Source organism: Lepidochelys olivacea (assembly GCF_965140295.1).
Source record: "Lepidochelys olivacea isolate rLepOli2 genome assembly, chromosome: 14".
Taxonomy (NCBI): Eukaryota; Metazoa; Chordata; order Testudines; family Cheloniidae; genus Lepidochelys; species Lepidochelys olivacea.
Genome location: NC_140424.1, coordinates 1,060,024 through 1,338,949, shown reverse-complemented (window position 1 = coordinate 1,338,949; position 278,926 = coordinate 1,060,024). Strand labels below are relative to the sequence as shown.

At 52.8% G+C, this 278,926-nt stretch overlaps 5 protein-coding genes and 1 pseudogene across 18 annotated transcripts; 4 read left to right on the top strand and 2 right to left on the bottom strand.

Moving 5' to 3' along the window:
• Window positions 1-1,677: 1,677 nt before the first annotated feature.
• On the top strand, window positions 1,678-20,207 carry USP36 (ubiquitin specific peptidase 36). Of its 4 annotated transcripts, none has more exons than XM_084647559.1 (20): window positions 1,678-1,793; window positions 3,571-3,727; window positions 4,687-4,992; window positions 5,370-5,591; window positions 7,162-7,272; window positions 7,675-7,777; window positions 8,736-8,803; window positions 9,302-9,372; window positions 9,875-9,957; window positions 10,349-10,460; window positions 10,800-10,940; window positions 11,299-11,399; window positions 11,753-11,891; window positions 13,257-13,919; window positions 14,652-14,782; window positions 15,548-16,030; window positions 16,443-16,654; window positions 17,233-17,388; window positions 17,750-17,865; window positions 18,102-20,207. In XM_084647559.1, the coding sequence occupies exons 3-20, from the start codon at window positions 4,740-4,742 to the stop codon at window positions 18,231-18,233; spliced, it is 3,297 nt and encodes a 1,098-aa protein (XP_084503685.1). In that variant the 5' UTR covers window positions 1,678-1,793; window positions 3,571-3,727; window positions 4,687-4,739; the 3' UTR covers window positions 18,234-20,207. The 4 variants fall into 4 exon arrangements, with proteins under 4 accessions (XP_084503685.1, XP_084503682.1, XP_084503684.1 ...); XM_084647556.1 differs by having other exon boundaries at window positions 16,440-16,654; XM_084647558.1 differs by having other exon boundaries at window positions 1,747-1,774; window positions 16,440-16,654.
• Window positions 20,208-25,325: 5,118 nt separating this feature from the next.
• Window positions 25,326-68,093, top strand: CYTH1 (cytohesin 1). 4 transcript variants are annotated; one of them, XM_084646607.1, is made up of 13 exons: window positions 25,326-25,450; window positions 54,163-54,245; window positions 56,571-56,635; window positions 57,721-57,787; window positions 58,367-58,485; window positions 59,165-59,245; window positions 59,529-59,641; window positions 59,998-60,146; window positions 60,307-60,418; window positions 64,876-64,952; window positions 65,200-65,271; window positions 65,891-66,045; window positions 66,374-68,093. In XM_084646607.1, exons 1-13 carry the CDS (start codon window positions 25,429-25,431, stop codon window positions 66,450-66,452), a joined length of 1,194 nt encoding a protein of 397 aa, XP_084502733.1. In that variant the 5' UTR covers window positions 25,326-25,428; the 3' UTR covers window positions 66,453-68,093. The 4 variants fall into 4 exon arrangements, with proteins under 4 accessions (XP_084502733.1, XP_084502731.1, XP_084502730.1 ...); XM_084646605.1 differs by lacking the exon at window positions 25,326-25,450 and adding an exon at window positions 32,558-32,672; XM_084646604.1 differs by lacking the exon at window positions 25,326-25,450 and adding an exon at window positions 36,897-37,159.
• Window positions 68,094-75,985: 7,892 nt separating this feature from the next.
• DNAH17 (dynein axonemal heavy chain 17) lies at window positions 75,986-180,365 on the top strand (the record flags this gene model as incomplete). The annotated part of the gene is made up of 80 exons (XM_084648178.1): window positions 75,986-76,330; window positions 77,750-77,943; window positions 78,372-78,564; window positions 78,666-78,765; window positions 78,868-78,953; window positions 79,246-79,371; window positions 80,304-80,459; window positions 80,609-80,695; window positions 87,573-87,740; window positions 87,986-88,102; window positions 89,170-89,435; window positions 89,635-89,830; window positions 90,146-90,292; window positions 90,785-90,893; window positions 91,905-92,008; window positions 92,139-92,279; window positions 92,903-93,046; window positions 94,480-94,662; window positions 96,984-97,238; window positions 98,608-98,777; window positions 101,658-101,880; window positions 104,750-104,866; window positions 105,880-105,966; window positions 106,514-106,666; window positions 108,318-108,566; window positions 111,457-111,579; window positions 111,869-112,216; window positions 112,310-112,401; window positions 112,964-113,090; window positions 113,727-113,879; window positions 114,893-115,018; window positions 120,940-121,047; window positions 121,194-121,325; window positions 121,752-121,912; window positions 122,095-122,251; window positions 123,665-123,769; window positions 127,568-127,725; window positions 128,060-128,198; window positions 128,760-128,987; window positions 131,579-131,716; window positions 132,643-132,775; window positions 133,121-133,248; window positions 133,383-133,531; window positions 133,687-133,969; window positions 137,186-137,359; window positions 139,159-139,366; window positions 139,465-139,630; window positions 140,591-140,693; window positions 140,990-141,137; window positions 142,994-143,085; window positions 143,266-143,427; window positions 144,647-144,811; window positions 145,008-145,199; window positions 147,107-147,373; window positions 148,815-148,976; window positions 149,676-149,909; window positions 150,456-150,620; window positions 151,905-152,000; window positions 152,389-152,606; window positions 152,962-153,169; window positions 153,484-153,599; window positions 154,363-154,555; window positions 155,043-155,278; window positions 156,202-156,324; window positions 157,438-157,642; window positions 158,717-158,881; window positions 159,050-159,190; window positions 159,332-159,502; window positions 161,181-161,303; window positions 162,750-162,943; window positions 164,195-164,343; window positions 164,502-164,629; window positions 165,962-166,189; window positions 168,028-168,219; window positions 169,217-169,396; window positions 169,855-170,037; window positions 173,067-173,249; window positions 174,030-174,173; window positions 175,269-175,494; window positions 176,939-180,365. 80 exons carry the CDS (start codon window positions 75,986-75,988, stop codon window positions 177,184-177,186), a joined length of 13,392 nt encoding a protein of 4,463 aa, XP_084504304.1. The 3' UTR covers window positions 177,187-180,365.
• Window positions 116,173-207,594, bottom strand: PGS1 (phosphatidylglycerophosphate synthase 1; the record flags this gene model as incomplete). Of its 7 annotated transcripts, none has more annotated exons than XM_084648183.1 (10): window positions 116,173-116,549; window positions 180,339-180,481; window positions 183,953-184,101; window positions 190,265-190,798; window positions 194,188-194,366; window positions 194,943-195,132; window positions 195,877-195,976; window positions 197,108-197,185; window positions 198,156-198,345; window positions 207,425-207,594. In XM_084648183.1, the coding sequence occupies 9 exons, from the start codon at window positions 207,592-207,594 to the stop codon at window positions 180,362-180,364; spliced, it is 1,710 nt and encodes a 569-aa protein (XP_084504309.1). In that variant the 3' UTR covers window positions 116,173-116,549; window positions 180,339-180,361. The 7 variants fall into 7 exon arrangements, 6 of the variants coding, with proteins under 6 accessions (XP_084504309.1, XP_084504305.1, XP_084504307.1 ...); XM_084648179.1 differs by lacking the exon at window positions 116,173-116,549 and adding an exon at window positions 161,288-161,988; XM_084648181.1 differs by lacking the exon at window positions 116,173-116,549 and adding an exon at window positions 161,288-161,946.
• LOC311531297 (large ribosomal subunit protein eL34 pseudogene) lies at window positions 206,205-206,599 on the bottom strand (annotated as a pseudogene). The gene has a single exon. The product of its transcript is annotated as a large ribosomal subunit protein eL34 pseudogene (transcript).
• An 11,195-nt stretch (window positions 207,595-218,789) lies between the features above and the next one.
• SOCS3 (suppressor of cytokine signaling 3) lies at window positions 218,790-221,388 on the top strand. The gene is made up of 2 exons (XM_084646603.1): window positions 218,790-218,948; window positions 219,291-221,388. The coding sequence occupies exon 2, from the start codon at window positions 219,359-219,361 to the stop codon at window positions 219,986-219,988; it is 630 nt and encodes a 209-aa protein (XP_084502729.1). The 5' UTR covers window positions 218,790-218,948; window positions 219,291-219,358; the 3' UTR covers window positions 219,989-221,388.
• Window positions 221,389-278,926: the final 57,538 nt, after the last annotated feature.

Below are 278,926 nucleotides of genomic sequence, written 5' to 3'. Positions count from 1 at the left end.
AAGAGGATGGAGTGAGGCTGTTCTCAGTGGTGGCAGATGACAGAACAAGGAGTAATGGTCTCAAGTTGCAGTGGGGGAGGTTTAGGTTGGATATTAGGAAACACTGTTTCACTAGGAGGGTGGTTTCAGAGTAACAGCCGTGTTAGTCTATATTTGCAAAAAGAAAAGGAGGACTTGTGGCACCTTAGAGACTAACCAATTTATTTGAGCATAAGCTTTTGTGAGCTTTTCGTGAGGGTGGTGACGCACTGGAATGGGTTACCTAGGGAGGAGGTGGAATCTCCTTCCTTAGAGGTTTTTAAGGCCCGGCTTGATGGAGCCCTGGCTGGGATGATTTAGTTGGGGGTTGGACTAGATGACCTCCTGAGGTCTCTTTCAACCCTAATCTTCTATGATTCTATGACTAATCTAGGCCAGACCTCCCAGGCTAGCTTCCTCTTCCTGGCCAAGTCTAAGCAGCAGGAAAAAGAAGAGCTGGGGGAGGGTGCGGTGCCAACCCATAGCCTAAGGCAGTGGTTTTAAACCTTTTTTCTTTTGAGGACCTCTACAAAATTTTGAATGGAGGTATGGACCCCTTTGGAAATCTTAGACATAGTCTGCAGACCTCCAGGGCTATTAGAATTCTTTGAGGGTGTCGACAAGCATGTGGACCAGGGTGATCCAGTAGATAGAGCGCACTTGGACTTTCAGGAAGCCTTTGACAAGGTCCCTCACCAAAGGCTCTGAAGCAAAGTAAGATTTTGTTGGGGATCAGTTGGGGATCAGAGGGAAAGTCTTCTCATGGATCAGGAACTGGTTAAAGAACAGGAAACAAAGGGTAGGAATAAATGGTTATTTTTCAGGCTGGAGAGAGGTAAACAGTGGTGTCTCCCAAGGATCTCTACTTGGACCAGTGCTATTCAACATATTCATAAAGCAGACTGCAAAGAGTTGCTAAGGGATCTCTTTAACTGGGTTCCTGGGCGACAAAAGGCGGATGAAATTCAATGTTGATAAATGCGAAGTAATGCACATTGCAATACATCATCCCCTACACAGCCCTACACAGCGGTGGGGTCTGAATGAGCTGTCTCCGCTCAAGAACCGAGATCTTGGCGTCCCCGCGGATAGTTCTCGGGAAACGCCCACTCAGTGGCCAGCGGCCGTCAAAGAAGCGAAGAGCATGCTGGGGATCGTTAAGAAAGGGATGGAGAATAAGACAGAACATATCCCACGGGCCCTCTATAAACCCAGGGTGCGCCCACCCGTCAGCCGCAGCCTGCGGGGGCCCGTCTCAGAAAGGAGACAGGACACGGGGCAGACTGCAGAGCCGGGAGCCCCCCGGAGGCGGGGTGCGGACAGGGTCAGCTCCAGGGGGTTTCCCACCCCGAGCCCCGCCTGCCCAAGCAAAAAAAGAAAAAAAAAGGGGGGGGGCCGGAACGCGGCCCCGGGAATTGTGCGCCCGAGCAGGGGCTTGCGGGCTGGTGCCGGGAGCCGGGCTGGGGGCGGAGCAGCGGGAGAAGAGCCGACCCGGGGGCGAGGGTGGAGGCGCCGCGCCGGGCGGCCGGCGGAACTCCCTGCCGCGGGACTCCCGCTCGGGGCGGGGCTGCCGGCGGCGCGCGCGGCGGGCGGGGCGGGAGGAGGTGACGGGCCCGCGCGTCACGGGGCGGGGCCTGCGCGGTCCCCGCCCCTTAAGGGGGAGGCGGGGCGCGAGCGGGGCCTGGTGTCGGCCGTTCGCAGGCGCCTCCCCTTTAAGGCGCGGACACGTGTGCGGCGGGCCGGAGGCGCCCGGATGGTGCGGGAGGCCGGAGCAGGTAGCGGGGCCGCGCGGGGGGGCGCGGGGCGGGGGGGCCGGCGGGGGAAACGCTCCGGCGACGCGCGTCCCTGCCCCGCCGGGTGCGCCCGATTCGGCCCCGCCGTGTGGACGCAGCCCCGGCGGCGGCGGCGGCGGCGGCGGGGGGGCGGGCCGGGGCCGGGGCCGGGGCCGGGACCGGGACCGGGGCTGCGTGTGGGGGGGGAGGGGAAGAAAGAAGAGGGGGGCAGGCCGGGGCTGCCTCCGGGGGGGGGGGAGGGGAAGAAAGAAGAGGGGGGCGGGCCGGGGCTGCCTGTGGGGGGGGAGGGGAAGAAAGAAGAGGGGGGCAGGCCGGGGCTGCCTCCGGGGGGGGGGGAGGGGAAGAAAGAAGAGGGGGGCAGGCCGGGGCTGCCTCCGGGGGGGGGGAGGGGAAGAAAGAAGAGGGGGGCAGGCCGGGGCTGCCTGTGGGGGGGGAGGGGAAGAAAGAAGAGGGGGGCGGGCCGGGGCTGCCTGTGGGGGGGGAGGGGAAGAAAGAAGAGGGGGGCAGGCCGGGGCTGCCTCCGGGGGGGGGGAGGGGAAGAAAGAAGAGGGGGGCAGGCCGGGGCTGCCTCCGGGGGGGGGGGAGGGGAAGAAAGAAGAGGGGGGCAGGCCGGGGCTGCCTGTGGGGGGGGAGGGGAAGAAAGAAGAGGGGGGCGGGCCGGGGCTGCCTGTGGGGGGGGGGAGGGGAAGAAAGAAGAGGGGGGCGGGCCGGAGCTGCGGGCTGTGGGGGGAGGAGAGGAGGGCAGGCCAGGGATGCGTGGGGGGGAAAGAAGAGGGGGGCAGGCCGGGGCTGCCTGTGGGGGGCGGGAGAGGAAGAAAGAAGAGGGGGGCGGGCCGGGGTTGCCTGTGGGGGGGGGGAGGGGAAGAAAGAAGAGGGGGGCGGGCCGGGGCTGCGTGTGGGGGGGGGAAGAAGAGGGGGGCGGGCCGGAGCTGCGGGCTGTGGGGGGAGGAGAGGAGGGCAGGCCAGGGATGCGTGGGGGGGAAGAAGAGGGGGGCAGGCCGGGGCTGCCTGTGGGGGGCGGGAGAGGAAGAAAGAAGAGGGGGGCAGGCCGGGGCTGCCTGTGGGGGGGGGAAGAAGGGGGGGAGGCCGGGGCTGCCTGTGGGGGGGGGGAAGAAGGGGGGGAGGCCGGGGCTGCCTGTGGGGGGCGGGAGAGGAAGAAAGAAGAGGGGGGCAGGCCGGGGCTGCCTGTGGGGGGGGGGAAGAAGGGGGGGAGGCCGGGGCTGCCTGTGGGGGGGGGGAAGAAGGGGGGGAGGCCGGGGCTGCCTGTGGGGGGGGGGAAGAAGGGGGGGAGGCCGGGGCTGCCTGTGGGGGGGGGGAAGAAGGGGGGGGAGGCCGGGGCTGCCTGTGGGAGGGGAAGGGGGGGGAGGCCGGGGCTGCCTGTGGGGGGGGGAGGGCAGGCCGGGGCTGTGTGTGTAGGGGGGGAGAAGAATGGGGCACGCCGGGGCTGCAGTCCGAGCCTGGCCTGGATGCAGACCCATCAGTCGCACTGTCTGGGGTCACCCCTGGCATCCTCGATGCGGAGCCCAAGGACTGGCTGGGCATGGAGCCAGGGTGTCTCTGGGTGGGTGGTGGAGTTGTCTGCTGATGTGTGGGCACCCCGAGCTGTCAGTCACACCCCTCACTCCTCTTCCCTGTCCCGCCTCAGGCGTCCGGCTGGGATTGCCCCAGCGATTGCTCTTTGCATGGCTTGCTGCTGGAAGGGGGCTGGGGGAGTACTGGGGGGAGACAGCTGATCGTCCCTCGTGTTCTCTGCACCCAGCACAGCGTCCTCGCTGGCTTATCGGCTGGAGAAGGGCTTCTGAATTCAAGGGCACGAGACACCACCTGGCTTCCTCTCTGCTGCCCATTCCTAGCCTGAGCGCTCGACCGCCAGGGCCGATGTTCCCGCGAGGGCTGGCTGAGTCCAAACTCTCCAGGTAAGGGCTGCGGATTCCTGTGTGTGACACCTCGCTGCAGCGATTGACCCTGGAGCTGCTCTTCGTGCTCTATGGGGATTGTCCAACTGAGCCACCTCGGCAGCACCCCTCTGCCCCAGCCAGGCAGGGCTGTGAGCGTGGGGCTGCTCAGAGGGACAGGGATTCTAATTAAATGCCAGCTGGGACTAGAATGGCCAATGCTTTCAAAGCAGACACCTGGCTGGGGGGTGGCCCCGGGGGTGGGGTGGGGACTTTGGGCCCTGAGGCTGGGGGGGCAGGGGGAAGGAGGGAACCTTGGGCCCTGCAGTTGGGGGGGTGGACAGGTGGTGGTGGTGGGGGACCTTGGGCCCCATGACCTGGGGGGTAGGCAAGCGGGGCGGGGTCACCTTGGACCCCACGGCAGGGGCTCTGCACTGCCATGCAGGAGCACAAGTTTGGTTTCCTCTTGTGAAGCCTGTACCAGTGGGGTGCTTAGTCCCGGGTGAGGAGGAGGGAGTACCTGCATCACTGGCCTGAGTAAAGGGGTGCTACTGGCTGCTCTTACGAGCCTTGTGGCACAAAGGGAGGGGACCCTCACATCTGGTCTGGGAGCAGGGTGTGGAGTGCCCTAGTGCTTATGGGACAAATGACGCATCTGTTTGCTCTTCCTGATTATTTAAACCCTGCCATCCTAGAGCCAATGTGCCATTCCTGGGCAGGCTGAGGAGATCCTTCCCATAGCCAGCCCAGTGGATGCACCTGATCAGGAGATGAAACTAATTCCCACTGCCACACTGCCCTCTGACAGTCTCTGAAGGCGGCTCTAACTGCCGTGCTGAGAGCTCTCGGGTTGCTTTGGGTGGTGGGCAGGCCAGGGTTACAGCACTGCCGAAACCACATGCCTGGAAAGGTCTCTGATCTGTGGCAGTTCCTGACTGGCCAACCTGCCCATCAGTCTCCCTTCCAACTCTCCTCTGTAGAGAGACGCTTCCCCGGCTAGTGAGCTGAGTCCACTTCCCCACAGTGATGCACCATGCCGATAGTGGACAAGCTGAAGGAGGCTCTCAAGCCAGGCCGGAAGGACTCCACTGACGATGGTGATCTGGGCAAGCTCCTGGCGTCTTCTGCCAAGAAGATCCTGCTGCAGAAGATAGAGTTTGAACCGGCAAGCAAGAGCTTCTCCTACCAGCTGGAGACCCTGAAGGGCAAGTACGTTCTGCTGAACCCCAAGACGGAGAATGCCAGTCGCCAGAAGAGCTCTGATGAGGCCCAGATCAGGAAGCAGGGTACGTAGAGGGCTCTGGGGTTGGGAGCTGCTCCTCGTTCCAGTGTTTGTGTGTTTGACTCTGTTGAGATCTCTTTCCTTTAATGTCTGGGCTTGCCTACGCTACAGAGGCTGCAGTGACATAGCCGTGGCCCTGCAGCTCTGCCATTGTAGCACCTTGTGTAGCTGCTTCCTGCAGCACTGGAAGTGGTTTTTCCATTGCTGAAATTAATCCGCCCTTCCGAGAGCTGGGAGCCAGGTCGATGGAAGAATTCTTCTGTCGCTTTAACTACCGTCTGTGCCAGGGGCACTCAGGGTGTCACGTTTTCACATGCCTGAGAGCCGTACCTAGGTCAGTCTGACTTTTCTGTGTCTAAGTGACTCCTCTCTCTCTTGCAGGGAGTGACCATGCTTTGGGAGGCTCTGGGGACGGCGTCCCAGCTCCCCAGAAAGTTCTCTTCCCCATGGAGCGCCTGTCCATGAAATGGGAGCGGGTGTACAGGGTCGGAGCAGGACTCCACAACCTGGGCAACACCTGCTTCCTCAACTCCACTGTGCAATGTCTGACTTACACGCCGCCACTGGCAAACTACCTGCTGTCCAAGGAGCATAGCCGCAGCTGTGAGTGGGGAAAGGGCCAGCTGGCGCGGGGGCTCTGTACAGCTGAGCTGAGTGTCCCCACGGTGCTCAGTGGGTAGTGCGGCAAGCAGAAGCCTGGCTGAAACAGGGTTCTCAGGCATTTTCTCGGTGAATCTCCCTGCGCATTGGCCTCTGGCACCTACATCGGAAAGTGCTGATTGGGGAAGGAGGCTTATGTATGAATTTCCCAAGGCCAGAAGGGACCTGGTCTGAGCTCCTGCATGACACAGGCCAAACACCATTACTCAGCCCCGCCTGCATCCAGCCCAACCACTGAGCTGCTCTTCTTGTGTGTGGTGGGGGGTGAGGGGGTGTATAACTGACCTGTCTCTGCTTTACCCATCTACGTTCTTACATTGTGCCCACTGCCATGGTTTCTGGGAGCCTTCCTTTCGTTTCCCCTCTGTCTGTTCCCCCATTTTGCCTGGCATGTGCTGTTCTCTGAGAAGATCCTCTCTCGCTGCCAGGCTCTTCCTCGGTTCCAGCTGCATTGCCAGTCTGTCTCGTTTTTACGGTGGACAGACGGGTGGACTGATAGCCGCAGTGGGGAACAAGGAGAGATGGCGCCAGCTGACCTGCTGGTGTTCTGCAGAGCAGTGCTTAGCAGCAGTGCCTGTTCCCATCTCTGTGGGCTGTGGAGTCACTGCAGGCACCCCGGCAGAAGCAGGGAGGGTGCTGAGGCTGGAGCACAGTGCTCTGTATCGCTGGCTTTTGGGGGGTGCTGTGTGTGGCGTGTTTGGAAGGGACCATGCTGCCCAGGTGGAGGTGGCCATTGCCATGAGCCTCGACCCTGCAAGAAGCAGCTGATCTGAAGAGATGCCATGGTTGATGGTCACTTGTTAATGTGGATGGAGGGGTCTTGATGGCTTTGACGGCATGTCCTCACTGCAGAGTTAGCCTGGCTCTTCCTCAGGCCCCTGACCCAAGGACCTCACACCTGGGCTAGCTGGGGTGTCTGGGGCAATCAGCTAGAGCCGGAGAGCAGCATGATAACTGGCTCGCTTTGCCGGAAGGATGCAAGCCAAGTTAGTTGGGTGCTGATGGGCCCCCAGTGCCTTCCCCATGTTCCTGGCAGGATAGACAAGTTCTCCCACAACTCACTAGGGAAGACTCCTAGCGTGGTTCTGCATAGTGGAGCACAGAACTCATGCCTATGTCACCAGAAGTTCTAGGGACTCTCACAGGCAAGCACAGTGCCATAACTTGGGTGGGGCTTCGCAGTGTGGCAGCTCACACCCAGGCTAGGCTAGGCCAGTCACCTAAGTTAACTCTGCGGTGAAAGCCGAAGGGTGGCAGCCCCTGCTTTCGGTATAATGGCCTCCGCCGTGAGTGCTGGCCACCCAAACGCTGCCCAGTTGCCCGTGGGCGCTCTGTGGCCGTGCAGGTGAGGCTGGAAACCTGCAGCTAGGGCTTGGTGCCCCGGGCTCTGCCTGTTAGAGGAGCGGGTGCCATGCAGGTTCTGCCTTCGCTCACTTGAATTGCGGAGAGCCGCGTGGCTTCTGCAGTGATATCTGTGCCTGACCCCCTTTCTCTCCTCCCCACTCTGCTGCAGGTCACCAAGGAGGCTTTTGCATGATGTGTATTATGCAGAATCACATGATCCAAGCTTTTGCCAACAGCGGCAATGCAATCAAGCCGGTGTCCTTCATCAGAGATCTCAAAAGTAAGAACACGAGCCCTCCCTTCCACTCCGGGCAGCGAGGGGCCTCCCTTCACCTGGTGCTGCTGGGAGAGGTGACGAGTGCACTTGGGAGGCTTTCTCTGCTTGAGCCCAAGGCCTGCATCTCTCACTGTCTCCTTGCAGGGACTCACTAAAGCAACATGGCTCTGTATCGGGCATGTGGGTCACTAGCCCAGCCCCGTGGCTGTGCCCTTGGCTGCAGTGCCCCTTCATTTGCAGCCCTGGGGACAGTAAGAGCCAGGTGCTAGCTTAACTGGACTGATGGTCTGGCCTCCAAGTGGCAGCATTCCTGTTTGAAGGAGGGGATCGTTTCGCTGTCCCTGTCCTGTGTTCAGGGGCCGAGGGCTAGGCAGCTGGCTGACTTGTTTCTCTCCCCTCTTGCAGAGATCGCTCGGCACTTCCGCTTTGGCAGCCAGGAGGATGCGCATGAGTTTCTGCGCTACACCATCGATGCCATGCAGAAGGCCTGCCTGAACGGCTACACCAAGTAGGTGGTGTCTGTGCGGAGCCCCAGATTTACCCCTTTGCCCCTGGACTGAAGGAGGGGGTTGTCCCCTCAGCCAGGCAATGAAAGCCCAATCCCTGTGCTCTGAGAGAGCAGGAGCAGCTGGGGACCGTACGGGGCAAGCATAGTGCAACGCGGGGCATGCTTTGCTGCCCGTGGCGCAGCTGCACCTGGGTGCTGGGGAGAAGCGTTCTGGTGTGCCAGCCCCACCATGCCTTGGAGCCCCAGGATCCAGACTGCTCCTCCCCAGGCCCCTTGGAACTTGGCAGCTCCACAACCTTCAGGCCTCTGGGCCGGAGGGTGCCTGCCTGCCACTGCCTCTTTCCTTGTTCAGTGGGCCCGGCGGGCAGGTGTCCCTTAGCACACTGGGGCAGGTCATGGATGTGGAGTCCCTGTTGGTGTCGAGAGAATCTAGGCACAGTCACTGAGCTGGGTCCTGGTTTCAGATCCCTCCCCCACCGCGCATTCTTTCCAGTCCCTTCCTGGAGGTACGTCTCCACGGCCATTTTCACCAGCACCGCGCAGCTGGCCTCACCGCACACTGATTGTCCTGGAAAAGCGAAAGGTGCATTTGCAGGACCCAAGGCTGGCGTCAGTCTCTCGAGGTGCCTGTCCCCGTGCTATCTGCCTGGAGTGGGGCTGGTGGACCAAGCTGCATCATGCTTGGGGACAGCCCTGTGGGCAGGTGGCTCAGGGCTGAGATATAGGCCTCTCCTGTGCAGTTTTGAGGGGACTGGATATGGCTCCTGCATCCCCAGCACCTTGTTGCAGTAACACAGAGGTGTCTGAGCTGTCCCCGAATCCAGCAGACTCGGCAGCATGGGTAGCCAGGCCTCCCAGCCTGGATCCTGCTTGTGGGGGCTGCGGCCCGGGAAGCCTGGCTCAGAGGGAAAGGGGCGTAGTGGAGGGGGCTGTGCAAGACCAGCTGCTTGTCTCGTAGGTTGGATCGTCAGACTCAGGCTACAACTCTGGTTCATCAGATCTTTGGCGGTTACCTGCGGTCCCGTGGTGAGTGCAGGTTGTGGGGCACCTTGTCCTTGGGGCCCAGAGAGACCTGAGCCTCCCTGGCAGCTTCCTCTCAAGGGCCCGTTCAATTTCCTGGGGACCCCAGCCCAAGGTGCTGCAGTGGGGAAATATTACACACTGTCTCCCCCAGGCTGCCGGTTCCTGTGCGCGTGGGGCCTGAGCCGCACAGAAAGCTCCTGGCCAGGCTGGCTCTGAGGGCTCCCTGACGCCCAGCGAGGGTGCAGACGTGTCCGCAGCACTGCCTGGTTCAAGGCCACCCAGCTCCAGCCACTCTGCTTCCAGCACTTGCACGGACAGTGCTGCTGCTTCTGGTTGGGCAGAGGGAGTTAGCAGAGAGCCTGGCTCTGGTGTCCTGCTGCTTCCTCCCTGGGCCCGGATCCAGGGCGGGGAGAAGTCCCTCAGGGACATGTGGTGGTGTCAGCTGTTCCTGGCTTCCACTCTCTGGTACAGTTGGATCATTGCTCTCTGCTTCCCTTGCAGTGAAGTGTTCGGTGTGCAAGAGCGTCTCGGATACCTACGACCCCTACCTGGACGTGGCTTTGGAGATCCGGGTAGAGGCGCCCTCGCCGGCGGGGGGAACGGGGCACATGAAGGCTTGGGTAGAGGTGGAGCCGGGTTCAGGGAGGCTGCTCGTGGGGGACGAGTCGGCCCAGCATGGAGGAATAGTGCGGGGGTGCGGCTCCCCCCTGCAGCTGGGCAGTCTGCCTGCTATTCTGGGCCTGGGCCGAGAACGCCAGTCACGCTGAATTCTGGCCGTGAGCCGTTGGCTGGGTGCAGTCCCATGGCGACCCCCACCAACCTCCTCCCAGGGGGTGAGGGTATGTTGCCGCTGGACTCCCAGTTAGCGCCTGTGCAAGCGGTCCCCTTGTGTGCTGGGGGGCAGTCAGCCTGAGTGGCTGCGGGGTGACACGGTCACCAGGCTCACCCTCTCTGGCCTTGGACCCAGACTAGTGCCCCAGGGTATCTGCTAGCTGCAGTGCCCCGTGGTGCTGGCGGGCATTCGTTCCTCGGGGGGCAGGACCACCGCCCTCTAACTCCCCGTTGTCGTTGCAGCAAGCCGCAAACATAGTGCGAGCGTTGGACCTGTTTGTGAGACCAGACATGCTGAGCGGGGAGAACGCCTACATGTGTGCCAAGTGAGTCGCTGCCCATGCTGGGGCCTGCTGGCTGCGGGCGGGCGGGGAGCGAGCTCCCGGGGGCTGCGCTGCAGCCTGGCACGACGGCCTCTTTCCTCTCCACTCTGCCTGGGGGCCTTGGCTCCTGATGCCAGCCCAGACTGAGCTCGGACCAGGTGTGATGCCTGGCTGTGCAGCGCCATGTGCCGCAGCAGGGCTCCAGGGGCATCAGTTCACGCCCCCTGTTCCTTGACTCCTTGCCCGCCAGTGCGCGGGAGGGGTCCCAGCCCTCCTTGCTGCCCTGCCTCGGGGCAGTGCTGACGCAGGGCCCTGCCAGGGTGGCTGTCACAGGAGCCGAGACTGGGGGCAGGAGCGGCATGATGGTGCAAGCTCACCCCTCTCTTCTGTGCAGATGCAAGAGGAAGGTGCCTGCCACAAAGCGCTTCACCATCCACCGTGCCTCCAACGTCCTCACGCTGTCCCTCAAGCGCTTCGCTAACTTCAGTGGAGGTAAAATCACCAAGGTGGGTGCCTGCGCGGGGATGTCCTGGGGAGCAGGGCTGGAGAGGGCGTGGCTGGCATGGGGCGTAGTGCCGGGCCTCCTAGCCAGACCTCTGCCCCTGCACTTCAACCCTGGCCTGCGGCCCTCCTGACCACTTCGGGGCGCCCCCTGTTGCATTGTGGGGTGCTTGCGCCATGCAGGCGGCGGGTGACTCCTGTAATGGGTCTTGGGTAGCTGATGCTGGTGGCCCCCTCCCACCAAGGGGACTCCAAAGCAGCATGGGCACCCTAGGCCAGAGATCTGTCTCCTGAGCTGGACAAGTCCCGGGGGCGGGTTCCCTGATGCCGGTCTCTCCTTGCAGGATGTGGGGTACCCCGAGTTCCTGAACATTCGTCCCTACATGTCCCAGAGCAATGGCGACCCGGTCACGTATGGCTTGTATGCAGTGCTGGTCCATTCGGGGTACAGCTGCCATGCGGGGCACTACTACTGCTACGTGAAGGTGAGGCCCCCCCCAGGGGAGTCGCTCCAGAGCCGCCGGGGGGTGGCGCCCTGAGTGTGCACCTGGGCGCCCAACGATGGTGCTGGGTGGCCCTGCTGGATGGTGGGTGCTGTCTCACCCCAGCTCCCTGCTGCTGCCCTGGGCAGCCTGCCGCGCTCTGTCCCTAGCCGTGCCCTGGCCGCTGAGGTGCTGGGGCATTCCCTGCTCTGGGTTTCTGGGAGGCAGTGCTGGGGAGTGCTGCCCCAGACCTGCCAGAGCAGAGGCCGGGGGAGGGATTCCTGGCACCCCCAGACGCTCCAGCCTTTCCTGGCTCTGGGCGGGGTCTCTGCCACTATCTATTGCACTCCATCTCCCCCAGGCCAGTAACGGGCAGTGGTACCAGATGAACGACTCCCTCGTCCACTCCAGCAACATCAAGGTCGTCCTCAACCAGCAGGCCTATGTGCTGTTCTACTTAAGGTATGTGAGTCGCCGTCTGCTGCGGGCAGCTATTCCCCCTCTGGCCCCAGGGATCCCCGGCTTCTTGCTCCAAGAGTTGCTTCCCTGGGAGGGCTAGAGACGTGCACCTAGCAGGGATGGTTCAGCAGCTCCAGCTGGGCTGGCACATGGCTGCTGGCCTGTCCCCAGGGCTCCTTCCGGCCTTGGCTGGGATTGAGGGCTCTAGCTGTGGTTCTGTGATGGCTCCTGATGGACACATGGCCCTGCACCAAGCCCCCTCCCCCATGGCACTTGTTTCCTCAGCATTTCCCCTGGTCCCAAGCCACCAACCCCCTGCCTCCTCTGACTCCACGTATTTCTCTCTCCTTGGCCAGAATCCCAAGCTCTAGGAAGAGCCCTGAGGGGCCCATTGCCAAGACTGCCTCTGCCCTGCCTGGCCGAGCCGGCGTAGTCTCTGACCAGATCAAGAAAACCGTAGCCAATGGGCTGCTCTCCTCGCCACTGGCTGGCAAGGTAAGTGTCCAGGTCTTGTGCCAGAGACTCCCGAAGCATGGGGCTGCAGCTGTCCCTGCTGCTGAGTGGGAGAGGGGTCCTGGCTCGGGGGAGAGGGCTCTGACTCGCTGCCATAGGGCCTAGGATGCTGCAGGCATGCAGGGATGTTCATGGCCTCTGCCTGTGTGAAGCCACTTGAGTGAGTGGCACATGCTCCTCCGAGGTTCCTTGCTCGACCTAGGGGAATGTGTCTTGGCACGTGACAGAGGGCAGTGGGGGGGCCTGCACAGCCCAGAACATGCTGTGACGGGTTGGACCCCTCCATCCGGGATGCCACCTGACGTACTGGGGTTTCACTGAGCCTCTCCTGCTCCACCAGCCTGGATTCCCTCTCCCTGTTTTGCTGAATTAGGCTCTCTGGCCTCTTGCAGCGCACACACACAGGTAGGGCCACACCCAGCTGCAGACGCAGACTGAAGTCAGCTCTGTGTGAGAGGACTCCCCCAGCACCCACAGGCACACCCCTTTTGGGAGATAAACCCAAAATAATACTGTCTTGCACTGTATTGAAAGATCTGCACAGCGCAAGCTCATAAAAATTCACCTTCTTCCTCAATGTGGAGAGAGATGTGCACAGCTTCTTGCCCTCCTGCCCCTCCACCCCCAGTATGAATTGCAGAAACTGGGTTATGTTATAAAGAAGAAATAAATTTACCTACAAAAGGTAAATTTTAAGTGCCTATCAGAGATAGCAAACAGATCAAAGCAGATTACCTTAGTAAATAAAAACTGCAAACTGAGCTTAATACACTAGATAGGTAAGATATAAATTAGCAAATTCTCACCCTAAGTGATAAATAGGCTGGCAGATTCTTAAGGCACAAGTTGCCTTGGCTTTTCCAGGTTTTCATATGCAGGCTAAAGATCCTTCTAGCCTGAGACCATCACTTCCCACAATTCAGTCCTGGCCTCTCAGATGTTTTCAGGTGTGTTGTTGTAGGGAGAGTGAGGTCCCCTTATGATGTCATTGTCCCCCTTTTTATATCTTCTATGGGGGTGTTTTCAACGTCAGGACATGTTTCAGTAACACATACTTAGCCAAACTTCATAACTTCACATACGACGATCTTTCATTGGGTGGTGTGCGCTCTTACTGTCTAGCAGATGAAGACTTTTAGAATGATACCTCACAAGACATACGTTGTATAAGACATATCCTAATTAGATGACAGTGGTGAATATTGGGGTGTCAAGGTGTAACACGCCTCCTCGCCTGCGGTGGGGGCTAGGGCTGGCCATATCCTGCAGCCAACTATGCTCTGGAGCAGGACGTAGCTCATGGCTCCCTGAATCACCCCCTAACTTGATTCCTCTGGCTTTGCCTAGAGACCAGACGGGGCGCCTGGGAAGAAGCTCCAGGCAGCGGAAGAGGCCGGGATCCCTGTGGCCCGGGGTGTGTTTGAGGCCGGGCCCAAGCTGCAGAATGGGACCGCTCAGGCTAAGCCCCCTGCTGGGTTCCCCTCGCCCAGACTGGCTGCCAGAGCCATGCACATGGCAGCTGTGTTCTCGGATGAGCTAGCCAGGAGGCCCAAGAAGCCACTTGCTGTGTCCCAGGGCTTCTGTGACACCAGTGAAGTGAGCAGGGCCAAAGCAGAGGTCCCCAAGCAGAGCTCCTGGGAGAGCAAGGAGTCTCCATCACCCACCTCGCCCAGGCCCCAGGTGGAGCCAGCTGCACCCAGCCAAGAGCCCAGAGGCAGCGGGGAGGGCACTGAGCCGCGGAGGAAGGACTCCTGCAGCAGCAGCTCTTCCAGCCCAGCGCGCTTGGCCAAGGGACCCCCGCAGGCTAAGAACGGAGCCAACGGCTTCTGCGCCTCTCAGGAAACGGAGTACGGTCCAGCCACGTCCTCAGAGCAGGAAGCCAAGCACCCCGGCTCGGAGGACCCCCAGGTGGCGAAATTAAAATCCCTGCTGCTGGCTGGTGCCACCCTGGATGTGAGCAGCACCATGTCGCCCCCGCCTGCCAAGAAGCTGGCCCTTTCTGCTAAGAAGGTGGGTCTGGGGTTGTATTTGAGAGCCACGCTAGTCATGCCCGCTCCCTGTGGGCATGACGTCTGGGCCCAGGGGTTGCAGGAAAATCCCTCCCCACCAGCTCATATGGGGGATTGCTGCTGGGGTGTGGGCCTGTTTTGGCCTCCGGCTTATTGGGCAGCCTGGAGAGCACAATGTCACTTACCCACCTGCCCCCAGGGCTACTGGATCCACATGTGATGGGCTTTGCCCCTGGGCGAGGAGCGGAAGGGAGCAGTTCCTGGGTGGGCTGTCAGTCCCATGTGACTTGCCATGACCTCGCCCTGCGGTGGGGGCCTCCTCAGCCCTCCCCAGGGACCAACCAGGCCCGCTACCGATCCTGCCTTCTGGGCTGGTTGGAGCTGGCGGTGCCATGGGAGGATGCCGCAGCTGGGAGCATGCGCTGCCCGCCCTCCTGTGGCTCCTGGGAACCCTTCGCTCTGCAGGGCCAGGCTCCCGCTAGAGCTCTGTTCCAGTGCTGGGCTCAGCCCACAGCCTTGTGTTAGGATTTCGGTTTAAATTTCCTTCCTTCCTCGCTTCCTTTGTGTTTCTAACTGAGAACACTTTTCTGATTCTTCTTCTCCCACCCCCCGCTCCCCCCTGTCTGTGTCCGTCCCCCTCCCCTTCTCTGGGCTCCCCTTTTTGTTTTCCCCTCTTGGCTCATGGAAACGTCTCTTTAGACCACCAAGTTTTTATTTATGTCGATAACTGCAGGGCAGCACCCCGCGGAGGGCGAGCGGAAGTGACCGCCACACGCCACCCCGCCCAGCCTTTGCCGACCACACCTCCCCCACGAGCACCACCCACCCTGCCTCCACCTCTCCCTGGCCTCTCGGCAAGTCCAGGTAAGCCATGCAGACGCCCCAGCAGCGTCCCCAGAGCCTCCCTCCCCCTGTGGTGAGTGGGATCCTCGTCTGCTCCACTGGTGGACTCTGCAATGTGGCCGTCAAGGGAACGCGTCCGCCCAAGGCAGTGCAGCGCCTCTGAATTGCAGGGCTGGGTCTGCTCCCTAACTCCTCCTCTGACAGGCGTGGGCACGGGCACGTGGACCAGAGCGGGTCTGGCCAGTGCAGGGCTTTCCCTGGTTTAGGAGCCTGGGGAAGCTGGTGTCCAGAGGCTGGGCAGGAGTCAGTGTCTGGGGGCCATGCGCGGCTGAGCCTGTGGGCTGTTAGGTGTCTCTGGCAGGGCCACAGGGTTCCCACACGTGCTGGGCAGCGTGGCAGCTGCTCCCGCTCCCTGGAGGCATGGGCCCTCCTGCCACACCAGCCGTGCTGCACCTGCTTTGCTGGGGGCTCTAGGCCCTGTGAAATGTCCAATCCGCTGTCAGCGGGTGCCGGCCGCCCTGGCATTCTGCTTGTGCCCCACGGACCCACGTTCACGTGCTCTGACGTATCTGCCTTGAACGGCCTCTTCCCTCCTGGGGTCCCCGGCTGTGCTGTCTCGTACCAGCCACCTCTTCCACCTGTCTGCTGAGCTGCTGGCTTGCCAAGGCAGGGGTCTCTCTGCGACTGCTCACAGCTGAGACTCCTGGGCTGGGGGAGGGGTTGCCCTCTGGACAGGCCCCCGGGCCATGTTAGCATGTCTCTGTCTCTCTCTCCCTCTCCCCCTAGGGTGCTCTCATCTGCTCCCAAATCACCACTTCCTCGGAGGCCGGCCTGCAGCCCCAGCCCAAACTCTCAGCTCCTGGCCAGCAGCCAGCCCACCCAGCCTTCACACCCAGGCAGGGAGAAGGAGGCCAGCCAGGCCCTGCCCAGCTCCTCCAAAAAGAGACGAAAGCAGCATGTTGAGGTGGAGAGCGTCCCCCGTGGCCTGGGCCCAGCAGGTGCTAGCGGCGAGGGGGCCGGGCTCGCCAGCCCCCCCCGGAAGAGGCGGTACCTGGAGGAGGGTGAGCGTGAGGAGGCTGCGGCCAGGAAGTCAGGCAGCGGGAAGAGAGAGGGGCTGGGCCGTGGGGACCTGGAGTGGGAGCGCAGGCATCGAGCCGCAGGCTCCAGCTGCCACATGGGCACTGGGCCCATCACCCCCCGGAAGAGGAGGAGGAAGAGATTGCGGCAGCTGGAGGAAGATCGCAGTCCCGGCACATCTCCCTTGGGCAGGTGAGGGGGTGGGGGGCAGACCCTGGCCTTGCAGGAGCTGTGGAGTGTGGGCCTGGCAGCTCAGCCCTTTGGGGAGTAAGGGCCTGTGCTGGCTGTATGGAGTGCCCTGAGCCCTTCGTCTCTCTGCAGTGAACCCAGCCTGGGTCCTGGCCCACTGAAGCCAGTTGACCCCTTCCCTGCCCCTTGGCTCTGCCTGGCAGGAGAGCCCTGTGTGCAGCTGCTAGCCTGTGGCAGGAGCTCTGACGTTAGGGGCTCCTGGACCCTCAGGAGGGGTCAGGTGTGGCTCCCGTGCAGGGCAAGCCAGAGATCTTGGGCAGGCTCCTCTCTTGGGCCTGGGGTGAGGCTGTTGCATAATGGCGACTCCTGCCGCCTCCCTGGCGCCAGTCTGAGCCTGGGTCTAAATTCACAGCAGCTGCTCCGGGAAGGGTGAGGCTGCGACCCTGGCGTCTGGGGCAGGAGAGCTCCGCAGCGCGAAGCAGCAGCAGCAGCGAGGTTTGGAGGTGGACGATGGCGAGATCGAGCATCGGAAGTGCAAGCGGAGGGAGAGCCCCAGCAGCCCGGCCTCCAAGCCCAGCTCTGAGCAGGCAGCTGTGAATGGGCTCCACACAAGAGTCAGCACTCCAGGTACTGCTGCTGCACAGGTGTGTCCTGGGCTGGGCGTGTGCTCTCCTAGCCGGTGCCTGGCTCATAGCAGTGCCTGTGGCAGATGGAGGGGGGCGCTGGGCTGCTCTCCCTCTGCCCCCAGAAAAACCATTCAGCTTCTGCCCATCCCTCCTGCCCCACAGGCCCCAGTTCTAGGCCACTGATCACACCCAGAAACTCCTACTGCTGGCTCGGCTGCTAGGGCTCTTGTTGGCTGCATCCTGTGCCCGTCGCTGGGGAGATGACCATGCCCCTCACTTCTGGGCTGTCAGGTGGTGATTTTGGGGAGGGGAAAGCTGGTATGCCCTGTGCCTGGCTGGCTGTGTGTGTGGGTCGGGCGGGGGATCTCTAGGGGGCCTGACTCTGCCTGTAAGATGAAGATTTCCTCTCGGCCAGCTATGCGAGGCCAGGGCCCTGCAGAGCCCGGGCTGGCTGGGCCGGCTTAGCGCTCCGGCCATGGACTCACCCTTTCAGAACAAGAGGTGGCTCAAGACACGGGCCCCACAGTGTGGCTCAAGGTGAGCTGCGTCTGCATGCTCACCCCTCCCTGGTCTCCACAGTGGCAGTGTGCATCTGGGACAGCCAGGTCAGAGATGGGTCCACCCGCAGCCCGGAGAAGGGGCGGGGCACTGGGACAGCATGGCAGAGCCAGGAGGCGGCCAGCGTGGTGCAGGAGCTGCTCAGGAATTCCTCTGATAAAGCGTATGGGAAGCAAGGTAATGTCCCCGCACTAGGCTGCTGTCCTGGTGGCCGTGCGCACGGGGGAGCCCCGGTGCAGAGCGCACCGGGCCAAGACTGCAGGGTAACAGTATGGCCCCGCTGCGCTATGGGGCCTGAGCCTTCCCACTTGGCGCTGCAAAGAGGACTGCTGCAAAGAACCCTCTGGAGGCTGGTCCATGCAGCCAGAGGCGGGGCAGGGGATGTGTCTTGCACTGAGGCCAGCAAAGCCCTCCAGGTGGTCACTGGAACTCCCTGTCCACAGGCCCCAGCTCAGCCAAGAGGCGCTGGTGGGTCGAGCAGGCTGGCGCTGTGCACTGGCGTGGCCCGCGGTCGCTGATGGGCAACTCTGCTTTGCAGTGCTGACGTGGGAGGGCGAGATCTCTGCCATTAGCCAGGACGCCCTTCAGGACATGGCGTGGGCCCGGAGTGCGAGAGTCACAGACGACTGGGACGAGGACTTCGACAGTGGCAAGGTGAGGAGCTGGGCACTGGCAGGAGCGGAGCCGTGTGGCTCGTGGCCGGGGCCCTGATCCTGTTGGGGGAGGGAGTGATTGGACTTGGTCTCGGGAACTGATCCCTTCCTTGGGCTCCTGCCTCCTTCCTGGCATGCTCCCTCTAGGAGCCAGCCCGGAGGGGGGTGAGGGTGCGCAGCCAGGTCTGACCTGGAGCCCCTTCGCTTCACGCTGCTGTGGGCTCTGCTCTCGTCCAGGTGAAGAAGAGTAAAAAGGCCAAGCGGGACCGGAGGAGACGCGTCAATGCCTTCCAGAAACTGCAGAGCAGGCGCAACTTCTGGTCTGTGACTCACCCCGCCAAGGTGGCCAGCCTGAGCTACCGGCTCTGAGGCCGGGGCGCCCAGCTGGAGCTTGCCGTTCAGGCCTGGCGTTCGTGGGCCAGGGGGCAGAGTGGCCCGACCCTGCCGTGCTCGTCCCCTCCCAGCTGACTCGCCCTGCTGCATCCTCTCCAGAGCCAGGCTGAGGGCCCTGGTGTGTGACAGGCCTGGGCCGTGCTGGCGTTCAGCCTCTTTTGCAGGGTGGGAGTGGGGCTCCATGGAACAGGGGCTGGTTCTTGGATGTTGGGGAAGGTTGAGACTCGCCGAGCTGATGCTGCTGGAGTGTAGCTAAGTTGGCTGGTTCACGTGCTTTAAGTCCCCCTCGTTCCGCCATGGCCAGTGCCAAGGAGCATCATGGGGGCGCTGATGCCTTCGCCCCCAGCAGGTAGCTGAGGAAGGGCCCCTTAGGGCATGTCCCATAGCCAAGGCTGAGATGCAGAGCATACCCTGCTCCTGATTGCCACAGCCCCTGGGTGACTCCTCCACTCCCCTGCTTCTGGCACTGGGGCTGGCCAGCAGCCTGCCTTGTGCCCAGCCGAGCTCCTCCCTTTGCCTGGGGAGCCTTGTGACCACGCTGCTGTCACACGCTGTCTAATGGGGCAGCTATTCCCCTGCTGCACTGGCCCCAGGACTGCAGCACGGTGCTGGGATTGCGTCCAGCCCGGTGTTTCTGGGCAGGGAAGTGACTGTCGATGGCGCTTTATCACTGCTGCGCCCCGGTCTCGGCTGGGGCCTGTACAGCCAGGTGCACACGTGGCTGCTGGGCTGGGGCTGGCAGCTGGCACTGCTCTGCCTTGCAAACATCAGCCCTGCTCATGGGGCTCTGAGGCTGCTGCCTAGGGCAGTTTTCGGTTAATTCCTCCCCTGTACCCCCAATCTCCTCTCCACCCCGCCCTCCCTCGAGCTGCTTCTGCCTGGGTCCCTGGGCAGAGGGAGTAATGGGCTCATACAGGCCTACTTCAGCTCAACCAACTGCTCTCATGGGTGAGCGTCACCCCCATCCAGCTTGGCCTCCTGTCCTGGGTTCCCTCTGTCTAGCTGGGGACATGGCCCCAGCAGAACCAGGCTGCTGCCAGAGTGGGAGAAGGGGGCCATCCCCTGCCACAGCTTGGTCCAGCTGTGTGCATCCCTGCACAGAGATCAGCTGTTGGCTTGAGCTGCTAGCCCCCAGCACGCCTGCCTTGACTTCACTCTGTTTGGCTTCCCCCGGTAGTGCCCGGTTCGTCTTGCTGAGGGTGTGCTCCCTGTTCTCTGGGGAGGGGATGCTGCTGGGCCAGGAGCAGATGGGGGGTGGGGGGAGAGGGGTCTCTGCTGGGCTAATGGCTGTTGTGGGGGCTGTGGGAAGATCTCCTGGGGGCACTGCTGCTTCACTAGAGAGGCTGCTTTCACCCATCTGCTGCTGCATGTCCATGTCTGCCTGGTACCTCTAAACTGCATTCCCTGCACCACTGCCCCTCTGCCAAACCTCCCTGCTGTGCGAGTCCCAGGAAAAGAATGTTCTCCAGGTCTTCCATGGGCAGGGCCCTGCTCTCTCCCCTGCTCCCTAGGAGCCTGAGAGCTGTCATGCATTATCTTCTAAATACCTGTTAACCTTTTTGCATCCTGCTGTCAGCCAAACAGGCCAGGTGAAGGGGTTAATGGCTGCAAATCATTTCATTATCTCAGATGTGTACATATATCAAAGCCTGTTTAATGGCCGTTACAGCTAGGATTTGCGTTTATTTAAATTTTCAACTTAGTCAAGGGGAGAAAAGCCAGCGTGAGACTCTGTCCCCTTCCCCAGGGGAGATTTCCCTCTTACAGTGGGGATTATTCTGACATCTTGTACAGTTTGCTGATCGACGGTTCCATAATCTCAATGTATATGTGTGTAGATACCGGGAGCTGATCTGTACATGGTTGTATTTTGCACCTCCTGCTGGGGACAATGCAGTAACCTCAGTTATTGCCAAGATCATGGTGCAATAAAGTAACCAGTTTTGAGTCCTGGCTGTGTCCTGTTTGTGTCACTGCTGAAGAGCCATCCCTCACCTCGCCTGTAGCAGGTGATGCAGAGGCTGTAAGTAGCTTGATGCCTTGGACTGGGGGAGTTGAGCTGTCTTTAGCAGTGCATGTAAGGAGGCAGCCTGGCTCATGGTGGTGGAGAAGGGCCAGTCTCTGGCTGGGGAGGGAGAAGAGCCTAGGAAGTAGCAGACTCATGCATCTGCCTGGGGAGACCTGTCTCTGCTAAAGATTGTGTTCTAACCTCAGAAGGCTTCTGTGCATCTCTGATCCCAGAACAGCTGCCAGCGAATGTTTTGTGACTCAGGGAAATAGCTTCCTATTGTGGGGCAGGGGGCCATGCACATCCCTGCTGCGCAGAAGGGGAAGCGGCCACTGGCGGAGGGATTGGTGTTACACTGCACAAAGCCACGCTCTTTAAAGCCTTAGCTGATCACCTTTAATCTCTGTATCCAAAGGGGCTCTCACAACATTGGCTAGTAGTCTACCTTGCCCAGGAGCACTCTGCATGTAGGGGTAACTTGCAGTAAACCAGGTCCATGGCCATGTCTGTTCAGAGATGGGGAGAACCCCACTGGCTTCACAAAAGCAGCTTTCTTCAGTACTACCCTTAAACAGAAGGTCAGCAGGTGCCTCCCCAGCCCACTGTGTATGGGGGAGGAATTGTCCGTATTGGATTTGCTGCCATCCTCCTTGGAAACAGCTGCTGGCCTCATCAGCCGCGCCCCCCCCCCCCCCACTTCCTCTGCACGCCTCTGTCCCTAGCAATGCACAAACTGCCTTGATTTGCGGAGTGAGCTCTCCTTTGTCTTCATTTCTACTTGCTGGGGCAGGCAGGCAGGCTGTTCTTGCTACCCTAGTGTCATTGCTCCTCTATTAATCATGCTTATTGCAGGAGTGCCCCATTGTGCTAGGCCCTGTACAAATAGCACCAGCTATGCCCGCTGAACAGCCCACAAGGGGCACGGGGACCAAACAGGAAGAACTGGAAATCTTAGTCTGTAAGCTAAATTAAGACTTAACTGGCATCACAGAGATGTGGTGGGGTAACTCTCAGGAGTAAAGCGGAAAGGACAGGTGGGAAAAAGAAGCAGAGGTATATATTATTGATGTATAATACACGTGCTAGGAGGTCCAGAAGGCGGTGAGAGGCAGATCAGCTGCAAGTTTTGTAAAGATAAAAGGGGGAAAAAATAGGGGTGACCTAGTCGGGGTCTACTAGAGCAGCAGTTCTCAGCCAGGGATCTAAGGCCCCCTGGGGGCCTGTGAGCAGGTTTCAGGGGGTCCACCAAGCAGGGCTGGCATTAGATGCATTAGGACTCAGGGCAGAAAGTCAAAGCCATGCTGCCTTAAAATCTGCCCTGCTTGCTGCCCCCTAATGCAGGCCCTGGTTTTTATATGCAGAAAAACACTTGTGGCACAGGTAGGCCATTAAGTTTTTATAGCGTGTTTGGGGGGATGGGGGTGTCTCAGAAAGAAAAAGGTTAAGAGCCCCTGTACGAGAGCACACCAAATCAGGAAGAGGCAATGGATGAGTCCTTTCTAGAACAAAGGACAAATACCCCAAACCCAAGGCTGGGTACTAATGAGGGGAGGGATAGCGCAGTGGTTTGAGCAGCAGCCTGCGAAACCCAGGGTTGTGAGCTCAATCCTTGAGGGAGCCATGTCAGGATCTGGGGCAGAAACTGAGGATTGGCCCTGCTTTGAGCAGGGGGTTGGACTAAATGACCTCCTGAGGTCCCTTCCAGCTCTGTGATTCTATGAGGGACTTTAATTACCCAGGCACCTGCTAGAAAAGTAATCCAGAAATTTTGCATTTTGCTGTAAATTGTTAGAATGTGTAGGGAACAACTGGTTTCAGAAAGTGGAGGAAGTACCCAGCCAGACAGCTGGTTCAGACTTGGGTCTGACTAATGGAGGAATTGGTAGCAAAGTGGAAGACTGAAGGCGATTTGGGTGAAAGTGAACATGAAATGAGAGATTTCATGATTCTAAGGAATGAGTGAGAGCTGCAGAATATGGATAGTGGACTTCAAAAAAGCTGATTAACGAACTCTGAGAACTGGTGGGTAAGAGAGAAAATCCAAGGAAAAAAGGAGTTCAGGAGGTCTGGCAGTCTGAGACACAATATTAAAGGTGTAAAGGAAAGAGAGGAAGACTAGTATGAGGCCAGTATGGCTCCAGCAGGAACTCTTTAATGACCTGAGAATCCTACAGAAAGTGGAAATGTGAACCCATTGCTAAGGAGAGGTACAAGAGAATAGCACAAGCAGGTAAGGACAAAATCAGAACGGTAAGGCACAAACTGTATTACAGGTAGCAAGCAAACTAAAAGGCAATAGGAAGAGAGTCTATAAATACATTAGGAGCAAGAGAAAGTCAGAGTAACATGTAAGCCCTCTACTTTAGTGGGGAAGGAAAGCTAATAATGCATGAAATCAAGAAGGCTGAGGTGTCTAATGCCTATTTTGCTTCAATCTTCACTAAAAAGGTTAATTATGACCAGATACTCAATGCAATTCACATTAAGATGGGGGAAAGAACATGTTAAAGAATATTTAGGTAAATTAGATTATTCAAGTCATCCTGGAGTACTTAAAGACCTAGCTGAAGTAATCTTGGAGCTGTTAGTAATTATCTTTGAGAACTCCCAGAGATGCTAGAGGACTGGGGAAGGACAAACAGTACCTATCTTTTAAAAGGGGAACAAAGTGGACCCAGGGAATTATAGACTAGTCAGCCTAACTTTGATACCTGGAAAGATACTGGAACAAATTATTAAACAATCATCTTGTAAGCAGCTATAGTGTAATTAGTAATAGCTCAAATAGTTTTGTCAAGAACAAATCAGGTTGAACCAACCTAATTTCCTTCTTTGACAGGCTTAGTGGTCTAAGGGAGCGAGAGGAAGCTGTAGACATATCTTGATTTTTAGTAAGGCTTTTGATGGAGTCCCCTATGACATTCTCATAAGCAAATTAGGGAACTGTGGGCTACATGAAATTACTGTAAGGTGGGTGCACAACTTGCTGAAAACTTGCACTCAGATTTACTACAGTTTGACAGCAAACCATGGGTGTCAACTAGGAGGACATATCTAGCAGGATCCTGCAAGGGTCTGCCTTGGGTCTGGTACTATTCAATATTTTCATTAAATGATGTAGATAATGGCATGGAGAGTATGTTTATAAAATTTGCAGATAACACCAAGCTGGGAGAGGTTGCAAGCATGTTGGGGGACAGGGTTTGAATTCAAATGACCTTGACAAATTGGAGAATTGGTCTGAAATCAACAAAGACAAGTGCAAAGTACTACACTTAAGAAGGAAAAATCAACTACACAATGGGGAGAAACTGGATTGTACCACTGAAAAGGATCTGGGGGTTATAGTAGATCCCAAATTGAGTATGAGCCAATGTGCTGCAGTTGGGAAAAAGGCTAACATCGTTCTGGGGTGTATTAACAGGCATGTCGTCTCTAAGACATGGGATGTAATTGTTCTGATCTACTCTGCACTGGTGAGGCATCAGATGGAGTGCTGTTTCCAATGCAAGGAATTATATGGACAAATTGGAGAGTGTCCACAGAAGAGCAAAAAAAAATGACAAAAGGGTTTAGAAAACCTGACCTATGTGGAAAGGTTAAAAAACCGGGCCTGTTTAGCCTGGAGAAAAGACAACAGAAGAGAGACCTGACAACAGTCTCAAATCTGTTAAGGGCTTTCTGTCCTTCCTTTGTTGTTCAAATTGTACCATCTCAAGCTTTCATGCTGCCACAATGATTTGAGAATTGTGATGTCAGTTGTTTAGAGACTAGAAGACTCCCCTCTCTTATACACCACCTCAGCTCCTCTTGCTTTATTTTCCATCCATTTGCTCAGCTCTGCTGGCTGGTCTTTTAACTTCCATGTCTCATCCGCGTAGTCTTGTTGCAGAATCGTTCTTTTACTGAATTCTCTTCTTTAATTCTTTCCTCTCTTCAACAAGTCTCCATGTATTCTCCTCTCTGAGTTCGTCTCGCTCCCACTGCCGGCCTGGCTGCACCCTTACTTGCTTCTTTTAGACGCTGCCCCGGCTCTGCCATGTCGCCCGTCAGTATCTGTCATTCTTAAGATCTGGGGCTGGGTTGCAGCTTGAAATGAGCTGTGCCCGGGGCCAGCTCTATGCTGGCTGATGAGTCGTTACTTCTTCGTGGGGCAGCTCTTCGTCTGCCCTAGGGTGAGCCCCGGCCCAGCCCCTGTGCCATAACTGCCTGGCTGAGTCTGCCTAGCTCCGGCCACGCTGGAACACCCGATGTCTGGTAGCGGATAAACCCTTTAACCGGAAAGTGGCACTTTAAACGGGAGATTTCTAGAGCCTTTGGGGCATATGGGTGCAGGCCTTCCCGCCCCAGCACCCCAAAGCCTTCGGCCACAATGAATTCAGCTCACAAGACGGCAGGGAGGCAGGTTGGGGCTGAACATTATCCCCACCGTAGGGCTGGGGGAAGAGAGGCAGAGATGAAGTGACTTACCTGAGGTCATACAAAGAGTCAGGCAGAGCTGGGAATGGAAGCCAGGAGTCCTGCAGGGCTCCTCCCCATCCCCCTCCCCGAGCTGGGGAGAGAACCCAGGAGTCCTGGCTTCCCCCCACCCCAGACTCCTCCCTGAGCTGGGGAGAGAACCCAGGAGTCCTGGCTCCTCCCCAGCCGCCTCCCCGAGCTGGGGAGAGAACCCAGGAGTCCTGGCTTCCCCGAGCTGGGGAGAGAACCCCGGAGTCCTGGCTCCTCCCCAGCCCCCTCCCCGAGCTGGGGAGAGAACCCAGGAGTCCTGGCTTCCCCCCCACCCCAGCCCCCTCCCCGAGCTGGGGAGAGAACCCAGGAGTCCTGGCTCCTCCCCAGCCCCCTCCCCGAGCTGGGGAGAGAACCCAGGAGTCCTGGCTTCCCCCCCACCCCAGCCCCCTCCCCGAGCTGGGGAGAGAACCCAGGAGTCCTGGCTCCCAGGCCCCGCCCCTCCCTGAGCCAGAAGGACCCCCGGACCCTGCTCACGCTCGCTCCCCCGCCCCTTCCCCGGCATCACGTGGGCCCAGCCCCTGGCCGCTCCCGGCCCGGCTTCGGAGGCCCCGCCCCTCCCCGCCGGTGAGCTCCGCCCCCAGGCGGGCCGGGCCGGGGCGGGAGCGAGCGCGGGGAGCCGCCGCTAGAGGCAGCCGGGCGGCCGCGGCGGGCAGCATGGAGGAGGAGAGCGGCTACGGTGAGCGCGGGGGCCGGGGGGGGGAACCGGGCTGTGGCGGGGAGCGCTGCCCCCTGGGCACTGCTAGGGGCTGGGGGGGCAGTAGGGCAGTGCAATGGGGGGCAGTGCAGGGGGGCTGGGGGGGTATAGGGCAGTGCAATGGGGGGGCAGTGCAGGGGGGCTGGGGGGTATAGGGCAGTGCAATGGGGGGCAGTGCAGGGGAGCTGGGGGGTATAGGGCAGTGCAATGGGGGGGCAGTGCAGGGGGGCTGGGGGGTATAGGGCAGTGCAATGGGGGGCAGTGCAGGGGGGCTGGGGGGGTATAGGGCAGTGCAATGGGGGGGCAGTGCAGGGGGGCTGGGGGGTATAGGGCAGTGCAATGGGGGGGCAGTGCAGGGGGGCTGGGGGGTATAGGGCAGTGCAATGGGGGGCAGTGCAGGGGGGCTGGGGGGTATAGGGCAGTGCAATGGGGGGCAGTGCAGGGGGGCTGGGGGGGTATAGGGCAGTGCAATGGGGGGGCAGTGCAGGGGGGCTGGGGGGTATAGGGCAGTGCAATGGGGGGACTGTGGGGGGGCTGGGGGGTATAGGGCAGTGCAATGGGGGGCAGTGCAGGGGGGCTGGGGGGTATAGGGCAGTGCAATGGGGGTACTGCGGGGGGGCTGGGGGGTATAGGGCAGTGCAGGGGGGCTGGGGGGGTATAGGGCAGTGCAATGGGGGGCAGTGCAGGGGGGCTGGGGGGGTATAGGGCAGTGCAATGGGGGCAGTGCAGGGGGGCTGGGGGGGTATAGGGCAGTGCAATGGGGGGCAGTGCAGAGTCAGGGGTGGGAGGTTATAGGGCTGTGGAATGGGGGGCAGTGCAGGGGGGCTGGGGGTATAGGGCAGTGCAATGGGGGGCAGTGCAGGGGGGCTGGGGGTATGGGGCAGTGCAGGGGGGCTGGGGGGTATAGGGCAGTGCAATGGGGGGCAGTGCAGGGGGGCTGGGGGTATGGGGCAGTGCAGGGGGGCTGGGGGGTATAGGGCAGTGCAATGGGGGGCAGTGCAGGGGAGCTGGGGGGTATAGGGCAGTGCAATGGGGGGACTGTGGGGGGGCTGGGGGGTATAGGGCAGTGCAATGGGGGGCAGTGCAGGGGGGCTGGGGGGTATAGGGCAGTGCAATGGGGGGTACTGCGGGGGGGCTGGGGGAGTATAGGGCAGTGCAGGGGGGCTGGGGGTAAAGGGCAGTGCAATGGGGGGCAGTGCAGGGGGGCTGGGGGTATGGGGCAGTGCAGGGGGGCTGGGGGGTATAGGGCAGTGCAATGGGGGGCAGTGCAGGGTCGGGGGGTGGGTGGGTATAGGGCTGTGGAATGGGGGGCAGTGCAGGGTGGTGGGGGGGATAGCTGCCCCCTAGGCACTGCCAGGGGTTGGGGCTGCTGGGCTGTGGGGCAGTGAGGGAGGGGGCCCCCCCAGTGTGGGGAGCGAGGCAAGGATCACTTTCCTTGGCTTGGGAAGAGTGGTGGGGCGTGTGGGGAGGACTGGAGGACAGCTGCACGGGCAGATGCTGTAGGCTGTTCCCTGTGGGTCACCCCCCAGGCCGGGCTCTCTGTGTCTGAAGTCTGGCACTGCCCCAGCTGCCACTCAACAGCTGGGCACATGGGCTCTCACCAGTAACCGGGTGTGTTTTCTCTAGTGCCTTTCTGTGGCTGCATTTGACACTCCTTGCTGTTTCCTGTTGCTGCAAGTGATCGCCTGGGTACTTTCCTCTGGCAAAGCTCTAAGCATGGGGGCAGGAGCATAAGGGGGTCTGGGGAGCTCAGAGCTCTGCTTGAGTGGGCTGTGGGCACCCCTGCTCAGGCTGCTCTCTGGTCACCCCCGGGCAGGCCTGTCACCAAGCTCTGCTTGTGCGAAACCCCAAACTGCAGTTCTGGCAGCAGGGAGCAGATGATCTCAGGTCTATGGCCATGTGCTCAGGTCGCAGAAATAGTTGTGTCTGGCGGGCATGACACGACATGCTGCTTAAACCCTGGCTAAGCTGAAAGGTGGGTCACTAAATGGGGAGTGAGAGGACCGGTCCCAGGGGACTTGGCTGTTTAAATGAGGAATGTGTAGCTTGCAATGAGCTGCAGGCAGGGGGAGAACAGACCCCAAGATGGCCTGGGATGGGGGAGGTTGAGCATGAAAACACCTTGAATTGGTTGAGGAGAGGGAGGCTGGGGGTCTAATCAGTGTGCCCAGCCTGCTGTGGCTTTGGGTGTCACGTTCCTAGTAACCTGGACTACAAAGAGGAGTTTGGGCCTGAACTCTCCAAAGCTGTGAAATGCAGGGTTTGAGCGGACCCCTCTCCCTGTGCCCCCCAGCAGGCCTGTGTATTGTGGGAGCTGACCATGTACACGATCACCAGGTAGGTGGGCTATCATGCCTAGAGGTGCGTAGGTGAGGTGAGGACAGAGTAGCAGGGCTAACTGAACAGCTTGTCTTTGCTTCACTTGGCTGCTCACTTCACTTCCGGACAGAGTGCACTGTTGTGAGCTTGCAGTTTTAATTAAAGTTTTCGTGGAGTACAGCTGTAGGAGGCTGGGGGGAGAGTTCTCTCTCTTAAACCCCCCTGGCTCTTTTCTAGTTAAAGGACAGCTTGTTTTTTAAATCCAAATTCCCTCTTGGCTGGAATCTCTCTGCGACATCCTTGCAGCAAGTCAGTGAATTAGTATGTATGACCCAGTTGTCAGCATGAACCCAACCTTCATGCTAGCAGCTCCAACACAGACCTGTTTAAATTATCCTCTTACGCTGCTGCAACATCTCTCATCCTGCAGACTGCACCAGGATTTCTTAACCCCCCTTTGGAGGCAATTGCCCTTGAGTATCTTTGGCCTTTCAGATTTAGGGGACTGGAGTGAACTGGCTGGTGCTCTGTGGTGATGTTGGCGAGATTCCTCTCTTCACTTGGTTTCTGAATGTTATGAAATTCATATCTCAGGGAGCGTGGACTTCCCTAGTGAGTCACTGGGGCCTGGTGTTGATGTCACTGGGGCCTTGGGTGTGTTGGTGGGGTAGCGGTTCTCAGCTCCCTGTGTAGATTACTCTCTTGGTGGGAGTGGCTAGGTAACAAACAGCGCCTGTGTCTACACACCTGCTAGTGTTGCTTTTGTTCCTGACTCATTCAGGGAAATGGTTGCTGTGCGTGGAGGCTCAGGTGGTTTCTGCTGTAGTCCTGGATGCCTCGTCTGGTGAAAGCAGAATGGTGCTGGCCTAAGCCAAGTGCAGCTGCTTTCCCTCCAGAGTGCACTGGAAGTGCTGGATTAGGGCTGCGGTGGTAATCTCTTTCAGGCAAGTGGCAGGCTGCCCATCCCTGCTCTGAATGTTGTTAGGATCTGTGAATTCCAACCTGGGCAGCGTTGCTGCTTGCCATGTGCATGGAGAAGGACCCAGAGTTCTTGTTTGGCTGGTGCAGCTGCATGCAGAGGGAGGGACCTGGGCTACCGGTGACTATCAGCAGCTCTCAGGAGGCAGCTGATGGAAGAGCCCGGTGTTCGCAGGACAGTGCCACCCGTGCACCCCAAAACTCCTCCGGATGAGCTGCTGGCCCCTGGGATTCACGCACCCCAAGTGCCCCACTGGGACTGTGGAGGTGACCCCATCAGATGTGTTCCGGGTTCAGAAGCTCCGGATTCTTGCTCCGAGACTGTTCTTCCTCCCAGTCTATGGTGCCTGAGAGGTGGCTTAGAGGCTGAGGAATTCTGCCTTGATGCACCATCCCCGGTGGCATGTAATGACTTTTTGAGCATAGACTAGGCGGTGCCAGCAGGCTGTGGAGAGGAGCCTGCTCTGCCTGCCCTCTGTGGGCTGAGTAATGGACCAGTTCACTGCTCTGTAGCTTTTCTTTCTACCGATAGATCTGGGCAGAAGAAACTCAATCTGCCCTACAAAGCATCCTGCCCATTCCAGCAGCTATCGGGAACATGCTAAGCCAGGCAGGTCTGGGTGATCTGTATTGCAGCAAGGGGCAGAGAGTCCATGGCCTGGCTAGGGCATGCACACTATGTTCCAATCCTGGGACGTGGCAGGGCAGCAGGCGAGGTGTCCCCAGCACACTGCTGCTGTTATAGTGTGGCAGGCAAGGGGGTTCTTGGTCTTTCTCTCCATTATAATAAGTGAGGCTCAGTGGGTTTGTTCAGCAGCCAGTGGATTCAAAGTGAGCCTGCTGCCAACAGACAGGTGCCCTTGTGGGACTGCTGGGTGCTGTTCTGTGCCAGCTGCTGACACTGCTTAAGAAATGCTCCCTTTGTTTGCTTACAGGGAAGCTAACTATTCCAGGTTGTGCATGTGAGCTGTATCCTCTGCTAGGCCAGCTTGGGGGGTGAGCCAAGGCGTGTGGAAGGGTGCCACGTGCCCAGGGTTATAACCTCCAATCCACATGCAGTCTGCAGTGGAAGGAATTATCCAGGGAGGCTTGGAGTGTGCATCTCAGCAGGTTTGGTTACTTCCTGGTATTCCCACTCTGTGTGCTGTGCTGGGTTCTCGCAGGAGCCTCGGGGAGGGAAGGATGAGAAGACCGGAGAGATGGGGCTAAAATTAAGCTTTTCTCTGACTGTTTTTTTTTTTTTTTTGCTGTCACTTCAGACAGCATCCTCCAGGGAGCAGTCTCAGCAGCACGTGCCCTGCTCCCACCCAGACTATGTCTAGATTATCTGCATCATGTCCTGGGAACAGAGAGAGAGAAACTGCTGTTTGTGTTCATGAAACCAAGCCCACATCCTGTGCAGCTGCTGTTCACAATCCTTTGGTCTGTTACCCCACAAGTGGGCCCGGCTGGCTCGTGTTCGTGCCCCTCTCAGTTCCTTTTCTGTCATCTCAAAGTTGTGACACTGGCTGTCCCCTCTGCCCTAGCAGCTCTGGCTGGGACTGATGCTTCATGTTATGGTGGCTCTCAGAAGCTATCAGTGATGCTGAAACTGACTGGCTCTCTGGGCTTCTCCTTTCAAGCTGCTCTCAAAATAAACCAAGAAACCAGCCAAAATCTCTAGTTTTGACCATTGCCGACAGGGATCTATGATTTCAGACTGGAGGGATGTGACTAGACCTCCCTTCACGCTCACCTAGCTGTCCTTCTCCAGGGGCTCCCATGCTGACCTGCCTTTTGTGCTATGACTCCTCTGTCCCAATGCAGCCAACAGCATCTGAAGTTAGCTCTGAGCCTGGCTGTGTCTGACACAGCAGAACAGTAGGTTTTGGATTGTCTTGTCACCCAGATGATACAACCATAGCTTCCTGTCCCCTGGGCTGCAGGACTCCACTGCCTGCATCTTCCCTCGCTGCTCCGCCTGCCTTGCATTCAGCTGATGCTTCTGAACGCTGGCTGAATTTAAACTCCCAACCAATGCTCCTCAAACCCTTCCAGGGCAGGAGCTGGGCTGGAATTTCATAGTGTCTGTTGAGCTGAACTTCTTGCAGACAGCAGCTGCCAGACAGCACCCCTTTGCAGCTGATCTCCGCCACCTGCCATGCACAATGTGATCATGCTCTAGGCAAATACAGACCTGGGCCAGGTCGTGCAATTTTTTTTTTTTAAGTAAAAGGCGAAAGATTTATACAATCTGAAGAGAAACCAGGTAGTCCAATTTCCCAGCTCCTCCAGAACTATCGGAGCAAGAGGTGAGGTGGCTCTGAGACTCTGCCACGCAGCTTCTCTGGCTGCAGGCTCTGTCACTTCTAATCTATTGAACACTTTACATTGAATTCCCAGCTCTGCCAGGGCCTTCCTCGGTCTCTGCAGCTGGACCCCTTGTACTTTAATGTCTCTGGGGGGGGGGGGTCCAGGCCAGTACTTAATGGGCAATCTCCACGGTGCACCTCGGTGTTGAGGACAGGGGCTGGTGAGTCAGCAGGTGGCGATCTTCCTTGGGCGTTAGCACTCACCCCGTGGAGCTGGCGGCGCTGTGCGGCTCCAGGGGCTGGTCTGAAGAGATGTGAAACTGAGATCCTGACTCTGACCCTTGCGTGCTTACAGTGTGGTGAGAGGTTGCCAGGGGCCACAGACTTGGCAAAAACCCACCTGTAAAAATCCAGCCAGGTTGCTGACGGCCACGCTTTGCTGGTTGACCAAAGCGGCTGCTCCCAGATGATGATAGACCACTATCCTGGGATCTGTAGAAGTCCATTTTTCTTGAGAGCCAGGGTTGTCTTCCACAGCACCCGGGCCAAACTCCCGTGGGCTAATTCTGTTCTGCCTTCCTAAACTGCCCCTGCAGTTCCAGGCCAGTATGGTGCTGCTCTTCCTGTTTGAAATCCTTGTGCAGTGTAGCAGAGCTGCCACGTTGCACCCCAGAAGTGTCTGCATTTTGGTGATGCATGAGTAGATCCCCATGTGTTTACATTTTGGTTTAGTTTGGAAAGCACTTGGATCTCTTGGGACATTTTGTTCTCTCTAGGGCCCCTCAGCACAGGCACCGGCAAAGCAGTCAGTGTAGCTGGAGAGTACAGAGCCAGAGTTTTCTTGTGGCAGGTGACTGGGTTTTGTGTGGCCAGAGAGCTTGCAAATCCATCGCTAGCCTGGCCACCCACTATGGTAAGTGGCTCACCATTAGCTCTCTAGTCCACAGCTAGCCAGGGAGCCCAGCACCCTCGAGTTTTCTCTGCCGCCTGTGTCTGTCTCCAATGCGAGGCGGTTCCCAGCCTAACGCTGGGACATCATGGTCTGTCTCCTGTGCCAGCGGCCCTTTGTGCTGCTCAGGGAGCTAGTTAACACAGCAGGCTAGGTGCCAGGGCCCTTGCATTAACCCGGGCCCTCTGCTGTGGTGGAGACAGGCTGCACCTTTGCCTGGGGACACTTGTCACTAGGGCCCTCTTTTTCCTAAGGGACAGTGAAGGGCCCCTCTCTGGCCAGGCAGGGGTCTGTGTCCTGGCCCCTTGCGAATGGTGTGATTCTGCTGATGCTGTACTTCTGCCTCTCTGCACACGTGGTGTGTGACCTTTCCCCAGCTGCCTGCCTCAGCACAGAGCAAATCCCTGGGTCAGCAGCTGGTGGCATGGCTGCGTCTCTCTGGGACCATGTGGCTCTTTTCTCCTCCGCTGCACCGAGGGGGCTGCCCCATTGAAAGCGCTCCCCTTAGGGCACCAGCCCATGTTGGAGAGAGGTCAGAGAAGTGAATCACATTCACTCAAGGGCTCAGAGCTGAACCCCTGCAGTTTAGCTAGGCGATGGGGCTAACAGCGGGAGAAGGTCTGCAGGGGGTCCATGCCGGCTGTGAACACCACGGGCGGTGCCAGGTGTAAGTAACAAGGAACGTTGTTTTGCTGGCAGTTAATCGGGAAGTCTAGAGCTGTGGAGTGGCATCTTTCTGGCTTTAAATCTAACTAAATAATTGGGAGGAGAAGGAAATCAGGGCTGACCACTGTGCCCTGCTGGGCTGGGGCATCAGAGAGTAGCTGACAGTGGGCGGAGGGGACTCAGAAGGGCTGTTCTGCTGGATGCACTGACTTGTTGGCCAGGGCTGGCCCACGCCCCTCCCTCCGGCCTGTGGGTGCCAGGGCAGTGGACACTCCTGGCAGGGGATTGACCTGTAGTCCCGCTGCACTCTGGGGTTACTGGCAGTTCGGGCTGTGGGGATGAAGGGATTTCTGTAAGTGGGGCTGATGCAGCCCTCTGGGGATGGGAGCGCAGGCCTGGGAGCAGGGTGGTGCTGCAGGAGCTGATGGAGAATAATTCAAAGGCACTTTCTGTGCTGGGAAGCCCTGTGGCTGGAGGACAGCAGGGATAGCAGCCCCACGCAGCTCCAATGTTCCCATCCCTCCTGGGCTCTCCCCTGCAACCATGTGGCTGTAACTCCGTGCCAGGGCGTACGACAGCAGCATGAACGTCTGTTAGGGCCTCACCCCCAAGCCCCAGCCGTCACTTGCTGCTGGGAGCCCCCAGCAAGCCACTGAGCATCCTCTGTAGCCAGCGATCTCGGGTGTGTTTAGCAAATATCCTGCGGCAGAGCTTAGAGGCCTGCACCAGCTTGGGTCCCGTGTGCAGCCTGTCAGCCCTACCCCAAAGAGCTGACCACATAGGACTCCAGGGGAATGGGACATGCTGGAGGGACAGGAGTGATGGAGAGTCAGGGTTGTGAGCAAAGGCTGCGGCACATGGGGCGGGCCGTGCAGCCAAGGTGCCACGTAGTGGAGCCAGAGCGTGCCCATCGGTACAGCTTGGTTCTCCTTCAGCTGGCTTAGCTCCATCTCTTCTTAGCTCAGGCTGTGCTTGTTCTAGTGAAACAGGAAAACTCACTCTGGCTCCTTCCCCGCTGCTGAGGGGGGGTGAGCTGGGGCAGGGCGCATACTCAGGTTCCCTCCACAGGGCCTGCTGGTGTCTCCTTTCAGCAGTGCCGCTGTGGGGCCCTGCACAGGCCATTCCTAGCACTGAAGGGAGAGCAGGCGCCAGGAGCCCAATCATCCCACTTACGAAGTGGCCAGTGGCAGCTCTTGCTAATTAGCATGGAGTCATTTGAACTTTCTTCTCTGGGTAGGGAGCCATGAGCAGCTCCGGCTCTTTACCCCCATGGGAGGTCATGCTGGCTGGGCCACCTCGGCATCCTGCAGGTTAAAGCCGTGGTGCCGGTGGGTGGCCAGAGTACTGTGTGAGCCTCACCCGTGTTTGTGGGCTTGCTAGAGATCCTGCCCAGCTTTCCGGGCGTGTGGAGAACTGCCGGTCAGTGCCAGGCCTGCTGCAATGCTGGGCCAGCAACCCCCTCCCTGCCTGGCAGAGCACCCTTCACCCAAGGGGAGGGGCTCACGGGGGTTGCAGGCATTTCTAATCCCAGCTGTTGAGCCCCTGAATTGTCCAAGCCCCACTCAAGTCTCAGCAGGGGCCTAGGGCTGTTCCCAGCCCATGGGGAGTTTGCCATTTTCTCTCTCCCCTTCCAGCCCTGAGCTTCTGGAACCCCAAATCCAGGAAACCCTGGCGTCTCCTCCCCTTATAAACCTGATCACACAGCCATAGCCCCCCGGTGCCCCAGCAATGCCCTGCGGAGCCGAGTCCTTCCCCAGGCCCGTGGCTGTCGCTGGCTGTGAGCACATCATGGGCCAGGCGTGACACAACCAGACCCCTGGGATCTGGAGCAGCAGCACAGAGAGTTTTATTGGTTTAAATAAAACCTGCTGTGCACATGGGCGCCTACTGCTTCCTGTGAATTAAAGGGTTTTCTGCTTTCTTGCACTTCCAGTGTGTCATGGGGTCCTGTACTGGGGAAGCTGGAGGTCTTGGCTGCTGTCGTCTGTGGGGTTTTGTTTGGGTTTGTGGGAGAAGTCCATTAGCTGTATGTTTCTTCTAATAAAATCAACCAGTGAAATAGCTGAGAGATAAATCCAGCCTGTAGGGTTCAGAGTTAACCACCTGCTGACCCCAGTGCGGTCAGCGCAAGCTTCGGGGATCTATTTTTTCAGACTCAGGCAGGCATCACAGCACAGGTTGTGTTTGGGTCACATCAGCAGGGTTTGTCTGGCCCCATCCCAGGGCCAGGCGTGTATCTTGTACAGTGGGTGCTCCCCGCTTTCTGGAGTGGGGTTTCATAGCACGGTTACGGGGGAATGCAGGACATTGCTGGGCCAGGCCCGCTGGGCCTGAGGCTGGAGCTGGGGTGAAGTTCACACCAGTTTTCTTCCCAAATGCCCCAGGCCAGGACCCTCGCTCAGAGAAACGTGGCCAGGTGGGTTGTGGGAAACAAGCTGGTGCCCAGTGCACAGGACACATCTTTGCCTTGGCTGAAGGAAGGAAGCTCAGGGTGTCTATCTGTGAGGTACAAACCTGTCCTGATTTCATATCAGCTGGGAGCTTCCCTGGCACACAGGGATGTTCCTACTGCAGCGGGATTTCCTCTGGCAGCTGACACTGGGCCTCGGGCAAGATACTGAGAGGACTGCGTGCGCTCTGTCACTGGCCCGAGTGTCGCGAGCACAACATGGCTTCTCCTGTGCCTGGCTCCTTCCTCAGCTTGAGCGTTTGCCCTTGAGTTGCTGGTGATGCTCAGGGTCGAGGCTCAGGCCTGTGGCAATGGCAGCGCTGGCCTCTGGGGAAATCAGAAGGTCAGGCGTGTAAGCCAGGGGGGCAGCATGCGGACCTCGCTGCCGCACTGCTCTTCCTGGGAACAGTCATTAACCTCTGTGCGTTTTCCCCACGTCTGCACAATCAACTGCACCATTCGTCTCTTGCTGAGAGCTGCCCTGCAGGCCAAACTCCTGCCCCAAGTGCCCATGGGACCTCCTACCAGAGGTTCCCCCACAGCTGGTGCTCCTGCCCCACTTTCTGCAGGCATCTCCTACCTCCTTCCCTCTGATGTCTCCTCCAGGGAGCTCCTGGCTGCCCCTTCTGCTCCTGACTCTTCTAGCTGTGCTTCTGTGCAGTGGGCTCAGACCTCTCGGTTGCTTGGCAGATTCTGGGTGCAGTGGTAGCTCCAGGCCCTGGCCTTTGGTTCAGAGCTAGTTGCTTAGTGTCTTCTTGCTGCAGCAGCTGGTTAGTTCTGTGGGGTGGCGTCTCTCTGGGCTGCCTAGGCTGCCCTGTGATGCGCCCCAGCTCCCATGTCTGGAGGGGGAAACGCACCCGGCTTCATTGTTTCAGTCTCTTTGAGGCACGTGTGGAGCAGCAGCTGCAGGGGCCTGAGGGGCTCAGATGTGGGCGAGGGGGACAGGTGGCCAGGGCTGCAAGGTGCTGAGGGCTTAGGGCAAGAGGTGATGGGGAAGCAGGCAGCATCCATCCTTCCAGCTCTGCTGCTGCCCAGCCTTCCAGCGTGGGCTGAAGCTCCTAGGCCTGGCCTCTGTGGCTGGGTCCGAGCTGCCTCAGGACTCTCCCAACTATGCAGTGCATGGGCAGTTCAGCGCAGCTGTCCCAGGGCAAGGTGCTCATGAGCAGAGGATTTACATGGGGCATCACCCAGCCAGAGCCCCGGTCTCACTGGCGGGGAGGCGCGTGTGGGGCATCGGGGGTTCAGAGGGGCTGGGCAGACATTCTCCCTCCCTCTGCCCGTGCGAGATGCTCAGGCTGAGCCAGTGGGTCAGAGACATGGGGAGCATCCTCCTTCTGCTGCAGCTGGTGCACATCATGCTGGTGGCCGCCCTCGGCAGGGCTGGAGGGGAGCTAGCCACCCCCCACCTCCCATGCTCTCCCCACCTCCATCACTTCGGCTTGTGTGCCTTGTAGTTTTTTATGCACCTTCCCTTTATGCAGTGGTGGTTGCTATGCAACCACCGGGCTCACTGGATGCTTAAGGCTCTAATAATACAGAAGGCGAAAACTGACCTAGAAATCCCCCCGCTCCCCGGGGGCTGGAGCTGATAGGCTGGGGCAACTAAGGGGAAGTTCCCCAACTAACTGTCCTCTAAGTGGCTTTGAGCCCCCCCAGGAGCACCACCTGGGTTAGTTTTCGGGAGGGGAGCTGGGATTGGCTGGCCTCCTGCGTGGGCTTCATCAGCTGGGAGCTTCCCGTTGCTAGATCATCAGTTCCTCTTGCTAGAGCCAGACCGGGGAACCCTCTGTCTGTCTCCCTCCTACTCCCTGCTTGGAGAGTCCTCAGCGGGTGCAGAGCCAGGGCTCTGGTCCTCCCTCTTCTGGCCGGTGCTCTGCCTGGCGTGAAGTGGGCACCTGCTGGGCCAGCTGTTCCTGCCCAGTGGCATTGGAGTAACACGGCACTCAGTCCCCACGGCCCCTGCAGCATGGGGACGGTCAGCGAGCTTTGTGCCTCGAGTTTCCAAGCCTTCCTGTGCCCCTCTGCGATCGCCAAGGCAGGTATGCGCGTTACCTCCCCCCTCTCCCTGTGCAGGGTGCAGGCAGCTGGGAAGCAGGCAGGATCCCAGGCTCCCGGGAAGCCCGTATGGAGCTTGCTGCTCTGCGCCCTTGTGGCTCTCGCTGACCGTAGTGCAGAGAGCGCTCACTTGCCCTTCGTGTGCTGCCGGCTCCTGACCTTTCCCTGGGAGCTCCGGGCAGGGCTGCTGTGGGTGCCCCATTAGGGTGCTGAGCCATCCCTGCCAGGAGGGCATGGGGTTGCCAGGGGGCTGGCATAGCGCCACCCCGTCACACGGGTGCTGTGTGCAGTGCCCAGGACAGTGACTCACTCGTGAGGAGGGTGCCAGGAGTCTGAGACTGCTGCAGCCCCTCAGAGGGTCTGGACGGGCCCAGGGTTTCTCCCAAGCCGCACTCGGCATGTGTGTGCAGCGGTGGCATGGCCAGTCCTTGCTGCAGTACCCTGGGGCCTCCTCTCAGGAAGGATCAGGCTGCTTCTCAGCCCCTGTGCGGGGGGTGAGGCTGCTCTGCTGTCGGGCGTGGGAGTGATCACGAGTGTCGGGAGTTGCTGGGTGAAGTGTCCTTGGCTAAACCACAGAAACCAAATGCAGTGCAGCACTGAGACTGCCTGTTTCCATTGCTCCTTCGCACGAAGCCTCTGGGGTGGCACGTGAAGGGAGTGCAGGCAACCCTAGGTCCCAGTTGCTGATGTCTCTGGATTCCTGGTCTTGTCGTGGAGTGAGGGGGGTGGGGAAGGGTTGTCACCCTAGGGACCCATAGGGCATTTGACAGTGTCTGGCATCAGCCGTATGGATGAGGGGTGGGGGACCGGGCTGTAAGAGTTGACACTGTGTGCAGAGCTCCCATCTACTGGGTGCTTTTGATACCAAGCAGCTTTCAGGTCTCTAGGCTGGCATTGAAGTACCAGGCGTACAGGAAATAGGCATGACAGGGTCCTGCTCCCTGCAGAGCGCCTCAGCCTGGCTCTGACCCGCTTCCAGCTGGGCCTGTATGGAACATCTTGGGGTCAGCTCTGCGCTGTGTGTAGGGGACATGGTGCCTGCGATGGTCCGTGCATCCCAGGACACTGACCGTGTGTGCCAGGGCAGACCTGCCATGCAGCCTGGGCCCCATGCTGGTGTCTCGGTGCATAGGGCGTGCTCCTGAGGGGCCCATGGCCGTCATTCCCTTCTGCTGGTTCCCTAGGGCATAGCAGTAGCTGGTGAGAGTCCCTGGGCCCGTCGGGCACTGACCTGAGTGTGGCATGAGTTTGAGGAGCCATCCCTGGGCTGGCAGAGGATGGTGGCAGGGACCAGCTGCTGGGGAGGACTGTGAAGAGGGGACCGGCTCTCTGTCCCCCTCGGAATGGCTGTGTCCCCGTGGGCCTGCAGCGTCCAGGGCAGGAAGAAAGAGTCAAGGGCACACCGGGCATCAGTCTGTGATTCCACGAGGGGCTGAGGAGGGAGCCAACTGCCCTGCTGCCGAGGGGCAGAGACTGCTCCCTGGGCACCACTGGCTGCTCTCCTGGGAGCGTTACTGGCGCAGAGTTGTCTGCAGAGGCTGGTTTACCATTTGGCTGGCCTGAAAGGGGCGCTCTGGCTGCTTGTCACTAGCTGGGAGCAATGGGTCTGCCCCACACCCCCTCGGCCCCCTGCCTCCACCCCTCTCCTGTGCCAGAACCAGACAGGTGGAGGCTGCTTGCCCCGTCGCCAGTGTCTTGCAGTTTGCAGAGGACAGGGTGAGAGGTTGTCAGGCAGGAGCAGGGAGGCAGGTACGTGCTGAGCATCTGCTGGGGGGAGCATGGCTGATGGGTGGGACCCACAGCTCCCTGCTATCCTATCCTCTGCTATCCCACCCCTGGGCTTTCCGCAGCTCTGCCGGTACCCCTCAGTCATCACCAAAGCTCACCTGTGTTGCCAGGCAGATGTGTGCTGTGCCTGGCCATGACGGGCTAGATCCCCTTCCCTTCTGGCAGGTGGGTACGGGGTCTCCAGGGAGTCGGCTGGTGTTTTAAGCCCGGGCATTTGGGGGAAGCTCCTGTGACTGTTTCCCCCATTGGTCGCTGCCAGGCTCCAGGTGACGGCTGCTGCCTGGGGAGGCCTGCTTGTCAATGGGCCTGACTGTGGTTTAGTGCAGGCGTTGGCCAGACCGAGCCCTGGAGGTGGGGGCCAGAGGGGACCCAGGGCAGGCATCCCGCGGCTGCACTGCCATTCCTGCAGTTTGGGGAGATGCAGCTCATGTGACAGCCCCTCTGCTCTGCCCCAGCGGGCAGAAGGGGGTTCTTGCTTGGAAGGAGCTGGGGAGCCTGCAGCCAGAGCGCTGCGTGAGCCAGTGACCATGGTAACAAGTCCTCTGCTCAGCCGGGAGGCTGCGGGCAAAGAGCTGCTGCTTCTCCTTGGCCTGGGCAGGGCTCGGGCTGCTGTGCAGTGGCTGTGGGTGAAGAGGCGTGAGGGTGACTGAGGCCTGGCTGCCCATGGCCGAGGGTTACGCTGCGTGGCAGCTGAGCAGCCTGGGCCAGCCTGGCTGCAGGAGGGACCCTGGCAGCATCCCTGGTGCTGCCTGCATCCGCAGGGGGCCTCTGGCTGCAGCCTGTGGGAATAGCTCGCTCTGATGTAACCTTGGGACGTGCAAGGCGTAGTGAAAACAGGATGTGGTGGCCCTGAGCCTGCAGTGCTGAGGCAGCAGGCAGGGGTGGGAGGCGGGGCAGGAAGTTCCTCGGCAGTGGCTGGGAGGCCTGAGTGCCCCTGAGCTGGGGAACAGCCAGTGGGCAGTGGGACTGCTGTGTCTAGTGCCCGGCCTTGGCACATAGCAGCAGCTAAATCCTCCCTTTGCCATGTCTGGTCTTGGCCACCGAGCCCCCCGTTCCTCCGCACCCTCCTTGCCCCATGGCACTCCGAGGCTGATGCAGGCAGGACTCCCCAGGTGTCTGGGAACTGGGAAGGCCCTGGAAGATCATAGAATCATAGAATATCAGGGTTGGAAGAGACCTCAGGAGGTCATCTAGTCCAACCCCCTGCTCAAAGCAGGACTGATCCCCAATTAAATCATCCCAGCCAGGACTTTGTTAAGCCTGACCTTAAAAATGTCTAAGGAAGGAGATTCCACCACCTCCCTAGGTAACGCATTCCAGTGTTTCACCACCCTCTTAGTGAAAAAGTTTTTCCTAATATCCAATCTAAACCTCCCCCACTGCAACTTGAGACCATTACTCCTCGTTCTGTCATCTGCTACCATTGAGAACAGTCTAGAGCCATCCTCTTTGGAACCCCCTTCCAGGTAGTTGAAAGCAGCTATCAAATCCCCCCTCATTCTTCTCTTCTGCAGGCTAAACAATCCCAGTTCCCTCAGCCTCTCCTCATAAGTCATGTGTTCCAGTCCCCTAATCATTTTTGTTGCCCTCCACTGGACTCTTTCCAATTTCTCCACATCCTTCTTGTAGCGTGGGGCCCAAAACTGGACACAGTGCTCCAGATGAGGCCTCACCAATGTCAAATAGAGGGGAACGATCACGTCCCTCGATCTGCTCGCTATGCCCCTACTTCTACATCCCAAAATGCCATTGGCCTTCTTAGCAACAAGGATACACTGTTGACTCATATCCAGCTTCTCGTCCACTGTAACCCCAGGTCCTTTTCTGCAGCACTGCTGCCGAGCCATTCGGTCCCTAGTCTGTAGCGGTGCATGGGATTCTTCCGTCCTAAGTGCAGGACTCTGCACTTGTCCTTGTTGAACCTCATCAGATTTCTTTTGGACCAATCCTCCAATTTGTCTAGGTCCCTCTGTATCCTATCCCTACCCTCCAGCATATCTACCAGGGAAAGGAGGGGCCAAGCCCTGCTGCACTCCATCCTGTCAGCCACTCACAGGGTGTCATAGGTTGAGTTCTGCTTTCCCAACAAATGGCTCTCCCAAACCCTGTTGGCCCTGGTCAGTCCAGTCATGAGTTACCAAAAAGCAGGGCAGTGCTGTGCTTGGCTGGGGTCCTGCCCTGTGAGCTGGGTTCGCCTTCTACAGTATGTGTACGGAGTGCCACCATTCTGCCAAGCTGCCCTGAGCCCCCTAATGTCCATGGCCGGGGACAGATGGGATGGTGGTGAGCTCCCCCCAGGGCCCGTGCGGCTGGCCATGGGTAGAGACTCGCAGCATAGGTGGGTTTTGCTGGTGTGCTGGCGGGCCCAGCCCTATGATGGGTTTGCTCCCTGTAACCCAGCAACATGCTGCGGACCTGGCTGCCATGAGACATGCCAAACCCTGGTGCTCAGCAGGGTTTGGGAAAGCAAGGACACAGCTGGGTGATGACATCCCCAGTACAATCAATAACATTTAAAATAACCAGGCCTGTGGGCCAGGACAAACCCTCCTGCTTCAGGACGTGGGCCAGCCTCTGAGAGAGCGTGGGAAGAACTGTCCCTGGAGCAGGTCACCCCGTGCCTGCCTCCTGGAGGGCTTCTGCTTGCTGGGGGCTAGAGGGGCCCTGGGCTGACCCAGGCTGGCAGCGCCGATGTTCCTGTGTAACCAGCAGAGGGCAGCACAGGCCAAGGTGGGGCCCTGTGACTGGCGTGTCCCTCCCACTGGGGGGGCAGGATTTGTCCTCTTGCTCTGAGGTCTGGGCACAGGTGGCTCTCTGTGTCCCTGGGGGGGAGGGGGGCGGGGCATGGGCAGGAGCCAGCAATGCTACTTAGGGATGCAGCCAGTTAGTGTCTAGCAGGTCCTGCAGGTATCGGCCTGGGCCTTGTCGGTTAATGAGCTGGGGAAGGGGAGGAGAGCCAGCAATGCTAATGGGAGGGTCTGCCAGCACCCAGGGAGCAGCAGGACGACAGGGGGGCAGGAGGAGATGTAGGGAGAGGGGCTGGCAGGTGAGGTGTTGGAACAGTCACTGGACGGAGTGCAGTGCCTGGGGCCAGCGAGCAAGACCTGGCCCCGAAGGAGATCCGGCTGCGTGTGCAGAGGCCTGATGTCCCAGAGCAGGGAGACATCAGTCCCCTCTGCAGACCCAACTCACCAGGATGCTGCACTCCCCTGTGAGCCCCTCCTCACTCGGGAGATGCAGGGAGAGGGGCTCTGAAAGGGCCTGGCGAGTGCCCAGAGGAGCAGCAGTGACCTGCCAGGGCTATGGCTAAGAGCTGAACTGGGGGAGGGGGAACCCCAAGGCAGTGGGCAGGCTGGGGAAGCCCATGGGGGAGGGGATCTGTGCCAAGGTTGGCCTCAAGCCAGGTCTCTCGCAGGCCTGGGGCTTGGCTGCTGTTATCCACAGTGTTCTGCATCTGAGGGTCTGAGCTGCAGGTATCCTCAGGGCCCGTCTGAGGGGACACGGCTGTTGGACACTTCGAAATCTCTCATGTCCCAGCAGTGTCCTTGGCACCCCTAGGTCCAAAACTGTCCCCCTCCCTATCCCTCGGGTCTGCTGGGCCCCCCAGGCAGGTTTGGATTTCCCATCCTCCAGAGATGTAGGCTGAAGCCCTGGACCCAGCTGTCTGGGGCGAGTAAAGCTGCTGTTGCCTAGGGCCCATGTAGCAGGGCAGAGCCTTTGCCCCAGACCCTGGGGTAGGAAAGCCCAGGGTGGCCATGGCAGGGCAGGAATGGTGCGCTCAGGCCCAGCCCAGGGTCTGGGGCAGATGCTGTGGGGCGGGTTGCATGTCTTGGGGCAGTGCCTGGGCCGGGATTCTGGCTTGGAGCACGGCGTGCTGAGCTGGGGATGGCTGGGAGCAGAGGGGTTAATGGCTGCTGACGGCAGGAACAGGGTGTTGGTACTGTAGCTCCGGGCTGACGCCCGTCCGGCTGACAACTCACTGGCTCAGAGCGGCTGTGAGTCACTCCGGGAAGTGCAGTGAGCGGCAGGTGTCCCACCCTGCCTGGCCTGACGGAGCTAGCTAGTGCGGGAGCCGAGGACAGGCCAGGCCCTGCAGGAGCACTGGCCAGGATGGTCCTCAGGACAGAGGAGGGGAGTGGTGAGTGGGCAGGGTGGGGGTGGCTTGCTTTATGTTCTTGGGGGGGGGGTCTCTGTGGCCCCCCCATGTGGCTTTGTGACTCGAAGAGGGGCTTGGGGAACATCCGGGCCCCACTTCTCTGAGTGGTGTTAATGGGTGGGCTGTTGGGGAGGTGAGGGGGGCACTCCTGGGTCCCTCCTCTCCAGGGATTTCTGCTCCTGCCCTAAAACGCATGCTGGGCCTGAGTCCAGCCCTCCCCGTATGCCCGTTGTCAGTGCTGTACGGTGCCTGGCTGGCACTGCCCAAAGCACCCAGGAGGTCAGCTCCGCCCATGTCCTGGGTGCTAAGGAAGTATTGGTCCTACCTCTCTCCTATGTTGGAGATTGGAAGAGCACAGAGACCCTGACTGGGCCATCCAAGCCCTGCCGCAACCCCCTCACCACATCAGCTCCTGTGGACTGTGCTCTCCCCTGCCCCAGAGGGTAGCTCCATGGGGTGCTGCCTGCCCCCGTAGTAAACACTGTGACCCATGGGCTCACAGAGGCTCTACATGGGCATCCCAGTGGCTGTTCGTGGTTCGCTGGCCAAGGCAGCGCATGGGCAGCTTGTCAGGAGCTGAGTCTCTGCTCTCCTGCCCAGCGAAGGGTTATGGGTGCTGCGCCCTGGGAGAAGGCGTCTCTGGGTCCCTCCCAGCTGCAGGCTTCAGTGCGTCTCCAGGTCATGCTGCTGCTTGCCCCAAAGCTTCCAAGCTGCTGGGAGGGTGCTGGGCGAACTGCGAGTGGAGCAGACAAGTCCCACGGGCCCTCCTTCCCAAGCTGTTGGGGAGGGGCTGGGGCTTGGCCTCTGCTGTCTGCAAGTTCCCCTCCCAGGCCCCCTTCACCCTGAATCTTGGGGGGATGGGTCCCTTTGAAAGAGTGCCCATCAGGATCTGCCAGGGTGCAGAGCAGAGGGTGGGAGTGTGGGGTGGCCACAAATCCCAGAGCTTCTAGCAGAGTTTTTGGCTGCTGATGAGCTCAGTTCCCCCTCCCCCCCACCGATGTGTTATGCAGAGAGACTGGCAAACCCTGTTCAGTGATAGCAGGACCTTGTGCCGAACCAGCAATGCCCAGCTCTGCCAATGCCCCTTAACTCTGACCCCAGCCCTGACTAACCTGGCCCTGAGCCTCTCGGCTCTCCCCAGGCCCCTTAACTCTGACCCCAAGCCCTGGCTATCCCAACCCTGAGCCTCTCACTCTGCCCATGCCCCTTAACTCTGACCCCAGCCCCTGGCTATTCCAGTCTTAGCCTCCACTCTGCTCCCTTGAACACTTGAACCCTGGTCTCAAGGAATAAAGTGGGGGTTCTCCTGTTGAACATATGTGGGTGGGGGTGGGGAGCAGGGCTGTGTGCTGGCATTCTATAGGGTGGCACGTGAGCTGGGCAGGGCAGTGAGATCTTGTGCATGTTTCTGGAGGCTGAATCCCGTGGAATTGTGCCAGGACTGGGGCACTGTGGGCTCAGTCCCTCTGGGAGGGATTCTTACTGGCTGCTGCACTGCCCCTGTTCCTAACACAGCTGTGCCCTGAGCCTGCAGTATGGGGCCAGTGATACTGCCTGACACAGCTCTGCAGGAGAGGGGGTCTCCTTCAGCCTGGGTGTGTCAGGAGGAGGGGGCACTGCTCTGGCTTGGGGCCCAGCATGGGGAAATGCCCCCACTAGCCCTGTGGGGCTGGTTCAGATAGCTCCCTCTGCTCAAAGCTGGGCTCAGGTTTGTGCAGAATCGCTGCAGCACCTGTCCATGTCTCGGCCAATGTCAAAGGGAAGAGCCAGCCCCTGGCTCCTCCCCAGCACCAGCATCGTTTGCCTCCTTGGGTGGGCGGCTTTAGCAGTGATCCTCTCCAGGAAGAAAGCCCACCCCCGCAGATTGGCCCACTCCTAAGGGTGGGAGGAGAACAGGGCCGGGCCGTTGGTGGAGGCAGTGGGATTGCTCTAGGCCCAGGAGTGGGCTGACTCCGTCACTACAGGCGTGTTCCCTTGCTCTTGGCATTGCATGGGGACGGGGCCAACCCCGAATACCCCCCTCCCCAGCTACTCCACACTCACCCTGCCGCTGCCAGCCAAGTCCTGCTCCTTAGCCTGGCGCAGCCGCTGGAGTCTGTCCTGACCCGAGCCATGGCCTGGCAGGGAGCAGTGGCCATTGCTGCAGCAGGCCTGGCCTGACTCGGCGGCCTGTGGCTGGGTCCACTGGGAATGGCGAGCTGCTGCAGTACCCTGAGACTCAGGGCCAGCTACCCTTCCCTGGCATGGGGCCCTGGCCCAGGCCAAGCTGCCCCATTGGGTGGCACCTGGACTGAGTCACTGTCTCTGCTGAAACGTGGGCTCTGGCCTGGCCAAATGGCGGCTCCCATGGGAGGGGTGGGTGTTGAGGCAATGAAGCCCCTCCCCCGCAATTGTTATGGGGCTTCCCCACCTGTCCCCACAGACTGCTGGGAGCTGGAGTTCTAGACCCGAGCTTCTCGTTGTGGCTGGGCAAATTGAGGGGGGACCCAGCTAGGACTCTGGAGTCCTTGTGCAGTCAATACTGTCCAGGTTGGGATAAGGTCCCATGTAGCCTCGGCAGGTCGATGTCCTGTCTGGGAAGGGGTGGGTCTGCCCTGGGAAAGGGGGAGCGTTCAGCTGTATGGTGGTAAATGACCCCCTCCATCTCTCCGTGCCCAGGAGGGCTGGTGTGGCCACGTCTCCCCTTTTCCTCTGAACTCGCAGACGGGATGAGCCTGTAACTGACTCACTCTTGAGAGTCGCCTCCACTCAGGACACAGGACGATGGGTGCAGGCTCCACGGGGGAGCTGCCAGCCCTGTGCAAACAGGCCGCCCCGCTGTGCAGACACCTGGGACTCCAGGCCAGGGGAGGGTTCCACGAATGGGTTAGGCCCCTGTCATAAATATAAAGGGAAAGGTAAACACCTTTAAAATCCCTCCTGGACAGAGGATGTCAAGGTTCCTTCCCCACTCTGAACTCTAGGGTACAGATGTGGGGACCTGTATGTAAAACCTTCTAAGCTTACTTTTACCAGCTTAGGTTAAAACTTCCCCAAGGTACAAACTATTTTACCCTTTGCCCTTCCACTGCCACCACCAAACGTTTATCTGGGTTTATTTATTAGGAAAACGTTGTTTGGAAACGTCTTTCCCCCAAAAATCCTCCCAACCCTTGCACCCCACTTCCTGGGGAAGGTTTGGTAAAAATCCTCACCAATTTGCATAGGTGACCACAGACCCAAACCCTTGGATTTTAAGAACAATGAAAAAGCATTCAGTTTCTGAAAAGAAGGATTTTAATAGCAGTAAAAAAGAATCACCTCTGTAAAATCAGGATGGTAAATACCTTACAGGGTCATTAGATTCAAAACATAGAGAATCCCTCGAGGCAAAACCTTAAGTTACAAAAAGACACAAAAACAGGAATATACATTCCATTCAGCACAACTTATTTTATCAGCCATTTAGACAAAACAGAATCTAACGCATATCTAACTAGATTGCTTACTAACTCTTTACAGGAGTTCTGACCTGCATTCCTGCTCTGGTCCCGGCAAAGCATCACACAGACAGAGAAAACCTTTGTTTCTCTCCCCTACCCCCCGTCCCGCCCCAGTTTTGAAAGTATCTTGTCTCCTCATTGGCCATTTTGGTCAGGTGCCAGCGAGGTTATCTTAGCTTCTTAAACCTTTATAGGTGAAAGGGTTTTTCTCTGGCCAGGAGGGATTTAAAGGTGTTTACCCTTCCCTTTATATTTATGACAGCCCCCTCTTCTCTATCCTGCATCTGTCCGTGTTTGCCTCCACCTTCCCTGTTGCTGACACCGGCAGGTCTGTGTCACAAGCCTGTTTACCATCTGCAGCAGCACGGCTGTCTGCAGGCTCAGCTCCCACTGCCCAGCCTGACGGGGGCCCCAGAGCCCAGCCATTCTAGGGCAGGCGGGCACCTGCCCCAACCCCATAGGCTGGGACGAGCTGGCAGCAGAGGTCTCGTGGTGCCCAACACTCCTTCCCGCCTGTTGTACCTGGGCCCCTTTCGCCTGGCAGTGCCCCTGCCCAGGCCTGCTGTGTGTGCTATCGCCTTTTCAGGGTGGCAGGGACGGTCTCCCTGGCAGCGCCTGGGCAGCAGCATGCTGGCGGTGCTTGGGCTGTGCCGGGGATTCCTCTGTGCCTGCTCTCCCAGCCACCTTGCCCTCCAAGTACCGGATGTGTGAGTGGTGTGAATTTCCATCCCGCCCCAAAGGCTCCATGCCGCTGGCTGGGCCTGGGTGCTCGGTGGGCTAGCAACAAGCTGGAGTTGTCCTAGGCTGCGTTCTGTGCCCTCCCCGCCCCCGTGCACCACTCCAAGTGTGAGTGGAACTGCAAAGCGACACAAGGAGTCGTGAGCACTAGGAGACTGTCAGTGCTGGCTGGTGGGAGCCAAGGGGCGGGGGAGACCCACTTTCTGATAAGGTGCTAAGCATTGGGCAGGGCGGCTTTGAGAATTGAGGTGAGGCAGGACGGTTGTGTGGCTACAGCCAAGCTCCTGTGCCTGGCCCTTGACATAACGACATTGCTGAGCCCTGGGGGACTGGCCAAATCAGTGGAGCACGAGTGTACTGTGTTCTTGGGAATTCTTTGACACCCGTCACCATGGTATCTGAGTGCCTTGCGCGTAAAGTGGGTACGCAGTCAGTTGTGCTTTCTGCAGATTCTCTCTCGTCCCTCTTCGGGGGAGGAGCTTTGTTTTGGAGCGTTTGCTTTGAATGGTATTTCCTTTGTTTGGGATTTCGGGGTGCCAGGGGGTGTCCGTGTTACTGTTGAGTGGGAAGTTGTGGCTGTAACCTGCAGGAAGGGCCGATTGGGTCTGTAGCTGAGCTACTAAGTTACGGCATGCATCCGATGCAGTGAGCTGTAGCTCACGAAAGCTCACGCTCAAATAAATGGGTTAGTCTCTAAGGTGCCCCAAGTCCTCCTGTTCTTTTTGCGAATACAGACCAACACGGCTGCTGCTCTGAAACCTGTGACCACACTGTGATCACGTTCAGCATCCTGGGGGGGGGTCCAGTGATGCCAACTCAGGTGACGTTATTGCAAGTCTCATGGTGTCTGGTGGTCTCAAAGCTCCAGTTCCAGCTCTGTGATTAGGCGAGAGCCTCTGCTTTATTTTAGGTCAATGTTTCTAGCTGGTTGTGGAGAGAAGCTTGAAAGCATGACGTAAGTGCGCCCAGAAACCTCAGACCATGAGGCAGAGAACTGCCCCGTTTTTAAAAAATGCTGCATGCTTTTTAAGACAGACTCCTAACTTTGAGGGCCTGCTTGGGGAATTTTGCATACATGTCTGGGGCTGGTCATGCTCGGAATCGATCCAGTCAAATCTGGAGGTCATCTGGCACTGACCTTTAGAAGGGGGAGTTCCAGGAAAGGGGAAGCTAGTCAAAAAGGCCCCATCATCAGAAGTGAGAAAATTTCCATGCTGAGCCTGGAGAGGAGAAGTGACTGGAGCTGCCCGCGTGGTGCATCCGGAGCAAAGCACCAGGCTTAAGTGGCACGGGACAGGAGAGTACTGCAGTCAAAGGGGGCTGGTCCTTCAGAAAGCAGAAGTCCAGTCCTAGAGCATTAGAAAGCCCCCTAAGCCATGATGGAGAACATCCAATAGAAATTAGGACCGCGAAGAAGGATTTGAGAGTAAACTGTAAAAGGCAGAAGAACAAAAAATTCTTTAAATATGTCAGCAGCAGAAAGCCTGCAGGAAGCTTGATGAGTCTGCTGGATTGCCAGGGACTAAAGGGAGGAGGGGAAGGACATTGCAGAGACGCTTAGTGATTTCTTTGTATTGGTCTTCATCATAGAGGATGCTGGGGAGAGAGACCTGCTCTTCTCTGGTGATCTGGGCGGGGCTGTCTTTGTGTTGTTTGTACTGTGCCTAGCACTTCAGGTCCTGGTCTGTGACCGGTGCCTCTGGGCATACCACAGTATAAATAATAATAATTAATAAAGAGGCATTGTTAAAGACAGAGATGACAAAAGAGGAGGTGCTACTAACAGGTAGGCAATGTCATTAAAATTAGCAGCTATTCTACAGAAAGAATTGGATGACTTTGAGGCCTGAAGTAATCGAAATGGGATGAAATTTAATAGTTTTATTAAGATGTTGAAGTAAAAAGAAAACGGTACAGAGTTTAAGCAGAGAAGTTTCTGGTTATCAGGGAATAAGGTACAGATTATCAAGGGGTGCGAAATTCGGTTTAGGAACAGGTGGCGTAAAGAATACATAATCTGCAATCTCCCTGATTGGGGGTAAAAGTTTAATGGGTCAAAGTACAGACATTGAGATATGGGGGTATGTTGTCCATATAATGGCTATGTACTTAGCAGAAATTCTTATTGGTCTCTGTGCCAGGGGCTCATTAGTTGATAATGACAGGAGGCAAAAGACCTGGGTGTGCTGATTGATCACAGGAGACCCATGAGCTGCCGATGTCCTGCGGCTGTGAGAAAGGTAAATGCGATCCTAGGATGTATGAGGCACGGTATTTCCAGTACAGACAGGGGAATACTAATGCCATTGTACAAGGCACTAGCAAGTTCTCACCTGCAAAACCGTGTGCACTTCTGGTCCCCCCACTTCCAGAAAGCTGAATTCAGAGTGGAGCAGGTGCAGAGAAGGGCTGCTAGGATGATCGGGGCAGTGGAGAGCTGAGCTGACCAGAGGAGACTAACGGAGCTTGGCTTGTTCAGCCTAGCAAAGGGAAGGCTCGGAGGGGATCGGATTGCTCTCTATAAACACGTTGGGGGTAAACCCCAGGGAGGGCGAGGAGTTATTGACGCTAAAGGACAATGCTGGCACCAGAACAAATGGGGACAAATTGTCCAGGAATACATTTAGGCTGGAAAGTAGAAGACGGTTTCTAGCTGTTAGAGGAGGGAGGTTCTGGAACAGCCTCCTAATAGCAGTACTGGGGGCAAGCAGACTAGTTGGAAGATGGCCTGGGTTACATTTAAGAATGATTAGCTGGCACACAGTCTCAAAATGTAACTCTAAATGGGGAATCTCCATCGAGTGGGTGGGTTCCTAGTGGGGAACCACAGGGATTAGTACATGGCCCCATGTTGTTTAACATTTGTATCACTGACCTGAAAGAGAACCCAAACTCCTCATGGATAGTTTACAGATGACATAAACCTTGGGGGAGTGGTAAATAACGAAGAAGACAGGTCTCTGATTCAGAGCGATCTGGATCACTTGGTAAGCTGGGTGAGAGTAAACAATATGCATTTTAATATGGCTAAATGTAAATGTATGCCTCTGGAACAAAGGATGTAGGCCATGCTTCCAGGGATGGGAAGCAGTGACTCTGAAAAAGCCTCCGGGGTTGTGGTGGATAATCCACTGAACATGAGCTGTAGCCAAAGGACTAATGCGATCCTGGGATGCATAAATGGGAATCTCGGGTAGGAGCGGAGAGGTGATTTTAGCTCTGTATTTGGCACTGGAATAAGGTGTACGTTTTTACCATGGAGGGTAATTAACTATTGGAATGGTTTACAAGGGTTGTGGTGGATTCTCCCTCACTGGCTGGCAGTTCTTTACATCAGGATGGGATGTTTCTCTAACAGCTTTGCTCTTGGCATTGTTTGGGGCAGGTCTCTGGCCGTGTTAGGAGGTCAGACTAGATGGTCACAAGGGTCCCATCGGCACTTGGAAGGTAGGGAGCTAGCTCACTGCTGGGGCTGGGCTGGACTTGACCCAGAGGGTCCCACCTGCCCTGTGCTCTACAGAACTGGAGGGTTGTAAAAGTTTTGGGTATTTTTCAAGGTGCTGGGAGTCCTGAGAGACCCCCTTGGGCTGGTGATTGCCAGCAGACCGCCCGGCGGGGCATGCCCGGCTGTTGGACCAGCCTGGCGGGGCTTCAGAACATGGTGGCTCTGAATCTGCTGGAGGGTAGCGGGCCAGGCAGGGGCCCCAGGGCCAGGCAGGGGGGCCAGGCAGGGCACCGGATGAATCCCTGGCCCAGAGGAGTTAGTGGGGTTCCTGCTGCTTGCTCAGTGCAAGAACGGGCCGGGAGGCAACACCCCGAAAGCCGCTGAGCTCTGGCGGCGGCGGGGCTGGCTCGCCCTGGCCCCGGACGCTCCCGGCGCAGTCGGAGCGGCGGGGAGCGGGGTGATGGCGCCCCGTGGCCCGCACAGCCCGGGGAGGTGGGGCCGGGCTCGCCGCGGGTTAATGCGGGGCCGGGCCGGGCTCGCCGCGGGTTAATGCGGGGCCGGGCCGGGCTCGCCGCGCTGCTCGGGGCGCCGGGCCGCTGCCGCCGCGGGAGCCCGGGGCCGATGCGGTGATGCGGGGCGGGGGCTCCGGGACCCGTCCGCCCGGGGGGGGGGAGCGGGATCGGGGGCCCTGGCGGGACCCCGGCCCCGAGACCCCGGCGTGGCCGCTCCGCCGTTAGGGGCCCTGGCCGGGGACAGCCCGGGGGGCGGGACGCGCGCTGATGGGGGCTGGGCTGGTGCCGGGGGCGTTTACACGGAGTTCGGGTCCTGGGGGGGGGGGCTGCCCCCCCCTCTGATTCTCGGCCCTGGGTGGGTCTGCGTGGGGGCGGGGGTCCCAGCCCGCTCACTGCGCCTAGCGCCCTGATCCGGGGGGCCTGGCGCGTGCCGTGGGGCAAGGGCGCCGTGGGCTCCCCCAGGCCGGGGGGCCGCTCACTCAGCAGCGCCTGCCAAGGCTGGCAGCAGAGCCCCGCTGAGCTTCAGGGTTGGGGCGGCGGGCGAGGGCGGAGCTGGGGCCCTCGGGGGGCTCCTCTCCCACCAGGCTGGAGGGGCACAGCGCCAGAGCCGGGCTGGCCAGGAGCCGGCCCCTGGGGATCCTGCTGCTGCCAGCTCCCTGGACTAGGCAGGTGGTTTTCCCTGAGCGCTGTACCGGCTACCTGGCAGGGGGAGAGGAGCTGGGACGTGGGAGGGGGGTGGCTCCTGAGCCCAGCTGGAGGGTGTCTGGTGCAGAGATGGTGAGATAGGCACCAGGGAGAATGCCTGGGCAGGAAGGACACATGGGGGGTTCCCACAGCCCTCCCCTCTCTGCAGAGGGATCTGCTCTGAATGAGCCGGACACTGGCACGCTCATCCCACAAGTGGGGTCTTAATGCATGCGATTTGCTGGCTGAAATGGTAGCCTCCTGCAGGGCTTGCCTGGTGCTCTGTCTTCGGGAGGGACAATGCTAGGGAACCTTGCCTGCTGGCTAGGGCAGGAACGAGCACCAGGACGCCTGGGTTCTATTCTCAGTGCTGCTACTGCCTTGTGAGGCCTTGGACAGGGTCACGTCCCTGTCTGTGACTCAGTTTCCCAGGCTGTGTGAGGGATAGTGGGGACTGGGATGGCACTGTCATGCTCCTTCTGCTCCACAAGCTGGGGGGGGGAGGAACTCATCTGGGCGGGGGGTCCCATAGCCCTGCACTAACTGCAAGGGGCACTGAAATGCAACCAGCTCTGGAGCAGAGGGCGGGGAGATGGAGCAGGCAGCGCCCAGGGTGAGGCCCCTGCTCTACCGTGCGTGGTAGCACTCTCCTCGGGCTGTGCTGCCGCTGGGAGCCCGATGGCTGGCGTGCTGAGCCGCCCTCCGGCGTCATTCGAGGTGTGAGGAACCCTTCCCCCCCCCTGCTGCTGGGGGGCACAAGCGGCCTGGGCCCCAAGTCCCTGCAGCAAGAGGGCAGCACAAGGGAAGTCACTTGACTTCATGGCAGTCGTTGCTCTGCCCGTCCTCCCTGGGGTAGTGGTGGGCTGCCACGTGACCCCAGCCACCAGGACGGGGCACTATCCCTTGAAGAGTTGTCTCTCCTTTGTATGCAGCAGATGCAGCTTTGGGCTCCTGCCCGCATGTTAAAAACTGCAAAGCAACAAAAAGCAGCTTCCCTTGTTGTTTGGTTTGTCTATTCAGGCGGCACAATGGGCCCTTGTTGTGTCAGGAGCTCTATCTCCTCTCTGAGACAGACCCTGGGCTGGGCTCCCAGTTAATCTTTGCCAAAGGCAGGGTCCCTGTCCCCCCTCGGAGTGTGTTTGGAGAGGGGTGGCTGTGTGGAGGGGGAGGGGCCTTCTGCAGTGGCTGCTTTCTGGCTAAAAAGGTTTGAGCCTGGGCTTGGCCTCCCATGGCCCTGTTGATGGGGGGATGGGGTGGGTGTTTAGCCAGCTGGCCCTTTGCAGCCACTCTCCCTGCGTCTACTTGGCTGGTGGCAGGCCCTGGGCAGAGCTCGCTGCTCTGTCCCGGGCTGCTGAATCAGCAGGAATGTGGCAGTGTCAAGCCGGGAGGGAGCCCCCCCCGCCAGCGCTGGCTTGCTGGGGAGGAGCGCGGCACGTGAAGGACAGTCGCACTCCTCGGGTGGAGCGCCCGGCGCGCCCTGCCACCCCGCTGTCTGGGGCCTGGAAAGGGAAGGGTTCTCAGGGGGAGGGGCTGTGGCCCATGCACGCAGATAGGTGGGCCCTGCAGCCAGGAACGAGGGCTTAGATAAGCTGACATCCAGAGGGACCCCTGCTCTGCAGGCCCCTGTGAAAGGGGTGCTGTGGTTCCCTTGCTGGCTTGCCCGGGAACTGCCTTCTGGGTGCAGGGGGCTATGGCTGGGAGGAGGAGGTTGAGTTTCTGGGCGGGTTGTGGGGGGCTTCTGAGGTGGGAGTAGCCCCCAGATGTGCTCTTTGGCTGAAGGCAGGTTTGAGGCCAGACCTTGCATGCAGCTCTCACTCAGCTCTCCCCATGGTCTAGCGTGGCTGTTCTCTGCCTGCGGGTGCCGGAGCGGGGCCCTGGGAAGGCCAGCGGAAAAGCCAGATTCCACCCCAGAAAAGTGGGGCAGGCAGTGCAGACCCCAAGCTGTAGTCAGGAGTCAGGCTGCTGGCAGCAGAGTGGGTGGTGGTAGCCTATGGGGAGTGCTGCTTGCTAGGCAGGACTGCCCCCTGGTCCTGTCCTGCTCAGGGACCGTGGGGGGCACAGACAGAGTCCGGACACCCCAGCATAGCCCGGCAGCATAGCCAGGGGAGCTCCCAGCTTGGACAGCACAGGGCTCAGGAGGGTGCAGGTGCCAGGCCTAACCCTCTCTCTTCTCCCCCCGCAGTCCCCAGTGACCTGACCCCAGAGGAGTGCCAGGAGCTGGAGAACATCCGTCGCCGCAAGCAGGAGCTGCTGGCCGACATACAGGTGAGGGGGTGGGAGGTGCTGGAGAGGAGCCCGGCTCCGCTCAGACCTGGAATTATCCGCAGGTGCCCTTCGTTCTGAGACGCGCTCTGGGCCGAGCCTGGCCTGGCCTGGGCTGGCTGGAGCCTGGGACGCTTTCCCCATCGGCATGTTGAGCTCTGCGGCTGGCCTGCTGTTCCTCTCCCCTTCCCGCCCCAGATGCTCTGTTCTTGGCAGCCCGTCTGGCCTCGTCCCCGTCCCCGCGGGAGAGGGACGAGTGTCACGGCACATCAGTGTGTAGGGCGTTCCTCGGCACTGCTGCTGCCCAGGGAACAAGGAGGGGAGAGAAATTGCTGAATTAGCCAAATCACCTCGCTGTGGCCTTGCCCTGTTCTCGCCTGGGCTTGTCAAGTCATTGTGGCTTGTGGCAGTGATGGGGACCCCCCCCCACCCCTCCTAGACAGGGGAGGACGCAGGAATTGGGCCACTGGTCTCCTGGCTCCATTCCTCCCACCCCCGCAGTGCCCCATGCCCAGCTCTCACGCTGTGTGCTCAATGGGGCAGGGCTCTGTTAGCTCATTGGCACCGGCCTCCCGTTGCCCAACACAAACTGGTGAGGGCCAGAAGAAGTGAGTCGGTGTCCGCTCCACCCCATCTCCAGAACAGCAGCCCTGCTCTGGGGGCATTCTCCTCGGCACTGCAGCACAGTAACTGGTTCTCTCCCCTCTGGCCCTTGCTCCTCCCAACCTGTGGGAAGGGCCCTGTCACCTGCCCCTCCAGCCTCAGGGCAGGGCCCCAGCCAGTGCTGCCCAGGGAACAGATTGCTCTCTGGCTGGCTGGTGTCTCCCTCCCCTGCTTGCCCACCCAGAAGCCCTGTTCCCGGGCAGTCATGGCGACCCCTCAGGGCCAGGCCAGCTCCACCCTCCGGCTGCTGGCCAAGTTCAGCTCAGAACATGCCCCCTTAGCCCTCCGCCTGTGCTGGTGAGCCCTGGCCCGGTGCAGGGCCTGTGGCCTGAGAACAGCTCCTGTGCCATCCCCCTTCCTGCCCCACACCTTGGCTGCCCAGAGCAGCTCTTCCCCTGACATTTCTGGAGCCAAAGGAAAGTAAGTCCAGGAGGCTGAAGCCGGCCTGCCGGGTGCTTGGGGCAGAGTGGAGCAGGCCAGGAGCTTGCCGTGACTGTGCCCCCGCATCAGCAGTGCACTGCGCTGTCTCTCCCAGCGATGCCCCCTTCTCCCTACAGCTGGGGGCTGGGTGGCATCTCAGCAGCCAGGATGGGGGCCAGTCCTTGGGTTGGTTGCACTGATCTCATGGGATGGCCCTGGCATTGGAGGCTGCTGCTGCCCCCTCCCTGGCAGGACCCCTCTCCCAGTCTGTTCTCCGCTCTTAGGGGATGCTGGGCTCTCGGGTTTCTTGCTTTTTCCGTGTTTCACATTGGTGCCTTTTCTGATGACCTCTGACCCCTCTTCAGGGCCCAGGTGCTGGCTGCGTCCTGTGGTGCAGCCCAGGGGGCGATTGGGGGCTGCTGAGCCAGGCCAGGCCCTTGCTCCAGGGCGTTCCGATTGCTGGGTGGGGTGTTGGGGCCCATCTGGGACACTCGTCAATCATGTCAATGATTAAGGCAGTGGAGTCTAATTACCGCCATATGCTGGGCATGAACTAAAAGGATTAGAGCGTAATTACGTTAACCTCTGGGCCTCTTCCTTCCTGTGGGAGCAGAGCGCCTTGATGCTGTTCGGAGATTAGCGCCTACAGCACTGCGGCTCCCTGCTCGCTTGCTGAGCGCTGCCATGAGCTTGCTGGGTTGCAGTGCTGCATCTCAGGGAGTGGGAGTTAGACGAGGGGCTCGCTAGGGTCTCTGGGCAGCTCTGTCCTTGGCACTCGCCCCAGCTGGCCCTCTTTGGAGAGGGTCAAGGCTGCTCTCCTGCCCGTGGGTGTGGGGGAGGTTTCTGGCCTGGCTGGCAGTTAACCTTGGGCTGTATCTGGCACGGTCTGTGTCCCTTGCCTGTCTGTCTGGGCTTGTCCTGGCAGAGCCTGGTTCCAGGTGCACCGCCCCAGGGAGTGCTGGCCATAGGCTCAGAGCAGGGACCCTGGCTTCAGGGCTCCTGGGTCCTATTGCTGGCTGTGTGACCCTGGACAGGTCATTCCCCTCTCTGGAATTGGGCAATATCCCCACCCTGGGGTTTGGGAGGGTGAGTGAGTTAATGGGGTGTGAGCTCCTGGATTGACAGGGCTGGAGAGGCGCAGAGGGTTCAGGATGGGCTGGGGGAGGTGGTGAGCCCCCATGCCATGGTGAGAGAGGTCTCTGCTCCCCCCCCCCCCCTCACCGTGTGTCTCTCTGTCTCTCTTAGCGGCTGAGAGATGAGATAGCAGAGGTGACCAATGAAATTGAGAACCTGGGATCCACGGAAGAGAGGTGAGTCCTGCCTGCGACCCAGCTGGCTGAGCAAGAGGGGGAGCGGCCACGTTCGGCTGAGCAGAGTGACACCCAGCCCTCCGGCGCTGTGCAGCTTGCCCCTGAGCTGCAGGCTGTTCCTGGGGCCCAGTCCCTGCGGGGGGAAGCAAGGCCCCAGAGGAGCCTTAGCTGCGCCCGAGGAGTGCGGGGATGAGCCGGGACATTCTCAGCTTCTCGGCCCAGCATAACCCCAGCCTGGCTGCCGGCTGAGGGAGGGGTGTTGGCTAACGAGGCCACAGACCCACGAGTGCCGGCGATGGCTGGCATTCCCAGGCCGACTCTTATTCCTTAATGCGGTAACGGGATCTCCGGCCTGATCCGCTGCTCCAAATGGCCCTGTTTTTCCACGGCCCGGCCCCTCCGTCTGGCCTTGGAGACTGTCTGCCTTTGTTATTCTGAGCTGGTGCAGACGGTGCCATGGGATTAGGGAGCCCTGATGGCCAATGGAAACTGACTTGCAGCATCTCTTCCAATCACCCTCCCGTCAGGGTTCCCCTCCCCCTGGAGTCTCACCAGGCGAAGCTGCAGCCTGCTGGGCCAGAGCTCCCAGGCCCCCGAGTCCCCGTCCATCCCCGAGAGCAGAGTGCGGGGCCAGCCAGGAGCAGCCACCTGTGTACTTTGTCTGTACAAAGCCCCTTCTCGCCCCCGGGCTGTGCCTGCACCGGGCCCTCTGCCCCTCCATGCACCAGCCCCGGGGCAGGCATGCCAGCCCTTGGGGGCAGGGCCTGCCTTCTGGTTTTCCTGGCATGCTGTGGGATCCTTTAACAAAGAGGAGCTGAGGGCTCTGAGAACCTCCCCCCAAAACAGCTCTTGGAAATGGCCTGGGCTCTGGCTCGTGCCGCGTTCAGGGGCTGCAGCCTCCAGGCCCAGGCGCAGAGAGCAGGGGGTTGCTAGTCACCCCGGGTGGGGCTCACATGGGTCTCTCTGGGTCAAGAAGAGGCCGCAGGCTGGCACAGGGAGTCTAACCCTGCCTCTCCAAGGGTGGGAGCCCCAGGCCGGGAGCCTGGCCACTCCCGGAGTTCATTGCTGGCCTTTGTGAGTTATAGGAAAACCATGCAGAGGAACAAGCAGGTGGCAATGGGCAGGAAGAAGTTCAACATGGACCCCAAAAAGGTAAGGGCAATGCCCCAGGGGCTGGGCTGCCGGCAGAGACGCTGAGGTGTCTCATTGCAATCACAGCACCAGGGGAGGGTGGTGGTTTCTGCCCCATTCAGCTTGGGGTCCAGGCACTGCAAACGCAGCCTCCCCAAGTCGCTGGGACAGACGCTCCAGGCCATGCTCCCTGCTGGGATTTGGGGAGCACCATGTGCTGGACAGAATGGAAGGGTCTGGGGATTGGGGACCCCATCCACAGAGGGGGCTTCTCACTGTTGCACTGCTTCTGCCTTCAGGGTCCCCTTCCCATCGCTCTTACCTAGGGCCCCCACCTCATCGGACTGGAGCACTGCTGGATTCCCAGGCTCCCTTGGCAGGGTGGGTTCCTGGGGGATGGGACCCTTGGCAGGGGGCAGCCTCCTGCGCCCAGAGGGCTCCTGCTGGTTGCTCGCAGCAAGGGCTCCCTGTGCTGGGCTGGTGATGGGGATGCGGAGGAGCCTCCTGCTCCTCCTGGCATGGGTTCAGCTGTGCCCCTCAGGGCAATGGCCGTCAGTGCTGAGGGCTGGAGTCACAGGCCCTCTTCTCCCGCCTTCCCAGGGGATCCAGTTCCTGATTGAGAACGACCTGCTGAAGAACACCTGTGAGGACATCGCCCAGTTCCTCTACAAGGGGGAGGGGCTAAACAAGACGGCCATTGGCGACTACCTGGGCGAGAGGTACCAGCTGCTGGGCATGGTGGTGGAATCTGTGCCCAGGGCACCAGCTGATCGCTGCAAGGGGCAGGGAGGAATCTCCCCTCAGTGCCTTATGGGACGGGACCGCTGGCCTGGACTAAGGCGCCAGGGATTGGCTGCTGCCAGAGCCAGGACATGGGGCTGGCAGTTCCCATCTGCCCCCGGGTCCTGTGGCCACGGCAGCCATGGGAGGGGCGTGGGTTGGTGGCTGCTGGAGCAGAGGGCATGCAGCATGCAGGGGTGAAGGCAGAGACGCCGCTAGCTATTGGCCGCACAGGTAGCAGGGCCCCGCTCCAGACCCAGCCTGCACCAGGCATGGTCAGGGGGGCGGAGGAGACAGTGCAGCTGCCAGGTCCCTGAAATGAGTAGCTGGGGCCAGTGCCCAGAACCTGCCCCATGGCTTGGTGCTGGGCGCCCGGGCCGGCAGGGCCGGGCAGCCCTCAAGACTGGTGCTTATGGGAGGCCCGAATGTGTAAACTAGGCCTGGGGTTGGGCTGTACCTGTTCCCCTCCTTGCTCCCTCTGTGTCTAGGGCTGCCCCCGAGGGGTGAGGGTACTACTACAGCCCACGACCCTGGGGAGGGCTGGCTGGGGCAGTATATGACCTGGGGGTGTGGTGCAGCCGTGACTCGGGCCCCTGGGCTCTGCCTTTGTCCCGGCAGAGACGAGTTTAACATCCAGGTCCTGCACGCCTTCGTGGAGCTGCACGAATTCACTGACCTCAACCTGGTGCAAGCGCTGCGGTGAGTGTGTGGGGGGGACTGAGCCGTCACCTCGGGCACCTGTCTCCCCATCCCCGGGGGCAGGGGCGAGCCCTGGTGGGGTGAGCTGCCTGGGCCGGTGCCCGGGGTGCTCTGGCGGGGGCAGCCGCTTGACGCTGTTGAGGGTGGGCCTGAGCAGGTTAGGTGGTGAGGGACTGTCCCCTGCCCTTGTGGGGTGTCAGCCCGAGATGAGGGAGGAAGGTCTCCGAGGCCCGTCCCGGGGGACACGGCCCCCCACGCAGCTGATACCCACCCGGTCCCGCAGGCAGTTCCTGTGGAGCTTCCGCCTGCCGGGCGAGGCGCAGAAGATCGATCGGATGATGGAGGCGTTTGCCCAGCGGTACTGCCAGTGCAATCCAGGCGTCTTTCAGTCCACAGGTAACAGCCCTCCCCGCGGGGCAGGAGCACGCCGACGACCGGGCCTCGGCCTGCCCCGGAGCCCCTCCTTGCCAGGCCGACTCCAAACCCAGAGGCCCCTGGAGAGAGCAGGAGAGGCCTGCCTGATCCCTGGCTTTGAACCCCTCCTGCTGCTGGGGCATGGGGTCTGTGCTTCCCCGGCGGCCCACGGAAGGAGTGGAGGCTGGGTTTGGGCTACAGGCCCAGTGTGGCCGTGTTTGCCGGGAATGAGCCTGGGGACTGCTCTGTCCAGGGTGCTCCCAGCCTGGCCTCTCTGCCCTTCGCCATGTGCCTGGCCTGCCCGGAGCCCAGCTGACCCGCCTCTCTGTGCCCTGCAGACACCTGCTACGTCCTCTCCTTCGCCATCATCATGCTGAACACCAGCCTGCACAACCCCAACGTCAAGGACAAGCCCGCGGTGGAGCGCTTCATCGCCATGAACCGGGGCATCAACGACGGGGGCGACCTGCCGGAGGAGCTGCTCAGGGTGAGGGCGTGGGCAGGCAGGGGGTACTGCCTTCGTTGGCACCTAGGGTTGGGGCTCACTGTGCTGCCTGGCCTGGGGTTCGCTGGCCCTAGGCTCTGCTCCCTCGGCCCCGGGGAGCTGCACCCTGGATTTGACCCTCGTGTGCTTCTCTCTGTGCCAGAATCTCTACGAGAGCATAAAGAACGAGCCCTTCAAAATCCCCGAGGATGACGGCAACGACCTCACCCACACCTTCTTCAACCCCGACCGCGAAGGCTGGCTGCTGAAACTCGGTGAGCGCTTCGCCCCCAGGAGCCGAGCGTGGCCACAGCAATGTGCCTGCACCCTCTCCGCCCCCTGCTCGGGGTGCTAGCGACGGGCAGCGAGCTCCATGGCACATGGCTCAGCCTGCAGGGAAAGCTGCATGTCGTGGCCACAGCTGTGCAGCCTCCCCAAGGCACTTTCACCGGTACTGGAACCCCCGTCGGCCCCGCCTGGCCCTCAGTGGCACTCGGCGACCCTGCTGGCTGTCACCAAGGCTGGCCAGGTCTCCCTGGGAATCCAGCCTCGCTTTCTGGTGACTGTGTGGGAAGGGATGGGGCGGTCCTGGGGGATGCAGTGCTGGCAGGCAGGGGAGGTCCCGTGGTCTGTAGTGCTGGGAGGGAGGGGAAGGGAAAGTCCTGGGGGCTGCAGTGCTGTGGGGGGTGTCCCAGGGACCATGGTGCTGGCAGGGTGGGAGGGATGGGGGATGGTCCTGGTGGCTTCAGTGCTCCGGGAGGGTTGGGGAGGTCCTGGGAGCTGCAGTCCTGGGAGGGAGGGGAAATTCTGGGGACTTTAATGCCGGGGGGGAAGGTCCTGGGGGGGGAGGGCTGAGGAGGTCTGGGGGGTTGCAGTACTGGTGGGGAGGGGCTGGTTGGGGGATGGTGACTGGCGCCCAGCGTCTTGGCTACATCCTGCTGGAGTGCCTCTCGCCACACTCACTCAGAAGGCGATCTGCGAGCTGCCCCAAGCTGCGTGCATCTCCTCCGTGCCACAGCCTGGTTCCTGGCACACCCTCCCCAGAGCATCATCACCTTGCACATCCTGGCTCCACATGCAGGCAACATGCATGGCATCCCCGCGCCCCGGCTGCAGCTCCCCACAGCACCAACAGCCCCTCCCCAGCTGCGTGGCCCGCCCTCTGGCTCATGGGTTTCTTTGGTTCAGTAGCTATGTTGGAGTTTTCTTGTCTGTGCCCCGGTCAAGAGCTGGGGCTGCAGAGACCCGACAGGTCCTGGCAGGAGCTGACTCCATCTGGAGGCTTTTCCCTGGGGCTCTTGCTGTGGTTTGGACTCTACCCTCTAACCTCTCTCTGCCTTGTTGCCAGCCCGTCAGTAGCAGGAGAGGGCCTGCCACTCACATGCAGGACATGCCTAGAGCAGGGGGCCCCAGCCTGGGCTGGGGCATTGGCAGGGATCCCTTCCCATTCTCCAGGGTTCAGGGGACCCTTCGTTCCCCAGACACTCCTGGCCTTAGATGGTGGCCCAGCCTGTCGCGATGGGATGTGGGGCCTGGCTCGGGTGGGGGAAGGGCCATGTCCCCCCGTGGGCTCTCTGCTGCTGTCTATACAGCTGGTAGCATGTCTCTGACGCTGACCTCAGGCCGTCTACCCCCGTCTGTCTGAGCTCGAAACCCACTGGCCTCCGGCTGCTGGGTGGCTCTGCCTGCCGAGCGACTCCCTGGGCAAACCGGCCCCACGCGAGTCCCTGTCCAGACCCAGCAGTCCCAAAGGCTGGCTGTTTGCAGGTGGGGTGCTGCCCGCGCAGGGCTGTGAACCAGCAGAGCTCCCGGCTCTGTGTCCCGGGGAGCGAGTCCCGAGCCCGTGAATCAGGCACCCGCCGGCCGTGGCAGCTGTTGGCTGCGGCAGGCCCCCCCCCCATCCCCCGGCCGACGCGAGCGTGCAGTGCTGGCTGCCCCAGGGCGAGGGCGGGTTTAATTTCTTTGTTTTAATTTTCTTTTCTCCCTCATTTGTATGTTTCCATGATTTTGGCTCTTCCTTCCCTTGCCCCAAACTCCAGGAGGTACGTACCCCACTCCCTCCCGCAACCCCCTCCCTCGCTCTGCTCTGGCTGCTGGGGCTTCCTTCCTTTCGTTTTTCTTTTGGTTTGAATTGCTGGTGATGGCTCGCTGCTGCTGCTGACGGACCGCAGTCCCCGGGGAACTCGCTTCCGGCGGGACCTGCCCTCACGCTCTGCATCCTGGGCTGAGGCCAGGGACTCTTCCGCTTCGGGCCCTGTCTGACCTCTGGGAGCCCCTCTCCCTGCTTGGCCAGCCCTCAATAACTCAAACCCAGCCAGCTCCTCCCGAGTCTGCAGGCCTGAGCCCAGCCCCAGCTCTGGGCCATGGTCCTGGGGAGGGAGTTGTGCACAGGGTGACTCCTTACTCCACAGCACCCCTGGTGGAGCCCCAGCTTCTTGGCACTCACAGCCAGCTCCCAGTTGAGTGAAGTGTCGGGAGATATTCGGGGTGGCTCAGCGCATCTCGCAGCATGCGAGGGGGGAGCTGCTGCAGCCCTGCATCCATACCTCTTGCACTGGCAGTCCCGAGCCCTCAAGGGCCAGGTGGCCTGGCTTTGGGGCGGCCCTCTCGCTGTGTGCTCTTGCCCTCAGAGCCAGTGCAGTGCCCCCCACTGCAAGTGGCAAAGGGAGGCCGTTTCCAGGGCTCTAGTTGCAGCTGGGAAACTGAATCCCCCTTTTCCTGGACCCCCCAGGGTGCAGCTCGCAGGGAGCCATGGGAGCAACCCTCAGCCTGCTGCGTCCTGCTGCCAGCCTGGCTCAGGACCCCTGGTGCGTGTGGGAGGGGAGCCCATGAGTTCCCTGGGGGCTGTCCCAGGTGCTGACTGGAACTGTCTGCTTGTGTTGTCTCTGCTGTGAGTCCAGGGTCTCTGTGCGGGGCTGTGCCCAGGGCTGGGCAGCGTCTGCTCCTGTGGGTGGCTGGAAGGGTCACTCCACGGTCTGTGAGCAGAGTTTCCTCCTCCACTCCTCCCAGAATCAGTGCCTGCTTCCCTGGGCTGGTGGAGAGCCAGGCAGCTTTGCCATCGCTGCCCAGTGCCAACCAAGGGGGACCCAACACCCACGGTCAGCCCAGGAGTCCTGGCCATGCAGGCTGTCCGAGCACGGGGATCCCGACATGAGAGGCTGGGCCAGGCCTCCATCCCCAAGAGCCCCAGCAGCTTCAGGCTTGCAGGGGTGTTTGGGGCCCCAGGTGCTCTGCATCTCTGTGCAGACATGGCAGTTGTGGACCCATTCCTCACCCACTGGCTCCTAGACAGAGGCAGCCGTCCTACGCCTTGCCTCTACCCTCGTCTCCTCACCAAGCCAGTGATGTCGGAGGCCCTGGCTCAGCCCTGGCAGGTGAAATCTTCTCAGCTCCCCTTAAAGCCCTGGATTTCCCTGACCAGAAGCCCAGGCTGGCTGGGCCCAACAGTGACTTTGCTCTCCATCTAAACAGCCCTCAGCAGCAGCGTCGAGCCTCTCCACGAGACTGGCTGGCTTCAGGGGTGTGTGATCCAGGGCCTTTCCCCTCGGGGGTGCTGGCTCTAGCCTGTATTCAGGGCTGGGAATGAGATGCAGCCAGGGTCTTCCCCTCTGGGGTGCTGGGTCCAAGCCAGCCCCCTGTCACGGTCTAGCCTGCATCTGGGGGCTGGGAATGAGATGCAGCCAGGGCCTTCCCCTCTGGGGTGCTGGGTCCAAGCCAGCCCCCTGTCACGGTCTAGCCTGCATCTGGGGGCTGGGAATGAGATGCAGCCAGGGCCTTCCCCTCTGAGGTGCTGGGTCCAAGCCAGCCCCCTGTCAGTAGGGAGTGCAAGCTCTTGGTAGGCAGAGGGGATGGTGTGCAGTTCCTAGCAGGGCACCTGTCTGTCACAAACTACCCCCGGCTGGCCCCCCATGATCCCCTCATCTATCTCTGGCCTGGACTTGGGGGATGAGCTCCCATCTCATCCCACTCCAGGACACACTGGCAGAGACAGCTTGCCCTGTTGCTGCCAGGGCGTTTGCTCTCCAGGACTGTCGGCACCTTCCACCTGGCCCATAATGGGTCATTCCTGCCCTGACTGACCAGGGCTGGGTCCCTGGAGGGGATGAGATGGGGTGGACAACGTGACTCAGGAGTGGGGGTTCCCCTGGACCTGGCTCTCCTGGCCTGTCTGCTGACCCCGGGTTCAGGGATGGAGCTGTGTGGAGCCGCACTTTTCGTTTCAGGGTGAGTTTCGTATTTCGAAACTTCTGGAGTGAAATATGCACAAACCCAAAATCCAGAAACCCTAGGCTGCCGGATTCCGACTGGCTGAAAAACCCAGAAACGGGAAACGAGAGCGTTATGTCCAGGCCAGCCTGGGCTGCTCTCTGACAGCGCTGTACAGAACGAGGCGCGTCTCCGAGCCATCTGGCTGTCAGATCAGCCCTTGCTCCAGCTCCGGCTCCTCAATCTGCTTCTCACTGCCGCTCGCATCCCGGCCACCGTGGCTTCGCTCTGCCTGTTGCTGCTGCACCAGCCCCGAGCTGTCACTGACCGGGGCTGGCTCACGCCGCTTGTGCCCTGGCTCCGTGCTCTGCGAGACGCTTGTTTGTTCTGTCCTCGTCCGGGGGCTCTCGCCCTGCCATAGCCTGGACGTGCCCGGGAGCCGGACCCCCACCCCGGGGCAGACATGCTCTGGGGCCCAGGCTTGGGGGCGGGTGTTGTGTCAACCGCCCCTCTCTTTACTTGGCAGGTGGCAGGGTGAAGACATGGAAGAGACGCTGGTTCATTCTGACCGACAACTGCCTTTACTATTTCGAGTACACGACGGTGAGTGTGTCTCTCCGCCCCCCGGCCAGGTTCATGGAGCTCAGCTGGTGCACAGGGCGGGGGAATTTTCAGAAGGCTGGCTAAGGCTGTGGGGCGACCAACTTCCTCCCCTCACAGCCCTGCTCCTGGGGGGCAGCCAGTGGCTGGCCAGGGCTGGAGCCACGCCCTTGGAGGAGCAGATCTGGATGTCGGTGGGTCCCCGCAGTTCTGTGGCTAACATTTTCCCTCTTTGCTTGGCCTCCTGCAGGATAAGGAGCCTCGTGGCATCATCCCCTTGGAGAACCTGAGCATCCGCGAGGTGGAGGACTCCAAAAAGCCTGTGAGTCTCTGCATGGCCCCTGCTCGTGATAGGAGGGGGAATCTCCAGCTGGGAAGTTTCTCCTTACCTGGCTTTGTGCATTTTTCCAGCAGAGGCCCCTGGGGTCTGTGTGTTTGGGGGATGTAGTGTGAATGTTGCCCCGGCCCCGCAGGGCAAGGAGAGAGCCTGGGGCTGCAGCATTCTCCCCTCATGACCAGGCACATGGGGTGGGGGCTGTTGCTCCTTTAGTGGGGGCAGCTGGCTGCAGGGCAGCACTGGTGTCACTCATTCAGACCTGCTCGCTTCTTTGGCCCCAGATGTCCAATCCTTCCCTAGCAGAGGATGGGCTGCCCTCCTCCTCCCCCCGCCCATCTCCAGCCCTCGGCTCTGTAGCAGGCGACTGGACCGGGCAGCTGCAGCATCGTGATTGCTACAGAGGCATTTCTTGTTGCACACTTAGTATTTCACCCAAAGTGGGGACATTCCCAGGCTGTAACTGGACGGGAGGGCATGTGTGACTCCCAGGGTCTTCCCTCTACCCTACCCCTCCCCAGGCATGGCCCCAGGACCCCTGAGCTGCAGGGGCAGGTCCCATGTGCCGGACTGGAGGCCGCTGCTAAAATGTCTCCTTCCTTCTCAGAACTGCTTTGAGCTTTACATCCCAGACAACAAAGACCAAGTGATCAAGGCCTGTAAGACGGAGGCAGACGGCCGGGTGGTGGAGGGGAACCACACGGTGTATCGCATCTCGGCCCCCACCCCCGAGGAGAAGGAAGAGTGGATCAAGTGCATCAAGTGAGTGTTGTTGCCTAGCCCCCTGTGGCGGGGGGATACGGCCTGTGCACTGGGCCAGGTTCTCTGGGCTGCCCCTGCAGAGGGAGGGTGCTGCACTGGCCGGGCCGTGGGACCGGGGTGACCGGCGTACATTCTCCCAAGACCTGCCCAAGGTTACCCAGAGTCTGTGGGAGAGCCTAGATCTCCTGAGTTCTGGTCAGTTCCTTTGCTGCCAGGCCACCCTTCCCCACTGGGGTAGCAGCTCCTACGTCGAGCTGGGGACAGGATTGACCTGGGATTTCCCTGGTCTCTTGGGTCTCCCTTTCACACGTCCTTTCTCCCTGCCCAGGGCAGCGATCAGCAGGGACCCCTTCTATGAGATGCTGGCAGCAAGGAAGAAGAAAGTGTCCTCCATGAAGAGACATTAGCAGCCTGGGCCAGCCGAGTGAGGTCGGCGGTCTCGGGCAGCAAGAGGCTCCCCTCCCCTGGAGATGGAGAGAGCAGGCTGCCAGGCAAGGGCCTCTCCCGCAGCCCAGCCCAGCACAGCCTGAATTCCCAGGGACTAGCTTCAGCTTTTGCAATTTCTTTACCATTGGGGGGTGGGCAGGTGTTTGGGGGTGGGGCTGGGAGTCCTAGGGCCACAGTGATGAGTCTGCAGCTACGTGAGATGAGCAGGGGCTTGGCGCTGGGAGCTCCCTTCTGGGCTCCCTTCCCAGGGAGCCGTGTTCAGCCCATGTCCCGACGGCCTGGGGGAGAGGGCCAGAGCCGCCTACAAGTGAGACACTTCACCTGCAAGGAGCTCAAGGAGGATTTGTCAGCAATGCCGTTTCTACCCAGCTGGAGGTCCCTGAGGCCGGCCGCCAGGGCTGGCAGGAAACATGGCGCATGCTCTCTGGGGTGTGGATGTGTATGGGGGCCCAGGCAGCCTGCGTGGGGCGGGGCAGGGCGGATGGGATGGGAGCTCTGGCGAACGTGCCAGCGAGGGGCTGGGGGCCCTGCCCAAGCCTGGGGCTGCCTCCTGCTTGACTGCTGTCTGCCTACGCGTACCGTACACCTGCCTCTGCTAATTCCCCTGGGGGGAGAGCTACAGCCACTTGGCATGGCCCCCAGGGCTGGGCACTCGTTTTAAAGCACTTGGGGTGTGTTCTGTCTGTTACTGCTCAGTCGGGGCTGGGCCGCTCAGTCGCAGGCGTTTCGTTTGGGAGGGGGGTGGAATCGCTAAGTGGGGAGGGCGGGAGCCACGGGAGCTGGCCGGTGAGCCTGACGTGAGCCAAGGGGAGCCCATGTGCCTTGCCCACCCACCTACCCTCGTTCTAGAGGGCACTGGTCTGTCCTGGGCTCCTTTGACGAGCCCAGTGAGTTCTGGAACACACAGGGGCAGCTGGGCTCGTTAGAGATGGGAGCAGACGGGCCCAGAGGTTCTGGGAAGGGGAGGCCAAGGGTCCGAAAACCATCATTGCGCCCTCATGTAGCCATAGCTTCCACAGATGCGCAGTGCCACGCAGCAGTGCCGAGCCGACAGCAGGAAGCCTGCGGCCCTGGCCTTCCCCGGGGTCAGCCTGTTCTGGGGTCAGCCTGTCCCAGGCCCTGTTCCTGGGCCTCGTGGGCTGCGAGCAGGTTCAGCAGCATCCCAGGCACACTGAAGCAGCAGGGCTGGGAAGCATGGGAAGGGGGACGAGTGTCCTGGGAAGGGCTGGAACCTGCCTGAAAGGCAGCTGCTCTCAGGGGCTGAAGGAGAGGTCAGTCTGGGGAACAGGATTCCTCTGGAAGCTGCCCAGGCTCCAGCAGCCTGGTGCCCCAGCCTGCACGGCCCCCTGGCCCTGATGCACTGGGTCTGGAGAGAGGCACCCACAGCAGTATTAGTCTATTTATCAGAGGTGTAAATATTCTGTATAGTTTTCTCCTTTAAGGTTATTTTGTAATTGTTCAAGTTCTGTGCAGAGGCCTCTCCGGCAGGGCGGGCAGCGTTTCAGGGTTTTTTAGTCTGATTCTAACTCCTTGGTTTTTTGCCACGGCCTTGTAAACTAGCGCTGAGGACCTGCAGCAAATAAATGTCAAACCTCCGCTCAGCCTCCGGCTCCTCTCTCGCTTGTTCTCTCCATTCTCAGCTGCTGGGGAGGGGTGCTCACCACAGCCTCTGCTCCTGTGGGAGAGCATATCCCTGCGCTTGGAGCTCAGCAGGGGCAGCGGTATTCAACGAAACCCAAAGAGCTGCGGGTCAGGGGCCCATCTGCAGCCCTGTTGGGGGATCTCTCTCCCTCGCTGAGCTCACGCCCTCTGGCCCCACAGGACCCAGTGAGCGCTCTGGGCACACTGTCATGAGTCACCCTGCATGGGGAGCCTGACACCCCTCCATTCTGGCCTAGGGAATAAGTCAGAGCCAAATCAAACGGTCTGGCACTGCAGAACACTGGCTGGGTAGAGGCCCTGCAGTGTGCTGTGCGGGTCCCACTGTAATGGGGTGGCCTGCTCCTCTCCCAGACCTGGAGGACTGGCCCCTGCACGGCCGAGCTAGCTGTGTCCATTCCTCTCTTGCCCTGTACTCTCACCTGGTCTTGGGGTTCCTGCTCTTGGCCTGAGACACCCAGACTGTGCGCGCTGCACACGGCCACTGCAGTCTGGCCCCACAGGCATCTGAGTGTGGTATGTTCCCCAGGGCCGCCCCCCGCCTGTCTTTGCTCTGCAGCAGCCAGCCTGCTTCTACCCGCAGCTCAGGAAAGAGGCGGGCAACTTGGTAATTCAGTTTGGGGTCGTTTCTTCTATTGCCCTTCCGTGGGGGAAATGGCTTTGCCTTTGGAAGGACGGGGCCTGGGAAAGGGGTGGTTTTAGCCCTGCGGTGACACTGGCCTGCCCCCCGTGTGGGGCCCCACAGACAGGATGCAACGTTGCAAAGTTAAACAAGGGAGGCACCATGCTCAAAGTGAGGGCTGTGACCGCAGCAGGAGCCAGCCATTCCACCTCCAACTCAGTCAGTGAACCCGCAGGGCTGCCGCGACCGTGTCTTCAGCCACCCCCGAGGGTCCTGGGGCTCTGCCAAGGGCCCCTGCCCACTCCAGTTACCTGGGCCGTCAGCGGCTCCAGCCCTGCGGCTTTCGGGGGCTGTGATGGGCACGGGCCCTGGTGTTCCCTCAGTTAAACCTGCCCAGTAGAATCTAGGGACCGATCTGCTCTGGTGAAACCCTGACACGCTTGGCCATGTCAGTGGTTCACGGGGCCAAGGCTTTCCAGCCCTCGTGCTACTACGCCTGCTTCCCGTGGTTTACAGGCTCCCACTGAAGGGCAGCTTGTAACCCAGCCGAGGTGTCCTGGGGGCCTGGATTGCTGCTGTGATGCCCCCAGGTGAAAGAACGTGTGATGCAGGGGAGCAAAGTCACTGGTGCTCATCACTGGCCCCCCCTTCCCCTACTAGTGATGCCAACCTCAACTCCTCGCCCCTGCGCTCCTCCCACAAGCACCTCCCCTTGCCCTTCCAAGTCTGGCGTGAACTACCTAGAGAACTACCTGTCTCCAGGAACTGGGCAAGTCAGGAAACATGCTCCTGTCACCCCATCTTCCCCTGCCCTGGTGCAAGCTGCAATCGGTGTAAGTCCATAAAGGTGCTCCTTGGCAGTGCCCTCTAGCTTCAGGGGGCCCCAGTCTAGGAGCCCTACTGTGCATCCCTGTTCTCACAGTGCTGGAGATGCGGCTGGGGCCTGCCCGCCTGCCCAGAGAAATGAGAACTTGCTGCAGCGCCAGGTGCTGATACACGGCTGCAAACCGTCCACGTTTGTCAGGCCTGGTTAGATCAGTTACTTAGTGGGGTCCCAGGGCTTCCATGGGCTCAGATGGGGACTCTCCACATCTGGGGTGTTGCGGCACTGGGCTTGATGCCACAGTCCCCGCAGGGGAACTTACTTGCTGAGCAAAGCCCTATGTTCTTCTTCGAGTGCTTGCTCGTGTCTATTCCAGTTCGGTGTGTGTGCCATGTGCACAGTCGTTGGAAACTTTTTCCTCCGCAGCACCCATCGGGTCGGCTGCGGAGCCCCCGGGAGTGGTGCCTTCATGGCGCTCAATATATGATCCTGCCGACCCGGCACCTCCCCAGTTCCTTCTTGCCGCCCGTGCCGGCCGTGGGAATGGCAGGGGCTTGCTCTCGCAAGTGCTCCCCCAGTTCTCCGGCTAGTGCCAGAGACGATGCAGCCGCTCCAGGCAGCGATTCCATAACTCCGACCCCACCTCCGGGGTAGGGTCGGGAGACCCCTAACTGGAACCGACACGAGCAAGCACTCGAAGAAGGTTACTCACCTTCTCCTAACTGGTGTTCTTCGAGATGCGGTGCCCGCGTCCATTCCAAACCCGCCCGCCTTTCCCCTGTCGGAGGGACCGGCAGGAAGGAACAGAGGAGGTGCTTTTCATCGCCCCTACTGAGTGTGGTGAAAAGCACTTCACAGGTTTCCCAGTTTTCACCAAACTCAGCTGGGTTCTGGCCAGAGGGGGCTGGGGACAGCCAGGTATGCAGCCCTCTAGCTGGAAGGGGCTATGGAGGGACGTGGCTGCCATGTGAAATGGCTGCAGTAGGCCCGGCCCCAGGTTGGTGACCTAGCAGAGGATCTGTTCCCCCAGGTGGTCTCATTCCAGTCTAGCAGCACGAATGGCCCCTCTTGTCCCTACAGCCTAAGCCTGTGGCGTAGGAAAGCCCCACTCCCAAGTGCCTCCTGCTCCAGGAGCCATGGGCTGAGAGTCCTGATCTGTATGTTTTCCGCTTTCTCCGCAGGCCCTGGAGACAGCAGCTCCCAAGGTCGTTCAAAGCGCCACCCCTTGTTTCAGCCCCAGAGGGACGTTTCCCCATGGTCCCCTTTGTCAGCTCTGCAGGCCAAGCTTTGGCGGCACAGGCTGAGCTCAGCGGTGACCCCAAAACCCCTTAGCACCAGTAGCCAGGGAATTACAGTCCACACGTGTGGGTCTGGTACGTACATTCTGGGGCACCAAAGACTGCCACGGGAGGGCTTCAATGAGAGCTGCGGTCACAGGTCGGTACTATTGTGACGTCCGTCCAGCTGCGATGTCAGGAGCTCTGGAGAGACGCCCGAGAGATGGGCTTCGTGTCTGTAGCAGGGGCTTCGTCCCCAGCCGAGGTGGAGAAACAGGTTTTGTGTCTGAGGAGATGTTTTGTCGCTCGCTCGCTCGCGGGGGATGTACTTTAGGCACCGTAAGGTAAGGCAATGGATGCGGGGCTCGCTGGCCTGGGGCTGGGGGACATGGGCTCCTGGCAGCAGATGTACGTGGGAGTCAGACAGGGTCCTGGACCCCTGCTCCAAGCAGCCCTGCCATCATGCCCTGGCAGGCGGTGGGGCAGCCCAGTGACCCCTGCAGGAGGTTCAGCTTGGGCAGGGCGAGGCCCGCTGGGGCTCGGCTCCAGCTGCGTCAGGCCAGCGCTGCTGAGCCAAGTGCAGACCCACAGGCCCTGCGTGGGATTTCAAAGACTGCGGGGGCTTAGAGCACCAGGCCACCCCGCCGTCCCCTGCAGCTCTGCGTCCCGGAGGCGAACGGGCACTGTGCTCTCAGGCCACTAGGGGTCAGTGTGCCCTCAGGAGCCCAGCAGGCTGCGGCTTGTGGGTCAGGGTCAGGCAGCTCCCGCGAGGGGCAGCCAGGGCTACGTTTGTAATGAAAGAGGGGCCAGGGCTCAAGCAACCTTTTCACGTTCATCACTGAGGCAGGAAGCCCGGGGGGGCCAGGGCTCCAAGCTGCTGGGCCCTGCGGGGCCGGGGCTTAGCCCTAGCGCAAATTAAGCACTGGGGGCGGCTTAGCACTTTCCGCCGTGGGCAGCCCCTGTGGGGGTGGCCGGGCGCCCTGTCCCAGCTGCCCTCCTCCCTTGCATGGCAGAGATCAGTCTGCCCCCTCCAGCGCAGCATGCTAACGGGCTCGGAGTCTGGCTCCAGCCCGGAGAGCTCCCTCACAGCCTTGCCCCCTGGGTCTCAGCCCCGGCACGCAGCTGGGCTTTCGGTGCTGTGAGCTCACTGCGTGAGCAGGGCTGAACCATGAGCTCAGCCGGACGGGTCAAGCCCGCAGGGGGGTGCAGATGGGCCCAGCACAGCCTGGCTTTAATCCTGCTCTGATTGTGGCAGGGAGACCCCGCTGTGGCACTGTGATCTCACTGATGGTGTCCTCATCGTGCACGGGTGATGGTGATTCACTGGTGACCAGTCCACCCAGCCATGCTGGCTGCTGCTGTTCCTTGTGGTCAAGCCAGGGGTGGATTAGGGTTTTATGGGGCCCCTGGGCCAGAGCAAGTGCAGGACCCTCCCCACCTGCAGTCCCTTCTGCTCCCCTCCCAGCGCTCCTGCTGGGGAGCAGGGTCACGGCACAGGGGCCCCCATTTTTCCCAGCCCCCCAGTTGGCCAGGACCCCTGGGCATGGGCCCTCTTGGCCCAGTGGCTGGCTAATCCACCACTGGGTTCAGGTACTTCCAGATCCCAGAGAGTAAATAGTCACATGCAGGAGAACAGGGCGAAGGGGAGGTAGAGGCCAGTAACCAGGTGTCACGGAGGGTGGGGGAGTCCAGGCCCTGCACCCCTCTTCCTGGGATTCACTGAGACTCTCAGCCAGCCAGTAAAACAGAAGGTTTATTGGACAACAGGAACACAGTCCAAAACAGAGCTTGTGGGTCCACCCAGGACCCCTCAGTCCAGTCCTTCTGGGGGAGCAGGGAGCTTAGACCCCAGCCCTGGGGTTCCCTGTGTTCCTCCACCCAGCCCCAAACTGAAACTAAACCCCCGCAGCAGGGTCCCTTCTGCAGCCTGTCTTCACATTCCTGGGCAGAGGTGTTACCTCGCCCTCCTGGCTCAGGTGACAGGCTCTCAGGTCTCCCCTCCCCAGGGCACATTCCCAGGTCAACACTCCCCCCTCCCTGCTGCGTCACATCCTCACATCAGGCCAGCAGGCAGCGAGCTGTATGGGCAGCAGGCAATACGTGGGGGGCTAAGTGGGAGGTGTGGGAGATGCTGTGCAAAGGGGAGGGGTAGAGGTGTCAGAGCTTCACCTTCATTGTATAGGCAGGAAGTTCCCCACCTTCCAGAAGTGAGCAAAGAGCTGCCCTGGAAACGGGGATCTGCTGTCACCTTTCCAAAATGCAAATCCACCTCCCTGCACAACAGATAACAGGTGCCTAATTGGGGGCCCCCCAGCAGACACTCAGTGTTGGGCCCTGCCAGCGCTGATGGCCTGTCAGCATCACCTGGGCCCAGTGAGCAGCTCCCAGGAGGAATGGGAGAAATGTCCCTCAGTGGGGCTAAGGCTGAGCCATGCCATGCCGGCCCAGGGGCAGAGGGAGGTGTAGCTAATGCGAATGCTGCCTCTGGCTCCTGCTGGGGTGACTGCTGCAGGCGCAGGCCTGCTGGCAAGGCGTGGACACCCTCGCAGACTGTGCTGGAAACCTCGGGTGCAAAGAGGAAGGTCAGTAGGTTCATGCTGGCTGGGGCATCACGGGTGAGCCTGAGGGGCAGCCCAGGCCTAATGGAGGGGCCGGCTCAGAGGACATGGCAAAGGTATGCGGTGGGGGGGGGCAGTAATTCTAGGCTGCACTGGCTGCCTTTTTGGAAAGGGAACTCTTCGCGGAAGGAGGAGGAGCCACTGCAGAAACTGGCCAGGGACACGTTCCCCTGTCTCTCTAACACGTGGCAGGGTGACTCTGCAGTAGAGGCAGAGAAGGGACAGGACATGGCTGGATGAGGCAGATTCCCCCTCAAGGAAATGTGCCCACGGATCTTTGTCTTCCTGCCAACTCCAACTGCTACTTTAAGTAGCTGCCAGGAGAGCAATCCCTCTGTAAGGTCACTGGCTGCACCAGCTCCCGAGACGTCCCAGGCTCGCTCCCCAGCCAAAGGCAGAACTGCATGAGCAGCTCCATGCCTTTTTAGGAGGGAGCCACAGCCAGTAGCGAGAGAAAAGAACAGGTGCTGGGGCTGTTCCCCTGTGCTGCAGGGCAGGGCTGTGATCTCTATGCTACCGGGGGAACTGAGGCACCGGGAGACCGAGTGACTTGCCCAAGGCACAGGAGAGCAGGGAATTGGAACCAGGTGTCCCAGGGCCCAGGCGTCCCAGGGCCCAGGCTAGAGGCTGGATCACTGGACTGTCCTTCCCCTCCACAGGGAGCCGATGGCTGTTACAGTCTATGGAGCTTTTCTCTGGATTCTGCAGAGTGCATTTGCTGAGCCCCTGGCAGTGGCATTTCACAGGGCATGTGTCTGAGCCGAGCCCCTCCGGGGCAGTGAGGGGAGTCCAGGATGCAGCGAGCTCAGCAGGCGGGCAGGAGGGGCTCTCCAGATGAATTGGCACTAGGGAGGAGCGGGAGGGACACAGGCAGCCAGGCTCCCGGCCATGGCAGAGCACCGCGTGTGAGGCCTGGTTGGATGGGAGGCGCTGGGCAGATGCAGAGCATTAGCAGGGCCCTGCACCAAGCTAGGCGAGGGTGGGGACAGAGCGTGGGGACAGCTCGTGCTGCTGCCAGGCCCCCTGGCCCCGGCTGGCCACGCAGGGGTGGGCGGAAGGTTCTGGCAGCTGGGCGGTTGGTGGCGGCTGTCCCCGACCTGGGGGGTTCCGGGGCAGTTGGACCAGTCAGCCGGGGGCCTCCGCTCTGAGGGGAGCTTGGTGCCGAGCCGGCTCAGTGTGTCCGCTCGGTGATTTGGGAGGCACCAGGGACGGGGGCTCGACGAGGGAGCGGGGGGGATAGAGTCCGGGCAGTGGCTGTGGGGCTGGGGCTGGGCTGGGGGGAGTTGCCAGCTGCAGTTTGTGGGCGGGGGGGGGGGGGTGTTCCTGGTCCTGCATGCGATCAGGCCCACTTGCCAGCCCAGTCAGTCTGCAAAGAGCCAGGCTAGGGCACGCGGGGGTGAGGCGCCCTGACTCTGTCTCCGTTGCTCTGGGACACACCCCAGTGTCACGCTGCAGCCTTCCGGCAAGAGGGTTTGTGTCTTTAACTCTGGGCCTGTGCTGTGGGCTCACGGGATGGAAGAGGGGCTACGGAGCCGGGAGAGCTGTGGGGCTGGACAGAGCTTGGGGGAGAAATAGGGACCTGGATGTTGTGAAGCTGCCAGGCAGGATATAGGCCTGGGTCCAGGGGCCATACAGGCTGCCAGACTGTCCCGGGGCTGAAGGCGATTGGCGGCTGAGGGAGGGGGCAAGGTGGGGCTGTGAGAGTGGGTCATGGGGGGGAATATGGGGCTGCGAGAGGAGCTGGGGCTAGGGATGTGGGGTCTGAGGGAAAATGGGATGGTGGAGGCTATGTTAAGAATTGCCCCCTTCCTTGCCCTGAGAACATGAGGGACCTGTTGCAGCCTCTGTCTGGCAGGCAGCACCTCTCCCTGGGGTGGGGGTGAGGGCAGGTTTCCTGTCTCCTGTCCCCTCCCAGCAGCTGGAGCCGTGAGGGGGCAGAGGCTGTGCAGCCCTATAAATCTCACCCCAATCTTTGTGGGAGCAAGACCCAAAAGGAGGGACGTGAAAACAACAGAACAGGAGGCTCTGAAGACTGGGCACTGAGTGGGCACAGAGTGGCCTGCTCACTCTCGAAGGCAGCCTCTCCCTTTGGGGCTCTCGGTGGGGTGCCTGGCATTAGGCACTGGGGCCCTGCCCTCCAGAAGAGCTGAGCACCCACTGCTCCCTCTGCCTGCCTTTGGGGTTGTGGGTGCCAGCACTTCTGCACACCAGCCCGCGGGGCAGCCGAATGCAGGGGGGCCCCTGAGCATTTCAGACTAAAACTTCAGCCCCTTGGCTCAGCCTTCGCTAATGACTGGCAGCGAGGAGAGCGAGAGCATGGGCACCTGTGCAGGTGGGGCTAATTGGTCTCTAATTACCATGTCCTTTCACTCTCCCATTGCAGGAAGCACAGCTAGCCCTGAGTGCGGGAGAGACTGGGAAAAAACCTGCCTTGACCCCAATTTGCTCGGCGTTACTCCTTTAAGTAGGACCCTGCTGAGCACCGAGGGGCAGGATGACCACAGCATCGGACAAGAGGGTGGAGTTCCTGGAGAACTACTCCACACTCACCCTGCGGTTCAAGCCAGACAAATGGGCCAAGTTCGTGGGCAACGAGGAGATCAACGCCATGCTCACAGAGTTCTTTGAGAAGCAGGACTTGCTGGTGCTAGTGCTGAGCCTCAATCCCGCCGGGCAGCTAGTGCCCTGCCTCGAGTTCCCTCCCGTGCTCAAGAGCAAAGGGGTTTACTTTGTGAAGAGGAAGAGGGAAAACATCACCAAGGAAAACTTCCAGAGCAGGCTCCTGGTGGGCGACATCAGCCCCTCCCCGGTGGATCAGCTAATCGCAGTGGTGGAGGAGGTGGGTGTCCTGAAGGCAAACACCCCTGCCCCGCTCCGCACCTGGGGAGTGGGCAAAGGGCTGGTTCCAGAGTGCCCATCTCAGAGGCCATGGGGGGCAGAGCAAACCCACTTGGCCCAAGGCTGGCCCCTAGAGTGTGTCATTTCCACGCCAGCATCACATTCCATGCTGAGTGGATGAGCCCGAGTCCCAGGGACCTTCAGGAAGACCATGGCTCCAAAGCTGCTGAGGTGCTTGCCCCTGAATCCCTTGTCTGTTTGCCATCACCGCTCCCCTTGCCCCACCAGTCCGTGGCTGGTGGGAGGAGGCACCTTGAGCTGCCTCATCCAGTTCCTTTGTCACGGGGAGTTTCCATGCTAGGTTGCTTCCAAACCTCTCCCAGCAACACTGAACTCCTCCTGAGCAGCTTCCTTGCTGCCTTCTGCTGCTCCCTCTCCAGAGCCAAGCCCGCATATGGCACAGTGCCCTGAGCTGAATGCTGTCTCCTTCACAAGGTCCAGTCAGTGCCAAGCCTGGACGAGCCCGTCTTTTGGCTGGGTTTCCTCCCTTTTACATCTTGTAAGATACTGTGCTTTTTCCTGCTTTAATGTGAACTGCCTGGGCCCTGGCTGCACATGGCAGTGGCCGAGTGGTGCATCGGGGTGGGGCTGGGGGCCTGCCTGGGTCCCTGGCTGCACGTGGCAATGGCCAAGTGGTGCATCGGGGTGGGGGGCTGCCTGGGTCCCCGTCTGCACGTGGCAATAAAATCCCTGAACCTTATTGCACGTTCATGAAACACATTTTTAAGAGCTTATGGCTTTTAATTTTTTCCCTAATTCCCCCAATGTCAGTGGCCCTGTGAGGGGAGAGAGATATCTCAGCTTAGTAGTTCTGGTGTTATTTATGCTGAAAAATTTATTTCTTTAAAATATTGTGGAGTGTGTAATTTCCCCCTCACTAAGATAACTGGGAATTGTCTGACTGGATTTTTTTCAAACTTATAAATATTCACATTTACAGTATTGCCAACCCCAAGTGTTCAAAATCATGTCAGGCCCCCAAAATTCACAAGGCATTAAAAAATATGCCAGGAGCATTTTCTTTTCACTCTGAGCCATCAGGGTCTTACTCACAGCACCTTTTCAAGCTTTTCTCTGCAACCATGAGGACTAGAAATGTTGTTTTAAATGAAAACTGAGAGTCTCACAGAATCACCTGACTCCGGGAGCTAGGGCTTTAAGGAAAATGACACACATTGCAAGGCAGCACAAAGCAGGGCACAAACCATTCTTCTCAGCTGTGGCTTTGCTATATCACTTGTTCGTGCTGTCACCTCTGCAAACAAGCCGATGATTTCTCAGCACAGTTTTGTCTTCGGCCTCTGTCCCCCATAAAATACATAGAGAGAACTAACCAAACTAAAGAAGTGTTTTCTTCTAGGTTGTTTATTCCTTTTTCATGAAAGAGGAGAACATGAGCGGGTGGCCTAAAGTGGTGTCTGATGACGTCGTGAAACAAGCCCACAGACTGAAAAATGAAATGTTTGTGATGGGAGGAAAGATCAAAGGGAAGACGCTGCTCCCTCTCCCAGAGCACCTGGAGAACCTGGGCAGTTCCACTGATTCCCTAGACAGGTGAGGGCTCCAGGAAATTCACTCTTAGTTGTATTTTTCCTGCAAAGAAAAATTCAATTCCTCCATTGAATCCCTAGGGACAAGGGACCTGCTCTGTTGCAGGGGCTGTGCTCCACACCTGGGTACCAGCTGTCTCTCGCATGCATCTTTCTGTGAAGTACCATTGGGAAGGGAAATTGGGAGCCAAAGGAATGGGTCTAACAGGGCTCTGGTGATGTGACCACCCCTAACCCATAGGCTCTATGGGAGCGTGTGGGACCCGCTGGGTAAGGTTTTAATTGGGGAATGTGTTTAGGATTAAAGCTGAAAATAAGGCTGCCGTTGCTCCCGCACCTAGTGGAAGTAAATGAAGGCAAGATTAGGAAAGAGAGGGGCCCGCTCCTACGCAGCATGAACTCCTGGAGCTGGTTTTTGATGCTGCCTTTCAGACTCCCTGCGGCGATAGACAGCTCCTTATTACATGCCATTGAGACGATAATCATAGACTGGTCTCATCAGATAAGAGACGTACTGAGCAGAGATTCTGCCCAGCCCCTGCTGGACGGATTGAACCCATTGCCAAAGGTGGAATTTGAATTCTGGAGCTCCAGGCTGGTCAATCTGCAATGCATTCATGAGCAGGTACCGTGTCTCCTGGCCATTTCTGGGCTGATAACATTTCTCTTAAATACACTGGTGTGCACTCTTGGAATGCTGACGTGTTGATACATTTTGACATCTAGCTGCTTGCACCCAAAGTGAATAAAATAGCAGAGATTTTGAAGAAGGCAAAGAGTTGCTACTGGCCCGCTCTGAAGAATGTTTTCAAGGAAGTCAGTGCAGGTATAAGCCCCAGATGATTCACATAAAGGGATGGTTTCATTTTAGATGGTATTTAATTGTATCTTCTGACTTCACCTACCCTGCAGTTTTCATTTGATGCAGGAGTGAAGGAAGCCAATGATATTAATCTATACTTACAACCGCTTAAGGTTTTGTTGGAGGAAATGGAACAAACCGAATACCCTCAGGTATGTTGTTTGCAGAGAACTAGTACCCAATTCTAAACAACCCAAGCTGCAAATTCCATGCAATGATGTATGAAACAGTTCTCAGATGCTTCCATGCATGGGTTTTCTGTGTGTCAGTTTAGTCTTGTTGTCAGAATATTGCCATGTTTAACATTCTGAAATTCCGTTAAGTTTTATGATTTTCAGATTTTGTTCTTGAAAGGTCAGGAAGTTCCAGGTAAAAGTAACTTGCTTTACTGATGGGCACGTTATTGCTTCTAAATGGGTTCAAAGGAATGTCGTTTCTTCACAGCTGTCTCCCTACATTGACAGTGTCCTGTACACGGTCTGCTTAATATGGGCTAACTCGGAACACTACAACACGCCGTCCAGGGTCATTGTCATCTTACAGGAGATCTGCAACCTCTTAATTGAAATGGTACTGTTCCAGGGAGGGGGCAATAGCGTTGCAGCACGGGTCCTGGGTCAAGTCCATGTGCAAGTGGGTTGCTGCACCACCTTTTCCAGAGTGCCGGGGTGGGGGAGGGACGATCGCTCTGGGCTGCTGCTGTGCTGACGTAAACCCCCTCCCCTGTTCCGTGGCAGAACTCTTCCCACCTCCGTGCTGGGATAGAGTCCAAGCCAGAAGCGCCCTGTGCTTCAGATGGAGGCACGCGGGAATGCTGAGCAGTTGCCTCTGCTGTAAACCCCCTTGCAGGAAAGGGGAGGTGCGGGCCTGGGCCAGCTGGGAGGAGGGAGAAGGCAGCATCCTGTTGCTGGGTGACCATTTATAGAGGCAGTTTCTTTACTTTCGTTAAGGACCAGGGGCCAAACTCACTGTTGCCCAATAGGGCAAAGGGGCCTAGGGGGCTGTACAGCTCCCTGATGAATCGCATCCATACAGAGGCCTCTGTGACACCGTGGCGGAAGCCCCTGGTTCATTCTGGGGCGGGCCAGGTGAGGAACAGAGGCAGCAGAGAGGGGAGAGGAGGCACTGTGGCCAGGACAATCCCACAGCCTCCCTGGCAATTCCCTGATGCTGCCAGCTCAGGGGGTGAATTAGGGCTGTCAAAGTTTGTGCTAGAGGCTCCCCCGAGTCGGGGATTCACAGGTTGTGCCACCCGCGCCCTGGGCCAGCCCTCGCCCTGGCGCAGGGGTGAATTGGACTCCACAGTGGTATGTTGCAAATGCTGCTTGTAGCTGGTGCGATTCCTGGTGTGAAGAAGTGACCAGATCGGGGGGGGGGGGGCCTTGCCTGTGGAAGTGACCAGATCCGGGGGGGGGGCTCCTTGCCTGCAGAAGACACAAAGTACGTGACCTTCTGATTGGAACTGCTCTTGAAGTCCTGTTGCTGCATTTTACTTTGTTTAGACCCGAAATTTCCTGAGCCCCGAGGAAGTGATGAAAGGCTTGCAAGGAGAGATAGAAGAGATCTTGGGAGGGATCAAACTAGGCCCTTCAATTGTAGAAAGACTTTACCAAACCTACCACAGGTGCTGCTCAGAGGTGATGCCCACCTTCTTTAAGGTATGTTGCTGCTGACCGGCTTTGCGATCAGCTGGGAACAGGGGCATGGAGAAAGTGCTCAGACAAAAGCGCCACATCCCCACTAGCTAACCCTGCCCGATAGTGATGCTGGGCTCCTATTACGCTGACAAATCTTTCTCTGGTTTCAGGACAAGGAGGCCAAACTATGGGAGTTCCCTTCGTCTCTTGTGTTTACCAGAATGGATTCATTTTTGCACAGAGTGAAGACTATAGAGGTGCCTATGAAATACTTTGTGTCTGGTAGTTCAACTCGTGCTTATTCTGCTGGGGAAGCCTTTCTGTGTTTATAGTGTCCACAGAATGGCAGGAGCCTGCCAAACCACCCAGAAGCTACAAGCCCTGACCTGAGGTGCTCCCAATCTAAAGACAGATGAATTGGCCATCAGGCAGAGGGCAGGATAAAGGGTACAACCAGATACACCTACAGTGTGTAAACTAGTCCCAAATGCCAAATCCTTACACCTGTTGTCACCATAACAGCAGTGGGTCTCCAGGTGACAGTGAAAGAGGAGAGGTCTTCCAGCTGAACTTGAGAGGTGCTCCTTGCACAGTGGTCACCAGAGAAGCAGGCATTTGTGTGGGTGGAGGAGGCTGCAGCCGAAGAGGGGTGGGGGTGACAGTGACACAGAACACAAGAGCAGATAAGGCAGGGCTTTGTGGCTGTAGTCAGGGGCTTGAACCTGATGGGGGCAGAGCAGGAGAAGCCAGCAAAGAACTGAAGGGAGGTGGGGGGAGCTGCCAAGATCTGAATAGGTTGAGAAGATAATCTTGGCAGTGGTTTTTCATGTGGAGCAGAGGGGGCAGCATGGGTGTGAGTGAGGCCAGAGAGGAAGAGGCTGGTGGAGGGCTTGGGAAGAATAGCATTACAGGGTTGGCCAGGCCACAGTGTAGTTGCTAACCAGACACCCAGAAGGCGATGCCAGAGAGTGAGAGCGAGATCTGGGGGCTGGGTGGACATCTGATTTGCTGGGTGTGAAAAGAGAACCGAGGCTTGATCTCATTCCTTGCCATGTCGTTGCATGTGGAAGGTGACTTTCTCCCTGCTCTGCCCTTGGATTTTGTGCTGAACTTGAACTCTGAAGATGCACAGTGAGGAACTCCCCCAAAGAATAGCAAGGGAGCGGGAGTTGAGAGAACAGACTCTGCCACTGACTTGCAATATAACCATGAGCCAAACCACTTCTCCTTCCAGTGCTGGCCCCTGGGTATACTCCACTGTGGGCGTGTGTGTCCTCCATGTGCTGGAGACTGGAGGATTCTTGTCTCCTCCCTCGCTGAACTGAGGGTACAAGGGGTGGTGCAGTCCAAATGCATCTCCAGTTCCTTTCTATTTTCTCATGGTCCACGGAGCTGCTCCTTTGACTTGTAATCTGTAAATACAGTTAAATGTTAGTTAGAATTCAGGGATTCGCCCTGAATGGGTTCCCCTCCACATACTTCTCCATATGGGACTCATATCGTGCCCAGGATTCCAGGCTTCCAGAGCTGTATCTCCTGCCAGGGGCCTTCCTGGTCTGCACTGACCATCAGAGGTTGATGGGGATAGATATATTACTCCAGAGGGTGTCATCCTTCCAGAGCCACAATCTTACCTCTGATCAGAACCAGTCCTTACAAGGCAGAGGGACACTGCCGGTGTATGAATGCTATGAAAGGGGAAATCAAACCCCTGTTCCTTCTACCAGTGGGGGCATTTCAATGTCTATGGTATGGATGGCACCACTATTAGATCTGGATCCTACATGTTCCTCCTCAGGGGATCTGACATTGGGGATGGACTGATATCACTCCCACTGAGAGACATGACCCCAGATAGAGGATCCAGAATCTCTTCTCCCTCCCTCCCTCCCTCCCTCTGACCCTGTAAGAGGTTGTATCCCTCTTGGAACTATTGGTATCCTATGCCTTAGGGGCTGCCTCAACCAGTGTCGGATCGTGGGGACCTGTGCGTGCAATATCCTGAATCAGTACAGTCCCATTGGGAGTCACATTATCCTTCCCCGAGATCTCTCTGAGCTCCCCAAGACCCATGGAGGAGGAAGAGCTGGATCCGGTAGTACCATGGTGCCAACAGAGTATCCGCATCAGTCTCCTGATGAAGCCACTATTCCAGCCCCAACTTCTCTGCCAGATGGCCTCAAACAGTTTCAAGACCTTTTGAGGAGGGTTCCTGATATGCTCCAGATTCCTCTGGAGGAAGGAAGTCCAAGAGACACCTCACAAACTCCTTGATAGTATACACATTGCGTGGCCTAGTAGGGTGGTGCTTCCCCTTAATGAGGCCATCTGAGAGTCTGCCAGAGTCATGTGGCACCTACTCCTAAGAGAGCAGAAAAGAAGTACTTTGTCCCAGCCAACAGAACAGAGTTTTGTTCGCACCTCCTGTCCCCAACTCTTTGGTTATTCAAATTCCCACTGAAGGATGTAGGCAACAGCAAACATGTCCACTCCTTCAGATAAAGATGCTAAGCATTTGGACCTCCTCAGAAGGAAGGTATTTACTTCAACCAGCCTGCAATTCCAAATAGCCAATTACTAGCCAATTACCAGCCGATTCCTTTCAAAGTACAATTTTGTTAATTATTCAAAGTTTTCAGAATTCAGAGACAAGCTCCCTCAGGAGGACAGGGCACAATTTCAAGCCTTTATTGTGGAGGGTAGATTGGTTGCCAGATCCTCCCTCCAAGCCATACCAGATGCAGCTGACACAGACTCTCAATCAATGGTGACTGCTCTCATCATGCATAGGGAGTCCTGGCTTCATTCCTCAGGATTTGCCAGGGAAGTTCAATCCACAGTGGAGGATTTGCCCATTGACAGGAAGAACTTATTTGGTCAAAAGATGAATGAGTATTCCACTCATTAAAAAACTCTAGGGCAGCCCTCCATGCCTTGAGGATCTACACTCTAGCACCGAAAGGCAAGTATGATGGACAGCCTTACAACCTATACCAGCACCACAGCCCTTCTAACACCAGACGGGATTTGAACCACCACAAAAGCAGCAGAGGATGCAACAGAACAAACACACAGCTGCTACTCCTTCCAGCTGCAACCTCCCATCAAGAAATACTTATGATAGGGCTGCCAACAGCTGTGAACCAGTCCTGATGCCATGTCCTACCACTTCCAAGAGCCAGTTTGGTGATGGCCTTGTCCATTTTTCCATACCTGGTGGATAACAGACAGACAAGTTCTTGACATCATTCACTTTGGCTGCATCTTAGTTCCTCTCTCCTGTGCCTCTTCAGGGACCACTCTCACAAGAGGATACTCATTCAGGACATAGACTCCCTACTTCCGTGAGGAGCCATAGAGCTGTTACCACCTCAACATCAGGAAAAGGGATCTTATTCCAAATATTTCCTCATTCCTGAGAAAAAGGGAGGATGGAGACCCATTGCAGATGTCAAACAAATCAATGCCTGTAGCTAGAGATTGAGATTTAGGATGATCACCATGGCATCAGTAACTCTGTCCCTAAACAAAAATGGCTGGTTCACGGCTGTTTGCATGAAAGGTATCTATCTTCACCTGTGAGATGGATGTACGTCTATATGATCCCTGAGGTTTCTATAGGTCCTAACCATTATCAGGGTGTTCCCCTTCGGAGTAGTGACAGTGACCACAGTGTTTACAAAGGTGCTTTCAGCAATGGCATCACGGCTCGTCTGTCTTTTCTTTTCTAGACAATTGGCTGTTGATGGGGAGATCTCCTCAGCAGCTATTGAAAGCAACTAAATCGCTGCTCAGTCTTCTAGCAACACTGGGAATCTGTGTTGACACGTAAAAAGCTCATTTTAGTTCTAATGCAGATCATAGAATTTATCAGAGCAACTCTGGACTCTGTCAGTGCCAGAGCATACCTCCTGTGGACAGATTTCAATCAATGACGTGTTTGATCAGTCAGCTCAGAAAGCCCACTGGTGTCGGTTCATGCATGTCTCAGCCTCCTTGGATCACATGACATCCTGTGCCTACATGACACTGTTTGTGAGACTTCATCTTCACTGTCTACAAGCTTGGCTTCAAATGGTATACATGCAGTGCAGACACATGGCCAAGTTAGACTCCCGGAGTGTGGGGGACTCTACCTTTGGGAGAGCAGGGGTGTGTGGGAGCTCCCTTCACTCTTCCCCACCCTAGAAAATATTGATCCCAGAGGTGCCCCTCTGGATGAACATACAGCACAGGAACATGGACTTCTCAAGAGTCCAGGATGCACATAGGCCATCTGGAGCTGAGAGCTGTCTGAGAGGCCTTCACACCATTTTTACTGTTCATACTAGCCCAGCATATTCAGGTGATAGCAAACGACATGACAACTGTGTTCTACATCAACAAGCATGGGGGAGCTAGGTCTAAACCACCTCCCCCCCAAGTGAATAGAGGCAGTCAGCCTGTGGAGCTGGGGTATTTGACACCAGCTGACTATATCTCCAGGAATATATAATGTGTTAGGGGACGGCCTCAGCAGGCACTTCTCGATTGACCACGAATGGGAGCTGTGATAATGGGGCCTACACCTTTACTCTAATTGCGATCTTCTCTGTGAAAATTCATAAAACGTCACAATAACCTATAACAAATGTTGATGGGAAAAGGTATGAAAAGGATACAGAAAAACTGAATTAGTATAAACAAAAAATGGCCTACTGATACGGGTCTCAGGGACTGTTGAAATTATGCTAGTACAGATGATGTGGAGCTGGAAGTTTATAAACTACAGATTGGTGAGTCAGATATTAGGCCTAATTGGTGGATAAAATAATGAAGGTATGGGATATTTTCCCATCACTGCCTTTATAGACCCTTCAAGATAGAAGAACAGATGGAGAAGAACAGACGGACACTACTGGAGCGAACTTTCACCATCATGGCTGCCACTTCCACCATCTCCTGGGACCCTGGACCTTCTTAGCCGTAATCCTGAGGGAAGTCCTGACCAGCTCTGGTCAAAGAGAGGGATCCAGATGATGTTTCCATCCTTGGCAGGTCCAGCTGAATCCTCAATACCACTTGGGATGACATGGGATTGGACATTAGCAGCAGCAGCTTCAGCCCATTTCAACTAACTTCTTTCCTTGTCCCCAGAAGGACACTTATCGCCATCTGTGATACCATCTGAGAGACTGTCAAATAAAGGGATTATTCTTTCTAAAACCAGCTCCAGCTAATGACAAAGGGAACAAGAAATGTTGTTAAAATAAAAGCTTTACTTAACGTTTCAAATGCTTTAACTATTTTACCTTCTTTTCTGTATCTTTAGTAAAAGGTTAAAGTGATTGTTAATGTTGCATTTGCCATGGTACTAAGCAAGCTGAGATCTGTGTATGCCAGTCCCCGGACCTAGGTTAACACTGTGTAATGTTGGACAGGGAGGGAGTTCCTAAACACCTTTTAACTCAATATTCGTACAACAGACCTACATGATTCCTGAAGAGCATATTCAGGCACTGGGGATCTCCTTTCAACAATAGCAAGAAGGAATCCACCAGAAAGTGCTATTGAGCTAAGAGATTCTTCTCTCTGGATTCATCAGTGCCAGCTTTCCCCAGAGGAACCAGACATTCCCACTATTGTAAACAAGCTCTCTGAGTGTGCTTGGCAGTGATTAATGCCTGTAACCCTCCCGCTGACTATTGCTCCATTTGCTCCCTGCAGGGACTGTGCTTTCTAAGGGGTCTCGCCAGAACCATCCCTCCAGTAACTAAACTTGCTCCAACATGGGATCTTAACTTAGTCCTCTGGCTGCCAACTGAGTCCCCATCTGAAACTTCACCAACATGTTTGCAAACCCATTTATCTATGAAAGCCACCTTCCTAGTGGCCATCACTTTGGCTGGAAGGGTAGGAGAACTAGGGCCCTTATGGCTGATCCTCCATACGCAATATTCCAGAAGGCTAAGAGTGCATCCAAGATTGACCCCACCCAAATTAATCTTGGACTGTCACCTAACCCAGACAACATACTTACCTGTGGTTTTTCCCAAGGTACACACCAGTAATTGGGATAGGAGATTCCATTCCATTGGCATTCTACCTACCAAGAACAAAATCCTTTAGGAAATTGCTTAAACGGTTTGTTTCACTGGGGAAGTGCTGAAGGGAGAAGTGACTCTTTCTAGTGGATTTCAGGCTGTATCCTACTCTCTGACCGGTTAGCAGAGAGGCCTCCAGAAGGTGTGAAAGCCCACTCTACAGGAACCAAGACACCTGCTGTAGCCTTGCTGTGTGAGGTGCCACTCACTGCCATCTGTGAAGTGGCAATGTGGAGCTCTGTCATGCCTTCACAAGGCATTACAGGCTCATGAAAGCTTCTGCAGCTGATGCATCCTTTGGTTTGGTCCTTTTGTCATTAGCATCCTCATGCCTTCCTCCTCAATGAGTGCTGCTTGTCAGTCACCCACAGTGCCATACACATAGGGACCAATACTCGAAGAAGAAAGAGAGGTTTTGTACCTGTGCAGTAACCAGTGTTCTTCGAGATGTGTGGTCCCTATCTGTATTCCACCACCCATCCTCTTTCCCCGCTGCTTTGGATCCTTACAGTTCATGGGAGAGAAGGAACAGGAGATGTGGTTGGTCTGTGCCACCCCTTCTCCCCTTGGTTTGGAGCATGAGGAGAGGAAGGAGGCAGGCGCAGACCAAGAGGCATAGCTAGGAAGAATTGTCTGGTCTCAGGCACGTGGAGCATGTACATCTCCCACATGGAATACAGATAGGGACCCTCTCATTCATCACGCAGGCCCTGATTCACTACGGCACTTAAGCGTGTGCCTAAATGTAAGTACATAACTAGTCCCATTAAGCTAGATGTGTGCTTAAGTACCTGGCTGAATCGGGGTTTCTGTTTTCCCTTATGCAAAGGGAAGGAGATAATACTTTGAAGTCCTCTGATGAAAGACACTAAGCACAACATAGAATTTGGATTATTATTAGTTATTTAGCACCTGCATTTTTCTTCTTGATCCCCAAGTCCCATGGATTCTGTGTCCGGTGCCTGTTCTCTTTCAAGAGAACCCTGACATGTAGGTAACAGCATTTTGATATGAAGATTTATTGAGTGTGATGGTTGTTTCTGTTCATTAGGAGTTGTATGTAACAACAATCGAATTTCTGAAGCTGGAGAAAATTGAGTTGGGAGGTGTGAGAGGAAACATCCTTGGGAGCATGGTGTTTCAGATTTATGAGGAAATCTCTGAACTCATTAAGGTTTTTGCTGATTGCAAATATGATCCCTTAGATCCTGCAGAAGAGGTGAGTAAATGTTAGTATGAAAAATGTGTTCATTTGTTAGATGAATAAATTACTTGCTTTGAACAAGGCAGAGGACCTGCATATTAGAATAGTCACCATGGCAACAAATGTACTTTAGGAAAAAAACCTCTGGTCTTAGCACTCATCCATAAAATCAGTTCATTTAAATTGAATGGTTCTCTATATAAAATACCTAAGCATGACTTAATCCTATTATTTGAATCCTTTGTTCTTTTTACTGACAGGAATTTGATGAAGATTTTACAGAGTTCCAGACCAAAATTCAGGATTTGGATAGAAGATTGGCAACCATTTTTTCTCAGGGATTTAATGACTGTAATAGTATTGAATCTGCTGTCAAGGTATAAATGTGCGTGTATGGTTGGTGTGCCTCTTTTCTAGCAAGAGTGTTAGCACATACCCTAATGAGGGTGACTTTGCTTTGGGCCCTGATACCAAATCTATGAATACTCTTGTCAGTTAAGATGTTTCTGTATTTATATATACATTAAAATAATGATGAAAGGTTCAAGACTTTCAAAAGCTACTTTAGAGATTTTGGGGGCCCAACTTGAGATACTTCAAAGGGGCCTGATTTTCCTTAGAGGAGCCAGATTCTGTCGGGGTGAGTGCGGGTCAGACAGATGCTAATGGCGAGGGAGTGTCACAGAGGAAGATGTTAACTTAGAATGTAAATATTAGAGCTGGTCAAAAACATTTTCAGTGGAGCTGTTTTCCATCAGAAAATGCAGTTTTGTCAAAATAATTTTTTTTTTTTTGCAGGAACTTGTCAATTTCGATGACATTTTCAACAGGAAAAAGCCTATGTGAATTAATTGTTTCAGCTTTTTTATTTAATTTCAACAATGCTGAAGTGTTTTTTGACATTTTCATTTCAAGCAATTTCATTTAGACTGTTCTAGGATATTAACATGTTGACTATAAACTACAATATTAATGATATACATATTACATTTAACATGTTAATATCCTAGAACAGTCTAAATGAAATGAATTGACATCAAACAAATGTTTTGATGGTTGTGAATAAGAATGTTTTGAAGTTTTGATGTGGAAAATTTTTTTAATTTCAGCTTTTTGCTCCAATTTAGAACTTCTTTTTTTCAAAATTTGGGAATTTCCTATGGCATGGAAATTCCGATTTCCTGCTCTAGTATCTATCCAGTCTCCTGCACGTGGACCAGGTGGAGAGATGAGGCCATTTAACTGAAGTGGTTTGTGGAAGGGCCCTGTGAAAGAGGTGAATCTTTAGGTGATCCAGTATTTGTGAAGTAGATGAAAGGCATTATATACATCTAGAGCGATTTGAGCATTATTTAACTAATGCCTCTTGGAGCTGCATTCTCAATAGACTATGTCTGCAGATACGTTGATGTATAAACAGCTTACCAATTTCTTTGTTCTTTAGCAAATACACATGTTTGGATCACTATTGGACCGACCTCTGATAAAGGCAGAAGTGTCCCCTCACTACTCCACCCTTTTGGAAATGTTTAATGTTGAATTGGACAATGCAAAGATAATGTATGATGCCCAGATAGCGGCCACAAAATCAGGAGGTGTGCCGCCTATCAGCAAAAATATGCCTCCTGTTGCTGGGCAGCTGAAGTGGGCTCTGGAGCTCCAAGAAAGACTAGAGACTCCAATGACGGAGTTGCAAGCCATTGATCACCCGTAAGTAAGTTTTGTTGGCGTCTTGCACTTTAGGATATGCTGTTATCCAGTGTATGTACGACAGAGCATCAATGATAATTTACAGAGGGCAAAGCACATATCCACTGAGACCACCAAGCTTCTGTTTGGCATGGTGATTAAATCCCATGCTCTATCAGTGTATCTGTTTCGTCAATTGCAACTTTTACTTTGGTTACAGTGTTATGGTCAGTGCTGAAGCTAAACTGGTGTCCGAGAAGTATAAGGAGATGATGCGTTTGCTGCAGAATTACCGAGAGAAGACCTATGAAGAGTGGATAAGTCGAGTCGATACAGACTGCCAATTTAACCTCCAACAGCCGCTGATACTGAGAGATCCAGACGGTAATCTTATCAGCGTGAACTTCAGCAAGGAGGTGGGTGGCACCATGCTTGTACACAAAGCTGTCTTGTTGAAATCAGTCCAGGCAGAAATGAAATATTTGTAGCAGATACTGTATGAGCCCTGTTCTGTTAGTGTCTGTTTTATTTTGACTACTACTGCTGAGACAGACCCCTTACAGTAACCTTGCTGCGTTTGTGTGCTGGTTTGGACTGGCACCTCACTGAATAGCAGCGATAAACCATTTGGACTCATACCTGATTTTTCTTGAGAGATTTTCAATATGGGATGATGCTGAAGCTTCTCCTTTTATGAATAGGTAATTATTTCTAATTATTGTATTTCGTAGCTAGTTGCTGTCCTACGTGAAGTCAAGTATTTGAATTTTCAGAAGCAGAAAGATATTCCAGATAGTGCTGGCAATCTCTTTTCTCAAAATGAAACTTTCCGGAAGTTTGTGGGCAATCTGGATCTCATTGTCGGTTGGTACAATAAGGCAAGTTGGAAAGATAACAAAATGGTGAAACCGGATCAGTGTGTGTCTGTCTCGCTGCCTTGTTTAGAAGAGTTCAATCCCAGTTTGTACAAAACTGGGTAACCCTTTAAAGTAGTGCTCCAACTATGATAAAATGGGTTGTAAGAATTCCAGGTGGTTTGAAGAAACTGTCCTGTGTAACTAGCACTGCTTCATGGCTTAGCACTGCAGGAGAGAGCTGCCTATCTTAGGGTTTCAGATTGCTGCAGATCACTGTGATAGTTGAGAGCACGTCACTTGCTGGGGCCTCTTACATGTCACCAATGCTGTTCTACCCTTCCAGCCTGTCTGTGGGAATGTGAGGCCTCCATTTCTCCCTCTGAAACCAGCTAAGATGGTTCAAACATAGGTGTGCTCTGAAAAGGCTGCTTTTCAGCAGATAAGGCAGCCGCTCACCCTTCGCCCCACAGAACTGTTTTTGGATCCTAAGCCAGTGATGCTTTTGTTTTCCAGATCAAGACCACCATACTGTCAGTAGAGCTTCCACTGGTCAAGCAGGAGTTAGAGGAGAATGATGTCAAGCTGCAGAAAGCCGAAACCACCTTGTTTTGGAGCAATGAAGGTACAAAGTCAGGCACTTCATCATTACCTGTTTCCAGATGACAACATTTTTCTGTGTGTGTTTTGGGGAGAATCCCCTGCTTCATAACATTAGAGCCATTTGTTTGCCTTTATTTCCTTGGCCCAAAGGACTCGGGTTGGGCCGGCATGTTCTCGGGCCCTAGAAGGGCTTTGATGTTGCTGACATGGGGGCTCTTCGAGGCTATTGCTGGGTCTTCAAGAGCCAGTCACTGACAGAGATGCAGAGTGGTTCTGTCTGCCCCCCAGGCCGAGCACACAGTGCTCCCAGCCCAGGGAGTGAAGGCTTATACAGCTGCTTATTTGCTGGGCTAGCCGTGCTTCTCTGTGTTGATTTGCAGATGTCGTTTTTGAGGCATTTACCTTAATTCCTCCAAAGTGAGTCCTTTAAGAGATCCCCACTCCCAAGGTCTGTACCCTGTGTGGGTGACTACAGTCTTTGAGCACCTGCCACTAGCATGTAGAGTACACCTGCCATTGCTAAGTAGGCTAGCAACTCCTGCCTCCTTCCTCATTACTGACACTAAACTACTCTGAGTCCGAGCTTATTCCACAGAGGCAATTGGAGAATATAGAAGCCCTGCCAGATCTCATTCATTATGAAAAGCCTTTCTGTCCTGCATGGATCAAGAATATACTGAGATTAGCAGGAAGAATTTGCAATGTTTTCATTAATCTTCTACCTTTTGGGGTCTAAGAAAGGACTAAAGATGGGAGGCAGTAGGGGTGTTAGACCCACTGAGCAGAGGCTGTGGGGTGCTGACATTCTGTTGTGTAGCAGCCAAAGCCTTCAGTTAGGGAAGCCGCACCTGCCACGTGCATAAAGCAGAGCATGGATCCACTGTCAGATTTACCATCTGAGAATACAAATTACAGGTAAATTTCTTTTGTATCTCTCCTCAACAATCTGATGATCAGAGCCATCAGGCAGACAGTTACTTTGATGTCTGGAGACCTTATCTGCCTACTAGCTAGAAATGCATTTTTCTCTTAGGTGTTATGGAATACATTCAAGAGATGAGAAATGTCTTGCATGATTTAGAAGCAAGAATCCAGAAAACTAAGTTAAATGTGGAGAATATCAACCAGCTTATGCAGGTGGGTGACAGATTTTTCCAGGCACTTTTGAAAATAACATTCTTGGTATATATTAAATCTCTCTCCTCTCCAGGCATAGTATTTCCCAAGGGTAATAAAAGTGCATCTTTTAGGTCTTTTTTCCTTACAGGAATGGTCAGCCAGTCCTCTATTTGAAAGGAAAGACAATAAGGAAACGTCTCTCTTAGACTTGGATGGAAAAGGTCATACCATAAACAAACGGTATGCAGCAATTAAAGATGCTGGACAAAAGATTCAGACTATGCTTATGGTAAGAAACTAGGAAAGATAAACTCAATCTAGTTGGAACTGTTTTAACAATAGTTAATTATATCTAGCACTTATGCGCTGTAGCACTTTTAAACTTCAAACCACTTCCACATACTAATGTTTTCCATGTGTGGATGTGAATGGTGGACTCAAACTATCTGGGGCACAACCTTGAAGTCTTTACTCTGGCAAAACTCCCACAGAAGTCAATGGTCGTTATAGCTCAGTAAGGACTTCATGCATGAGCCTGTAGTGCTTTGTTAAAGACCTTTGGCGGGATTCATTTATTGTTTGTTTTTTCTCATGTTGCTCCTGTACAACTGAGATAAGAGAAGTCTATATGTCAGCTGTCTGGGGGGAATTTTTGACACATGTATGACTTTTTGGCATGACCTGGGGACAGTTTCTTTTCAGAGGGCATTACATTAAAGTTTTTTCTTTCCCTTACATTCAAATGGAATTGTAGAGAATGGCCAGGGAAGCAACTACATAGACGTTAGGTACCAGAAAAGTAGACTTTTAACTTAATCAAATGTTCAGTCCCGTTTTTCACTGAAAGAAGGTAGGGCATTTGCCTGACCATTTATCAAACAAAAAGTTAATATAGCTTGTTTCTTTTTGCAGGAGAATGCAGACTTATTTAAGACTGATAAGACATCCCAAACATGGCAAGACTATGTGGAATATGTGGATGACATGGTTTTAGATGGATTCTTCCAGTTTATTCGCAAATCTTTACAGTTTCTGCTCACTAACATGGCAGCTGATGTATGTTATCCAGTTTCCTCTTCCCTTTTATGACATGTCAGTGTTTGCACATATATAATGCACGTGCCACTATTATTTGTGAGTTATTTAAAGAAACCACCATTTTTCTGATTTCTTAAAACATCTCTTGAAGTTACATTGCATGCACTGAATTTATTGTCTCAGTACATACTATAAAGGTCTGTCCACAGGACAGCTGCAACCATGCTTTTGTACTTGTTAGTGGCCTGGCTATTGTAATCAGTTACAAACAACGTGGTTCAGTATGTGACGTGCCCCTACCCTCCCACCTCTTATTTGCCATTGCAGCCATCTGAGCATGTGCACACCAATCCCTCTGTGGATGTGCAAGTGAATTCTGGGACAATTTAGGCCACTATCCCATAGTGCTTCAGCAGCTGCTGAGCAGAGGATTGTGGGTCTTTGAAATTGCTAATTATAATAAAGAGGGGAACAAAAGGGGAGAGCTTGGGAGCAGAGGTGGGGAGTTCAGATTAGCCCGGGTGTGGAGTTGGGAGCAGGGGTCCAGGAGCAAATGGTGTTGCTCTGGCAGAGGGCAAAGAGACTGCAGAGAGAGGACAGGATGAGGGTGGTGAATGGTTACTTGTGACCACACACATGCGCCCACTGACAAAGAGCAGACGGTCAAGGACCAAGCCCTAGAAGAGACGCCTTCAGAAAGTGAGAGGGAGGAGAAGTGCCCCGCTGAGACAGTGGAGGAGTCCCTAGTTCCATCTGCAGCCCTGCGCTGTCTCCTCCATTCCGAGTTTCTCCTCTGCTCTGCAGTCATGAATCAGCCTCTTCTCCCCTGTGCTGCCCCTTCTGTCTCGTCCCAGATGCCTCATCATGTAACCTGCTTAATGTGGCCAAACTGAGCTCCTGTTTCCTTCTAAACACTTTGTACCCTTTCCTCTTTCACCATTGAGCCCTCACCATGTTCCCCTCCCTGTCTCTAGGCCATAACATCAGTGTGTCTCCTCTACCCCCACACATCCAGGGTGCCACTGAATTGCTCAGATACTGTGGTAATGAGCATAGTCCAAGAACCTGTATAGAATGGAATAGCAAAGAAATCTGGCCCTGATAATTAAAATGCTCTGTGCCCTTAATTTCTGCCTCAAGATCTACTGCAGTAGCCCCCCTTGTAGAGAGAATAATGATGATAAGGAGCAGTCATTAATGTAGGGCAGCACAGAGTCACGGACCTCTGGGGAAGAGAGAGGTGCTAAAGGGGGAGTAGAGAGGCCATGCTTGAGCGTGGAGAAGCCGCGACTAGCAGAGTCAGTGGAGTACTGGGGCAGCAGCCAGCTAAAGGAAGTCAGACAGAGGGTTAGCAATGAGGCAGTTAATGTAGTGGGCTAAATAGTACGATGGGGGTGATGGCAGGTGTTTGGAAGGCAGACAGTAATGCGCTTTGCACTGATGTATCTCAGGCCAATGCAGCTCCTTTGTTTGAAGTGCACATGGAACTATATAATGATGAATTAAGATACCGTCCATCGCTGGAAGTGGGAGAAGATAATGGTTTTCTGGAAGTGGTGGAAAATCTAATGAACGATATCTATAACACAGCTAAACTTATACCCAGGCTGGCTAAGGGGAAGCTCAGCTACAAGGTTAGTCCTTCTGTGACCTGGACTCTTTCCTTAGCAATGTTTGTCTGCCACGCACAGAGCTTCTTGCCTCACACCAGCATTTCCTGAGAGCTGAATGACTGACTGACTTCTTTTGGTGATTTTTTTCAACACACGTGTCGCTGCCTCTCAGGGCACATGCACATAAGATTTTAGATTACAAGAAAATGAATCTTTGTAATGTTGCATAGGGAGAAAGCTGGTTTCTAGGGTTTCAAAGCTCAAAACATGGGGAGCTTTCAGTATCAATATCCACATCTGCAATTGCAGCCCAAAGTAACTAGGGAGCTAATGCAGTATTTGGAGCAAGGGTGTAGCATGCTCCTTATGGCCAGCCCTGCTAAGTAAATAGGCCTCTGCATTTTGCACTGTTTGTAGCTTCAGGTTTCAGAGTAGCAGCCGTGTTATTCTGTATTCGCAAAAAGAAAAGGAGTACTTGTGGCACCTTAGAGACTAACAAATTTATTTGAGCATTAATGGCTTGGCTTGGCTTAGCTTAGCTTCAGAGTGGTTTTCCAGGCCAGCCCTATATAGAGCACAGTGTGACAGTAGCAAAGGCTTGCATAACTATGATGATGTGAATATCAGAGAGACCGTCACAAGTATCACACCCCACGCAGATGGAAAAAGATGCACTTCTGACTGTGAAGCCATGCGCAATTCCAGGTGCAATCTGGGTGTGACGTTGCACTCCATATGCTTTATGAAAATATGCTTGGAATGCGAATATAATGTAACTGGAATATGCTTTATGCAAAAGGTCTCTTGTAAGGTATCATTACAAAGCGTATAATCTACTGAGTGTGGTCATCCTATTTGTACGTATGTATCATTCTTGTATCTAAAACTAGAAATATGAAGTTAACTCTGAGGTCCTATTGTAATTATGCAAAGTGTGGGCCATTAATGGTGGTTTAGAATCTTGATGGCTCCCATTGACTAGGCCAATTGGTTGTAGATGGTTTATTTACCTGCAAGCCTTCTTGTGGACCAGCCTGTGGGTAATGAAGAATGAGGTCTTACAGTGACATGTGACCCTGTCACCTGATGCTGGAATCCATCTTAAACCTGGTGCTTTTCCATTTAGAATGAGGGGTGGGACCCAGAGAGACAAAAGATTCCCGACTTGTGCCAAAGCTATAAAAGGGGGTGGAGCAGAACAAAGGGGGCTGCAGTCATGAAAAAACCCCTAGTTACCCCCTGAGCTGGAAAGAACAAGGACTGTACCAGGGAAAGGATTGGGCCCAGACTAGGAAGGAGTCTAGTCTGTGAAAGAAGCTTATTGGAACATCTCTGAGGGTGAGATTTACCCTGTATTCAGTTTCTTAATGTATTAGGCTTAGACTTGCATGTTTTGTTTTATTTTGCTTGGTAACTTACTTTGTTCTGTCTGTTATTACTTGGAACCACTTAAATCCTACTTTTTGTATTTAATAAAATTACTTTTGTTTATTAGTGAACCCAGAGTAAATGGTTAATACCTGGGGTAGCAAACAGCTGTGCATATCTCTCTATCAGTGTTATAGAGGGTGGACAATTTGAGTTTACCTTGTATAAGCTTTATACAGAGTAAAATGGATTTATTTGGGGTTTAGGCTCCCAGAAAGACTGAATACTGGGTGCTGGGAAAGTCCCTGTTAACTGAGAAGCCCCTGGGCTAAATTAATCTTGGTTTCTGTGAACTGCAGTGGGGCGTGGCCCAACCTGTTGGTCTGTGCTGGAGCTGACTGGTGTGTCTAGCTCAGCAAGATGGGAGTGGAGGGAAGCCTTGTCTGGTAGAGGGGTGTTCTCAGGGGTATCCCAGCACATCTAGTGACAGTTTTGAGAGTTTTTGTGACTCAGCCCGTCACACTGGGATCCGGAACTGTCAGTTGGACAAAGGGAGTATCAGAGATGCTGAGGACAGTAACATGTAGATGTTGACTCCATGCTGACCTTGTTAGAGAGAAACAGTCAGTCTCTCTCTCTTTCTGAATAAACCAAAATGATGGAAATTAAATGCAAAAACCTAAAATGCTTATGGATTAAAACACTAATATGTCAAGAAATGCTTAAGTGAAGGTTCTCATAGTAACAGTAGATTTTTCCATACTGTAAGTGTGTATCATTTTTGGTGATATATGTACACTGTAACTGTATATTAACAGTATGTATGTGCAATGCAGGTGAGATAATGTTACTGAGAAACCTTAGCTTTTACATGTGTTGCTTTGAGCATTCCTGTGTAACCCTAATGTGATATTTAGTGTTGTGTGTTGCATTCGTTTACTTCCTGACCCTAAAGAGAAGTGGCTGTCTTTCAGAGTGACCTGGAAGATATGTCAGATCTAATTGAAATAAGAGAAGAGGTGATTTCTCTAGTTGTCAGTGCCATGAAACAAGCTGAGGAATATGAAGACTCCTTTGAGAAATATTCCTATTTGTGGATGGATGATCACCACGAGTTTATGCAGCGCTTCCTCACGTTTGGTCACGTGTTCACCCCAGAGGAGCTGGAGTCTCATGCAGAGGACTACTTACCACACATCCCACCCACCTTAGAGCAGTTCCAGCAACAGGTGAGAGAACTCCCAGAGCAAAGGGGCTGTGGCTAGTTGCATGGCAGGTCGATGATACAAGTCTGGTACTATGAGGAGAACAGCAGTGATGCTGGTGCAGGGCCAGCCAGCCCCCTTACAGACCATCCTTCCCATGGCACCCAAGCTCTTTCCATCCTTCTGCAGGGGAGCAGAGGGACCCCCCCACCCCCGCCTTTGAGGGAATCTCTCTGTACCAGTGGTCCCCAAACTTTTCAGGGCCACGCCCCCCCTCGAGCCAGGAATGGGGCTGGAGCTTCTGCGGGGCGAGGGGATGCAGACAGGAGTAATGAGGCTGGGGCTGCAGCTGTGGGTGGGTCTGGGACCAGGAGAAGGGCGTAGGACCAGGTGCGGAGCCATGGTCAGGGGAGGGGTCAGGCGTGGGGCCAGGAGCTAGGGGCACAGTTGTGGGCTGGGGTAGGTCCAGAGCAGAGCTGGGAGCAGAGCAGGGCTTGGGTGGCACTCCCTCCCCATCCCCATAGGGGGCTGGCCTGGACCTCACTGCACCCCCCTGAATAGTTTGGGGACCTCTGCTCTATACCCATATCACAGGAGCCCAGGGCACATGTTTCTTTTCCATCTTGCCATTGTATGGAGAACACCCATGCATCCACCAACCCTAATGCACTGAGATACCAAGGTGATAGACCTCTAGGGCCTGATTTACCCCCAAACCTGCCCCCGCCCCAGTCTCATTTATGCCTGTCCACAGTTGGTGTAACAAAGTCACCAAGTCAGAATAGAGAATTTGTATCCACTTTGCATAGGTGTAAATGGTGAGGCAAGGTGCAAGACTGGAGAATCAGGCCCCTGAAAGAGAGAGGGAGAGAGCGAGCAACTGGTGCAAATCCATGTAGTAACATAGGCAATCTTCACTGACGTCGGTGGAGTGACACCAACTTAGACCAGCTGGGGATCGGGCCCATTGACTCTAATGGAGCAGTGCTGATTTACACCAGTTGCAAGATCTGGCCCAGGATGGGATAAAATGTTGGTTTTTTAAAAATATTTAAACCTGTCCCTCAAGCACGTTTCAAAGCCCAGCGCTGAGGGACTCGCTAGCTCAGCATCCCTGTGCTGACCTGTATGCAGGGTCTGGCTTTGGTAGCAGCTGCCCTGACAGCATTTTGCTCCAGCCTCACTGAGAGCTGTTAATGCAGCATTACTGTGTGTCTAGGTGCTCCCGGACACAGGGAAATCTGGGTCTCGAATAGTATGGAAATAGTTGCTCTCAAGGTTTTACTGTTGAAAATCTTGAATTACAAAAAATGATTTTGTGAAGCCCCCAGACAATAGCCCCACTGGCAGTTCTGCGATTATTCCAAGCATGTCGTTTCTACATGCATTTCAGATTGACTCCTATGAGAAGCTCTACGAGGAAGTATCCAAGTTTGAGAACACCAAGGTGTTCAATGGCTGGCTGCAGAGCGACTGCCGTCCATTCAAACAAGCACTTTTAAATATTATCAAGCGCTGGAGCCTCATGTTTAAGCAGCATCTCATTGACCACATCACTACCAGGTAAAACAAGAGAGTGGTTCTCCAAAGCAAATCTTGCCTGACACACCCAGGATGGGAACTAGGGGTTAAGATTAATGTTGGAGGCAAGGATTTTGTAGCTGTGCTAATGACTGTCATACATGGAGACCAAGACTAAGGTCAGTTCTGGACCAGGAAAATGGTGTGTGTTTTAAACATAGTGGCCAAGAAATTCAAACTAACATGATATCAAATGGCGCTTTGCGCAAAGCGTAGACCAGAGTAGGTTATGTTTAACAAGGTGCTAGCGGGTCGTATTCAGACCTGAAGGTCAGTGGAGTGGCATCCGTTTACACACACTAAGGATCTGAGACTCCAGTTTTTGTTCTCCTTGGAGAATTGTCCCGGGTATCCCCACTCCTGGGGCACCTGGACTTGGAAAGGGTGTAGCCCCGCTTGGATGCTGCTCACCTGGCCAGAGCACAATGAGCCAGGGCTGTGGATCCAGGAAGTTTTTGGAAAGCGTAGGGGACAATTTCCTGGCGCAAGTGCTAGAGGAGCCAACTAGAGGGGGTGCTTTTCTTGACCTGCTGCTCACAAACCGAGTAGAATTAGTGGGGGAAGCAAAAGTGGATGGGAATCTGGGAGGCAGTGACCATGAGTTGGTTGAGTTCAGGATCCTGATGCAGGGAACAAAGGTAAGCAGCAGGATACGGACCCTGGACTTCAGGAAAGCAGACTTCGACTCCCTCAGGGAACGGATGGCCAGGATCCCCTGGGGGACTAACTTGAAGGGGAAAGGAGTCCAGGAGAGCTGGCTGTATTTCAAGGAATCCCTGTTGAGGTTACAGGGACAAACCATCCCGATGAGTCGAAAGAATAGTAAATATGGCAGGCGACCAACTTGGCTTAATGGTGAAATCCTAGCGGATCTTAAACATAAAAAAGAAGCTTACAAGAAGTGGAAGGTTGGACATATGACCAGGGAAGAGTATAAAAATATTGCTCGGGCATGTAGGAATGTTATCAGGAGGGCCAAATCGCACCTGGAGCTGCAGCTAGCCAGAGATGTCAAGAGTAACAAGAAGGGTTTCTTCAGGTATGTTGGCAACAAGAAGAAAGCCAAGGAATGTGTGGGCCCCTTACTGAATGAGGGAGGCAACCTAGTGACAGAGGATGTGGAAAAAGCTAATGTACTCAATGCTTTTTTTGCCTCTGTTTTCACTAACAAGGTCAGCTCCCAGACTGCTGCGCTGGGCATCACAAAATGCGGAAGAGATGGCCAGCCCTCTGTGGAGATAGAGGCGGTTAGGGACTATTTAGAAAAGCTGGACGTGCACAAGTCCATGGGGCCGGACGAGTTGCATCCGAGAGTGCTGAAGGAATTGGCGGCTGTGATTGCAGAGCCACTGGCCATTATCTTTGAAAACTCGTGGCGAACCGGGGAAGTCCCGGATGACTGGAAAAAGGCTAATGTAGTGCCAATCTTTAAAAAAGGGAAGAAGGAAGATCCTGGGAACTACAGGCCAGTCAGCCTCACCTCAGTCCCTGGAAAAATCATGGAGCAGGTCCTCAAAGAATCAATCCTGAAGCACTTGCATGAGAGGAAAGTGATCAGGAACAGCCAGCATGGATTCACCAAGGGAAGGTCATGCCTGACTAAACTAATCGCCTTTTATGATGAGATTACTGGTTCTGTGGATGAAGGGAAAGCAGTGGATGTATTGTTTCTTGACTTTAGCAAAGCTTTTGACACGGTCTCCCATAGTATTCTTGTCAGCAAGTTAAGGAAGTATGGGCTGGATGAATGCACTATAAGGTGGGTAGAAAGCTGGCTAAATTGTCGGGCTCAACGGGTAGTGATCAATGGCTCCATGTCTAGTTGGCAGCCGGTATCAAGTGGAGTGCCCCAAGGGTCGGTCCTGGGGCCGGTTTTATTCAATATCTTCATAAATGATCTGGAGGATGGTGTGGATTGCACTCTCAGCAAATTTGCGGATGATACTAAACTGGGAGGAGTGGTAGATACGCTGGAGGGGAGGGATAGGATACAGAAGGACCTAGACCAATTGGAAGATTGGGCCAAAAGGAATCTGTTGAGGTTCAATAAGGATAAGTGCAGGGTCCTGCACTTAGGACGGAAGAACCCAATGCACAGCTACAGACTAGGGACCGAATGGCTAGGCAGCAGTTCTGCAGAAAAGGACCTAGGGGTGACAGTGGACGAGAAGCTGGATATGAGTCAGCAGTGTGCCCTTGTTGCCAAGAAGGCCAATGGCATTTTGGGATGTATAAGTAGGGGCATAGCGAGCAGATCGAGGGACGTGATCGTTCCCCTCTATTCGACATTGGTGAGGCCTCATCTGGAGTACTGTGTCCAGTTTTGGGCCCCACACTTCAAGAAGGATGTGGATAACTTGGAGAGAGTCCAGCGAAGGGCAACAAAAATGATTAGGGGACTGGAACACATGAGTTATGAGGAGAGGCTGAGGGAGCTGGGATTGTTTAGCCTGCAGAAGAGAAGAATGAGGGGGGATTTGATAGCTGCTTTCAACTACCTGAAAGGGGGTTCCAAAGAGGATGGCTCTAGACTGTTCTCAATGGTAGCAGATGACAGAACGAGGAGTAATGGTCTAAAGTTGCAGTGGGGGAGGTTTAGATTGGATATTAGGAAAAACTTTTTCACTAAGAGGGTGGTGAAACACTGGAATGCGTTACCTAGGGAGGTGGTAGAATCTCCTTCCTTAGAGGTTTTTAAGGTCAGGCTTGACAAAGCCCTGGCTGGGATGATTTAACTGGGAATTGGTCCTGCTTTGAGCAGGGGGTTGGACTAGATGACCTTCTGGGGTCCCTTCCAACCCTGATATTCTATGATTCTATGATTTGGGCAGTCAAGATTCCCACTGGCTTCTTTTCTTTTAGTCTCCAGGAGCTAGCCGCTTTCATGAAAGAAACAAATGCAGGCTTGACTAAACCTTTGAAAGAAGGAGATTATAATGGGCTAGTGGAAGTGATGGGACACTTGATGAAAGTCAAAGATAGACAGGCAGCTACAGACCACATGTTTGAGCCCTTAAAGCAAACAATCGAACTGCTGAAGACTTACGGAGAAGAGATGCCGGAAGAAATTCATATGCAGCTGCATGTAGGTTATTTAATGCTGTTAGCTCAGGTTTGTAGGGTGTAGCTGTGAGGTATTTTTAATAATGAAATCTGATAAATTTGCTTCGTTGTAGTAGGCTGAGATCCAAACTCACCTTTAATCATTTTTATTGCACGCTCCAGTGCAGAGGTTCTAACTCCTTTATAGAAAATGACTAAAATCAATCCCTGCATTACTGTTACTGTGCTGCAAAAATAAGTATCTGTCATAAAAGCGAGCAGGAAACCTTTTCTCTAAGATGGTCACTCTTTACTTGTTACTAGAAGGACTACAGGAATGGCCTTGCTGGATCTTCCAAGAGTCTGTCTAGACCTCTCTGACAGTGGCTGGTACCACATGCTTCAGAGGAAGGGGCAAAGAACCCTTCCGAGGACAGTTATGGAATCATCTCCCCATGGGGCAGTTCCTTCCTGACCCCCTCAGTCAGTGGCTGCCTTTTGCCCTGAATCAGCAGGGTTTCTAGCCCTCACAAATACAATTGTTTTGATCCCTTCTAATGTAACTGGGGTGTTCTTGTTTTCCATACAAATACCTAACTCTGTTCTGAATCCTGCTGAGCTACTGGCCACGAGTTCCCAGGTTAATTGTGCTTTGTGTAGAAAAACATTTCTTGTGTCTGTTTTTAAAATTTGCTGCCTTCCATTTTCATTTTCTCTCTCCCCTGGTTCTTGAGAGACAGTAAAAATCACTCTTTTGTAAGCCTCCATCACATCCTCTCCAAACTAGGCAATCCCAGCCTTTCCATCTATTGTAAGACAGTCTTTTCAGGCCTTTCACCACGTTTATCACCCATCTCTGAATGGCATTCCCCTGCCCACATTTGCTGTGTATTTGTGAGGTAGGGTGAACAGAACAGTATCCAGAGGAGGTGTCCCACTGGATTATAAAGAGCATTGGAGTGTTCTCAGTACCTGGGGGAGGTGTCCCCATTGGTTTATACAAGGGCATTACAGTATTCAGGGAGGGGATCCCATTGGGTTAGACAAGGGCATTCAAGGAGTCTGTCTTCTCTTCCATTCTATTTGACTTTTGACACGTTGTTTTTTGTTTTCAACATTGCTGCTCACCGAGAACAATGAGAAGAGATGCTCATTGAGCTGCCCGCAGTTAAGCCCAAATTGGTTTCTTGAATGGTTTTAGTTAATTTAGAACCCACTGTCAAGCTGCCTGCAGTGACCCAGGAGTGTGAATACCAACCTCAGGGCAGATTGTTGAGAACCAGGGCACAAATCCGCAAATTGGTGGTGAGTTTGATACTTAGATTTCACCAACCAATTACCAAATGTAAAATCCTCAGGCACTAGGAGTTTGACAGGCCCCTGGGATACTCCAATCTGTCTCGCCACCAAGGTGAGCTTGCCTTTGTGATAGATAGTCCCTTACACCAAGAATCATTGCAGTAGTCTGGTTACTCCCAGAACCAAAGCACCAATCACTTTCTCAGGTCAACTACACCTTAGCTCTCATAGCACAGACAATGTTTATAGCCAATCCTGTAATAAACTATATACAGATTTTATTCAACAGGAAAAGGAAATAAAAAGAGTTATTTATAAAGTTAAAGGAGTAAACATAGATACAGAAATGAATTACAATCTTAAGTTTCAAAAATAATAGAAACTTCTATAATAAGCAGGCTCTAAGCACTGGGGATCCCTTGTATATGCCTAGAAACTTTGTCTTGCAGAGTCCAAGCAGCAGAGAGAGAGAGAGTTTCTTCTGGTTAAGGATTTTTATTCCCCTCCTCCCATGTGCTCTCTGCTGATAGGAGGAATCCACTTGCATGACTCCTCTTCATGGGAGGTGGGGGAGCAGAGAACAAAATCTTTTGTCCTCATTAATATTCCATAATAGTTTGGCTGCCGTTGAGCAGGACGTAACTCCTTTGGTTCCAGATCAGCACATCACACTAGTTACTGTCACTCTCCTGTGTGGTGATTTACATAGTTATTGAGTCTTACAATACCAATGCTCAAATATTCCCTTACAATATGGGATACTACGGCTGCTACTCTGAAACCTAATGTTATAAGTGAGGCTATGTCTATGTCTACACTACCACAGGAGCAACACTTTGGCAATCGATGCACAGGGAGTCAATTTAGCGGGTCTAGTGAAGACCCACTGAATCGACAGCAGAGGGTTCTCCGGTTGACCCCAGTACACCACTGGGAACAAGAGGAGTAAGGTAAGTTGACAGAGAGTATCTCCCATTGACCCAGCACGATGTAGACATCGCAGTAAGTCAACCTAAGCTATGTCCACTGCGGTTACGTTATTCACGTAGCTGGAGTTGCATAACTTAGGTCAACTTACTGCAGTAGTGTAGACATAGACTGAGATTAATGCATGCAGCAGTTCACAAGCATTCAATAAAAACTAAACACACACTCATAATTCTAATCCCTATTTTAACAATGCTAAAACACACATGAGCCAGACTAATTCCATCTCTGTATTTGTCAGTGTTCCATTGAGCCCTGGGAACCTTGGCATGAGCTGGCACCTGGTCTGCCAGTGTCACACCGCCATGGTGTATGCGGAGTTTGAATAATTCCTTTCCACATATTTGTCAACAGGGAGTTTACTTTGCCCTTGTGCTGCCCATTCACCTAGCTTTGCCCAGTCCCTTTGAAGTTCCTCCCAGGTTTGTGTTCGTTAGTCTCGACTAACCTAAATCACTTTGAGTTATCGGCAAATGTTGCCCTGCCTGTTCGCTGCCCACATATTCTCCTTCATAAGGAACTTTGGGATGTATGTGGGTTCATCTTTGCCAGACGAAGCATAAGCATCCGTCACCTCTCTTGGGTGAAACGGGTTTTGGTGTTGATTCTACTTTTGCTCGCTGTAGGATCTGCCGGAGCAATGGAACAACACCAAGAAGTTATCTTTCCAGGTGAAACAGAATGTGGCTCCTCTGCAGGCCACTGAGGTCGCAATCCTTCGCAGGAAGTGTCAGCAGTTTGAGGTACTGTTATTGTGGGATGCTGGATGTTTCTCTGTAATGTGCTGAGCTGGATTGGTCTCAGCTTCTTGTCTAGACTAGGATGTGTGTGAACCTACATTAACGTTTTGCATACATTTTGCATTCAGGTACCTGTCCCTGAGACTCTACGCACTTAACAAAGCTTAAAAGCTACAACCTCAACACCAGGCAGTAATGGAAACAACCAATAAGCAATCAGGCAATGAACTGCCCATATCTGAACCACCAGACTAGTCCTGGTCACCCCAAATCAACCAACAGAGTAACACCCCTCACCATGTGCCAGGAGTGAATCCAGGCTCTGTCAGAATGAGTGGGGAAGTGTTCCCTGGTCAAGGCCCCGCGTAGAAAGCCCCATGCTACTAGCCCTGACCCTGCTGAACGCAAGAGGGCTGCAGTGCAGCATCCCCACCCTGATCACAACTGCGTAGTGCATAGGGAAGGAGTGGGGCTTTGAAGGCAATAAGGTCCCCAGCCATGCAGGGCTTTATAGGCTAATACCTTCCAGTCCAGCAGGGAGCTAACGGGTGCCAGGGCAGAGCCCAGAGCAGCAGTGTTACTGGCTCTTTGTCTGCAACTCTGCCCAACAAGTGAGCAGCCGTGTCCTGCACTAACTGGTTTCCCAGAGGTTTTAAAGTATTGCCCCATGAAGAGCGTGTTGGACTCATCTGTCCTGGAGATGACAGCATGGCTCGGATGCCTGTAGCCAAAGGAAAAAGCACACACGTGGAAACCAGCGTATGTGGGAAACCAGTGCTCTTGGTCACACCAGCTGCCTGCTCGTTCCAGCATTGTGAGTCTGCTAGTAAACAGTGGATGCACTTCACTGTCCAGGACAGCAGCTGCAACCCAGCTCAAAACAAGCAGAACCGGCTGAGTCTGAAGTAGGCCTTGCCTTGGCCAGATAGCCCTCCTTCACACCTTGGCCTCCCACAGTGCTGAATGTGCCTGCCTCCTGCCTGCGCGTGACAGTCTCTGTCTCTGCTTCCTTGCAGATTAAACAACACGAGTTTAGGGAGAAATTCCGAGAAGATGCTCCCTTTTCTTTTACTGACCCAGATCCATATCGGTCCTTAAACACGGTAATTGGCAGAGACGGGAGGGCGTTAGGGGCAGATCTTCTCTCCACCTGCCTTGCATGGGCTGTGGCTGCTGCAGAACTGACATGGTTCTCTTGCACAGATGGCCGGCGGGGTTCCAGGAGTCGGCGCTGCTCCTCTGCTCTGACTAGGGTTTGTGGCCGAGGCCTGGGGAAGGGGGAGGGGCTTGGCTGTGCAGATCCACCCGCAGTGCAGGCCTGCAAAAGGGAGATGTTTCCTGAACAGTGGCTACTACAACAGAAGCTGGACTTGATGACTTCTCCAGGTCCCTTCCAGCCCTGCATTTCTGTGAGTCTGGACTACGTCCGTGCAGCTGCTGCTCAGCTGCCTGGAGGATGAGGATTCCTCTCGTTTAGACTCCCCACCCTACGGGCTTGGGCCATGCACAGAGAGAGCACTTGGCCCTTTGTGTATGTTGTGGCCAGCGAGTTATTCTAGAAAAGTGGAGATGTTCCATTTCTCTTAATGCGCGGCGAGGCCACACCAGCACCTAGCTGCCGGCTCAGACCTTTTCTTTTCATGGTTCTAGCAACAAAAGAGTATCACTGCCATGGAAAGGGACATGGAAGCCCTGTCCAAGTCAGCTGGGTTGTTTGAGGTGTCAGTCCCAGATTATAAACAACTCAAAACATGCCATAAAGAAGTACGTTTACTCAAAGAGCTCTGGGATATGATTGTCTTGGTAAGTATTTGCCTTTGGAATGTAGCACAAGGGGAAGAAGGGTATCTGAAGAATGGAGTGCTGAGACATTGCTACTTGCCAGGATTGTTTCACTGTTCCCCTTATCCTTCCCCACTGCAGGGCAGAGACTGTCTTTATATTTGTGTTTGCAGTGCCTAGCATGCTGGGGCTCTGACCCCAATCAGGGATGCGATGCAGTACCCTCAGAGAAACAATAAATATTAATGATAATGGCACTTGCCTGATGATCTCAGCTGCTCAGGGGAGATTGCTCACTGTTTAGGACAAGAGAATGTATTTGCAGGAAGCTCAGAATAAGGGAAAAACTCTCTGCTGGCTTTTTAAACTGAACACATGGACTTGTGACCTGCAAACCGAAAGCAAGAGATGTGTTAACAGGCTGGGGCTGGCACTCAGAATACTGAAGTTGCTATTTTTTAAACTACTGTGTATGAAAAGCAAATGCTGTGTCCGCTAGTGTGGTTAAAAAGCACAATGGCTATAGGTGGCAACATCCCCTTTCCAAGGCCCTGTGTGAGGCAAGACATTGGCTGAGGGAACTGGGATTGTTTAGTCTGCAGAAGAGAAGAATGAGGGGGGATTTGATAGCTGCTTTCAACTACCTGAGAGGTGGTTCCAGAGAGGATGGTTCTAGACTATTCTCAGTGGTGGAAGAGGACAGGACAAGGAGTAATGGTCTCAAGTTGCAGTGGGGGAGGTTTAGGTTGGATATTAGGAAAAACTTTTTCACTAGGAGTGTGGTGAAACACTGGAATGCATTACCTAGGTGGTGGTGGAATCTCCTTCCTTAGAAGTTTTTAAGGTCAGGCTTGACAAAGCCCTGGCTGGGATGATTTAATTGGGGATTGGTCCTGCTTTGAGCATGGGGTTGGACTAGATGACCTCCTGAGGTCCCTTCCAACCCTGATATTCTATGATTCTATGATTGGCAGTTTCGTGGCTGGGCAGAATGACCAAAAAGTGAAAGTTTGCTGGAGGATCTTGTTTGAGCACAAAATGCTCTCAGCCAGCAGAAGTTTTATTCTGGGAATACTGCTGTCGTCCGGAGTGGCACCAACCTTTCAGGATAGTACAAACAGCAAATTCAAAATTTATGTAACCCTGTTGGCAGCAGGGATTAAACCTGGGACCTCTTGAGCTTAATACATGATCTGAAAGACAGATGTCACTCAGCCAGCTCTGCAGCAGGCTCATCAATCTTTAGCTGGCCTAGCCATCTTGGGGTGTCAGGGAGACAGAGTTCCACACTGAGCAGGCATGGGTTACATACACAAAACCAAACTACAAAGCAAAGCAGGAAGCTCCCGTAGTTCCCCAGAGAACTGTGTTGTTGGAAGATGAAAATGAAGAAGCCCTGTTAACCAGGTTCTCAGCAGTCTACTGGAGAGGCAATAGGCCATGTCACCACAGACTGTACCAGCTCAGTCCCTGCAACAAGGAGAAACATAGGGGAACATGAATGTGTGCTCTGCAGTACTGTTAGAATAAAAGCAACATTAAAGTCTTTTGGAAACAGGAGTAAGAATTGTGAAAGTGGAACAATAATACACTTAGGATGAATAAGTGATAGAAAATATTGATCTGCATGTTTGTTAATAGTATGGCATGTGGAACTGCTCTCCCAATTCAGGTTAGTGCAAGCATCAGCGACTGGAAGACCACCAAATGGAAAGAGATTAATGTGGAGCAGATGGATATTGATTCTAAAAAGTTTGCTAAAGATGTGAGAAGTTTGGATAAAGAAATGAGACCCTGGGATGCATTCATAGGATTGGATAACACAGTGAAAAACATGATAACCTCCCTGCGAGCTGTGAATGACCTTCAGAATCCTGCTATTAGAGATCGTCATTGGCATGAGCTCATGCAAGCAACCAAGGTAATCTGAGCAGGTTTCAAAAATGTATTGATAAGTAAATGCCAGCATTCCCCAATCCCGGGAAGGGGTAACAGTTTCAAAAGAACCTAAATGACATAGGTGCCTAAGTCCCACTTTCGAAAGTAACTTTAGTCATGAAAGTGCCTCCTTCTCTTTTGAAAATGCAACTTAGGCTCCTAGGTAACATTTTCAAAAGCATCTAAATGACTTCAGACTTTTAATATCATTCCTATCAAACTGAAATGATCAGTCACATGCTTTACTATTGCTGGATGGCCACTACTTGCAAGTATCCAAACATATCAAACCTGGACATTCATCAAAATACAGAATAAACAAAAATGAAACTAAGCATGATGATTATATCTACTGAACTGTGAATCACTGTAGAGAATTTTGACTCTGTCAAAAGGCTTACTAAAAATCAAGATATATCCCATCTACATCTTCTCCCTATCCATTAAGGCCAGTAACCCTGTCAAAGAAAGAAATTAGGTTTGTTTGGCGTGATTTGTTCTTGACAAATCCATGTTGGCTATTACTTATAGCCCTATTATCCTCTACATGCTTATAAACTGATTGTTTAATAATGTGTTCCAGTATCTTTCTAGGTATTGAAGTTAGACTGACTGGACTATAGTTCCCCAGGTCCTCTTTGATCCCCTTTGTAAAAATAGGTGCTTTGTTTGCCCTTCTCCAGTCCTCTGGGACCTCACCCGTCCTCCAGCAGTTCTCAAGAATAATCACTAACAGTTCCAAAATTTAGTTCCTGATGTACCCTAAGGTGAATTTAATCAGGCCCTGCCAATTTGAATACATCTAACTTATCTAAATATTCTTTAAGCTGTTCTTTCCCTATTTTGGCTTGCATTCCTTCTCCCTTATTAATATTTAATTGAGATACATATCTCATCACCATTAACATTGTTCGCGAAAACTGAAGCAAAATAAGCATTAAGCACCTCAGTCTTCTGATGTCATTCATTATTAGCTCTCCTTCCTAACTAACAAAGTAGTGGACCTACACTTTCCTTCAACTTTTGCAAGCTCCTAACATATTTATAGAGCCTTTTCTTCTTGCCTTTTATGGCCCTTGCTAGGTGTAACTCATTTTGTGCCTTACCCTTTCAGATGTTGTCCCTACATGCTTGTGCTATTGCTTTGTACTCCCCTTAGCAATTTGAGGCCTCTGTTGGAGTACTGTGTCCTCTAGCTGGGTGGGCTTGAGCGCTTGAGCTGCAGCCCAAGCCACAAAGTCCACACGGCTATTTTTAGGGCAGTAGCTTGAGCCTGCTGTGACATGTTCGGTCACAGAGACCCATTGGGACTGTCACCTGATGTGCTGAAATTACCTCTGAGCCTGAAGCCTGTCTTGTTGAGCCAGACACGCTAGCAATGCAGACCCAGGTCTGAACCACACCCCAAAAGCTGCAGACTTTAACTGAAAACCACTCAGCAGGTCACCTATCTCTAGCACCCAGCTCCCAGTGGGATCCAAACCCCAAATAAATCCATTTTACTCTGTATAAAGCTTATACAGGGTAAACTCATAAATTGTCTACCCTCTGTAACACTGATGGAGAGAGATACACAGCTGTTTGCTCCCCCAGGTATTCATCACTTACTCTGGGTTTAATAATAAACAAAAGTGATTTTATTAAGAATAAAAAGTAAGATTTACGTGGTTTCAAGTAATAACAGGCAGAACAAAGCAAGTTACCAAGTAAAATAAAACAAAACACACAGGTCTAAGCCTAATACATTAAGAAACTGAATACAGGTAAATCTCACCCTCAGAGATGTTCCAATAAGCTTCTTTCACAGACTAGACTCCTTCCTAGTCTGGGCCCAATCCTTTCCCTAGTACAGTCTTTGTTAGTTCCAGGTCAGGTGGTAACTCGGTAACTGAATTTCTCATGACTGGCTGCCTCTTTGTCCTGTTCCATCCTCTTTTATAGTTTTGGCATGAAGTGGGAATCCTTTGTCTCTCTGGGTCCCCACCCCTCCTTCTAAATGGAAAAGCACCAGGTTTAAGATGGATTCCAGTATCAGGTGACATGGTCACATGTCACTGTAAGACTTACACAGGAAGGCTTGCAAGTAAATAAACCCATTCACAACCAAGTGTCCTAGTCAATGGGAGCCATCAAGATACTAAGCCACCATTAATGGCCCACACTTTGCATAGTTACAATAGGACCTCAGAGTAATACTTCATATTTCTAGTTTTAGATACAAGAATGATACATTCATACAAATAGGATGAAGACACTCAGTAGATTATAAGCTTTATAATGATACCTTACAAGAGACCTTTTGCATAAAGCATACACCAGTTACATTATAGTCGCACTCATTAGAATGTTTCCATAAAACATATGGAGTGCAGCATCACACCTGCTAGCATGAGTCTGTCTAGCCAGGCTGCGAGGCTGGATCCAGCTGCAGTGTAGGCATAATCTAAGTGTTCCCCAGCAGTAGGTAAGCCTTTTTAGAGTGAATTCTTTAAGCAAGAATGGGCTGCAAGCTGAAAAACTCCACTGTTTCCCTCTGAGTAGACATTGAAGGGAAACTTCTCAAGCTGCACATTGTTGGTAAATTGTCTTTTGAGTAATCATGTGTATGATCTGCTTTCTTGCATATAAAAATCATAGACTTCAAATTATCCAAATGGTGGGTGGGTGGGGTGTGAGAGAGAGAGAGAGGTTAATCTTAACAAGCTAATGAACTGCAGAAATAATATTTACCAGGTGACTGTCCACAAGTATTTGTTTGAAATCTTAGAGAAAAAAGACAGTCCTTAAGTATCATCTAAGGCAGCTAGTGTGGGAGAAAATATGAGATGTGTCACCCATGAAGAGTATTGTTGGCTCTGTCCATTCTACACCAGGTGAACTTTATAATGTCAGACGAGACAACCCTCGCCGACCTGCTGCAGCTGAATCTACACAAGTTTGAGGATGAAGTTCGCAGTATTGTAGACAAGGCCGTGAAAGAGTCAGGAATGGAGAAGGTACCGTCTGTGCCTTCAGTTCAATTTCTACTACATCATTCCTAACAATAGCCTTTCACTCTGATGTAGCACAGTAAGAAGCTATAACTTTTTCGGTTTGTCACTCTTATGAAAAGGCAGGTGGTTAATGGATAGATTCTCACCCTTCCATGAAGTGCTTCTATGCTGAGAGACTCATTTTAAGTTCTAGGACTTTTCTTTCCTGAAATGTTGTCTATTTTCTGTATGATTTTTTACATTTTGAAAGCTTTAGTGTTCAGAGTATTTTTGGATATCTTTTTATTCAAAGGTATTGAAAGCCCTGGATAGTACGTGGTCAACCATGCAGTTTGAACATGAACCCCATGCTAGAACTGGTACCATGCTGCTCAGATCTGATGAATTACTCGTAGAGACCTTGGAGGATAACCAAGTGCAACTTCAGAACCTGATGACTTCCAAGTATCTAGCTCACTTTCTTCAGGAGGTGTCAGGCTGGCAACAGAAATTATCTACTGCTGACTCTGTTATTAGCATTTGGTTTGAAGTTCAGAGAACTTGGAGTCATCTGGAGAGCATCTTCATTGGTTCTGAAGACATCCGGAATCAGTTGCCAGAAGATTCTAAACGTTTTGATTCTATCGATAGAAATTTTAAAGTGAGCAAGTCTGTGTCACCCCCGCCCCCACAAAAATTTTATCCTGAAGGACGAATTTAAATTTAATGTCTCACAGATAATCTTTTCTTGCAGGAATTAATGGCTGAAGCAGTAAAAACCCCTAATGTAATTGAAGCAACAAATAAACCAGGCCTTTATGAGACGTTAGAGGCCTTACAGAAAAGGTTAGGATGATGCCATATTTTGGGGAAAACATTTGGCCAATTTTAAAAACATCCAGATAAATTCTAGCTGCTGGGAGTGAATACTTTTCTGGATTGGTAATGGGGACTAATAGCCTCACTCCCCAGATCACTAGACCAAATTTAGCCCAGATCAGTAGTGACTCTAAGTTTTAATCTAATGGCCATTCAATAGTCTGTGAAATCAGAGACTAGACTCAGTCCAGTTCCTGTATTGGACATGTGTCCAATTCAAAAAGCAACCATCACAAATGGCCAAATTGTTGGGATCTCAGTAAAGAGGCTAATGATGAAATGGGCATTAAGGCTGAATTATACTAGCTATATTTTCAAAGTGCTGAGCCTATTGCTGCCCTCTGAGCCCTAGGCTCTGTAGAGAAGGTTTGAGGCATATTGGTGAAGTCAGATGGGGAAATTGCCCCTGCCTGTTCTAAGGCTAAATGAAGACTTTCATTTCCACTGCAGACAACGTAGCATGAGTACATCACAAGCTTTACGTTGCAAAGAATAAAAATACTGCGCCTTTCCCCTTTCTTTGTGTTAGCTTGGCACTTTGTGAAAAGGCTTTGGCTGAATATCTAGAGACAAAAAGGCTGGCTTTCCCCAGGTTCTACTTTGTTTCATCTGCAGACCTGCTGGATATTTTATCAAATGGAAATGACCCTGTTGAGGTAGGATTTAAATTTAATGGGTAGTCCTTTGCTTCTTACATGAAATCTTTAGAACAGAATTATAATGTCTTTAATCCAAAAGGATTAAAAACACTGAACCAAATTTACAACTAGGCTTGGAAGGATTAGATTTTTTTTATTGATAAATGTTGGTAAACGTCAATTTCAGTGCACACACACAACCAACTACAAATATTTCCATCAATAAAACTGAAATTTACAGAGAGGCAAAGTAAGAAAAATTCTGCTTGAGAACTTATTAGAGATTGATTTAAGGATATTGACTGTGTATATTTTGACACATGATATCGACAGCTTGTGTTTTAATGGTTGTAAAGCTTTAACTTTTTGAATCTGTGTCTACTGTCTTTAAATAATTATTGTCTGAAGCCCTCAATAGTTTCCTGCAGCTGTGAAAATTTAAATTGACAAAAATAGAAAAAAATGCTTTAAAATAAATATCAATATTATCCATCACAATTTAGTTAAAAAATCAAATTCTGCCAAGCCTGGTTATAACTATGTATCAGAGATGCAAGATTATAAAGAGAAGTATGAAGAGTTAATCAAAACTGTAAAATATTTCTGTGCACTGACAGCAATTCTTGATCTATGCTTGTGCTGCTTTACTCTAAGGTATGCCGCCACTTGTCTAAACTGTTTGATAGCATGGCTAAGCTGAAGTTCAAAATGGATCCAGACAACAAGCCTTTGAAGATTGGCTTGGGAATGTACAGTAAGGAGGATGAGTATGTGGATTTTGATAAGGAATGTGACTGTTCCGGGCAGGTTAGTGGAGTTATTTAAAATTACATTTTAAACATGCAGGTTGAATTGCACTAACACAAGAATAAAGTGGTTTTTGTGTCTAAGTCTGAATTCTCCTTGCTGCTATAAGCTGGCACCTTAACCAGTCAATCAACTGGGAGTCTATTTCCTCTGTCTTTTGTTCATCCTAGTGAGACCATGCTCCATCAGTTACACTTGAAAACATCCCATTTGAGGCAATCCACATAGCCTCTTTAATGAGGAATATCTCAAAGTCAAGGGAAAAGCCCCCTGAAAAGACTATCCAGCTTCTTGGTTTTCACACACACACACACACACACACCCCATTTGTGCAGGCAGGTCAAGTTTTCACATACATGTCCATTAAAAATGAGTTCTATTGTCTTTGAGATGGCAGCCTAGGGAGAGAATTCTAAAAACACCTGGGGAAAGGCAGCATCAGAGGAGGAGCTAATTGACATCTACATGCACCCCAGAAACCTGAAGCAAGAGACAGGGTAGAGAGCCTAAATTGTCTGCCACTGTTTTGTTTCCTCCAAAGCATCACAGACAGAGAGGCCTCTCTGCAGGGAAGAGCTTCAGAGGAATGCTGTATGTGGGCCGGGGGTGTGGGCCACATATTTGTCCCTTACCCAGCAGTGGCATGTGAGCACAGTGCCCCAGACAGCCTATTCCTATTTGTGCAGGGACAAGGTCTTGGATGGAACTTTGTCCATATATCCTGGCATTTGTTTGGGGGTCCATTATTCTAGGTGCCAACCATAATTTGACCCCCCAGGGTTTAAAAGCAGCCCTGATTTCCTATACAGAAAGTCGTGTGACTATGATAGATGCCAGGGTCTTTGAACGGTACGTCCCGTTAAGAGACCAACTGCAATCTAATATCATAGCCCCCAGTAAGATTCACAGACCTGCGTCAGCTGCTGTCAATTTAAAAACAGACGAACAAAATAGGCAACTAATGCTGAAATATACTAGCAAGGACACTTATTAAAATGGGGCTTTGTACCTAGGTTGAGGTTTGGTTAAATCGAGTGCTCGAGAGAATGTGCTCCACATTACGCAATGAAATTCCTGAGGCTGTCGTGACTTATGAAGAAAAGCCACGAGAGCAATGGTTATTTGATTACCCAGCACAGGTATGGAACTAGTTATGTGATTAGAACATTGGGTTTATTTGATGTATTCAACATGTGCAACACAAATAAAATAACATAGTCAAGATGTTATACCAAGAAAATAAAAACCAGCAGGATCTTATTAAAGGGAATATGCTGCATTTATTGTGAATACAGAAAAAATCATAGTAAGCAGTCAGTTATAGCTAAGTTAAATTCCATTCAATTTCACATTCATTCATATACACACAGGTTCTGCAAGGTTGTTATCATAGTTACCAGCCTTAGCCCTGGTCTACACTACGAGTTTAGGTCAAATTTAGCAGAGTTAGATCGATTTAACCCTGCACCCATCCACACAACGAAGCCATTTTTGTTGACTTAATGGGCTTTAAAAGTCGATTTCTTACTTCTTCCCGAGGAGGGGATTAGCACTGAAATCGACATTGCTGGGTCAAATTTGGGTTAGTGTGGACGCAATTCGACGGTATTGGCCTCTGGGAGCTATCCCACAGTGCTCCATTGTGACTGCTCTGGACAGCACTCTGAACTCGGATGCACTGCCCAGGTAGACAGGAAAAGCCCCGTGAACTTTTGAATTTCATTTCCTGTATGGCCAGTGTGGCAAGCTGATCAGCACAGGTGACCGTGCAGATCTCATCAGCAGAGGTGACCATGGAGTCCCAGAATTGCAAAATAGCTCCAGCATGGACCAAATGGGAGGTACTGGATCTGATCGCTGTATGGGGAGAAGAATCCGTGCTATCAGAACTCCATTCCAAAAGACGAAATGCCAAAATATTTGAAAAAATCTCCAAGGGCATGAAGGACAGAGGCTATCACAGGGACCTGCAGCAGTGCCGCATGAAAGTTAAGGAGCTTAGGCAAGCCTACCAAAAAACCCAAGAGGCAAACGCCCACTCAGGGTCAGAGCCCCAGACATGCCGCTTCTATGCATGCAATTCTAGGGGGTGCCCCTACCACTGCCCCTGTACATGGACTCCTGCAAGGGGGGAGTCTCATGCAACAGGGGTGAGGATTTTGGGGATGAGGAAGATAGCGCACACCAGGCAAGCAAAGAAACCGTTCTCCCCGACAGCCAGGAACTGTTTATCACCCTGGAAATAGTACCCTCCCAACGCGGGCTCCCGGACCATGACGGTGGAGAAGACAGCTCTGGTGAGTGTATCTTTGTAAATATAATACACGGTTTAAAAGCAAGCATGTTTAATGATTACTTTGCCCTTAAGACTTGGGATGCATTCACTGCCAATACAGCCACTGGAAAAGTCTGTTAATGTGTCTGGGGATGAGGCAGAAATCTCAATGAAGCTGTCCTGGAGATACTCCCAAAGCCTTTGCAAAAGGTTTCTGGGGAGGGCAGCCTTATTGCATAGGACACTTTACCACGGCACACCAGTAGCACGTAGTCTGGAATCATTGCATAAGAAAGCATGGCAGCGTGTGGTCCCGGTGTTTGCTGGCATTCAAGCAACATCTGTTCTTTATCTCTCTGTGTTATCCTCAGGAGTATGATATCATTCATGGTCACCTGGTTGAAATAGGGGAATTTTATTCAGGGGATATTCAGAGATGGCTGTTCCTGCTGGGCTGTTTGCCTGTGGCTGAAAAGAAATCATCCCTGCTGTTAGCCATGTAGTGGGGGGGGAGGGGCGGGGCGTGAAGCGATCATCCCAGAGAATTGGGTGTTTGGGGGGGTTAGTTGGGTTTGTGCTGCACGTTAACCCTAAAACATCAGCCCCTCCTTTTAAATGGCCAATGGGTCTTTTTCAATTTTAATCTCCCTTTTTCTCCTCCCACAGCTGCAAATGTTTCAACGCTGTGACTAGCATCTCCGTCCCAGAGGCTAGTGCAGATAAGAAGGCGAAAAAAACGCACTCACGATGAACTGTTCTCTGAGCTCATGCCTTCCACCCAAATCGACAGAGCCCAGCGGAATGCGTGGAGGCAGACAGTGGCAGAGTCCAGGAAAGCACAAAATGAACGCAAGGACAGGAGGCAGGAGCAAGAGGAGAGGTGGCGGGAGCAAGAGGAGAGGTGGCAGGAGCATGATGAAAGGAGGCAGGATCCAATGCTGGGGCTACTGGAGGATCAAAATGATATGCTCCGGCGTATGGTTTCGGTGCAGGAAAGGCACAGACCGCCACTGCAGCCCCTGTGTAATCAACTGCCCTCCTCCCCAAGTTCCATAGCCGCCTCACCCTGACACCCAAGAACACGGGGGGGGGCCCTCTGGGCACCCAACCACTCCACCCCAGAGGACTGCCGAAGTAACAGAAGGCTGGCATTCAATAAGTTTTGAAGTGCAGTGTGGCCTTGTCCTCCCCTCCTCCACCACTCCACCCGGTGCTTCCCTCCTCCCCCACCCCTCCTGGGCTACCTTGGCAGTTATCCCCCTATTTGTGTGACAAATTAATAAAGAATGCATGAATGTGAAGCAACAATGACTTTATTGCCTCTGCAAGTGGTGATCGAAGGGGGGAGCGGAGGGCGGTTGACTTACAGGGAAGTAGAGTGAACCAAGGGGGTGGGTTTTCATCAAGGAGAAACAAACAGAACTGTCGCACCGTAGCCTGGTCAGCCGTGAAACTGGTTTTCAAAGCTTCTCTGATGTGCACCGCGCCCTCCTGTGCTCTTCTAACCGCCCTGGTGTCTGGCTGTGCGTAATCAGGGGCCAGGCGATTTGCCTCAACTTCCCACCCCACCATAAACGTCTCCCCCTTACTCTCACAGATATTGTGGAGCACATAGCAAGCGGTAATAACAATGGGAATATTGGTTTTGCTGCAGTCTAACCGAGTCAGTAAACTGCGCCAGCGTGCTTTTAAACGTCCAAATGCACATTCTACCATCATTCTGCACTTGCTCAGCCAAGTGTTGAACAGCTCCTGACTACTGTCCAAGCTGCCCATGTACGGCTTCATGAGCCATGGTATTAAGGGGTAGGCTGGGTCCCCAAGGATAACTATAGGCATTTCGCAAAAAGAAAAGGAGTACTTGTGGCACCTTAGAGACTAACCAATTTATTTGAGCATAAGCTTTTGTGAGCTACAGCTCACTTCATCGGATGCTCACGAAAGCTTATGCTCAAATAAATTGGTTAGTCTCTAAGGTGCCACAAGTACTCCTTTTCTTTTTGCGAATACAGACTAACACGGCTGTTACTCTGAAACCTGTCATATAGGCATTTCAACATCCCCAACGGTTATTTTCTGGTCTGGAAAGTAAGTCCCTTGCTGCAGCTGTTCATACAGACTGGAGTTCCTAAAGATGCGAGCGTTCTGTACCTTTCCTGGCCATCCCATGTCGATGTTGGTGAAACGTCCCTTGTGATCCACCAGTGCTTGCAGCACCATTGAAAAGTACCCCTTTCAGTTTATGTACTGCCTGCCATGGTGGTCCGGTCCCAAGATAGGGATATGCATTCCATCTATAGCCCCACCACATTTAGGGAACCCCATGCAGCAAAGCCTTCCACTATAACCTGCACATTTCTCAGAGTCACTACCCTTGATAGCAGCTGCTCAGTGATTGCGTTGGCTACTTGGATCGCAGCAGCCCCCACAGTAGATTTGCCCATTCCAAATTGATTCCCGACTGACCGGTAGCTGTCTGGCATTGCAAGCTTCCGGAGGGCTATTGCCACTTGCTTGTGAACTGTGAGGGCTGCTCTCATCTTGGTATTCTTGCGCTTCAGGGCAGGGGAAAGCAAGTCACGAAGTTCTATTAAAGTGCCTTTACGCATGCGAAAGTTTCGCAGCCACTTTGGAATCATCCCAGACCCGCAATACTACGGGATCCCACCAGTCGTGGCTTGTTTCACGGGCCCAGAATCAGCGTTCCACGGCATGAGCCTGCCCCATTGCCACCAAGATGTCCAAATTGCCGGGGGCCGTGCTTTGAGAGAAGTCTGTGTCCATGTCCTCATCACTCTCGTCACTGCGCTGCCATCACCTCCTCGCCTGCTTTTGCAGATTCTGGTTCTGCATATATTGCATGGTAATGCGCGAGGTGTTTACAATGCTCATAACTGCCGTGGTGATCTGAGCGGGCTCCATGATTGCCGTGGTATGGCGTCTGCAGGAGAGCAGAGTGGCAGCAGAAGTGGTTGTTCACTGACGATGGTTTGCAGACCTACTGCACCGTCTGCTGCCAGGACACAACAGCTGAGCGGACTGCACGCTTGCCGTGTTATGGCGAGACAAGAGCAGCCAAGCAGAGGTTGCAGTGGAAGCGGCCCTGCGAGACCACCAGGAGAGCAGAGTGGCAGCGGAAGGGGTGGCTGACAACCTGTGAGGTGGATTCATGAGAGCAGGAGAGCAGAGTTGAAGCAGGAGCCCATGAGAGACAACATGGGGAAATTCGCTATCGAGACAAGAGCAGGAGAGCAGGGTGGCAGTGGAAGCGGTGGATCCCGATGGTCATATAGAGGACCTGCGAGGTGGATTCGTAGCATCAGGAGAGCAGGGTGGCAATGGAAGTGGTGGATCCCGATGGTCATATAGAGGACCTGCGAGGTGGATTCGTAGCATCAGGAGAGCAGGGTGGCAGCGGAAGCGATGGTTCGATGACGACGGTTAGCAGTCCTCCTGCACCGTCTGCTGAAAGCAGTATGGCGCCCGCATGGAAAAAAAGGTACAAAACGATTGTCTGCCTTTGCTTTCACGGAGGGAGGGGCGACTGACGACATGTACCCAAAACCACCCGAGACAATGTTTTTGCCCCATCAGGCTTTGGTAGCTTAACCCAGAATTCCAATGGGCAGCGGAGACTGCAGGAACTGTGGGATAGCTACCCACAGTGCAATGCTCTAAAAGTCAACACTAGTGTCGGTACTGTGGACGCACTTTGCCATCTTAATGCGCTTAGTGGGGACACACAATCGACTGTATAAAATCGCTTTCTAAAAATCGACTTCTATAAATTCGACCTAATTTCGTAGTGTAGACATACCCTTATTAGAGTTGCTCATGCTAAGCCACTGGCCAGGTGGCTTTTGGAGTATCGCTTTTCTTAGCTGGATATTGAGTGTAACGGTTGTGACAGGGGAGGTGGGCTGGTTTCTGTCCAGGGACCATGCTTGAGATCAATTCAAGTTACAGGGAAACTGGAATTGTTGAGTAATGTTGAACAATTAAAGTGTTGTGGTCCCTTTTGAAATCCTGTCTTAGACTGAGACTAGCAAATGATCTAGGGTGAAATCTTGGCTCTGTTGAAATTCCCACTGGCCTTGTTGGGGCCAGTATTTCAGCCCTAGTGTTTAACACAGAAGCAAGGACATGCAGACAATACCCCAGGAGCTGGGGAGAACAGTTCTGAACAGGTTTAAAGGCGCTTAAAACCATTTGGGCAGTGTCAGTAGTTTGTCTGTCTGGGGCTGTGTGTCCTACTAGGAAGGGAGATAGAGTGGCACCATTGTGAGCAATGGAAAGACGTTTGTGCAGACTTTTCCTGGTGTGCATGAGCTAAGGGAAGCTAAGAAAGCTGAGGATTTTCTGATTTCTTAAAGAGTTGGAGTGTGCCTGGGCTGGGCTTAGGTCTAGCTTTGGACCATTTTATCTTTGAATTTGATTTTTCTAGTAAACTTTGTTTTATTTAAGACAGTTGGGTCCTCTTCTGTCTGCAGGGGGGGAGCAGGCAGAGCTGTCCTGGAAAAGGTAAATGAATCTTGGCCTCTGAGAGAGGCAGTGGGGGTCTGGAGAAGACGCACTGCTAGGCTTCTTGGGCAGAGGTGTGGCACGGGGATGCTTTCCTGAAGTGCTTGTCTGAGCGCTGGTCATGCTGATGGCCAGAGCATGGGAATACACCAAAGGCCACAGGCAAGAGCTGGGGCTGAAGGGCACAGGTAACAGCATTGTCATTGAACATGAAATATTCTGCCACCAACTTGTCTCCCCCTGTTTTTATGTGGTTTATGGCAGATTGCGTTAACCTGCACTCAGATCTGGTGGACTACAGAGGTCGGCATTGCCTTCTCAAGACTGGAGGAAGGTTATGAAAATGCAATTAAAGATTACAACAAAAAGCAGGTGTGTAGCCAGATATTTACGAGTGCACCTGTGTTGCAGCAAACTCTGTGCAGTCTCCTCAGAATCGCTTTTACCTGGCAGAAAAACTAGGCAAAATATTACGTCACTTTCCTGTGTCCATCCATTCTTTTTTCTTTCTTTCTTAGATTAATCAGTTAAACACGCTAATTACACTACTCATTGGCAGCTTAACCTCAGGAGACAGAATGAAGATCATGACAATCTGTACTATCGATGTACATGCCAGAGATGTCGTGGCAAAAATGATCCTTGCTAAGGTATAAGTTACAGCCTGAGTTTTCATTGCTTTGTTCATTGGTGCTTTTGAACAAACGTTTTCCTGTAATAACTTTTATTATTTTCAAATATTTTAAAAACATTCCAAATGGAGTGGAGCAATAAAGCATGAACAGAACAGTCTTGCTTGCAAATTTAAGAGTCCATATGATCCAGTGAGGTAACAACCAAACAGGGATTCACAGGAGACTGGGTAATGTATACATGGGCTTTAAATCTCAATGTGTTAAGGACAGGGACCAGGGTGAGGGGTTTATACTGTTTGGTGCCTTGTTCACATTCTGAGCATCATAATAAATAAATAACTCTAATCTATATGAGGATGGCTGGGGGAATGAATCATTAGGGTACATTTTCACTGCAAGCATTCACAGAAAAAGTAAACACGCTTTCCATGGGCTCTGCAGGTGGAGAATTCCCAAGCATTCACCTGGCAGTCCCAGCTCAGACATCGGTGGGATGAAGAAAAAAGGCATTGCTATGCTAATATATGTGATGCTCAACTTCAGTATTCCTACGAATATCTGGGTAACACCCCTCGACTGGTCATTACTCCACTTACGGACCGGTATGCAAGGCTCAGCTCCTCATATTTCACATCTGTATTTAACATCTGTGCAGTTGAGATTTGCCTTAAAACTAGACAGCAGTTGTGGGAAACTGCAGTTTGGTGGGCTGGGCAGTGGCGGGTAGGGGACCGTTGCTGCCCAGATGGCCATTTAGACGTGATGCACTTCCCTTGCATTTCAGATGCTACATCACTCTGACCCAATCCCTTCACCTGATAATGGGGGGTGCACCTGCAGGCCCTGCGGGTACAGGGAAAACTGAGACCACTAAGGACCTGGGACGAGCTGTAGGGATCATGGTCTATGTCTTCAACTGCTCTGAGCAAATGGATTACAAGGTAAAACTCAAATGAGTGAAAGTAATGAATGAGGTCCGTGGACAGGATCCCAGAGCCCCCTCTCCAGGCCATGAGCAGTCCTAGAAGGGGGTGGAGGTGGGCATGTTCAAAGCGCTGCTGCATTCTGCCTCTTGCTGGCTGTGGAAAGGCTCCGGAGAGGCCATTGTAGCCCTGAGGCTAAATTACACTGGAGGGCAAACCAGGCCCCGAAAGCTCCAGGACTTAGGGAAAGCAAAAATGCTTTGAAGCCCCCGTGCAGAACCTCCACCCCCAACCTTCTCCCCTGCATTGTGTGGAGCTCAGGTACAGCTGAGGATCCTGCCCCAAAGGCTTGTGGCTGAAGCAGTCTTGCCCAGGACACACCCATCGGCAAAGTCATGGTGACAGGGTCAACGTGAACTCTGGTCTGCTGGGGAATGGGGGCTGGAAAACTTAGCCTAAATATCAGGAAAGGCTTCCTGCCAGTGAGTGTATAAACCTATGACAGTCAGCCCAGGGGGACAGTGAGAGCCCTCTCCCTAGAGTACCTTAAACTAGACTGCACAGACAGCTAGCCAATATATCGCGGGGACAGACTAGCAGGTCTACGAGCCCTGTTCCATTTGAGTTCATCATGAGGCTACTGATGGTGTTGGAACCATGGCAGGAGTGAGCCCCCTGGAGAACGTTTCTGGGAAGGGGTACAGCAAACGGTGTGCACAGCAAGCTGAATTCCAGTACTTTTCCTCCCCTCGTGACAAAGTCCGTGCAATTGCTCGGAGACTGCAGTCTCCTATTCGTTTCTAATTGGTCCCTCCCATGTGCCTCTGAAAGTCTCCTTCATGTGCGGCGCTCGCTGCCGCAATAGTTGGTGGCTTTGCAACCAAAGTCAGGCATGGGAACTCAGTGCCACAAGCAGCCCACCCCTTCCCCACTGGGAGCCCTGTCACTTCACACAGTCTGGCAGCTGGGCTGAGAACACTTCCTTTCCCCCTCCAGTTGCTAGGGAAAAGCCCAGGTGTCGGGGTGGTACCTCTCCCTGCTGTGGAGTGTCATTCACACACTTGTAGTGACTGTGGGTCCATGGGAGTTCTGGCTTTGACTTCAGTGGAGAACACTCCGTCTCAGGCTGTTTTGGCAGGAAGCTGGGACTAGGGCACGTGTGACGTCCCTGCATGTACAGCTATCTGGACAGCACCTGCTGAAACTAGAGGAAAATCCTGGGTAGCTGCAAAGGAGTTTTCACAAAGGAGTCAAAATTTCCCTACAGGAGGGGGATTTTTCCTCTGTATTTTTGGATGACCCTAATGTTGTGAGAGGCTGTCCTAGAGAAACAGTGTGTAGTATAAATGTCAGATTAATTCCTTAGAACTGTTCTTTTTGTAATGAATCCCCATGGTGCAGTCAGCCTTCTCCAATCACTTTGCTCTCTAGTCCTGTGGAAATATCTACAAAGGATTAGCTCAGACTGGAGCCTGGGGATGCTTTGATGAATTCAATCGCATTTCAGTAGAAGTTTTATCAGTGATTGCTGTGCAGGTAGGAAGTTTTCTCCAGTATGTAAATTACTGTGATGTTGTGGTAAATACTCATCTGTCCTGATCCTGACAATTTCCCTATCTACTTAAGCCATTCAACAAATGCAAGGTGTTATGGGATACTTAGCAGAAGTGAATGGAATTCTAATACAGCTATAGGCCAATTTAGGCTATGTAACGGGTCTAATATTTGTGCTTAATGCATATATATAAAAATAATAGGGCTGTCAAGCGATGAAAAAAATTAAGCACGCCATTGAACACCCTGTTAAACAATAACAGAATACCATTTATTTAAATATTTGTGGCTGTTTTCTACATTTTCAAATATATTGATTTAATTTACAGCACAGAATACAAAGAGTACAGTGCTCACTTTATATTTATTTTTGATTACAAATATTTGCACTGTAAAAAACAAAATAGTATTTTTCAATTCACCTCATACAAGTACTGTAGTGCAATCTCCCTATCTGAAAGTTGAACTTACAAATATAGAATTATGTCCAAAAAAATGACTGCATTCAAAAATAAAACAATGTCAAACTTTAGAGCCTACAAGTCTACTCAGTCCTACTTCAGCCAATCACTCGGACAAACAAGTCTGGTTACAATTTGCAGGAGATACTGCTGCCTGCTTCTTGTTTACAGTGTCACCTGAAAGTGAGAACAGGCGTTCGCATGGCACTGTTGTAGCTGGCATCGCAAGAGATTTATGTGCCAGATGCGCTAAAGATTCATATGTCCCTGCATGCTTCAGCCACCATTCCAGGGGACGTAACCTCCATGCTGATGTTGGGTTCTGCTCAATAATGACCCAAAGCAGAGCTGACTGATGCATGTTCATTTTCATCATCGAGTCGATACCACCAGCAGAAGGTTGATTTTCTTTTTTGGTGGTTCAGGTTGTGTAGTTTTCGCATCTAAGTGTTGATCTTTTAAGACTTCAGAAAGCATGCTCCACACCTCGTCCCTCTCAGATTTTGGGTCGAGTACTGTAGCTATTTTTAGAAATCTCACATTGGTACCTTTTTTGTGTTTTGTCAAATCTGCTGCATAAGTATTCTTAAAATGAACAACATGCGTTGGGTCATCATCTGAGACTGCTACAACGTGAACTATATGGCAGAATGCAGGTAAAACAGAAGAGAAGACATACAATTCTCCCCCAAGGAGTTCAGTCACTAATTTAATTAACACATTATTTTTTTAATGAGCATCACCAGCATGGAAGCATGTCCTTTGGAATGGTGGCCAAAGCATGAAGGGGTGTACGAATGTTTAGCATATCTGGCACGTAAATACCTTGCAATGGCAGCTACGAAAGTGCCATGCGAACGCCTGTTCTCACTTTCAGGTGACATTGTAAATAAGAAGCGGGCAACATTATCTCCCGTAAATGTAAACAAACTTGTTTGTCTTAGCAATTGGCTGAACAAGAAGAAGGACTGAGTGGACTTGCAGGCTCTAAAGGTTTACATTGTTTTGGTTTTGAGTGAAGTTATGTAACAAAAAAAAAATCTACATTTGTAAGTTACGCTTTCATGATAAAGAAATTGCACTTCAGTACTTGTATGAGGTGAACTGAAAAATACCATTTCTCTTTATCATTTTTACAATGCAAATATTTGTAATAAAAAATATAAAGTGAGCGCTGTACACTTTGTATTCTGTTGTAATAGAAATCAATATATTAGAAAACGTAGAAAAACATCCAAAAATATTTAATACATTTCAATTGGTATTCTACTGTTTAACAGTCTGATTAATCGCAATTAATTTTTTTAATCATGATTAATTTTTTTGAGTTAACCACATGAGTTAACTGCGATTAATCGACAGCCCTAATATATATATTGTGACAAAGTTCCTCCTCTGCCTTGAGAAAAGGAGTACTTGTGGCACCTTAGAGACTAACCAATTTATTTAAGCATAAGCTTTCGTGAGCTACAGCTCACTTCATCGGATGCATACTGTGGAAACTGCAGCAGACTTTATATATACACAGAGAATATGAAACAATACCTCCTCCCACCCCACTCTCCTGCTGGTAATAGCTTATCCAAAGTGATCACTCTCCTTACAATGTGTATGAAAATCAAGGTGGGCCATTTCCAGCACAAATCCAGGTTTTCTCACCCCCCCCCCCAAATGGCCCACCTTGATTTTCATACACATTGTAAGGAGAGTGGTCACTTTGGATAAGCTATTACCAGCAGGAGAGGGAGTTTGTGGGGGGGGGGCTGAGAAAACCTGGATTTGTGCTGGAAATGGCCCACCTTGATTATCATGCACATTGTAGGGAGAGTGGTCACTTTGGATGGGCTATTACCAGCAGGAGAGTGAGTTTTTGTGGGGGGGGCAGAGGGTGAGAAAACCTGGATTTGTGCTGGAAATGGCCCAACTTGATTATCATACACATTGTAAGGAGAGTGGTCACTTTTGGATGGGCTATCACCAGCAGGAGAGTGGGGTGGGAGGAGGTATTGTTTCATATTCTCTGTGTATATATAAAGTCTGCTGCAGTTTCCACGACATGCATCCGATGAAGTGAGCTGTAGCTCACGAAAGCTCATGCTCAAATAAATTGGTTAGTCTCTAAGGTGCCACAAGTCCTCCTTTTCTTTTTGCGAATACAGACCAACACGGCTGTTACTCTGAAACCTGTCCTCTGCCTTGGTGGGTCCTGCGCTTGTTGGCAGATTTGCTCGCCTCAGAGGTTCACGGCAGCCCTCAGCTTGGCCACTTTTGCTAGTGGCTCAAGCCTGCCATTCACTCAGCTAGCCCCATCACTGGCCAGCGTGGGGAAAGGAGGAGAAACCCATCCGCTTCCTGGATCCCAATAGGATCGCTCTTCTGCAGCCATCTGGCCCGACCCTGTCACACACACTTTTCTATGAGTCTGTGCCTGCTGCAGTCGTGGTGTGTGACTTAACCTCAAGACAGCACATCCGAGCTTTAATCTCGCTAGCTCGGCTGTAGGGCAGTGAAGCTGTGACAGCGAGAGCGTCAGCGCAGGCTGCACAATCCCGCCTGGGAGCCTGGGTACGTGCTACAGGGCTATCCACCCTGGCGCTGGCGCTGCTCCACTGCTCTGGGGCCGGAGAGAGGCTCTGGCGTGTCGGCTCGAGCTGCAGTCCCACCCGGCCAGTGAGTGCAGCACAGGTGTGCCCTGAGAACCGGAGAAACCACGTAACATCGCACCTGAGCAACTCCATTTCCTTCATCCGTATTCTCATAGTCTTTTATTTTCATGTCAGCTAAAGGGGGGAGCTGAATAAACCTCAGGCTGGTTCCAGCCTGCGATGGGGTGGAAGAAGGGAGGAGAATATTCAAGCTAGTCTGGTCCATGGCTATGGGAAGGTATGGACTCCAGTCTGGTTGGGGCCCAGTATATGAGATGCACCATCATTTGAATTGTTCCAGTGTACTCCCTGAGAGATCAGTTCCATCCCCCAACTCAGGCTGAGTAGCACCTTGCTACACAAAATCAATGGGATCGCACAGGGAGGGCCAGATTCTGAGTCCCACCCTCAGAATAAGGAGCAGTTACTCACCAAATAGACCTATTGAAGTCAGTGGGATTCCTTGGGAGTAATTCCTAGTGAATGTGAGTACAGGAAGTCACAGTCTAGCTCAGAGTAAGGGTGACTGCATTCAGCCTGCAAGCACCCAATAAGCCCTTCCGTTCGTACTTAAAGGGGTTCTAGAGTGCACTGGGCAGTGCTTCTTGGTTGTTTAAGATGCAAACTGTAATTCATTACATTGTTGGTACTGAATCTTCCTCTTACTTGTGTAGGTAAAATGTGTGCAAGATGCAATTCGTGCCAAAAAGAAAACATTTAATTTCCTTGGAGAGATAATAGGTCTTATACCAACAGTTGGAATATTCATTACAATGAACCCCGGCTATGCAGGCCGGACTGAATTGCCTGAAAATCTAAAGGCTTTATTCAGGTATTTGTGTGCGGATGACTATCGTCAGAACCTGGTTGTTAATTGACAGTATGCTGATTATATACTCTGATTTGCCACCTTGCTGTACCAAGGGCTCTTTTGCTTTTATTAGAGGGAGAGAGACTGTGTGGGGTGTGTGTGTGTGTGTGTGCACACACAATGTATACAATATAATGAAGGCTCTATACTGAAAATCCAGGCACGCAAAATTCCATCATCCTGTAGTTCAGCTCTGCATATGTATATCAGAGAAGGGGACGCAATGAATGCATGTGTGCAAAGGCTAATTTTCTCAAAGGTTGACATGGAACTTTGTTCGCCTTGTTTCCTTTAGACCCTGCGCTATGGTTGTCCCCGATTTTGAGCTTATCTGTGAAATTATGCTTGTTGCAGAAGGTTTTCTTGATGCCAGACTTCTTGCTAGAAAGTTTATTACTCTTTATACACTATGCAAAGAGCTACTTTCGAAGCAGGTAATTTAATATTAGTCCACGGTTCTTTGAGCAGGAAGAGTTTATCTATTTTAAAATCTGACATAGATATATTTTTAAAAATCACAAGTTATTAGTCGCAACTTGGCCTGTATTTTTCCAAACATTTTAAGCTACATTGTGGAAAATTCCACTCAGACACTGATGTGACTTCTGACAGACAGCCTGCCTGCGGCACGGATGGTCAGCAGGAAAATAAAGAGATGCAGCACAGTATGTACTAGTAGAATAAAGCCCATACAGACGATTGCATCCTCACATTGGTCATGTCAGTTGCCTTAAAAGCTAATGGAAATCTGCTTCCAGGGAGGCAAAACACACTACCCAGCTGAAGGTTGCTAGGGTTTCTTTCATTCCTTTGTTGAATGGAGTTTCCCCTGCAAATACACACACTTAATGGCATTTCTTCTGGGTGCTGTGGAGACTTTCTGGAGTTTGGGTTTTTTGGGAGGGTGTTGTGGTTTTTCTGTGGGTTTTTTTTTTAATTTAAAACCATTTTATTTCACCCAAATGCAATGTAAGGCTTTGCTCACTGTTTGCCAGGATCATTATGACTGGGGCTTGAGAGCTATTAAGTCTGTGCTGGTGGTAGCAGGCTCCTTGAAGAGAGGCGACCCTGGCCGTGCGGAGGATCAAGTCCTAATGAGAGCTTTACGAGACTTCAACATCCCCAAGATTGTGACGGATGACTTGCCGGTGTTCATGGGACTAATTGGAGACCTTTTCCCAGCACTGGATGTACCGAGAAAACGGGATCTGAACTTTGAAAAGGTGATTGCGCAGACACGGGCCTTGCTGACCTTGGCCATTAAGATTATTGGTGGGAGGCGGCTCTTGGGTCTCCTATTTTTTCCTGTCATAGGGCAACAGCCGCCTGGCATGCCCCCCTGCAGCAGGTTGCAGAACAACAAACCTGTCTGCCTCAGTTTCCCCTTCAGAGTCCCCAAAAATAGCCCTTAAAGACTTTCCAATTATATATAGTCCTTACAGGGTTAATTTATTACACATGTCCCATGTACATAAATCATAACAAAAGTCCCACACCCATAATCCAGAATTCCCCAGCACAGTCCAAACAGTATATGTAACCCACCACGTCCCGCGGTGTCTCCCCATGCCTCACTCCCAGCCTTCTGCCCTCTCTGGGCCTCCAGCTTCAGCTCTCGAGCCATCTCCCTCTGCTGCTCTCAGCCTTCGGCCCTCTCCAGTCCTCTCTGGCTCACTAAGGCCAGCGGGCTAGCCCTTCCACTGGCTTCCTAGCCCTCTGCCATTTTCAGCCTTATGGCACTTGCTCTCTAGAACAGGATAGTGAGCAAACTTGCCCCTGTGCTGGCCTCCTAGACAGCTCCTCCATCTTCCCAGGGAGGGCCTTCAGTCTCTCTCTCTCCTAGGCAGCTGTCACCGGCCCCTTTCCGCACTGACTCTCCCCTCCTGTGCCCAGGCTGTCCCCCATTTATATGGCTCAGGTACCTTCTTTTAAACCCAGCTGCAGTGAGCTGGTGAGTCACAGGCCTTGCTCTCTCTCAAAGGGCCAATGTCACTCTGTGATATCCCCCCTTTAACTTGCACCTCACCACCCTCAAAGGCTTTGTGTCATGGAGACCCTGGCCAAGAAGAGCTTGAAGTGACTCTTTCAAGTTCTTTACTGAGGGCCAGACAGAAGGGATAATCTCTGAACGATGTGTGGCGTGTCTGACTCCCGCACAGAGTATGCTGCTTGTGCGGTGCTCCCTCAGCCCACCGTTCTGGAGAGCAGGGACCGTCTCAAAACCGGAACGGAGACCCCTTGTGCAGTACAGATCCCTGGCTGGCCTTAGCGGAGTAGTGGGTAGTGCCTAAGAGCCAACCAAGAGTGGGGCCTCTTGTATTCATTTAGATGGAATCAGTGGGCCCAAATAGTCAAAAGTGTTCACCTGACCCTATCGCTGTCCAGCATTACAGAGGGTTTGGTACGCAGACCACAGCCAGCTCAGCACCATGGTAAACAGGCCACTGAACGTTCGTAGCCTTTTATTTTAGATACAGAAAAGAAGGGGGCGGGGGAAGGCTAAAGCATTTGAAATGTCAAGGATTAACTAAGGCTTTCATTTTAACAACACCCCTTTTTCCCTCTCCCTCTAGCTACAGAGAGTCTTTAGAAAGAACCCTCTCCCCTTGTTTGACAGCAATAACCGTCCTTTTTTGGGAAGAGGGGAAGAGTTAGCTGAGATGGGCTGGAGCTGCTGTTCTTGCTGAAGTCTGACCCCATTTCCTAGAAGACAAACACACACAAGATGGGGAAGTAATGAACAGCAAGGGAGAAAATGCAGCATCTGTCTCTGTTGTTGATTCCCACTTGCAGCCTCACTGCTGGAAAAACACATGGATGGCACATGCTCTTATCAGCCACTCTGACACACTGAGTGAACTTGAACTAACATTGGGCTAGTTAGGGCACTGCCTTTAGCTGCCTCTTTCTGGTCACAGGCTGACAAAAGTGTTGCAAAATATAGTCTTGGCCAGCTAAGCAGAAGGCAAAAGGAGAGGGATAGAGAAGGGAAGAAATAACTTGGGGAAGGGAAAAGTCACATGGGGAGTGGGGAGCAGTGGCTGGGGTGGGGGCAGGACAAAGTCTCATATCCCAGGTGGTGGTTGTGATTCAGCCAGAGCCGGGGGAGGAGGGGCGTATCTGGGTCCCTCTCTTGGCCCAGGCTAGTCAGGACATCTCTCAGAATTAGGACGACAGACAAAATGGTGTCCTGCTGGATCCCAGAAGATGGTGGGGCTGGCAGCCATGGTGGGGAAGGTCATTCCTTTCCTTCTTTCAGCCAACATTGTGGTGGCCAGCTTGTCCCCCAAAGACTCCCCCAAAAGGGAGCAATGAGTGGAATAGCCTGTCCTTCCATTGTTGACCATCAATTAGGCCCAATCTCTGACACACCAATTTTGGTTCACTGATTTCCAGTCACACCCTTCTCTTGTTCACCAGGCATGCTCTTAACACAATCCTCGAATAATAGTAGGAGGCCTTTTGGTTTGGATTAGTTCAGTCTGTCTGTCTGTCTCCCTTTTCCCAACAGTGTGTGTTGTCAGTTACTGTGGCACGGTTTGAACGGTCACTCATATTTTCCACAGCTGAGCTCACAAGTAGCAAAGTGGGAGAATTGAAGCACACTGCCAATCAGCAAAGGGCAGAGCAAGCCCTGTCGAAAGTTCTCTGGGTGTCCAGTGGTCCCTGCTTTGGCTGCTTCTGCAGCTGCTCCAACCAGCTGGAGTCTCTTGCTGGTTCTTCTCAAGGACATGGTAGCTGCAGCCTGTGTAGTGACTCTGTGTTCTGTGCAGTGGCTCCGGACAAGCTCTCACATCTCTTCTGAACTTCACAGATTATTAAGCAGTCCATCCTCGAGCTCAAGCTGCAGGCAGAAGAGAGCTTTGTGCTGAAGGTGGTGCAGCTGGAGGAGCTGCTCCAAGTGAGACACTCGGTGTTTGTCATTGGCAATGCAGGCAGTGGCAAGTCCCAGGTACGGGGCGGTGGGGGGGGCAGACTAAATGGACAGAGATTTCTTGCAGCAGCATTTTCCAAACTCTTGGAGCTAGTGAGCCCTTCTCCAATTAAAATACATTCCCTAGTTTCCACACTCCTCCCCCCTCAGATGTCTAATGCTGACCATGAGCAGGCAAAGCCTTGGAACTACGAGCAAGCCTAATTATGACATTTCAAAAAGCAAAGTGTAATGGTGAAGGAAGTGCCACTTCGACACAGCCTCCTCCTTCTCTGTGGGCGCCAGGTCTGTGCTGCTGGTAGAAGTAGTGGGAGCCATGGTCACAACCACATGGCCAGTGCATTACACCTGGGCAGGAAATTCATGTTCCTCCCGTGACACCTGGGGATCCAAACGAACTACGTCAATCGAAGTCTTTCCACTGATTTCACTGGGTTTGGAATGAGGCCTTTAAAGAGGAAAGTACGTGCCCGGCCTGTTAGCAGGGGAGGCTAAAAGTGAAGGGGTGTCGGCAAGGGGAGATTGCTGATCATTCAGGAAACTGCATTTCAGTTCTTCATTAAAAGAGTGGAGCTGGCATTTTCACTTCTGAGAGCCAGTTCGTTCCAGAGTGAAGAGAGTGCAATGTGCTCTAGGGTGGGAGATTGCTTGCTCTGAAGGAAACATCGATGATCTTGTTCAGCAGTAGGTCCAGCTGCTGCTGTTCACTGGCTTTCAGCCATTTGGAGGGGCATGAAGTGATTCCAGTGTCGTGGCTCAGACACCTTTAGTGTTTTCAGGGCCTCCATTTATGACATAGGGCCAAAGGCTAAAAGATAAGGGGAAAGACTACCACTCTCTTCTGCGGCTTTCATTGCTTCGTCCCGAAAGACCATGTCAGAGAATGTAGATGCCTTCTTTTGAGAACCTCCATCCTGTATGAGCACATCCATCTTACCCTGCAGGTACTGAAATCCCTGAATAAGACTTACCAAACCATGAAAAAAAGGCCTGTTGCTGTGGACCTTGACCCTAAAGCTGTAACCTGTGATGAGCTATTTGGAGTTATTCATCCAGCTACTAGAGAATGGAAAGATGGTAAGAAACCAACCGTCTTCCAATCAATGAGCCCTAATAGTGTGTAAGTAGCTGCATTTACTGTAAATTATACTGAATGAAAATGGTGGCATTTAAAAAACCTCAGCAAGCAGTTCATTCATAACAATACATAAACCTTCTGTTAAAAATGACTGTAGAAATGGGCAGATCTTTTCTTTGGCTTCTCCACAGAATTAGAGGGGAAATTTTTTAGCAAGGCTGGCAGGTTTATTGAGGAAATATTGTGGCTGCTTCTTGACCACCTCCTTCTGAGCAATTTAGTTTAAATGAAGAAACCAAGTACTAGAAAGAAAACCAAGCAAAGACACTGTTTGTGTTGGGCAGGTCTGTTTTCTACAACGATGCGAGACCTGGCTAATATCACTCACCTTGGTCCCAAATGGATCATTCTCGATGGAGATATAGATCCCATGTGGATTGAATCTCTGAATACTGTCATGGATGATAATAAGGTCAGTACTGAGATGCTGTTGGAATTAAAAATCAGAGAACTTCACTTGAGGGTTAATTTAAATTAACCAGCTCATGTGTATTTCTGCTCCTGCGGAACGAAGTGTTTTTTTCTGTCTGGTTGCCTTCCTCTTAGGTGCTCACCTTAGCGAGCAATGAGCGAATCCCACTAAATCCCACCATGAGACTCCTCTTTGAGATCAGTCACCTGAGGACAGCAACGCCAGCAACAGTATCCAGGGCTGGAATTCTCTATATCAACCCTGCAGATCTGGGCTGGAACCCGTGAGTTTTGTTTCACATTCCCCTCTTTGAAGTGTGAATGCCATGCATTTCAAAGTGTCGTACGTTTTTCCATAGCACAGCAGGAAAAGGCTTATTACTGTTATATTTACTTATTGCCATATGTTGAAATGTGAAATATGTCCATTATTTTGTAGTGTGGTAAGCAGCTGGATTGAGAAGCGAAATGTACAGTCTGAAAAAGCCAACTTAATGATTCTGTTTGATAAATACCTGCCTACATGTCTAGATAAACTGAGGTTCGGGTTCAAGAAGATTACCCCAGTCCCTGAAATTACTATCATACAAACCATACTGTATCTACTAGAATGTCTCCTGACTCCAACTAACACGCCTCCAGACTCCTCAAAAGAGCTATATGAACTGTACTTTGTCTTTGCGTGTTTCTGGGCATTTGGAGGAGCAATGTTTCAAGACCAGGTTAGTAACAGCTTGTAATATAAGGCCAGTTCAACTTGAATGGTAACAAAATTCTCTTTTTAGATCTCTTTGATTGAACAGGCTGAAGTGTTGACCCCAGAGTTAATGCCACTCAATCTCCTGTTTTATTTTTTCATTTTATTTGGTTCTGAAATATCTCATGCTTAGTCTAAGCCTAATGTACAATTTGTCTGGAAAATGTTGAGGAAATGAAATGAGATTTCTGGGGTTTGTGACTGGGGGGGAAAAAAGCAGTTTGTATTTTTAAATGATTTTTGATTTCTGAGTCAAAGAAAATAAAAAGAACAAAGGGAAATTAGTTCATAGTTACAATGAAATGGGGGTTCTTTCACCTTCTGCTGAAGCATCTGGTTCTAGCCACTATTAAAGACTGAGAGGACACTGACCTAGATGGACCATGGCTCTGATCCAGTTTGGCAGTTCCTATGTTCTGAACACAAGAGCAGCGTTGGTTGCCATAGTGTTTATGGGGAATCCATTCCGAGATCTGTGCCAGTCTTTTACAGCAGCTAGGTCACATGAGTCCATTCCAAGCTTTGGTTCTGACTGGCGGGAGTTCCCTTAGCTACAAAGAGTGGGGTGTGTTTGCGGCAGGATGGACCCAGTAGCCTGGGGACTCTCTCACTTTAAACGGTGTCTGAGATTTACCTGTATTCAGTTTCTTAATGTATTAGGCTTAGACTTGCGTGTTTTGTTTTATTTTGCTTGGTAACTTACTTTGTTCTGTCTGTTATTACTTGGAAATACTTAAATCCTACTTTTTATACTTAATAAAATCACTTTTGTTTATTAATTAACCCAGAGTAAGTGATTAATACCTGGGGGAGCAAACAGCTGTGCATATCTCTCTGTCAGTGTTACAGAGGGTGGACAATCTATGAGTTTACTCTGTATAAGCTTTATACAAAGTAAAACGGATTTATTTGGGGTTTGGATCCCATTCGGAGCTGGGTGTCTGGGTGCTGGAGACAGAAATACCTGCTGAGCTGTTTTCAGTTAAGTCTGCAGCTTTGGGTTCATGGACCAGACCTGGGTCTGTGTTGCAGCAGGGTGGCGTGTCTGGCTCAACAAGGCAGGGTTCTGGAGTCCCAAGCTGGCAGGGAAAATGGGCTCAGAGATAATTCCAGTACATCAGGTGACAGTCCTAAGGGGGTCTCTGTGACTGAACCCATCACATGCACAAACTTAATTTTAAGCCCATGCATGTTCTCGCTGAAGTCAGTAGTTAAAGCTAAGCACATGTCTATGTGTTTGTGGGTTCAGGGCCACAGATGCTTAAAAGGGTAACACAGCCAGTGGCTTAGCTGCTGCTAGATCAGAATCACAAACTTTATAGCAAGAGCCCAAGTAGCAACATTTTTGGTGTTTTCCCCTTGGTGTTTCACTGCTTTGTTAATGCAAACATTGAGAATTTGATCAGAAAACAATGTAATAGAAAGTGCTTAGGTCTCTCCTGGAAAGGATACTTCCTGGGAATTCCCTAGGGAGGGAGATCCTTTGAGCACACAGCTCACATTTGCTCTCTCAGGCTTCCCGTGTAACCATCTTCATCCAAAGACTGCATAGAGACTGCTGTGTGTAGCAGGGGTGGCAGCTTGGGCTGAAAGGGGCCGGAGGACCCCTCCATGCAACAGAAACACTAGTACCAGGCCGGCTCCGGGCCGGAGGGCTGAGCACAGAGCTGGGTGTCCGAAGACATGGATTCTGTCCCAGAATCTGCCCTTTGTTTGCTCCATGACCTTGGGCAAGTAACAATCGATGCCTATGCTTGATGACCCTGTGAATGCAATGGGGATAATCGTATTTACACTGGTCTGTAAAGCACTTTGAGATCTAGAGGTGAACATAGTAAGTGTCAGTAAATCTACATGTGCATGTTTCAATGTCTAAGCCCAAATCCAAGGGAGTCTTTGGGAACTGTGACAGGCTCTTTGGCAAATACACAAGGGGAACGATAGAAATGTCCAGCTGGAAGGGACCTCAGGAGGTCATCTAGTCCAGCCTCAAACCAAGTCAACCTAGACATCCCTGAGAGCACAGGCGCCAGCTTTCCTTGGAGCCGGTGAGTGCTCGTGCCCCCCAACTCCACCCCCTCCCCACCCCTATTGGACCCCTCCCCAAATCCCCCCCCGGCCCCGCCTCTTCCCCGAGCGCGCTGCGTTCCTCCTCCTCCACCCCTCCCTCCCAGCGCTTGCCGCACGAAACAGGAGTTTCACGGCGCGGGGAGGGAGGGGGGAGAAGCAGGATGCGGCAGCGCGATCAGGGGAGAAGGCAGAGCAGAGGCGGAGGTGCGCTGGGGTGGGGAGGCAGATCAGGGAGCTGCCGGTGGGTGCAGAGCACCCATCAATTTTTCCCCATGCGTGCTCCAGCCTCAGAGCACCCACAGAGTCGGCGCCTCTGCCTAACGGGTTTGTCCAACATGTTCTTAAAAACCTCCAGTGAGGGACATTCCACAGCCTCCCTTGGGAGCCTGTTCCAGACCTTAACTACCCTGAGAGTTAGAAAGTGTTTCCTGATAGCTAACCTGAATGGCCCTTGCTGCAACTATGTTGAGTCCTTGTTCTATTCTGGGTGGACATGGCAAACAGTTGATCCCAGTCCTCTGTATAACAATCTTTTAATGAACTTGTTCTGTACAGTATATAGTGCATGATCCTGTTATGAAAGGCCCCAAGATGCTATACTGCAGGAGGGGGAGAAGTTAAGTGTGGTCATACTCTGAAAATGAATCTTGTAAACCAGTTGCCTGGCCTGAGAGCAAGAATTGGCAGGGGAGCAGGATTCAGTCAGCTGGGGAGAATTATTTAATTCCCTTGACTCACTATGCAGCACGAGGACACACTCTGGAGAGCAGGGGGCTGAGGCAGGATCTTGAAGGCCAGGGCTGGAGCTGAGAGGGAGACAGTGTTTTTCATCTTCCCCTTTGGAATTGGCTGAGGGGAGATTACTTTACCCTGGGCTTTGGCTGAGTAAAGATGTTTGTGTCTAGCATGCCTGCCCCTGCAGGAGCCAGACTTTTGTGCTTTACTCTAAAGCACTCCACAAAGCTGTTTCAAAGCCAGCCACCGAAGCATGCAGAATCCGTCTCCGCTCCAAATAGCCTGTGTTGCAAAGCTGCGGGCCAGAGTGACTAACTGAACATGTCCCACAAAGGCATTAGAAACTGTATAATGAGTTTGTTTTTCTCCTCCTCAGCTTATGGACTATCGTGTAGAGTTCAGTAAATGGTGGGTGAATGAATTTAAAACCATCAAGTTTCCATCTCAAGGGACTATTTTTGACTATTACATAGATCCAGAAAGTAAGAAATTCATGCTTTGGAATGATAAAGTGCCAACATTTGAGCTGGACCCAGACGTTCCTTTACAGGTAATTCCCAAAAATGATCCTTGATTCTTTCTTGTTACTTTACTTACTAATTTATTGCCCCCTTCCATGCTGGAGTAAAGGACGTCTTGCCAAATTATGCAAGATCTTGCATACAATATTGCAATAAGGTACAAGAACAGCATGGCATACAAATGGGTTATTTTATTTCCATTACTAAACCTCTGTGGCTATGCAAGTTAAGCCAGGGATGTAGGTAGTTCACTCTGATATTTAGGATGCAAGATGATGATGTACAGTGCCTGGAAAACGTTATTTCCCTACGGATAGTGTTGGCTAGGTGCATTGTGGGCGCGGACTGGTTTCCTTAAAGTATCTGGTCTAGTCCACTGCCACAGAAAGGCAGGCTGCTGATCTAAACAGGCCCATACTCTGACTAGACCAGGCAAGTCCTATGGCTATTGTTTATTTCATACACCTCTGAGGTGTCCCTCACTGTGGTGTGTTTTGTGCTCTCAATCCTGTCTTTAAACACCTGTTTCCAGACATGGGGCAGAAAAGCTGGTAGGGAACATATGGGAATTATGAATGCCCAAACAGGAGGGAGCCTTGAGCATCTCCCGCGTGCATATTGGCTCCAGGCTATTAACCCTCAGGAAATGAAAAAAAGTTAGATGGCAGTTAGGGGCAAGGCATGCTGCACTTGGCGCACAGAAAGGGTTAATTAACTAATTGAAATAGCGGGAGTGGAGCGTCCCGATTCTGACCCTAGGCACCAGGTAAGTACCTGACCCTGTACACACAAACCAGCCTTTGCTATGTCTGAGTCGCACGCTGCAGCTTACAGTTAAGTCAGTGAGAAGTCTACGGAGCACAGCCCAAATAGATCACAAGCACAGCAACCCTGCCCATGGTTCTGTGAGCACTGGGACAAGAAGCTGAGCATAATGCATGTCCAGCTGGCATGCTGTGGGAGCATAGCGAGATCCAAAAGACTACACATTTTAACAGGCATACTGAGAAGGAAAAACAGCAGCGCCCCGGCTGTATTTGGCCTGGTTAAGACAGTCACTGGCACAAGCATTGCAACTGTTACGTGCTGACTTCTGGGTTTCCTGGAGAGTCAGTATTTATGGGTAAGGTGATGTTCTAGGAGCATGTGTTGCACGTATTCACGGTGCCCGCTGTTAGCAGTCTTGCCTTGGAAATCTGCTCCTTCTGCGGAGGAAGCAGCTCCTCTGCACTGGTTTGCTTTGAGGCTGGAGCAAAAATGGCCATTAACGTCCTATTTCTGGGAGCATTTGCTGCTTGTCCTGGGTTTACCTCGGCCTCAGAAATCTAGGGCCTGATCTGACAGCCCACACTCGTGTGAGCTGCTCTACTGATGTCCCCTGGGCTGCTTCCTGCAAGGTGAAGCCTTAAGTGCTCCAATGCCAATGGCTGTCTTAGATTCTGAGGAAAGAGTTGTTGTAATTGTTTATCGCCTGGATGCAATGTGCAGTGTTAGAAGATGCTCCTGGTTATTTTGTACGTTTTCACAAACTGTACTCTGGCTTTGTACATGTTGAAAAACCCAAATAAAGGGAGAGAGCCTGTCAGTGCATTCACTGACTGCAGAGCTGTGAGACAAGGGTTGGGTTTTTAGGAAAACTTATTTGAAGCCTGTCCAATTCTGTAACCACAAGCCCCAATTGTAACTGTAGAACCTTTAGAATAATCCAGCTCCTGAGATGTTCACGCTCAAGGATTTCAACATCTCACTTTAAGACAGAATCTATCAGCAAACCCAGTTTGGCTAAACTTGATTAAAATAGTTTATTTCATTGATGACTTTTCAACAGGCTTCTGTGGTCCATACGACAGAAACCATCCGAATTCGCTATTTTATGGATTTGCTAGTGGCAAAGAAATGGCCTGTGATGTTAGTGGGGAATGCAGGTACAGGGAAGTCGGTCATGATGGTGGACAAACTGCAGTCTCTGAACACTGATGACTACTTGTTGCAGGCTGTCCCCTTTAACTTCTACACGACCTCGGCCATGCTGCAGGGTAAGGTGCTTAGCCAGAAACAGCCTGAAAACAGGCTTGTCTTACTGGGAAGTGATGACTGCACAAGTCATTGGATTGGTGTTGCTGTCGTCCTGCAGCTATTCTTGAGAAGCCCTTGGAGAAGAAATCCGGGAGAAACTTTGGTCCTCCAGGCACAAAGAAGCTTATTTACTTCATAGATGATATGAATATGCCTGAAGTGGACAAATATGGCACAGTAGCTCCTCATACACTGATCAGGCAGCATATGGACCATGGGCACTGGTAATTGTATAGCTAAACTCTTCAGTTGTTTCATCCATGTGTTGAATTACTCTTGCTCAGATTATGCTGCTGTGGTGATGGGGTCTGTGTGTCTGTCTAAGGAGTGTATCTGGCCCCATCATCAGAGTATCTGAATGCCTGATCATGTTTGGCGTAGTTATCCTCACAAGGTGTGGCAGGGCAGTGCTATTATCCCCATTGTACAGATGGGAATGGAGGCACACAGGGACTGAAGGAGTTGGCCAAGATCACACAGGCAGTCTGTGGCAGAGCATTATAAATACACAAAGAGAATGACCCATAACATAGCAGTTCTGGATCATGAGATCTCTGGAGACCAGGACAGTCCAGAATTGCCAATAGCAAGCCTAGTGTGAGACCTGCTGCTAGAAATGCTGCCCAGTGGCATTGGAGCAGTGGGTCCATCTCACTGGCCTTTCCTGCTTTTATTCTTAGGCCAGGTCTATGCTATAAACTGATATCGGTACAACCACATTGCTCAGGGATGTGAAAAATCCAACCCCGAGTGATGCAGTTATAACGACCTAACCCCTGGTGTAGACAATACTACGTTGACGGGAGAGCTTCTCCCATTGACATCGCTTCCACCTCTCACAGAGGTGGATTAACTATGCTGACGGAAGAAGCTCTCCCACTGGCCTATAGTGTCTTCACTGAAGTGCTGCAGCAGTGTTTTAAGCGTAGACCTGCCCTGAGTTGTAACTATTTTCTGGACAGCAAAAAATGTCTTTTCCTATGCAATAGATGTTATGCTCTGCCAAGAGAGGACACTGTGGGCAGATGATCATCTCCCCTGGATCTTCTCTGTAAAGGCGTCTGGGAGAGATCAGTGTGTGTGAAAGTTGTTTGGAGCAAGGTTCATACTACGGGAGGGACAGCTCCTTTTGTCTTCACAGAATAAAGGCACGTACACGTCCTTCTCTTTCCCCTGTTGTTTAGGTATGACAGAAACAAGCTGACATTAAAGGACGTTCACAACTGTCAGTATGTAGCCTGCATGAATCCAACATCTGGATCCTTTACGATTGACTCCAGACTTCAGGTATGCAATGGAGAAACAATTGGGTTGGGCTTTTGTTAGCTTCGGTCTCAGTGGTAGCCATCCACTTCGCCAGCAGTTTGGCTCTCTTTAGATTTTACCTCCTCTCCCCTTTTATGGGTCCTTTGACACTAATGGAAGTGTCTAGTTTGTGGTGTCTGTGTCTGACATCCACCATCTCACTTGCTGTGGTGGATTCGTTTCCAGGCAATGTGTGGCCTGGCAGGTGGAAACATGGGGGTTCTGACGGAAGTCACACCCTCTCCTGACACGTTTGCTTTTAAATTGCTTTGTTTTAGCGACACTTTTGTGTGTTTGCTGTGAGTTTTCCTGGCCAAGAAGCACTTGTGACCATTTACAGCACCATCCTTGCACAGCACTTAACGATCCATAACATTCCGGTTACCATTCAGAAAATCCTGTCACCACTCATCGCGGGAGTGCTGGGTAAGCAGCAAGGACACGTTAATGTTTAGAAAGGCAGCATTATATAGGGCAGATATTTTTTTCACCAATATCTATTGTACCTGTTGTACCAGTGTTTGTAAAGTGCACACTGTGTCGGAAAGAGATGTCAAATAGCCACCCCGTGCAGCTCCTTGAAACTGTACAGGACATTGACTATGCCTCTGCACAGGTGGAAGGGTGAGAATTTCAAAGCACGAGGCATCGCTCCATCTCTGTTCCCACGAAAGCCAATGGAAGTTTTACCATTGACTTAAAGGAAGCAGAGTTGGACCAATGCTGAGCACTTTTGAAAATCCCACACTGAAATGTTTAGAGCGAGAACGCATGTTCGGCCCGCAGCAAGATTTTTCCACCCACCTGTACTGCAGCTCTCTTCTGCATGTGCTCATTGACACCAGTGCCTTGGGAGTGGGCAGCAGAGAGCTGCACTGTGGATTGGAGAGGGGACTTTGGCCCTGCTTCCTCAGAGTCAGACAGCTTGGGATGTAGCTGAGCCACTGGGCTTGCACCATGCTCGTGGGAGGCAGGTTATGGGGAGGTGTGCAGTGCTGAGCACTGCAGCGCCCTGTGCAGTGGGGAGTGCTGCTCTGTCCCATGGATGGGGTTTGCAGGAGGCAGTGTGGAGGTGGACTAGGAATCGACAACTCCATGTATCCCATGACCACTGATTGCACATGACAAGTGTCAGTCTCGTTGCTTAACATGCCTCTAGGAAGAGCTCAGATGCTATGGCGAGGAGGACGGGATAAGAACCTGGATAGACCAGAATGGACCAGGATTCCTCTCTGTGCACCGTACTTATGGGACAACCGCAGGCTGCTGCTTCATGGTCTGGGGAGCAGAAACCCAGCCCCAGCTCATTACAGCATCCAGGTTTTAACCTGGGGCTCTATTGCCCTGTTTCTCTTCCTGTGTGCATATATTTTTAACACTGGGTGTCTAATGTTGCACACACAGATCCCTGTCTATGCCACTGGCAGCACCTGCAGCTTCATGGGCGTCAGTAGGATCTTCGGTTGCTCAGCACCTTGGAAATGCGGCCTCTTATTAGGTGCTTAAATATGTGGATTTAGTGCTTATCTGTAGAGAACCAAATTTGGGAAAATCTTGTTCATGCTGCTGCTGTATACAATACACTATTTTTACTGGCATCAGAATGAGTAGCTGTAAAACAAAGTTTGTAAAGTAAATGGTCTGTGAAACTATAGACCCCACTCCCATTTTAAATAAACTTACTATACACTGCATGAAACCTGTGAGTGAATCACTAGTATTTCTTTGTATTGCACACATTTTTAAAGCTCCCCTGACAGTACCGTGAATGATACAATACTCTTATGAAAATGATCTGGTTTAATTATAATTCTGTCTAGGTTCTTTAGCACATATACTGGTTTCAAGAAACCTCTTATTGCATTGTTGTTCCATGTTTGTGATGGTTAGGTTCTGTGTGTTTTTGCAGTGGCTTTAATTCAGGTCAAGTTTCAGCTTCCTCTCCACCTTCCTATTTTGTGTCTCACAACCTGAAGAATAAATTCTTTTTGGGGTGAAATGGTCCAAGCGTGGTCTCAATGAAAAGATGATTCTGTTTTAAAGTTTCAGCAGAATTGATTCTGTTGTTAAGGGTTTTGAGTGAGTGTGGAAAAAAATCCAGTTCTCTCATCTTTGCATTGAAATTGCACAGTAAATTTACTGAAAAATAATGAAGCTAAAATTTCAATTTTGGTTTATTTGATAAACTTGAGCCATGTTTGAAGAAAAATAATTCCATACTTTAAAATTTGTACTCTTTTGGTATCCGGCTGCTCTCAGATAGTGTGTTTTCCCATAAACAGCCTTACATCAGAAAATTACATCATCGTTTCTGCCTACGGCCATCAAATTTCACTACCTCTTCAACCTCCGGGATCTCTCTAACATATTTCAGGTAGAGTGTATTTTATATTTCAGTTATTTCATTTTAATTTATGTCTGTTTTATCTCTCTCTACCACTTTCACATGTATCATGCCCCTGCTGTCTTTTGCTGTTAGCTGTCTCCAGAGCTGGCTCTTCCATTTTGGGCAGCAATCAAGAAACTAAGACTGACAGATTTGTATGTTTGGCAGGGACTGTTGTTCTCCACTGCTGAATGCCTTAAAACTCCTATTGACCTAGTCCGACTCTGGCTACACGAAGCCGAGAGAGTGTATGGAGATAAACTCGTTGATGAGAAAGATAAAGAAAGCTTTGGAAGAGTTCTAGCAGCCACCTGTAAAAAATACTTTGACGTAAGCCATGTTTTGAAACACTAACAGCTTTTATATTTAAGGGGTGCTGAATCTGTGATGGTGACAGAGCTGGGTTCAGCGATGATGTTTAAATCATTTAACTTTTACCTTTAAGCTGCTTGGAGTGTAAATTAGTAGCAGTTTAGACCCACGAACCGATATATAATTTATGCCTCATACATATTGCCTTTGGAGGTGACCCATAATCTGATCTTCAGGATGGGAATTAGAGTGCATCTCAAACATTTCATAAGGTGCAAGCTGTACAGTTCACGGTAAGCATAGCTACCAGTTAGTAACCGCTCTCTGTGGGTGGCTTCTCATGATAGTTAAAGCCGTACTCTTCCAGAGATTATTTCAATGTGTTTATTCCAAACCTATCTCTTGTCACATGAATTATGAAAATCGACCTTTGCAAATGGGCTTTCAGCACTTGCTGGCCTGTGCATGGATTGTATGTCATTTTCATTTCCAGAACGGCAGGTTTGGGAGGTGCTGCTTAAGACTACCTGGCTGTTGTTTTTCTTGACCACAGTTTATGTCCAGTTCAGGGCTGGAGGGCATGGGAGACAAAGATGAGATGATAGGACATAGCCTCAGGCAGATGGCGGGTTGTGGCCCGGCAAGGAGCTGAAGGTGACAGCCTGGATAGTGATCAAGATGGAGGAATCCTCAGCAGTGCTGGAGAAGAGAGGGAGGGAAGCACTTGGGGTCTCACCATATTCCTGTTGAAACTTGTGGCTGGTTATCCAGGACGATAAGTGGGACTGAGGGGCCAGGAGGAGAGGGAGAGTTGAGAGTTAGTGGCAGAAGTAATGATGGGCTGTGAGAACATATGTGGTCATTCAGCATTGGGGTGAAGGGCCTGATCCTGCAATTGAGTGTGTGCAAGGACACCCCTATGCTCACATAAGAGCCTCATTGACTTCAGTGGGGCTCTGTGCATAGGTGCACCCCAGTGCCTGTGTAGTCTGCTGCAAGATTGAGTCCCTACCCTAGAAACAGGGTATTTCTTAGATGTATATAAACATTATGCTGTGGAGTAAAACTATCCCCTGGCTGGGGGCTCAGGTCTTACATTTTCCCACACCCAGCCCTTGTGCTTGTGAAAGGACTGCAGAGTTTGGGTAGGAAATACAGTCAGTCTGGGGGCACACTAGTGGAAAGTGAGGGCGGCCAGTCCCTGTGGAATACCTTTGTCATCTGTGTTTCTCTCTAGGAACTTGGTGAGAATCTGCTATTTGCGAAGCCCAACATTTACTGTCACTTTGCCCAGGGAATTGGAGAGCCCAAGTACCTCCCTGTGTCAGACTCCAGGTATCTGAACAAGCTGCTGGTGGAAGCCCTGGAGACGTACAATGAGGTCAATGCCGTGATGAATTTGGTGAGAATCAGTGTGAACTGGCAGTAAGAGTGAAATGCTAGGGCAAGAGATTTCTCCTAGCATTTTGGGGTGAAATCTGACTTTTTTACACCTGTGCGCTCTGTTTCATATGCTTTTCATTTGGAAATAGTGGAGTTCACTGCAAGCTCTTATTGTGTTCAGACTAGCAAAAGCCTCTCCTGTCTGCTCTGCTCAGGTGCTGTTTGAAGATGCTGTGTCCCACATTTGCAGAATTAGCCGGATATTAGAGTCTCCCCGAGGGAATGCCTTGTTGGTGGGAGTAGGAGGGAGCGGAAAGCAAAGTCTTTCCCGACTAGCAGCCTATATTAGTGCTCTGGATGTATTTCAGATTACACTGAAGAAAGGATATGGAATTCCTGACCTCAAGGTTAGCACTGGCTTTTCTTCACCCTTTGCTAGGGAAATCCAATCTGCTCACGAAAAGAAGACATGATAAATGGTGCTAAAAGCCTGCTAGGCAAGCACCTCACCTTGATCTGATGGTCAAAGACAGGCTTATAAAGGCTTCATGTTCTATTATCGGGTATTTAGGCTGGCATCCACTCTGGGCAAGGAACTCCCCAGAGCCTCTGGAAGGAATCCCTGCCCTGAGGTGTTTACGTTGGAGGAGACCCACAGACAGAGACTGGGGAAAGGGAACAGCAATTGGGAATTTCTGTGCACGTCTGCTCAGGTCACTGTAAGCAGCACAGCAGAGGTGGCTCTTTAAGAGGGATTTAAACACAAACAGGGCAAGGGCCATGCAATGAGCTCACAGGGGCTGGACTGTGCACGGGGAGGGGGTCACATGGAAAAAGGGATGGCAGGGCTGCAGGAGAAGCTGATCACTGGGCAGATGAGACGAGGAATATTGTAGCATACTAGGGGCAAGAGGTGAGGTCACAATGCTGGTCTCATTCCACTCAGCTGATTTCTGGATTTCACTCAAAGATGCAGCAACATGTTTCAGATGAAAGGCTTGAACTGGTTGCTTTTGGTAGATGCCAGTTAACTAGAGGCATGTGCTGTAAGCTGGAGAACCAGAGAGCATCCATCTCAGTACAGCACAGTGGGGCTGCTCAGGTCTCGGCAGGCAGGCAGGCAGTATTCCTACTCTAGTGTCTGCAATAGCGGTTGCTAAGCTAGAGGCTTTGCTGGGAGGGCAAGTGGGCTTTCGGGGTCAGGAAAGGGAGAATTGGGCCCAAACAGAGTGTGGAGATTGTACCTTTACAGATAAAGGAAAGAACCAGGTAGAAAAAAAGATAAACAAGGAATGTGTTAGCAACCGTAGGGGAAATGTCACTGCACCCTTCTCCCGGCTGTTCTTGCTTCTCTGCCCACTGGATCTGCTTCTGCTAGTGTGTCATTGCTTTGACCTCCAGCACCAAACAAACAAGTGGCAATGTGGAAGAGCAGTGTTGCTGGAACAATGAGCCAGGCCAGCACTCCAGCTTGGGCTGCTCCAGCTTGCACTTGTCTGGGGACTGAAGGCACTTGGCTTGCAGCCTGTCTCACGCTGGGGCGTCCCACAGGTACATTATCTCCAACATACACCCTTTGGTGGCTCGTTCCTGTGTAGGCACACGCTGCAGTCTAGGGCCCCAGACCCTGTGCACGTGCACAGAGCACTTTGTAGGGCCAGACACATCTCACACTTCCAAGTTACTTTTGGCAATAGACGTACAAGAAACAGGAGTGTTTAACCCACATGCAACAGGGAGTTCTCTACTCTAAGAAGTTGTTTCAGATGTGTTTGTGCAGAGCAAGTATGGCATCTAGTGACCATGGGATTACTCGTGGCTCTGTGTTCTCTGTACACGTGTAACAGTGTAGGATATTAACATGCTTTACCGTGAGTTCTCAAAGCAGCTATGCAGAGGAGATGCTCATCCACCTTCCTCCTGTGTAAGAAAAGCCAGAATTACAGCCAAGTCAAGACTCTGCCTGCCCCCACACTGTCTTCGGACAGAGCAGTTCTGGACTTGTTGAGTTTGACTGTCCTGATCACAAGAAGAGTGTATGTGCCAGCTCTACGTTTGTAGCTGCTGAGTCTCACCATTGCCCCCAGCTGAAGCTGTGGCTTCTTAAGCGTGAGAATCTAGCTTTCCCCTGAACAAGAGACTCCTTATTCCCTCCTGGCTCAGTCAATCTTGTCATCTTCTTATGCTAGGAAGAGATGTTCCCACCCTATCCTAGACTAAGGTGCTTACTGTAGGACAACTAATCATTATAATGTGATTAATAAGACAAGTTTCTGGGTGACAGAGGCATAATGGTTTCTGTCTTTTGCACTAGCTGGATCTGGCCTCTCAGTATATCAAAGTGGCTGTGAAGAATACACCCACCGTATTCCTAATGACAGATTCACAGGTTGCTGAGGAGCAATTCCTGGTTTTGATCAATGATCTCTTAGCCTCTGGAGAGATCCCAGGACTTTTTCAGGATGATGAAGTGGAAAATATTATTGGTGCCATGAGGCCACAAGTGAAATCTCTTGGAATGCAAGATACATGGGAAAACTGCTGGAAATTCTTTATAGACAAAGTCAGACGGCAGTTAAAGGTAGGCGTCTGTCTGTTTAGCATGTACGTGGGCTCCCAGCATTTCTGACTTTGTCTTAACTGCAGATCTTTTTGGAACCAGTGCCCAGGCATTGCTATCTGCCTGTTTGGGTTATATTGTGATAACTCGTAGTGAAACCCATTTTCAAAGTAACCCCAGCCCAGCCTCGAAATGTATACTTCCAAGTTCGTGAGTGTGCAATTTTTGCCATCTAAATATTTACACATCTCAGAACTGTGTGTGTAAATAAACTCTGGGCTTGCTCCCACTGGGTAGCTGGCCATCTAGGGATGGACTTCCAAAGAGTTCAGTATCCAGCAGCTCCCCCTCAAGCGCCTACGTGGGAGCTGGTGTTTTAAAGATCTGGTCCCGCAGGTGAGTGCCATAGACCGCCAAGGTGTGGTTTGGGCATGGAGCTGGAGAGGCTGTTTGGGGATAAATTGTTGGTGGGGTGCTGTAGTTTACTACTCTTCACAATGGTAGAGCGCGAAGTCCGAGTTAATGCTTTCATTCACCCTACCAACCTGCCATTTACGTGTTCCTGCCCTGATGCTGTCATGTTCCATTCCCAGGAGCTGATTTTCATTGTCGTGTCCAAATCTGCATCTCTCTATTGCAAGTGGCTGTTATACATGTGGGACCAGGTCTCCCGCTGCACACAGTTCTCGCTCAGTGCAGCAGAGGGGCTGAGTCTCCCCGATTTTCTGCCTCGCTTGGGGAGCCGTGAGTCAGTGGAGGATAGATGGAGATCAGTATGCTCCATCCTCCCCTCCCCACCCAACATGCCCCTGTGCCGGGGGCTGCAGGAGTGGTAATGGGGCTGATCACACTGACTTTACCAGGGACTCCCACACACCGGATGAGAGAGAGCTCCGATACTATGGTGATGGGCAGCAGTGTCAAACCCTCATGTAGACAGAGCCAGACTCCATCCCCCTGGTGCCTACAGAGCAGTGTGGCAGCAAGCCTGGCCATGGATCCTTGCACACAGGGAAGTGAATCTGCGCTGAGTTACGCTTAGCCCATGTGCTGTGATAAACACACACAGAGAATGTGCACCAGGTTCTCTTCCGCGCCAGCAGCTCAAAAGGGCTGTACACTGGCCGGGCGTCTCCAGCTGAGGCGTGTGCTGGCTTTAAGGAGTCCCCAGTTGGTGTGGAGACAGCAGCCCTGGTAGAGAGTGTGAAGGGACCTTGGCTAGAGCACCACTGCACACTACATAGCTCCATGGAGGATACAGGCAGCTGGCATTGGTTAGAGCAGCCTTTCAGCTGCACTACATCAGGCCAGTGCAGAACCAGCTGTACGGTCCGGCAACCACCAGGGAGTCCCCCAAGCTGTGCTGAACAGGTGCTGGGTGCAGCAGGATATCTGGCCCCGTGTTCATCTTTCTGTTTTGATGCCGGCTTGTCACATGTGCTGTAATGTGCTATGGTCCCAGGTCATCCTGTGCTTCTCTCCTGTGGGTTCTACGCTGCGGGTACGTGCAAGGAAATTCCCTGCTGTGGTCAACTGCACGGCCATAGACTGGTTCCATGAGTGGCCTGAGGATGCTCTGGTGTCCGTCAGTGGCAGATTCTTGGAGGAAACGGAGGGAATTGAGGTGAGCAGTTGCCTGCTTGGCCTGAAGTGCTGTGGTCCCTAGCAGCTGGTGTCATGAACCAGTCTGATGGGCAACGAGTGAGTTGTCAGACAATCTCAGGGCCCTGGTTGCTTCGTCCTCCGCATGCTCAGGGGTATTTGGCCCAACAGCGAACGTGAGAACCCCTGAAAAGCTCCATTGCTGCTTTCCTTCTTCACTTTAGCTGAATTCAAGGCGCTCAGATGCTGTGAAAACCTCAGGCTGTGAGCTGCACGCAGAGTTCACAGCATGAAGGAAAGGAGCAGCTGCAGCCTTCTTGCCAAGCACATATGCTGGATAAACCTTCTTCTCTCTCTTTTCTCCTTTGTCCCTGTCAAACACACACCCACAATACCCAGGGAAATCAAATATTTGAAAAAGTTAGGCCCTCTGCTAATGCACCAAAGGTTATCCGCAGACATACAGAATTTGAGGAATGCAAAAGTTAAGGACCTGAGTAATATTAATTGTGATAACTTAACTCATACTTTCAATGATTAGTCTGCTATTTAGTGTACAGCAATGCCGTGGGCAAGTTGGTGTTATTTTGCCTACCCTGGGTGTTGGTATTTAAATAAGTAACTTTCACATTACATGAAGGCAGAGGTTTGCATTGAATGTTTATAATGAGCCTGTATTTAGAAACGGGGTAACTGATTGCATGTATGGGTCCTATTGCAGCCAGAAGTCAAGATCTCCATTGGTCAATTTATGTCCTATGTCCACAAAACGGTAAATGAGATGTCCAAAGTCTACCTGGCCACTGAGCGGCGCTATAACTATACAACACCGAAAACCTTTCTGGAACTGATAAAACTTTACCAGAACTTGCTCTCTAAAAAGAGAAGAGAGCTCATTGCAAAAATTGACAGGTTGGAGAATGGCTTAATGAAACTTCAGAGTACTTCTTCCCAGGTACGTGTGCCCAGGGACACTTTCACCCATCCATTCCGATCCTGTTCTAGTTCTCTTCATCTTGGCAGAGACCAGAGTCAGTTACAGTAAATGGGCAGGGAGCCCATGTCTCAGATCCATCCCCATTCCGTGTGCTACTGCGAGTCCCACGGCTTTGTCCTCTATACTGGAAACACTGGGTGAGCAGTGACATCATTACTTGTGGTGGCCCTGAGAGCCCCATTCTGCCAGGGGCTGCACACACGTCACGACGACTGTCCCTGCCCCAGAGGGTTCACAGCCTTAATGTGTGATGAGAGACAACAGGTAAAGACAACAGATGCAGCAGGACTGGGAGGATGTGGAATGGTGAATGATCTGTTTGGTATAACTGAGCAGTGGTCATGGTGCTCCCCTTGCCTATTTCTGTCTCCTTTACGACTTGAAACCATCTTTTCTCTAAATAGTTCAAAAGCAACCATAGATACCAGGTGTTGCCTTCCTATGCCTAGCTGGTTTCCTTTGTCTGGGAGCAGACTGTTCCTATTTCTACTGTACTCTGTATAGGTTGAGGACCTAAAAGCCAAACTTGCTGTCCAAGAGCTGGAGCTGAAGCAGAAGAATGAGGATGCAGATAAACTGATCCAGGTAGTAGGTGTTGAAACTGAGAAAGTGAGCAAGGAGAAGATGATTGCTGATGAGGAGGAGCTGAAGGTTCAGGTCATTAACACGGTATGTTCACATCTCCCAGGACAACAGTGCATTTAGCTAAAGCTTCTCTCCTGCCATGGCACCACCACAAGAGGCTCCACGACTGGGGACATCAGCTACTGACTAACAGGGAAAGGTGCTCGGATGGGGAAGCCCAGGTGTGTGTTGAAGGAGTTTCAGCGCATCCCTGCTGCCAGCTGCCGTACTGCAACAGGGGAAATAAATCTGGAGAGGCAGAACAACTTTCCTTCCAAATTGATACTTAGTGACCAGGACCCTGAAGCCTTGGCTTGGTCCCCAGCCCAGTGAGCTACATGCATGCACCCCAGAAACAACAGGGGCTGTGAAGGTTCTTTTACATACCTAGCACTTACACCTCTTGCAGCTCACATTCTTCCCTAGACATCTACCGAGAAGTGTTGGTTATTACTGTACTTTGGGAAGGCCCCTAGGGGCCCAACCAGGTGAGAGCGAGCCCCTTTTGTACAGACAGCCAGTACCAGACAGTCCCTGTCCCAAAGGTCTCCCTATCCAAGAGGAGGATGGCGGTAGGGCGGGGGCGGGAGTAGGGAGGGGTCAGGTTCACAGGACCAGGAGCTCCGTTATTCTGGATTCACCCTGTGCCCATGTTGTAGATAGAGAGTGTATGTGTTGGGGTTATTTTTATTGGAGATAAGCAACGGGGTAGCAGGCATCCCCGCCTGGCCCCTGCCTGGCCATCCCCAGCTGGCAGGGTTCTGTGGCAGCTCTTAGCCGTGAGCTGTGACTGGGAGGGAGAGAGCAGTGGCTTTACCGTTGGTGGGTGAGGTTGTTCCACCCGTAGGGGCAGCACAGGAGAAAGCACGGGGATACTTGGGGGAGAAAGGGATAAACTGGCATCCTTGAATAAGCTGCCATTCAGCTCAACATGCTCCCTCTGCCCGAAGTGTGAATCCCTCATTCTGTAGATAACTTGGGCCTCCCTCCCGCCAAGTGCCCTGCTTCTGACGAGCTCCGACAGAGCCATCTCCGTCCCTGTCCGGAGTTAGTGCTTGTGTGCGGGATGGCTTGACCGCCCTGCAGACTGAGGCAGGGCAGGGCAGCAGGGCCGTGGCAACTCAAGTTCTCCCACGCCACCCTGCTGGGCCTGTCCACACTGCTCGAGGGCTTTCCTCCCCGGGAACCATTCAAGCCCATCGAGCCTGAGCCCATCTTCTCAGAGGGCCAGCCAGGGGCAAACTCACCCCAGCTGTGATGTGAAATGGGAACAAGACAGAGCCCAGCCCCCCCGCAGCCCTGCATTCACTGTTTGTATTGTTCCATCAGAACGTAACCGAAAAACAAAGAGCCTGTGAGACGGACTTGGCTAAAGCGGAACCTGCTCTATTAGCAGCACAAGAAGCTCTTGACACTCTCAATAAGGTAAATACTTGCCTGAGTGGGGTGGAAATTATTTCCCTAGTTAGTTTTTACCTTCTGGCTGGTAGGCAGGGGCATGCACAAGGGGGGGGAAGCAGGGCACGAGCCCCCCCAGTAATCATGAGGGACACAGTATTCCCCCTGCTCTGGGGCTGCGGTGGGGCCGGGGGCAGCAAGCTCCTCCCAGGGCCAGGGGTGAGGAGGAGGGGAGAGCGAGTTTCTGTGCACCCCACCTTCAAAAGGGGTGAAATTTAAATTCCTGTGTATGCCCCTGTTGGTGGGAACCAGACTAACTGGATTCAAAGCTTTGTTGAAAGCTAGACGTGTTACTTTCACTTTTCAGTACTCTCCACCCTGTGCAAAACTCATCAGTCTTTTCTGTTCTCCTTAGAACAACCTGACAGAGCTGAAGTCTTTTGGTTCACCTCCCGAAGCAGTGGTTAATGTCACAGCAGCTGTGATGATACTGACAGCTCCAGGGGGCAGGATACCAAAGGACAAAAGCTGGAAGGCAGCTAAAATCATGATGGGGAAAGTAGATTCTTTCCTGGATTCCTTAAAGAAGTTTGATAAAGAGCACATTCCTGAAGCCTGTCTGAAAGCATTTAAGTGAGTGAAATGTGTGCGAGAGCCCACTGAGGCAGGCCTTGAATGAAAATGGGGCGTCACATTTATTTGTCCCTGAGTGTTTGTCAATGCAGTCTCTGTGCACGGCTACACCCACTTCTTTGCAGTTGTCTTCACAGAACCATGCGCCATCACTAGAATCTCTCAGTCATGAGGCAGTTCTGGGACCAGAGCCAAAGGCATTAATGAAAACCAGGCCCTTGGTGGGTTAAACTGGGCACCCTAAATAGTGACTACTTTTAACCTGTCCAAGGCCCCAGAGGAGAATACAAGTCTTAACCCAGATTAGCCAACATCATCTGCTTTAATGCTATCTTGATTTGTATTCTCTCTTCAGGCCCTATCAGTCAGATCCAACCTTTGACCCAGAGTTCATACTCTCAAAGTCAACAGCTGCAGCAGGTCTGTGCTCCTGGTGTCTAAATATTGTTCGCTTCTATGAAGTCTACTGTGACGTCGCACCCAAGAGGCAGGCGCTAGAGGAGGCTAATGCAGAATTGGCAGAGGCACAAGATAAACTTGGTCACATTAAAAACAAGATTGCAGTAAGTGCATTTTGTTACTCTCACTGGCAAAATAATCCAACCACAAACTTGCTACCTGAGTCAATATCTCTGTTTAAATTGGTTGCCATCCATTGTTGGTAATAAATGGTTAAACTGTGGATCAGAGAATGAAGCCAAAGGTAAGCGAGACAGATTCCTAGAAGTCTGTGAAGTCCAGGTAGGAGAGACTTGCTTTGTAACTGATAACCATGGAGTCACAAGTGCATGCAGAGCTTTCTCCCTCCTCCTGTGTATCGTGTGGCGCTCTCAGGTTCCATATTTAATAGATAATTGCAAACATCTTGTTTTTAAAGGACCTAAATGCCAACTTGGCAACTCTAACAGCAGAATTTGAAAAGGCAACAGCTGAAAAAATCAAATGCCAACAAGAGGCTGATGCTACTAACAGAGTCATCACCTTAGCAAACAGGTACAGTGCCACTGTCAACACCCAGCTCATAACGCACTTCCCTGGCACTTGCCAAGACTGTTCAACCACCAATCTTCAATGTCAGCTGTTTAATTACCAGACCTGAGATTCTCTAACATCACCTCCTGGGGGAAGAAACTCTTTTGAATGGTACAAAAGACAAAGATGAATGCACTGAAAAATCCCTGATATGGGCATAATTTCAGTTGCCTCATTTAGGAATGGTCACTTGACATGAATATGTATCTTTAGTAATTGGTTTAATAGAATTAAAGTTTTGTCAGTATAATAGTCAACGTTTTCAGTCAATGATGTTCTTCCCATCAAGAGCTTTCTTTGTAACGCTGCCCAGTTACTATCCATTCCACAGGCCTTGGAAGCATCTCCCCCTGCTTATGCCATAATTACTCAAGACTTGTGCAAACAGTGGCAGTGCAAAACTAGTACTGTAGTGAATATTTTTATTTATCTATCTAAGAATATCAGTCACTGGGAAGCTCCATAAGCCACTGAGCCCTCTGGAGCCAGCATCTTGGAGCTGCAGCCCCAAAAATCTTTTTGGAGAGCTCACAAGGAAGTTTTTTAAATGGACAAATATGCAGAGCTTGTTGATATTTCCAGCCTCTGCAGTTACTCCTAGGAGACACTGTAAATTCTCCAGGCCAGGGCAGGACCACGTATCTACCTAAGGTCTGTGCAGGGCCATGGGGTGCCACAATTCAGTCACAATAATACACTTGTCTCCTTTGAAACGTCACCGCAGGCTTGTCGGAGGGTTAGCTTCGGAAAATGTTCGCTGGGCTGAGTCTGTGGAAAACTTCCGAGAGCAGGAGAAGACTTTGTGTGGAGATGTCCTGCTGATTTCAGCCTTTGTTTCGTATGTTGGCTATTTCACTAAGAAATACAGGACGGAGCTGATGGACAAGTACTGGATACCATACTTAAATGAGTTGAAGGTAAATCAGTCTAGCACAGATATAAAGCCCATGGCGTTTGTTTCATGCCACTGGGAAAAGCAGTGTACGCTGAGCATAGGGCTAGTATACAGTTTCTCACCCCCTTACGTTGTATTTGTGAAGATCCCACAAGGAGCTGTGATTTAGCCTGTGCCCGTGGCACCCTCTGATGGACTTGGGTACCGTGGGAATGCATTACCATGCATTTTAAAATGGACTCCAGCTGACATGGGGCACAGCTGCCTTACCTCAGAATGGTCTTGGTGTTTTAAAGGTTTCAGAGTAGCAACCGTGTTAGTTTGTATCCGCAAAAAAAGCAGGAGGACTTGTGGCACCTTAGAGACTAACACATTTATTAGAGCATAAGCTTTCGTGGGCCTTTACCTTGTTAAATAATTTAGTGCTCGGTAGTTTGAGATGAGCTAGAGAGAGTCTCACCTGCAACCCTAGATCAGCAGGTGCTTCAGAGATACCATTTGTGTTGCAGGTGCCAATTCCTGTTACACCAGGGTTGGATCCTTTGAGTCTTCTGACTGATGATGCGGATATCGCTACTTGGAATAACCAAGGGCTGCCCAGTGACCGCATGTCTACAGAAAATGCCACGATTCTGTGCAACACAGAGCGCTGGCCTCTCATTGTGGATGCCCAGTTACAAGGGGTCAAATGGATTAAAAACAAATATGGAGAAGAGCTGAAAGCAATCAGACTGGGACAGAGAAGGTTTGTTTGGGCACGCTGGTTCTTTACACAGCTGTCTAATCATTTGCCCTCTCAATACTCTGCAGAGCTCCGCTGCCGGAAAGACATGCCTTAACGATAAGACCAAGCAGGCAGCGCCCGGTCCAGCAGAACCCTCTCCTGTGACCTTATTTGTGCAAGGAGACCCCTGACTGGGTTTATTCTGAGAATCTTCAGTGCTTGTTTTATATATCAATTACTATCCTTTGTGCCATGTCCTCTGCAGAGCCTCACAGAGAGCACGTGGAGGCATGGGTCTCTGCTGTTCCACCATTCCAGAACCAAGGGTACCCTTGCCCCCACCCCCTCACTTCCTGAGCAGATGTGGAACCCAGTCTCCTCTCTGCTCCGGGATCTGAGCCTCGCCACAGATCTTCTCCCATCCTGCAGGAGGGAGGGGGGGTTGGCCCGTTGGCCTGTGTCTCAAGACGCCAGGTCCTCAGAGCACTTGGAGCACTCTGGATAGCAAGAGAAAGAAGTGTAAGGAAAACCAGGCCTCCAGTGCACTGACTGCCGGCTATGCCCCTGGCTGGCTATGTCCTGGTGCAGACAGCAGCCCTGGGCCATATGGGCTAGAGATAAGGGGCTGTTCAGATCTGAGCTGCTCAGTCCTTTGTCAGACCCTGTGCATCTGACCGTGCTGGGCCTCCCTGGTCAACGTAGTCTGAATGATTCATTGGATCCTGAGTCTGCCCGTGATGGGTCCCTTTGGATCCTCTATTTGAACAGGGCCTCTGGTTTCTTCAGCATGCATTGCTCTGTAGAGTTCTGCAGAGAACCGGGATTACCTTGGCAAGCCACCTTGGTGTGTGAGGGTCTGAAGGGTGCTGGTGCTCCTCTCTCTTCGCTTAGAGCTTTCTGGGGCCATGTTTGCATGGCTTAGGCTCTTCTCAAATGTGCCGCAGCTATCTGGATATCATTGAGCAAGCTATTTCAGATGGACACCCCCTGCTCATTGAGAACATCGGCGAGACGGTGGAGCCTGTGCTGGACCCTTTGCTAGGCAGGAACACCATCAAAAAGGGAAAGTAAGTGTATTCTCACTCCTCTTGACAAAGGAATTGGCACTTCAATCATAGAATCAGAGGGTTAGTTAGGACCGCAAGCATCATCAAGTGTGACCCCCTGCCAAGATGCAGCATTTGCTGTGTCTAAACCATCCAAGACAGATGGTTAGCAAGCCTCTTTGAAAATCCTCTGCTCTGAGCAGGTCAATTTTCAACCCACTGAAATGTGTTGGCAGATTGGGACCAGACCTTTCTGGGCAGAGATGTGACTCTCTGACCAGTTTTCCCTCCCTTTTTAACAACCCTTTCCTTGGGAGGATTTTCACTGTCCCTCTTATTGTGTTTTACCACAAACGCTAATTTTCTGGGCCACTGAGTGATATTTGGTTAAAGATTTTAGAGCAGAAGCCTTCACAGGTGCTTGGGCTGCACAATAAAGTGAAATAAACAACAAGATTTTTTTTGTTTTACACTAAATGGCAGATGCAGGTACATCCCCAACAGCGGGGCTTTCCTTGAGAACTACCCCAGTGACCGGCCTCCTGGTCCCTTCTCCCACTCCTGCTTCTTTGCCCCTCTCAAGTCCCTTCTCCAGGCTTGTCCATCACTCCATTCAACGCTCTCTGAAAACTCCCTCCTGCTGTCTGATGGATGGGGGGGGCAGTTAATAATTATTGACTAAGGGGGCTGTCTTAGCACCTGGTCCAAAACCCACTGACACCCGCAGGAATTTTCCCATTGACCTCAGTCACAGCCTGACTGAGTCACTGTTTGATGGGATTACTGTACCCTGGCCCTATCAGTTTCCAGCCCGCTCTTTGCTAGACTTTGTCTGAATGGAGACTATCAGGCTGGCATTTGCAAAGGAGTCTCAGGGAGCTAAATGCTCAAACCTAGCTGCAGTCCAACAGGAGTTGAGCACCTAACTCCCTCCAGCTGCTGGGACAATCCTAGTCCATCCTCTGCTGCAGAGCTGTGTATTTGTATGTGCTCCAGTAAAGTGGGGCTCAAAGTAACAAATCTCTCATAACTAGCAGTTAGGGCATTAGTAGGAGGGGTAGTGTCTGTGTTGGTTTGTTTAATGCCAAATGGTTTAGCACTTACCAAAAGTCACTTGTTTAATTAACTAAACAGATACATTAAGATAGGCGATAAAGAAGTGGAATACCATCCAGACTTCCGTTTGATTCTGCACACCAAATACTTTAACCCCCATTACAAGCCAGAGATGCAGGCTCAGTGCACTTTAATTAACTTCCTGGTAACCAGAGATGGACTGGAGGATCAGCTGTTGGCGGCAGTAGTTGCAAAAGAGAGACCAGATCTAGAGCAACTGAAGGTATCGATGCTATTACTAGAGAGAAGGTAGCATGGTAGAGCCTGCTGTAGCTTTACTTACAAACAGCGAAACACATGCTATTCCAGCCAGATCTACACTGTTCACAGAAAACTGATTGAGCCCTAATTAGGACTCACTGTCATCTATGCTGGGTACTTTCTCCGGTGCCAATAAAAGTGATAATATTCTGATATATTTGCTCCTTAAATTATAAATATTGGTGTGGGTCAGTCACAGCTATAACATGTGTAACAGTGATCGATAGACAACACATGATCTCCTAAAAATTATATCTAATAACTCTACCCCTTTGGAAAAAAGGAAGCACCATCAGGTCCATTTAACCTCAGCAATCCACAGTAGATGGTGGGGTACAATCATTTTTATTTTGATGCATTAAACTGACATCACTCTGGAGTTGCAACCCCGCCATAACGGGACAGGAGTGTCATTTCCCTGTCTGGTTCTCTATTAGGGTGACCAGATGTCCCGATTTTATAGGGACAATCCCGATATTTGGGGCTTTTTCTTATATGGGCACCTATTACCCCCCACACTCTGTCCCAATTTTTCATATTTGCTGTCTGGTCACCCTATTCTCTATGAAGGTTAGGATGCGTTAGAGTGTTATGATTTAAATATGAAGGGCCTGCCTCTCCCTTGTATGGCACTGTTACGATAGCGTGTCAGTGGCATTCTCATGTCATGATGCAGTTAGCAGGTCCAGCTAATATATTCTAAACAAAAGTGTAGAGTACGCTCTGAGAGCAAGGGTAGATGAGGTAATATCTTTTACCTTTTCCTATCCTAGGACCAACATGACTACAGCAACATTGTAAACACAGAATACATTCAGGCATTTCTTCAGTGACTTATACAGCTCATAACTACATTATAAACTAAACTGATATGCAAAAGAACATAAAACCAGCAATAGCCCCTGCTAACTGGTGCATTATTTCATTGGGCCTGTCAAGGGTCCCTAGTTTAAATCACTCCAAACTGATGCTATGAAAGCTTTAGTTGTAAATCCCTTGCTAATTAATTTTCCTCTTTTGTACATTGATGCTGTAGGCAAATCTCACAAAGAGTCAAAATGAATTTAAGATTTTCTTGAAAGAGCTGGAAGATTCTTTGCTTGCCCGCCTCTCTGCTGCATCAGGAAACTTCCTGGGAGACACTGCATTGGTGGAGAACCTAGAGACAACAAAGCGAACAGCCACGGAAATTGAGGAAAAAGTAAGAAAGCTGCCCCAAGACTCCTGGGGGTTACACTGTGGAACCAGTAGAGTTTCTTTTAGAAAATGAATTTGGTGTCCAACTCTGTCAAAGCAGGGGATAGGACTGGGAGACCCATTGTTTTCGAGGACATGCAAAGCTGCTGTAGTAACATTGTTTGTTTTTAAGGTGAGAGAAGCTAAAATTACAGAAATTAAAATTAATGAAGCTAGAGAAAACTACAGGCCAGCTGCAGAAAGGGCATCCTTGTTGTACTTTATACTGAATGACCTCAACAAAATTGACCCCATCTACCAGTTCTCATTAAAGGTAACTAACAAATATGGGGCAGACAGTAATATGTCACTGAATAGATTTTCAAAGAATTCACAAGGGTCATTGTTGCTACAATTCTGAGTGTTTTATTGAAAACAACAATCGAGGTACCCATCTCTAACCATTTCTGGCTAGGCATTCAACGTAGTCTTTGAGAAGGCCATCCAGCGAACTCTTCCAGCTGACGACGTGAAGCAGCGCGTGATAAACCTAACAGATGAGATCACCTACTCGGTCTTTGTGTACACTGCACGGGGACTCTTTGAGAGAGACAAACTCATTTTCATGGCCCAAGTTGCCTTTCAGGTAATATGGATAAACACACTGGACTCCAGTTAAAATTACTAGCTAATACAACTTTTCAGATATGTAATACACGGTGGTCTCTTATTCCTGGGGCAAAGCATGTGTCCCCCGCATATTAGCCTTAATTATTATTCATATAATTTTGTCATGCAAACATTTATGTCAGAGCTGCAGGGAAAAAACTTATAGTCAGAGAAGTGTCATGGCCTGTGGGGAGGGGTTTTGGAGTGTGAGCCCACCTGCCCTGGCAGTTCCTGTCCCACAGGGCTGGGTCCAGCTCCTCACTCTGGGCGTTGTGACCCCTTGTGCTACGTCACCACACCAATCAAACTTGGCCCATCCGCCCCTCCATCTCCAGCTATGGAAGGGTGGAGATACTAAACTCCCGTGGCACTCTGACCACATGGCCTAGCTCTCCACTTCCAGAGCAGAGAGACAGGCCCGCAAGAGCCATCATTGCAAGGGTCACAGACTTTATTAAAATTCCAATTGCCATGAACACTGTGAGCTCCATGCCAAAATCGTAGCCTTAATAATAATCTTCTAGATGGTGTGTAAATGCACCCTGTTTTACAATCATGGCTCAGTCAGACATGCTCTCACCCAAAGAATTTACATCTTAAAGTTTGAGCCAAAATCCACTGAAGTCAGTGGAAGATTCCCCCAGGCTTCAGTGGACTTTGGTTCAGGCCCTGAGGCCTGTATCCTCTAGGATGCTTGAGAATGTGTTCAACTGCACTGAACCCAGGGCCCCAGTTCTACCAACACTTGGTGAGAGCAGAAGGGACTGTTATGATTGAGCCATAGTGATTCCTGCATCAAGCCCTTGTGTGGCACTCAGGTCCCACTGAAGAGAATGGCAAAATGCCTACTGACTTCAGTGGGGCCCGGGTTTCATCTCAAGGGAATGCTCAATAGTGGAGTAATCCCATTGCTCTCCAGAGAGCTAGCCAGGTAAGTGAGCGCTGAGTCCTGTAGTCAGCATGGGCAGGATTGGGCCCGCACATGTGGGGAGGGGCAGAGTTGAGATGCTGTGGGAGAACACAAGGTAGCAACTGTTCCTGGGAGAAGTGAGTTGGAGATGGGGAGAGTGCTTGGTGGGCTGCTCCAAGTGTGCGTGAGGGTGAAGCAAAGAGGAGGAGACTGGGGCAGGTGGGAGGGGGCTGTTCTGGTCAGAGCAACAGGAAAGGGGTGACCCTTATGGCTGCACTGGGTAGAGTAGCGGGGCAGAAGCAGGAAGGTGACAGACCCAGCCTGGCAGTAATGATCCCAATGGAATGCTAGTGCAGACAAAGCCACAGGGGTTCCTCCCTTCATTGTGGGCCCATCATTGATCCCGGTGGGCTTGTCTTGGTGGGCAAAAGCCTTCTCCAGTGCTGCTGCTGTTATGCATTTTGTAACATTTACAGTGGCATCGCACCGAGAGGCCAGCCAGGTCCCTGCCCCATTGTGCGAGACTCTGTACAAACATAGTAAACATGGCCCTGCCCCCAAAGAGCCCCAACGCCAGAGCCTGAGGGGTCCAGCCCATTCCTCCAGGAGCCCGTGTGTCTGCACGGCTTCTGCAATGTCTATTTTCCCAGCACGTGTGAGCATAGGGCTTGTGACACAGAGCAGTTCAGCTGTTCAGAAATGGGTTATGTAACCTTGTGCATTGTAATCTCTGCTTTCTCATCAGGTTTTGTTAATGAAGAAAGAAGTGAACCCGGTTGAACTGGACTTTCTTTTGCGCTTTCCGTTCAAGGCTGGACTGACGTCCCCTGTGGATTTCTTACAATCTCAAGGATGGGGAGGAATTAAGGTGTGTCTGAAGAATGTAACACTGTACAAATTCTTCTGTTGTAAACACTACATAGAATAGCCTAAGACGTTGCACCATGGAAGTCCGTAAACCAGGCCACACAATTGTGAGGCCAGTAATATGCAGGTTGAAACAGGAGACAGGATAAGTTTGATAATGCTGGAGATTATTGGTTAAACTAACACCCTTGGGAGTTGTAGCTCTTAAAAATGCTCAAAAACAGTCACGTTATTGGAATATTTATCTAAAAATAATGTTGATTAGCTGATTATTTCATTAGAGGTTTTCTAATCACCAAAGTAGCCACCATAGCAGAAGGTGGCATGAGAAGCAGTCAGTTATGCAGCACTGTGTAATCCAGCATCACTTGGAAAGGCATCTTCAGGTTGGTATCATTTTAAAGCTAAGAAGCCAGGCTTAGAGGTGTTACTGAGCAGCGGCTAACGTCCCTTTTGTTTGTGAAAGTATCAGCGTTAAAATCAACATCGTTCATGGTTATTTGCCTGGCACCTGAGTTATGGATGTTGCCCAGTAGCTACACACAGCCACGCAGCAGCTCTCCGCTGCACTGTATGCCTTTGCTCCAGACAGGGACCTCCCATTGGCTTCAGTGGGCACGTGCTGTAGAGAGCCAGTGTCACTCCTAGAGAGTAAGGCAAGTCAGAGTCAGCAAATGGAAGAAGATCTAGAGGGAGAATAGGACGGTGTTAAAAATACTGAGCCTGATGTTGAGAGTTTTAAAAAACACAAATATAATCCTTCCCTTTCTTGTGCCTACGCTGCCTCCCTGGCTGGGCCAGCACCACCAACTGTGCGCTTAGACACCTCTCTTCTATGCTTCAGACATGTCTATCTCTTAAACATTTCTCCTGCACATGCCACTATCAGCTGTCTCCAAAGATGGTCTCTGGCTAGAAGGAAGGTGACCATGGATCACCATTATCACAGTAGACCTGTCGTGTGCCTCTCATTTCTTGCATAATTGCATAGCCTAAACTGTTAGCATATTTTGGGTGCATCACGGAATCTCCACCTGCTCCATAAGAACCCCCAAGCCCCCACAACAGGAATCCAATGCTAGCCACATCTTACCCTCATTTTCTCAGGTGGCAGCAAATATCTGGATTATATCCGTGTTCCAGGGAGTATCTGAGTACTTTTATACTGAAAGCTCACAGCCTAGGTGTGATGCCACAGAAGGCTGTAGCCAGTGATTTTACACTTCATCACTTAAATTAACTTTAAATAAAAATAAAAGGCTACCAGGTGCTGGGCTAGAGCGTGTAACTGGCTACAGTTTGTAAGAAACACACAGCACTTGAGTCTGCTGTCAGCCACACCTGTGAAAAGCCACAATGCCTCCAGCAAGCCCATCCCACTGGGGCCACAGAGCAGGAGGGGCACTAGGACACAGAAGCAGCTGGCCCTTTTCTCATATATTTGAAGGTCCTCTCAGATATGGATGAGTTCAAGAATTTGGACAGCGATATTGAAGGTTCGGCAAAGCGATGGAAAAAATTTGTTGAGTCGGAGGCACCGGAGAAGGAAGTGTTCCCGAAGGAGTGGAAGAATAAATTAGCTCTGCAGAAGCTGTGTATGATGAGATGCATGAGGCCAGACAGAATGACCTATGCAGTCAGGTATTCTCTCCTGATCCTGCAGGGCCCTGTGCTGTCAAGAAGGGTCTTGGCATGCCTACACTGAATGATTCTGGAGAGGCATTTCATGCTGGTGCAGGAGAAATGGGACATGATGTAGCATGCAGCTGTGCAGTAACTGCACCTGCCTGCAGCATGGGGATGAGGCACAGAGCTGACGGCATGGGGCCTGTCGCCTGGTAATAGGATTCCAAAATGGCGTTTCAAAAAGGGGGTTCGTGGTTGTTAGTGCACTTGTGAAGAGCCAGCGTGTCCTGCGTATCGCCTCCTGTGGGACATGTGCCAAGAGACATCCAGCGTCAGGCACCCAGGCCACACCAGCGCCCTGTGGTGATCCTGAACATGTGGCACCAAGGCTACAAAAGAGCCATGTACCCCAACACCTCAGCTTCATCCTTTCTGCAGCCAGCTCTACTGGCAGAGACCTCCTCTATGCCCACTGCAATTGCTAGGGCTTCCTACCCCACCCCGTGTGTATCTAGAGCAGACCCTTGCTGCAGGTGTTGTTCAACTAGAACTCCTCAAACACTCTCCTGGAGTGAAGCTGCCTGTTTGTCCCAGGCTCCCTGTCATCTCCGCCCTGGCAGAAGGCAATGCTGATGGGGCACACCAAAGGGAGGTATAAAGCCGTTGGAGGTGCGGAGCTATGGTGGGGATGGGAACACTCTTGCCTGTGCAAGTGTAACACTGACAGACACTGGTCATCGGCGGGTGGCATCGAACCTGGGGCCTCTGGATCTTAGTGCACGAGCCTCTACAGCATGAGCTAAAAGCCAGCGGGCTGTTCGCGAAGGCTGCAGAGCAGACTCATTCATCTCTCTCTAAGTGGTCTTGGTGCCACTAGATGGGACAGACCACCATACCCAGGAGGTGTGTGGGTTACACAAGCTACAGGTTCAAGGTGACAATGGTGTAGATCTGGCCCAGATACTTTCCTTAGAAAGCTCCAGGCATGTTGTGTAATCCAGTTTTTCTGTTATCAGCTCTTCTCTGGGATTTCCTTGCTCAGATTAAATTTTTGTGCATTATTTTGGTTTGCAACTCCACTCCCTGCCCTTAACACCTCCTGAGCCTTTGTAGGAATATTTTCAGTTTTCATACAGAACTTAAAGCCTATGCCCTGATCTGCCTTCGAGGCTAACTGTAGAAACACGTGGCCTAGCCCTGCAAGTTATTTGTAATAAATCGGATAAAAAGTCTGGGACTAATTTTGCATCAACTTCTTTTTCACAGAAACTTTGTGGAAGAGAAGATGGGAAGTAAGTTTGTAGAAGGCAGAAGTATTGAATTTTCTAAATCGTATGAAGAGAGCAGCCCATCCACTGCAATATTCTTTATCCTCTCTCCAGGGGTTGACCCACTGAAAGACGTAGAGGCACTGGGTAAGTCAAGAGTCCTCTTCACTAACAGTAGGGTCTGTGGCATGGTAGTCATGGAAGATGTTATCAATAAAGAGCAGACATTGCATAGGCATGCAATTTTCAGATTTATTTTTTTTAATTTTAATGTATTCCTGTGGATTTCTCCCCCCCCTCCCCAGGAAGAAAGCTAGGCTTTACCATTGACAATGGAAAAATCCATAATGTGTCTCTAGGGCAAGGACAGGAAGTCGTGGCAGAAAATGCTCTGGATGTAGCTGCTATTGAAGGACACTGGGTCATTCTTCAGGTAGTAGAAGCACCATTGCATTGTTGGTTCTCTGGTGTACCTTTGTTGTTTCTATAGTAATCTAATAGTATTCAGAGCAGCCCATTATACATTCAGAAATTCTCAATGTCAGTGCAAAGAGTTCTACATAACGCACATGTTGTTCAAAATTCCTGCCTCTCCTCTCAAGGTGAACTCCACTTTCCTAAATACATTACCTCGCATTTGTCAGTATTGAATGCCTTTAGCTATCATGTTGTCCAACTTCCTGGTTGCTTAGATTCTGGAGTACATCACCTTTCTACCTCATCACCTGCCACCCAGCATGATTTGCTGCATCTGATCTTTAACTCCCATGGGCCAGCAGAAGCTAAGACTATCGTGGAGGTAGACAGTGCATTCAGGACCCAGGAGAATGGCTTAGTGCTGGGTGAAGCATGTACTGTATATCATTTAGTAAAGGACTTCTAATGTTTCAGTGAAGAACACTGTTGAATACACCATCACTTGGGAAGCTTTAAACCAAGGCTTGATTTCTTTCTAAAGAGGTGCTCTTCATCAGTGTTTCTCAACCAGGGGTATACATATCCCTGGGGATACTCAGAGGTCTTCCAGAGGTACATCTACTCATCTAGATATTTGTCTAGTTTTACAACAGGCTACACAAAAAGCCCTAGCAAAGTCAGTACAAACTAAAATTTCATATAGACAATGACTTGTGTATACTGTTCTGTGTACTGTATACTGAAATTAAGTACAATATTTATATTCCAGTTGATTTATTTTATAATTATATGGTAAAAAGGAGAAAATAAGCAATTTTTCAGTAATAGTGTGCTGTGACACTTGTATTTTTGTAAGGAAGTAGTTTTTAAGTAAGGTGAGACTTGGGCTACACTAGACAAATCAGATTCCTGAAATGGGAACAGTAGTCTGGAAAGGTTGAGAGCCACTGCTCTACATCAACCAGAAGTTGTGGCCTATGTTATGCGGGAGGACAGACTGGATGCTGCTAATGGTCTCTGCTGGCCTTCCAGTCTATTAATCCAAATGTTAAAAGATGCTGATGGGTACAAATCCTAGGACACTGACTACAGTGTTTGGTGGGCAGCTTCTACTGACCCGCATCAAATCTAAACAGGTGACTAAGTCACCAGAGGAAGCACGGGGCCTTGTCAGTGCATCACGTCCCAGTGAAACAACAGTGAACCACGTGGGCCGCTAGGCCTAAGAGGTGTAAAATAGCATCATTGGCTCCATCACAGCACTTCTCACCTAGCCCTGTGAGGGACTTCGGCTGTATGGGATTGAAATTTGGGAGCAAGAAGTGAAGTCAAATTGTGTCTGTTGCAGAATATCCACCTGGTTGCAAAGTGGCTGGGCACACTGGATAAGAAGGTTGAGAGGTACAGCATTGGCAGCCACCAGGATTACAGAGTGTTTATGAGTGCTGAACCTGCTGCCACGCCAGACGCTCATATTATTCCTCAAGGACTCTTGGAAAATGCCATTAAAATTACCAATGAGCCCCCGACTGGCATGTATGCTAACTTGCACAAAGCACTGGATCTCTTTACTCAGGTATTCAGATGACAGGGTTGATTATTTTTTTAAGCTGGTTGGGTTTGTTTTGTTGTTGTTGTATACTTTTTTCTGCAGTCACAGCAATTTATTAGCAGTTGTAAGGCTGCTCTCTTTTTTGGCTTTTCTCCCCAGGAGAGTGAGTGCAGCCTGCCTAGGAAACGGATTTCTTAGCATTTAGATTCATCGTTTACCCCTAAGTCATCTAGTCTGATCCCTCTTAGCTCTGTTCTTTTCAGTGTACTAATTCATACTGATGCCCTTCCTAAAGGCATTTTCACCACATTGGCATTAATTACAGGGCTTTTTCAAAGTTTTTGTATGCTTTCTGCATTGTAGTGGAAAAGGTGCCCTTGTGATGTCCGGCTATTCCTATCAGTGTTCCCATAACATAAGATTTCACTAGGGACAGAGCAAATTCGTAATCCTTACAGGCCTGTTCAGCAATATTAAAATAAATAAATAAATAAATAAATGTGAACCTGCTAGTGATGGGGATGTTAAGAGGTGAGGTCATGCCAAGCCTGTCTGATTACAGAAGCACCCTACCGCAGCTGTGTGTTTTGACTGGCTGCGAGTTTCTCTTTGTAGGCTAATATCAACAGAGGCTAATATACCATAGTCTGTCATTGCAAGCGTCACTTCTTCTCTGCCTGTAAATAAAGGAAAATTCCAGCATGCCATGGTGTGCACCCTTAGAGTGTTCCACCGCCAGATCCAGGGACCCGCTCCAGGACTGCTAGAATCTTTCCAACGGGTGAAGCCTTTTAAGGGCCCTACTGCCCTTGGCCCTCAAAGACACAGGTACTAAGAGCAGGGAAGGGCCCTACTGCCCTTGGCCCTCAAAGACACAGGTACTAAGAGCAGGGAAGGGCCCTACTGCCCTTGGCCCTCAAAGACACAGGTACTAAGAGCAGGGAAGGGCCCTACTGCCCTTGGCCCTCAAAGACACAGGTACTAAGAGCAGGGAAGGGCCCTTTGCCACAGATGAGGTCTCAAATTTATTAACAGAGTGCAGCATTCTTGTTGAGTGTTTTTGGATTTTACAGGTGTTTCGCTTACTGGTGTTCTCCAAACCTATCTGAATTGGTTTCACACTACATGATACAGTGTAAGCTAGTACTTGCTAGCAGAGCTGAGGAATAACTAGGTAACTTGGACTTGCTTAGAAGAAAACATGGCAGGGTTTATACTTATGCTTTTTTCCTACATCTGAGCATTGTTGGGCCTGGTGCAAAATATGATTCTAGAACTTTACACTGAGCTTCTGAAATGAAGAATTGTAGGTCACCATGGTGTGCATAAGTATCACCGGTGACTTCAGAGACAATACAGATCATGCAGTTCTAGGAAGAAGCCTGATCAAGATACACCTCTACTGCCTGCTTCTGACGCACCACAGCTACCCTTTGACAGAGCCATGTGACCAGTAGCTGTAGTCGCAATTACTCTTATTGATACTTTGGGTTATTTTTAACTCAGGGGTAGAGTGCCAGAGTTTAAAACGAGCAGGCAGTTAGAATTAAGAGGTCATTTCTCATCAGATTATAAACACATCATAGTAAGGTATGTGGCCTAGGCCAGGCGTTTCCGTCTCACACGTTCTAATGTACTATGAGTAAATTCTGTGCAAGCAGCAATGAATGTTGCTGAGACTACACGTAAGCTATTGGGAACATGCTTAAGCTGAGACCCCTACATGCACTTTGTGGTAAAGAAGGTTCAGCTCCGTTTTTGCTGGCGAGTTGTGAGAAGTTGTTTTTTATATTCAGACACCCATTGGGGACATTTCCTCTTCTGCACACAAGCACCCTCTTTTCCTCTTTCTTCTGCTTTAGGATACTTTAGAGATGTGCACCAAAGAAATTGAATTCAAGTGCATCTTGTTTGCTCTCTGTTACTTTCATGCGGTGGTAGCTGAAAGGCGTAAGTTTGGTGCACAGGGCTGGAATAGGTCTTATCCTTTCAACAATGGAGACCTGACTATATCCATCAACGTGCTGTATAATTACCTGGAGGCTAATGTCAAGGTTAGAACATGCTTGTTTAACATCAGCAAGTCAGAGTGATTCTTCCCAGGTTACAAAAAGCAGCACTACAGGGGAAAGGCAGGACGCTGCTGTTAGACCTCCCCTTCTTGGCCCCCTCCCAGCCTCCTTCCTGGGTGCGGGGAGTATTGTGGAAGCACAGGGCTCCAACAGCCTTTGGACTGAAGAAGGCTCTGCCGGGAGCTCCACAGGTTTGGGGGAGGATCCCTCTGCTGCCGCCCCACTACCGAACAGCAACTGGCTGATGCGTGAGCTGTGTGTCCCTGGGCTGGGGCATAGCAAAACCAGGGGAACTTTAAAGGCAAACTGCAACTCACCTTCAGTGAGTAGTGTGAGGCAGCCTTTGTCTGAAAACAGAGCTCTAACGTGGTCCTAAGCCTGCAGGTGCGGTGTGCTGGGTTGGCAGCAGGCTGTGAGCGAATCCAGCGAGGGGCCCTACGCGGGTGGAAGATGGACATTTAGCAAATCAGCTGAGGCAGCAGCAGGGTGTGCTCAGATTGTCCAGCCCTCTTGCCTTTCAGTGTTTTCATTTGAAATGTGAGAACATCCAGCTGGAAGGCAAAATCTCCCCCAGCAATGAAACCACAGGTCCCAAGCCAAGGGAGGAGCACGCTCCTTGCTCCAGGCCTTATGGAAGTGGCAAAAGCTTAATTAAATTCAGCAGGGATGAAAAGAGACATGATCCAGAGGAAAGACTCATCTGCCACTCTGGGGGCTGTCTTCATGCTGGGGAGGGGTGAAATCCCCCGTGATCACGGTCAAAAGGGTGATGGGCGCCATGCTGCTCTTCCCCCCTCCTACCCCCCGCCCCCATGTTGATGCTGAGCTGCTCACGTGTGATTGACTCCAAGGGCTTGCTCTTGCATGGTGAGGGCACACCAAAGCTAACTTGACATGTGACGCTTCCCGCTGCTGTCTGGGACTTTCAGAACATGCCTTTTATAGAAATCACTTTGCACTGACTCAGCATCTCGTCTAGGTTCCATGGGATGATCTTCGCTATCTCTTTGGTGAAATTATGTATGGGGGACACATCACAGATGACTGGGATCGCAGGTTGTGTAGAACTTACCTGTCAGAATACATCCGCGTGGAGATGCTGGAGGGAGAAATGACCTTGGCTCCAGGGTTTTTAGTTCCACCCAACTTGGATTACAAGGTGAGGAAAGGCTCTTCTCTTCTATGAGAGCTCCACAGTTCACTGCAGCTGTCAAAAGGCTGTGGCTCTCTTGGGGATGTATGTGAGATAAGAGCACCGCCTTACAGAACCTGGAAAGAACCCCACGAAGATGACATAAGGAGACACTGGGGGGAGTCCATGGAAACAGTAGAGTGATTCCCAGGGGGAGAGTGGCAGGACAAGAAAAAGCAGTTCAGTAATAAACCAGGACAAAGCTGAGGAAGGACATGAGTAAAATCTTCTTAGTGAGGGAGGGTAGTAGGTCTACAGCACCCTCACCGGGAAACTGTGAGATGGTTTAGATATTTTCTAGGTTGGAATACCAGAGAATCCTATTCCATGATGGAGTAGGGCCAGATGAGCCCAAAGGTCTTAAAAGCCTTGTCTAGGAATATGCATCTAGTCACTCAGTGTTTGCTATCTGCCCTGTTTTTTAGGGTTATCATGAATACATTGATGAGAACCTCCCCCCAGAGAGCCCATACCTTTATGGGCTCCACCCCAATGCTGAAATTGGCTTCCTCACTGTCACTTCTGAAAAGCTTTTCCGTACAGTTCTGGAAATGCAGCCCAAGGAGTCTGATGCTGGAGGAGGGACAGGTGTGTCCCGAGAGGAAAAGGTAGGAAACGTTTCTGTCCTTCGGTACTAACCAGGAATTAATCTGCTACGGCCACTGGTTTGTTCTTGAAGAAACAAACACACCAAATAAGAGGAGGCTCCATACTGTAATAGCCCCATTTCCCACCAGTGAAAGAACCTCAAACAGTCTCTTATGCACATTTGTGCCTCACTGCTCCTGATCAAACTCTCATTCCCAGCACTACCATGGACTAGCACAGCAACTGAACAGGGGCACTCCTGTTAGAGCTTTAGAGGGTTGCAGCCTCCTGCATTATTCTGTAGGGCAGGAGAGAGAGGAAATGGTTAATTTCTCTGGCTTCCTTTTTTCAAAGCGACATCTCCTCCTCCAGCTGCACTGGCTGGCAGCCACTTCCCATCGCCTCAAGTCCTGCACCCAGCTTTGCATGAGCCCTAAGGCACCTGGGAGCTGCTCACCCCCACCGCCAGGGGATAAAGAGACAGTGGGACCAAAGAATTTCCAAAGCACATTAGCCACCCTGCCCCTTGGATCCGGAGTTGTACTAGTGGGGTCCTGCAGGGATCAGTTCTGGGTCCAGTTCTGTTCAATATCTTCATCAATGATTTAGATAATGGCATAGAGAGTACACTTATAAAGTTTGCGGAAGATACCACGCTGGGAGGGGTTGCAAGTGCTTTGGAGGACAGGATTGACATTCAAAATGATAGGTTTCAGAGTAGCAGCCGTGTTAGTCTGTATTCGCAAAAAGAAAAGGAGGACTTGTGGCACCTTAGAGACTAACCAATTTATTAGAGCATAAGCTTTCGTGAGCTACAGCTCACTTCCTCAGATGCATATCGTGGAAACTGCAGCAGGCTTTATATATACACAGAGAATATGAAACAATACCTATTCCCACCCCACTGTCCTGCTGGTAATAGCTTATCTAAAGTGATTTCCAGCACAAATCCAGGTTTTCTCACCCTCCACCCCCCCACACAAATTCACTCTCCTGCTGGTGATAGCCCATCCAAAGTGACAACTCTTTACACAATGTGCATGACAATCAAGCTGGGCTATTTCCTGCATAAATCCAGGTTCTCACATCCCCCCACCCCCATACACACAGAAACTCACTCTCCTGCTGGTAATAGCTCATCCAAACTGACCACTCTTCAAGTTAAAATCCAAGTTAAACCAGAACATCTGGGGGGGGGGGGGGTAGGAAAAAACAAGAGGAAACAGGCTACCTTGCATAATGACTTAGCCACTCCAAGTCTCTATTTAAGCCTAAATTAATAGTATCCAATTTGCAAATGAATTCCAATTCAGCAGTTTCTCGCTGGAGTCTGGATTTGAAGTTTTTTTGTTTTAAGATAGCGACCTTCATGTCTGTGATCGCGTGACCAGAGAGATTGAAGTGTTCTCCGACTGGTTTATGAATGTTACAATTCTTGACATCTGATTTGTGTCCATTTATTCTTTTACGTAGAGACTGTCCAGTTTGACCAATGTACATGGCAGAGGGGCATTGCTGGCACACAAACTGGAGACAAACTGGACTAGACACTAGACAAACTGGAGAAATGGTCTGAAGTGAATAGGATGAAATTCAATAAGGACAAATGCAAAGTACTCCACTTAGGAAGGAACAATCAGTTGCACACATACAAAATGTGAAAAGACTGCCTAAGAAGGAGTACTGCAGAAAGGGATCTGGGGTCATAGTGGATCACAAGCCAAATATGAGTCAACAGTTAACACTGTTGCAAAAAAAAAAAAAGCAAACATCCTTCTGGGATGTATTAGCAGGAGTGTTGTAAGCAAGACACGAGAAGTAATTCTTTGGTTCTGCTCCACGCTGATTAGGCCTCATCTGGAGTATTGTGTCCAGTTCTGGGTGCCACATTTCAGGAAAGATAGGGACAAATTGGACAAAGTCCAGAAAAGAGCAACAAAAATTATTAAAGGTTTACAAAACGTGACCTATGAGGGAAGACTGAAAAAACTGGGTTTGTTTACTCTGGAAAAGAGACAACTGGGGGGACATAACAGTTTTCAAGTATATAGAAGGTTGTTACAAGGAAGAGGGAGAAAAATTGTTAACCTCTCAGGATAAGACAAGAAGCAATGGGCTTAAATTGCAGCCAGGGCAGTTTAGGTTGGACATTAGGAAAACTTCCTGTCTGGGTGGTTAAGCACTGGAATAAATTGCTTATGGAGGATGTGGATTCCATCACTGGAGATTTTTTAACAGCTGGTTGGACAAACACCTGTCAGGGATGGTCTAGATAATACTTAGTCCTGCCTGGAGTGCAGGGGATGGGACTGGAAGACCTCTCAAGGTCCATTCCAACAGTTCTATGATTCTAGCACCGCGCCTGTAAAATAATTAACATTACTAGTGATGTGGGGAGTTTGCTCAGTTACTGTACTTTGAGATAGGTGGCAGAGAGTATTTATGGGCTGATTATGAGCAGGTGACATTTGTAACCATAAAAATGAAATGCAGGCAGCTGCTACAACTAATTTTCCCGAGAACACTCTGTCTTTAAAGCTACATTCCACTTCTTTGTTGAGCTCTGCTGATATCCCTTTGGCTGCCAGTAAACAGGTCTGTGACGTGTACAACCACACAAAGGATATAGTCACAGAGTGGGCTGTCTGCTAATCAGGCAGTGCGCATTGCAGCCATTCCCCTGGGTGAGCTGAAAGGCTTCTTGTGCTGGGTTCTTGCTGTACCATGCCGCTCGTTCTCGGAGTCATGGGAGCAGCACCAGCTTCGTTACAGGAGCCCCTTCAAGCCCTGATGGTTTTGAGAGCCGGCCTGTGCAGGGGCAAGTCCAGCGTTGCCCAGTTTGTGCTCTCTTGATTCTAAGGCTCTGGTGGACTCTATGGGCCAAGTTTATTTGGACAATTTAATTCTAGGCTATTAAACATTAGTGAGCTTCTTTCAGGAGACTGAAAATGTTAAATCAATGGAAGAATGACATTTAACATGCTGTGTCAAAGCTCTTAATGGAATTTGTTCCCTTGCTAAAGATGTTTGATGGTGTTACATATTACAGGTCAAACAAGTCCTAGATGAAATCATGGACAAGCTACCCGAGCCATTTAATATGTTGGAAATCATGGCTAAAGCAGCAGAGAAGACCCCATATGTCGTGGTAGCCTTTCAGGAATGTGAAAGAATGAACATCTTGACAAATGAAATAAGACGCTCTTTGAAAGAATTAAATTTGGGGCTGAAGGTGTGTGACATTGATACTGTTTTACACCATGGTAGTAACTTAGGTAATGTTGTTTGGTTTTTTTTCAATATACCAGCCTTTACAAATGAAGTCAATGGAACTAAATGTTCAGTTCAGGTTTGGTACCAAGGTAATGTGAGCTGTTGGATTACTATGAGTCTCTCTTCTTCTGCCACTAACTACAGGGTCATTGTAAGGCAGCCAACACTCCTCTTTCCTTCATTTTGAAGCCTGCAGGTTTGTTGCAGCCTAAAACCTGAGTGAGTGTGTGCACATGCACAAAGGTATAAACACATACACCGAGGGAGACTGAGCTGGATTGCAGAGGGGATGATGGGGCAGTTGCTTCTGCTGATACAGCCTGTCTTACATGTGGCTTTACAATGCTGATCTAAGGACTATGTCCCAGTTGCCTAAAATGCTGGCTTGTTTTGAAAAAGGCTGCTCTGGGTCCCTGCAAATACGTATTGGGGGAGAAATCTCTAACAGGAATTTGAACTCCCTTGGACTTGCTGTAGAGCCCCAGGTGTAAGGGATGGGGCCCTCTCTGTTGGAGAAGACTAAAGACAGAGCTGGGGAATGATGGAAAATGCCCTATTTTTCAAAAATAGGCACTGCTCCCTGTCAATAAACCAAGCTACAATGTTCACAACTCCAGAAACAGTTGCTGAGCCCCTTGTGACTGATGTGCAGTGTGCCTAGAGCTTTGCTCTCAAAGGGGGTTCCAACGCAATGAGTCAATTCTTGTTTAACTAAATCATGGTTCTTTTCCTTTCAAAGGGTGAGCTGACAATCACAACAGACATGGAGGAATTGTCTAATGCTCTCTACTATGATAATGTGCCTGAATTCTGGACAAACCGGGCCTACCCCTCCTTACTTGGCTTGGGAGCCTGGTATGCTGACCTACTGCTTCGGGTCCGGGTGAGTCCACTCACCTCCAGCCTCTCTTCATGGTACTTTGTGTACGGCTCTTTGTGGGCCAAAGATCTCTCTTCAGACTATTGCTCATGAAACAAATATTGTCGTCTGGCCAGGGCTGGGCATATGAAGATGCTCTGAATTGCTTGCAAGGATCTAAGTGTATGTACTAAAACCCTTCTCAGTAGCTCAGGAAATCTGAGCTTGCTTTTCAGGATCCTGGGATGCAGAGATCCCCAGGGCTTGAAAGCACAGTGCTGAACTAAGAAGGGCTAAGTGTACATAGGAGCCAGGGCTACATCTTCATCCTTCCGTGCTGAAGCTGAGGTTCTAAAGAGATGGCAAGCCCCTCTGGCCTCAACTTGTGCCTGGAATTCAGGGCTTTTGAAGAAGCAGGGAAGGTGGAGAGGGACTCTTTTCTCTTAAATACACAGTTAGTATTACAAACCAGGGTGGTAGGTGCCAAATAGTCAAGTCCAGTAAAGGGCAAGTACCCTAATTCTAAATCTGTAATCTTCATTGTAAATTTGCCCTGATTCTAGCATTTAATGCCCAGCCACTTAATGGAGCTGCATCAGTACAAACCCCAAAAGGTAGCTCTTGAAAGCTGCACTTTGGACCAACAAAGTTTTTGCTTACATGAAATGGCCATGAGCTTTTCTGGTGCAAAGCACAACCTTCTTCACCTGCACTTGAGGTTTGCAGTAGTAGCAATGGCTGCAACTGATGCAAAGCCTCACTGAAGACAAAGCCTTCATTTTTCCAAAGAGTCTCAGCTTGGTCCCCTCTCCCTGGTGACTACCATGTCCACCTGCAGCATCGCAGACCCAAGAGGGGCTCTGCTGAGATAGGGTTATTCTTTGGAGACCTACTCCAGGTGTTTGTCTGCCACATGCGATTACTTTCACAACTTGTCCCTCCTGAAGTCACAATCCGCTGAAGACTGGGGGCCTAAATCAAAGAGGGGCTGTAAAGACAGTTCTCCCAAAATGGATTACAGGAGTAAATGGAGGCACAAGTCTCATGTATCATGCCAGTTCAAGAGATGCACCACAGCCTGTGAACTTGGCTTTAAACTGCTGCTGCTTTATTTTTCAGGAACTAGAGGCCTGGACGACTGACTTTGCACTACCCACAACAGTGTGGCTGGCAGGCTTCTTTAATCCCCAGTCTTTCCTCACAGCTATCATGCAGTCTATGGCCAGAAAGAATGAATGGCCACTTGACAAGATGTGTCTTTCAGTGGAAGTGACCAAGAAAAACCGAGAGGATATGACGGCTCCACCCCGAGAAGGCTCCTATGTGCATGGGTTGTTCATGGAAGGTACAGGACCAGGCTCAATCCTGAATAATTAGCCCAGCAAATGCTATGCAATCTGGATTTGTACAGTTTTTGCTCCTCAGAACCACTTTTGAACATTGAATGTTAATCTCCAGCACTCTGCTACCATGTACTAATTTTCTTCACATCTCAGCCTTTGCTGTCCTGCCCTACAGTAAGTGATCCAGGCCTTTCCCCCTCGCTCCTGAATTGGCTTGGTTTGAGGCAGCAGTTTGTCTGATGAAGCAGTTTCTAGCAGGGTTTATACTGTGCTGTCCCTGTACTTTTCTGCTGCGATAATAATTACACCCCACCTATGATCTTTACTCAAGAGCTTCTACTTCACCTGACAATGTGCTATCTCAGTGCTGCAGAATGACATGATTTTTCCTGTAGCTTAATGCCCAGTGTGTCCCGGCTAAACTTTAAGGTAAACAGGTTTCAGAGTAGCAGCCGTGTTAGTCTGTATCCGCAAAAAGAAAAGGAGGACTTGTGGCACCTTAGAGACTAACACATTTATTTGAGCATAAGCTTTCGTGAGCTATCTCCCCCCGTATGCATCTAATGAAGTGAGCTGTAGCTCACGAAAGCTTACGCTCAAATAAATTTGTTAGTCTCTAAGGTGCCAAAAGTCGTCCTCTTCTTTTTACAGATAGATAGTTACCTGCTTATGCACTCATTACTGTACTAAGTAGCAATTAGTCTTCCCTGAGCAGTAGTCAAGGAATAACTGATGCTTGCCACCACAGCAGGAGCATAGTGTGAACTATAGTCAGCTCATTTATATTGCAATAAACAGCATCCATTAACAGAGCAGCCAGGTTCAGTTTGGGTAGCAGCTGCCTTTATTGTGCATCATTGTCAGAAACATGCCAGCAGAGGGCAGCCCTCATTAACAGACAAACAGTGACCGTAAGTATTTATTTATTTTGGAAATTAATACAGCAACACTTGAACCTCAGAGCAGGACAGTTGATGTTACTTGGGTCACAGTTACATTATTTATATATGACTGGACCCAGGAAGTCTAGGTGAGAATGTCTCAGCTTTAGTTTGAGGTCCCTTACAGCTAATAAACACAGAGGGATGAGGCCAGTGGCAGGATCACTGTACTGTCAAGCTTAGGTCCATGCCCAGCAGACTACATGGGAGAGTTTCCATATTTATCATTCTTCCCCAAGCTGTGCAGTCCCCCCTAACACGGACACTAGAGTGGGGGAGAAAGGACAGACTTGACCATTGTGGTTAGAGATCTTATCCCTAGTAATATTGTTAGTCACTCTGAAATGCCAATTACATGCCAGGGGGGACTAAGCCCAGGCTACTTCAATACTGCCCTTTGGTCCTCCAGCTGACCCTTAACCATGCTTCTAGGACAACTCTTCCCCCACCCCACCCCACAGATACAACAAATAGAACACCTTCTGACTGAGCCATAACATTGCAGGTGCTCGGTGGGACATTCCTAGTGGTGTCATCACAGATGCTCGGCTGAAGGAGTTAACGCCCTCAATGCCCGTCATCTTCATCAGAGCCATCCCTGTGGACCGTATGGACACCAAGAACATCTACGAGTGCCCTGTCTACAAGACACGCATGCGAGGCCCCACCTATGTCTGGACCTTCAATTTGAAGACAAAGGAGAAGTCAGCTAAGTGGATTCTTGCTGCTGTTGCTTTGCTCTTACAGGCTTAAACTTTTACTGCCTAAACAAAGCACTTGTTCCACATGCCAAAGTAGTACCCAGCTCAACACTAATCCCATTAGTCAGAAACACCACCCAACTTTTTGTCTGCCCCGAAGTATTTTAACAAAGTGACAATAAAAAGACAGGTTTCAGAGTAGTGGCCGTGTTAGTCTGTATTCGCAAAAAGAAAAGGCACCTTAGAGACTAACCAATTTATTTGAGCATAAGCTTTCGTGAGCTACAGCCCACTTCATCGGATGCACGCAGTGGAAAGACAGTAAAGCATGAGATGATACTGTTAGTGCCTGGGTGGATAAAACAACTGGCCAACTGTGGATTGGTGTCACGATACACATCAGAGCATGCCAGTATGGGGTTACAATAAAGCACTAAGGGCTTGTCTACACTGGCAAGTTTTGTCCCCAAAATCTGCCTTTTGGCGACAAAACAGCAAGAGCATACACACTACAATTGGCCTTTTGTCACAAAAAACTTCCACCCCATGAGAGACTTTTGTCTTTTCCCCCTCCCTTTATTGTCGACAAAGAGCCAGCGTAGACACTGGTGATTGTTTTGTCGACCGAACTGGCTTCTGCCAGTATCCCACAATGCCCGCCCTGATCGCTCTGTTGCCCTGCAGGCATGTGCCCCTCCCCTTTCAAAGCTCCGGGAAGTATCTGTGCGCTGCTTCCTTTGGGGAACAAAGGGAGAGCAAATCATCAGAATGCTCCTGTTCTACCCTGCACTAGGGACACAGCAGCAGGCAGACTGCTGTGCGGCTTTGCCATTCCTCAGCACAGAGAGCTCACAGAGTTACTCATGATGCTACTCTTGGCTGCAGGAGCACTCAGCTCTTCCTTCCCACAACACTGCACTGTGGGATACATACCCACAGTGCATTGCTCACCCTGTCAATGATGATTGTGTCCCACATGTGGGACATGATCTGTCGACAGAGGGAGCAAGTGTGAACACCCTTTGGCGATTTTTGTTGTGTCAACGTAAGTTTTATCAACAAAACTTGGTAGTGTAGACACGCCCTACATGCCAGCACCGAAAAGAAGGAAGTCAAAGTAAAGGCCTTGTCTACACTGCCACTTTACAGCACTGAAACTTTCTCACTCATGGGGTGTGAAAAAAACATGCCCCTGAGCACTGTAAAGTGGCAGTGTAGACAGTGCCCCAGCACGGGGAGCTACGCCTCTCGTGGAGGGTGTTTTTTACAGTGCTCCCAGCACTGGTGCCGTGACTACACAGCCCCGTTAAAGCGTGGCCATCTGGATTCCTCAGAACTCAGTGCCTGTTCAGGTCTCTGTTTTGCATGAGTGCTCCCCTGTGGGCAGGGCCCTACTGGGCCATGAGCTGTAGTTCCAGTCCCTTCCCCAAAGAGCTTCTAAAGTAAATAGACCAGACAAAAGGGGAAGGAGAAACAGACAGGAAGAGAGCCCAGATACGGTCACTGTCCAGTGCCTTAGCTACTGCTCTACACAGCCTCCGTGCTATCCTGTACTTCCCAACAGTGGAAAGGTGCACACAGGTCACCCTGATCAACTGTTAAGCATCTGCTATTAAGCCTTCCAGCACCTGCACCAAAGGGCTGCATAAAGAATACACTCTGGCCATGCTCCCTGTTTACTACCCATTTTGCTAGCTGGGTGGGAAGTCAGTCAGGAAGCACATGTCCTTCTGTTTCTAGGATGTGATGGCTATCTGTCCCTGTGCTCCCAGAAGTGAAGTTGTGTCAGACAAGACCACACACTACAGCCTCCCTTTGAAATACAGCCAGAGTTGTTTTTAGACAAGACTCGTAAGAAATGACACAGAAGAAAGGTGACAAATGGTGCTCTTCAAAGCACTAGGAGTGGCAAGCGGTTTGTATTCTCAGGCCAGTCACCAGTGGATAGGAGGCCCCTAATTGCTGGTACTGTCTGCAGGGACTATAAAAGCTAACTCCCCTTTTACCCCGAGGGAACCACTGTGGCAGAAGCAGAAGCAAGCTCCCATGGTGTAGCTGTTTGGAGCATATAGGATTTTGGTTTGCCTTCATGCCACTGCCATTGCCTCCAGAACCCTACTGCAACTGTTACTAGCCTGGCCAGGCAGCCAGGGAACCTCTGCTCAGCACTGACAGTTAGGGGCTGACCACCCAGAAGAACCCAACTGCTCTCTCCCTTTCGTATGGAGTAGTTTCCTATTTCACATCTGCTAGCAGCGCTCAACTGCCTGAAGACAAAATGATAAAACCCCAGCGCTTTAATATCTTCTATTTCAAGTATCAACACTGACTTTAGCCAAGAGAGGAGAGCTGTGAAGGAATGCTTATGGCAATAGGCAACTGCCAGGCTGCTTGTGGTCCAGGGCTGACCTGGCCATTTATGAGGCCTTAGTAGTGCTGGTTCTTTAATCCCTGGATACAGAGGAAGTTTAGAACCAGTTACCCTGATGTGGCAGGCACTTACCCACAGCAACCAGAACCTGAGAGTTGAGTGAAGGTAAAGGACCAGAAAACACATGCACATGCTCCAACACTAAGGCTCTTGGGAATGAAAATTGGTGAAAGTTAAAGTCTGAGTTGGCATTTTCACCAAGTCTAGGGGATTAACTGGGGCGAGTCCAATGCCACAGGAGGAAAGACAGCAAATGACCTTGTGTCAGCCAACATTCATGTGATAAAGGCATTTTAGAGGAGACCTCAACCTTACAAAGCAAAAGCCAGAGGTTATGCTGACTTTAATCCCAACTCAGGCAGGAGATCAAAGAGCGGCTGAGATTTTCCCACAATGTCTCCCATTGGCTGGCCAGGGTAAAATCTAGGCCTGACCCTAGGCTGAGTCCCCACTGCAAGAGATGCATTTCAGAAGAGAAAGTCTTATCAATGCATGGGGATAACTTGGACTCCTCCCTCCCCGTTCCTGAAAAGGAACCTTAGTTACTGCTAGACTACAACATGCATTGGAGACATAACCCACTCAAATGGAAATTGAATATAGGCCCTCAGGAAAGAGCTTCACACTGCACTGAAAACCTTCCCCATGCAAGGGAAGCATTGGGCTGATTCTTCCTCCTTATAAAGGACAGGGCTGCATTAATAAGTGCAATCAACTCAGTATTGTTTCCTGCAGCTTTAGTTCTTCCTGGAGCAAAACAACTTCAGACTCACCCAGAGGAGGATCCTTTCTCCTTTCAAAAGAAGTTCTTAATCAGAGGCGTTACCAGCTTCACCCACAGCTTTACGTAGCGGGTTGGCTGTTCAAATGTAGACAACGACACGACACCTGACTTGAGATAAAGCTGCTCCTGCTCCTACAAGACAAAATCCCGAAAGCCAGTTTCAGCATCGCTCCCTCACATCATCCACCACCCTAGCCAAATTTGGTGCATCTACAGTCACAGCTTTTGCCTGGCCAGAGGGGCATGTCACCCTTCTCTCACAGGTCTGAACACACATCAGGGACAAAGAACCCAGCCTGCTCCTCCATGTGATGTACATTGTAGACAAGTAGCCCAGCCACTGAGCTGTAAGCACGGGGAATGTCACACGGCACCTGTCCCTGAGGTGTGCCTATTGCAGCAGCATTCTGAGGCTTGACAGCTGCATTCTGAAGAGCCACATTCACATCTTATTCTGGAGAAACGTTCTCAGAACCCGAACATTTGAACTCAACAAAGGGCCCAAGGTGGGTGGCTTTGTGGGATCAGGCCGTACAGCTATTCCTAATTACTTAACTAAACTACAGTTATAGGAATAACACAAGTCAAACCCCTAGCTGTAATTGCCTGAAAAGGAAACCTGACGTTAATCTCAAGAGACTGGTTTGCAGAACTCATCCTAGACACAGCTTCAGTGTTGTGTTTTCAAATGAATATGCAGTCATGATTTCAATTAAATTACCAGAAATGCGTAAGTGCCTTTAAAGTATAAACAATACGACTGGAAGAGGAAGTGAACCATCTCTGTTACAATAGACATTTCACATAGCACATGAAAAGCAGTGGTTTGATCAAAGGCAGAAGTGGCTCTTTCTGCAAAACTAGCAAGGTTTCTGGTTTTACTCTACTTGCAAACAAGAACCAGGACGTTTGTCAGATGTAGCAAAATACCTCAATTTCTACTCCACAGATTACAGAAATCTTTCCCTGTGATGGAGCCCGTAAGCACTCTGAATTTTGACACATCAGGAAAGGAACCACAAATTATGGGAAATAAACACAAAGGGCTGAACGTAAAAGATTCCGGCAGGAATGAGCCTGTTTTTAGAAACGAAGAGTGTTGCAAATCCCACTAAAAACCCTCCGTTAGAGGCAAGGTGCCAATCACTTAATACCAATAGTCTAGTTTCAGTTCAGTTATTTGTACTGAGACTCAAAACTTGTAACAAAATATTATTTACTTTGGTTCACTCACTGCAGCAGCCAGAATTTTTGCCTGGAGCTGGAGTGGAGCCAGAGCACAGCTCCAAAGCCCTGATTACAATACAGGTGTTGAGTGGTTATTAAAATGTATCCCCAGTTTCCTTCAGACTAGAGTAATCTGCACTGGAAGCATGTCAAACCATACAATTTATAGGACTGCGGTAATGAAAGGACTGGGTAGTTGTACTGAGTTCCACAGCAGCCCCCATCCTACTGGTACCCGAAGGTCAGTCATTTGAGGAGTGTACATTTTTCAGGCATTTTCATCACCAGCCCCTGTACTAACAGGAGAATATTTGTCTAATTTGTTATTTGACAATCAGCAGCAAAGGAAACAAACTAAAAGTGACAAAGGTTCCAAATAAAAACAGAACGAAGCCTGCTGCTTTTCCCCCATTGCAGGGGTGTCAGAACCGGGAGCGATCCCATGCTGCAGGAGAGTAAAAAAGGCAGGTCAGGACCAGCACAGCCACTTGTAGGGAAGAGAAGGGACTCAGACACCGCATCAAAATCTGTAATATAGTACTATGCAGCCCCAGGGATTGTGCTTTTTCTGTTAGCCCTACGTACAGACAGGACTACAAGATCTTAGTTACCGTATGTGAGACACATGATTTATCTCCCATAATGCAATTAACTGGGCCTCCCCACATCACACCAGGGCAGATGATAGAGAAATGATTCACACTGGACCGGAGTTTCACAAATTAAGAACAGTATGGGCCAGATCACAATATTTGTTTCTCTTAAAGCTTGGAATTGGCAAAATCTCAGCTTTAGTTTAACAAAAATAAAGTTTCTACCCTCTTGGTTGTGAAGAAAAGCATGAAAACATGAACCTTAAAGGCTCAAAGAAGAGAAGGCAAAGATATTTTAAATACAGTTTAGGTTCTCATGTTTTTTTAATGCTGGGGTTCACAATACTGGAAGGACCAAACCCCTCAATTGTTCATAGATCTGGAAATGAAGTCTTCATTGAGAGCTTTGCATATAGTTCACAAAACAGCACAATGTCTACAACACTTACTCCAACCAACCAGTACAATGGAAGGAGGAAGTGAGACACTGATTCCTTAGAGGCTCTGTTAGATTTCATCTCGGCACAGTACGGTCTCCACACAAAGATCACAAACAGCAGTGAAACAGGTGGTCAAATTCCAGGTCATTTCTAGTATAGTGGGGATATTCAGCCATATGCACTTAGCTAAAATGCTTTGTTGGGTCACTGCAGTCATCACTCACAGCTTTACACAATCCCTTCATTACAAAAATATTTCCATGGATTTTTCTCATTACAGATAAAAACAAATAGAGGCCAAATAAAGTGAAACATTCATGTGACTCTTCCAGTAAGACACAGAGAACCCTGCTGGATTAGATATGAGGCTGACTCAGTGGGCCAAATTCAGCTCTGGGGTAAGAGATGCAATTCCCATCAATTTTTATGGAGGCTGAGCCTTCTTATGCCAGGCCTGAGTTTTATCCAGTATGAGTTTTGCAAAGCTTCAAATGAAACATATGCACTGATCCAATTTGCTTCACTGCTGAACACTTTGGTATCACAGGAATTATTCAGGGTGATGCCAATTCCAGGACTAGATTGAAAAGCAGGACAGTTGGAGAAAACAATTTAATAGAGAAGACAAGAAGATACCAAACAACCCAAGCTGCCCACCCCTTTACAGCCACTATGACAAGGGGAGACTATACGCTAAGCTGGAACACTGATCTTTAAACCACTGAAAAAGAGCATATGGTCAGGATTAAAAACAGGACCACACTTCTTCCTGGGAGGAGGACAGAAATTCTCTTACTGTTAAGGAGATGCTGAGTGCAGATCCCCTTCCCTTCTCCCACCCCCAAATCCTGTGAAAAAGGAAGTCATCAGAAGGCAGCCAGGGTGGGGTTTATATAAATATTTACATGGGATTAGACACACTTTTGGTTGCAAGTAGATTGATAAAAGCAATTAAGATCCAAAGCACTTTACAGGTGAAAGGTCAGCAACTCAGGGAACCTGAATTCCATTTCTGCAAGCTCAGATGCCCAAACCATGGAGGAAAGGCATGAATGTGCAGCGTATATATATATATATATGAGAATAAGGAGCTTTACTCTGAATGGCTCATCTATGTTTGGTTAGCCTCCAGGGCCCAATTCAGCTGTCCACTCTCATTATGGCCTCTAATTCCCAGAACTGGGCACTTGTAGCTAACAGCTCACCAATAGACACTTAACTGACAGTTCCTCAAGTTCTCCTATGCTAGAGAAGGTTTGAAATTATAGTAGTTAAAGATTTTAACGCAATCACCTCACCAACACTCCGCCACCCTATGAAAACTCCTCACATTTGCCACCAACCTGATGGAGCTGCTGCTGCAGGTCACGATTTTCTGTCACTATTGCAACCTGAGCTTCCAGGTCCCGATGAACCGACCTGTACCCAAAATTAGGAGAGCCAATCAGAGTCAGGCAGGGCAGACTGCTTCCTGCCAGGTACAGCCAGAGGCCTGCAGGAAAAGAGTAGGAAAGGAAATATGGCAGACAAAAGAAGTGACCATGGTAGCCTCCAACACTTGCTCTTATTTAATGTTTTTCATTTATTTTGAAATGCTTTGTTAGATTTACAGGAATGGCAAGTGGTAATGACACAAAGCAAGCTCTCAGGAAACAGAGATGCTTCCTTATAAACAGCTTAGCATGCCTTGTGGAGCCCGGCACAGCCCTGTAGAGCCCTCTGCTACACCTGGCTCTGGCTCTCTACACTTGTGACTTTGTGTGCTCTGAGGGACAAAGTGGCTTTGGCACCCTGGGGTGGAGCTCATCAGTGACACTCCCAAGGGTAACCACTGACATTTTTAAAGCCTAATGAACTGTACACAGCAGCTCTAACAGTGAAGACTCCAAACATAACCCCAAATGGCTAGTATCCAGTAAAGAAAGGCCACACAGGAAATACCTTGGAGAAATGTGTCTGCAGCATTCTCCTCAGTGACTGGAAAGAGAGTTCTTGATCCCCTGGGCCCTGGAGATCTGCACAGCAATCCTGACTCAGTTTCCATTTCCCCCCCACAACACCGACAAATATTCTGGAAACATGGCTATTTCAATGCTCCCCTAGAGAGACCACATCTGCACAGCAACATGCAACCCCCAAGTCTGTCCATCAACTAAACAGTTATCCTTAATGCTGCCCCTCCCACCTTCTAACAGATCTGCCCTCTTGAAACAGAGGACTATGCAGCATTGCACGAATGCTGTGATATTCTGCGCTATGGGCTGTTCCTCCCTGCGTGGAGCCACAGGCCCACTCCACTGGCAGCAACAGGACTAAGTGCCATTCTGGACCTCACCCCTGTGTTATTTTTACATCTCAGTTTCTCCTTACTACAGGTGGGAGTGAGCAGCTCCCTTATCACATCTCTCAATTGCAGATAGCTTGTGAGTGCAAGGGAAACTGGCTCAGTGCACTACTATCTAAAGGTAACATCGTGCACTATGACAGGTTTCAGAGTAGCAGCCGTGTTAGTCTGTATTCGCAAAAAGAACAGGAGGACTTGTGGCACCTTAGAGACTAACCAATTTATTTGAGCATGAGCTTTCGTGTGACATGCATCCGATGAAGTGAGCTGTAGCTCACGAAAGCTCATGCTCAAATAAATTGGTTAGTCTCTAAGGTGCCACAAGTACTCCTTTTCTTTTATCGTGCACTATGGTAACCAGCTCACTGGTGTCAGATGTTATGAAAGGGTTTGAACAACATTCCTCCAATTTCTCTAAGTCTTTGTGTTTCTTTAAGTAACCAGCAGGCACCCTGGCAAAGAATACCCTCATCTTTAGCAAGAACACTTTTACCTCTCAGACTTTTCCCTGGGTGTTGTGGTTGGGAAGTTCTGTAACTTTTTCATTTGAGTTCTCCACAAATTTTGAATGGAATCGGTGCGCGTGTGCAGAAAGCCTTGCCTTTTCTCTGCAGCTTATAATGGCTTTCAGACCTTCTCCACCCAGCAAGGAAAAAACCATACCATAGCGGGGCACAAGCTCAATTCCCCCCCCCCCCGCCCTCGGAGGTTACCTCTAAAAACCTCTTGGACTGAGAGCTGGTAAGTTACATTACCCAGTCCTGAGGGCAGAGTCTGCAAGAGATGGCATCATGAAGACTCTGAACAATGGCATTGGCTGGCTCTGTCTAGTGAATTCCAACAAGATTGTTACCAATAGGGCAGATACAAATGATCATACCCACTCGTTCCCTTGATCACCACCAGAGGGTAAATTCAAACTGCTCCTATTTATAGCACAGCACAATCCAATTTCCTGGGACTCCCAGCTCCCAAACAAAGATACTGGAGAGCTCCTCTTCATTCTTCCAACTCTAGTCACAAGAGAAACACACCCTAAAGCCCCAGGGAAACCCACCCCCTGCCAGATATAAATGGAATTAGGGTCTGGTGTCATGCAACCAGGAAAGCAGTTCACAAGCCCAGGACTGGTAGCTGAAGTGCCCCGAGAGAGTCTCAGGCACATCACAGCATTTGTAAGATGGAGGGCGGAAGAACACCCAGAGGTGCTAGTAAGCTATGGCTGAAGGAAGCCTGAAAGGCCACTTGCTGGACAGAAGCTGAATTAAGGGAGTTGCATGTGCCCGCTTAGTGGAGAACAAGCAAGTCCTGGGCGTGTCCCTAACAACAGATGCATTTTCCCAGCCCACAAGTCACACAAAGAACACAGCAGAGAAGCTATAGCTTAAAAACCACCTAGTCCCTGAATAGACGCAGGTTTCCTAATTCAGACCAAGAGCACTTCCAAGAATGCCTTGAGTAAGAGGCTGCCGATTCACCGCCTGTTCCTGTAACATACTCCCCACCCCCACAGCACCACAAAGCCAGCAGCCTCCCCCATGCCACTTTCAGTTACACCTTCCAGTTCAAGAATGGCAGCTGCCCATACCACAGCCCAATGAGAGGCTTCTCCCCATGCCTACCACACCCACTGGGCCCAGTAGGAATTTCTGGACACTGTCCACACAGGGAGCCCCTGAAATCCACAAAGAAACACATGAACTATGCAGAGATTCAGCGCTTCCCACAATCATTTTTGATTTACTAGAGCAGATTCCCAGATAGGGCTAGTCTGATAACAGCAGATAACGGATCTAGAGCTGGGGTTGGGGCAAGAAAGTGATGTCAGGAACCCACCTGCCAAGCTGGGGTAGTGACTAAGGGGAGAATATAGTCACCTCCCTCTCTCATGTAGCCAAGGGAGGGAACCCTGCAGCCCTTGTTGTGGCCTTGGCTTTGTGACTGTGCCAGGAGGAGTTTGCTCACACAATGACTCACTTTTCCAGGAGGGGAAAGGCAGAGTTTCCCAATCCTCATTCAGTGGCAATAAAGCATCTTCATCTGGGTCCCAAAGGACACCTACCTGGCACCCGATCTCCTGACACTGGAGCAGGAGACAACAGCTCCTCATCTCACCAGGTCAGGAACTGCCACCACTGTGTGTTTGCTCTCAGACACGGGCCATGGAATCATAGAATAGAATATCAGGGTTGGAAGGGACCTCAGGAGATCATCTAGTCCAACCCCCTGCTCAAAGCAGGACCAATCCCCAATTTTTGCCCCAGATCCCTAAATGGCCCCCTCAAGGATTGAACTCACAACCCTGGGTTTAGCAGGCCAATGCTCAAAATCTCCTTAGGTACAAAACTGACATTTTCCATGCACACTGGCGCTGCAACTGTGCAAGATGTAAGAGCACTTAGCCTTACTCAGGACAAGTTCAACCACAACAGCAGTGGGAAAGCTTGTGCAGCATTGTCTGTATGGACACCAAGTGTTTAACCAGGGCTTGCATGGCCAAAACACGGTAGCATAGAAGAGCCAGGTCCTATGAGAGATTAAAGGGTGCCTTCCTCTGAAGGCTGACAAAGGAAGCAAGATGCACAGCTGCTGCTGAGAAGCAGAGAGAATTGGGGTTGATCCCACACCCTGTTCCAAGACCCAAACTCTGTGCTTGATTATTTCAAACTCTGTCTCGAGGTCCCCTCCTTCTTCCCGCCTTTCAGCCCATTTGCAGTCCTGAGCATCATTCTGCTGCCGGGGGTCACAGAAGAACAAGTCAGGTGAATCACACGTCAGCCAAAGGGCAAACTATACCAGAAATGGGGACTAAAGACGGGCCCTCTAGCACTCAGAAGGGAAAACAAGATCTAAATGGCTGACACACCACATTTCTTCAGGTTTACATCCTCCCCAGCACTGGTCCTGCTGAAGCTCAGTAAGACTCCTTTGCTCCTGCACATATGATAACATAACAAATCGACCTCTAAGGTGCATGGAAAGGCTTTGGCTTTTCTCTAAAAAGACAAATCCCATGTGGTAAAGAACTGCTCCCCAGGAACATTGGAAAAGCAATGCACTCCTTCCTAGCTCACTCTATGTCTGCCCTGGGGAATCCCACTTGCAGACTTACATTGTCCAGCAGCATGAGTATTCTATAGACACCTGAGCATGTAATTCCTGGAAACCAAAACACCCACCACTTCCCAGGCAAGCAGGCTCAGGTTCTTCCGAACGGATGCATCTGCTCTAGGCCCATCTGTAAGCATTCTCCTGTACAGGTATTACAAGCAATGTAAGCTGTGGCATAGGTATTGCATACACAGGTTAGAGGACATGCTGGTAAAAAGGTCTGCAGCTGTCTTCACTAATGCTCCCACCACTGATAGCACAGATGTGGAAAAACACACATTTATTAGTCAAGGGAAGGCCTTAGTCAGCAGCTTCCTCTTCCACCACCTCTGAACCCTCTTCCCAGCAGCCCTGCAGGAACCAGGGTAGATAGTGCCATTCCCACAATCATTAACAGCCAGTGTCTTCAGACAGGCAGACATTCTCCAAAAACACTGGCTCAAGGGACTAGCTGCACCGTTCCTCTGTTCTAATTGGATTTATGCTGCAGATGATTAGCAGGCCCCTCAGCAGAGTGCAAAGCTGACTCTGGAAATAAACATTAACACCAGATGAGATCTTGCATGCAGTGACCCTGTAGTTGTCTCGAGGGGAGGGTGTCCCACCACATGACCTGGCAAAACTGCCAGCTTTACTTGAGGAGAACTGGAATAGCAGCGGGTGCTGTGCATTGGGGTTGACGGCCATCAGCAGAGCTCAGTGAAACCAAGGACTTGAATAGCAGGGATATCAAAGATTTCCTGTGTGACCGTGGCTTAATCTCTCTGGGGCTATATTTCCCATGTGCAAGACGGGTATAATGTTTTCCTACAGCACAGGGATGCTTCAAGGATAAGTCATGAATATTTGTGAGAAGGTCAGATGCTATGGGATAGAGCTGTATAACAACCTAGAGAGACAGAAAAGCTGTTTGCAAAGTGGTGAGCTCAACTCCACACACAGCAGTCCTACGTACGAAAGCACACAACAATTAAACAGACTTCCTACCAACACTCAACTATGAAAACTATTCATGAATCACAAACAATTTACAACTACATATGTATAACTACTTGGAGAGCAGGTAAGTGTGGGTCTCATTGCTCTGGCAGGAGACTACAGAGGAACTGAAGTGGGGAATTTATGCCCCAGTCTGAGCAGTGTTGGACTCGGTAGTTGCGGGCATGGCCAATTTCCCCAACTACTGCTCACAAACTACTGTGGCCACATGGGTTGGCACATGACTCCTCGTGGGGGCCCTCTGGAAGCATTCTCTCAGGGACTTCCTTTAAGTGGTCACATATGTATTTGCCTACTCATCTCTACATATTCTGCCATGCTGTTCTCTGTGTGCTGAACTCTCTTGTACAACAGAGGGAAATGCTCCTATATACCTCCAGCCCTCCGTTAGGTTTGTAAAGATGGTCAGGGACGCATCCCCTAGATACCCCAGAACATTGGAGTCACTGCTGGGTCACTGTGGCTCCTGTTTACACTGAAGATCCTGCCAATTTCCTGCACTCCAATCCCTTTCACATCCTTACAACAGGACTAGGACCTGGTCCTGCTTTGAGCAGGGGGTTGGACTAGATGACCTCCTAAGGTCCCTTCCAACCCTGATATTCTATGATTCTATGACTAATTGCATCACTTCCTGTTCTGTAAATGGGTTAGATCAATGCAACAGGAAACTGAGAAACTATGAATCAGAACTGCTACCACTATCATGAACAGAACCAGATGCCTCTTCTCCCCCACCAAGTGTAGTCTGAACCACTCTCTTCCCCCCCACCCACATGTCTGTGAGAGGTAAAGTAATTTTGTAATTTAATACAGTGCATGATTTCCCTACACTATGATTCCTCTACCCTAAACTTCTATGAAGAGGCCAGCTCAGAGGAGCGGGGAGCTCAGTCCATCCTTGACTTCTACTCAAAGTGCCAATAATTAAGAACTGTTAAATAATAATTGCTTCTAGTCACTACTGACTTGGGACTGGGCTGGACCTGAACCAGAATCCTAGAGATGAGGGACCAATTTCCATCTTCAGTCCCCTGAACCATCCAGATTTATGCATCTTTTGGACCTAGTATGTTTGACAGGGATATATGGCTTAGAACTGGACGAAGCACCCACCCAGCCTCTCACTGGCCTGATGCTCTGTATCTATGCTAACCTTTAATCTCTCTACAGAAGGCCTCCTAAGGACAGGCTGTCTCACCTTTAGCGTGGAAAGTCCATCCGTTCCTGTAGTACTCCCGCAGTTGGACCCTGTCTTGCTGGCCAAGGCAGCACACCTCACTGTAAAACTGATGCTCAATGTAAACATAGGCAGCAGGAATGGCACCTGCCACCCCTTTGGCACCAAAGAACCCATTCACCTCCGGTGAGGCCAGCAAAATCTGATACTCTGCTCTGGTGCTCAGAATGAGATCCATGTAGGCTTGCGTGAGGTTGAAGTAACCAGTGGTGAGGTGTATTCTGGCACCTCGCTCTGCCTCTGTCAGCAACGTCTCTGTGACTATCTCGTCTATTTGAATCCCAAAGGGTTTCATTTGAATTAGTGGATAAATCCAGGTGTCCGGTTCTGTTTTTTGGTCCCCTCCTGCATCAGGGTTTTGCTGGGGCAATAACGGATCTCCTTCTGATCTCCTCCCATGAAATGTCTGCGTGTGGAGTTCTTGTCGTGTCCTGGCAGCGTTGATCACTTCCATTACTCTCCTATTTGCCACTTCACAATATGTCGTCTTGTCTCCTGAGTGAAAACAAGGAATGACTAACAGAAGATATAGAGCTGTGACACTCAGGCTGAGGCTCGCGAGCTGCCAGTGGCTCTTTAATGGGTCTCCTGCGGTTCTTTGCAGCCCATGATACGAAATCACGGTGTGATTTCATTATTAACCAATCAAAGTTATTAACCAATCAGGAGGCTTTTACTATGTTATTAACCAATTGTAATTGATAAAATAATAATGTTTGGTCAGTCACTTTGCTGTGAGAATAATATATGTAATATAAAATCTAACTAGTTCCCTGGCATAATGTTTAAATATGACTACATGGCTCTACGGTAAATGAAGTAATGAATTCACACTCCTGTGGCTCTTTTGGGTAATGTTGTTTTCTAGTTTGGCTCCTGAACCACTGAGGTCTGAGTATCACTGATACAGAGCTATGTAGTAGGGAAACTACATGCAGAAGGACCACAGTGGAAGCAACCCAGAGACCATCGCCATGGAGACTGCATGCTGCCTCTCCAAGACAGAAATGTGGACATTAGCACAGCTAGGGCAGCACACGACAGAGGGAGAAGTAGTCAGCCTTCATAGAAGGAAGGCCTGAACATGGGCAGCAGCTTCATGCTCAGTGGGAAATGAAAAGGCTACGAGCAGGGCTGGGGCAGAATGGTTGTCCTTGAAAGCTATGCACCACAGCTGTCCTCTGAAGAGGACTGGAATGTTCCAAAGGCAACCCTATATTTGCACAGTCTATCTATTTGCATAGGTAGTTTAGTGGGGGACCTTCTGGAAAAAAACCTCAGGAATCAAGTGCCACCAGAATTTCCAGATGGGGATTTTAGGCAAATGCCAGAGGGAACTAAGAGCCACTCATTTACTTTTGTACAAAAGGTTCTCTGTCGCCTACAAGCTGCAGACACTAGCTCCATCTGGCCCCACAGGACAGTACTCAATTGATGCCACCCTATTCTGCTCAGGTTCTTACACCGCACCCCACACTGTGGTATTTGAGTGCCAGTAAAGTGCTGTTTACCAGGAGTGCAGTGCAGGATCCTGTTTGTGCCAGATATAGACCTGATACACCACCTACAACTTCACTGCAGAGCAGAACAATCCCTTCTGAATCAGACTGGGACTTTTCTTAGGGACTGAAATTTGCTCCAGCCAAAGGATCACAGCAACTTTCTACTGTACTTTATAACAAAGGGATCTCCAGTCTCTTCTGCTGGGACTAGAACTGGGAAAACACACATTTGCAGCCGCAACAAGCCTATGGTGTATCTATGAATCTCAATTTGCAATTTGAATTGTGGGTTTGTGAAGGAGACACGTTTGTTCCACCTTTCTCTCCTGCTGAATCCACCTTCCTCTCCTGCTGAATCCCATTACCTAGAGCCAGTGATTTGACTCAGCAAATTTACATGTCCTATGGGGAAATGCAAGAGCGCCCTCTACATCCCCACCAGACAGCACTGTCACCCCTTACACACACACACACACACCCCCAGAGACACAACCACATCATGTCGTATGGATGAAGGCCTGCCTACAGTACTTCAACGTGGCTCAATTCAGAGCGTCTTCTCCCTTTGATTTCACTCAGTTCTCCACGTCTGATATTCTCCACCCTGTAGTGCTACAGAACAACATGCCCCTAAGCAGAAGAGCAGTTCCCAGATCCCCATGGGCTGGGGAAGAAACATTAAATAGCTGCTGACATGGACTGTTCCTCTCTCAAGGGGAGGGTGACCCTTAGGTCACTTTCAGTGACCCCTGCTGCCCAGTTTAGGAACAGCAACAATAAGCACTAACAGTTGGCCTCTCAAGCAAGTCTGGAAGATAACAGGGAGCTACAAAGTAAGAAGATGTGCATCCTTCGTTCAAGAGAGACATTTCCTTTTGATCCTCCTTTGGTAGGTTTGGCCCATCTTCTACATCATAGTGGGCAGGATGAGCTGAAAGCACCCTTTGCTACCACCATTCTGGGAGCTACGCACTACATTTAATATAGCCATTTAACACTAACTACCCACTGAAGAATGCTTAGGCTTCTCTCTTGGGCTTAAAAATTAGTCCCAGACTCCTAGCAGGGACCAACCTGTAAAGCAAGCTGATGAAGGTTGGCAGGGCCCAGAGGGTGTATACTTGCTCCAAACAACTAGAAAGGACTGAATCAAACTAGCTCAAGCACTAAAGTAATCTATCCCCATTGGAAGCAAGGTTTCCAAGTGTAAAAGAGCTGTGTCTAGACAACTAGTCAGTGGGGTGTTTGGCCTCTTAGTGTGTTTATCATTCACAGGTCTAACACCCCACTGACTAGTTGCCTAGACGCTGCTCTTTTACACTTGGAAAAGACCATTTATCTGATTAGACACAGCAGACAAATATTTGCATGCTACCTGCCAAAAAGAAGCTCCCAGCTAAAACCCAAGAAGGACTTGGTTCTTTATCAGGCATGTTTGCCTCCAGGATTATCCCACACAAAATGAGCCTGCTGGAGGGTTGTCATTGCTCACTGGATCCATCTACTTCTATTACATTTAGCTTTGGAAGCACCACATCGGAATGTTACTGACATTCCAGACACCCTGCTGCCAGGAAGCAGCTTTGCTAGTTGGCAGTTCTTGAACTAGGCTTCCACTTGGAAGATGGCAACAGCCCTGTGTGCCTTGTACTGGACACTGACTTATGTTTAGTACTGCTTCCCTAAGACACAGGGGTCCAATGCTCTGGACAATGCACTGTACAATAACTTCCCACAGCATAAGCTTTACCCACACACACACACAAACCCCCTGTTACCAGAGTACCACATGTCATCTGAAATATTCTCCTCCCCCCACCCCATCTGCCCATTCCTCCACCATAGGGTCCCTGCCTCCTTCCAATTGGGCACTTATCTGAAAGCTAGGAACACATCTGATTGCAAAATACTATTCACTGAAAACAGACTGGAGTCATACATGCCCTCAAGATATTTATAGGGAACTATATTAATATAGCTAAGAATCTTGGAAAGGATACAGTCCGTCTTGCTTCAGAGCCTAAATCAATTACTAACCAGTGGGGTTAGGAAGAAATGCACCCTACGGGCTGGTTATTCTATAATTGACTTCTGCGGTTCCTTGCGTCTTCCTCTGAAGCAGCTAGTACTGGCCGCTGTCAGAGACAAGATACTGGACTAGACAGACCTCTGGGCAGATCCAGTCTGGCAATTCCTAGTAATCTTGGTTTTGCAACAAGTGGGATGGAAGGGGATTCTCCACACCCAGCTGACCAACATCAAGCCCTCAGTGATCCATAAAGTATTGGAGTCAGACCCACTCCACCCATCCCTTCCCACTGTTATTCCCTCCTTCATCTGGGCCACATCACCCTCATATTACAGGTCAGATGACTATCATACCTTGGTAAGGATGCACCATCCCCTCCATCATCTGGACTGTATCATCTGGCTGTAAGTGCAGCGACACATCTCCAATTGCATCCACTAGTTCAGTGAAGAAATCTGCGATCTCGTGAGAGTCCTGTAGGAACACATAGCGGTCCTGCCGATTGGTGAAGTACGAGTCACTCAAGTTTGCACTGGCGGAGGAGAGGAGGGTAAGAATGCCAGGATAAAGAGTACAACCACATGGTCCTCATCACATATCTCATTGCATAGGCCTAGATACAGATGCAGAATTACAATACAAAATGCCCTGATTTCACTTTTTAAAGAACATTCCCCAACAAGAGTGATATTTATTTTTTGTATTATCCTAGCACCTAGGAGCCCTATTCATGGACCTGGACACCATTGTGCTAGGTGCTGTACAAACACAGAACAAGATGACTGTCCCAAACAGCTTACAATGCAGCTCCCTAACTCTGTGCAGCTAATGTGGAAGAGATCCGCAAAAGCAAGACATTTCCCTCTGAATCCTGTGACAGTTGCAACACCATAGTGCTCACTAAGGCGTAAGCATGTTCCAAATGAAAACAATGCAGTCAGCATGTCTCTCAAGACCAGTAATGTGCATTCTCAGATCTAACTGTGCTGCTTCTTTACCACACCCCTGACTGGATCTCTCTCTGTAACCCTAGTCAGGAAAACAGGCATACCTCCTCTCCCAAATGGGGCACAGAATACGTATAAGGATGGACAGAGGCAGAACTCACCCACTCAGGATCACGTTATCATCAAAGAGGTAAACCTTGATGTGCTGCAGCCCGATGGTTTCGTTGAAACGCTCAGGGATTAAGCATTTGAGAAGCCCACGCAGATTTGGAGTGTGGAAGAGGGATACACGGACTTGCTCTGGAAACCTTCTCAGCAGTGGAAGTAACATGGTTCGAGAGTTCTTTCTGCCTGAGACACAGATGGGAATAGTTATACATGGAGCCACTTTTCTACCACACCACCAAATCTGCCAGCCAGGACCCCAACAAGAGGGCAAAACAGATCCCCCTCCCCAAAGCTGGAAGCTGCCTTCCCTAGGATCTGTTGCTTTATTTGCTTGACATTTTGAGAGGGTTTCTTGTTTTAAGAGAGGATTTATTTGCATTTTATATTAATGTTATGATGTAACCAGCATTCCAAGGCCACTGGTGAGTGGGCTTTATAAACTATTTAGCATGATGGTCACACTCATGCTTCTTCACCTGGCTGCATGTAACACTAACTGACCTGGAGTGAGGATTTACACCACCACCACTTCTGCCAACTCGAACCCTCCTTTACAAGATGAAGGAGCAGAAAAGAGGGCTGGGGGTGGAGCAAATTCCACTGACACAGGAACTGGAGTTGGTGGGGTTGCTTGGGTGTAACTGAGGGCAGGATTTGGCTCAGCTATTTTAACGTTCCCATCATTTATTTTCTGAAATAATACTACCGTGTTGGAAAGTTACATGAGAATACAAAGCTACTGTATTTTGATGACTTGTGGTTCATAGCAAAACAGAGCTGGTTTTAGAAGAGAGCAGGTTTTAAATCTTTGGGTCCGATAAGCTATTTTTTAGAGCACGGACCTCCAAGCTCATCTGACCAATCCAGTTAGCTTGCTGAAACGAGCCTGGGAAGTGGGCAGGGGGAGGGACACCCCATAATACCTACCTCGAGATCCCCTTGTGAAATCTAGGAGAATGGAAACTCTGAAGTCCGAGGGCCCACTTGCCTGCAGTGACTTCTCCAGGGTTTCTTCTATGCAATCCACCTGAAGGGAAACAGTCACACTGCACATTACCCAGAGTAAGTGAACCTACACTCTGGATTGTACAACCCAGGGAGCCAGTTGCTGGGAAAGCCTGTGTGCCTCTCTATGAATCTTTTCCAGTCATCAATCTTTCTAATTTAGACGTAACCTCTTTGGGACAGTGACCCTGTCTCTTTTTTTTAAATATATAAAGCACTAACGTCATCTGGGGCATCAGAAATAACGAGGGTACAGATTTTGTCTGCACACAAAACCACGATTCAAGCCTCTGAACTCTAGTTACACACAGCAGAGAGTCACCCAGCCTCATTCCTAGATCAGAGACTTCCACTGCCATCCAAAGGGGAGGGGCAGTTCCTGTGAGCTGCAGAACCTATTCTGCTCCTATTATGAGCGGATTAAAGTCCTGTGTACAAGTCTTAAATCAGTTACAGAGGAAGCCAAACAAATCAACATCCAAGATAATCTGCCGACCTGCTGGACTTGTCCTCATGGTGGAATTTGTATTTCAAGCTACAGAATCATTTCAGGGCTCAAGATTTCTGCTCAGAGCTCTTTGTAGAGAAAAGCCTTGTTTCCAGTGGGGAAAGGCAGGGAGTAGAGAAGGTAAAGCACCATGAGGCAAAACAGAGACCTCCCCCTTGCTACGACAGGCTGACAAGAAGTTGTGTACACACAGATCACACTCACTGCACCTGTATGCAGTACACAGAGGACACACGATACAGACTACCACATTAGCATCACTAAAACTACTTCCACTCTTTTGAAAGCAAGTGCTAGTGTGTGGGTACCAGCAACCCCACAGTAGGAGAAAATATGCAGAAACTGTGTCAATAATTTTTAACCCCATTACCCATCCAGATTCATGGCATGTGTGACAGTTCCTGAGATCAGTAATAAGTTTACACCACACATTACCTGAGCCTATCCTTCAGGTGCCCTTTCTGCATGCCAAGCCCCATGTGCAGTCTGGAGCCATGTTGAAAGGCTCCCAAGCAAGAGGATGGAAGCATAGGCAAAGTCTGAGTCCAGGCGCTCAGATGGACCCCCCACTCCATCTAAAGCAAAGGTCAATGCACGGGGCACCTATCCAAGTAGGTATTTTTTCAAGCATCCATCCACACTTACCAGCTCCTGTTCTAGGAGTCCTGTTCCGAGGTACAGCGAAGCCACCACTACTCGCTGCTTGGCTGCCTTTATCTGTTCCTGAGGACAGGGGAAGAGGAAAACAAGTGCATGTTCACATGCTGAGCTGTGATTTCATAAACACTCTTGGCTCTGCAGAGAACACCAAATCCCTTTCGTAGCCCTGGCAGCTACAGAATTAAGCCACAGACAAGCAGCAGAGCTCCCTGATGGGACAGATTTAACTTCAGCCACTTTAGAGGGGTATGCCTTTCCCTCCTTCAGTGTTACCCAAGTATTTATTTTTATTCTGCACCCCTTCTCCCAATGTCCTGCCCCACCCCTGCATCTTCCCACTCCGCCTCTTCCCGCCCAGCTCTACCCTTCCCACAAGCACGCTGTGCCCACACTCCTTCCCCTGCAGTGCCTCCTGATGCCACAAAACAGCTGATCTGCAGCAAGCACTGGGATGGGGAGATGCTGATCCGTGGGGTCGCAGGTGGACGGGAGGCACTGTGGAGAAGGAGAGGCGTTGATAGGGGGGCTGCTGGTGGATGCTAAGCACCCACCATTTTTTTCCCATGGGTGCTCCAGCCCTGGAGCACCCACGGAGTCAGCGCCTATGCCTCTGGGTGCTTTCACCTTCCGTACTTGTCCCACATGGAAGTTAAGTGTGGCATTTGCCAGTAGCATCTCTCCTCCAGCACTGACTTTACAAAGGAAGGCCTGTCTGTGGAAGCTCCTGGAGGTCCTACTGACTCATTCACTGGTACCCCTGGTCTGGCCAATCCTGTTCCCCAATAACTTACAAATCATAAGGCAATCCTGACACTGTCATTTTAAGAACTCCTCATCCCTACATTTGAGCATTTCTGAAATGTAGGGTTGCTAATTTTAACTTGACAAGATCCAAACAATCAAACTGAACAAGGAAATTCTCCTTCCAACCCTGTTGCATGTCTGAGGAGAGATACATTATGGAACCTGCATACTAGTCACATTAACAGCTGCCACCACCTCCCCACATGCATGCTGGAAGCACACAACTCACCTTCATGAGTTCATAGAATTCAGTTGGGGATGAGAGCACCCGGATGCGAGAGCTGGAGACCGCAAACTCTGGAACCAGGTTCCTGATCCACTGGAACCTGTGCGCACCCTCGGGACAAACGCAGAATGATGGGGCTGTGACCTGAGGAACCACAGGGGTGAGCAATGGGGCCAGCAGCAGCCATGATGATCTGGCAAAGGAAAAACAGATTGAGGAATTCTGCATGATGGAATTGCAGTTTCCTACAAGCACCGTCCAGGTTCATGAGCAAAGGGTGCATCAGGCGAGGTATTTCCAGTAGAGACAGGGAAGTGTTAGTGCTGTTACACAAGGCACTGGGGAGACCTCATCTGGAATACTATGTGCAGTTCTGGTCCCACATGTTTAAAAAAGATTCATTCAAACTGCAACAGGTGCAGAGAAGGGTGACTAGAGTGATCTGAGGAATGGAAAACCTACCTTAGGAGAGGAGACTCAAAGAGCATGGCTTGTTTAGCCTAATCAAACAAAGGCTACAGGGAGACCTGATTGCTCTCTATAAATACATCAGAAGGATAAATACCAGGGAGAGAGAGGAGTTACTTAAATTAAATGCCAAAGGGGACACAAGAACAAATGGATAGAAACTGGTCATCAACAAGTTCAGGCTTGAAATTAGATGAAGGTTTCTAACCATCAGAGGAGTGAGCTCTGGAACACCCTTCCAACGGGAGCTGTGGGGGCAATAAACCTAACTGGTTTCAAGCTTGATAAATATATGGAGGGGATGGTATGATAAGACTGCCTACAATAGCATGTAGCCAATCTGTGACTGCTAGCAGAAAATATCTCCAAAGGTTGGTGATGGGACACTAGATGGGGAGGACTCGGAGTTATTACAGAGAATTCTCTCTCAGGGGTATGGCTGGTTGGTCTTGCCTACATTCTCAGGGTTTAACTGATCGCCATATTTGGAGTCGGGAAGGAATTTCTTCTTGGGTCAGAATGGCAGAGACCCTCAGGGGTTTTCACCTTCCATTGTAGCATGGGCCGCTTGCCAGTTTAAACTAGTGTAAATGGTGGAGTCTCTGTAACTTGAAGTCTTTAAATCATGATTTGAGGACTTCAGTAACTCAGCCAGAGATTAGTGGTCTATTACAGAAAGGGTGGGTAAGTGTCTGTGGCCTGCAATATGCAGGATGTCAGTCTAGATGATCATGATGGTCCATTCTGGCCTTAAAGTCTATAAGTCTATGCAAGTGGGCCTGCAGCATTACACATCTCACTGATGTTAAGACTCCCTTTCACCTCTGTCCATCACACCAGGCTCACCAGAGCTACATGTGGAAGCAGAAAACTAGGAGCAAAAGATAGAAGAAGGCAGACCTGAACATCAGTGACTCCCCTGGATTCCACAAAGGGAGAGGCTCCCTGAGGGGCAGCAGAGCAGACATGCAAAAAGAGGAAGACAGACAATGAATGGCACTGAGAGCAGAAAGAAATGCTAGAGCAGAGGTGGGCAAACTACGGCCTGCGGGACCGTTCTGCCCTGCCCTTGAGCTCCCAGCTGGGGAGGCTAGCCCCTGGCCCCTCCCCTGCTGTCCCCCCTCCCCCACAGCCTCAGCTCGCCATGCCACCTGCGTTCTGGGCGGCGGGGCTGTGAGCTCCTGCCAGTCAGCATGGCAGCACAGCTGGCTCTGACTGGGCGGCGTGGCCGCCAGTCCTGGTGCTCTGAGCAGTATGGTAAGGGGGCGGGGAGCAGGGGGGGTTGGATAAGGGGGAGGGGATTCTAGGCAGCAGTCAGGGGACAGGGAGCGGTTGGATAGGCGTGGGAGTACCGGGGGGGGGGCCTGTCAGCAGGCAGGGGTGTGGACAGGGGTTGGGGCAGTCAGGGGACAGGGAGCAAGGGTGTTGGGTGGGGGGGTCCCGGGGGGGGGGCGGTCAGGGGACAAGGAATGGGGGGGGTTGGATGGGTCGGAGGTTCTGAGGGAGGCAGTCGCGGGGGGGGGGGGGGAGGAGCAGGAGAGGGCGGAGGCCAGGCTGTTTGGGGAAGCACAGCCTTCCCTACCTGGCCCTCCATACAGTTTAGAAATCTTTATGTGGCCCTCAGGCCAAAAAAAGTTTGGCCACCCCGTGCTAGAGTAACAAATGGAGGGCGCTAACTCCTAGGACGCCCCATTCTAACTCAGCTTTCCAAAGGCTCTCTTTATGCTCTCTGCCAACCCTGGGACAAATCACTCCTCAACACTGCCTTTACTACACAAACATCAGCTTCCTTGTGACCAAACGCTGTTTCCCGTTCTGTTATAGCCACTCTGATTTGTGTTTCCCCCAAGCACACACTTCTTATAATCCAATCCAAGAGTTTTATAACAGCTTTCACAACTGTGTGTGACTTTTAAGACACATTTTTGAATCCACATATTTAATAAACCAAGTACTTCAGGACTGATCCAGAACAAAATGTAGAACACACAAAGCACCCAACACCAGTCCTAGCAAAGCTACTGAATGCATAATGCTGCAAACCACAACCACCACAATCCAGGAACTCCCCTCATTGAAAAACCCAGAGAAAGCTGCCAAGTTCTGAAGTATGCCTCAGACAAAATATAGGAGCTGAAAGCTGAATGGGAAGAAACTGCAGCTAACATACAGTGTCATGCAGAGCATAAGGGATTGGAAGGAGGAAGTTAAGGTTTCACTCACTGAAGCTGCAAAGTGTAACTGGAAAATGAGTTGCAGGAAACATTTTTACAAAAAAAAAAGTCTCAAAGAACAATTCAAACTTCCTCCTCTTGAGAGCCATTTGGGAGAAGGCCCATTGCTCAGAGCTGCAGGTTTGTCTTTGGGGTGTGGAGGGACAGATAACTGGCATGGGGGGGGGGGGTGAGTGAACTATCCTTTCCCCTTTCGAGACCGAGAGTGAAATTCTGAATGGGCCACAGGCAGGTCACACACTGACCCTTCATGGAAGTTTGTCCATATCACAAAGCCACCACACAATTCAGCACAATTAGCAGTGGCATCCAAGGAGAGATCCAGGAATGGAAAAACAAGTCACTGAACTTCATCTACAGAGCTGGGAAATGACTGCTCAAACCAAAACTATTAGTCCAAGTTACAAGAATAGTACATTTACACACAAAGAACCGTGCCTGCTCCTCATATCTCTGAGGAATGGTTGGTCCCTCAGGGCCAACATGCAACCCTGTAATTTTGATCTGCCCTGACACATGCCGTCATCTCATACAAAGAAAATCCACTTGAGTATTACCAGAATTTTATGAGGAACTCTTCAGTTTTACCACCATCCAAAGCCAAAATGACCACAGGTTCCAGGAAGATAAGATGATTTCACTTATTTACTTCATGATAAAACACTGAATCTTCACAAGGTTTGCAAAAGCCCTTGCATAAAAGCCAGTTTGCAGCTGCATTTCCCAGAAAATCCAACAGTTTGCGATGAATAGGCAGTGACAATGGAGTCAGCCTGTATAATAATTCCTAGCAGATCATGCGGACTGAACTTTGAACAGCAGTAATTTGATCTTGAAGAGGAATGGAAACCTTCCCTAAAGAAAAGGCATTTTAAAGCACTTCCCTAGCCATTTCCAAAAGCAGCTACCTACATGAAATGCATTTTTAAGGGCTGTTGTTTTTTAAGTTATCCACCTACATCCTACAGGAGCTAAGCAGCACCATGCAAGCACACAGGAGGTCTTTGCTTACTATGTCCTGCAGAGTGACCTACACGGATTAAGCTGAGCAGAGAGACACTGTGATGGCAACAGACTGATCACTAAAAACAATCAGGAGTCCTTGGGGCACCTTAGAGACTAACAAATTTATTTGGGCATAAGCTTTCGAGGGCTAAAACCCACTTCATCGGATACATGGAGTGGAAAATACAGTAGCAGGTATATATACACAGTACATGAAAAGATGGGAGTTGCCTTACCAAGTGGGGGGTCAGTGTTAACGAGACAATTCAATTAAAGTGGAAGTAGGCTATTCTCAACAGTAGAATACCAAGGAAGGAAAAATCACTTTTGTAGTGGTAATGAGGGTGGCCCATTTCAAACAGTTGACAAGAAGGTGTGAGTAACAGTAGGGGGAAATAGTATGGGGAAATTAGTTTTTGTAATGACCCATCCACTCCCAGTCTTTATTCAGGCCTAATTTGATGGTGTCCAGTTTGCAAAAACTGGTTTCCCCATACTAATTTCCCCCTACTGTTACTCCTACAATTATTGACCCCTACAATTATTCCATATGAGGTGGTAACAGCAAATTTTACATGCAACATGACAGCAACTAGTGATTCATACACCCGAGGATCAATATTTTCTTCACTAGACTGATGGCCAAGCCTGAAGCAAACTGCATTTCCCAAATAACATGACAACGGCCTAGAATCAAGTTTCAAAAGGAAATTTTTCAATAGCATTTTTGAGATTTCAAGGAAGTTGTTTCACTGCAGAAAGCCTGAAGACAGAAATTAAACTACACCCCTTCATAAAAAACCCTCAATAAATACTCTTCTGGAAACCACTATCACTGTGGGAAAGACTGTACTTTATGCCAGGTTCTCTGTGTGTGTTGATAGGCATTGGTTACCCTTTGTAATCTTCTTTGATGCCTCTAAGATTTAAAAATAAAATGTGTAAGTGCATTTGACATAAGTGCATAAGACAAATCTGGAGTTTGTAATGTATTTGATGTGGAATCTGCAGGATTTTATAATTTGGGCTACAAAACCCTTCAAAGTGAATACAAGTTTGGCACTAGTCAACTGTAACTAGCAACAGTGTTTTTTTGAAGCAGATACCTCTACCCACAGACCACTGAAAATACTCAAGCAACTACCTGCAAATCATCCCAAAAACATTCTGCACATACAGCCATCAGAACCCTAAGTTAAGAGAAACCACTAGAACCCACATTTCCAACAAACCAAGAGTGTCCAAGAACAGACGGAAAAAGCTTTCAAGTCAGTCCACAAACAATGACTAATTAATCTGAAAAAGAAACCAGAACTAGCAGAGGTCAATCTGAATCTTTTCTGGATAAAATCCGTTCCCTATTTATAGATGGGAGTTTTTCTGGACATTCTATTTTTAAGAATTGTGGTTTTGTCATGCAGACTTGTACATACTAGAGGGAACTCAGAAGCTACGATTCACTGTAAAACCTCAGCTGCAGTACAGGAAATGAACTGAAACTGCAGAATCCAGCTCAGTCCTTTCACCCACACAGAAGTCACCACACAGTGGGATCTGCAAATTGCTCTTGCCTTGAAATTCAGCATTTGGGTATACACTGTTTCTTTTTGCGAGCTTTATGGGTCAATGGCTGAGTCTGAAAATTGATTTTGTAGTTAAAACACTGACGCAGCCAACAGAGAGCAGAGAAGCTTGAGAGGAACTTCTTTGAACTGCCAAGATCAAGCAGCAGTGTGATGCTAAACATATGGCCTGTTCTTTTCTTCCCAGACTCTTGCTTTCTCTGTTTTTAAGTCCATTGAGGAGAGAAGCAAGCCACACTCTCACTGGAGTCTGTGAGGTCACGTCAGCACTCACAGGTCAGGCTGCTGCTCACCTCCCACCCACTAGAAAAGTATCAGTAAAAGAAGATGCCAGGGGAGAAGAGAGGGTAAAGCAGCACACAGGTTGTAAAATGAAAAAAAGTCATGTATGCATTGACTCACACTGTAAAAGTTGTACTATTAGAAAACAAAACACCACCAAGAGAGAACTGTGACAATTTTGTTAAGTGAAATGAAAGTTTCAGTGATTCACAGGATAAGAAGATACCCCTCCCCAAACATAACTTACTATATTAAAAATACCAGGAATTAAGTAGACTAAATACAAGAAAGAGCTCTGCACCCTTTTGCCCAGGAGACATCATGGGCAGCTAATACTGGAGTTGCTTTGCGAACCAGATTTAATGCATCCAACCACTTTTTCAGCAATTGATTCTTCATGGAAATTGGCAACAGAAATTGTGGCTTGGTTGCCACTTAATAAATCTTTAAGTAAGTTTTAAAGTATCAAGAGATGGCGAACAACGAGTTCCTTATTCAAAAGCTGCCCCCACCTCTCGGCCCCTTGGCCCAGAGGTGGGGACAGCTTTTGAATAAGGAACTCGTTGTTCGCCATCTCTTGATAATAAATCTTTAAGTAAGTTTTACTGTACCCAAGTGAATTGGTGAGAACAGAACAGTCAAACATCTGCGGAGACAAGGTCAAGTAGTTATGAGAATGTAACAAACTTCCTGTAATACCAGCAGCAAATGGTCTTTCCCAAATAACGCAAGACTCACAACTATCCAAGATAATTTAAAGACTTTAAAATTACTGTACACTGCAAAAAGGCATCATCATTCAGCATCTTCTAAAAAGAGCTCCAATGTATTTAGCAGCAGTTATTACTCGTGCTGGCACTCAGCCTCCAACTGGATGGTGTAAGTATCTAACAGAAAGACACTGGTGGAAAAGTAACCAACTCGCCAGTTACCACAAAATATGACACCACACGTTAAAAAAAAGCAACAGTCTTCAGCAAGGTTCATCCTATCTGATGTCTCCATTTAGTGGATGAATGAAGGAAATGTAGCCTTCTGTCATGTACCTCCCAAGGATGCCCACACATCTTGTGTAAGTGGCCAGCTGGCGAGTGTTACTGTTTAAACATTTTATAAACTACACTCCTATTGTACAAGTGCAAACATTTTTAGCGAGGAGCTTTTCCGTCCCTGATAAGCTAACTGCAGAGCATTATTAGCAGGAGATTTCTGCTGAAGTCAAAGTTCATCTGAACTTGAGAATAGCACACTATATGGTATTCTACAAGAATTTATGGCTGCGGAGCTTGGAACATCAGTATGCAATCTGCCCAGAATAAAGTGCAGCATGTGATCATCTTATGCTCCAACACAAGAGCGCAAAGGGGTAGAGGATGAACCACAACATGGCTCTAATTCAGCAATCACTTCTTTATACTTAATTTAGATGCAAAAATGTTAAAGATACAGACACAAAATGCTGTACCCAACTTCAGGGAAAATGAAGAAATTAAAGAAAACTGAAAGCCACCCTTATAATTTGAGGATATAAGAAATGCTGATTTTTCTTAATATGAATCAGATTTGGAGACTGTGCATGGAATTATCCCAGATGAAAAATCTCAGAAAGCAGGGTAATAAGACATACATGGTGCCAGAAAAAAGGTAATTGCTTAATGGCTTTGTTTCAAAACTGTGACATATACAGTCAGGCAGTTGGCCTGTGCTCTGTGATTGCTGCAGTTACAATTCCTCTCAGTAATAATTTATATCCTGAGACTTTGCATTCCTATTGGGGGGCAGGGGAGGGCTGTGGTTAAATAACAGAAGGCTCCTCTGAAAACAACAAGACCTCAAGAGACTATGACAATGCAGAATCTAGCAGATTTGTTTTTGGATTGGCTGGAAGTGGTACAGTATTGTAACTTCTTTTAAAACTAAATATTTGCTCAAGAATCCAAAAGATTCCAACCGAAATCAGGCATAAGCTTTCCTAAATTCAATTTCCTTTTCTTGATCTCTCCAGAGAAAGTCACCTTCCACAAGATTAGGCCAGTAGTTCTCAAATTGGGCTTCCTGGTGGTCTGACGAAGGAAAGAATTTAATAACTGGGGGAATAGGCTGTTGCGAATGGAAGGCAAGTTTTACCAAGGAATCCACAGAATGAAAAAGAGTTGGAGATGCCATGGAGTAGGTCAAACCTGGGAGTCCAAAGAGATCATTAAATTATTCTGCCCTACTCTAGAGGAACTTTTGCTAGCTATGCGTAGATTTGGAATTTGAGACGATACTGAGTTTAGAAGCTCCAGAGATGGAGATCAGGAGCAGGAACACACATGCCAGATAAAACAAAGACTGATCTGTAGAACAAAACAACCAGATCCTTTTAGAGTTTCAAAGAGAAGTCGTTTTTTTCTGATCACCCATTAGTTTGCATAATCACTGGCGCTACAAATTTCTGTTTATTTTTTTTTAAGTTGAATTTTCATTTATTAGGCAAACAATACAAAGAGATTCACTTAGATTTCTGATTCTGTGCTTGTGCCTTCAACACTTTTACAACAATCTTCTGCTCCTCAATAAGGAAAGCTCGTTTGATTCTGTCATGGACACATTTAGCACACATGGAACCGCCATAGGCTCTGCTAACATGCTTCTTTGTTTTTAACAACTCGTAAGGACTTTAGGGCACACAGCACGAACACCGCAAAGTCTTCCTGGACACACACCACATGCAGACTGTGGTGCCTTGCCAACTTTCTTAGTGTAAAGGTAAACAATCCTGTTATCTGGTGTCCGGGACAGCCTAGTCTTGTTGGAGGCTGTGTTGGACGACAACCTACGACGGTATGTCAGATGCTGAACCATTTATTATATCTGGTCTCGCCGGGACCGGAAGAGGGACAGCAAGCATCAGCAGCGTCATAACAAAGAACAAAGGTCTCCTCAGGTTTTTGGACTACTCTGCACTCCAGAGGATCAGCTAAGGCTTCAAATATACTTAGTGTCTGCATTTCTTTCTGTTCAGACGCTTATAACTAAGGCTATGATTTTGACACAAAAATGTTTAGTAAATTTCCCAGCAGAGTTGTGAGGGAAAAAAAAGTCAAGTCACAGAAAGGGCAGTGTTGGAGAGCGAGACCACTGCCCAGAAGCAGCTCCTGTCCCACAGGGCTGGGCCCAGCTCTCTGCTCCGGGTGTTGCAGCCTGGCACATGGGGTCACAGAGCCACTCAGGTGTGACTGGTCTTCCCCTCCATAAACGGAGGCAGAAGGGTGGGCAAGGCAACCCTGAGCGACACTGCGACCCCGAGCGCCAGGCTGCAGTGCTGCCCAGTCTGGGGGCCAAATCAAATGCGCTTTCACAGCCAGTTCCAAGTTTTCACAGACTCCATTCACATTCGCGCTCCCCGTGATAAAATCGTAGCCTTATTAAAACGTGCCATCCCCGTGGCCCCTGGGCACCTCAGACACGGCCCGGCGGCCGGGAGGAGGCCGGAGGTGGCACGTGCCCTCCGCCCGCGTTGCCTACCCAACGCGCCCTTGGGCTGCCTGCTGCGTGCGTCCGGCCGCCCCGCCCCGCCCCAGGAGCCGGCGGGCGGCGCCCAGCGCCGGGCACCCGCTGCAGGCCGCTGGGCGAGGCGGGCCCGGCTGAGCCCCGCGGCGATGCGCGGCCAGGGCGGGGCGGCGCACAGCGCGGGCGGGGAACGGGCCACCCTTACCTCCGGGAGCGCCGGTCCCGGCCGAGGGACAGACGGTCCGAGAGGCGCCCGAGCAGCGCGGCCAGGCCCAGCCTCCCGTGAGGAAGCAGGCCCAAGAGCCGCCGCCACAACGCGGGACCGCCGGCCGCCGCCATGGAGACTACGCTGCTTCCGCTTCCGGCCGCCGCCATGGAAACCTCGCTACTTCCGCTTCCGGCCGCCGCGGGACGCGCAAGCCACCGACTTCAAAAGCGAAAACTTTATTTGGGGCGCGAAGCACGGGCACGGCCCCTCCGGCGCAGCCAGGCCCGGCTCGGGCGCCTGGGTCCCACCCCCACCCCCAGCGGCCGCAGCGTCACCCGGCGGCGTCAGGGCGCGGCGGGCTCGAGGCGGAGGGGCCGGGAGACCGGTCACGGGAAGGCGAGGCCTGGCAGCAGCCGAGCCCGGCCAGCCCCTTCCACAGGCCCAGCACTGCGGGCGCCGTGGCCGGCCCGGGGTCCTGCGCGGGACTGGGCCTGACCGCCTGGAGAAAAGTCCGGGATCCCGCCTGCCTGCTAGGACGTGACGGCGCTTGGCCAGCTCGTGGGTGCGGACACAGACCTTCCCAGGCGAGGCACCTAACCTGTGGAACTCCCTGCTGCGGGGGATGATCATGCGCCTTCCCTGTGCTCAGAACCTCGCGGGCCGATAATATTGCCACACCCTGTCTGGCAACAAGATAGCATTCCTCCGGGGATTCCCAGTGCACCTTGTCTGTCTTTATCTTCGAGATTGCCAGGTCACTGGGATACGGACTGTCTTGCTACACAGGGCTAAGCCCACTGAAGGCACTTTTAATAACAATGCATCGTTCACTGCTTTCTAGGTACAGGAAAGTTGGTTTGCATGCCTGGGTAGTGGGTTTACAGCAGGACCACGGTGTCTGTGCTGAAGGGAGGCAGATGTACATAAGAAGTATAGAATTAACCTGACCTTGCAGTTATGACACAGACAAAACTCCTGTTGAAATTTGTGGCAGTTTTACCTACATCACAAACGCTGAATTGGGCCCAGAAGTATGAAAGGTTCACATAGAAGATGGAGGTGTGAACGTGAATGCTGAGCATTACAAGTCAAACAAAAATGTCTTGAAACCCTACTCATCTGTGCTGCATTGTCACCATTGATCTCCAAGGGGCTCAGCATGGATCCTGAGATCTTTGTCCGTCTTCTGAGTGCCACAGCCAGAATGCCTGGCCACTTCAGGGCTATGCCAGCCTCTAAATCTTCCCTTTCAATCCCCTCACCATTTTCCAAATAAACAAGGAGAATACAATATTGCTTGGGGCAGCATGTCTGAACATTCCCTGTATCGAAACCACAGAATGAAAATCTCTCCACACTAAGACACTTTTGTAAGGAACTGCTGGGCTCTTTACAGTGTCCATGGATACTGACTGATTCAGAAAAAGCAGGAAATCCTGAGTTAGGGCTGCTGCTGCCAAAGAGTCTGCGATTCACCCCCAAGACAAAACCAACACAAACAACAGCCGGAAAGACACCCTGCCCGTTGGCTTTTAGATTTAGGCCCCATCTGGCTTATGCCCATGAGTATTTGACCAAAACCAACTTTTAATTTTGTTTTAAATCAAAGCATAGTTTTGGCTTTCCTCGTACCCTACCATTGTCTCTGCCATATCTGGCATCTGGACACTAGAATCAGCAGTCAGCTGCTGGAGTCCCATCCTCAAAGCTAGATTTACTGTGTGTACACATGTCCTGCACATTACTGCTGCCCAAATTTGGACTGGGGCTCTTCTGGGGGGCCATACTTGGCCACTTTCCCACATAAGCTAACAGGGTGTATTTCTCTCCCGCCCCCGGTAAGACCGCTAGGAACTGGGCTGTATTAAAGAGTTATATTACTCTTGGAGCCTTCTGACTCTCCAGAGCCCTTCAGAAGCCAAAGGGAGTCGGATTCACCTGTGCAAGTTCAGAAAAGAGCAGATCCAAAGCAGAGTCGGAGGATCAAAACCGAACCCACTTAAGGATTTAGAGGGATTTTAGAAAAAACAGGCTTATCAACTCAGTGAAAAACTTCAGTGATTCAGCCCCAAAACTTCAGAGACTCTTTCTTTTAAGTGTAGTCTCCTGTCAAGGTCTATGGGAGACACATGCTCAGACTTCTCTGCCCCCAGTCCCATATCAGTCCATGACTACTGTTAGGGGGCTTATTCCTTCACCCACTTACTTCCCTGGTCCTTCTCGCATGAACAGAGAGCAACAATACCCGAAGTCCAAAGGTGCAAACAATTCAATGTTTATTGGGGTGTACTTCCAGCAAGCATGATTCCAGTTTCCTTCCTTAGTGTCCCTCTTCCCAACTCTTACACCTGTGTCCCTGTTCCCATTCCTGCCCTTAGCTAAACATGATTCCAATTTCCTTACCCCCATTCCCTGTTCCCATTTCCCCCTTTAGCAAAACATGATTCCAATTTCCTTACCCCTGTTCCCATCTCCCCCACTGACCCCCCCCCACTTCCTGATTGACTGCAGACTATATAGTAAAACTTGAGTTCTGCTTAGCTATACCTTAACCAATCATTTTCCTGAAATTTAACTAACCAATCCTAACATATTGTAACATGATTATGTAACCAATTATATCCCACCACCTTAATTAGTTTACACCCAGCAAAATTAATTATACAGCAGACAGGAACAATCAGAGAATCAGACAGAGATGATACAGACAAACAATAGCAAAGTAGGAACTATAATGACAAAACAATACAGAAGTGAGGATTTCACATCTCAGCTATTGATAAGTGAGTTCTTGCCAGACAGGATGCTATCAAACTAAGTTTCCTTTTACATTTTCTAGGCACTTCCCTTTCTCTGGAGGTGATAGGCACTATCAGGACAGGATTGTATTCCTAACAGCCCAATAGCACCTTCTTTCAATGTGACTAGTTTGGAATGTGAGGATGTGACCGGTCGCTTCCCAGTTTTACCAGCAGGAGAGTGGGGTGGGGGGAGAGAAAACCTTTTGTAGTGGTAAACACCCATTTTTTCATGGTTTGTGTGTATACAAAGATCTTATGTACTTTCCACAGTATGCATCCGATGAAGTGAGCTGTAGCTCACGAAAGCTTATGCTCAAATAAATTGGTTAGTCTAAGGTGCCACAAGTACTCCTTTTCTTTTTGCGAATACAGACTAACACGGCTGTTACTCTGTTCCCAGTTTATGGCTGCCTGTTGCTTAGCCAAAGGCCTTAGCCTAAGAACAGGGCCTCAGACTATCACAGTAAGAGAAGGCCCTTACACCGGCAGACAGTGATTTTGATTCTTTCTTTTATCTCTCTCTAACTAGTCAAGTGATAAGAATACACCTAAATTCTTAGAGTATAGGCCTTTACAGACAGACCTGAATATCTATATCCTAACAACTACCATATTTGAGGTTGCAGTTTGGGACCCAAGTCTAAGATGGCTGCATGTTGATGATGTTCTGTCATATTTCACAGAGTTCCTTTGAAGTGATCAGAACACTAAGGTGCTCAGATACCACAGTGATGAGCATGAACTAAAAACCTTTAGTAGAATACATTTTGCAACAGCTCCTCTAAAGCTGATAAATGTTGTCTTCTGTGATGAGCAGGATAAATGCACTTCCTCCATGCTCTCTGAAACCTGAAATTCTCCATCCCAAAAAGGCTTTGCCAGGTCACCACTGGAATGCCATTTCCTGGAACAGAAAACATCTTAACATGGAAACAAAGGACTTAACAAAATCCAAAATTGGGACTCCATGTTCTGCAGATGGGATGGGAACTGTCCTCTGGGCTGAGGTTGTGTGTCACAGTGTTCTCTCTCTCTCTCAGAGGTGTCTGCTTGCAGAATCTCCACACCAGCATGGTGGAGTGTCATGTTGGCTGCTGAATTGTTCTCTTGGATTGTTTCTCTGTGTCTGTTAAGTCAGTTTCTCTATTGCTTGTCTAGAGCCAAGTCCACCATTTAGTCCCCAGAAGAGGCAGCTAGGGGGAGGCTTGGTTCAATTTCTGGCTGATTATGCAGAGGACAGATGAAAGTAAGTGTTTGTCCCCAGCTATACAGAGCCAGAGGGAATGTGCTGGGGAGTAAAGCCCCAGTACTTTTTGAAGCTCTACATCTAAAACCAAAAACCTCTGAGTAAAACACACATATTGCTATGTGATGAACCCCCACATCACAGAAACATGCCAGGTTGGGACGTGGGCCTCTGGGGCTCAAGCTTGGCTAAGCGCTGCTGGTTTAACCCATCTAACCCTTAGGTTAAGACCCTGCCATTGTAAAGTCTGTGATGAGAGTGTGGGAGGGGAGCCATGCCTTCTGCAGTGGCACAAACCCTCATCATTCTTTCAGGGATACCTCAAGGTTTCACTATGAGGTGCCTGTTAAAGAAAGAAAAGGAGTACCTTAGAGACTAACCAATTTATTTGAGCATAAGCTTTCGTGAGCTACAGCTCACTGCATCGGATGCATAAAAGTGGAAAACGCAGTGAGGATGTTTTTATACACACAGACCATGAAAAAATGGGTGTTTATCACTTCAAAAGGTTTTCTCCCACACCCCACTCTCCTGCTGGTAACAGCTTATCTAAAGTGACCACTCTCCTTACAATGTGTATGATAATCAAGGTGGGCCATTTCCAGCACAAATCCAGGGTTTAACAAGAATGTCTGTGGAAGGGGGGGGGGGGGAGAAACAAGGGGAAATAGGTTACCTTGCATAATGACTTACATAATGGATGTAGAAGCCCTCTACACCAACATTTCACACAAAGATGGACTACAAGCCGTCAGGAACACTATCCCTGATAATGTCACGGCTAACCTGGTGGCTGAACTTTGTGACTTTGTCCTCACCAATAACTATTTCACATTTGGGGACAATGTATAGCTTCACATCAGTGGCACTGCTATGGGTACCCGCATGGCCCCAGAGTATGCCAACATTTTTATGGGTGACTTAGAACAACGTTTCCTCAGCTCTCGTCCCCTAACGCCCCTACTCTACTTGCGCTATATTGATGACATCTTCATCATCTGGACCCATGGAAAAGAAGCCCTTGAGGAATTCCACCATGATTTCAACAATTTCCATCCACCATCAACCTCAGCCTGCACCAGTCCACACGAGAGATCCACTTCCGGGACACTACGGTGCTAATAAGCGATGGTCACATAAACACCATCCTATACTTTTTCCGGTATAGGTAGGTCACCATCCTACTGACCGCTATTCCTACATACATGCCTCCAGCTTTCACCCAGACCACACCACACAGTCCATTGTCTACAGCCAAGCTCTACAATACAACCGCATTTGCTCCAACCCCTCAGACAGAGACAAACACCTATAAGTTCTCTATCAAGCATTCTTACAACTACAATCCCCACCTGCTGAAGTGAAGAAACAGATTGACAGAGCCAGAGGAGTACCCAGAAGTCACCTACTACAGGACAGGCCTAACAAAGAAAATAACAGAACGCCACTAGCCGTCACCTTCAGCCCCCAACTAAAACCTCTCCAACGCATTATCAAGGATCTACAACCTATCCTGAAGGACGACCCATCACTCTCACAAATCTTGGGAGACAGGCCAGTCCTTGCCTACAGACAGCCCTCCATCCTGAAGCAAATACTCACCAGCAATCACATACCACACAACAGAACCACTAACCCAGGAACCTATCCTTGCAACAAAGCCCGTTGCCAACTATGCCCACATATCTATTCAGGGGACACCATCACAGGGCCTAATAACATCAGCCACACTATCAGAGGCTCGTTCACCTGCACATCCACCAATGTGATATATGCCATCATGTGCCAGCAATGCCCCTCTGCCATGTACACTGGTCAAACTGGACAGTCTCTATGTAAAAGAATAAATGGACACAAATCAGATGTCAAGAATTATAACATTCATAAACCAGTCGGAGAACACTTCAATCTCTCTGGTCACGCGATTACAGACATGAAAGTTGCGATATTACAACAGAAAAATTTCAAAACCAGACTCCAGGGAGAGACTGTTGAATTGGAATTCATTTGCAAATTGGATACAATTAACGTAGGCTTGAATAGAGACTGGGAGTGGCTAAGTCATTATGCAAGGTAACCTATATCCCCTTCCCCTTCCTCCCCCCCCCCCCCCGGTTCCTCAGACGTTCTTGTTAAACCCTGGGTTTGTGCTGGAAATGGCCCACCTTGATTATCATACACATTGTAAGGAGAGGTTTCAGAGTAACAGCCGTGTTAGTCTGTATTCACAAAAAGAAAAGGAGTACTTGTGGCACCTTAGAGACTAACACATTTATTTGAGCATGAGCTTTCGTGAGCTCAAATAAATTGGTTAGTCTCTAAGGTGCCACAAGTACTCCTTTTCTTATTGTAAGGAGAGTGATCACTTTAGATAAGCTGTTACCAGCAGGAGAGTGGGGTGTGGGAGAAAACCTTTTGAAGTGATAAACACCCATTTTTTCATGGTCTGTGTGTATAAAAACATCCTCACTGAATTTTCCACGTTTATGCATCCGATGAAGTGAGCTGTAGCTCACGAAAGCTCATGCTCAAATAAATTGGTTAGTCTCTAAGGTGCCACAAGTCCTCCTTTTCTTTTTGCGAATACAGACTAACCCGGCTGCTACTCTGAAACCTGTTAAAGAAAGTATCTACTAAGTCAAAGCACTGGAGGGGTTGGAGGTTTGAAAGGGTCTTACTGGAGAGATGCAGAGCTGAGCTGTAGATCACAGTTTCAATTCATCTGCAAATTGGGAGGTGACAGAGGGGCAGACACATGCCTCGTTTAATTTGATCACCCATCGCGCAAGGTAGTCTGCGTCACCGCCACCTGCCTGGCCTCCCTGGGTTGAGCCCTGGCATAGTTTCAGGCCCTGCTCTGTCCATTCCATCTGCCCACCCCTGGCTTGGGAATTCCCCTTCCCCTCTAGCATCAGGCCTGCCAAGGCACATGGCCATGAGGTAGGAGCTTGATGAAAGGCAGGTCTGAAGGGGCCCTGGGACTGCAACCCCACCTCCTTGTCTGTGAGACAGTGCCTTGTGGAAGGCAAATGCCAGACCCCAATCTGCCTGGGAGGCGGGAAAGGAGAGTGTGTTCACTGGGGAAAGAGCACAATCAGCTCTTGTGGGTTTTATTTTCCTACTTATATTTTAAATTGTCCAGAATCTTGTCATCTGAGATGCTATTGCCCAACAGCCTCTTACTCAGCGGCTCAGCCACACAGGCGGCAACTCCAAGGGGCCCTATGAAGCTCATTTTCGATAAATGAACATGTCCTCCCTGCAGCCAGGTTTCTGGAACAGAATCCCCTTAGATGGGGCTTCTGGTTTGTTTTCCTGTCCCTGCACTTGTAAACTGCAGGCAGATTAATAAAGCTCTCTTGATATCAAGGGAATCTCAGCAGTTTGTGGCATGGCAGGCAGCCAGGGGCTGCTCTGGAGCCTTCTACACAAGTCATCCTTTGGCAGATAGTACAGGGAAACACACAATTATCTAATCAGGTTACTTCAGAGGGAATTCCCAGCGTTCAGGGCTCCAGAAGCTTTCAGGGTAGAGCAGGATTTACAGCATATTAGTGTTATTGGGACTATCCTGAGAAGCCTAGTTTCCCTAAGGTCTGACCTGCATCCCCTGCCCCAAATTCCTGTCCTGGACCTCAACATACACCTATCAATGTACCTTCACCCCCTGCTATTCCAACCCTTGTTCTCCCTCACACACTCACAGCCCTGCTAGTGCCCCTCAGGCCTGACAAGCAGCATTCCTTGTTTCCAGTCCCAGGCCACACCCAGCAATGCTGATGCCTGTCCTGACATCAGGGTGGGGAGTGCTGTTAGCCTGCATTCTGGGGGAGGTGCAGCCCTGACTGTCGGACACTCTGTGCATGTGTCAGATGCAGTCAGAGGTCACTCTGCAAGGAGCTTTGGGCTGCAGCCCATGCCTTTGGTCAGGGTCTAGTCAAAATGCAAACAATTGTATTGGCACAAAGGGGGAAGGGCTCATTGTCTGTGACAGGCAAGAGGCAGCTGGGCTTGGAGACTTTCCCTGACCCCTATATTTATGTAGGACTTTAAAAATTGTGCTTTGAATCTTCAGCCTCCCCCAGGAAGCCTCAGGTCTGATCCCCAGGCCACCTCACCCAAAGGAAGGGGATTGTTGAGGCAGGGTTCATTTCTTTAGCATAAATGACATTTCCTAGCTTCTAGGTTTCCTAGGTCTGCTATTTACATTGATAGAAGCAAAGCTGCCTGTCTGGGGGATAGGGTAAATTTGGGCCTAAAACATGGGAGGGGCCACTTGCAGCCTCCTCAGCCATCAGGCTGGCATCCGCATTTGGAGAGGGTGAGAACAGTCCATGAATTCCAAAGAGGAATCCCTGAAGTGGCAGCCAGGGCTGGGGTGTGCTGAGCATGTGACAGGGGAGCTGGCCATCAGCCATGCACACAGAGAAGGCATGCTCCTATCTCAGAGGGTCTCCCCTACCTCTCAGTAATGGTGGGGGAACCCCAGCCATAAGGCTGATTTCAGGAGATGGCAAAAGGGGCTGTTGAAGGTACATTGGTCTTCAGTTCCACCCAGCTGCAGAGTCAGACCTAGCATTCAGCCAATGGGACTGGGCTTCTTTTCCCCAGCAGCCTCCTTGCCTCATCCTCCCCATTGGAGAGTGGAGCCCAGCACTGCCGGCAGGAGCCTTCACTCTCCTCCTTCCCTTGGATTTCACCACTCCTGCTTTAGGCAGAGTTCCAGGACTCCTTTGCATTTCAGACCAGCTGGTTCACCACAGCCTCACTTCCCAGAACTACTCCTTTTGTGTTTATTCCTGACTGGCAGCAGCTCCAGGGCAAATGAAACTATTTAAAACAGAATCCACTGACAAAGTGTGTTTTGTTTGTATGGTCAAAGTTGACAATAGCCAACATTAAAGTTTTAGAACCAGCTGAGAAGCCAGCTATCCTCATCTGCCTGCCTGTAAATCCTCCAAGAGACAAGGTGGGGGAAGTCAGGTCTTTTATTGGAACAACTTCAGCTTTCTCTCCCAGCAGGAATTGGTGGGCCAATGAAAGATGTGATCTCACCCACCTTGTCTCTCTAATACCCTGAGACTTACACAGCAACTACATGGTAAATCCTCAAGCAAATGGGGAACACTGGTGGACCTGCCTCCCAGCCCTTCCCCCTCTGACAGCATCTGGCCAGCTTGACCTGCCAGCAAAGTGGATTTGAATTCTTTGAAGGAGTCACTGGCCCCTGTCTCTGGTCTGGTCCCTTCTAACTGGGGGCTGGAGAACCCTTTGGACTAGCTTCTGTGCTGGGCCTACGAAGAGGCATAGCCCAGCAAACGAGGGGATCCTGGGCTGCTTCAACAGTGGCTTCCTACATGTAAAGTTTCAGAGTAGCAGCCGTATTAGTCTGTATTCGCAAAAAGAAAAGGAGTACTTGTGGCACCTTAGCGACTAACCAATTTATTTGAGCGTAAGCTTTCGTGAGCTACAGCTCACTTCCTCAGATGCTCCAGTGGAGTGAGCTGTAGCTCACGAAAGCTTATGCTCAAATAAATTGGTTAGTCGCTAAGGTGCCACAAGTCCTCCTGTTCTTTCTACATGTACAGTGCTCCAGACACATCCCCTCTTACCCTCAGCCACCCCTATGCTGAGGGCTGGCACACCCCTACCCAAGACTGAGGAGGATCCACAGGGGCCAGTCAAGCCAGCTCTATACAGCAGTTGCGCCCAGAATCAAGCCTTTATTTCTGATAGGACTGTAAAGCTACCCTTTGCTCTGCCATTCCTCTCCCCACTGGATGAGGCATTTTAAGTGCTGCTGCACATCCAGTTGTTGAATAATCCAGTAACCTGACCCCTTTTTCAGAGCCCTGGGGCGTTTAATTACATTAGGGGAGAGTTTCACCCTTACTGTTCCCAAATGCTAAATCAGAGTTTTTTTTCCTTCCCTGCAGCTCTTCTGGGAAGTGTAAATGAGGTCAACGGTGGCCTGGAATGTTGTACTTGAACTAAACTTCAGAGCCATAAAGACATTTGATCCACAACATTTCCATAACATATTAGTAACTCCGTTCCCCTCCCACCAGCAGGGCTGAGGGGATGGCAATTCTTTCCCAGAGAACGGCTTCCAGATGAACTCCCTGGAATTTTTGATCTCATGCCTACTTCTGCAGCACATTCTGCATCCTAGTGGGGAATACCGGGAATCCTCAGCCGAGGCCAGAGGTCGATGTCCTTTGAGTGGCAGCAGCATAAGGAGAAGAGGCAGGAGGGTTCTCCAAGGCAATTTTTGTTTGTACTTTGGCTTTCCACTACATCCCCACATATGCTGGATTTAGTGTGTGTGTGTGGCGGGCAGGGGAGGAGTGTTACTGCACTGGAGGCTAGTGCACAAACAAATGCACCTTTTGGGAGCTCACCTCTGAACGCTGGAGCCCCAGCCACATCAGCTACCTTTGCCCACCTCCAGTGCCTCTTTCCACACAAGGTACCCCAAGCACTTTGCAAACACTGAGGAGTTTCCGTTACAGTGGGAGGAAGGAGCACAAGGACATTAAGTCCCAAGCCACAAAGTGCATGGGAGGCAGAGCTGGGACCAGAACCCAGCCCCTCTGCGTCTGTACCCCAGGCTGATCCTTCCTCTCCCATTTACACTGCAAAGAGCTCGCACCGACCAGCTCCAGGGTTTCTGCCCCTGCTGGCCTCATGCCCTGGGCTCTCCTGCGTCCCTCACCACGGTTCTTACTGCCCCCCTCTCCTCTCCTCCCCTCCCCTCTCAGCCTCCGCTCCCCTGGGCCCCGACCCGCTCTCTCCTGCCGTCTGCCTTGGGCAGCAGCTGCCCCACTGCGGGCAGGGCAGGGCAGGGCAGGAAGGGCACTGCCTAGGATGCGGTGAGTTTCCATCACCTGCCCTGGGCAGTGCCTTGCAGCTGGAAGAGCCTCTCCACCCCCACCAGCAAGCTGCCTTGGGACAGAAAAGCTCCCCAGAGGCAGCCGCAGCCGGTGGGTCTCTGCCCCAGGGAAGGGGGCTCAGGGCCCGGCTTCCGACGGGGCCCGCCCTCCTCCCGGGGCAGCCGCTGGGCGCTCTGGAAAGCCCGGCCCTGCCCTCCGGCCGGCGCCCCCGCTGCAGCCCGGGTGCTCGGCGCTGGCCCCGCGGGAGCGGCCCGGCGGCCGCGGGCCGGGGACTCAGCGCTTCTTAGAAGGAAAGCGCGAGCGGGAGCCGCGGGGGGAGCCCCGCGCTGCCCGGAATGGGCCGGCGCTGCCTGGCGCGCTGCCCGGGGCGCTCGGCGGGGCGGGGCCCGCGGCGTTACAAGAAGAAGCCGAGTTCCAGGAAGCCGAGGGCGGGGCCGGGCCGGGCCGCGGCGCTATAAGAGGCGGCCCCGAGCGGCCCCGGCAGCTTTGGAAGGCGCCGAGCCGGGCGCGCACCGCCGGGAGCCCGCTGCCCTGTCTGGAGCCAGACCCGCAGCGAGACCCGCGCCGCCGCCCCGCCCCAGGTAACGGCCCCGGCACGGCACGGCACGGCACGGCGCGGGGAGGCCGCAGCCCAGCGACCGCTAGTGCGGGGCACTGGGGGCAGCTGGTCCTGGGGCGGGCGCCCCGGGGCGGGGGCAGCTGGTCCTGGGGAGGGGGCACCCCCGGTCCTGGGGCGGGCGCCCCGGGGCGGGGGCAGCTGGTCCTGGGGAGGGGGCACCCCCGGTCCTGGGGCGGGCGCCCCGGGGCGGGGGCAGCTGGTCCTGGGGAGGGGGCACCCCCGGTCCTGGGGCGGGCGCCCTGGGGCGGGGGCAGCTGGTCCTGGGAGCCCCGTTTTTCTGAGTCTCTGTCCTTGCTTCCCCCAGGTGATGGTTTAGCAGCCGCTGCACAAGGCAGCAGCACCGCCGAGCTCGCGAAGCTGGCTCCCTGCGCCATGGTCACCCACAGCAAGTTCCCCGCTGCTGGGATGAGCCGCCCGCTGGACACCAGCCTGCGCCTCAAGACTTTCAGCTCCAAGAGCGAGTACCAGCTGGTGGTGAACGCCGTGCGCAAGCTGCAGGAGAGCGGCTTCTACTGGAGCACGGTAACGGGCAGCGATGCCAACCTGCTGCTGAGCGCGGAGCCGGCGGGCACCTTCCTCATCAGAGACAGCTCCGACCAGCGGCACTTCTTCACCCTCAGCGTGAAGACGGAGTCAGGCACCAAGAACCTGCGCATCCAATGCGAGGGCGACAGCTTCTCTCTGCAGACCGACCCCCGCAGCAGCCAGCCTGTGCCCCGCTTCGACTGCGTCCTCAAGCTGGTGCATCACTACATGCCTCCTTCTCCGTGTCCCCTTCCCGAGCAGCCCGGAGGGGCCCCACACCCTAAGCGTGCCTACTACATCTACTCCGGGGGCGAGAAAATCCCACTGGTGCTGAGCCGCCCGCTCTCCTCCAACGTGTCCAGCCTGCAGCACCTCTGCCGCAAGACGGTCAATGGGCACTTGGACTCCTACGAAAAGATGACTCAACTGCCAGGCCCCATCAAGGAGTTCCTGGACCAGTATGATGCCCCCCTCTAAGGAGTGCGGCGGGAGGAGCAGCATGCGGCATAAGCACAAAAGCCGAGCAGGGGGCACAATGATCTAGTGGAGCATGAACTTTCAGGACAAAAACAGGCCCCTGCCCCCTTTGGAAAGGGAGTGGGGGGGATGACAGTGAACTTAGGGGTGACCAGTGGGCCCTGCCCAGCACAGAGACGTCTACAGTTGTGTATGCGTGTTGGGGTCTAACCCAGGGACAGTTTGGAGCCCCCTCTAGGTAATGGCAAGAGACTGAAGTGACTTGACTAAGGATTAACATACTGAAGCTCCTGTACACAGCCTGCCTCCTCTTCGGCAGCCCAGTGAGAACTGTATCTCTTTCTGGGGCGGTCCCACCAGATATGAGGGCAACTGCTGGGAAGGAGCCGTGCTGAACAGTTTGCAAACAGCCCATGCAAGATGTGTACCTTGCAAACTACTGTCGCTCAGCTGTGGCTCAGATCCTCTCCCCCATTTTCTGGCCACAGTGATATGACCAAACTGGAGCTGCTCTGGTAACAAAGCTGGTCTGAAGATAGTAGAAGGAAAGCACTGGAATCCAGCTAGTGCCTGAAAACTCTTCCTCAGTTTTAAGGGGAAAGTGATTTTTTACCTCTCACCGCCTCCTTGTGGTTGGAAGCTCCTTTCACACCAAGCCCCAGACTTGGAGGATGCTGCCTTTTTCCCTCACTACCATTATCCAGGGGACTAAGCCTTAAACTCCATCCTCGTCCCATGGACTGGGTTACTGCACATTACAGGCAACACTTACAATGATGGTCCAGGCTATGAATAGTGAATCCCAGTTGGGAAAGGAACCCGTCCCGATGGCACATCGGCACCAAAGAGTTCCATGTGAGCACATCGTTGCAATGAGCCCCAACGGGATGAGTTGTTGTTAGATCTTTATTCTGAAGTGCTGACCCATCAGGGCTTCTCCCAGCCCCTGCCCCTGCCCCAGCCCCTCGAATCTCAGCTTCACAGAGGGTTCCAGAAGCTGCGATTCTCTACAGTCTCTGGCTGGATCTGGGGGCTGTGGGTTTGCCGGGTCCCCAGCTGCACTGCTCCATGGTGGCAACCGTGGCACTGATCCCCTACAGGAATGTAGCAACAACGGAGCACCCTGGAACCCGTCACCCTGGAGCCGCTGTCTGGGCTGCGGTTGGGAAGGGCAGCTGGGTTTTTCTGGCTTTTAGAGAAAGCGCCATTTACAGCCCTGCCTGAATCCCTGTCTTTTATAAAGATTCTGCCTTCACCTCCAGCCTTGAAGGCTGAGTTCAACATGCTTGAAAACTCAACGTAAACCAGACTCAGAAGAAACTTTGCACATATTTATATTTATAGTCCGAAAGGAAGCATTTCTGTAATTTATAATAAAGAGCACTATTTTTTATTGAAAACCCCAGCTCTGGTTTTTGTCTCATGCCCCCCACCTCTGCTTGCCAGACCTCTGTGCTTCAGAGGGTAGACACAGCTTCCCACATGCAGCCATCGCTTTGATGATAGTGGGGTCACAAGTGTCAGGTTTCAGCCCATTTTTAATGCCAGGATCTAACAATTATTCATCACTTATGTTAGCTGGGAGCTGCTGGGAGTGATTCTTGAGCGGTGGCATTGGATGGGCCAGCCTGCAGTAGCACTGTGAGGGATTGTAAAGTACCTCGGAGCAGCTTAGATGCTGGTTTGTGAACAGGCCGCTGTGGTCACAGCTACCCCAATCTTGCTGGGGCTAAAGGGGCAAGCGACGGCTGTTGCCAACACTAGAGGTAATTAAACCATCTCCTAGGGAAGTCACTTTCCAGACAAGCATTAACTGCCCCCTGAGACCTATTCTGAGGCATCACTTCATGGGCATGAGCTCCAGGCCCAGGAATAAACCTGTCAGCTCAAGTAAAGAGAGGCCAGAGGATGGATCACATGCAGAGGAATTAACCCTCTGTGATCCTTTCTCCCCCCCAGCCCAAGGGCACAGCAGCAAGCTGTGCTCAGTGGGGACAGTCGTGAGGCTGCCCAGGTCTGCCTGTCTGTGGGAGGAGTTCAAGGGCATAAAAACGGTCAGACCAAAGGTCCATCTAGCCCAGTGTCCTGTCTTCCTACAGTGGCCAGTGCCAGGTGCCCCAGAGGGAATGAACAGAAGAGGGAATCCTTAAGTGATCCATCCCCTGTTGCCCATTCCCAGCTCCTGGCAAACAGTGTGCTTCAGTCCCCTTGCTGTGTGCACAAGGCTGCTTCCTACAGCTCTTGTGCCCTGACAGAAAAACATGGGGGGCTCCTACCCCTCCCCACTATGGGACCTGCCAGGCCATCAGCCCCACCATCCTCCTCCACACTTTCCATCCAGTGCAGCATTAAATCCATTCTATTTAATACCCCACTAGGTCAGTTACACCCAAGTCAGAGCTGCGGGAGGTTTGCAGGGTCCCCATGTCAGAGGGCTATGGCCGGAGAGGTGTAGTGGCATGGGCAGGGCATGGCTGCCAGGGAATTCATGCAGCTGCTATTGGGGCACTGGGGCAAGGGACCCCCCCTACTGCGCGCTCAGCAGCTCTTTGGGAGAAACTGTTTTTTTCGGAGCCAAGCCAAAATGCAGGGACTGTGAAAGGTGCTTGGGTCCCAGCCACATGCAAGGCTGGCTCGCTGCCTCTCTATTTTGGTACCATTCTCTCCAGCCCATTGTTCCAGCCCTGCCAGGAAGAGTGACTTCCCAGCTTGGCCAGGAACCCAGGGAGTTATGCGAAGAATGTCCAGCAGAGCAGAGTGGGTGGCACCCTGCCAGGCCTTGCTGAGGCACATCCCCAACGTCAGCACCATCTGATCCCATACACCACACCCATGCCCCTCCCCGGAGCTGGGTCTCCCAGGCAACAGGGCTGGAATATCTCTGTTTATTCTCAGCCCAGTGCCAGGAAATTAGGCAGCGTGGCCTCCTCCCTCCCCTTCCCTGCTGCCTGCGGGAGGGTGGGGGGTAGCGGAGGAGGCCAGAGCAGGGGGTGCTTACTGGGTAGCCTGGGGGGAAGGGGGCTGATGATCTGCATGTGTGGGGCTGTTCCAAAGACTCCCCTGAGGGGAGATGGTGGGAGGCCAGACTGGGACAGAGCTGGCAGCGCTCGGCTAATTCTGGGGAGACTCCCAATGCCTCTGTGGCCATGGAATGGGGGAGTTGTGCTGCCCAGGGAGAAGTGCGACCAGGAAGAGCTCCTGGGGCCTCAGCCGTGCTCCCCACAGGCCAGCGGGCTTCCTCTGAGGCAGCGTGACACGTGAGGAGCCATCCCTTTGCCCACATTGAGCTGCAGCTCCCAGAGAATAAGCTGCAAGTGACTGGCAGTGGCCTGCAGTCAGGGTTGTCACTGCCACGCCCTCAGCCAGCCTGGCAGAGCTCCTGGGGGGCCTGCCACTACCCATATCAGCTGCACCCAGATGCCTCTCAACTCCCCTTCTCTTGGGCTGCATTGGGCAGAGAGCACCAGGTTAGCAGTTGTGGGTAGCGCCAACTCCCCAGTGACCAGTGAAGGGGCTCCCAGGCACGTCCCCAGCGGAGCCCCTGAGAAGTGAGCGCACCTCGGGGCCTCACACTGCAGAGGGAGGGTGACTCCTGTGACCTGTTCGTGCTAGAGAAAGGCCAAGGTTTGTTTCAGTACCAGGTCCTGTCTACATGGCCCCTGAGCCTCTTTGGCTCCCAGCCCCTCATCTTCCTACTGTAACCATCTGGGATTTCTTGGCCTCCCGGAAGAACCCCTGATGCTTCCTCTCTCTCTGCTCAGGGGCCTCTTCCCTTTTGCCTCAGGACACAGGACAGTGCTGCAATAAGCTGCTGACTCGGAGAGTCCGGGAAGCCCTGTGAATGCTACCCACTTCTTGGAACCTCCCCAGCCCCACAGCAGCAGTGACGCGGACGACCAGTGGGCAAATCCCTGACAAAGATTTCACAACCCTCTCGCCTCCTCCAGAAACGCCGAATGGACTTGGCCCTGCATTACGTAAGGAGCTATTTCCGTGCATCATGGATGGTCAGTTCCCTGCTGCCCCACTTCTGCGCCTTGAATACAAATTGTCGTCCCCCCCCCCGTTCCATCGCGCCCACCCCCACTCCACCGCTGCAGGCAGCGGGATCATTTAAAAGGACCCTGGTAGGCCAGGGCAGGGGGGATTTAGGGGATCTGCACCAGTGTGACGAAGTGGGACTGTTCTTAATGTTTCCTCTGAATAGTGTGGGGGTGCCTCAGTTTCCCCTATGCAGTACTTAAGTATCTAGGTGGTGGGGTAAGGGTGTATGATCATTGCAGAGCCCTAGAGGGCAGGGGTGTGCAGGGGTCTGGACACAGAGAATGGCCGACACCCTGTTTCCTGGCAACGGATGGCCTGGGCCCTTCCCCTCTGCAAGGTGAGAGCTAAAGGGTTGGAGAACAAAGGAATCAGGTGACCTCCTGGCCCGGGAAAGGGACAAAGCCCAGAGGAGGAGGGGCTGGAGAGAGTTTCAGTTTGGGGCTGGCTGGGACATGGAGTGAAGTGCAGACATGATTGTCTGACTCACTGCCCCCCAAAATGGACCCAGCTGAGGGGTCCCATTCTCTGCAACCTGCAAGCTCTGTGTTAGACCATGTTCCTCTCATCTAATAAATCTTCTGTTTTACTGGCTGGCTGAGAGTCACGACTGATTGTGAAGTTGGAGTGCAGGACCCTCTGGCTTCCCCAGGAGCCCCGCCTAAGCGGACTCACTGTGGGAAGCGCACGGAGGGGCAAAGGATGCTGAATGCTCCGAGGTCAGACCCAGGAAGGTGGAAGCTGTGTGAGCTGTGTGTCCTGAAGACAGGCTGCTCACAGAAAGGCGACTGCCCCAGAGTCCTGACTGGCTTCATGGGGAGCAGTTCCAAAGCTAACTGGTGGGAGCGGTGGGATGTACTGCACCCCGTGGACAGCGCTTTCTGCAGTGAGTGACTGGGGAGCAGTAAAACGAAGGGGGATTGACGGGGACCAGGTGTGCTGAAGATTCAAAGAGAGATGGTTTCAGGGGGTGGTTAACCCCTGGGAGTGTGTGACCAGAGAGAAGGAATTTTTCAGTAACAGGGTCCCCCGGGGAATTGCAACGAGCAGTCCCAGGGGCGGAGGAGTCTGCAGCTTGACCCTGGCAAAGAGGAGGTGACCTTGAAAAGGGCTGGCACACTAGGGGTTCTCCCTGGAAACCATGGGGAGCTGAGAGCACACAGGCCTGTGAGTTCACAACAACTTGGGAAGAGCGGAGTGATGGCCGGTCACTGTCTCCTTAAGAAGGACATTGTAACCCTGTGCATAAAGAGAGGGTTGAGCATTGGAAAGTTCACCAAAGCAGAGTTCATCGTGCAGCTGGAGGAGGATGACCGCTCTAAGGAACAGATTCCTGACCCCAAATGGGGCTATAGCAGGATTTGGGAGCAGCTGGAGTGGGAGCCAGGCATCCCCAAGACTCCTGTCCCCGACCAGATGGGGGTCTTCACGATCAGGTTCCCCATCAGGGGATCAGAGACAGACGGGATTGGAGCTGAGTCCAACAGAGCAAGAGGACTGTGAGAGACAGCGAGAGCCCGAGAAAGAGCTGCAGAAGCAGCAGCAGCATGAACTGGCGGTGGGGGAGCGGAGAGGCCTAGGGGACCTCCCAGGGGTGAGTGGGGATAGACCCCAGGGGCCAGTTCCGCAGGGAACCTCGAGACTAAATTGCTGCCCCTGGTTAAAGGGGGGGGGATGTGGATGCCACCTCATTGCCTTTGGCCAGGCTGCGATTTGAACCAGGGGGACCCTGCGGAAAAGCCCCGGTGTCTAGCTCCCTTGCTGGGTCCCAAGGCCATAGACTCTGTCAGCCAGATGGGTGGGGAGGTGGACAGGCTCCCACTCCTGACCCCAACCTATATGTCTGTGTGGAGTTTCCTGGGGCCAGGCCCCTCGGACCTGCAGTGGGAGCGGAAGGTAATGGTCAATGGGGAGACATTCCTGGGGTGGCGAGATCCTGGGACAGAGGGAACTGTTGTCAGGCCCCGGGTGGTGCAGCCTCAGATGCTGAGGAGCTGTGTGAGGGTCCCAGGGATGAAGCCCCTCGCCCTCCCTATGGCCCAGATCCCTGTGCAGACACAGGAGGGGTGGGGCTGGCTGGTTGTTGGGGTTCTCCAGGACACCAGCTGCAAGACCCTGTTGTGGGGGGACTGTGTCTCTTTGGGACAGGATCCAGGCCTTGCTCCTGTAACTCCCAAGGGTTTGAATTTGAATCCAGGGAACCAATCAGCGGAGAGGGAAATGGTCAGTGAAAATGCAGGGTTCAGAGTAACAGCCGTGTTGGTCTGTATTCGCAAAAAGAAAAGGAGGACTTGTGGCACCTTAGAGACTAACCAATTTATTTGAGCGTGAGCTTTCGTGAGCTACAGCTCACTTCATCGGATGCATACCGTGGAAATGCAGATGACCTGGCTGGCAGCAGGGAGGAGCCGCTAAGCTCCGGCTACCTGCCTGCCTGTAACCAGATCGCTGGGGCTGGGTGAGACAGAGAGATGCTCCCTGCCCCCTTGCACACCTGAGAGGGGGCTCAGGCTGGCTCTGATGCAGTGAGGAAAGCAGCGAGCTTGCTGCCTACCCCCACTGGGACAGCAAGGGCAGCGCTGAGCACAGTGGGAGCTGAGACCCCAGCTGAGTGGGGGGAGACACAGGCAAGGCAGGGGATCTGTGGGGAGTGGCAAGGTGCTGGGTAAGAAAAGTCTGGATGAGCCTAGGCAGCCTTGTGAGCTGATGGCTGTGTCTAGTCAGCAGTGGGGGAAGGCGAGGAGAGTGGAAGATGAGTGTCCTTGGACCTTACCTGTTCGCTGGGTGGAGAATTGGGACAGTGAAGGAAACGTGCCTGTGTCTGTCAGGGGTATTGACTTGCCTATGGAGGGAGCTACCCTGATCTCCAAGCAGTTGTCTGTGACCAGCCTTGTGTACTGGGACAAGGGGAAAGAGATCGCAAGCTGGGTGTCTGGTCAAGGAGAAAGTGTGTCCGGCTCTTCTTTGTCTGTGGAGCAGACAGAAGGGGCCTTTCAGCCAGTGATGGTTGAGGGTCGTGCAGTTGTCTCAGAGCTGGTTCTGGATTCAGCTAAAGCCCAGGAAGGGAAGGGTCCTAAGTTTGTGTCTGCTCAGGAGAATGGCCCTGTAACTAGATCGCATCCAGTTAGTGTCTACGTATAATCCCCGAGACCAGACAATTCTGGTGCTTGTATTTTGCCTGTTGTTAGTGTGTTGTTGGGAAAGGGTGTAGCAACTCTGACTAATCAGGGTGAGATCCTAGCCAGGGCACAAGGAGAGCATGAAGGTGATGTGAATGTGTTACCTACTGAGGGTGTGGAAACCTGTAGCAAGAAGGAAAAGATTCCTGAACTTGTGTGTGGCAAAGGGAAGGAGAACGCTTCTGACCTTTTATCTAGGAAGTCTGTAAGTTTGCCTGAAAGGGGATTGTGTAGGAATCTGCCGGATGGGCCAGAGGTAATTCTGGATGTAAGGGAGACCCAGAAAGAGTCTGTTGTTGCTCAGAAAAGTGTTCCTCTAGAGCAAGCCCCCGGTGAAGAGGGTAAGAGCAGAATTTCTGTGAGGGGTGAATGGTTGCATAGAAAAGCCCTAGGGAAAGGAATCCTCATGGAGTCTTTGCAAGCAGTTTACTGCAACTGAAGGGTGTGAAAGTGATTTAATCAAGAAAGCTTCAGTTCCTAACAGCCAGAAATTTTCTGTTGTGAATGGATCCACTGACTTTCCTGTTGAAAGATCCAGTGTGGATAGCTTTGAGAAGGTCTCAGATGGAGTGAAAGCTGTTAAGAAAGTTAAACAGTCCTATAACCAAGTGGCTATGTTTGGCCAGCTTGTTGGGGAGAAGACCCAATCCCAGTTTGACCCCCTGGGGTTTTGGGGTGGCCAAAGGGCACGGGCCGCAGAAACCTTCCCACATGCAGCCTGCGAGTGCTATCGACCACCCCCGACCTAAGGGAGGGCGTGAAGCTGGAAAGGCCTGGTGTAACTCCTACCAAGGAATGGGAGAGATGCTGGGGCATCCATGGGAATGTTGGTGGCTTTGAACTTCCCCAGGTCACTGGCTAAAGTGACCCCGCTCAGTTTGATCTCGAAGGGGAGAGATGTGATGAAGTGGGACTGTTCTTAATGTTTCCTCTGAATAGTGTGGGGGTGCCTCAGTTTCCCCTATGCAGTTCTTAAGTATCTAGGGGGTGGGATAAGGGTGTATGATCATTGCAGAGCCCTAGAGCCCTAGAGGGGTGTGCAGGGGTCTGGACACGGAGAATGGCCGACACCCCGTTTCCTGGCCACTGATGGCCTGGGCGCTTCCCCCCTGCAAGGTGAGAGCTAAAGGGTTGGAGAACAAAGGAATCCAGTGACCTCCTGGCCCCGGAAAGGGGAAAGCCCAGAGGAGGAGGGGCTGGAGGGAGTTTCAGTTTGGGTCTGGCTGGGGACATGGAGTGAAGGGCAGACGTGCTTGTCTGGCTCACTGCCCCCCAAAATGGACCCGGCTGAGGGGTCCCCTTCTCTGCACCTGCAAGCTCTGTGTTAGACCATGTTCCTGTCGTCTAATAAATCTTCTGTTTTGCTGGCTGGCTGAGAGTCACGTCTGACTGCGAAGTTGGGGGGCAGGACCCTCTGGCTTCCCCAGGAGCCCCGCCTGAGCAGACTCGCTGTGGGAAGCGCACGGAGGGGCAGAGGATGCTGAATGCTTCGAGGTCAGACCCAGGAAGGTGGAAGCTGTGTGAGCTGTGTGTCCTGCAGACAGGCTGCTCCCAGAAAGGAGACTTCCCCAGAGTCCTGCCTGGCTTCATGGGGAGCAGTCCCAGAGCATCGCCCGCGGACTCCGTGACAACCAGGAAGTGAGGCCGATGCCTGGAGCTGAGAGAGGAGGGGCTGCAGCGTTTGGAAGGACTCCTACACTGAGAGCAGGTACTCCACCGCCCTGAGTGGCGGTAACTGTGTCGATGGGAGGTGTCCTCCCATTAACATAGCGCTGTCTACAGCAGGGGTTAGGTCAGTGTAACTGCGTCACTCAGGGAGGGGAAATCCACACACCATTAGACGGACATAAGTTTGGAGTGTAGAGCTGGGCTAAGGCTATGCTGGAACAGCCATGAACCAGACTGCTCCCTCACCCCCACTCGGGGCAGCGGGAACCCACAAGAGACTGAAGCATGGGACGTTATCCTACTGACAGACTGAACCGATCCTCCTGAGTCTGTGACCATGCCCCAGATGGAGAAGCCACAGCCCACTGGGAAGCGACTGGCTTGGGGGTAGAATAGAACATGGGTGGACCAGTGAGTGGTCCAGGTACTGTATCATCCCGCTAGGGCCCTAAGTCAATCCCAATGGACGGTGAGGGCCTGGGTCCACTTACCTCATCTGCCCATATCCCCATATGACATAACCCTAAGGGGCATGGAAGAGACCCTCGGGCTGGATTGAGGCCAGCTACATATAGCTTGGCCAAGGCCCCACTAGAATAAACAGGCCAGAAAGAATGGTGGAACCAGTGCCTGACCACTAGGCCAGCTGGCTCTCAGACTGGCCCAGCAAGCGCCAACCAGGGGAACCTGCAGAAGAGAAGAATGAGGGGGGATTTGAGAGCTGCTTTCAACCACCTGAGAGGTGGTTCCAAAGAGGATGGTTCTGGACTATTCTCAGTGGTAGCAGATGACAGAACAAGGAGTAATGGTCTCAAGTTGCAGTGGGGGAGGTTTAGGTTGGATATTAGGAAAAACTTTTTCACTAGGAGGGTGGTGAAACACTGGAATGTGTTACCTAGGGAGGTGGTGGAATCTCCTTCCTTAGAAGTTTTTAAGGTCAGGCTTGACAAAGCCCTGGCTGGGATGATTTAATTGGGATGGGTCCTGCTTTGAGCAGGGGGTTGGACTAGATGACCTCCTGAGGTCCCTTCCAACCCTGATATTCTATGATTCTATAAACCACCCAGGAAAGGGGCAGGCGAGCATCGGAACCTGTGCAATGGAGGACGGGAGCTGGGATTAGCACTCCGCACTTGTCTGGTGCTTTACTAGCACTAACCAATTCACTTCCCACCCCTCCTGGGGGCAGGCACAGGAGAGAGGGTGAAAGAGGTGAAGTGAATCACATGACACCCAGCCAGGCCCTGGCAGAGCTGCGGGTAAACTAGCACTGGGCTCCCAGGCTGCAGGGAGTCTGCGGCGCTTGCCTCGCCCCCCGGCACCCTCACAGCCGAACCTCCAGCTCTGCACCGTTTTGACGTGAGCCCCATCGCACAGAGGGGAGCAAAGGAACTAAGTGACACAATTGGCAACCTAGGGATTGTCAGGCTGGAAAACCCCACCCGTCTGCCAATTCTGGCACCTCGGCTGCCACAGCAACCAATGCTGGCCACTGCAGATGGTTCAGTGCCCCAGGGTCTCCTCATTGTGCAACACTAACCCAGGAGAGGGAAATCTCCTATCTCAGCGGCCAATGACCTCTCCCAGGCTGGTGTCCTGGGCAGCATTCGTTCTGGTGAGCCCCTGACAAACGGCCAGCTCTGTCCCGCGCAGTTCACAGAATGCACACCCGGATACCCAACCACCCCGAGGGGAAGGAACGAGCCGCCTCGCAGCTGGCTGAGGGCTGGGAGCTCTGGAAAGCTCAGAGCACAATGAGCGGGGAGTGCAGCTCCCATTACAGGAGTCCAGCAAATCGCAACAAACTCATGCACTGCTTAACGGCACTCGAGGGCGACCCAAGCCGCACCACAGCCCCTGCCTCTCTGGACGTCAGAGCCCCAAGGTCCTGAGGCAAGTTTCTCCTGGGGGGAAATGAAGGTGAAGGCTGGACTGCCCCGCCCTGACCTCACTGACAGCTGGGCCCAGGGGTGAGTGGGTGGAGCGCTGATTGGCAGCTGGTTGGCCCACTCTCCCCCACTGCAAATAAAGCAAGCTGCCCAGCTGTGCTTGGGGGCTCGGGCCTAGACTGTCCTCCAGGCAACACAGGACCACACACATCCCTGCTGGGCGCATGGGCACCAGGGGAGTTGTGCCAGGAATGAGTTTCATCCAGACCTTGCTGCACTTGGCACAGGGCCTGAAGTGAGGGGCAGGGGGCAAAGCCCTTGAATTAATACCCTTTGGGCTTCTCCAGCGCCTCTCGCTGACGGGGCTCGGAAGGCTTCACCGACACCTGCATCTCCCAGCACCCAGGGGAGATATGGAACCAACGTGGGCCAAGATGTTCAGTGACTGGTGATGGAGGGGAGGTGTTTGAGAAAGTGAGTGCTCAGCTCTTTCTGAAAATCAGCTCGCTAAGCCGGCACCCAGAATCCCTGGTCAGGTTTCAAAATCTTGGCCATGCAGTATAAGAATTCTCTGGCCACTAAATGTAGCCATTTCTGGGGTGGAAAGCAGCAGCTCTTCAACAGTACCCAGGAAATGTCTCCTTCCATCAGAAAAACTGGCCGCTTGTCCAGCTCTTTTCTTTCCCTCAATTAATCCATAGCTAAACTCAGTGCTTTGGCCCTGGCCCTGAGGAAATTAGATCTCTTTAATAACCTGAGGTGAGGTACGCAGTCAAAGGCCTTTAGAAGAGCTCAATAAATGATACCCATTGGCTCCCCAGTACTGTTCCCATGTTGCTCGATGAGCGACCATCGGTGAGTACAGCACCAGCTCCCCCACAATCCAAGGGAAGGTTAGATTAATCTAGGTGCTGTATCCCCACTCAGTCCCCTCCCTGGTTCGCCGGCTCCTAGCTCTGTTTCTCCTGGGCTTTTCTGGAGCCCCTGGGCTGCGCTCTAGCAAACCAGCAGAGACTCACAGCTTGTGAGCAATTGCCTGCTGGCTAGCAGCCTGGCTGCTCCGCTGGTTGAGCCCTGAGGGGCAGGCGCTGGCAGATGCACATGGCAAAGGCCCTGCCAGAGCCAAGACACCCCACTGGGAAGACTAGCCCAAAGACGTATAGAGCAGTTGAGGCGCGTTCCTGGAGCACCATGGCCTGACCTAGGGCTCATTCACAGGAAGGGGGTGTTTGGCTGGGAGGGGCGGGGGCCCGATTCTGCATCCCTTGTGCACGTGGAATGATCCCATTAACTCCAGTGCTCCTTGCTGTGGGGGCTGCGGAATTGGGATGTGCTCCTGGACTCTCCTCGCTGTGGCATGTCACTGCACCATGCCCAATTTGCTCTGGAACACAACATGCTGGAGGTCAGCAGAGATATTCAGCACCGCCCATCTGGCTGGACAGGATGCTAACCCAGCTTGCGGGGGACCAGACTCTGCTGAGTACGAGGCACTCGGCTAGTCTAGACCGAGCTGTAGTCAGAACAGTCGGGATCTGAGGAGCTGGGAGACTCATGCTCCCTGTCTTCGACCCAACCAGTCTGCAGAGGGAGCGTGCTTATTTCCAGGGCTCTCGGGATGGGGGGCTGTGTTCTGACCAGGGATTCCCTAGAGCGCTACAGTAAGGACAGGGAATGTTCTTATTAGGAACAAACATTGACTCGCAGTCCCTCCAACCTCCCAGTGTTCATCTTCACAGGGAGACCAGCATGCAGACAGCTCCCGAAGTCACACAATGTCCCCTGGCAACTCCACAACTGCTCACGAGGAAAATGTGACATCAGGAAAGTGGGACAGGGAACGTTAGCTTCCTGGACTGTGATTCATCAGCTAGAAGAAAAGAGGAGCACTGGGCCCATGGACTGACCAGTCCCTGGGAACCCCCAGCCATCCTTTCCGCATTATGAGAAACAGGCCTCTGAGTGGGAACTCGTGAAACACACTGTAACTGTAACCTTCGCCTGCCTCCCAGTGTCATTGTCTTCTCCACACTGTGCTGGCCAGCGCAACTGGATCATAGCAGCCAGCTCGCCTAGAACTGGCAGACAAGAGCCACTGACCCATGCCTGCCAGGCTCCAGCCTCTGAAAGCAGGAAATAGATCTCTAAACACCTGGCATGGGAAGGCTGTTAGGATGGAGAGCTCAGAAATAGCCAATGTGCAGCTCCCAAAATAACAGGTTTCAGAGTAACAGCCGTGTTAGTCTGTATTCGCAAAAAGAAAAGGAGTACTTGTGGCACCTTAGAGACTAACCAATTTATTTGAGCATGAGCTTTCGTGAGCTACAGCTCACTTTATCGGATGCATACCGTGGAAACTGCAGAAGACATTATATGCACACAGAGACCATGAAACAATACCTCCTCCCACCCCACTGTCCTGCTGGTAATAGCTTATCTAAAGTGATCATCAAGTTGGGCCATTTCCAGCACAAATCCAGGTTTTCTCACCCTCCGCCCCCCCACACACAAACTCACTCTCCTGCTGGTAATAGCCCATCCAAAGTGACAACTCTCTTCACAATGTGCACAATAATCAAGGTGGGCTATTTCCTGCACAAATCCAGGTTCTCTCACCCCCTCACCCCCTCTAAAAACCACACACACAAACTCACTATCCTGCTGGTAATAGCTCATCCAAAGTAACCACTCTCCCTACAATGTGCATGATAATCAAGGTGGGCCATTTCCAGCACAAATCCATGCAAATTCACACAAATTCTCTGTGTGTATATAAAGTCTGCTGCAGTTTCCACGGTATGCATCCGATGAAGTGAGCTGTAGCTCACGAAAGCTCATGCTCAAATAAATTGGTTAGTCTCTAAGGTGCCACAAGTACTCCTTTTCTTTTTGTGAATACTGTAGGGATGCCTCAGTTTCCCCTACGCATTTCTTAAGTCTCTAGGTGGTGGGATAAGGGGGTATAATTGTTGCAAAGCAAAAGGCCAGTGTACATAAATGGCCGACACTCTGTCTCCTGGCAACTGATGGCCTGGGCCCTTCCCCCCTGCAAGGTGAGAGCTAAGGGTTGGAGAACAAAGGAATAAGGTGACCTCCTGGCCTGGGAAAGGGACAAAGCCCAGAGGAGGAGGGGCTGCAGAGAGTTTCAATTTGGGGCATGGAGTGAAGTGCAGACGGGGTTGTCTGGCTCACTGCCCCCCAAAATGGACCCGGCTGAGGGGTCCTGTTCTTTGTACCTACAAGCTCTGTGTTAAACCGTGTTCCTGTCGTCTAATAAACCTCTGTTTCACTGGCTGGCTGAGAGTCACGTCTGACTGCGAAGTTGGGGGGCAGGACCCTCTGGCTTCCCCAGGACCCCGCCTGGGCAGACTCGCTGTGGGAAGCGCACGGAGGGGCAGAGGATGCTGAATGCTCCGAGGTCAGACCCAGGAAGGGTGAGCTTCTTGCCCTGGAGACAGGCTGCTCCCAGAGAGGAGACTTCCCCAGAGTCCTGCCTGGCTTCGTAGGGAGCAGTTCCAGAGCATCGCCCGGGGACTCTGTGACAATTGGTGTGAGTCCTCTTACTGTAACCAAAAGAGAGAAAAGGAGCTGTCAGTGTCAGCCAGGAGCTGGAAGCCCAGGTCAAAGGGCTGCAGGAAATTACCAGGAAATGGGCCCCACCAACAGGAATGGACTGCAGCTTTCCATTCAGCACAGCTGGTACAACCAACCAGCCATCAGTCACGGAGGCCGCAGCAGCCCCCGAGGCTGTCACAGAGGTGGGAAGAATGTCGCATTAAATGCCCTGGTACTGGAAACACCCCAGGCCAATGCCTGTTCCTGTGCAGGGCTGGGTCATCACCTTGTCTCCGCTCCTGCGTGCTCCAGGCCCATGAGGTGCCCCACAGAGACCTGACTCTCCTTCCCCCGCCCAGCGGAGCTCGGAGTAACCCCACTGAGGTCAGCGGTACACGGCCGTGCAAGGTGAGAGGAGAACTCGGCCCAGGCATCCGCAGGGAGGTTCCTGTTGTGCAGGGACTGGTGATTGCATGCCCAGCTCCATGGCTCACATCCCCATCTGCAGTCCCTTCTCTCCTTGCCAGCTCCCGGACACACTTGCATCCCCGCAGCACTTCCCAGTAGGGCACCGGGATGGGCTGTGCGCCGCAGGGCAGCTACTGTAAATCCCTCCACCATGGGCATTGCTCTGGGCCAGGACCCGGATCCCAGGGAGGTCTGGGAACACTGGCCTGAGAGATCTGCTCCCTCTCCTCTGGCTCTCACTCACAATCATGCTCCTAACACCAGAGGGGCTGCTGAGCAGGGGTGGGGATGGCAGAGCTGAGAGCCAGGCTGGGGTCCCTGCCAGCTCTGGGCAGAGGGGCAGCTGCCTCTGGCTATGCTCTAGGATGGATTTCAGACTCCGCCTGGCTTTGGGGAAGGGGAAGGGCTGGGAACTGCCAGGTGGGCCTGGACCCCGAGCTGAGTGTCTCCAAGCGCAGACTGCAAACAGAGGCACGCAGGAAGCTCAGAGGCAGGCGGGTTCGTCCCCAAAGAGGGACAAGCACATTAGGCAGCTCCCAGAATCGCTCCCAAGGGCTGCTGTTCTCAGGAAGGGGCTCGGGCCGGGTGTAACGCTGGGACAGCCCTCTGCACAGGAACAAGCGGCCCTTCCTGCAGGCTCAGGAAGAAGCCTCGCAGCCCCAGGACGATGCTCCTGTGGCTCTGGTGCGGGGCTGGGTCCAAGTCCCTGCTCTGCCACATGTACCCTGCGGGCCAGTCACCCAGGCCTGGCCGGCACCCGAACGCTGGTTGACCCAGTTCGTCACGCAGGCCTGTGGAAAACGTCACGCCCTGGGCAGCGTGGTGAGGTCGCTCTAACCTGGGGTAGATGTGGCCAGCCCGATGGAAGGAGCCTTAGCAAGCCCCTCTCCCGGGGGTGGAGGTGCCACAGCGATGGAGGAAGCCAGCCCCACAGCAGTGTTACTGCAGCCCCACAGAATTCCCTCAGCTCCCCAGCTGTGCCCGGCCCCGCCACCTGGCTTGTCTGTTTCGACTGTGTCCCTCTGTGGGCAGGGCCCAGCGCAGTCAGGGCCTCTGGGTGCTGCTGGAATAAACACCATCCGCACAATAACACAAGGCTGAGCCGTGACGGGCAGGGGGCCGCTCTCGAGGTCAGGAGCTGGGCTAGGGACTCCGCAGGAGTGGGCCTTGCTGGGCACATGCTGCGGGAACCTGACTTCCCCCCTCCCCCATCCCCACCCCACCTCCTGCTCAGCCTTTCAGGGAACTGAGCACTTTTAGCAGAAGTGTGAGCACACACAGGGGGAGGGACGCTCCACGCCAGGGCTGATGTGTATTTTGGGACAGAGAAGCTGCTAATAAAAAGTCCTGTTTATGTTTCCATAGTAACTCATTGCTGTGGCTCTGTCTCCAGTGAGCCCTACGTAAACTCCTAAAAGGAACCAGCCAGCTGCAAATTCCTCAGTTGTTCCATCAATGCAGTTCCTCGCGGAGCCTCCTCTGCCCAGACCTTCCCTTCCGATCTGAGACACATGATGTCACTGCTTGCCCCTCCAGCGTCTCCCTGGGCTTTCCAGCTACTCTGCCCGCTGAGCCAGGCAGAGTCTGGGCAGCGCTGGCAGGCTGGGATCTTCGCCTACTGGTCCCAGTGGAGAGGAGCGCCCCGCTCAGCGTAACTGACAGGCTGGCCCAGATGGGCACTGCGGCAGGGCCCACCCCTGTGGAGCTCACTCTTTGCCGAGCAGCCATTGTAAATAGCAAGTGCGTTGGACATCCCAGTCCAGAAGAGACCCTACGGCCCGGGTGGGTAACATGCCAGTGGGCCGCCATTGGGAGGGCTGAGCTGAGGTGCAATGGTGCCAAGCGTTAGGGACGGCATCCCCTGGTGGGCACAGCGTGTGGGCAGCAGGGATGAGGGCTCACGGTGCTGGGGCGCAAACCCCAGTCATGGGCTCTGAGGCGGTAGCGATGAGAATGGGGCTCCAAAGGAGCTGGGACTGCTCCATGCAAGCTACTGGCCTCGAGCAGACACTGTCTACCGCCAGAACAACTGTGTGGCTGGATACCCCTGTCCGTCTATCTCCACACTGTCCGTTTGGCTGGCTCTCGTGCAAGCCAGGGCCTGCGTTTTTCAAACCTGGCACCTAAAACTGCGCACACAAATCTGGTGTTTCCACACGCACAAGGGAGCAATCCCTGCCCAGCCGCAGAGCTGATGGGATCTGCAGCCCACCTTGCCACTCCATCAGGGTCTCTGGGTCTGACGGCTGCAACAGTCAGGCCAGCCAAAGGCCAGAGATTTTAGAAGCAGCCCTGAAAAATCCCCCAAAGCCTGAATCACTGGGCAGGAATGACATGCACACGCACGCACACAAACCACCCCACGCACGCAGACACACACACACACACACAAACACACACACAAACCACCCCATGTACACACACACCACCTCACACACACACACACACAAACCACCCCATGTACACACACACCCACAAACACCAGCTCACACACACACACACACACACCACCCCATGTACACACACACACACACACAAACACACACACAAACCACCCCATGTACACACACACACACACCACCTCACACACACACACAAACCACCCCATGTACACACACACACACACACCACCCCATGTACACACACACACACAAACCACCCCCCCACGCACAGACACACACACACACCACCTCACACACACACACACACAAACCACCCCATGTACACACACACACACACGTGCACACAAACCACCTCACACACACAAACCACCCCATGCACACACACAGACACACACACAAACCACCCCACGTACACAGATACACACACACACAAACCACCCCACATGCACAAACCACTTCACACGCGTACACACAAACCATCCCACACACACACACACAAACCACCCCGTGCACACATACACAGACACGCACACAAACCACCCCGTGCACACACATACAAACACACAGGAGCTCAGGACTTTTACAGCTAGCTCCCGTATTCAGGTGGAAGCTGAGGGATGGGGCAGTTGCATGCTTGTGGGAGGCCTGGTCAGTTTACAGAGCCAGACAGGATTGCTTAGGGTTGCCAGCACTCCAGGCTTGTCATGGAGTCTCCAGGAATTAAAGATCAATCTTTAATTAAAGATTATGTCATGTGATAAAACCTCCAGGAATACGTCCAACCACAATTGGCAGCCTGGGCTTGCTTAGAGCCAAGCTGTGTTCATCCTCAGTCCCTGCCCGCCCGGTCTGACGGGCATTAACCATTCACCGGAGCCCAGGAGCCAATACAACCTAGCGACTAACATCTGGGAAAGCAATGGGGGGCCTCTACCCCTCCCCCCATGCCAGCAACGCTAGGCATCCCAGGGAGTCAGGGGGAACGGCCTAGGGGGCAGCCAGCTCTGCAGGGGAGGGTCTCTGCACTGCCAGGGACAGGAGAATACACAGGGTTGGGGGAGGGTGTCCCCTGCCCTGCCTGAGTGCCCGCTGGCTGGGCTGGGCTGTCAGGGGCGTGGGAAGGCCCTCATGCTCACTGCCCACCTGGGCCTCGTGGGATGCTCTAGCTCGTCACCCCTCCTTGTTCCCCCAGGGCCTCTGCTTCAGCCTGGGCGAGCCCCTTGTCCCAGAGGTGGAAGAGGACTTGGGAAGGGAGCCGCTAGGAACAAGGCCCCGCTTCTCCCTCGGGCGTCTGGGTCCCACTATCCGAGGCTTCAGGCCCTCAGACACAGACAGAAATTGCCCAGCTAACGGAGACGCCACTGCAGAAACCTCCCTCCGGGGCTAGCATAGGCGCCCCGCTCTGGGGGGCGTGCGGACAGCCCCTGTTTAAACCTGCCGAGCACAGCCAGTGACCTGCTCATGGGTGCTGCACGCCAGCTCCTGACAGCACCCTGTGGCCAGCTCATGACTTCATCACCCTGTCACGGAGCGTGGGGGAGTCCGGGGCCTGCACCCCTCTTCCGGGGATTCACCGTGACTCTCAGCCAGCCAGTAAAACAGGAGGTTTATTGGACAACAGGAACACAGCCCCCAACAGAGCTTGTGGGTACACCCAGGACCCCTCAGTCCAGTCCTTCTGGGGGGCAGGGAGCTTAGACCCCAGCCCTGGGGTTCCCTGCCTTCCTCCACCCAGCCCCAAACTGAAAACTAAACCCCCCCAGCAGGCCCCCTCCTGCAGCCTTTGTCCCTTTCCCGGGCAGAGGTGTCACCTCCCCCTCCCCCTCCTGGCTCAGGGGACAGGCTCTCAGGTCTCCCCTCCCCAGGGCACATTCCCAGGTCAACGCACCCATCTCATGGGTTTCTGTGTATGTCTTAAAGCCCCAGTGCCGGAACCAACAGCCTGCAGGAGACCTGCAGCTCCTGACAAGAGTCCATTTCCGCTTCGCGTGCTTGCAAAGAAAAACTTGACAAGAGGATGTAAGTGCCCCTGACACAAGCGCCCCGTGATGCCCCGACACACACATACCCTATACGAGTGCCTCGATGCCAGTGTACCCTGAGACCCCCCAAAGCGACCCGCCCGGACATGCCCACCCCGATGCCAGTGTGCCAGTTCCCCCGACATGAGGACCCCAACTTGAGCGCCCCAAGCCCCCAACGCCTCTGATGGGAGTGCCCCCCAACAGCTCACAGACCACGGCACAAGGAAAACATCCCCCACCTTTCCTGTTTTTTAAAACAAGCTAATGATTGTGTGGCCTGCCTCTCAAAGTCTGAGCTCGAGGCATGTCCCTGCTGGAGGAAACCCTCCTTGTGTGCATCATGCATGCAGGAGGCTATAAAGGGAACTAACTGCTGGGCAATGTGACAGCGGTGAATGGGGGAGGTCCAGGCCCCATCTAGCCCCACCCAGGGTGCTTGCGTAGGGTCATGCCAATCTCATGCTGACGTCACAGGGTTTCCCATCTGACAAGCAGCCCTGGGCAAGACGGCTGGAGGACCTGGGGGCTTATGCCTGCCCCTGTTGCAGCCCCCTGGGCCCTGCTCCACTACCACAAAGGGCCAGGCGAATCTTGTTACCTGGAATTTCCCTGACCTGTCTTGTGCCCTAACTCAGGGGGAGGAACAGGGAGCGACATCAGTCAGTTTAAAAGAGCAAGCAGGACCCCCTCGACAATCCTCTGGAAAGGCCAGGGCTCTGTGTCACCAGTATCACTGAGGCCTCTGTCTCTGTGGGAGGGAGCAATGTGCATGTCAGGGCAGCCAGGCCAGCTGTTCTGAGGGACATGTGGGATCCAGTGGAAACATGAAGACAGATGCCACTGGAAAACTCAGATGCTCCCTGACTCAACAGGACCCACAGAGAGCCGTGCCAAGCCACACTGAGGAAGAGAGCAGATCCTCCCTGCTCCAGCTGGAGGGCTTGGGTCAGGGACTAGGACTTCCCTCCTGTCCCATTCACTGAACAAAATCACCCACCCCCCTATGTTATCAAAGTTACAGCAATGCCTGGCCTCACGCCAACAATCCCCCTTCTCGGGCCAGCCTAGCTCTCATCCAGCCAGCTTCCCACAGCCCCGGCCAGGAGAGATGGCAGGTGCCCTGCTCCTGGGGAAAGCATTGGGGTCTCAGGCCTCAGGGTTACATGCCAGCAGAGTCGGCCCCTCCAGCACAGAGTGACTCCAGCCCGGGCTGGCGCTGGGTCAGGACTGACTCCTGGGCCAAGGCGCTGCCTCCAAGCTGAGCCTGGAGTGTGGGGCAGGATAGGAAGATAACTGCATCCTCACGGAACAGCTCAGCCCAGGAGCAGGATAGCGGAGCGCCTGAGTCGAACCTGAACCCCCCCGGTGTACTCCCCCAGCAGGAGAGAGTGAGACATGGGGGAGCCCCTGGGGGCAGGACACTGTTCCCTAGCAAGTGCCGAAAGCATCAGCCCTTTGCAGGTGTCCCGAGCGCCACAGGCCCTTGCATCTCCTCCACACAGAGGGCAGCAGAGGTGGCCCCATGCCTGACTGGGCAGCTGATTCCAACCTCCCGGCCAGGCCCTCTCACTACAGCTCTTCAGGGCAGGCAAAGACAAAGGGACCTAGGCCTTGGTGGTCCCTACATGGTGCACAGCAGGGAGTGCCAGACTCACATCCAAGTGTGTGCGTGAGCAGAAGCCACACCTGGCAACAGTGAGGCTAAGCACTAAGATGGCCCTCGGCACTGAGGGCCAGCCCCCTGCCCAGCCACCCAATTCCTGAGCACAGTCCTGCTGCAGCGTCCCCGGCACTTTGCCACCGCCGCCCGCTATGGCCATGCATTGCACTGGGCAGGAGCCTCCCGCGGGCTGGGGCTTAGCATTTCCCACTGAGCGTCCAGCTTCCCGGCAGGGCCCTTCCCTGCCCACAGCACAGGCCTTACTTCTGGGAGACCTGGCGAGGCTCAGGGGCTTCCAAGGGGCGCCTTGATGTGCGGGGGGGATGCAGGTGGTGCAGGCTGGGCGTCCCACTGACTGCTACAGTCTCCTGCTCCCTGGGCTGGCCTCCTGAGGCACTGGCCATGTTTCCCTGCCCCCAGAGCGGTGACAGCAGCCCCTGGAGACATGGGCAGCAACATCCCCAGCAGCTGCAGGCAGGAGCCTTCTCCAGCCAGGGTTCCAGACCTGGCTTGAGCGGCTCGCCCAGAACCCAAGGGCTGCACCTGGTCTGCGCCCAGGGGCCAGCTCCCCTCACTACAGGCCTCATGGTGCCAATCTCCAGCAGTGGAGCAGCACCCAAGGGTGCCACCTGCGCCTGGCTCTGCTGCACTGGCATGGCAGGGTCCTGGGCCCCGTCGCTCGCGGCATGCCCTGCCCTGGGCTTGTCCCCCTGCTGGGGGCCCAGCTTTCACCCCTTACCGAGGCAGATGTTTAGGAGGAGAAGAGCAATCCCATTTGGCTTCTATGGAAATGGAAGAAGTTTTCCTCCCAGCAACAGCAGCTGAAACCCAAAGAAAGTCTTTACGTTTCAGATGATCGGTTCCAACAAAGCCTAGTTGTCATGCCAACAGGAGCCGCAGGCTGTCACTGCAGACCCCCGCCCTCCCGATCCGGCGACGCGGCCAATGGGGAAGAATAAGAAACAACAAGAGCAGCAACGGGCTCGGCTCACAGAACCGCTCAGGGATGGGGAGCTCTTCAAACAGACCCCCCCATGGTCATTCCTCCCATCTCTGGCATGGCTGTCCCAAGGGGATGCCAGCGGGCACTAGCCTGGCACATGCTGGTCAGATGATCAGCCAGGCCAACTCCACGGTGCAAACACAAACTCTGCCGCTGTATTCAATGGACGGCCTGTCGCCACTGGAGAGGCTCTTCAAGGAACTCTGCTCCCATTCCCTCTGCGCGATCCCGTCCCCTCCGTCCCTGTCCCGTCCCCTCCACACCACCCCTGCCCCGTCCCCTCAGTCCCTGTCCCTTCCCCTCCACACCATCCCTGCCCTGTCCCCTCAGTCTTTGCCTGCCCTGTCCCCTCTGTGTCCCCTCCACACCACCTCTGCCCCGTCCCCTTAGTCCCTGTCCCGTCCGCTCTGTGTCCCCTCCACACCATCCCTGCCCTTTCCCCTCCACACCATCCCATCCCCTTTGTGCCATCCCTGCCCCATCCCCTGTCCTCTCCTCCCTATCCTGTCCCCTGTATCTCCTCCACCCCACGCCATCCCTGCCCCATCCCCTCACACTATCCTGTCCCCTCCATCCCCTTTACACCATTCCTGCCCCCTCCATGTCATCCTGGCCCCTCAGCCCCTCGCCACCCATCTCCTCTCTCACCGTCAGCTGGGCAGGCCCCCAGTGTTAGCAGGGTTGGGCAGTACGCTGCTGCTGTCTCTCTGGGGATGCTGGCAGGAAGCTGCAAACTGCCTTACCCCTGTCATGTCCAGCTCAGTGCCAAGTATCCTCTGCCACTTTCTATTTGGCACCCGGAGCCTTTGCAGCTGAGCACCTGCTACTAGGAGCATGGAGGAGAGAGCTCCAAGGTCCAGCAGAGCAATAAGCAGGGCTAGATCCCAATCTGCAGCTTTCCCCCTTGCCCCCACAAACAGGCAGGCCCAGCCCCTAGACCAAGGCACTAGGGTATGGTGAGGCAGTGGTGCTGGGGCCCGCACTTCAGGCTGGCCCACACAAGGATGGAGCCTCGGGGGCACTGAAACCATTTCTGGTGCCCATTGGCCAAGGGTGTGGATACCTTGGAGAGGGCTCAAAGAAGAGCCACGAGACTGACTGAAGAACACCTGGTTTAGTGTTAGTCTCTAGGAACTCCGTCTATTTCGCATCACAAAGGGAAGGTTCAGGGTGACTTGATCCCGGTCTGTGAGTACCTACTTGGGGACAAATATTTCATAACAGGCTCTTCAGCCAAGCAGAGGAAGGTCTAACATGACCCAGTGGCTGGCAGCGGAAGCCAGACAAATTCAGACTGGAAATACGGTGTAAATTTTTATCAGTGAGCATAATCACTGGGACAATTTACTGGCGGTCCAGTGATTCTCCATCACCGACCATTTATAAAGCCTGGTGGGATGTTTTCTAGAAGCTCTGGGCTAGGAATTGTTTTAGGGACATTCTCTGGCCTGTGCTATAAGCAGGGCAGACTGGATCCTTTCTGGCCTTGGAACCTATGAAACAAAATGCCCCCGCGCCCCCTCTTCCCCCGATCTCACAAGTGTATCTGACCTGGCCATGAGTGAGTGCAGGCTGGTGTGTCACTGGCTGACACTCAGGGCCTGGCTATCCATTGCCCTGCACCTGGTGTCGCTGTCTCCATCAGCACAAAGGGATCATGCGATGCCACCACTCGGATCAGGCTTGGACACTGCATGGGGCACTCACTTGGCACTGCTGGAAATGACAACACATGGTGCACAGCAAGGGAGACCTGGGGCTGAAGGTTCCTCCCCCAGAGCGGGGCAGGGGCAAGGTTCTCTGTCCTGACCAGGTCACAGGCTGCAGCCAGACTCACTCTGCTCAGGGACAGGAGCAGGGCTGGGATCTCAGCCAACTGCCTTATGTCTGAGAAACAGCAAGGGAGGGGAAGCAGTGCCCGCTCCTCCCTGAAACTGAGCCCTCTTGGCCAGCAGACAAGTCTCCTCCCCTGCGCAGGTGGCCCTGGGTGGAACTCTTGCTGGAATATCCCCAGGTGCTTTCCACCTGCTCTCGCTTTCCAGGCCACCTCACAAGGTCAGCTTGGTTATGTGGAATAAACAAGGCACATCAGAACACAAGCCACCCCTGACTCCCCACCCAGCCAGCCTGAGTGCCAGCCATGCTGCTCTCTGGGAGCTTTTATAAATGCAGTGAAAAGGGCTAAAACAGACTCTGGGCCCTGCACAACTCCTGCAAGGTGACAGCACTGGGTACTTGTCACAGAGTCCCTGGGCGATGCTCTGGAACTGCTCCCCATGAAGCCAGTCAGGACTCTGGGGCAGTCGCCTTTCTGTGAGCAGCCTGTCTGCAGGACACACAGCTCACACAGCTTCCACCTTCCTGGGTCTGACCTCGGAGCATTCAGCATCCTCTGCCCCTCCGTGCGCTTCCCACAGCGAGTCCGCTCAGGCGGGGCTCCTGGGGAAGCCAGAGGGTCCTGCCCCCCAACTTCACAGTCAGACGTGACTCTCAGACAGCCAGTAAAACAGAAGGTTTATTAGACGACAGGAACATGGTCTAAAACAGAGCTTGCAGGTGCAGAGAACCGCACCCCTCAGCTGGGTCCATTTTGGGGGGCAGTGAGCCAGACAACCACGTCTGCACTTCACTCCATGTCCCAGCCAGCCCCAAACTGAAAACCCCCTCTAGCCCCTCCTCCTCTGGGCTTTGTTCCTTTCCCGGGCCAGGGGGTCACCTGATTCCTTTGTTCTCCAACCCTTCAGCTCTCACCTTGCAGGGGGGAAGGGCCCAGGCCATCAGTTGCCAGGAAACAGGGTGTTGGCCATTCTCTGTGTCCAGACTCCTGCACACACATGCCCTCTAGGGCTCTGCAAGGACCATACACCCTTACCCCACCCCCTAGATACTTAAGAACTGCCTAGGGGAAACTGAGGCACCCCCACACTATTCAGAGGAAACATTAAGAACAGTCCCGCTTCGTCACAGTACTGCAGCACCGAGAACACCCCATGCCACAAACCCCCGCACGGCAAGCTGCCCGCCTGACTACATCCCACAGTATGCATCCGATGAGGTGAGCTGTAGCTCACGAAAGCTTATGCTCAAATAAATTGGTTAGTCTCTAAGGTACCACAAGTACTCCTTTTCTTTTGACTCCATCCCGGGGCAGCAGCACCTAGGCTGGGGGCTGTGACGAAGTGGGACTGTTCTTAGTGTTTCCTCTGAATAGTGTGGGGGTGCCTCAGTTTCCCCTAGGCAGTTCTTAAGTATCTAGGTGGTGGGAAAAGGGTGTATGGTCCTTGCAGAGCCCTAGAGGGCAGGGATGTGCAGGGGTCTGGACACAGAGGATGGTGGACACCCTGTTTCCTGGCAACTGATGGCCTGGGCCCATCCCCCCTGCAAGGTGAGAGCTAAAGGGTTGGAGAACAAAGGAATCAGGTGACCTCCTGGCCCGGGAAAGGGACAAAGCCCAGAGGAGGAGGGGCTGGAGGGAGTTTCAGTTTGAGGCTGGCTGGGGCATGGAGTGAAGTGCAGACGTGGTTGTCTGGCTCACTGCCCCCCAAAATGGACCCAGCTGAGGGGTCCTGTTCTCTGCACCTGCAAGCTCTGTGTTAGACCATGTTCCTGTCGTCTAATAAACCTTCTGTTTTACTGGCTGGCTGAGAGTCACATCTGTCTGCGAAGTTGGGGTGCAGGATCCTCTGACTTCCCCAGGAGCCCCGCATGAGCGGACTCACTGTGGGAAGCGCACGGAGGGGAGAAGATGCTGAATGTTCCCAGGTCAGAGCCAGGAAGGTGGAAGCTGTGTGAGCTGTGTGTCCGGCAGACAGGCTGCTCACAGAAAGGAGACTTCCCCAGAGTCCTGCCTGGCTTCATGGGGAGCAGTTCCAGAGCATTGCCCGGGGACTCCATGACAACTGGTGGCAGTGGTGGGATCTAATGCACCCCGTGGACGGCGCTTCCTGCAGTAAGTACCTGGGGAGCAGTAAAACGAAGGGGGATTGACGGGGACCAGGCGTGCTGAAGATTCAGAGAGAGACGGTTTCAGGGGACGGTTAACTCCTAGGAGTGTGTGACCATAGAGAAGGACTTTTGCAGTAACAGGGTCCCCCAGGGGATTGCAGCGAGCAGTCCCAGGGGCGGAGGAGTCTGCAGCTTGACCCTGGCAAAGAGGAGGTGACCTTGAAAAGGGCTGGCACACTAGGGGTTCTCCCTGGAAACCATGGGGAGCTGAGAGCACACGGGCCTGTGAGTCCACAACAACTTGGGAAGAGCGGAGTGATGGTCTGTCACTGTCTCCTTAAGAAGGACATTGTAACCCTGTGCAGAAAGAGAGGTTTGAGCATTGGAAGGTTCACCAAAGCAGAGTTCATCCTGCAGCTGGAGGAGGATTACCACTCTAAGGAACAGATTCCTGACCCCAAATGGGGCTATAGCAGGATCTGGGAGCAGCTGGAGTGGGAGCCAGGCATTGCCAAGACTCCTGTTCCCGACCAGACGAGGGTCTTCACGATTGGGTTCCCCATCGGGGGATCAGAGACAGACGGGATTGGAGCTGAGTCCAACAGAGCAAGAGGACCGTGGGAGACAGCGAGAGCCCGAGAAAGAGCTGCAGAAGCAGCAGCAGCATGAACTGGCGGTGGGGGAGTGGAGAGGCCTAGGGGACCTCCCAGGGCTGAGTGGGGTTAGACCCCGGGGGGCCAGTTCCGCAGGGAACCTCGAGACTAAATTGCTGCCCCTGGTTAAGGGGGGGTGGGATGTGGATGCCCACCTCACTGCCTTTGAGCAGGCTGGCGATTTGAACCAGGGGGACCCTGAGGAAAAGCCCCGGTGTCTAGCTCCCTTGCTGGGTTCCAAGGCCGTAGACTCCATCAGCCAGATGGGTGGGGAGGTGGACAGGCTCCCACTCCTGACCCCAACCTATATGTCTGTGTGGAGTTTCCTGGGGCCAGGCCCCTCGGACCTCCAGTGGGAACGGAAGGTGATAGTCAATGGGGAGACATTCCTGGGGTGAGGAGATCCTGGGACAGAGGGAACTGTTGTCAGGCCCCGGGTGGTGCAGCCTCAGATGCTGAGGGGCTGTGTGAGGGTCCCAGGGATGAAGCCCCTCGCCCTGCCTATGGCCCAGATCCCTGTGCAGACCCAGGAGGGGTGGAGCTGGCTGGTTGTTGGGGTTCTCCAGGACACCAGCTGCAAGACCCTGTTGTGGGGGGACTGTGTCTCTTTGGGACAGGATCCAGGCCTTGCTCCTGTAACTCCCAAGGGTTTGAATTTGAATCCAGGGAACCAATCAGCGGAGAGGGAAATGGTCAGTGAAAGAGCCACTAGGCTCAGGCTACCTGCCTGCCTGTAACCAGACCCCTGGGGCTGGGTGAGACAGAGAGATGCTCCCTTGCACACCGGAGAGGGGGCTCACTCTGGCTCTGATGTAGTGAGGAAAGCAGCGAGCTCGCTGCCTACCCCCACTGGGACAGCAAGGGCAGCGCTGAGCACAGTGGGAGCTGAGACCCCAGCTGAGTGGGGGGAGACACAGGTAGGGCAGGGGGACCTAGACAAATTGGAGGATTGGGCCAAAAGAAATCTGATGAGGTTCAATAAGGATAAGTGCAGGGTCCTGCACTTAGGACGGAAGAACCCAATGCACAGCTACAGACTAGGGACCGAATGGCTAGGCAGCAGTTTTGCGGAAAAGGACCTAGGGGTGACAGTGGAAGAGAAGCTGGATATGAGTCAGCAGTGTGCCCTTGTTGCCAAGAAGGCCAATGGCATTTTGGGATGTAGAAGTAGGGGCATAGCGAGCAGATCGAGGGATGTGATCGTCCCCCTCTATTCGACATTGGTGAGGCCTCATCTGGAGTACTGTGTCCAGTTTTGGGCCCCACACTACAAGAAGGATGTGGATAAATTGGAAAGAGTCCAGCGAAAGGCAACAAAAATGATTAGGGGTCTGGAACACATGACTTATGAGGAGAGGCTGAGGGAACTGGGATTGTTTAGTCTGTGGAAGAGAAGAATGAGGGGGGATTTGATAGCTGCTTTCAACTACCTGAGAGGAGGTTCCAGAGAGGATGGTTCTAGACTATTCTCAGTGGTGGAAGAGGACAGAAGAAGGAGTAATGGTCTCAAGTTGCAGTGGGGGAGGTTTAGGTTGGATATTAGGAAAAACTTTTTCACTAGGAGGGTGGTGAAACACTGGAATGCGTTGCCTAGGGAGGTGGTGGAATCTCCTTCCTTAGAAGTTTTTAAGATCAGGCTTGACAAAACCCTGGCTGGGATGACTTAATTGGGGATGGGTCCTGCTTTTGAGCAGGGGGTTGGACTAGATGACCTCCTGAGGTCCCTTCCAACCCTGATATTCTATGATTCTATGATCTGTTGGGAGTGGCAAGGTGCTGGGTAAGGAAAGTCTGGATGAGCCTAGGCAGCCTTGTGAGCTGATGGCTTTGTCTAGTCAGCAGGGTGGGAAGGCGAGGAGAGTGGAAGATGAGAGTCCCTAGACCTTACCTGTTAGCTGGGTGGAGAAGTGTGACAGGGAAGGAAACCATGCCTGTGTCTGTCAGGGGTATTGACTTGCCTGTGGAGGGAGCTACCCCGGTCTCCAAGCAGTTGTCTGTGACCAGCCTTGTGTGCTGGGACAAGGGGAAAGAGATCGCAAGCTGGGTGTCTGGTCAAGGAGAAAGTGTGTCTGGCTCTTCTTTGTCTATGGAGCAGACAGACGGGGCCTTTCAGCCTGTGATGGTTGAGGGTAATGCAGTTGTCTCAGAGCTGGGCTCAAATCCCCGAGACCAGACAATTCTGGTGCTTGTATTTTGCCTGTTGCTAGTGTGTTGTTGGGAAAGGGTGTAGCAACTCTGTCTAATCAAGGTTTCAGAGTAGCAGCCGTGTTGGTCTGTATTCGCAAAAAGAAAAGGAGGACTTGTGGCACCTTAGAGACTAACCAATTTATTTGAGCATAAGCTTTCGTGAGCCACAGTCTCTAAGGTGCCACAAGTCCTCCTTTCCTTCTGGCTAATCAGGGTGAGATCCTAGCCAAGGCACAAGGGGGCATGAAGGTGATGTGATTGTGTAATCTACTGAGGGCATGAAGGTGATGTGATTGTGTTATCTACTGAGGGTGTGGAAACCTGTAGCAAGAAGGAAAAGATTCCTGAACTTGTGTATGGCAAGGGTGTCACGGAGTGTGGGGGAGTCCAGGCCCTGCACCCCTCTTCCTGGGATTCACTGAGACTCTCAGCCAGCCAGTAAAACAGAAGGTTTATTGGACAACAGGAACACAGTCCAAAACAGAGCTTGTGGGTACACCCAGGACCCCTCAGTCCAGTCCTTCTGGGGGAGCAGGGAGCTTAAACCCCAGCCCTGGGGTTCCCTGCCTTCCTCCACCCAGCCCCAAACTGAAAACTAACCCCCCCCCCCCCCGCAGCAGGTTCCCTTCTGCAGCCTCTGTTCACATTCCTGGGCAGAGGTGTCACTTTCCCCTCCCCCTCCTGGCTCAGGTGACAGGCTCTCAGGTCTCCCCTCCCCAGGGCACATTCCCAGGTCAACACTCCCCCCTCCCTGCTGCGTCACATCCTCACAAAAGGGAAGGAGAATGCTTCTGACCTTTTATCTAGGAAGTCTGTAAGTTTGCCTGAAAGGGGATTGTGTAGGAATCAGCTGGATGGGCCAGAGGTAATTCTGGATGTAAGGGAGTCCCAGAAAGAGTCTGTTGTTGGTCAGGAAAGTGTTCCTCTAGAGCAAGCCCTCGTTAAAGAGGGTAAGAGGAGAATTTCTGTGAGGGGTGAATTGTTGCATAGAAAAGCCCTAGGGAAAGGAATCCTCATGGAGTCTTTGCAAGCAAAAAGAAAAGGAGTACTTTTGTGGCACCATAGAGACTAACCAATTTATTTCAGCATAAGCTTTCATGAGCTACAGCTCACTTCCACTGCGTGCATCCGATGAAAGCTTATGCTCAAATAAATTGGTTAGTCTCTAAGGTGCCACAAGTCCTCCTTTTCTTTTTGCGAATACAGACTAACAGGGCTGCTACTCTGAAATCTTTGCAAGCAGTTTATTGCAACTGAAGGGTGTGAAAGTGAATTAACCAAGAAAGCTTCAGGTCCTAACAGCTAGAAATTTTCTGTTGTGAATGGATCCACTGACTTTCCTGTTGAAAGATCCAGCGTGGATAGCTTTGAGAAGGTCTCAGATGGAGTGAAAGCTGTTAAGAAAGTTAAACAGTCCTATAACCAAGTGGCTGTGTTTGGCCAGCTTGTTGGGGAGAAGACCCAATCCCAGTTTGACCCCCCTGGGGTTTTGGGGGTGGCCAAAGGGCACGGGCCGCAGAAACCTTCCCACATGCAGCCTGCGAGTGCTATCGACCACCCCCGACCTAAGGGAGGGCGTGAAACTGGAAGGGCCTGGTGTAACTCTTCCAAGGAATGGGAGAGATGCTGGGGCATCCATGGGAACGTTGGTGGCTTCGAACTTCCCCAGGTCACTGGCTAAAGTGACCCCACTCAGTTCGATCTCGAAGGGGGGAGAGATGAGACGAAGTGGGACTGTTCTTAATGTTTCCTCTGAATAGTGTGGGGGTGCCTCAGTTTCCCCTAGGCAGTTCTTAAGTATCTAGCTGGTGGGATAAGGGTGTGTGATCATTGCAGAGCCCTAGAGGGCAGGGGTGTGCAGTGGTCTGGACACAGAGAATGGCCAACACCCTGTTTCCTGGCAACTGATGGCCTGGGCCCATCCCCCCTGCAAGGTGAGAGCTAAAGGGTTGGAGAACAAAGGAATCCGGTGACCTCCTGGCCTGGGAAAGGGACAAAGCCCAGAGGAGGAGGGGCTGGAGGGAGTTTCAGTTTGGGGCTGGCCAGGGACATGGAGTGAAGGGCAGATGGGGTTGTCTGGCTCACTGCCCCCCAAAATGGACCCAGCTGAGGGGTCCTGTTCTCTGCACCTACAAGCTCTGTTTTAGACCATGTTCCTGTCGTCTAATAAACCTTCTGTTTTACTGGCTGGCTGAGAGTCACGTCTGACTGCGGAGTTGGGGGGCAGGACTCTCTGGCTTCCCCAGGACCCCGCCTAAGCGGACTCGCTGTGGGAAGCGCACGGAGGGGCAGAGGATGCTGAATGCTCCGAGGTCAGACCCAGGAAGGTGGAAGCTGTGTGAGCTGGGTGTCCTGCAGACAGGCTGCTCCCAGAAAGGAGACTTCCCCAGAGTCCTGCCTGGCTTCATGGGGAGCAGTTCCAGAGCATCGCCCGGGGACTCCATGACAGGGGCGCACGGAAGGAAGGGGCCCTGGGAAGCCACATGCAGCCTTCCCTGACCAGAGGGTCAGCACAACACAGGGCCTCCAAGTGCTCCTGAGGGAGTGGATGTGGAAAGGACCCATCCCTGCTGGTCTCTGTGTGGCCCCAGAGCCTCCTCCCTGCTGGGCACCACGTGGCCCCTGGATCCTGCCATGACTGGGGCATTAGTAGCACCATTGATTCGACTGGCTGCTGGCTGGGTCTGGGCCCTGGCATCTTGCTGCACTGACCCCCTGGAGGTGTCCACACTGCTCCCAGCGTCGTCCTGAGGTGGAGTCCAAGCAATGACCGGAGGAAGGGCACTGAGAGCAGGCGAGAGGAGCCCCTGGCCTGGTGCTGGAACATGACCTTCCCTTCATGCAGCGGGTCCCGTTCAAAGGAGTTGCACACCTTCCCCTCCCACACGTTCCCCTCCCATGGCCCATGGCCCTCGGGGCTGCAGGCTGCGCATTGGCCTGCGTCCAGCTGGGGCTGTGAGAGTCCCTTGCAGGTTGAGCAAGAGCCAAGCTGTCCGTGTCCCATCCTGCAGGTAGCTGGGCTCTAGGCAGCAGGGGTGTGTGGAGCCAGGGGTGGGGAAGCACTTACACAACACGCTGCAGATTGGCCTCACCCCAGCTCCTGACACACAGACACTCCCTGCTGTCATAACCCTGCACGTACATGCACCCTCCAACGCACTGTCACGGAGCGTGGGGGAGTCCGGGCCCTGCACCCCTCTTCCATTTTAAATAAATCTTCCATTTTACTGGCTAGCTGAGAGTCACGGTGAATCCCCGTGACTCTCAGCTAGCCAGTAAAATGGAAGATTTATTGGACAACAGGAACACAGTCTAAAACAGAGCTTGTGGGTACAACCAGGACCCCTCAGTCAAGTCCTTTTTGGGGTCAGGGAGCTTAGACCCCAGCCTTGGGGATCCCTGCATTTCCCCAGCCAGCCCAAAACTGAAACCAAAAAACCCCTCCAGCAGGCTCTCTCCTGCAGCCTTTGTCCAGTTTCCCAGGCAGAGGCGTTACCTCCTCCATCCCCCTCCTGGCTCAGGTGACAGGCTCTCAGGTATCCCATCCCCAATGAAAAAAGAAAAGGAGGACTTGTGGCACCTTAGAGACTAACAAATTTATTTGAGCTACAGCTCATAAGCTTTCGTGAGCTACAGCTCACTTTGTTGGATTGTAGCTCACGAAAGCGTATGCTCAAATAAATTTGTTAGTCTCTCAGGTGCCGCAAGTACTCCTGGTTTTTTTGCGGATACAGACTAACACGGCTGCTACTCTGAAACCTGTCATCCCCAATGAAACTCCCCTGCCACATTCCCAGGTCAACACTCCCTCCTCCCTGCTGTGTCACACCACCTCGCTCCCTACTGCATCACACGCGCCAACCCTGCGTCCTCACTGCCACCCAGCCACGGGGAGTGGGGACCCTGTCCCTACCGCGGCGTTACCCCGAGGGGCACCGGTAAGGCACAGGGACAGGGGACAGGCAGGCAGAGGTTACAGGCAGAGGTTACAGCTAGGGGAGTGTTTCCCTTGAAGGAATCAGGAGCCCTCGTTATCAGTTTGCTGATCGGGAATGGGAGCCGAGTGGCTCCAGCAATTCAATTATCCATCCTCGGCAGCAGGCACCGATTGGTGTCCAGAGACCACAGGCGCTTGGCAGCACGACCTGCCCCGCCTGCAGCTGGCCAAGCCGCAGTTCCTGATACCTGGCCTGGGCAGTGCCTGTCCCCGGGAGTCAGGGTGCAGCCCCCTCACCAGGAGAGGGTATGGGCCAGGTGAGCAGCTTGGGTGGAAGGAGGCGCCAGAGGCAGAGCCGTGGACTCCAGCCCAGCAGTGCAGTCCTTTCAGCCACTCCCCACCCAGCCCCATCTGTCTTTGCTCTGGGACAGCCCGAACTGCTACAAAGAGTGACCAAGTGGCCAGGCCGTCATGGCTACCTGCCACCCCCAGCAGCCAGTGGGTCAGGCGCAGCGAGCACCCCACTGCTGGAGCCATCCTCACCCAGACCACCTGCAAGGCCGGGCCTCCCACCCAGACCTGCCCGCAGAGCTCAGCCACCCACCAGGTTCCAGAGGGAAACTCCGAGCAGCCCCACAGCGCTCAGGGGAGCATCCAAAGAGCTCCAGCGATGGGGGCTCTGGTGCCAGCTCGCAAGGCGGCTGGGGCGGCCCGCTCCAGCAGGGCCCTGAATAGACACCAGCTCCCATGGCAGCTAAGCCAGCAGGAAACCAGCTGTGGCAGCAGCATACTGCCCACCGCACTGACAGCTTTGCACAGGACTCCCCCGCCCCGAGGCCCTGGGAGACGAGATGGGTTGGGGATGAAGTCAATGCGGGGAAGGGAGCAAAGCCAGCAGGCTGCCAAGTGACAGGCATGGCCCTGTGGCAGTGGGGAGCCCTGGATGGAGGCCCCACGTTGTTGTCAGGAGTGGGCATCACCATGGTCGAGTCCTGCTCTGGCAGGGAGGACTCTGGACTCTCCCCAGCTGCGGCTGGAGAAGGACATCCCGTGGCTGTGGCTGCTGGGGGTCCGGAGTGGCAAGGAGACCCAGTGAGCACCGGGGCTGCAGCCCAGTGGCCCCCTCACAACCCCCAGCAAAGCCAGGACATAGCTGCCCCAGCACCCGCCAGAGACGGGCATTTCCCCTTCCACTTGGAATTTCTGCCTCTGTGAAAACCTCAGCCCTGGTGTGACGCTCCCTGCTTCCCCCGGGTGTCTCTTGCCTGGCCTGGCCTGCCCAGCTGCCGCACCCCACCCGAGGCCCCCAGAGGCTGGGCTGCAGCTTGCCCGGGGGAGCAGGAGAGCTAGCAATGCTGAGTCACTTTGCTGCACTCGTGTTTCCATAGTGTTGGGGCTGTGTTTGCTGGAAGGGCCTGGCTGGGAATCGTGACTAATCTGTTCTCAAAACAAGCAGAAAAGAGCAGAAAGGTTTGTGCAAAGCCCTGGGGAGGGGGCTGAATCCCGGTCAGGGCCGCGAGGAGGAGCTGAGATCGGCACCAGCTGCGGGAGTGACGCCAGCTGCCCAGGGCACGTACAAGCGTCAGGAGTGGAGCTCTCAGCATGCAGGGGCAGGACTGGGCCCCAAGGCCAGGGGGCAGCTGAGAGCCAGAGGATTCACTGCTTCCTCGCACCTCCATGCCCCAGCCACCCACCAGCTCTAGAACCCTAGAGCCAGGGTCACGCCTGGATCACACAGACACCACCACACCCCTCCACTGCCCACAGGCCTCTCCTCTGCCACCCAGGGGGACGAGGCCCTGGGTGCTCATCCAAGCTGCCCTTGGCTCATCACTGAAACCTGCCCCTTCCCTGGAACAGCACCTCGGCTCTGTGTGCAGCTCCCAGCCAGTAGCCTACCCCTTCTAGCCTCCAACACGGAGCTCGAGGCAAGCCGGGGAGCAAGGGAAATAAGGCGGGGAGGGAAGGGTCCCAGCCAAAGCCCCCCTCAGAAAGGAGGGAGCAGAACATCCCCCAGCAGTGTCAGGTGACACTGGAGCTTCCCCATCTCCAAGCCAAACAAGCAAGTTCCTAAAAGCGCCAGACACACGGGGAGCCCGGCAGGGATGGGGTGCGGGGCGTAGTGCGGCAGGGATGGGGTGCGGGGCGGAGCGTGGCAGGGACGGGGCGCAGGGGGGAGCGCGGCAGGGACGGGGTTTGGTGGGGAGCCCGGCAGGGATGGGGTGCGGGGCGGAGCCCGGCAGGGACGGGGTGCGGGGCGGAGCGCGGCAGGGACAAGGCGCAGGGGGGAGCGCGGCAGGGATGGGGTGCGGGGTGGAGCACGGCAGGGACGGGGTTTGGTGGGGAGCCTGGCAGGGACGGAGCGCGGCAGGGACGGGGCGCAGGGGGGAGCCCGGCAGGGACGGGGTGCGGGGCGGAGCGCGGCAGGGACGGGGTTTGGCGGGGAGCCTGGCAGGGATGGGGTGCGGGGCGGAGCCCGGCAGGGACGGGGCGCAGGGGGGAGCGCGGCAGGGATGGGGTGCGGGGCGGAGTGCGGCAGGGACGGGGTGCGGGGCAGAGCGCGGCAGGGACGGGGTTTGGCGGGGAGCCCGGCAGGGATGGGGTGCGGGGCGGAGCGCGGCAGGGACGGGGTGTGGGGCGGAGCCCGGCAGGGACGGGGTGCGGGGCGGAGCCCGGCAGGGACAGGGTGCGGGGCGGAGCGCGGCAGGGACGGGGCGCAGGGGGGAGCGCAGCAGGGATGGGGTGCGGGGCGGAGCGCGGCAGGGATGGGGTTTGGTGGGGAGCCCGGCAGGGACAGGGTGCGGGGCGGAGCCCGGCAGGGACGGGGCGCAGGGGGGAGCGCAGCAGGGATGGGGTGCGGGGCGGAGTGCGGCAGGGACGGGGTGCGGGGCAGAGCGTGGCAGGGACGGGGTTTGGCGGGGAGCCCGGCAGGGACGGGGTGCGGGGCAGAGCCCGGCAGGGACAGAGTGCGGGGCGGAGCGCGGCAGGGACAGGGCGCAGGGGGGAGCCCGGCAGGGACGGGGCGCAGGGGGGAGCGCGGCAGGGATGGGGTGCGGGGCGGAGTGCGGCAGGGACGGGGTGCGGGGCAGAGCGTGGCAGGGACGGGGTTTGGCGGGGAGCCCGGCAGGGATGGGGTGCGGGGCGGAGCCCGGCAGGGACAGAGTGCGGGGCGGAGCGCGGCAGGGACAGGGCGCAGGGGGGAGCCCGGCAGGGACGGGGTGCGGGGCGGAGCCCGGCAGGGACGGGGCGCAGGGGGGAGCGCGGCAGGGACGGGGTTTGGTGGGGAGCCCGGCAGGGACAGGGTGCGGGGCGGAGCGCGGCAGGGACGCGGCGCAGGGGGGAGCCCGGCAGGGATGGGGTGCGGGGCGGAGCGTGGCAGGGACGGGGCGCAGGGGGGAGCCCGGCAGGGACGGGGTGCGGGGCGGAGCCCGGCAGGGACAGGGCGCAGGGGGGAGCGCGGCAGGGACGGGGCGCAGGGCGGAGCGCGGCAGGGACGGGGTTTGGTTGGGAGCCCGGCAGGGACGGGGCGCAGGGCGGAGCGCGGCAGGGACGGGGTGCTGGGGGACAGAGCCAGGGCAGGAGTTGTGCCACCTGGATCTCCTTTCGCTCCCATCACAAGGAAAGCACAATGTTTGAGATGCGCTAAGCGGACAGCAGCCAGGGTTTGCTCTGGCTGGAATCAGGCACCCATTGATTTGCTGTTATTAAAACCAGAGCTACCAGCGCTGTCGGGAACTCACTCGGCAGCCTGACTTCCCTTGCTCAGTTACTGGAAAGTGCTCGACAGCATGTGCAAATGTTTGGGTGAGTGGCCCACAGCCCCGCACACGAGCACCTGGCCTTGGCATTCAGACAGCTGGGGGGCTTGTCTTTCATGGCCCAGTGCCCAGGCCACCACCAGATCCCTTTTTGGAGGAGAGGGAGTGGGCTAATCCCAATCCCCAGGCACCGCCCCCCCCGCCCCGACCCTGGCAGCCTCCCTCTGCCACGTCTTTGCTCTCAGAGCTGCTCTTGCTCCCAACCCAGCTGCAGAGCTTCAAGCTGCAGCCCCTTGGGACGCACCAGGACATGAACGGACAGGGCAGGAGCGCCTGCTGCTCGGCAGCCCGTGCAGCCCCTGCCCCGCAGCCTGGGACAGGCCGGGACCACCTTTCCCACTCACTCTCCCCGCAGTCGCCCACAGGAGTACCACACACGGCTGAGCCCAGGGCGGGGCACCACTGTCTCCACCACTGTCTCCTGCCTATGGCGCATGGATGGTGAGTGGCTGGGAGAGCCTGGACCAGCTCCACAGCTCTTGCGTGTGCGTGGCTGAAGCTGTGTGACTGCAGCTGGTAAAGTCATCGCTTCCAGCTCGGCTGGGGGCTGAGTCACCGCCTTGCAGGAATTCTCCCCCGGGGGCTTTTCTGTCAGAGCGGCAGAATGTCGACACCAAGGGAAGTCAGGGTCCTCGCCGCTCTCACCCCGGGCACATGCGAGTATGGGGAGCCTCAGCCCTTCAGCCTTACACAACCTGCCAGGAGAGGTTCCTGTTCCCAGGCAGAGCAACAAACCCACAGGAACCCCCGCCCAAGCCCTCTGGCTGCATCGCAGGCAGCAGTTGCTGCAGGCCCTGGAGTGGAGTGACCCCCACTAGATTTGCCCCCAAGAGCACCGAGCTTCCCGAGCCACAGGCACCGGGACGAAGCAAGCGGGACTTCTCACTCTTGGGTAGGCTATCACCCCTCCCTCTAGTTCCCCCAGAGAAATGGGGAGACACCCCCCAACACCTCCCCCACAGAGACATGGGGAACCCTCCCAGCACATCCCACGGAGAAAAGAGAAGACCCCTCCTAGCACACACCCCAGGGGGCTTTACTGGAACAGCCAGTGGCTCCCAGAATGCTCCGGGCGCTCAGTGCTGCACAGAGCCAAGGGAGAGGCAGGGGCTGCACCGTCCAATCTCATCTGCTCTTCAGCCTAAGCTGTTGGTGTGGCAGGGAGCCACCACTCCCTGCCCCACTCCAGGAACAATCCGTCACTTCTCTCCTGCTTTATTGGCACAACCGGCAACCTCGGTGCAGGGGACGCAGGGCACCCACAGCAGGATCCCAGGCCAAGCAACCACACAGCCAGCGCCCCTTTGGGTGCAGCTAAGAGGGGCTTTGGGGCCTGGTGCCACCTGTGAATTGCCCCAAGGGACCTGTCAGCCCAGCATGGGGGAGGGGAGCCAGCTCTCTGCCCAGCCCTCCAAGTCCACCCCTGTGCTCAGGGGAGATCCATCCCTAGCATTCCAACCCAGGGACACTGCTGCCCGCAGGCTCCTGACTGGATCAGAGCGCCCACCCCCTTTCCCCTTGCTAAGCTCCCCTTTCGCCCCCCGGGAGAGTCAGGCTCCAGCAGCCCCTGCGTGGAATCCCTCCGGGGCACCGGCAGCAGCCTGGCTGCTGAGGGCTGGCATTCAGGATCAGCTCCCCCAGCAGAACTCTCAGCCAGCTCAGCCCAGCAAAGTGGCTCTGGCCTGCGGGTGGCGGCCCAAGGTCCCCCAGATGAAGCCAGAGCAATAGGCAGGTAGGGAGTGGAGAGGGAAAGGGAAAGGGCAGCTCACAGTGTGCAGCAGCTGGACACAGCCCCAGTACCTGCACCTGCAGCGCCGTGCTCATGGGATGCGTTTGCTGTGCCATGAGCTCTCAGGGCAGGGCTCCACCGGAAACTTCGAAGCACTGTCGTGGGAATGCTCCGCAGCAGCGCTTTGAAGTGCGAGTGTGGTCGGGTGCGAGTTCCTGGTAATCCACCTCCACAAGGGGATTAGCTCCCAGCACTCGGAGCCTGTCCACACTAGTGCTGTAAAGTGCTCAAACTTGCTGCACTCAGTGGGGTGATTTTTCACCCCCCTGAGCCAGCAAGTTAGACTGCTATGAAATGTAAGTGTAGACAAGTCCTAAGTGACCATACACATCTTCTCACACCTAAGCTGGAGAAGCTGGGCTCTCTCCAAACTCAGCTCTAGGCACTAGGATTCCTGACTGCAGGGTTCAGCACAGAAGGGAGAAGAGCAGCAGGTTGATGTGGGAAAGGGGGCATCTGTCTCTGGTCAGAGGGACAATTCCCATGAAGACAAATGGCAGAGGCACCTCCATGCTGTCACGGACTCCCTGGGCGATGCTCTGGAACTGCTCCCCATGAAGCCAGTCAGGACTCTGGGGAAGTCTCCTTTCTGGGAGCAGCCTGTCTTCAGGACACACAGCTCACACAGCTTCCACCTTCCTGGGTCTGACCTTGGAGCATTCAGCATCCTCTGCCCCTCCGTGCGCTTCCCCCCAGCGAGTCCGCTCAGGCGGGGCTCCTAGGGAAGCCAGAGGGTCCTGCACCCCAACTTCGCAGTCAGACGTGACTCTCAGCCAGCCAGTAAAACAGAAGGTTTATTAGACGACAGGAACATGGTCTAACACAGAGCTTGCAGGTGCAGAGAACGGGACCCCTCAGCTGGGTCCATTTTGGGGGGCAGTGAGCCAGACAACCACGTCTGCACTTCACTCCATGTCCCAGCCAGCCCCAAACTGAAACTCCCTCCAGCCCCTCCTCCTCTGGGCTTTGTTCCTTTCCTGGGCCAGGTGGTCACCTGATTCCTTTGTTCTCCAACCCTTCAGCTCTCACCTTGCAGGGGGGGAAGGGCCCAGGCCATCAGTTGCCAGGAAACAGGGTGTTGGCCATTCTCTGTGTCCAGACTCCTGCACACACATGCCCTCTAGGGCTCTGCAATGATCATACACCCTTACTCCACCCCCTAGATACTTAAGAACTGCCTAGGGGAAACTGAGGCACCCCCACACTATTCAGAGGAAACATTAAGAACAGTCCCACTTCGTCACACATGCATTGGGGTTCTGCACACGCCTCCTTGTCCTTCCCAAGGTACAATTCTGGAGCTAGGAGAAAACCAGCCGAAAACTCGGACTGCCAGAGGCAGGACTAGGAACCAGGACTAGGGCTAGGAGCCCGGCAACTTTGGGGAAAAACAGGAGGAGGCAGGCAGTCCACACAGAGCAGAGGGGAGAACTGCCGTTTCTTTGGGACGATGCTGTGCAAGGCGATTTCCTTGTAACCAACACTGACCCCCCCTGCAGCCGCCCACACTCCAAGCGAGGGATGCTGACCTCAGGAGGGAGAGCCCAGGACTCTCAGAGCTCTGGCAGGTACAGCTCAGCTCAGTCTCTTCTCGGTTCCGTCCACAGCAGAAACCTGCTTTCAGAGGGAGGGCAGAGGGGTTTCCTGACAAGGGGGAAACACATTCAAAGTAGGAACTGAGAAGTGTCGCCTTGCAAGAGCAGTGGCTTTTCCTCTAAGCCAGCCAGGCCCCCCGAGCCCCGTCCTGCCACGTGCCCCTGGGGCGGCTGGAAGCGAAGCGATGCCGGGGCCGCGTGGCCCAGACATCTCCCAGCATGCACTAATCAGAACACTGGGACATTCCGCCTTGGCGCCTCTCGTCTCCCATGTGGAGCGCTGGTTCCTTGGGGCAGGGACCCTTGGTTTGTGTGTGCAGCAGCCAGCCCCCAGGGTCCCTGGGTGATCCCCCTGTGTAGTCTCAGGGCTTGGGGTGGGGTCAGTCTCCGCTGCTTTCCTTGCAGAGCTGAGTTGCTCCGTGTTCCTCAGTCCCAGCAGCAGGAAGGCCAGGCGGGCTGCTCACCATGCAGACCCAGTGCACTGGCCTTGGCTGTGACTTCCCTCCCCATCACTAGGGCAGGTGTCAATAAGCCCTGCCCCTGCTTTCCCAGCCCCTGCAGAGGCCTGCTGCTGGAGCAGCCAGGCAGCCCTGCTCGCCCAGAGGGAGGGCTTTGACCTTGTGAGCTGCCCTTGACCTGTGCAGGGGATTATTCTCTAGATAACCACCACATCCCATGGTGCTTTGCCAACACAGGGCGATGTGGTGCCTACCCCTGGAGTGAGTCTGAGGGGAGGCCAGGGCACCCAGAGTGGGGATGCCCCAGTTTGTATTAGCTACAGGGGCTGGTTGGTGTTTAGAGGGTGGCACTTGGGGAGAAAAGGATGGAGGGTCGGGACCCTGGGGGTAGGACAGAATGGGCTACAGTGGGCATGGGCGAGAGGCTGCGTGGCTGGAGGGGAGGAGGGAGACAGGTCCAACAGCCAGTGGCAGGAGGCAGGAAACGGGAGGGAAGCTCTAGGGCCAGGAGCCAGGACATCCCCACCAAATCCAAGCAAGCAGCTCCCTGGGGGAGACTCGGGATTTGTGGGGGAGGGGCAATCCCAGCCCCAAGGCTGGTGGCTGCTAGCCAGCACTGGGAAACTCAACAGCACAGCAAGCCGCCAGAACCTGTCACTGCTCACAAGGCATCCCAGGGAGACGGGGAAAGTCCTGGCACAGCTCCCCAGAAGGGAGCTCCCACGCCAGACGCTTGCCATGGAGGTCGTGGCAGTACCTGTATAAGGCAAAACACAGCAGCATGGTCTAGGCCACTGTGCACTTGCCCATGGACAGCCTGCAGCTCCCGAAGGAAAGGTCTCCATCTTCCTCTCGCTCCCCGCAAGAGCTGCTTTCGGAGCACCGAAGGGAGGGACGCATCTGGCCCGGGAGGACAGCCCCCAGTCAGTGGCAGTGTTCACCCCAAGCAGGGGGAGGGCGACATGGCAGAAGGGACCTATGGCTGTCAGACTGAGGCCTGAGGGGTCTCCCCAAGGGGAGCTCAGTCCTTGGGATACTTCCTGAGGAATGGGGTGCAGGGGACACTCCTATCCTGGTGCCCAGCATGGACTCAAAGCCCCCCATTGTGCATAGAAACCCTGCCCCACCGGCTGTGTGAGGGATCACTCACCCCCACCCACAAGCCCAGGACGTTTGAGGGTCTGTCACTCTGGCAGCTGTCTAACGCAAGGCATGTTTCTCCCCCTTCACACTGCGGCATCCCTCACTTGCCCAGGCCCACCAGGCAGCCCCCCAGAGTTCAGTGGACCTGTCTGCAGCGTCTGGGGCTGTGGGCAAGGGACACACTTGCTCCCAGTAGAAGGTGAGCAGCCCCCCCGGACTGCTCCCTGGAAAACAAGGGCCAGTGAGCCTGCCCCGAGCACAATGACATCACCGCCCCCGGCCTCCCATCCACCACAGCCTCAGTTCCAAGAAGGGACAAGAGACGCAATCCCCCCACCCCCTCCCCGACCCGCCAACACACAGAAAGGGGAAGGGAGGCTGTGTCCAAGGAAGAAACGAAAGAGAACTTCAGCCTCTGATGGTGCCGCACTCCTGCTCTGACACCCGGGCACAGCCCAAGGACCCACTGAGTGCGGGCACCACCTGACAGGAAGCAGATGTGTGGGAGGCGCAGGGCTCCTCAGTGGCTAAATACAGTCAGCTCAGCTGGCCCCTTTTCCACTAAAGCAAGAGTGCAGCAAGCCAGGGAGGGGGCGTGGAAACCCGCGCGGGCTGCACTAGTGAGAACACAGGTTTGACGGGGCCGGCTGCGCTCCAGAGCTGACTGTGGGGCACGCACTATTGATCATGTTTCTGGTGAATTTGAAGCATTTCTCCTGACTCTTCCCCCTGTTCCTGGAAACACTGCACTGCGTTTCACTCTTGGCCGGGGGCTGGAAGTTCCAGTGTTTCCCCAGCGCTTCAGTGATCACATTGGCCAGGAGGCTTCTCTTGCACCCTCACCACTTAGCACAACCCCCACCCCCACGCCCCACCCAGCACCCTGTGCTGAGGCTGAGAGCCCTTCGGTTCTGAGGGACGTCTTGGACCCTCTGTGAAACCCAATTGAAACCCCTGAGCTCTCCCTGGCTGGGGATGGGCCGGGGCAGGCTGGGACCACAAGCACCGACTGTCAGTGACCAGGCTGTGGGCAGTCAGGCCGAGTGGCCAGAGCCAGAGGCCAGGAACCAGAGCCAAGGGTCAGAACCAGGTTACCTGGAGCGATACAAGGGCCCAGGGGCTAGCACAGCTGCAGGCAAACACTGGGAGCAGCCACTGAGCGGCTGCTGCTGCTGGGCTCCAGAGCCGATCTGCTGCCCCTTGCAGTCAGTCATGGTTGCGCCGATCAGGCAGCCTGCTACAGGCCCTCGTGCTCGTTACGTTGCCCAGAGACTGGGTCCGCAGCAGGCCCTGATTCCCGACATTGGGCTGGGGCGTGCTGGGAGCTCGGGAGCTCAGGGTGTCACGGAGTCCCCAGGCAATGCTCTGGAACTGCTCCCTACGAAGCCAGGCAGGACTCTGGGGAAGTCTTCTCTCTGGGAGCAGCCTGTCTTCAGGACACACAGCTCACACGGCTTCCCCCTTCCTGGGTCTGACCTCGGAGCATTCAGCATCCTCTGAGAAACTGAGGCACCCCCACACTATTCAGAGGAAACATTAAGAACAGTCCCATTTCGTCTCACAGGGCTCTGGGCTGGGGCATACCGGGAGCTCGGGGCTAGGGCGTGCTGGGAGCTCAGGACTCCGGGAGCCCAGGGCTCTGGGCTGGGGCGTGCTGGGAGCTCTGGGCTGGGGTGCGCCGGGAGCTTGGGACTCCGGGAGCTTGGGGCACCGGCTGGGGTGCGCCGGGAAGATGGGTGAGGATGCTACAGGGGCAGCTCTGGGAGGGCACTCGCTATGCTGAATGTATGTGTGTGGGGGTGCTCGGCCTCATCTCTCCATGGGTCTCTCCCTCAGAGTTAGCTCAGACATTCGTGGGAAGGGAATTAGTCCATGTGCCAGGTTTTCTACCCCGGCTTTAACATCTCTCTAGGATTTCCCCCACCTCACCATCACTGATCACTGGTCACTCCTGTCTACCCCTGGGCAACTGGTCACAAGGCAGATGGACACATACATCCTGCCAGGCATCAGGGCTGTTGGCCACCACTTACAGCACCCAGAGACAAGGCAGTCCTAGCCCCGCGTCACACAGACAGAGTGAAGCACAAGAAGGGTTTATGAACTGAGAAAAGAACCCAGGAGTCCTAGCTCCTAGTCCCTTGTTCTAGCCCACTACCCCTGCAGCCCCACCCCACTGCAGCTGGCTGGCCCCACATTGCCCACTGCAGCCCGGTAGTCCAGGGGTTCTCTCACCCTGTCACCTACCACAGGCAGTCCTAGCCTGTACCGAGGCGGGATAGGACACAAGACTCACTCACCTCCATTGCCCAGCCCCTTGCTCCCTGCTGGGCAGGCAGCCCTGAAGGAATCACTCCCTATAACTGGGGATATTGTGCAAGGAGCTGCCACCCACTCCTGGAAGCGCCAGGGGACTCAGGGACCCAGGGTCAGGGGGGAACCCTGACTGCGGGGGACACCTGGGACAAGTGGCTCTGCATCCTGGACATCTCACACCCCAGAAGGCAGCAGCACATTTAGGAGCGTGGCAGCTGTGTGCCCCGCTCAGCAGCAGAGCCCCAGGTACCCCCACTCAGCCCGGCGTAGCAGGCAGCAGCTGCCAGCCGGTGCAGCCCACGGAGGGGATACAAAACGCTCTTCTCCACCTAGTGGTCAGACACACTTAGCAGGAGTGACGCGAGGTGAGGCTAACCCCCTGGTCTGCCCGGCACCCAGCCTCCGAGCTGGAATAACTGTGGGGCTAGGGCGGTGGGTTTTTCCCAGCACAAGCCCTACCATGGATGTATCTGTACTGCGGCAAAGGTGGCTTGTAGCAGTACAGTCTATTGCCTTAGGAATACACTACACTGAAGCACGGTTAGCCTGGTAGAACTGCGTCCACACTAGGGGAGGGGGGCATGTGTTCGTACAAGGCCTTAGACTGAGTAAAGCACATACAAGCAGAGCGAGAGGGGCTACCCCACTGCACTGGCAGGAGACCCAGGCTTTACATCACCACAAACCAGTGTTACATACACAGCAGGCTCCTTCACACATGCTCCGCACAGCTGCCGCATTGCCCGTGTCACAGTGAGGGGTGGGAGATGCAGCCAGAGCTGAGTTAATCCAGGACGAGAAGCCATGCGCAAGGTGCAGCATTACTGATCTGGGACCCCTGGCTGGGCGCAGGATAATCACAATAATACTTTCATGCCAGGGTCGCAAAAGGCTTTACTGTGAATCAAGCTTCTATCCAGTCACCCCTGGGGCAGTGCAAGGCACCTGCTTGAACGCACACAGAATGCCACAGGCCGGGCCGCAAATGACGCCCCGTATCTGAGTGAAGTGGCAGAACGTGCCCCCCCAAGTGGCACTTGGCTGAGATGCCAGGGCTAGCACTCATCCCCCAGGAAAATGCTCCAGGCTCTTCACTGAGCACAGGGCTTCCAGACCGCTGGCGAATTCCATATGGCAAGAGCCAAACTTTCTTTACCATCAATGCCAGTTCATGACCATGGGATCTGTTAGGAGCCACATGACCCAGCTGTTAGCAGAGTTGGTCTCCCCAGGAGGAGCAGACCTGTGCCCTGGGGCAGAGGGCTGTTGAGGGTGGGCTCCCATGCACATGCATGCCCAAGCTACACCATTACCCAAGGGCCGCAGCAGCTCTGAGCTGCAATGTTCATCCATCTCCTGCTCTCGCTTGCTGTAGGAAGCTGGGGTCAGAGTGCTTCATTTTAACCATTTCCTTCCCTGCCTATAGCAGACACAAGCAGTAAGTGCTGGGTTCTAACGGGCCACCCAAGTCTGAGCGGGAGGTAAAGTGCAGCCATCCAGAGAGCTGCAGCTGCTCCTCTGCAGGGCCAGGGGGACTCAAGGCCAGGCAAGAGCTTGGCTCTCCTTGGGGGTCACACAGGGTCTCTCCTCGTGTCCCTGCCTTACTGCCCATGTGTGAAACCTGGCTGTCTGCAGCCAGGCTGCAGCAGAAGCTCATTGCCTGGCGAGGATGTTTCTGTAAGGGAAAGTGAGCACCCGCCACCAGAGACTGTGTCAGTGAGCAGCTGCAATGTGTGGTGAGAGGCAGACCAGCGGGGGATGAGACTTGGCTGCTCTGGTTCCCCGAACCAACCAAACCACACTCAGGTGAAGAGAACAAACACACCCAGCCTGGAGCCTTCCCCCAGCACCCAGCGCCCGTGCACCACTCAGCTGTGGACTGGGGTTCTGCTAGCCTATCAGCACATCACCTTAGGAAACCAGAGATAACAGGTCCCCACTTCCTGGCTCCTCCTTTCCTGGACAAACAGTTCACACACAAAAAACAGAGCTAAACTCTGAGTTCAAAGGCTTCCGAGAAGGCTCCCTCTCAATGCAAATCTCTTCCAGCAAGCCCCGGGGTGTCTCAGGTCAGATGGAGGGCCAGGGAGCTTGCTCTGAGCAGAGGGGGAGAATACAGCTGGAGAGAGCTGGAGACACCAGCCAGATCCCACTGTGAGCATGGCTCTCGCCTGGGCCCCATCCCACTGGGGAGGCCTGGGCTTTGGGGAGGATCCAATGCAGGGCAGCCCAGAAGGCTCCCTGAGGAAAGGGTCAGGGACTGGGCTGGCTCTGGCCACGGGGAGGAGTAGAGTCCTGGAGCCTGGCCTGAGGCTAGCCCAGACAGGCTGGGAAGGCAGGGCCTGGCTTGGGGGAAGCAGCAGGGCAGGGCCTGGTGGTGCAGGCTTGGCCGCTGCGTGGGCAGCCCTGCTAGAGCCCGCTCCCCATCTCTCGCTCTGGCTGTGCTGAGACTGGGATAGTGAGGGGTTGGGGGGTCTGCCTTGTGGAAGGGGGGATGGGCAGAGCAACGGGCTGAGCAGTGAGTGTATGGCATCTCCCCCCCCACCCCAAGCTCCTCTCTCCAGTAGCTCAGGCTCCGGGCAGGGCCGGCGAGAGGGAGATGGCCCAGGAAGGGCTGGCCCTTACTGAGAGCACAGGGCCAGCGTGCGCAGGCCTCCGTCTGACCTGAGCTGCCCCTGCAAGCACCTCCCGGAGTGGCCCCCTGGCCATGCTGAACCACAGGCTTCCTGCAGGGCCAGGCGATTTGCCTGCCCCGATTTGCATTTTGCAGCAGGAGGGCTCTGCTGCCCTGGGGATCAGGAGACTCTGTTGGGGCAGCCTGTGGCCAGGCTAGCAGTGCCCCTCTTGTTTTGGGAGGCAGGTTCCCCTCCAGTTATGGACAAGTGACCAGCACTCCTTGGCTTGCCCCAAATGTGCCATGGTCCCCAACAGCCACACACCATCCCAGACAGCAGGGAGCTCCGCCTGAACCACGCCAAGCAGTCTGCTGCACTGGGAGAGCCGTTTCTAGCCAGTCCTGCGGGGGCAAGGGGGTCACAGTGATGGGAGGGAAGGGGGAGGCTGTGAAAGGAAGGGGGCTGGGCGTCAGGATGTTACACGACTCAGTGGGGTTTGGGGAGGCTGCTTTATTTTGCTTTGCACTTTCCGTCATTACTGGAAACAAACAGCTGGCAGGGTCTCTGCAGACCTGTCTGCTGGGAAGTCATAGTCCTCCCCCCACCCCCATCCCCTTTCCAGGATGCTAACTGCTAGGCTTGGCCTCACCGGGACTACTTTATAGCTTCCCCTAGGAACGAGTGGCTGGCAGCTGCCCTCTACCTCTCGCCGCGTACAGCAGCGGGTCCTGGCTTTACAAAGCCATCCTGGGGCAGGTGTGCCAGGGGCCAGATTCTCCCACTGACCCCGTGGTGGTTCATTAACTCCCTAGCCACCCCTGAGCAATTCCCTGCCAGGGGGGCTCCTGGTCTGTGCTCCAGAGCTAGCCCTATTCCACGCACACACCACCGCAGCTCAGTGCCCCCCCTCCAGGGCTCTGCAGGACTCCCCCTCCCACTGCAGGGCAGGTGTCGGGGGAGGCGCTCCCCCTTTCTACTCTCTCAACGCAGGCCCTCCCGCGAAGCGGTGCTGGCTGGGGCGTCCAGTGGAGAGGAGCCTGCACTCCCTCTCCATTAACACCGGCTGATTTATAGAAATCCAATGGCTGGGGCTGCCAGCGCCTCCTGCCAAACCTCATTAACAGCTGGCCAGGGAGCAAGGCAAACAGCCCGCACAGCAACAAGGAAATCCTTGTTTAAGCGTTTATGGAGACACATTGCCATTTCCCTCGGGTCCTGAGGAGGAGAGCGAGCCCCGGGCCAGGTGTTCCTGACCCCCAGTACCCTGCCAGCCCCTATGCCCGCTGCCCACCACCAAGCACAGGGAATGAGGTGCAGAGAGATGGACTGGGGGGCAGGATGGACTCAGACTTCACCAACCCACAGAGCAGGGGCTGCTCCTCAGGGGTGGGGAGCAGCCACCTGAGGGAAGGGTACGCTGCAGCCAGCCAGCCCAGGAGGCTGTTCGCTGTTGTTCTGCTTGCTTTTCCTCTCAGGAACTGACCTCCAGGCGCCCCGGCAGACTGTGGTTGCTGGGAGGCCGGTGGCACTGTGGAAGTGAGGCCCGATTTACTGGGATCGAAGCTTTGGGTTTTGTTAGCAGCTGCTTGGTTCCAAGGCTTTGGGAGGGCAGCGACGCAGCAGCCTGCCCCTCCTGCTATGAACCGAGAGCTCCCAGCCACCCTCTCCAAGTCAGCCAAGAAAACACCCAGCAAACTCCAGAAGGCCAGGCCAGACAGCCCAGAATTCCCCAGTGACAAACCTTCATGCCTTTTCATATGAGAAACCCAAACCAGGGTGCAGGGCTCAAGCTCCCCACCCCAGGCACTAACTAAGGCAGGCTGGAGAGCTCCCTGCAAGCAAAGAGCAGCTCCCCACCAGACCCAGCCCACAGCAGGGATGCTATGCTCAGCCGCACTGCGCGCCCAGCAGCTCCGGGAAGGTGACTCCCCCACAGGACTAGCTCAGAGCTCTTTCCCTGCAATGGCCTGAAAGGGGCTTTCATCCTGGGAGACACAAAATGCGGGACCCCTCCATGTACCAGCTGCAGAGGCTCCTGTGCAGTCGTGCCCGCCTCGATAGAAGGATTGTGTTTCCTGCCCACACAGAGATTCCACTCAGACAAAGAGCCACTGCCCACTTTCCCCAGGGCAGACGTGCCAAGCAGCACGGCCTCGGGCCCCGAGCCCGGCTGGATCCCACACATCCCAGGGCAGGGAGAGGAACAAGAGCAAGTGAGAATTCCCTGTGATCAGTAGAGACACCCATGGCTGCCCATTGAACCACAGTTGGGAAGTGACCTGGGGTGATTCTGCCAGCAGGGAGGCTCTGAACTGGTCTGGAGACACCCAGAGTCCCCATCCCCGGGTCAGTAAAGAGCTAGGTGCAGGGGCGGTGGAATCAATTTGGTTCCCACTAGGAAATTCACGTCTTCCTTCGAAACAGAAAAGCAGACCGCGTAACCCAAAGGCCTCTCTGCCAAGAAACCCAGCACTGGGCTGGGTCAGTACAGGATGTGACGAAGCAGGACTGTTCTTAATGTTTCCTCTGAATATTGTGGGGGTGCCTCAGTTTCCCCTAGGCAGTTCTTAAATATCTAGGTGGTGGGATAAGGGTGTATGATCCTTGCAGAGCCCTAGAGGGCAGGGGTGTGGACACAGAGAATGGCCAACACCCTGTTTCCTGGCAACTGATGGCCTGGGCCTTCCCCCCTGCAAGGTGAGAGCTAAAGGGTTGGAGAACAGAGGAATCAGGTGACCTCCTGGCCCAGGAAAGGGACAAAGCCCAGAGGAGGAGGGGCTGGAGAGTTTCAGTTTGGGGCTGGCTGCGGACATGGAGTGAAGTGCAGACGTGGTTGTCTGGCTCACTGCCCCCCAAAATGGACCCAGCTGAGGGGTCCTGTTCTCTGCACCTACAAGCTCTGTGTTAGACCATGTTCCTGTCGTCTAATAAACCTCTGTTTTACTGGCTGGCTGAGAGTCCCGTCTGACTGCGGAGTTGGGGGGCAGGACCCTCTGGCTTCCCCAGGACCCCGCCTGGGCGGACTTGCTGTGGGAAGCGCAGGGAGGGGCAGAGGAGGCTGAATGCTCCGAGGTCAGACCCAGGAAGGTGGAAGCTGTGTGAGCTGGGTGTCCTGCAGACAGTCTGCACACAGAAAGGAGACTTCCCCAGAGTCCTGCCTGGCTTTGTAGGGAGCAGTTCCAGAGCATGGCCTGGGGACGCCATGACACAGGGTACGCCAGAAAGGGAGGCCGTGATTCAGCAGGTAGCATGCTTACCTCACAGCCAAAACTAACTTGCTGCCCATGATGTGGCACTAGGGGTTGCCATGCCACACAGGTACCAGTTCCTGGGGGACATCCCCACGCCTGACTGCTTGGTCACTATGGATCCCAGTCACTTTAGAATCATAGAATCATAGAATATCAGGGTTGGAAGGGACCTCAGGAGATCATCTAGTCCAACCCCCTGCTCAAAGCAGGACCAATCCCCAATTTTTGCCCCATATCCCTAAATGGCCCCCTCAAGGATTGAACTCACAAGCCTGGGTTTAGCAGGCCAAAGCTCAAACCACTGAGCTATCGTCAGTGTTTGCTCCAGCACCCATTCTGCTCACTATACCCCTGGCAGTCTCCACTGGATACAGGAGTCTTACTTCCATCCTCAGCCATCAGTGCGTGGTCCAGTTATTAATGGGCAGATGTGTTCCACCCCAGAGGTGGCAGGGAAGCAAGACCTGTACTTATTTATTCTGTGGATTTTACACCCCCGTTGCCATGCCAGCTGGGCACCCAGCACAGACTCAAGGTTACACAGAGAATTAAACAGCCCACAGGCCCTGGCACAGAGACCCACGAAAAACACATCTCCAGTAGCAGCCCAGGGCAAAGCAGTGCGTGGCCAGCAGCTGTGTCCACTGGCCCAGGCTGGGGGGCTGCAGGGAGAGCCCAGAGTGCTGGCGCCCCACCTCTCCGCAGCACACGGAAAACTGGAGTGGGACCTATGCTCACATGCAACGACATCCGTCCACCCCCTCGTGTGGCTCGGGATTTATTTTATCATCTTTGGAAAAGCATTTTCTGCCAATGAACAGCAAATTAATTCTCCTCAAAGACCTCTCAATTATTCATCCCGGACCACAGAGAAAACAATTACAGCACTTCCCTCGGGCTGCTCAGACACTCCGCCAGCCGGCCACGGGCTGCAGAGCAAACCCCACCTGGCCCAGCCCCTGCAGCCCTCCCCGTGAGCGGGGGCACCCACATCATCACCCGGCTGTATGAGTGAGCTGCCACCCAGAGCTCAGAACATTGAGCACCTGCCCAGGTGGGCTTTAACCCCAGAGGAACATCCCTGCACCCCTTCCCTCGCACAGCATCAGGCGCAGCTTCCCCCAGGGGCTTGGAATGGAAAGTCAGTTCCACATACTACCCCACCTCGCTGCCACCCCAGCAAACCCCTCCCCCACAGAGAAAGGCAGACCCTCCTGGAGCGCCCCCTCCTGGCTAGAGGTGGCCCTGCAGGCCCCACAGCCTCAGTTTCCCCATCATAGGTTCCTTGTGAACTCCATCTTTGCTCATTAATTCAATAATGTCCTTATTCCAGGCTCATTCATTAACATCAAACTCACAAAGTTGCCCCATCACCATAATACAGACCCTAGGCCCTTCTTTAGCCTCCCTCTCCAATCAGAGTGACTGGTTCCCCGGAGTCCACTAGTCAAACTCAGAGCCCAGACACAGAGTATGAAACAAACAGCATCTGCCAGCTGTGGGCGTAAGCTCTTTGTCCCACTGGCTTCTCCCAGGGTTAGCCCCTGGCAGCTCAGGGTTAGCCCCTTGGTTCGCAAAGGGAGTGTCCACACTCCCCTCCGCTGCTCCCTGAGGCCACAGATCCTGTTCCTTCCTCCTGGGAAAGGCTGGCAGGGCCCACCGGGTGCTCCCTGTTCTCGAGATGGGGCCCCTCGCCCTCCTTGTTGCACCAGAGGATGGTTCTGGTGGGTATCCCAGAACTGGAGACCCCCTAGACTATACCCAGAGAGACAGGGGGACCCCCTGGCACCCAGCCAGGGCATGCACTGCCAACTCTGTGTCTCCCCCGTTGAGTACTCCAGGAGGTGAGGGCAGCCATGACCCCACTTCTCTCGCACATCTCAAGCAGGTTGTGTAGGAGGGCATTCCCTGCCCACCCCTCACCCCCCGAATCTTGTCACTGGGCCCCTGTCCCGTGACCCTCCCTGCCCACCACCTGAGTCAGCTGAACAACATCCTCTACTGGTCTGCCCGTACACGCCCCCCCTTCCTCGCCCCCCCCCAGCGCCAGGCGGGAGGCGCTGCTGCTGTCAGCAGAGGGTGGGGAGCCCCGGGGGGGCAGCCTGCAGTGCACTCTGGTTCCCCGGCCCTGTGGGAATATGAGCTGGCGGCTCCTCCATGGAGCCGTGAGCAGGGGCATGTCTGTGGCACGGTTCACGGAATCTCCTGAGGCCTGTCCCTCCTGCAGCAAGAGGGAGACCCTGGCACTCAGAGCGTGGCAGGCTGCAGCCCCTCTTCCAGCTTCTCCACAACCTCTCACTGAGGTTGTGGCTGCACCACTCCCCCCACCTCCCCATTTACACGTCCCACAAAGTCCTGAGACCTCTCGCCACCCGCCTCCGGGCGTGAGCAAAGACGCCAGCCCTCACACCAGGAGGGGGACGCTGCAGGGGGGCATGTGGGGCCTGGTTAAGCCACAGCTCCGGCGGAGTGCCTCTGAGCAGTGCCCGCTCACTCAGGCACCTCAGAGGAGGGGTGGGCGCTGCCCAGGCTTCTCTGCTCCGTGTCCCCTCCTGGGTCCCTGATTTCAACCTCTGACCCTCACTCCCATCTGTTTTTCATCTGTTGCCCTAAGAGTTCGTTCTGGCTCGGGTTCTGTGGTTCCTCCTCTTGGCTGAGGAACCGGCCCTTCAGTTCTGGCTGGGCCTAGGCCCGCCTGTCCCACCAGCCGCTGTAGGTCCGAGCCCTGAGCTTTCCCAGGGGCTCTGAGCAGCTGGGAGCGGACTCACCACAGTGACGCCAGCAAGCCCTGTCCCACTAGCCTCTCCCCTGCAGCTCTGGGTGACGATTGTGGTTGCTCGGATTTACCCTGCTCCCTCCCCAGCACCCCCGGCCAGGGCTGGGATAAGCAGCTGGCTGGGGGAGGGCCAGGGACATAGCCCTGTCGCATCCCTTACGATGAGCAAGGCTCCCACAAGGCAGGGTACCAACAGCAACCCTGCTTCCCCGCGCCAGACGGCGGCTCTCCCCGGCTTGCTCACAGGCTCTGCCCGGCACTGCCGAGGGGTTAAGCACACAAGCCGGGCCCCCACGCCCACGCACTAGGCAGCTGGGGGACGGGCCTGTCGGGAAGCCTGGATTTCTGCAGGGGTTTTACTGGAAAAGTGGTTGCAGGAGGTGGGGGGGTCACCGTGGCAACGCCAGCCGCAGTCACAGGTTGGTGGGTGGTGTCCGAAGCTCCTGGCCCCAGCAGCAGGGCGGGGAGGCCTTGCCTCCTCCCCGGGGGCCCGAGGGAGCCAGGGGCACGGGCAGCTGGACGGGGCACGGGGCAGTTAGCTAGGCCAGGGCACTCCCCAGCCCCCCAACAGGGATCTCCGGGCAGGCCTAGCCCCTCCTACACCCCAAAGCGGGTCCCGCTGCAGCAGCCCTCGCCCTCGCACCAGTGGCTGATTTAACAGCCAGCAGCTGCTGCCCGTGCCACACCAGCTCCGGGCCCCCCTCACCCTCTCCCATCCGCCAGAGAGCTGGGCCCTGGGGCCCTCCACTTGCCATCCCACATCCCACATCCAAATAACCTCACTTCCCCCACCCTCATCCCTGCCTCTGCACCTGCGCCCAGCTCCATGCCCGGCCATCGGCTCCCTCTGGCCCAGGCCCTGCGCCCGTCCCACTGGTGCGGTCAGAGCCAGGCCGGCTGCCATGGAAGCCAAAGACACCTAGCCCCACTGCTGCCCCCACAGCTAGTGCCAGAGCCGCCTGGAAGAGCAGCGTGCTGGTGCTGCTGCCCCATTTGAATTAGCCTGGGCAATGGGGGGTGGCCTCCCCCCAAACTGGTGGTCCCACTCATCAGAATCCATGGCACATCCACCATTTTGGAGTGTCCCTCCCTGGGCAGGCAGCGGGGACCAGCGCATGGCTCTTTGTCAACTAGCTTCCAGCCTGCTGCAAACAATCGCAGCCTGCACCAGGCACGTGTTGAGTGGCCGAGCAGCCCTGAGCCTGCAGGGGCTCTCCGAGCGCATGGCTTCCAAGCAGCTCTTCCTCTGCCAGTGCCACCTTCTCCTCCCCCTGCTTGATTCTGGGGCCGCAACCCCATAGGTAACTGCGTGAGGCATGGGGCCTCCTCACTGTCCCACAGCTGATGCAATCGCACGGGTGGCATGGGTCTAACCCTGCCCCTGGCCAAGAGCCCCCATCTTTACAGGGCTTCCAGGGAACCCACACTCACAAGTCCTGCAATGCCTTTGCAAACGCCCATCACATTTGAGCATGCCCAGAAGTGGCTGGTTGTTGTAGGAGTCGTCATGGGATAACAGGGAAGATCATCTCATGGATCAGTAACTGGTTAAAAAAAAAGGAAACAAAGGGTAGGAATAAATGGTCAGTTAACAGAATGGAGAGGGGTAAATAGTGGAGTCTCCCAGGGGTCTGTTCTGGGACCAGTCCTATTCAACATATTCATAAATGATCTGGAGAAAGGAGTAAACAGTGAGGTGGCAAAATTTGCAGATGATACAAAACTACTCAAGATAGTTAAGTCCCAGGCAGACTGCGAAGAGCTACAAAACGATCTGACAAAACTGGGTGACTGGGCAACAAACTGGCAGATGAAATTCAATGTTGATAAATGCGAAGTAATGCACATTGGAAAACATAATCCCAATCATACATATAAAATTATGGGGTCTAAATTCACTCTTACCACTCAAGAAAGATCTTGGAGTCATTGTGGATAGTTCTCTGAAAACATCTACTCAGTGTGCAGCCGCAGTCAAAAAAGCGAACAGAATGTTGGGAATCATTAAGAAAGGGACAGAGAATAAGACAGAAAATATCCTGTTTCAGAGTAACAGCCGTGTTAGTCTGTATTCGCAAAAAGAAAAGGAGTACTTGTGGCACCTTAGAGATTGTAGCTCACGAAAGCTTATGCTCAAATAAATTGGTTAGTCTCTAAGGTGCCACAAGTCCTCCTGTTCTTTTTGAGAAAATATCCTATTGCCTCTATATAAATCCATGGTACACCCACATCTTGAATACTGCGTGCAGATCTGGTTAACCCATCTCAAAAAAGATATATTGCAATTGGAAAAAGTTCAGAAAAGGATGAGGAATCTGGAACAGCTTCCATATGAGGAGAGATTAATAAAACTGGGACTTTTCAGCTTGGAAAACAGATGACTAAGGGGGGGATATGATTGAGGGCTATACAATCATGACTGGTGTGGAGAAAATAAATAAGGAAGTGTTATTTACTCCTTCTCATAACACAAGAACTAGGGGTCACCAAATGTAATTAAATGGCAGCAGGTGTAAAACAAACAAAAGGAAGTATTTCTTCACACAATGCAGAGTCAACCTGTGGAACTCTTTGCCAGAGGATGTTGTGAAGGCCAAGACTATAACAGGGTTAAAGAAAGAACTAGATAAATTCATGGAGGATAGGTCCATCAATGGCTATTAGCCAGGATGGGCAGGAATGGTGTCCCAAGTCTCTGTTTGCCGGAAGCTGGGAATGAGCGACAGGGGATGGACCACTTGATGATTCCTTGTTCTGTTCATTCCCTCTGGGGCACCTGGCATTGGCCACTGTCGGCAGACCGGATACTGGGCTAGATGGACCTTTGGTCTGACCCAGTCTGGCCGTTCTTATGAGTTTTCTACCCCATCCTGCAGGGATTGCAGCCACTGGGCATGCTCCAGTGCACAGGGGCTGCTGTTGGGAAATATAGTTTGTTTCCATAGCCTCCTCTTGCTGTGGGCCATTGAGCAGATTTGTCTGCCTGCTCCAGCCTCTGCCAGCCCCACAGCGCTCTCTCCAGCCAACCCCGGCTTCTCCCAGCCCCACAGCACTCTCTCCGACCAGCCCCACCCTATCTCTGCCTATCTCTGCGAGATTCTTCACAGAAAATCAATATTTTTTAGGATTACCCCCACATGGAAGGATGAATTCGGCAGCACAATTCATAAATGCACTTTATTTAGGCCTTTACTTCCAATTTAGTTATTCTCATATTGGAAGACATCTGACAATGAAAACCAAAAATACCAATACACGTCTGGTTTTAGAAAACAAAAAGAAAAAGAGACGTTGTTATTATAAACTGCCTCCAAAGATCCTAAGCAGCAGAAACAATCATTTGTAAACTTCCTGATCAACCCCCACAGCCTGAAGTAGAAACACAGTAACTACATGTCAATTCTGGGCTGAATCTGTTCTTGTGTCAAGGTTTAAATCAGGAAAACGAGTTGTGCAGTACCACTGAAGGAGTAGCTGATATTTCCAGAGAAACTTTGCTTGAAACCAGCACAACTGAAGACCCTGTCAGATGAGCTACAGATCAACAAAGCCAAAGATCCTATAGATGGTCTGAAAAAAACAAAAAACCCAAAGACTCTGTAGATTAACTTGAAAGGAGCAAAACCAAAGGCGCTATAGATGAGCAGGTCAACAATGAAGCAGGTCAAAGCAGTCTTCCTGCTGAAATGGGTCTGAAGTTCCCATCTGATAAGATTCAGTTTTATCATCTGAGCAATTGTGTATGCTTGTACAGCTGGCCCTTGCCAGCCCACTGAGAGTGGTGTGTCGAAAGGGCAGCTTCCTTTTCTTCCTACAAACTGCAATTTTTTATCTGCATTTTACAGACTGCAAAACGTACGGCATGACATTTTGCATGTCAAGTGGCTAGATCCTGTCGCATTTGTTGGTTGTTCAGGGATACAAAAACTTGAAAAATCAACCTGGGTACCAGGTTTCAGTGGTTGGAAGAAGATGCACAAGTCAGTGTCTGTTCATGGGAGGAGCATTCACATGTGGCAGCTCTGCTGTTCGCACAGGGTCAGGGGATCGATGCATGTCTGGATAAACAAACACCTGACAAGATTAGGAAATGGCAAGAAATACTACAAACTGTAGGTTTCAGAGTAGCAGCCGTGTTAGTCTGTATTCGCAAAAAGAAAAGGAGGACTTGTGGCACCTTAGAGACTAACCAATTTATTTGAGCATAAGCTTTCGTGAGCTACAGCTCACTTCATCGGATGCATCCCATGAAGTGAGCTGTAGCTCACAAAAGCTTATGCTCAAATAAATTGGTTAGTCTCTAAGGTGCCACAAGTCCTCCTTTTCTTTTTACAAACTGTAGCTAGGTTAGGTCTCCCCTTCCATGGCCAGCCCGTAAAGTGCTGGAGAGCAACAATTGGGGTATTTACTTGAGCATCTTTAAGCTATTTGCTAGACATAATCCAACTTTTGCCCAATCAAGCCAGGGTAGTCAATAGGCGGACCCAGCCGCCAGACGCTTTTAAACAGACCCTGAAATCTTTACTTATTATTATCATTATTGGGAGGGGCGGGGGGTTATTATTATTTTCTCTGGAGTCTGGACCTTGACTAGCCCTGGACCAAGAAATTTGGACCTTGACAAAAAAATAATTTACTACCCCTGGATGTATCAGTGACACCAAGAGAATCAGATACTTGAGCAAGACATTACTGATGAACTTGTAAGTTGCTTAGCATCAGAAACCAGGAGGCACATACTTAATAGCTGCAAAGAAGCCACGTTTTTTATTGTCATTGCAGATGCAACCGCGTATATTAGCCCTGTGGATCAAATGGCCATTGTGCTTTGATTTCCTATTTGATTTCAAACTGGTTCCTCTATCCCAGGCAATTTCAAAATATAACTTTAGAAGAGGCAAAGGAGGAAATTCTTAAACTCATGGGAAAATACTCATCTTCTTCTTTAGACGTGGTGCATGAGATTTTGTCTTTCAAGATGTGTTATTTACAAAGTACACAGAAGGGTTCAGTTTGAGACTGGGAGTCCAGCGCTACTTGAGTTTCAGTGTCAGGGTCTCTTGGTGATGTTTTCCCAGCAATGGGAGTATTGTGCTGACTCCTTCCCACCCTACCAATTGGAGTGGCTAGTGCTGGACGTGCAAAGAGCACATTAAGATATGTAAAAACGACGTGTGCTCAGCATTGTCACAGACATGGCTGAGTGACCCTGATTTCCTTGCAACTGAGAAAGACGAGATAGCAAGGTTGGAGCTAGGGAGCATCGCAGAACAATTTGCCAAGCGGTGCAAGGTTCCAATAACCGGAAATACACAAGCCAGCACAATCCGGCTGAGATTCCGCTTTTATTTAGGCCTGTGATTTTTGTTTTATATTTATTTTTAACATTTTATGTTTCAGAAGCCTGAGGTGCCGTGACATTGGGCCCCATGCTGCAGGTCTTCTGACCAGGTCTGACCCTTAAAGCTGCCCCGGTGCAACACCAGGCACCTGGGGCTAGTTCAGGACATGGGCTTTGCCATCGCACTGCTGATGCTTCAGGATTTCCCAGATAGGAACAGGGGGCAGGGAGAGTGAGCTGCCTGCCACTCCGTATGTGGATAGCTTGGAGGCAATAGCCCTTCTCCCTGTCCCAGTCCTCGGAGCTGATGACAGGGGTGCCCAGGCCAAGTCACTTCTTACCAGGGTCTGCATGCTGCAGGCCGCCCAGCCTGTCCTGTCCTTTGTCCCTTCCAGCCGTGGCATGGGGGCGGGGGTTGCACAGCCATTCACTATGGAACTATTTCACTCCCAGCTGCAAGGACTCCCCCTCCTGCAGCTCAGGTCTGTCTGGCTTGTTCCAGCCTCAGCCCAATTAACCCTATGGATTTCTGCAGTCACTGGCAGCTGTTTTCCGTGGCCCTTTGCCATATCCTGGCTGGTTCCTGGCCCAGAGACCGCCAGGGTTTTAACTGCTTTTTGTGAACTGAAGCAGCTGGCTCGCAGACCGGGGAGACGGCTGGGAACCAGGCCTCCAAACACCCTCTTAACAGAAGTGCCAACTGGGCACTCCAGAGCACCTGGGCTGAGGCCAAGAGGCTGCAGCCATGTCTCCAGAGCGGCCACTGCAATGAGTTTGGTCCATTCTTTCAGGTCAGGGGCTGGGGCTGCTCTCACTGGGTCTGGTGAATGCAAGAGCCTTGAGGGGCCGGGATTCTCCCCCACTGGGTTTGTTGTTGGGGCCGTTCCTGATGGGGATGGCCAGCGTGTCTGGGTCTGCAGAAGGCCACCATCTGCCGCCCAAGCCCTGCCCCTCCCTGCTCCGGCTGTGTACTGCCAGCAGCATGGCTTTGGTGCCCTGTGCGTGGGCATTGTTAATGCCTCACCTAGACAGGGCAGGGGCAGCCCTCCTGAGTGCAACTCACACACAGCTCCCAGCCCACAGCTCCGGCTGGCTCGGTCTCTGCTCTGGCTTGTTGCTGGCTGGCTGCCTTATCCTGTCTTCCCGAGGCTGAGCAGTCCCACGCTGGGATGGGGTCACAGAAGAGGATCTCTCCCTGAATCCCACCTGCTGGAGAGGACAGTTA

Coding starts and splice junctions, on each gene's coding strand:
- SOCS3 (XM_084646603.1), top strand. CDS start 219,359: ATGGTCACCCACAGCAAGTTCCCCGCTGCTGGGATGAGCCGCCCGCTG.
- USP36 (XM_084647556.1), top strand. CDS start 4,740: ATGCCGATAGTGGACAAGCTGAAGGAGGCTCTCAAGCCAGGCCGGAAG. Junction 5,592..7,161: donor CAAGGAGCATAGCCGCAGCT/GTGAGTGGGGAA, acceptor ACTCTGCTGCAG/GTCACCAAGGAGGCTTTTGC. Junction 14,783..15,547: donor TGGCCTCTCGGCAAGTCCAG/GTAAGCCATGCA, acceptor CTCTCCCCCTAG/GGTGCTCTCATCTGCTCCCA.
- CYTH1 (XM_084646604.1), top strand. CDS start 37,087: ATGGGGACGGTCAGCGAGCTTTGTGCCTCGAGTTTCCAAGCCTTCCTG. Junction 54,246..56,570: donor AGCTGCTGGCCGACATACAG/GTGAGGGGGTGG, acceptor TGTCTCTCTTAG/CGGCTGAGAGATGAGATAGC. Junction 64,953..65,199: donor ACTATTTCGAGTACACGACG/GTGAGTGTGTCT, acceptor GGCCTCCTGCAG/GATAAGGAGCCTCGTGGCAT.